This window comes from Siniperca chuatsi, linkage group LG8 (genome assembly GCF_020085105.1).
Source record: "Siniperca chuatsi isolate FFG_IHB_CAS linkage group LG8, ASM2008510v1, whole genome shotgun sequence".
NCBI classification, from domain to species: Eukaryota; Metazoa; Chordata; class Actinopteri; order Centrarchiformes; family Sinipercidae; genus Siniperca; species Siniperca chuatsi.
The window spans coordinates 9500985-9757201 of NC_058049.1; the positions used below are offsets into that span (position 1 = coordinate 9500985).

General features: G+C 39.2%; 11 protein-coding genes across 29 annotated transcripts; 8 read left to right on the forward strand and 3 right to left on the reverse strand.

Annotated features, from left to right (window-relative positions):
• Positions 1–2323: 2323 nt before the first annotated feature.
• LOC122880750 (cytokine-dependent hematopoietic cell linker) lies at positions 2324–24178 on the forward strand. Its single transcript, XM_044206178.1, has 17 exons — positions 2324–2329; positions 7640–7678; positions 10238–10391; positions 11495–11547; positions 11654–11696; positions 12838–12888; positions 12985–13019; positions 13124–13134; positions 13225–13308; positions 13625–13646; positions 22858–22882; positions 22962–23046; positions 23141–23157; positions 23234–23328; positions 23450–23527; positions 23616–23771; positions 23859–24178. The coding sequence occupies exons 1-17, from the start codon at positions 2324–2326 to the stop codon at positions 24006–24008; spliced, it is 1104 nt and encodes a 367-aa protein (XP_044062113.1). The 3' UTR covers positions 24009–24178.
• Positions 24179–25580: 1402 nt separating this feature from the next.
• Positions 25581–31340, reverse strand: LOC122880122. The gene is made up of 2 exons (XM_044204923.1): positions 31180–31340; positions 25581–30795 (listed from the first exon to the last, which is right to left on the reverse strand). The coding sequence occupies exon 2, from the start codon at positions 30635–30637 to the stop codon at positions 28142–28144; it is 2496 nt and encodes an 831-aa protein (XP_044060858.1). The 5' UTR covers positions 30638–30795; positions 31180–31340; the 3' UTR covers positions 25581–28141.
• Positions 31341–31587: 247 nt separating this feature from the next.
• On the forward strand, positions 31588–40892 carry gsr (glutathione reductase). Of its 4 annotated transcripts, none has more exons than XM_044204921.1 (13): positions 31588–31769; positions 32482–32653; positions 33525–33551; positions 33672–33760; positions 35384–35453; positions 35676–35823; positions 35973–36027; positions 36112–36211; positions 36331–36585; positions 37878–37989; positions 38536–38667; positions 38923–39056; positions 40253–40892. In XM_044204921.1, exons 2-13 carry the CDS (start codon positions 32504–32506, stop codon positions 40400–40402), a joined length of 1422 nt encoding a protein of 473 aa, XP_044060856.1. In that variant the 5' UTR covers positions 31588–31769; positions 32482–32503; the 3' UTR covers positions 40403–40892. The 4 variants fall into 4 exon arrangements, with proteins under 4 accessions (XP_044060856.1, XP_044060855.1, XP_044060854.1 ...); XM_044204920.1 differs by lacking the exon at positions 31588–31769 and adding an exon at positions 31786–32046; XM_044204919.1 differs by lacking the exon at positions 31588–31769 and having other exon boundaries at positions 32123–32653.
• Positions 40893–43784: 2892 nt separating this feature from the next.
• slc30a9 (solute carrier family 30 member 9) lies at positions 43785–56363 on the forward strand. Of its 2 annotated transcripts, XR_006379032.1 has the most exons (19): positions 43785–43942; positions 44385–44534; positions 44698–44895; positions 45103–45150; positions 45321–45420; positions 45712–45804; positions 45942–46024; positions 46834–46892; positions 47497–47564; positions 48382–48540; positions 48667–48802; positions 48877–48916; positions 49003–49074; positions 49590–49697; positions 50567–50732; positions 51249–51378; positions 52360–52473; positions 52661–54670; positions 55379–56363. XR_006379032.1 is itself a non-coding variant. In XM_044206245.1 (18 exons), exons 2-18 carry the CDS (start codon positions 44426–44428, stop codon positions 52703–52705), a joined length of 1728 nt encoding a protein of 575 aa, XP_044062180.1. In that variant the 5' UTR covers positions 43785–43942; positions 44385–44425; the 3' UTR covers positions 52706–56363. The 2 variants fall into 2 exon arrangements, 1 of the variants encoding a protein (XP_044062180.1); XM_044206245.1 differs by having other exon boundaries at positions 52661–56363.
• On the reverse strand, positions 55343–67272 carry grxcr1a (glutaredoxin and cysteine rich domain containing 1 a). 4 transcript variants are annotated; one of them, XM_044206249.1, is made up of 6 exons: positions 66607–67124; positions 65018–65238; positions 62360–63234; positions 60056–60295; positions 59886–59951; positions 55343–57378 (listed from the first exon to the last, which is right to left on the reverse strand). In XM_044206249.1, the coding sequence occupies exons 3-6, from the start codon at positions 62762–62764 to the stop codon at positions 57199–57201; spliced, it is 891 nt and encodes a 296-aa protein (XP_044062184.1). In that variant the 5' UTR covers positions 62765–63234; positions 65018–65238; positions 66607–67124; the 3' UTR covers positions 55343–57198. The 4 variants fall into 4 exon arrangements, with proteins under 4 accessions (XP_044062184.1, XP_044062183.1, XP_044062186.1 ...); XM_044206248.1 differs by lacking the exon at positions 66607–67124 and adding an exon at positions 67135–67272 and having other exon boundaries at positions 62360–65170; XM_044206251.1 differs by lacking the exons at positions 62360–63234; positions 66607–67124 and adding an exon at positions 67135–67271 and having other exon boundaries at positions 65018–65170.
• Positions 67273–72215: 4943 nt separating this feature from the next.
• Positions 72216–180372, forward strand: atp8a1 (ATPase phospholipid transporting 8A1). Of its 10 annotated transcripts, none has more exons than XM_044206239.1 (39): positions 72216–72614; positions 88715–88829; positions 96875–96974; positions 98350–98448; positions 102728–102773; positions 103062–103102; positions 106880–106953; positions 108417–108486; positions 108626–108753; positions 109776–109887; positions 110271–110436; positions 110791–110796; positions 113538–113665; positions 114982–115059; positions 115174–115262; positions 119229–119273; positions 121904–121976; positions 127556–127661; positions 129511–129593; positions 131212–131261; positions 131648–131717; positions 132683–132767; positions 133836–133975; positions 135966–136104; positions 139215–139279; positions 143612–143784; positions 146776–146959; positions 149036–149146; positions 154672–154746; positions 156550–156672; positions 161035–161113; positions 162319–162380; positions 162630–162686; positions 163005–163112; positions 172047–172135; positions 172464–172556; positions 174841–174932; positions 176640–176765; positions 177812–180372. In XM_044206239.1, exons 1-38 carry the CDS (start codon positions 72566–72568, stop codon positions 176714–176716), a joined length of 3480 nt encoding a protein of 1159 aa, XP_044062174.1. In that variant the 5' UTR covers positions 72216–72565; the 3' UTR covers positions 176717–176765; positions 177812–180372. The 10 variants fall into 10 exon arrangements, with proteins under 10 accessions (XP_044062174.1, XP_044062176.1, XP_044062170.1 ...); XM_044206241.1 differs by having other exon boundaries at positions 176704–176765; XM_044206235.1 differs by lacking the exons at positions 106880–106953; positions 176640–176765 and adding an exon at positions 105947–106020.
• Positions 180373–182516: 2144 nt separating this feature from the next.
• On the reverse strand, positions 182517–186210 carry shisa3 (shisa family member 3). The gene is made up of 2 exons (XM_044206252.1): positions 185549–186210; positions 182517–183762 (listed from the first exon to the last, which is right to left on the reverse strand). Exons 1-2 carry the CDS (start codon positions 185817–185819, stop codon positions 183173–183175), a joined length of 861 nt encoding a protein of 286 aa, XP_044062187.1. The 5' UTR covers positions 185820–186210; the 3' UTR covers positions 182517–183172.
• A 1713-nt stretch (positions 186211–187923) lies between these two features.
• LOC122880786 (BEN domain-containing protein 4) lies at positions 187924–199022 on the forward strand. Its single transcript, XM_044206246.1, has 6 exons — positions 187924–188872; positions 192092–192658; positions 195756–195847; positions 195988–196014; positions 196355–196595; positions 196869–199022. The coding sequence occupies exons 1-6, from the start codon at positions 188395–188397 to the stop codon at positions 197099–197101; spliced, it is 1638 nt and encodes a 545-aa protein (XP_044062181.1). The 5' UTR covers positions 187924–188394; the 3' UTR covers positions 197102–199022.
• A 1653-nt stretch (positions 199023–200675) lies between these two features.
• LOC122880517 (rab11 family-interacting protein 5) lies at positions 200676–214228 on the forward strand. 3 transcript variants are annotated; one of them, XM_044205747.1, is made up of 6 exons: positions 200691–201838; positions 203981–204510; positions 205705–206314; positions 206994–209510; positions 210724–210859; positions 212885–214228. In XM_044205747.1, exons 1-6 carry the CDS (start codon positions 201459–201461, stop codon positions 213143–213145), a joined length of 4434 nt encoding a protein of 1477 aa, XP_044061682.1. In that variant the 5' UTR covers positions 200691–201458; the 3' UTR covers positions 213146–214228. The 3 variants fall into 3 exon arrangements, with proteins under 3 accessions (XP_044061683.1, XP_044061682.1, XP_044061684.1); XM_044205748.1 differs by lacking the exon at positions 212885–214228 and having other exon boundaries at positions 200676–201838; positions 210559–210859; XM_044205749.1 differs by lacking the exon at positions 206994–209510 and having other exon boundaries at positions 200701–201838.
• Positions 214229–215713: 1485 nt separating this feature from the next.
• sfxn5b (sideroflexin 5b) lies at positions 215714–227362 on the forward strand. Its single transcript, XM_044205318.1, has 14 exons — positions 215714–216032; positions 218706–218774; positions 219561–219638; positions 219785–219811; positions 219920–219974; positions 220064–220089; positions 220251–220304; positions 220757–220813; positions 221099–221164; positions 221573–221663; positions 222374–222489; positions 222740–222825; positions 224451–224568; positions 224828–227362. Exons 1-14 carry the CDS (start codon positions 215976–215978, stop codon positions 224903–224905), a joined length of 978 nt encoding a protein of 325 aa, XP_044061253.1. The 5' UTR covers positions 215714–215975; the 3' UTR covers positions 224906–227362.
• A 663-nt stretch (positions 227363–228025) lies between these two features.
• Positions 228026–237730, forward strand: smyd5 (SMYD family member 5). Its single transcript, XM_044205317.1, has 13 exons — positions 228026–228181; positions 229257–229365; positions 229791–229930; positions 231293–231414; positions 231523–231592; positions 232512–232616; positions 232866–232928; positions 234011–234081; positions 234175–234281; positions 234481–234537; positions 234677–234771; positions 235243–235313; positions 235804–237730. The coding sequence occupies exons 1-13, from the start codon at positions 228089–228091 to the stop codon at positions 235952–235954; spliced, it is 1254 nt and encodes a 417-aa protein (XP_044061252.1). The 5' UTR covers positions 228026–228088; the 3' UTR covers positions 235955–237730.
• Positions 237731–256217: the final 18487 nt, after the last annotated feature.

Genomic DNA, 256217 nt, shown 5'->3' on the forward strand with positions numbered 1-256217 from the left:
GTTAACAAAGCCATGACACATTGCTGCAGTATCAGATCAGGTATCTTCCTCAATGAGGATAATATTTCATGTACAGGACATTCGTTTTCTAGTCAACTTCAGCTGTGAGCCACCGCCAGTCTCTGTCCATCCATCATCCCCTGACCTTCAGCATGGTGCCCTGACGGCTGCCCGGGGCACAGGCAGAGTGACTAATGTCATCTCACACGCCACCTCCCTGCACCAAAGGCCCCTGATATCCATCCAGTATTATCCGACCCTGGCGTCTACAGATTTCTATCACTGCTCCCAGCTTTAATTATTCACGCTGCTGAATCACACTCTCACCAGAGAGATAGCCAGACTGGCCAGACTGCTTGCCCTCTCCCTCTCGCTGATCTTATCTATCTGGCTGTGTGACACTATCTTATCCTTCTCTTATATACTGTAGATTAGAAAAGACAACTGCCGGGCTCGCCCATGATCAAGTATACAATTAGTAGAGCACACAGTCTATAACAAAGCCAAGACAAGAGTGACTGTAGTTTCACCTGTGAACACCGGTGTACGTTTCGTTTCAGAAGTGGGGAGTCCACAGTGAAATCAGGTCTTCTTCAAGCTAAAAAACAAAATAACAACTTGAAATTATGTGAAAGCTACTTCCTGTCTTTATATTGTACATTTATATCAACTTGATCACACATTCCAATGAAACTGGTTATAATGTTTTCCATAACGATGATGATAGTCTAACAAAGGAATTAAATGGTCCAACAGCGTCCAAAACGCCTCCCCTGTATCTTTCTGACGTTGGAATTGGGGTGGGATAAATTTCTGTAACTTTCCGAAACCAACAATCCTACAAGACAAAGTGTATACAGCCATGTTAGCGGCTCTGTGAGAATGTAATCAGGCACAGCTGTGCTTTAGGCTAAATGCTAACGTCAGTATGCTAACATGCTGATGTTTAGCAGGTGCAATGTTTACCATGTTTACCATCTTAGTTTAGCATGTTAACTTGCTAACATTTGCTAGTTAGCACTAAACACAAAGTACAGCAGAGGCTAATGGGAGTGTAAAAGTATTAGACAAATAAAAATTCTGACCTGATGGTGGCACTAGATAAAATGTCTGGGATCATCAAAGTTGTTACAATTCATCCTGAGGGGGACATGAAAGTCTGTAGAAGATTTCATGGCAATCCACTAATGTCAACCTCATGGTGGCACTAAAGGAAAAGTCGGGGGATCTCCCAAGTCATTAAGATTCATCCTCTGGGGACTATGAATGTCTGTACAAAGTTTTGTGCCAATCCTTCCAATAATCAGTCTGGACCAAAGTGGTGGACTGACCGACAGACTGACATTAGCATCAATAGAGGCTGAAAAAAGACACATACGCTATTATAAAACACATAACCTGTTCCCCCAGAGTTTGAGACATAAGTTCCATGTGGATCTGTTGAGACAAAAATGTCCACTCCTTAACTAACCAAAGTTGGGGAGTTGGTGCTTCACAACAGTCACAAAGAGTAGATGACAATATAAAAAATTCTACATAAGTTTGTAAAATATAATTTGTGAAACTTATTTTATAGGACACCTCAGCATGCAGTTACCATCACTCTGTGGTAATTCTGTTTACAGGTGGCCTCCTGATACTGACTATCTCTGCAGCTGTTCACACATATCATAATCTTGTACTTGATGTGGTTTATCATTGCGATCACATGCATCCTTCCTGTGGAGCAGGGAATTCAACATCATGACTTTGACTTTAGTCAGATGCCTCTGAATGCATGAAGTACTTGGGTTATAATAACCTATGAGAATTCTGAAATTTCGGGGACACACACCCTCACATGCACATACCTCACCCATATTCAACCTCTGTGTTCCTCACCCCCCCAGGCTGGGACTCTGGATCTTATTTCTTAGTGACAGGTCCAGGACAGAGAAGGGGAGGATGGCTGCTGGGAGGAGGATGGGGGGCGAGGACACAGGATGAGCTGCCAGATTGACAGGCCGATGGGGCAGTCGCTGGGGGCCAAGGTGTAGAGATGTTCGGGGAGTTGGCGTTTGTGGCTCAAAAGATAAGCATCAGTGAGAATATGAGAGGCTAGATGGTAATCTTTCACAGGAAGTCAGGCTATGCCATTGCAGAAGAAACCACAGGAGAGAGGCTGACCTTGTGCGCCTGTGCTCAGCTGCATCGCTTTTTGGAGGAGGCCAGACCTTCAACCCACTGCAGACAGGAAGATACTCTGACATAGTACTGCTCTGTTTAAAAGCAAAGGCAAGTCAGGCCTAGAGTTTATGCGCTGATCACAGAGAAGTCATCCGATATGACCGTCAGTTTTGTATCACAGCACCATGACAACATGAATAACCAAAATTTTACCTCAATCTAGGAACTGTTGCGCAACATATCTCAGACATTTTCAGTGTTGTAGATTATAGTTTTAGCTGAAAGCTAAAACATTCTGTTGAGCTGAGGGGAACTGCTGTGAAAGAATTCACATTACTCATAATCATTTGACGCATTGTTAATATAAAATATTGAACCTCATTGGGGTTCCCAAATATCCCAATAAAATGTAATTTTGCTTTCATAACAATTTTTAAGGAAAACTACAGTTTATTACAACTTGGGTTTTGTTTTGCAGCACTGCCATCGGATCTATTGGTTATGATAGCATAGTACTTAATTGCTGAGACCTCGGTTAGATGCGTCAAGAAACAGTTAGCCGATCATACAAGTTGAAAACAAACCTCGTGGTTAGTCAAACTCATTTGGAAGAGAAACAAACGGCAATGTTGTTACCTGAACTATCTCACAGTTTTACCAACCAACTTTCTGGTTCAACATTGACCTACAGTACTTGCTAAAGTTGTGGGCAGCTTTGGTTCTCCTATGCAATGAGTAATTATTTAGCAAAAGCCCAGGTGCACTCCCTTTTGGTTTAACCTCCAAAAAAAGTGGAAGCTAATCTAGCTAAACTGTGGGCTTCTTTACAAAATGTACATGATCGTCTGAATGCTCATGTTTGTTGCCCCATTGGACCTATTTTTAGAGATGGCTCCAAGTTCCGAGATTTCAGTATTATACTGGTGACCATGTTATCAATACTGATAGAACCAATTGCTGGAGCTACGAAAATATATTTCAAGTTATAATAGTTTTCCTTTAACTGTGTAAAGATTTGTAGATTAACAAATCTTTGGCCTGAGTGACCCCAAAATTATTATTTCCCTTAAAGGTTAGAAAGGAACCGTAGTGAGTGTTGCATATATCATTTGAGGTCACAGTTTTTTGAAGGTTAGAGAATGAGGCTTTTAAGCAGAACATCGCCCATATCATTTCCTAGACTAGCAGCAAGGTTTTAAATAAGAAGGAGTAATGCTCACCCCTATATCTCTAACCACTGTCAGTGTGCCCTGTTCACGGGCCAATAAAACCCAGCTTCATGGCCGATGCTGAAAATATTCTCAACATGATTCAGCAGATTTTTCTGTCTCATTTGAGCTGTTATATAACTACTGTTAATGGCTTGAGTTTAATGCCTCTCGTTGTCTGAATTTTGGTTTATGTATCAACCAGCATAGCATGTAACCATCATGCTGATATTAACCTATGTTGTTACTGGACATTTATTCACTGTGCTAAGTGCTGAAGATGTGAACATAAAGTTAGATTTGTATTTAAACTTAAATTAAGTGTTTATGCTATAAAATGAAAATATACTAAAAGTGAAATATCACTTTTAAAGGTTAAGCTTGAATAAAATATTGTCACAAATTGGAATTTGTGTTCATCTTCATCTTGTTTGATATATTAATGAAGCCAGGTGATGGTCTAATGAAAAGAGTAAATGTCACTCTGCTTCCTTTTGCACTTGACAGAGCAGATGTTGAAATGTCACTATGTTCCTGCTCAGATTAAGAGAAATACCTGTAGCACTGGCAGATTCATTTGACCCTGATTTACTGAGCAAATGGTCTGAGCCTGGTTTTCAGATATAGTACAGAAGCTTGCACATTTAAAATGTGCGATGCTGTTGCATTAAAATAGTCTCACACGTGTCAACAAAGGCTAACACAACATTTAAAAAATACCCAGATCACAAACAGTGTTTCAACAAAATGTTTTGTGCCAGTTGACATGAAGACCTGTGAAATCAGAGCACAGATGCACAATAAGAAGCCCTCCACAAAGAAACCTTTTACTGTCTAAAACAACAGTGAAGACCTCTAGTTATAGGCCAGTTATTCACCACACAGGAAGTCATTTGGGGTTACTGCAGTGGGCTGCTTAACTCCGACAGTCAGTCTTGAAGCAGCCCAGGTGTTTTTTGTATGTCTGTGGGAGGGAAAGAAAAACTGCAGACTATCTATTTCTGTAACCAAATACTTGCAACCAAATTGGCAGAAATTACTGGACACCCACTGAGGCAGGTGTGCTTTTTGTAAAAGTCTTCTGAAAAGGTAAGTAACAACAGAATTGTTCTCAACTTTTAACTGCTGTATTTGTGAGTGTGTAGAAAAGTCAGTTGTAAAAATAGATGAAAATGACAAGTATGGAAATAGGAAGAAGAGACAAGCTTTGAAACGCAGTACTTTCAGCGAGAGTTGAGAATTGTGCTTTTATTAAAATAGTCTCCAGTTGCTCTTAGATAATAGATTTAATGTCAATATAATATAAACTGCAATGTACAGTCATCTCATCTTATATGGAACTGGGGTGTGAGAATTAGGTATTGGAGGGCACTTTTACACAAAATGCTATAAATCAGACAGCAAAAAGCATGAAACTCATCCCTATAGTTGTACGTAATACTGATTATACATTTAAACATTTAAACTGTGTTTCCCTCTAAATAATAGTTTAAACATCTTCACTGCAATACTTAAATCAAGTGAAAGTGAAATACTGTGTACTTAACACCAAATGAACTTGAAAAACATCAAAGAAAGACACTTGTTGTCCCCCCTTTTTAGAACTAAATTTAAAAAACAGAACCAATTTAATAGATGCACAAATACCAAACAAATCTAGTACTGGATTTAAAAAGAACTGTATAAATAGATATTTACTGCCATTACACAAACTAGCAGAGGACTAATTTAACACATAAATATCTTTGTCAACACCAACAAGAATATTATCAACAATAGCGAATAACATTTTATGATAAACAATCCTAATATCAACAGTTTCTCCTAGTTTGATCCCTGTTGATATTGTTTCTCTCCTCAGACTGAGCTCTTTCTCACTCTCTGCAGTCGATACTTGTCTCGATGCCCGCAGCAAAGCCAGATCACAAATCCTTAAGTAGTCTGGTGGTTTGAGTTGCCACAAATCCTCTGCACCCAATTTCCATGGGGCAGAAGTTTATTTTCCAGACTCACTGCTCAACCTCAGATGCTAGCTCCATGTATCTAATCTCCTTCCTTTTCATACGTCTCATCTAACACCACTTCCCATGGCCCAGTAAGCTCTGCAAAGTAGACAGATGGCCCGCTGAGTGTTGGACCACAGTGCCACATCCAATACTGAGTTTGATTCTCCCATTTGGGACTGTGAGTTATTAGCCATTAATGTCTCCTGGCATTTTCACCAACCTTGGGCTTTGCTTAAATGTCCTAACTTCTATTTTGGGTAGGTTTCCTTCCTGCTTCCTGTTTTGTTTTTCTTCACAGCCAAAGGGATTCAAAGATAAAAACATGTCAATCAAAGACTGATTGATTGGCCCTGACCCTGTGTTTCTCGTCCTCTTCCTCTTTCCCTGGAAACATGATTTAAAAATTGATTATTATGTCTTAAAAAGCTCAAACGTTACACAAATGGAGGATATGTGACAAGACCCATGTGTCAGTCTCAGTGCAGAGAGCACATGTTAAAGTGTAGCGGCCCTCTTTTTGCCATTCACTTGCGTCGTTGTCGTCTTAATTTCTGTTCATTTGATCTGGAGCCTTTAATGAAGCAGAACTTTGCTACCAAATGTGACTAAAAAAAAAAATAAATGTCTCTCCTGACTCTGATATTCCTGACACTGTGGACCACTAAAAGTCTGGCACTCTATCTGCATTATCCAAAAATAACATAACACTTTAATTGATCCCCAGGTTAAAAATTGGATAAATATTTCTGTGCTTTGACAAAACTCTGGAAACTGCTTTCAAAGGCTGATATTTGGTAGCTGTAAGATAAATATTGCAAAGAGGAAGTGGTGAAATCAGCACTCCTCCCCTTACTTACAGAGATGATCTATCTTATCTGAGATGAATACTAGGACACTTCTACTGAATACCAAGGTGCTATATCTGCTTGTGCAACATTTGATACTGTTGCTCTGTATGCATCTTACTAATATTTATTTACTTATACTAGTAGGTTATTACTTCCTGGTCTACTGATATAAAACTCCTTCAGTCTACTGATAGATTTATATCTTTAACTGAATTTGTTGTGTAATATGTCTCACAATTTGCATCTTTCTCCTCCACTGTGATGATGACACCTGATTTTGTACCTGTCGGCAATTAATTCTATTAATAATTGTGTTAATTGGCTGCTCCACTCTGTTAAAGCAAAACTATGTATCGGTTGCTGATCAGCACCCACTGTGACCACAAGTGACAATTACGGGATAGTGTTAAAACGTATCGTCAAAGTAATGCAGAGAAGAGTCATAAAGACACAGTAATGTCAGTTACACAGACATATCTCTCCAAACATTAGCTACTAGTCATATCAGACCAGATAAGTCTGTAGCTGCAAAACCCCCTGACTATATTGAACTGAAAAAAGATGTGTTTTATTGCTTATGAAACAAACTTTTACTTTGTAAGAAGAAAACTGTGTTATTTCTTTCAAAAGTTACAAGGCTCACTGTAAGTACTGAATGATAAATATGTATACAAACAATTAAATTTAGATAAAACTAAAATCCTTACATCTTTAGTGACGTTCTTCAACACCAGTAAAGTAGAACTGATTTTGTAATTATATTGATTACTTGTAAGGTTTGCAGAATTTTTTTGAAAGGTTTTGTAATGCAAGTCTATTATTATTATTATTGGTTTAATTAATAAATTATATCCAAAGTTGTAACAGCAAAAGCTTCATATGAAGTTAAATAATTTATCAGTTAGGAAGACATAATTGCAGGAGGAACACTTAATAAATATGGATTTTTTAAATCATAGTGTTTACCTAAATTCAGATTTTACTGAGAAGCAGTTCTACTTAATATGGAGACTCAGTGGGAAGATTAACCAAATACATCAGATTTTTTTCATCAGATTCAGCATCTGTCCTTCTGTTTGAACTAGGAGGATCTTTTCACAACCCAGGTGCTTATGTCAAAAATAAAATAATAAATCTGCTAATATTAAAAAAAATGTGTTTCACAATAAATTCAGATACAGTTTCTTTCCACTGAATGTAAAAAAATATGTGACTTAGGTCAACAAACTGAGGAGTCGAGTGAGAATTGGCCACAAACAGCTCTGTTTAGTTGTATATAAAGACCTCAGTCTTCTGCATGTGGAATTGTTGAAGAAGAAAAGTCCAAGGACGAATTGTGTTGGAAGGCCACATTTTTTAGCAGAGCACCAAACTAATGATGTTTTTCGTTTTTGTTTCACCCACTCGTTAGCTGCAGAGAGTGAACAGCCATGAGTCTACTGTGATAATGGTGAGTTATGGTGCCCGTATCCACAGCGTTTCCCTGATGGTTCCACATGAATGTTCCCGGGGAAACTTTGGGAGTTTGCAGACTCTACTGTAATTACCTTTTAGCACAGAAATGAGTAAAGAGTGAGATTCTGCTCTGTCATTGTTAGTCCACAGCAAGGAACAACTCAGAGCAGACAGGACTATTCTCTGTATTTTTACTATAATTAATAACTGTTGTTTTTAGTGGCATCAATGTTCCTTTTGAAGTTAAATTATGAAATATGTTTCAACGTATTTAGTCTAACTAATTATAATTAATTACAATAATCATCTCTCAAACTCACTAAAGCTCATTAGATTAATAATATTTGAATGTCATTTGAATACATTTATTATAGGTCAAAGCTAAAAACTTGAGGCTGTAACATTAGGAAATAACATTCATGTCAAGAAAATTAAAACAGTCGTTTTTCATTCCACATAAATGTCTTATTGTGGTTATGAATATTAGGTGCATATTTACTGTAGACTATACACTCAGCTCTGACAGTGAAATAGTGAAATTAATGTAATTAATGAAACCCTCTTAATCTACACACACATTGTGTAACAGATGGGTAGTTACACTGTTTTTGGGAAACCTGCCATTACCTTCAGATGCTTTTTATGATGTACTTTTTATAAATCGTTGGCTCATGACGCTTTTCAGAAATGCAGCACAGAGCTATGGCACAAGGTATAAAGTGCTTACTTTGATGTAATTTTTCTGGCTTTAGGCTCCCTTGCATTGACTTTCCAAAATCACATGAACTCCTTTTAGGTTATGCACTAATGTTATTTTCTCTCTCTATAACAAGGATGAAGTTCACATGCTTATCAGAAATGAAATTTTGTTAAATTTAATTGTAAGGCACAGTCTGTATTGGGTAAAAAAAACAGATTCCCTACCAGCAGTAACTGTCAACAACAACCCTTCTGGTTGATTTGATCTCTGCACCATCTGAAGACTGCAAGTGTCCCTGTTCTGTCTCTAAATAGAGAGATGAGTGCAAGAGGCAAAAATGTGCTCAATTTGAGTATACAAGGGCTGAGAAATGTTTTTGTTAAATTGTTGAATCTTCAACGATGTAACAGGCATTGTTGATGCGAGAAAGTGGCCTTGGTCGGCAAGTTATAAGTGCCCTTTCCACCAGAATGTAATTAGCATCCACATAAAGCAGAATAAAACATATTTTGAGAAATTCTGCCTCCAAATGTCACATGTTGTATTAAAAATGTTAAACATTATGACAATATATCATAATAAATTCACCTCAAATCTAACACAGAATATACACATATAATGCAAGTATAGAGTAAGTTTACTTCTACTTACTCTTTAACAGGCCTATTTATTATAATTTGGTTTGGTCAATTAGGGACAGTTACATTGGGCATTGCAATTTTTTAAGTATGTAAAAATGTTGACATTTTTCAGCTCTACCAGATAGCTTGACTCACTCTTGTTCAGCCACCTCTTGCAATATAAGAACCTGAACTTTTACGTTTTATTTTGAAAAGACATTTTTTCCACCATTTTCCCTGGATAATGAAATAAGTGCTTCAGCTACACAAACTAGATGAATATAAAAAGTTGTACACATACACAGACAAACATTGTCTTTCAAAATAAACTCTCGGGGTTCATCATCCTGTGTGAAAAACATGGAACCTGGGCTTCCAAAAAGAGACATTTCCTGCCTTTGGCAAAATGTTCGTGGTGTTGCATACGTGCCCGGATGTGACGCTGCACCTGCTGGACAAAAACGCCAATCTGGACTCTCCTCTTCTTACAAAAGAACCATTTCTGATGTGGAGCAAACAGCTTTTAAATTAAATGGGACAAGCTGGTTTGATTGGCCATGATTGATGCACCCACTGATAATGTATTCATCCTAATCTCTCCCTTTTTTCTAGCTTCGTCACAGGTGCACAAAAATACCAAACACTCACAATGCACTTTGCTTCATGTGCCATTAATTCACAGAAATAGACTATGTTTCTTCTTTAACACTGTGTCACTTTGGTCTGTGGATGACTATAAATGTGTATGTCAAAGTTACTTGGTGACTGTAAAGACTGAAGCTTAAAAAAGAAAATCCCTCTGAGAGAATCAGTGGGTTATGTTGCAACACCTCATAGTAACTTCCTGTGCTTATTAGTGTTGTATATACATATATAGGATCTAGCTTTCTACTCAAAAGTGACTGCAAGCTTTACTGATTTGATTGTTTTTAAGGCCGATTAGTACATTTCTTTCCAATAAGTCAATGAATGCAGAATTAGATTGTTATCAAAAGCAGTCTTTCTTGTCCTAAGAGCTCAGCGTTAAAAGAGATGACAATTTTTTTGCCTTTTGACATATTGTAGGATTGTTTATTGTATTGAATAAATGTGATGTAATGATTTTGACAATGGGATTGAGTCTCAGACATCTGAGCACTAATATGCAATTTTTACAAAGTCCCAGGTTTACGAAGTTTGTCTATTTTACACTTAGTACCTCCGATTTTAAGAAACTGCAATTTTCTCTCCACAGGATCGCAGCAGGATAGATAGGAACAGAAATCAAACATGTGGTAACTACAACAGCGTCATGGAGCCTGAGTACGACGTGGTGGATGACCAGGAGGAAGTGCTGAATGTGCGCATACTTCCTGCAAGGCCCATAAATGAGGAGAGAGAGTATGCAGGTAGTCATTCACATTCACACAGCTCTTATTTCATGTTGTTTTCACATTTCAATTACAGTTGAGGATACTAAGATTTTAGCGTGGGTTTAGTTTCATTTAGTCCTTATAAATGTCTTAAGTTTTGTTTTGTTTCTGTTTTGTTTTGTGGTTTAAGTTTTCAAGTTTTTTTCAAATTAGTAAAAAAAACATTTATTAGTTTTTGGTAGTGTTTTATCAATTTTCAATGTTTTATCTTTTTGCATTTCTTTTTCGTACATACTTTATATCATAACCTTGTTGACAGTGAAGCTCAGTGTAGACCACAAAATGGCCATCTTGGTCGCTCTGTTTATTAAGTAATTCATTCCATCTGTAGGTGTGAACTTAACCATTGATTGGTTTGTCACCACTTGTCTTACTCTCATTGCTCCTGTCTGCCTTAAATTAAAAATAAAATATAGCACATACAATCCATGAATAAAATAACCTATATCCAAAAAACCTAAGCATTAACTTTTAAACTTGTCCAAACTTCAACTTAAATAAGTGTTTACACAGATAACACAATGCGGGTGAGAATGTTTCATTTCACTACACACAGAAGCTCTGGTGAACATATAATTAGAATGAAAAAATAACAGCTCCACCACAAAACTGTGGTGAGAATGAAAGCGGTGTGGATCTGAGAGAGAGAGAGCTCATGCTGAGTGAGCATGATCTGCCAGTGGGTCTCCAGGGCCATCTGTTGGCTGAGTCAGACTGCGGGAGATTACAATTATCCAGGAGACGAAGGGGGAGTGAGGGAAGCATGTAGTGTGAATAGACTCCCTTTACTCTCCTGCATGGATGTGGCCCACAGCCAGGGGCCTCACAGCTGCACATCTACAGCGTTATACTGAATGTGGCTTTTAAATTTGTTCACACTTTGAGTGTTCTCCCTCTGTAATCAATACAGCCTGCTGCTGCTGCTGCAGCGCACTGCTGGGACTGGCAACGACCGAGTTACAAGAATGATACAGACTCAAAGAGTGTTTAAACTGTCAACTAACACTGGAACTATTGAAACTACTATCATTACTGTCGCTGATAAGACTGTGGGCATCACAACTTCTTTTGCTTTCAAGACAGGGGTCTTCCAAGGTCATCATCGGCTCAGAGTATTTCATCAGTGTCTGCTGTAGGTTTCTATTTTGTTTTCTCTAAATGAATGTCCCATTACAACTGCACTACTGTAAATGTCTGCTTATATTTCATGTGCTGTGTTCTGCTCTCCACTCCATCAGCAGAACTCCAACATCCTGCCTAGAGAAATCCCACTTACTTCAGGTAAAGTGACAAAACTCTCCAGACTCTGAATTTTGATTATTGTGGTTAAGATATTCTGTGAAAGTAGTCGTGGAACAAATCAAGCGCAACTATGTAACTTTTGAAAAAATAAATAAGACATTCTGAAGTTAAATACATAAGCAATACAACACACAGTTGTTTCATTCAATACACTCAGGGGTTTTGCTGCCAAAGCCTTACTTGGCCTTGTACCAGTGGCTTATGGTGGCTAATATTAGCTGACGTTAGCAAACGGTGTAAAACACATTACTGAGTCAGTTCACTGACTTTATGACTTTTCTCTACTTGGCCACAGGCTGTCGCTCAGCAAAAGTTAGATAGGGTCACTTAACCTGCATTATTTAAGATTTGACATTAATGACTCTGCGGAATGTGACAGGGTCGCTGATAGTGCTGAAAACACTGAGAATTATCACCCACTTCTGCAGAGCTTTTTAGTCTCTTTTAGTTCATTGTATAGGTTTTACAGCACATTTCCTGCATGGTTCAGTCTTTTCAACCTTCCTAGGCAGCTGTTTTCAGCAAAATAAATAAATAAATCCCCTGTACACTACAGTACAAGAGGCAGAGAGTTAAGTTAACAACTAGCTAGTGAACACATTTCAAGCATCTACCAGCTAAAGACCTAGATATTTGTCTCGGTTTAGGGTATCTGTACACTTCAAATCAATGCTTTAAGACCTTTTTTAAGACCTTTACACAGCAGTACAAATGCACATAAGGGCTGGGCAATACGTTTTAAATCATAAACATAAATTAATTCTTTCCCTTTGCCTACTTGTTTGGACTTTATGTCTCCTTGTCTGCAGCACCAGAATATGAATACCTTAAAATTCTTATGTTACACATTTATTTATCTATGAGACTAAAACACTAGTAACCATATCACCACTTCCGCTGAATCCTTGATTGTCAGTTGTGGGATTAAATGTTTCAGTTTAAAAAAACACATACTGTATTCGGTAAAGTAATCTGTAACTACAGCCCTGCAGTTTACTAAAACGTATACATTTCCCTCAGGGATTGAGTACCACAACCACAAAATTATACTTCAGAGCAGTACTTCAGTAAGTGCACACTATACATAGTCACTTATCTGCATTCTGTTTTTTAAACACAGGGCCTGCTGTAAATAGAGACCTGAAGCCAGGCAGAAGAAAGACCAGATTAGGTAAAACAACTTAGAAGAATTAACTTTACTCACTTTCACCATCCTGGCCTCAGAAGCATCCCAAAATATACACATGTACACATGTTGCTCTTACAGATAAGAGGTCACCACCTGTGGAGCCAGGAGACCAGGTAAACAGCTCGGTGTATTGTTGACTCTGTTTTTGTGTCAATAAATCATGTTGATTGCAACTCATAAAATAGGTGATCACTTTTCTCTCTTTCTAAAATCACAGCGCTCACACAGGTAATTTGCTCAACTACTATTCAAGTTATTCATTGTTGGGGTTTAAATAAGTTATGAAAGGACTTATAGCTGAAGTCTGTGATCTTCCAGTCACTCTCCATCACCTTCACCGTTGACCGCGGAGTTACTAAATCGCTTGCTTGGACTGAGTCTACACGAACCCTGCAGGAGAAAGTGAGTATTGTTTTACTCTTCCACTCTAATTTGAACAGGAATTTGAACAGGAAGCAAGTAGACAGACCATCACTTGTCCCAGTTAGCGTCTGCCCTGTTGTTGTTTTATTTTTCTGTAGTAGACCTCGACCCTTTGTAACCCTTTCCTCTATGTGAAGTTGGAAAGTGAAAGGAGGCCCTCTTACTTTACAGTTTGTACAGTGTAGCAGTGACACCATCTGCTGGTTAGAAAGATAATCACAGAAAAGGCCTGAGGCTTTCTTTGATAAAGCATATTGTGATGTTATGTATAAATGATGCCCCTTTTTCATTTCAGTGGACAGAGCGCAGCTAAAAAAGTAAGTAGTCAAACATGCAGCACTATTTCAATCATTAATTCTATCTATTTCATGATTTTATTATCATATAATAATAACAATATATAATATATTTTATTATATACTATATAATAATAATAATATAATATATAATAATAATAATAATATTTTATTTCCTACACCATGTCTTGTAATGGTGTCTACTCCTGTTATCTACTTGCTTCCATGTATCAATCCTTTCTCTAAAATCAATAATCAATTAGCGCTTTCAGCTGGGCTATTTTCATTTTTAGAATTTTGTAAATTATATTTTATTCTACACAATTAAACTTGTAACCTGACTAGAAAGGACTCCTATACTATGTTGCCATTGTAGCGGTATAACTACTTTAAAAATGTAATGTAATGTAAAAAATGTAAAATTGAGGGCCCCACCTACATTTGAAGGAAAATTTAAAGAAATCAAATTAAGCATATTATAACCTGAGTTGTGAATTCTCAATACATTGATCATTAGTCTCTGCTTTGAAGAAAGATTAACAGACAAAAACTTGGCAATAAATGAACATTTACAGAATGTATAGTCAAGTGTATTAACAAATGAATAAATGCAAGATTAATAATGACTTAATGGCGGGAAAACAGAATCAAATAAATGCAGGAAATGGGTCTTTTAAATTGAAAATTAGAAATGATTATTTGGTTTGGCGATAGTGAAAAGGAGTATTTGATTTCAGATATAACAGGGAACGAATGACAGTGATTTTAAAATTTGGCATTGAAAATAATATTTGGCATTGAAAACAAAACCTTAATAGAAAAAGGAAACATGAGATCGTGATTTACATATAATCTACAAACTAAGGAGAGAACGTCACTCTTCCTGAACCAGCCGTCCTCTCAGCTGCTCCGAAGCCTCTGGCATCACAGCAAACCTATGGCTAGGCCTGTCACGATAATTACTTTATCAACTTATCAAGGTCAGCAAAAACTATGTTAATGTTAAGGTTATGTCCATATATCGTACAACATTTTAACCAACATGATGCCAGAATAAACAGCAGGGTTTTCCCTACATTATAAGGCCTGGGCACAATGGTGTTGTTTTCTCACATAGAACCGGGCGGGTTAAAGTTAACTTTTAACTGACTCAAAATGTTTCTATATGACCATATAACAATTGAAGTCGTGTCAACATACATTACTGGACAGGGAAAGTCACCTCAAAGGCCACTGTAACACACTGACAATTTCCTCATACTTGAACTTTCATAAAAACTTTATGACTCTATATCTTCAGTGGATTAACCTATTTGTATCCGCAACTGAAATTTTGAATTTCCTTTGGTGGAAGTGTTCTCTCAGCTTGCCTAAGCACAAATCTGAAGAAATTTTCAATATCGGTCAAACTGTTTGGCTGAAAAGTGAGTTTTTCTTATCATATGGTCTTTGGGCACATGGGACTACTGTTTTTTCCTGAAATGGTAGAAAATGCTCTAGCATAAGCAAAGAAATCTGTATGGATTTTTATTATCAAACATGTGAGGGGCTCCTTTCTATATATTCCATATAAATAAAAGTCGCACAGAACTATTATTAGTCACACAGCAGGTGAAAACATTCACTTGAGGAGCCTTTCTCCATTAGTTTCAATGGGCTTCAATTTATTTTCAAAAAGTATGTCTGTTTGCTTCTGGTTTTTTTAAGATAACTACTGACTCTCAAATACATATAGGAACCTCTCTCCCTCCCTCACACACACACACACACACACACACACACACACACACACACACACACACAATAAAGAGAAACTGTATTTATAAATGCATTACTCCATGTATTAATAGTCAGTCTCAAGGCAGGAATATAATATTCATAAGTATGTTTTCATTAGTATATAATCACCTGAATATAGGAATTGTTGTGTCTTCATTACCTTCGAATGAGCTCTTTATATCTACAGTGGGAGCTATGTTGAACTGCCATGTTTCTACAGTAGCCCAAAATGGACAAACCAAACACTGGCTCTAGATAGGGTGTTTGCGAGATTCGCAGCCACCATAGTTTCTCCCACACGCTTGGAAGAGGGGTGGGATTATATACGTAGGGTGCCTCAGCTATTCTGTGACTTCAGCTGTTACTTACTTGTTATGGAAGGCTTCGAAACATTTACTATGAAGTGGCATTAGAGGCAGGAGACCGTTTAGCGAGCTGGCTTCCCTGATATCTCTAAGTAGTGTGTTCCTTAGCTTTGGAGGGTAATTGGCAAAGGCTACACCCCCAATTTTCTTTCTGCTGTTGCTGGGACTCTCCAATAAACTAGCAGCAGATGATCGCAGTGTTCTTAAAGGCAAATAGTTAAGGGAATTAGCAATGTAGCTTGGTCCTAGCCCATTAAAGCAAAGCAAGGCAAGGCAAGTTTATTTGTATAGCACTTTTCAACAAGGCAATTCAAAATGCTTTACATAAAACATAAAAGCAACATAAGGCATTATAAAAAGACATTTAAATTCAATTAAAAAGAGTTAAACAGAAAATAAAACAAGATCAAACAGGAGATTAAAAGTTACAGTGCAGTGTAAGAAATTAATCAATATTTGATTTAATAAAAGGCAGCGTTAAACAGAAAAGTCTTCAGCCTTGATTTAAAAGAACAGAGTTTCAGCAGACCTGCAGTTTTCTGGGAGTTTGTTCCAGATATGTGGTACATATCTGATCGTCTGATCGTTTTTTTAAGACCTGTAAAGACACCGTTACAGTAGTTGAGTCTACTGAAGATAAATGCATGGACCAGTTTTTCCAAATCCTGCTAAGACATAAGTCCTTTAATTCTTCTTAAGGTGGTAGTAGTGACTTTGTAATTGTTTTAATGTGGCTGTTGAAATTCAGGTCTGAGTCCATGACTTCATCTAGATTTCCTTTTTTGTGGAAGGCCTTTTTTGTGGTTTTTAACATTACTGATTGATGCTGAGCGCTGACCTATATCAGGAGGATATCCTATTTTACCTGAGCTGTCTGTTTATTTGATTGTTTTTTGTGTATTTTATCATTCACTGTGGTATTTTATTTCTCTCTCTGTGAAGCACTTTGTTTTGATAAGTGCTCTATAAATAAAGTTTTATTATTATTTTTATTATTAATGGGTGCAATGGCATCAATAACATTGGTAATTTTAGAAGTTATTGAAGTACAAGCTCAGACTGAGACCCAACAGAGGGCAGATGTGGAAGAGAAAGCCTAATAAATATTTCACTGGTGCTTTCATTGATATACCGTTTTGTAGTTACCTCTGTTTGAACATTTGTGTACACGGACATAGCACACTCAAAGAAAACACAGGAATGATCAGAGAGAGAGCAACATCAATTGCCACAACCTTAGGAATGTTTAGACCCTTGGAGATGATTAAGTCCAGAGTGTGCTCCATCACGTGCAGAGTCAGTCCATAGTAATCAAGAACATAACAGTTCTTTAGGCCCTCTGTCCTGGAGGTTGTAAAATCACAAACAATGACTACACAGTCAACATCAATAGAGATTATAGATTATTATGGCCTGTAGATATTTAGAAATATAGTTCGAGAAGAGCCACATATTCAAAAGAAGCATGAGACATCTTTTGCATTGGAGGGAATCATTAAACAATCTTGGTCATCTTGGTCTAACCGAGTTTCAGTTAAAAACATGAAATTAAGAGCTTGCTGTATTTTTAATTTAAATTTTTTTTTAATACACTTACATAAGTGAGTATATTTATTTGTATAGCACTTTTAAAAAACAGTTACAAAGTGCTTCACACACACACATGCAAAAATAAATAAAGATTTTACAATACAAAAACACAGCCCAAAACCAAACTGAGACAAACCAAAAAATATGACAGGGATGGAGATCTATAAAAAGAGAGATGGGTTTTTAGAAGCCACTTAAAGCAGTCCAAAGATTCAGCAAATCAGATTGAGACTGAGGAAGCTGATTCCAGAGGTTGGGGCTAAACAGTGAATGCATGATCACCTTTTGTTTTGAGTTTGAGGGATGGATAAAAGGCAGAGCTTTGAGGATCTAAGTGGTCGAGAAGTGAAATGAGAAACGAGGAGTCACAAGCAACTCCTCGTGCTGTACTTTTATCAGGCTGGGGAGACAGAGGATGATTCTGATGAAATGTATTATAACTGGCTGAGGACTTAAAGCCAATGGTGGAAGTGGACACTCAGGGGGCTTTAGGGGCGAGAAAATGGAAGTAGAGCAAGGGAAGGGGTGGGGGGAAGTTTGGTTCTAGTAGTGACCAGCTCTTTCATCTGATCAGTGAACTCCAAGAGAAGAGGGTGACCTGGATGGGGTTTGAAGAAGGTGAATTCTCACCAGTGGTTGTTGGTGAGGGGGGTGGAGACTCTTCCTCTCGGCTCTGATGTTTCATGATTAAAGCTCCCTTCAGGCAGGGGGCTGAGGTGGCTCTCTTTCAAGGTTTCTGCCACGCTGTGTTATGTCTTCCTCCTGTTTTGATTCCTCTTGTCTTTTGTCCTTTCCAGGGGGAACAGATGGGTGACGCAGGAAGTAAAATAGGTTAGAGATGAACAATTTTACTCCTGACTTGTTAAGTCCATCTGCCTTAAAACGATGTCTGCGGTCCCAGAAAAAAAAAGTTGAAATTGTCAATAAAGTGCACTGAATGGATGGTGCATGCAGTTTAGAGCCATGTGTTTAGTGTCAGTCTGCTGAATCTCTCAACTCTTGGTGGTGAAGGGCCACTGATAAACACCTCAGCATTCAGAGAGCTGACTGTGTTCAACAGATCAATAAAGTCCCATTTAAGCACTTCAGACTGTTGTTTCCACAACATTATTGGTCCATATGTGCACAATGATGTTTTTCCACAGTTGGATGTGCAGTCACGATATGCAGGATTCTTTCTGCCAAATCAGAGACCATATCCTTTGGAAAGCATTTTGGTGTTCTCACTGCACATGCTTTTTCAATCTTTTACAGCAAAACCACCCACAATCAGAGTTTGAGGCCCAGTCATTGGCTGATTTACTCTCAGTCCTGCTGCGTGACGATGGGATGTTATCCATCAGACGGCAATCCAGGGTCCTGCAACAGTGGTGCAAATCTGTTCCCCAGTTGCACACTTGGTTGTTGCTAACTTTCTCTTTTGCAGCTGTCCACGGCTAGAACAGGGGGCGAGAGGCGCTCTGCCTGGATGATAATGCAGGCCAGCCAGTTGCATCACAAATCTCAGGGCGCTGGGCTCGGCCTGTTACTTGTCCTCCCATTTCCCAGGGAAGTTTACTCTTAGGCTTTGCACCAAGAGTTCCAGGGAGGACTACCACTTGTAGATTTATTACCCGGTACACAGCCCTCCTGTTTCTTCGTAGTCTTGTCTGTGCTAATTAGCCATGTGTTAGCATGCTCGTGTCCACTGTTTTGAGTCCATGGTAAAGGAATGTCGTTCCCACATAGTCCATTCACTTCCACATTTACTTCTAACCGGTGGATTTTGGTTTCCAGCACTGCATTTTTCTGTAGAAGTTTGTGGAGGTCGACTGTGGAGAAGGGAGGCATTTTGCTGCTAATTAGCTTTAGCTAAGTATCCAGTCACTGCAGTGCTGTTGGTAGGCCGCATTCACGTTGCACTGAGAGGTCACAAAAGTGTTGAAAATATGGCAGTAGCTTACTATATCTGAATAAATTACAGTCCCAATGATTTACAAGTATCCAAGAGCCACTGCTCATAATTTCTAGCAGAAAAAAAAACAAACAAGAATATCAGCAAAAGAATGCAAGCAGAGGCGAGAGCAAGCAGCAAAGCATATGCACTTAAGAGCTCTGTATATAAGGAGGAGGTGTTAAGATTAGTCAAGCCGGGAAACAGGGAATGCCAGGGAACAGGACGCAAACGCAGACTAGCAGGCAGAGCTGATCGCTATTTATTAACAACAAAAGGCTTTCACTGAATTGGCAGGTAAGCAGTCCAAAACAGAAACACAAGTCCAATGGCAAGCAGGCAAAATCCAAAATCCACAGACAGGCAAGGTACAATGGAAACAATGAACCAGGGCGCTTGACAGAGGTACAACGATCTGCCGAAGAACACAGACTAAATACACTCAGGTAGGGGAAACAATGAGACACAGGTGGAACCAACTGACACAGGTGAAAACAATGAAAGCAAATCAAAGACAGGAAGCAAAACTACCAGACACAAGAGGAAGAGAGAATATTACAAATAAAACAGGACAAAAACCCAAAACCATGACAAGAGGACCTTAAATCAATTCCTAATGTTACTGGAAGCCAGTGCAGAGCAGCTAAAATTGGACTTTAAAGAAAAAAGAAAGGAGTAAAATACTACTAGACCCAGCTACATACTACATGCTACTACACACGTTCAAAATCAGAATGGTCACGGTCAGAAGTTGATGTGTTGTCGTCTTCATCCAGGGACACCTCTTTGATTCCATGTTTCACATTTGTCATGTCAGTAACAGTATCTAGCTGTTTCCCTGATAAATTGTCAATCCTCCCAAATTCCTCATCACAACTATCCTTCGCACTGTGAATCCTCTGACCCGAGTCGTGAGAACCCAGCAGATCAGTAGGTTAAAATGTTAAATTCAGTTAATGAAACAGACAAGCCACCTGCTACTTCAAAGGACAATATTTGGAAATTCCTTTTTTTTAGTGCCCATATTGGTTTATGCAAGTTTCTCTTCATCGTGTGTGTGTGTGTGTTTGTGTGAGAGAGAGAGGTTCCTGTATGTATTTGAGTGTCAGTAGTTATCTCAAAAAAGCAAGATCTGAGGTTTAACAGAAGCAAACAGACATACTTCCTGAAATTGCATTGAACCCCACTGAAACTAAGAGAGAAAGGTTCCTCAAGTGAATGTTTTCACCTGCTGTATGACTAATAATAGTTGTGTGCAACTTTTATTTATATGGAATATGTAGATAGGAGCCCCTTGCATGTGTGTACTGAAAATAATAAAAAATCCCTGCATTTGTATTGCTTATTCTACACCATTTCAGGAAAAAACAGTAGTCCAAAGACTAAATACAGTATAAGAAAATGGCTGTATCTCAGAGACTACAAGGAGCACAATCAAGTATTTGGTATCTATGAATTATGAACTTTGAGTTCTGTGCGAGAAAGCAACGGCAGAGGGAAACAGATTTACTTGCTGCTTGAGAGTTCCCGGTGAACTTTTGGAAGCCATTGCCGTAGGTTTGGACGACGGGTTCAGGAAGCGTGACGTTCTCTCCTTAGTGTTCAGATTATATGTAACTCATGCTCTCCTTGCCCCCTCCCCTCAGATCCCTCCTCTCCACCCCAAAAACGGTGACAGAAAGTTGAAACAGAAACATGAGACATGAGGAAAAATCAGAACATTGTCATTGAAAAACACATCAGAACGCAAAAAATATCAAAATTAAATGTAATAATTTTTAATGTCTACAAATGTTTCAATGCCAATGTTTCCTTTTCAGTTCAGGTTTTGTTTTCAGTGCAAAATTTTAAAGTCGCTGCCCTGGCTCCATAAACGCTAGGTTACCAATCCAACTTCTCTAAGACTTAAATTTAAGAATTCAGACCACATCAGCTCTTATCACAGCAGCAGATGGTAGTTTTTGCTTACTTTTGCAGTGTAGTTTCAGACGAAGGTGAGGCGATAGGCTACCCACTGGACTTTGAGGCAAATACTGCCATAAGAATTGTTCATGGCAGTCGGCACTGTATACGAGCTGAGCTTGATCCGTGGTAGCTGGAGACGGATAGAAGCTCTGCTAAACTTCCTCTCTTTAACTAAACTTGTTTAGATAAACTTGAAAATAATCTCGACATTACTTTCAAAGTTATTATCAAAGTGAGACTGACTCAAGTACAAAAGAATAAATTAGGCTTCCTTCCACTAAGGTTAAAATATACGCAAGAGGAAAAATGCAAGAAAAGAAAACTCTGGAGAAACTAAGAGCTAGTTCAAACGTGGGCGAGCAAAGAAATAGTAACGCAGACAAAATATAAGGGTAACGCAGTGACGAAGAAACAAAGAAGAAAGTGTAACAAAAGAGTGTCAGACAAGGCAAATCTAACGGTTTTTATTCAGGGCGTGTATTGGGGGCGGCGGATGGATCTTTCTCGCTCAAACTGCTGTACGCCTCATAACTAATAAAATTCTTTTGTTCATAAGAGAAAATGTGGTTTCCTCTACTTTTATGGAACTATCTAATCTGATATGTTGTCAGCAGCAAACATCACACATATTTCAGAACATGGTTCAATCGTAATATTCCTAACTGCTTGACTATCAAAACATAAATTGAATATTACTAATAAGACGATAGCAGGTTGAACAACAGTAAATTTGATCACCCAATATACTAACTACAAACTTACACAAAATCATAAATGCATCCCATTATCTGTGGTCACTAATTAGCAGTGTGGCCACATGGTAAACAAGGTATTAAATCTATGAATGCATACTTAATTCATTTTACATCGTACAGATATCGTAGTTGGATTATTCTTCAGGAAAACGTGCTGAGTAATTTTGGCTGGATTACTAACTGATTGGATCACTAATTTGTATTAATGCAGACTTTGGCTAAAAGAAGCAATATAACAGGAATGCACTTTCACATTTATGACGGGGTCTGGCAGGCATCTTATCTGCGGTCACATCAGGGTGTGAGAGAAAAAGAGGGTGTGTGTGTGAGACAGAGAAAAAGGGGAAGAGAGGCTGAGACTGACATACTAGATAGATTGTTTGATTCTATTAATTGTCTGGATGTGACGTGTTTTCAGTCTCAAAGAAATTAAGAACTCAAGTCTCTGTCCTAGGAGAGGGTAATCCTAGTTGTTCTGTGTATTCAGACCTTTTCCTTTGGTTTGTAGCCAGGTGAATTAAAGAAAAAGTCGTTGACTGCTTCCAGTCCTGCAGTTAATCTTGTTGGCATGACAAAGCACATAAGTTTCCCGGGTAGAGAGCCTGATACCAGCTCTGGAAGGTTTCAAAGTGACACTTGCACTATTGGATCGCTTACAAATGCGGAGGAGTCCCAGTTTATTCAAATCCCATTGGAATTCCTCAAGGCCATAAACAGTACCTCTCACTTGTCAACTCACCTCCAGTCCGTGTGGCTGTATAATGGAATTTGAAAACAACAGAGGTTGCTTTCCCTACATCATATTGTTTTTATCTAATTGTCTTTTTTTTTTATACTTCTAATAGGCAGAGTTCAATCCACATACCAAAGGTAATTGCTAAATAACTTTGAATGTAACATTGTAGTTAAAAACAGCTTGCCAGTTGTAATAACATTGAATGTGTTTTAGGTCTACAGAGTGCTGAAAGTGTTTCAGCCCCTCATACCAATATAAGACATTCTTTGGATTTGGATACTCATGGTATAGAAATCAGGTGCGACTTTAATTTCTCAGGCTTTTCACGACAATTACGTCATGTCATGTTATGTCATGTTTGATTTACATGTGCTCTTTCCTCCTTTATTTAGCTCACAACACAATCTAGGTAAGTAGTGTTATAGATCATCAGCATCATTATACAGTTATTGATTCAATAAGTCAACATTCTTTTCTACTTAAAGAAAGGGTGCCATCAAAACGGCATCACCACGAGTGGCCTCAAACTAAAGAAGACTTTGACCAACATGACTTTGTTCCACTGGAAAAGCCTCAACAGGTATACTTACTGCTACTTAAGAAAGGTTAAAAATTATATATATATATATATATACATATATATATATATAAATGTATAAATAGTCTATACATGTAACATCATTATTCACTGAATTCTACAGACCAACTGTGAAGAGGACTGGTATGTTGGGGCTTGTAATCGACCAGATGCTGAGCACGCTTTACACCTGGTGAACAAGGTATCTCTTCTAAAATGAAATGAATCAAAAAATTATCCGAATATATCTGAAGCTAAACTTCTTTTGTTGCTCACATTAACCACATTAGGATGGGGCATTTTTGGTACGAGACTGCTCCATCAACTCCAACAGTGAACCCTTTGTATTGGCTGTTTATCACGAGAAGAAGGTTTACAATGTAAAAATTCGGTTCATCAAGAGCACCAGCAAATACATTCTGGGAACAGGACAACGATCAAATGATGTGAGTGAGACAAATTCAAAAAGATAGTTCAACGAACGCTCTCTTCAGCATTATATTTACTGTAGCTCGCATCTTATTTCTCCTCAGATGTTTGACTCTGTGGCAGATATCATCAAGTTCCACTCCATTTTCCCAATAATATTCAGTGGGAGAAATATGCCTGGAAGCAGATACCCAGAAAACTGTGTGCTGACATGTCCAGTAACAAAAAGGGATGTTGACCTACTGCTGCAATAACACACGCATCATTCCAGCAAATATAATCTGTGGAATCTGATTCTTATTAAGTCACTATGTAACCCAAAACATCCACCAAAGTTCATCATGAGCATGTTAGGAAAAGGCTGACTGTGTATACAATTTGTGAAAGTATTTGCTTGTGTCAATAAAAAATGTGTTTCATCCAAGTCTGCAACTAATGATAATTTTCATTATCAATTAATTCGATTTTTGTATTAATCATTAAGACTAAAATGTCAGAAAATAGTAAAAAACGTCCATCACAATTTCCTAGAGCACAGGGTGATGTCTTCATATCGCATGTTTGTCTTGTACCAACAGACCAAAACAGAAAGTTTCTCACTTTACAATGATGCAAAACAGAGAGAAGCAACAAACTCACATATGAGAAGCTGGAAGCAGAAAATTATAATTGTCGTTTTTGCTTGATAACTTCATTTCGATTACCAAAATATAGGTAATTAATTTTCCATCAATCAAGTAGCTAATTGATTGACTAGTCTGACTAGACTAAGTCTGCTTTACAGTCATGAAGTAGCTAGTCACCAGTAGTGGAACTCAAATCCTTTAAAACTAATAATACAACAGTGTAAAAATACTTAATTACAAGTAAAAGTCTACACTTGCTACAGCAACTGTAGCAAGCACTGTTGCTGTGGATACCAGAATACCTATATGCTAATTTAGAACGGCGGTTAAACTGTTGACCAATTAGGTGTTATTACTGACGAAAGTATTAGGTCTATAACACTGTACAATACAAGTAAAAGTGTTTAAAAGTATTACCAGCAGAATCTGCTTAAAGTTTCAAAAGTAAAAGTACTCATTATGCAGACAGGTTTCAGAATGTGATTAGCATGTACAGTAGGCCGATATTATTTTAATTTATGATACATTAAAATGTAAGCAGCTGTAGCAGGTCGAGGTGGTGGGCGTTTTAACTATTACCTACTCCTGGTCAGGGTGATAAGTTCCATATGTAAAATATCTACCAACAAAGTAACTTGCTGTCAAATAAATGCAATTGAGTAAAAAGTAACATTTGTCTGTTTAATGTCTTGAAGTAGGCTAGAAGTAAATAGCAGCATAAAATGGAAATAATCAAGCACCTTAGTAATGTACTTACTGTCTTTCTTTTTATGTCAGAGATAATAGGCCTTTTTCCCTGAAGACATTTTGACATGTCACAGTAGGAAAAGCACAGGTGTAAATAATAACTTTATAAAAATATTAAATTAATGATGGCTGAATTCCATGAATCTGTTTTGGTTTCAGGGTCCTGGTATTGTGCATGCTGGCTCACTGTCAGGGATTACTGGTACACTTGAATAAAACCAACCCATCGTTAAAGTTACCTGTGCTTTTTCTACTATGACAAGTCAAAATGTCTGCTGTGAAAAAGGCCCATTAAAACCAAGTATAGTCATGCTCCAGCAGTCTCATTTGTTTTGTTTTTTTTACCAATGGGGCTTGAGCGTCTCTCAATGCCTTAAGAGACCTGTTGACCTACTATGAGAATGTTTTATGATGATAGGAGCAATTCTGATGAACAAAAGGGAATAGGCCATATAAATTGTGATCATGTTTGTTTTAATAGAAAAAAGGAGTTACACAATTGTTATTATAAAAGCATGGAACACAATAATGACCAATGAGAATGCAGGAAAACGCAAAAGTTTTAACTGATACATGAGTAAACCTCACACAAACGAGTGAATGAAAAGCAAAGCAAACCATTTAGAAAGAACTGTCACACCCTTAAACACTTTTAAACTGCTGTTGCAGAAGAGGCTGAGGAATGTCAAACATTCCCTACTGAGTATGAACACCAGTCATCACGTTTTATATTTATAGGTATATACACACAATAAAATCTGTGGGTGACCACAACATATATATATATACACAATAAAAAGTGTGGGGAACCAAAACCTATAATTTAATCATAGGTCTAGCCCCCTCTACATCATCATTACATTATAAACAAGAACACACAGGTGTTGCAATGCTGTCATAAGAAGAGAAACAGATCTGAAAAGTATTTGGATAGAAGATCACTTATGTCCTTTTGATGATTTTTCTGACAAATATACAAGTTTTAACCGGTTTTCAAGGGCTCCAGAATCACCACAGTCAAAGATTATGTACATGGCGGTTAGATAAAATAAAATAAAATACAAGTGTGTTCTGTTACAGTAATTAACCAGTTTGGGCTGATCCACTCAATTTTGCACCACAGTTTAAGGAGCTCCAGCTTCTTTTGTAAAGAGGCTATACAAGCAGTGACGCTAAAGAAAGCCAACTGTATGGCACAATGAGTAATGATCCAAGATGGATTTTTCAGCGTTAACACTTGTTTCTGGGACTGTAAGCTCAAATAAGTTAATCACAAAATATCTGTGATTAATTACACATTGAAATTCCATGAATACAAACACCCAAATGTGGTAAAAAAAAAAATAATAATAATAATATGAATCTTATAGTAATTCCTCAAATCCAGGTTAAAATGAGACTGAACAATCAAATATAAAAATGCACGACGTAAGACTTTAACCTTCTGGTACAGTTAAACAGAAAGCAGCCATTAATAAGTTCATCTTTCTTATCCATCTGTACTAGGGAGTATTAGAAAGAGTCAAAATTGTAGCTTTTAGCTGTAGCCTCACATAAACCAAAACTAACGGTGCATTCAGGCACTCCTCGTCAACTGGTGAAGTTAATAACATTCACATTTATCACCAAGAATGGCCAGCAAAGTGGTAAATACGAGTAGAAAACTGGGGCACATTCCATAATACCCAAGTTTACAGTTTATTTCACTTCACACAACACATGATGTACAATTGGCAAACATAACTTCCATTTCTCTGCAACATATCCAAACTGATAACAAAAACAAACAGTGGTGTTTATGCCCACCTTTCATTATTTACACCTGGCACTCTTTTTCATTGGTCCAGTTAATTTGACAACTTTACCAGTGACTGATGACCATCTGGTAAATACGACATGGTCACGCAGCGTCTCCAAAACTTAAGAGTTGGCAAAGAGTGCCTGAATGCACCACTACACTACTGACTGACACACCGTGAATAAAAGGATACTGAGTGCTACACATATGATACTGGCTGTGATCAAGAAAGCCACATTTCTCAGGCCAGATTTGGACGAGCTTAAGAAATGGGACATGCCTTGTTGACCAGTTATAAGGTTATCAGTGTTAAAATGTTGACTTTCTGGATGCAGGATCAGTGTCTATACAACTATCCATCGTCACAGCAAAAGAAGGGGGTCCGTGTCTAAGAAGCAGAACATTTTATAGGCTTGTAAGCGTTTTATGTCCATATATTATGATTAGAAATTGACACATTTGGAAATTTGTTTTCCTTGCCTTGGACTGTTCTGTTAATCTGAGTATTAACAACAGAAAATTGGAGATTAATACTTGAATAAGACATTTTTTCACTGTATATTTCTCTGCGAAATTTTGCATATAAGGTTTGACCCACAAGAAATGACATCTTACATAAATGTCACCACAAAACAAATATTTCATCATTACTTAATACCCACACCACTGATTTTCCCTTCATTAAAATCGGTAGCTGTGCACATTCCATGTCTTCATGGCATTGTTTATATTCTGAGTGGGTTAGCTCACAAAGATTTGATCATCTCAGGTCTACTGCGCCTAATTCAGGTTATGTCTTAGAGGGGCCAGATGAACAATAAAACATTACTGATGCAAACAAAAAATAAATACAGTATGTTATCCTTTTTAAGTAAACAGCATGCATGCCTCAACTCTGGCAGATCTACTGGTTTCTCAAACTTCTGAAACAGTACTTAACATCTGTGTATTACTGACTGCAATCTACTACAGCTGGTCCATGTACCATGACTCAAAGCAGCGAAACTGCATTGCACTTGAATATTCAATATCCCATGCCTATATAAACAACATTCGTATAACATAATGCTCAGTGATACTAAGATGTACATTAATATTATGTTCCCATAAAGAAAATAATTGCCCTGTTTTTTGTTTTTTTTTCTAAGTCAACATCTTCTCATTGTAATACTAGTTATTTCCATAAATGTACACTCCTGTCCACTGGTATTGATATTCATGGAGAGACTCCAACAGTGCACCCCATGACCTCATACTTCTGCCCCATCACTTTGCTCAGTCTCATTTTTAAGATTTGGCACTTTGGAACCACCTCAGAGGCTCCTGTGTCAGCTACAGTGTCTGTTCTCGCTCCCTGTATGGAGGCCCGGGGCTTTGGATGATTGAGCACCACCACAGGCTGGTATGGGCCCGGCCGTTTAACCAGTTGGTCCACCTTCAGCGGCATTGGGTAAATAACTGTACAGTCAGTTAGACTGCCCATAGGTACCTGAGTCTTGTATTTGGATATTCTAAGTTTCAGTCCTTTCATGCTTTTTTTCCACACGCCTACTTGTACCCTTTTCAGAGAGACAGTCAGGAACTTTGAGGAGATGTCATGCTCACTTTTTGCCATTTGCTGTAGAGAGTCTGCAGTCCCAGATGCATCTGCATGCGCGACAATTTTAGAAACTGATTCCTCAACTGCTGAAGGTTTTGACACAGGAGTATGACTACATTTATTATTGTCTGTTGGTGTAGTGGTCTTTTTTTCCTCCTTGTGATGGGTACGGTTGTGGGTCAGTGCAGGAGGGTGCTGAATACCCTTATCATGCTCCTCTACTTTTACAGACTCACTGGTCCGCTTTGTCAACAGAAGGCTGCGGGTGAAGGATCCATCTTTTGTGGCCACCTGAGCACAGTACCCCGATGTTGGCGCCTCCTTCACCTGCTCTGTGCTGTTTGTTATCCTGGTGTGATCTCGTGTTGTACCACCAGAACTGTTACTTTTATCCATCACTATACCACGCAGGGCCATTACCAGCGGTTGAATGGGGCCTTGCACGTCCTCTGGTTGTTGACTTAGTGAAAACACGGAAGAGATAACTGGAAAACCCTCTGGCATGTCTCCCTCTCCGGCTCTCTCACTGGATCTGACTTCCTGGTTCCAAGACGAGATCTTTGAATTTGTGCGATTAAAAAGCACAGGTGTTTTGACTGGAGAGGGCTCATTTAGGATCCTGGGTACTGAAAAGGATGGATTTGCAACATTATCCTTACAAACTAAAATCGCTGGAGGTCTTGCTTGGGCAGCCGCAGCTAAGGGAACACTCAAGGAAGGAGAAGCTGATTTCAGACTTTGCTGGTTCAAGCCCACTGCCTCTTTCTTTATTTTTGAAGTGCTGTTCTTGGGGCGGATCTCCCTCGGTTCCATCTTAACAGCCACCGACACATCTCGAGGAATGCTTTTTACGTCACTTGCCCTCCTGGGTGGGATGCTCTTGGAAAGCTCTGGAATTAAAGTCTTTCTCTCATCCACTGCTCTCTGAGAAACACCTGCTCCCATGGTTTGTGAATGCAATGTGCTAGGCAACCTGTTAGTCACCCTGGTGGAGGTAACAGTGGGCAGAGCTGCATTATGGTTCACAGGTTCTCTCTCTGTAACTTTGATCCCACTATTTCCCTCTCTTACAAGATTCAGGATGCTTTTGTGAACCTTGTTTGGAATAACTGTGTGGCATTCCAAGTTTATTATTTCTTGTGATGTTCTTTTCAACCCACCTTTGTCTTTGCTTACTTGATTGTGGGGGGTTTTGGAAATACTGACTGGAACAACAGCAGGACGCTCCACATTCACCGTCTTTGTTTCACACTGTTTCCTGTTAACTGTGCACGTCCCCAAACTCACAGACTTCACAGTGTTTGGATAATTTAATGTGGATGATAGTGGCTTTCCCAGTGCAGTGTTTTGAGAGACTGTGGTCCTTGGGTCTTTTATGACAGACTCGTTTTCTTGTTGAGAGACCAGTCTCAGCTTTAGCTCCTTTGTCCCATTGACAGTTTTAACCTCAACAAGTTCAACCAAACATCCGGCAGGGATCGTTACTTCCTCTGGAAGAGAGACCGTTAGAGCCCTGTTGTGCTGAATGAGTCCATTCAAAGGGGAATAAAGTTCTGCATTACCATTTGTGGCATTTGATACATTTGTGTCCAGTGTTTTCCCCCTATGTTCATCTTTACCCAGTCTGACTGCAGCTGCGCTCGGGGTGGGTACTGTCACCCGAACAGCTGGTCGAAGTGATGATGGATCAGCAGTGGGCACACTTGTTAAGGCACTGGAGACAGGAATATGTGGCATTTTTGTCGTGCCAGGTTTAGCAGGTCCTTGACTAATGCTTTTACTGTGCAAACGCTCAATGTGCTTCACAAGGCACAGCCTCCTCATATACCCCTGTCCACAGTGAGGACATTTAAATGGATACTTTGCAGTGTGTTGATTCAGGTGAGCGTTTAACTCTGCCTCACTGAATGAGACATTGTTGCAATAAAAACAGTAAAACCTCGTCCCCATATGCTCGATCATGTGCTTCTTGAACACTGCAGCGTCTGTAGAACCAAATCCACATTTCTCACAATATGTCACGTTTGAAGTGCTTAATACACGGTCCAAAGCCAAATTTGGGTGTCCACCATTCACAGACGATGGCATGCTTTGATAGCTGACAGGCTTCATGTTGAGAGGTGAGGTCCACTGGTCAACTGGCAGTAGGTCCCACAAATTCAAAGGCTGTAATTATACAGTGGAGAAAACATCCATCTCCACCATCTCCACGGTTTATTCCTCAGAGAAGGATGATGCAACTGTGTAGTGACAAATGAGGCAGCTTCCCCCTGTGAAAAGTAGATAAGAAAAAACGCTTTAACAGTGAAGTCAGTGGATGAACCTCTCGGGGTAACGTTATATTTCTGACATTCAGACAAGGCCCATAAAGCCCCTCCCCCCCTCACAGACACAGCTCATGCAGCATTTTCTGCGCTTGAAGCCGTTTGTTAACCAGTGCACGGATTGCAGGCGTACCAAGAGACACAAACCGGTCAAGTAAACTGAATGTAGTCATCTCTATTACATTTCCCTACTGCTGTCCCGGGCTGTCTTCTTTGAACACAAGAAAAAGGCCCCATCTGACCACAACACCACAACTAGGGGTCTGCAAAGACGACGGCCCGCATTTCAACTGTTTATGTTTACAACAGAGTCAAATCTCACGCACATACCTTATAGGAGTGTTGTGTAACAGCGTTTTGATATGTTTGAATAAGTGAATAAATCCTTTCTATGGACGTGATACTAACGCTTGTCAACGCGGCCAGCACAGCCGCTTTGCTTTAGCTTGGTGTTAGCCATCTGTAGCTAGCTAAGACGATTCCGGAAAACGGTTGCTCCTGCCTTCAAATTAATAGTATAAAATAAAAATAACAACACTCTAATACGTTAGTTTGTCTTACTTTTTCGATAATACCCCCCTATATATTTTATCTGATTTCGTTTAGACATTGTGTATGCTGCAAAACAATATTATGGTGCATGTTGTTATGAGAGTGAAGTATAACTTTGAAAGTTGCGACCGGAAGTTGAATGTTTTATTTTGTTTGACAGCAGGCGAAGAGGGTGCAGCGTATCCGCTATTCTTGAAGAAAAACAACGCAAACCTCCTATATTTCCTGGAGATGTCCTCTCATTATTTACGCTAAATTCTAAATCTGCTACAAAAAACCCACGTAATGCTTTGATAGGGCATCTATGTTACTCACTTCCACCATCACGATATTAATTTTAAAACTCGTCGGTGAAGTTTTATCATCAGGTAACGTTTGTACTTGTTATAGAGACAGACAGGAGGTCGTTTCATCGCACCAGTTGGTATAAATGGGTCTGTATTACCCAGTGAAACAGGAAGTGGTTTAAAGCTTTTGTATTTCATGTGATTATGAAGTCCTGCCACAGGCCTTCACCAGCTGAGAGTTGCCACAGAGAGATAAACAACGGCACGTTGTGGATGCATCTAAAATGCCCTAAAACAAAAAAAACATGCTATTTATAAGAATCTGCAGACTGCTTCTTAATGTGTCAGTGTCACCAAGGTGAGTAATACAGTATCTTTATGACAAACACAGGGCTAGACTGGAGAGTATGCACTGTTTCATGGTGCTTTCTTGATTGCAATTTAAAGAAATTTTAATATAGAAGCATCAGCGCTCCAATGCCTTAAATTCATTTTTATATTTTATCAAATTCTTGTTGCAGAATTTGCTCTGATTTACACCTGTTATTGTAACCCTCATGCCGTAGCTCGTGAGGATCACCATGACTATTGTGAAAACAGTTTCTGGGATTTACACACCATTGTTGCAATTCATAATGACACAGCAGTGGCTTTCACTTGACCCTCCCATTCCCCGGTTAGCCGACACATACTCTGCGAGCTTCCTGGTCATGGCAATATTAATTCAGCTAACCCGGACGCAAGCCTCCTGCTGGTTTATCCTAAGAAAGCAACTTTTCTCGCCTCTTCTCAGACACGCAGTTATCCGCCGCAGCATGGCCTCAGACCCGACGGCAACAGGGACAGCCCGGTTCGACTTTCTGGTGATCGGAGGCGGGTCTGGAGGTCTGGCCGGCGCTCGGAGGGCGTCGGAGCTCGGAGCAGCCACCGCCGTGATCGAGAGTCACAGACTCGGAGGTACCTGCGTGAGTAAAAATTTAAAAAAAACCCACTGTTATCCTTCCTGACTACAGGCACTGTACTGTCGCCTCTGCAGCTTTCACACACGGTTGCCAGGTTCGCTGCGAAGCCTCCGGACTTCTTTTGTGGAAGTTATTTGTGTAGGTTACAACAAACACTGTTGGTTTGTTGAAAGTTTAAAGCATCCCAGCCGATAAGCACTCCCTTAGCCTTAACATACTGAAGCTAACATCCAATTTATAACACGGTAGAGACAAATCCTTAACATTTAAAGTAAATTGACGAGGTTAACTATGGTAAAAACTATTATCCCTCACCGATTCCTTCATTTAAAAAATTAAATACAAAATAGACATGTAGACAAAAATAGACCTGTGCTGCAATATGAGGAAGTTGCTTCATATAGCAGTAGTTTTTTATTGTTGCAAGGCTGTTGTATCCCATTATATATTGTAGGTGTTCATATTATTGTGACTTTATCAGTTGATCTAATAGAAGGGAAGTTGATAAGAAGAGATATGGCTGCAGACTTGTCCTAAACCACTGAAACTACATGCTGATGGCATAAAGGCGAGACATTTTGTCTGAGAATTTCCCAATTTTGGTAATAAATAACGAAATAAACTCATATAACATAATTTTGAACATACAAACCATGTAACAAGGGATTAAGCGATGGTTAAGTCCAACCAAACCCAATTTATGCACCTTTTTATTTGCAGAATAGGTTATTGCAATGGACTGTGTGTGTTCAGACATCTGCAATGTTAGTCTAGTAGTCTAGTCTTAGTATTTTCTTTTGAACTTAAAATGTGCTTGGATGCAATTTGATCAAATTTACACTGAACTAATTTGCTCTTTTTGAATGTTTTCCAGGTCAATGTTGGTTGTGTCCCTAAGAAGGTACAGTTTTCTTTCCATTCTTGTTGTAATAGGCCGGTTTTAACTCTGAGACATAATCATTTGTTAATATGCATTAAGTCCACTTGATGTCGAAACCAGTGCCTTTACTTTTCTTCACAGGTTATGTGGAATGCTGCAGTTCATGCTGAGTACCTCCATGATCACAATGATTACGGCTTTGATGTTGGAAATGTTCGTTTCAGTTGGGAGTAAGTAACAGTATCTGTTGCTGTCCTTTTTTTTTTTCTCCACTTTTTTGTGCAACAACAATGAGCTCTGTTGAAACCTGTTAATGGCGGTTCCTGGAACAAAGCGGTATCCATTTCACAGCACAATTTCTCTCTGTCGTGTCTTTTGTTACTTCACTTCAGCCCACTTCTCTCTCTTTGTGCACAGTATATTTCAGTCAAGGTGATTGTTTAAGATAAGCCAGTGGAAGGAGTGGCTGCCCGCAACATCGGGAAACATTTATCAGGGAACAAACACTAATGTACGATAGGGCTGGGCATTCATTTAAGGTGCACCTGTATGGGTTTATGTGTGTCCAGCTGTCTACATACATCCATATTGTGTGTACAATACAGTTAATAGTGGTATTTAATTAATTTTTATTCAGTACATTATTGAAAAATTGTTTAGAATATCCAGGAGGTGGAAACAATATCATTGAAAACATGTTAAACTGAGTGCAATGTAACGACATATCTTTGTCTGCGTGAAGCTTCTGTTTCAACTTTTTTGAAACTGTCAAAAGCATTTTTGATTCAACCCTGTAGTAGGCTGTAGTTTGTGTTGTTGTGTCGGGTTGCTTTACACTGTAATGTGTGTTCGTGTTGTTTTGTCCAGTGTAGTTATTTTGTGTGTTGCAGCAGCGGGATTGGTAATCCGTTTGGACAGACAACGGGATGTAGTTTCCATAAAATGCAAAATAAAATGCAAATTCCATTGGACGACTGATTAACATCCAATATTTTCAGAATACTCAAAACAAAAATAATACGTTGTGACATGATTTGTAGTCTCTCCCAGCTCTAATATATGAAATGTGTTATTAGTTAAATATAAGAGTATAAAGAAATATTCTGTAGTACTGTAGTGTATTCTTGTGTTTATGATAATACAAGGTATTATTTACAAATGCAGGAAATGCTTTGGCTGCCCCGATAATTTTTGTCACTGAGCTCTGACAGACGGCTACAGTCTCCTGAGCCGATGGTTGCCAGTTTGAATCCCTGGATAAGGCAGGAAATTCTGGTTCGGATTGCAGCAGTTTTGCATTTTTTTAGACCACAATATGGAAGTACGGAGACACACTTAAACTTTTAATGTCAACCGTTCATCTGACCTCACCATTGAATATAAAATACATTTGTACTCCAATACAGTTATCCAGTGTAATGCCAGTGTTTGTATCTGCACATTTGGGTTTTTGTTTTTTTCTAGTGTTTTTTAGCACTTTGTTTTGACATTATATATGTGCATTTCTCATAGGTATGAATATCCCAGCACAATATTGTTTAGCACTACCCATATTTTTCCCCCCGTGCTCTGGCAGGCTCCTCATAACATGCTGGTTAACCACTAATATGCTCAGAAAAATCAAAAGTACTGCTGTGATGAATCTGTGGTCTGGAGCATTTATTAAAGTGTCTGTTCTATTTTTTTTAAATTTTGGATTTTTTCCCCCGTTTTTTTTTTTTTTTTTTTTTTTTGACTCTCCACCTTAAGAAGTGAATGACCTGCATGCATCATTTGAACATAGTTGAGTGGCAAACTTTTCTTGAGTAAATGTGGGTAGAAACAACAAACAACCTCATATCTTCTGTTTGCAGAACTCTCAAGGCCAAAAGGGATGCTTATATTAGTCACCTAAATCGCATTTATCGCAACAATCTGGACAAAGTAAGTTCATATTTATATCATCTTTATTATTTCAGTGTGTGTGTGTGTTGTTCTTCCCTACATAAAGTACATCTGTATTTACTTCAGGTTAACATAATGTCTGTAAAAATGTTTCTAAGCACTGGATTAAGCATTCTTTGACTTGTTTTGTTTGTTTATATTACTTTCGAAGGAAGAAAAATAGTAATTGCAAGGAAAATAATGACATCTGCTCCATTTCAGGCTAAAATCCAAACTATTCAAGGTCATGCCAGGTTTACAGATGACCCTGAGCCTACTGTGGAGGTCAATGGAAGAAAGTATACAGCACCTCACATCCTCATTGCCACTGGAGGGCAGCCTTCTGTTTTGAGTGATGATGAAGTTCCAGGTAAGACATACTGAACTTAGGTTTTACTTGGAAAAGGTAAATCATCTTTGTGTTTAGCACTGTTGTTTTATCCAATCTATTAACCAAGTAAGGAAACTTTTATAAAATTACAAAATTGTGCAAAATATTGTGTTAATTGATCATTTCAGGGGCAAGTCTGGGCATTACCAGTGATGGCTTTTTTGAACTTGAAACTCTGCCAAAGTAAGCGTATCATATAATCTCTTTAGTGTATGTACAATGTTTAAAGTCTGTGCCTATAATTAAAATGTTTTGTTTTCCCAACAGGCGCAGTGTGATTGTGGGTGCAGGTTATATTGCAGTGGAGATGGCAGGCATCCTTTCCACCCTGGGGTCCAAAACATCCCTCATTATTCGACAGACAGGAGTAAGAAACACATAGAATCACAACATCAACTAAATACTAAATTATGATTTTTAAAAGTGTGCAACCGTGCAGTAATGGAAATACATGTATCTCCATGTACTCTCATATTCTCTCTGTAGGTATTGAGGAACTTTGACAGCTTCATAAGCACAAATTGCACCAAAGAACTGCAAAACTCTGGTGTAGATGTGTGGAAGAATTCTCAGGTGAAGTCTGTGTGTAAAACGGACAGAGGACTGGAGGTGACGCTCATCACCAAAGACTCAGAGAAGAAGAACGACGAGGAGAAGATCAGAACCATCCAGGAAGTGGACTGCCTTCTCTGGGCCATCGGCAGGCAGCCTAACACCTCTGGACTGAACATTGGCTCGATGGTAACAGTCTGCTGTGCTCATGAAAGGTCTCATTATGATGCTTAAGCTGAAATGTGCAGAGGTAACATATAACATAACATATAACATCTAAGCTTAGTGGAAAAAATAGGCAGATGTTCGTAGACAGACGAAATAATTTAACATCTTTATTGTCCTTATTGTGGAAATTCTTTTTGCAGCTGGAAAGAGTGCAAAACACATGCAACATCCATCAATAAAATAGTACTAGTGCATTTAAGACAGTTGACGTATCACCACTGTCTGTCTGAAAAGGGAATTAATTAGTGTTTGGCTCTGTGCTTGTGTCACCTGCATCCTGGCTGCTTAACTGTCCTCTGGGTTTGTTTTCTTTACACACAGCAGCATAACAAAATGTAGCTTTGTGAAAGAACAAACATCCAATAACACACTATTGGATGAAAGGTTTCATAATTCAACACCTTTTTATACAGTATAAAAAAGAGCCCAAAATTAACTAAGCATGGGATCATCTTAAGTCAATGATTAGGGATAATCTGGGAACAAGACTAGACCACTGTCACATAACAGTCTTTGTTAGTTTGTTAGAGGTGAAGAGTGAAATGCTGGCGCATGTACAGTGCTTGTTAGCTCAGGGTTATCAGGCTAATTAATAACAGATTAAAGGGGCAGTTAAGTACTCTTCTATTTAAGGTACTTCAACGTAGTTTGGGGAAGTGGGCCATCAGATTATCCATTGAAAGGAAATTAAGTTTAATAGATGTTTGTACCTAATTAATACCACATTCTGGCCTCTCTTTTTATTGTCTAACCTGTAATATGAAGGAGAATGTGAGTGAGACATCAAAGCAGCAGTTAAACACTCGGGGAACCACTAACTTGTATTTAGAAAGCGTCACACTAAAGTGAAGGAAAAGTGATGCGATCTGTCGATGACATTTTCCAGCTAACCCTCCTAGTGGTATTGACGCCCTGCTCTGTGTGTTCTGGTTTACATTTAAGGCTCCACAGTAGGATGAGTCATTGCTGTTTCTTGCTGTAGACACAAAAAAAAACTTTTCTGCTCAGTTGCTCACTCCTTATTTAAAGTTTCTGTTCCAAGTGTTCACTGTAAGCAGCTTGGGATTAGTAAGGGAGAGAACAGAAATGGCCGAAACATACAGTATCTTTCCTCATAATCATCGTGCATCCCAGCAGAGCTTTAAAGCTTATCAAAGTACTTCAAATGTTTCTAGCGAAATAAGGGAAACACTCAAGTGCTAAAATGTGACGTTTTAGCTCATTGATAATAACTATCTTCTCTCTGTTTGCAGCGTGTGGATACAGATGAAAGAGGCCATATCATTGTGGATGAGTTTCAGAACACCAGCCGACCAGGGATCTATGCTGTAGGGGACGTTTGTGGCAAAGCTCTTCTCACACCTGGTAGGAAGTTGCACTAATAATCATTTTATGGATGTTGCTTAAAAACTATATAGTCATGTTTACATTCGAGTTAGGCCAGTATGGGTGCTTGAAGGCTTGAAGTTTTCTAGATTTCTAGGCTTCAGATTGATAAAAATATGTCATTTTCCTGCACAATTCTCTGGTGCAGCCCCCATGTAGTGACAACCATCTATTATACATGATCTCTGTAGTTACAGTTTACAACAGCCAAATAAGATATTTGCTGTTTTATAGCTAAGAAATAATATTTCACAAACGTGTTTGTCTCACAATAAAGCTGTTCTTTATACTACAAGTTTTGACCTCTTCAGACTTTTTCCATTCTCCATGCACCGTAGGAAAGTAGGTGAAGTTATGCCAGAAATCCCAACTCTGCTTCTACGTTACGAAACATTGCAACAGTAGTGTTGCTTTGAACTTGTTTTTCTGGTGTTAGTGTGTTGCCTTTTAGTAGGCACCTGAAATGTTTTCTTAGGACATTTGCTGTTATTCAGAGTTCTGATTTTGTGTTGTATGTCGGGGCAGTTGCCATTGCTGCAGGCAGAAAGCTGGCACACAGACTGTTTGAGGGCAAGAAGGACTCCAAGTTGGACTACTCTACTATCCCGACAGTGGTGTTCAGCCACCCACCCATCGGAACGGTGGGCCTCACAGAAGGTGAATAGTAGTTTCATAATCAAAGTTAAACTTCCCCATGATTGAAATTGCCTGTATGTCCTTGTGTTGTAGATTTTGAAGAATTAAAAATTACGACATTTTCCAACATCCTTTGTTGTACCCTGTGAAGTTGGTGATTTATACTTCTTACTTCTTACTCTGCATGAAAGTGTCAGCTAATGTAAATACTATATTAATCCCAGTTATATTCAGTAGGACAAGAATTCAGATTCTTAACCTTTGTGTTTGTCACAGAGGAGGCCATTAAATCTAGAGGAAAGGAGAACGTGAAGATCTACAAGACTTCTTTCACTCCGATGTATCACGCCATCACGAGCAGGAAGAGTCAGTGCATCATGAAGCTGGTGTGTGTGGGCAAGGAGGAGAAGGTAGGAGTCATCTGTTCTCCAGATTACAGCTATTTACAGTCTGTGAACAAATATTATCAACACTTTATAGATCAGAAATCTTTTTTTTTTTAACTTTGTTAAAAAATTTGTATTTAAGTCATTTCAATTATTGTAACGTTAATTATTAATTAATTACTGTCATAGTTTCTTAAGGTGCACATCTCTAATTGGTCTGTAAGATTATGAAAATCTGAAAACCTGCTTAAAAACTTTAGATGTCGTACTTAAATTTAATTAAAGGATAAATCCTCTCTAAACCCTTTTTTAAAAAGAAAAAACACCTTCATTAAAAAAATCTGATTCCATGCACTCAAGTGGATGGCAATAATAAAAGGCCTTTAACAAATACGGGCTAATGCATTATGAAAATAATAACACCTACTTGTTTGGCACACGTGCTTCATCTGTGACGCAATGAACCCAATATTAATGTGTGGAGTTAGACTAATACTAATTAGTCTAATTCCACACAGCTGTATTAAAGTGAACCCAGTGCAAGCACACATTAGACTCTGTAAACCAAATCCTGCTGAAAAAATAAATGCAGATAACAGGTGTTAATAAATTTAAGTTTTGGGGCTCAGTTTTTGTTTGGTATGCTTTTCCTAAGCAGCCAGGCGTAAACAAGATGAGTCTGAGTTAGAAATATGACATCAGCAGAAAATCTCTAAACCAAAATGCAGAAGCTTCTGTGTAGATGCACCATTTCCCACCATTATTGTAATCAGCACTCATGCAGAGAAAAATCCATCTATCATGGTCGACACACAAAGAAAACCTTGACAGGTCCAGAATGCAATTTATCCACAGAATGCATCACATTTTGAATATGTGTCTCTTGCCTTTTCTTAACCGGGATTATCTTTCCTGCTCTTACTAAGTCGAAATCACAGTCGTTTTCTTCACCTGTACATGCTGCATAAGCCAAAGCTGACGTCAACATGTTCATACCCAATCTCTGCAGGTTCTTGAAAGTCATTCTGGTAAATGTAGGAAGTCAGCTTACTGAAGTAGAAGTAGATGAGGCAGGTTCAGGAGAAGTGTTCACACCAAAAATTAACTTTGCAACACTCCAATACAAAACCTTTTATGTGTTTTGACAGTGTCCTTATTTTCGACTCTTGTAAACACTAACAGCTGCAGTGAATTTCAAAGACTGAATTGTCTCTCCCCAGGTGGTGGGCCTGCACATGCAGGGCCTGGGCTGTGATGAGATGCTGCAGGGCTTCTCCGTGGCAATCAAAATGGGTGCCACCAAAGCAGACTTTGACAAGACTGTCGCCATTCACCCCACCTCATCTGAGGAGTTTGTCACGATGCGTTAATGCAAACACTAACTCCCCCCTTGCTTCCCTATACGACCAGCATACCAGGACAGAGTCACTCCTCTGTACTGCCTTCACATCAGCTTGACGACTTGCTTTCTAAAACTACATACTTCCATTTCCTCTCATTTAAGTGACCTTACTGGTGCGCAGTGTTTAATTTTTTCTAATTTTTACCTAAATGGACCAAGACCGGGTTATGGCCTTCTTAAACTGTACTGTGGGTCTTGATTATTGATTGATTGAATATTGCAGATTCCATTTTATTGATTGTGAAATGGAAGTGATGGATCTGCAGGTATTGTTGTCAAGTGATTGCATGGGAAGTCAAACGACCTCTCTCCTAGTGTATGTGTTCGATATGTCAGTCATTTGTCAGATGAATATTACAAACACTGCTGCTCCTTAAGGCACCTATTTACTACCAATGCAAGGTCATAACATATTTACTGTACTGTTCTAAAGATTCAATAAACCTGTTTTTTCTTAAGTGTTGTGATTCCTATCTCTTCATTCTGTGACTAAGCCTTTTGTTTTTTTATGTGTTGAAACACTCTTCCCCACTAGTGCCCTTCCCTGTCTTTGTTTACAATTGTGTTGGGCAATGAATGGAGTACTTCTCATATTTGGACAAAGGGAGCTGTATTCTTGCTCATACCTACAGTAAGAGATTATCTTCTGTCCGGTAAAAATGTGTGATAACGTTGCATTTAAGACAACTCTTGACTGCATATGCATACTGTCCAGATGTGCTAGTGTGGTGGATCTACTTCTATATGAGACTAGGGAATAGACACTTAATACTGTACTGGTGATAAGAAACTAAACACATGTATTTAAGTACTGTACTTGAGTACAATTTTGAGGTACTTGTACTTTACTTTCCATTTTCTGATACTTTATACTTACACTCCATTACAGGTCAGAAGGTAACCTTGTACTTTTTATTCATCTACATTTATTTAACAGCCAAATTTACTAGATACTTTACAGTTAATGATTTTACATACAAAACATATGAACCATTTAGAAAATATGATGCATTATTATAGATTGAACTTAATTAATTGAAAAATAATATAAAATAATCAAAATGTACTGTCAACCATTTACACAACAATAAAATGCTGTTTAGATGTTAATAAATCTGATAATATATTATATATAATATACATTAAATTACCCTGACGGGGGCAATTCTGCTGTATAATGAGTATTTTTACTTTTGATGAAGATGGATTTTGCTAACAATACTTATGTACTTTTAGTACAGTAATGCATTTTTATATTGTAGTATTGCCCCTTTTACTTAAGTAAACGATCTTCCATCACTGGGTAGTTTAACAAAAAGTATTTCATAAACTTATTCTCTACATGTGGCCCTAGAATAACCTTTCTTCTTAACTGTATATGATATAGTTTGATGCAAACAGTTGCATGAAGACACAGAAACTCCCAAGTTTGTTTCTCTGCAGACCGGACACTTTGAATGGGCGTGGTAACTGTCAATCATTTTTTTTATTTGGCCAATCAGCGGCTTACAATCCTCTGTCAGTCAAAAATTTATTTCACCAATAAGCAGCCTGAACCAGTTGTCAATCACTTTTTAATTCACCAAATCACGTCACAGCATTATAAGGGGGGTGGTACACTAACAGCTCAGGCTCCATTGTACAGGACACACTGTCTGCTTATGGCTTGTGATAAGCCGCTTCACAACTCCTTGATCATAATAATAATGATAAAAATAATAAGAAGAAAACTTTATTTATAGAGCACTTATCAAAACAAAGTACAAAGTGCTTCACGGAGAGAGAAATAAAATACCACAGTGAATGATAAAATACACAAAAAACAATCAAATACACAGACAGCTCAGGTAAGATCAGAAATGAAAAGAAATGCCATGTCTGCGGGTGCCATCATCCAAGGGGAGCATATATAAGGAGAACAGTATTGGTCCCAGAATTGAACCTTGAGGCACACCGTACTTGATATCGGAAAAGGATGACATGAAGTTATTAATGGCGACAGAATTTCCTATTGGACAAATAAGTTGAGAAACAGTCTAGTGCACTGCCAGATATGCCCACCCAGTGCCTCAGTCTGTCTAAAACAATGATCAATTGTGTCAAAGGCAGCACTTAAGACCAGCAGCACAAGAATTGAGCACATGCCTGCTCTGCAATCATTAAAAGGTCATTAGTGACTTTGAGAAGGGCTGTCTCAGTGCTGACGAAAGCCAGTCTGGATTGGAAAGGTATTACTGTTTTCCACAGCAGCAAGAAGCTGCTTAGATACAAGTTTTTCGATAATCTTCGAAATAAAAGGCAGTTTGCAGATTGGATAGTTGTCCATAACAGAATATAGTAACTTTCATCACTGCTCATTTTCAGACGGCCACCGCAAGAAAACGTGTTTTTTATTTAGATTATCAAACAAACAGTGGATCGATCGTAGATGTTTGTTTCCGGCTTCCAGCATTAGCTAGCGAGCCTTCATTTTCCCAGGCTCGTGGGCGGGGAGGGGTCCAACGGCAGTCCTCGTGGGGCCACTAGTTCTGTGAGCCAATGGGGTTTGAGCATGAGTAGTAGGGTTCCGTTGTATGAAGTAAGCTAGTAAACTTTCACTTATTTCATTTTAGCAGTCCACCAAAATCTGTTCCTGAACAAAGAAATAAGCAACCCGGTTGCTAAAACGTCACTCATATTAGATCTACAAGGCTTAATTTAAAAGTTTGTTATGAGTTTCGAAAGGCAAGGGTACTACTGCACTTCCGGTTTCCACCGCTTTTCTAGCCTGTTAGCATACTACTGTAATTTCCCACAAAGGCTAGCGAGTTAACTAACATTAGCTTGAAGTTTACTGCATACACCCTATGATAGCTCATTAGCCGTCCGCGTCTACCTTTCCAACAAAACTTGCGACGTGTGATTTCTAAAATGAGCACTGGTGAAAGTTAGTATATTTCGTTAGACTCATAAGTTCTCTACTTCCACTTTAAAATGCTGATACTTTGATCGTTTGACTAGAGCTGAAAACATCGGCTCTAAACATTAAAAAACAAGGCAGCTTTGTTTGTTTCTTCGTGTGGAACCGCCCCCTTCTTCCTATGAGAAAGATGATTAGCCGAATTATAAACGGATTGACAACTGGTCCAGGCTGCTTATTGGTGAAAATACTTTTTGATTGACAGATGATTGTCAGCCTCTGATTGGCCAAATTAAAAAATGATTGACAGTTACCCCGCCCATTCAAAGTCTCTGGTCTGCAGAGATCCCCCACTCAGAAACTCGGAACATAAAGTGACCTTGTTTTCGCAGCCGTTTACAGAATCTCGCGATACAAGTTGACATAACACTGAAACTGATTACGCTCTCACGAGAAGACCGTCAACGTCACTTGTGTGTCACAGGTCACGTGTTAATGTGTGTGTTTGTAGCACTTTCTCACGTACGTCCATAGCGGCATTAGCATCAGTTTGGTCACATATTCCCAGAATGGATACAGATTATGTAGAACAAACATCACCATAGAAAGGTAATGTTTTTTCCTAAATAACCTCATCTGTACTCACTAGTCAGTTACAGTTGTTTTTGAGTAAATCAAAGTGTTACACAGCACTTGTTACATACGGCGGATAACGATATTAGCTTACGGTGCTAGCTAGCTAGGTTGGCCAAGTTTGTGGCTCCAGCCGGGATCGGTACTTGGTAGTGCTGTAGCAGCGTCTGTGTTAACCGGCCGGCATAGGCAGGCATTAATTGACTAGCCAAGTGATTATCAATGGCAGCTATTTCAGTTAGACACAAATGTCAGCTGTGTTAGCAAGTTTGTTTGTAGCCATGCTAACGTTACTGCTTGATGAAACTGTCAGATCTTGAGAGGCAGTGTCTTGGCGTTAATCTGTCTGAATGGTGTTAAATTGCCAAGCTGACTGCTAAAACACTATAGTGACCGGGCTATCTGTGACTCCTCATAGCAAGTTCCTGCTCTTCAGTACCGAGCCCTGCTACAGCGAGGATGTTCCCCAGCCTGGCCCACAGACCATGGCATGTCTTCTGCAGGGTCTCCTTGCAGCACAGGGCGCCCCTGTCACAACGGTGCCCGAGGTTCCCCCAGCTGTGCTACGGTGAGGAGTCTCATATGGAAGTGCTACTAGGCGTTAGCTACAGTCACAGCTTTTACCAATTACAGCTCTTACTACTCTGCTTTCTCTTGAACCGTAGTGTTGGTTTACTATGCAGTACAACTGAAGAAACAAACAAACTATTATCACACATTCTGCTGCACAGGTTGGCAGAGTGGAGGCATACATAGCTTGTGGTTCAGCCCTCCAGACTGCCGTGTTGCCTCTCTAGGGCTGGGCAAGGTGCAGTACTACTCTACCTCTGGCAACAGTAAAGACGGTCCTCCAAAATCAGCATCAGGTGATGCTCCATCAGCAGAAAAGATCTTGTCTGCTGCTGCGAAAGCCACCACAGCCTTATCAGGTGAGAAACTTTGATGTTTCCATATACTGCAGATATTTGATGTCTGTCTGTTCTTGGCATTTTGTGTGGCATTGTGTTTTGTACATTAATGTTCACTATTTTCCCTTTTTAAAACTGCTAGAATTGTTGAGATATTTAGGAACATTTAAAAGAAGAATTGCGCTTTAGTTTACTCCTCTAATTAAATTTAAATATTTGCTCTCATAGGTTCAACACCTCAGGGGCTGACTAAAGCTGAGACAATTCAAGTGAAAGGTAGTGAACAACATTTGTGCATGCTTCACATGAAACGCATTTTAAATAAGACTCTTGATTATATTTTGAGTATCTTCAGAATGTGTGATTTGGTGGCTTGCACAAGAATGTGGTCAAATGAATGCAGCTGAAAACCCTGTATCATAATTTCCCTCTGTTGTCATATGCAGTTAGGGCAGTCCTGAAGAAAAGGGAATATGGACCCAAGTACACTCAGAACAACTTTATCACTGCAGTCAGAGCCATGAATGAGTTCTGCCTCAAACCAAGGTAACTTCTGTTCCCCAAACTAACTGTATAATGCTTAATTTATTTAATCTATAGAGCAACACTAAACTGTATGTCATCATTGCAAAGCTGAATTATTGGTTTTAAATGCTTAACTGTCTGTTCAGTGTAACCATGTTCAGAAGTGCTAGCTGAGATGCTAGCAGACCACAACACAAATTGAGTTAATAAGTAAATGTGCTGTTGTGATTAGTTGACATAAGACTGCCTAACACCATTTAACACAGGTCTTGCTAAATATTTTTCTTACCCCCTTTCCTTATGTTTTCACAGTGATCTGGAACAACTTCGAAAGATCAGAAGACGCAGCCCCCACGACGACACAGAGGCCTTCACTGTCTTTTTGCGGTCAGACGTGGAAGCCAAGTTAGTTCTACACACTTTAGCTTTATGGGGTTTTTTTGTTGCTATATGTCTTCCAACAAATTATTGCTCAAACTACCAATTTTCATTGACATGTTCTCTAACTTTTGTTGAGTCATTTATTTCTCTGTGACTCTTAGAGCACTAGACGTATGGGGAAGCCAGGAAGCTCTAGCCCGAGAGAGAAATCTCAGGAAAGAGGTGGAGAGAGAGTGCCAAGAGAGTAGGTTTTTGTTTTTTCCCTGGATGGATGTACATCTTTGTATGTAATAATACTTAAGATTTTGTCTTAAAGCAAAGGTTCAACATTTTGGGTAATACTCATTTTCTCTTTCCGGCGGACAAGATAGATACCACTTTCATATTTGTCCGTTAACTATAAATCTACAGCCGGCAGCTAGTTAGCTTAGCACAAAGACTGGAAACAGGGGGAAACAGCTAGCCTGACTGTCAAACATGAACAACATATATCTGCCAGCACCTCTAAAGTTCACAAATTAACACATTCATTATTTATACATATGCTAAGCAGTTGCCAGGCAACCAGCAGAGACTCCAGGAAGTTACTGGTCATGGCCAAGAGATAGTCCGACACATTTTTGTGCAAATTTAACAAACAAGATATAACATGTTAATTAGTGAGCTTTAGGGGTGCTGGTAGGCAGATTCTGTTACCTTTTGGACAGAGCCAGGCTAGCTGTTTCCCCCTGTTTCTAGTCTTAATGCTAAGCTAAGCTAACTGGCTGCTCACTGTAGTTTCATATTTAACAGACAAAAATGAGAGTGGTATCAGTCTTCTCATCTAACTCTCTGCCAGAAAGCAAATAAGCATGTTTCCCAAAATGTTGATCTATTCCTTTTTAATGTTAGAACTGAGCTCAAGTCACATTTTGACAGTAGTAGAAATTTTGTGAATATTTGTTTAACTTATTTATATAACTTACCCAATTGTTTCACAACTGTTATTAATTATTTGGTCTGTGAGTTGTTGAGATATCATTTTATTTGTATCTCTTGTTTGCTTACCTCCAGATATTTTTCGAAATCAACAGTTGTTGAGGGAATACAAAGACTTCTGGGGAAACACTAAGGTGAGCACTTTCCTTTGGCCTGCCATTTTGTTTCATAATATGATCAATTCTCCAAATCATGTTGTATATGCGAAGGAGGAAGTAATGTGGACATTCCTGTCACCATGCCCATGTTGCCCTAATAACTCCCTGTGGTGTATTTTCGTGACCTTTGTCCCTGTTACAGAGGTCACTGCATCTATATGACAATGTCATTATTTGTTGTCATTCATGCAGCTCCCCCCTCTTTACTGTAGGGTGCGGATGTTATTTCAATGACTACTGTTGTGCACTTCTCTGGTATGTCATGGTATATTCTATACTCTGCTGGCTTGTTTTGCCAGAGTATCCCCACAGTGTATGCTTCATGAGATAATGTTAACTGTATAAGTTTGTCATTGACAACAAGGCAGGAAATTCCAAACCATGTGTATTTTATGTCAAAGGTCAGCTGCTAAATTATTTTTTTTTTGCGATGAAGATAACGTCCTCTGCACTGACTGACAGAAATTACAACCTTCTTTCTTTTTTAAATGCTGACTAGGGCACATGGCAGAATAATCCTATTATATATTCTGTGTGCCTCAAAAGTTCACTTTGCTTTTTTTTTTTTTGTTTCGCAAAGCCTCGATCAGGCCAGAGGGCAACATTTCTACAAGGGCCGGGGAAGGTGGTCATGGTCGCTATTTGCATGTAAGTTTTCATACTCTCGCCTCTCTCCCTTGTTTCTGAACACTGTTTGGTTTTGCTGTGAAGTCTTTCTGTACTCAGTGACTTTACTGAGCTGTAGCACACACAGTGGGAGGTATTGGATTACAGAGGAGTCTGTTCTCAGCAGGGTTACTACGTAGGATAAGTATCAGAGTGTAACATTTGGGAAACTGAACAAAACTCTGGTGTAGATAAACCTTGTTGCAAAAGTCATCTTTGTTCTAAAGAAATAGCCTGTAGAGTTTTCAGACTCACTAGTTAAGATCTAAAAGATTGAAAAAATTTGTATTGGGAATGCAAGGGACCTTGTCTCACACGAGGTCCTTTGGCCTATTGGATTAGGATGATTGTGTTAGAGGACATGTGCAGTCACATGAACAGCAAAACGTTTCCTTCACACATGCACAAGGACTCACTGGACTCAATTAGTTAAGACCTCAGTACAGGAGCGGTCCAGTCTGGGAGTAAATTCTGTGATTCAGGAGCATCTAAACAGAAAAGCTGAAATAATTTGTAATAAACAGAAAATAGTTGAGTAATGGAAAATGGGAGTAATCGTATTTTATTAATTGTTATTCAGTTTAACTTTAACCTCCAGCCAAATCCATTTGAAACTGCTAAGTTTGTTGACACTTAGCAGCCACATTGTTAATGAGCTAACTATGTTTTTATGTCTATCTGATAAATGTGTACAAGACCTTAGTCAGAACAACTGTTAACCATTAAAATCTGTTAGATGATAAACTTTTTCATTGCCCTACGAGTGGCTTTATCTACTTGTTTTTTTTTTTGTCCTCAGCAATGGGCTGAATTTCTTCTTCAAGCTCCTGGCTTGGGTCTACACTGGATCAGCTAGCATGTTCTCCGAGGCCATCCACTCTCTGGCCGACACCTGCAACCAGGCTCTGCTCGCCCTGGGAATCAGCCAGTCTGTCCGCAACCCTGATGCTGGGCACCCGTAAGCAACCACACACCACATTTAGAAGTTTGTAGAAGTAACCATTAACCCTTTTACAAATCGCATATGTGGTGGCCTAAATGTAAGAACCGGTCAGCTGTGTAATAGAGACTATATCTTTTTCAGGTACGGCTTCTCCAACATGCGCTACATTGCCTCCCTCATCAGTGGGGTGGGCATTTTCATGATGGGAGCAGGCCTCTCTTGGTACCATGGCATCATGGGATTGCTGCACCCAGAACCTATGGAATCTTTGTTATGGGTGAGTGTCTGTCTTTAATCTTGTTTGTAACGCAAGGTATTGATGAGCCAACATGTCACGTTTCTGTGTTACAGGCTTACTGTATTTTGGCGGGCTCTCTGGTGTCTGAGGGAGGTAGGTTATAAAAGGTTCTAGGTCTTTGAGGACATTTTGACTGTGCATTTTATACTGAAACATCTCTTTCTACTTTCCTTTCTCAGCCACGTTACTAGTAGCTGTCAATGAGATAAAGAAGAGCGCCCGCCAGCACGGAGTGTCTTTTTATGAATATGGTATGTACAACTGAAATCTTTATGCCATTATTTGATGTAGTTTACTTAGCCCTTATTAACATAAATCTGCAGGTAAGATGTCCTGAAGATACCGGGGAGGGGATTTAAATTCTGATTGAATTTGCTGAAATCTCATACAACAGTGTTTTGTGATGCACGTTTCTCCAAGCCACATGTACTGTGCGATCTCTCTACTCTTAGAAAACATTGCACTTCAAATAATATAACCAGAAATGGCTCAAGATTTTGTTTTGGGCCTCAGGCAAATACATCTACCTTCAATTTGATATGGATGACTCTTACCTCTAGAGTAAAAAGAAAGCAGGTGTTTTATGTCATTGTACATAGACAGTGTCATTCAGGCCAAGTTGATTTGCATATTGTGAAGGAAAGTAGGAAATCAGATAGCCATCAGGCTGCCAAAGACACATTTCTGACGCCAAATGTAAATGTAATGTATGATAAATCCCAAATACGTGTAATAAATGTGGTCTTGCATTGTTTTATGTGTGCAGTGATGCAGAGTCGAGACCCCAGTACTAATGTAGTCCTGCTGGAGGATGCTGCTGCTGTATTAGGAGTCATCATGGCTTCTAGCTGCATGGGGCTCACCTCACTCACAGGTAAACAAACATTGTTCACAAGCTCCCCAACAACACCTGCAGGGAAAGAATATCAGTGTCAATCAAGTCCATTGTCCTAAGTCACATTTTGTTGCTTCTTTTTATATTATCTTATCTATATGTACTATGATTTATTATTCTATTGATATGCTAAATTACTCTCAGGATGATCTTTCTCTCTCCCTCTCGTGTTTTTGCACTTTGGTCTCTAATTTAAATGTTGGCAATGACCAGTGGTGGAAGAAGTAATCAGATCTTTTTCTTAAGTAAAAGTAACAACACCACAGTGTAGAAATACTCTGTTATAAGTAAACGTCCTGCATTAAAAATGTTACTTAAGTACAAAAGTATTAGCATTAAAATATACTTCAAGTACCAAAAGTAAAATGACTCATTATGCAGAATGGCTCATTTCAGAATCATATATATATTAAATTGTTGATTTATCATTAGTGATGCATTAATGTGTGTGTCACTTTAATGTTGCAGCTGGTAAAGGTGGAGCTAATTTCAATTTAGCTTAAGATTAACGTAGCTTAATCCATAAAAATACATCTGAATTTATTAGTTGATTTATATTTTGTATTAATAATCTGACTCTGCAAAGTAGCTAGCAACTAAAGCTGTAATTTTAGTGAAGTAAAAAGTACAATATTTACTTCCAAAATGTAATAAAAGTATAAAGTAACATAAAATGGAAACACTCAAGTAAAGTACCTCTAAATTGTACTTAAAGACAGTACTTGAGTAAAAATACTTGTATACTAGTATTATTCCACCGCTGGCAAAGACCCACATTTCGAAAGTTTTGCTCATTCTCTTTCTTTCACTCTCTTTTCCTCTGTCCCTCTCTGCCCGTGTTGTCCCAGGTAACCCGCACTTTGACAGTTTGGGTTCTCTTGGCGTGGGCACGTTGCTGGGCGCCGTCTCAGCCTTCCTCATTTACACTAACACAGAGGCCCTGCTGGGACGCTCCATACAGGCTGAACGTGTACAGAAGCTTACAGAGTTCCTAGAGAACGACCCTGCTGTAAGGTCAGCAAATGAACAGAGACGCACACTCCGGTGTACACGCACACACCTCCTCGGCTGTAAAACATGAACCAGGTCTTGATGTCAGGTCTGGAATCATTCGTGTGAATCCAAATAGTCCCAACTCAGGACTCTACACACCACTATGTGAGCCAGTCCACGTGGTCTAACTGTGACTTTATAGGTCTGCTAATGTTGATGGACAGCATTCAGGCTTAAAATAGAACATCTGGTATTTACTGGTCTTTACATGCAACCGTCTTTAGGGTGGGTTGTACACAGAGCAGTGCAAAGTGATCCACTTTAATGCCTCAGTCACAACATGAACATGCAAGTGCGAGTAACAATCAAAAATCTTGAAACCAGTTTCATTGTACATTTCATTCTAACACATTCTTAAGAAGGTTTTCACATTACATTATAAACACTGTAGTATCCAGTAACAGTGTTGAAGTATGATAGTTTATCTACCTACGTAACCCAAAGATTTCCTACTATGCTTTATTTTATTATGAGCAGAGCCATCCATGACGTGAAGGCCACAGATATAGGACTGAGTAAAGTGCGCTTCAAGGCTGAAGTTGACTTCGATGGGCGCGTGGTGACACGGTCTTATCTGGAAAAACAAGACATTGACCAAATCCTCAATGTAAGTTTGCTACTTTAAATTTTGACCAATCTCTACTTTTTATTATTGTGATGTATGGGGGGGGGGCAGTAAACATTTCTTTTGTTTTAACTGCATTATGAATCGTTCTGACTGTGCTTGTTGCTGACAACTCATTGCCAAGGACAGATACGTGGAACAAATCACAGATCCATTAAAAACAAAGATTTTTCAGTCATTAAAGGATAATTCCAGTTTTTTTATTTGTCTTGTTTATGCCCTCATCACAGTTTGGAGTTGTAAAACAAAATGTTGTCATTTGATTGCTGGAAGTCCTGCTGCACATTACACAAGGAAACGTAATGGCCCTCACACTGCAGTTAACAGAGAGGCTTTTAATGACAGAAACTGACTGGTTATCAGGACATTTTAGATTAAAAAGTCTTGTCGGTGCTCATGTCATTTTTCCTTCGCTAATTGCTGGTTCGCTGCTGCATTCACGTCACATTGGAAGAAGCTTTGTTTTAGGTTGAAATGTATTTTACTCATTTTAGCCCCCACATTCAAAATAAATTCTAACATTTATGGTTTTATTTATAATATACATTATAACCATTATTCAAAATGAATCATAAATGACCCTTGGCAGTTGTTTTTTTTTACCAAGTATGTAAGAATTCTGCACTGGTATCAACAATATACTGTAGGTCACAATCAGTAGTTTCCACATTGTCTTGTAGTGTGCAGAGCTTTAGGGTTTTAATCTGTTGGCTCTTGATTGAGCTTGAGTTTTTTTAGCAAAAGGAATCTGACTTTTGCTGCTAACCGTGATTTCTGTTGTTTGAGTTTAACAAGCCAAAACAACAGAAATAATGATCAGGTTTGTCCAGTCTTAAAATATGTGATATCTTTGTCTTCTGGTGTGTCCTAGCTTTTGCAGCATGCACCCAAATTGCTCACCTATATCTTTACTGACAAAGTTAACTGTGTGTGCTATTTTTCTCCCACTCTCTCTCTCTGCAGGAGATTCAGCAGGTGAAGAGCCCTGAGGAGCTGGAGAACTTCATGCTGAAACATGGAGAGAACATCATTGACACCCTGGGGGCCGAGGTGGACCGCTTGGAGAAAGAACTCAAGGTACTGAAATATTAAACTTGATCAAATTGTTGTCAGGCTGATGCTACAATATACCTTGAAACGCCTATTTTTTACCATTTCAGGATGGTTTTCTTATATTTATTCATTGGAGTTTATCTGCATAGCAAAGGCATTTTATTGCATTGCAAGACAGATTTGTATTTACCCCCTTTTTGTTCCTCTGTAGCAACGTAACCCGGAGGTTCGTCATGTGGACTTGGAGATACTATAATACCCAACGGGTCTCTGCTGAGACCTATACAAGAGGAAAAGGTGAAAGGAGGATCAAGCCTGCCTCCGCAATCTGCCTCCCATCCTCCACCACAAAACAAACTTCCGTCTCTGCACAAGTCATCAAGTCTTACTGTAGAATAGTCCACAACCATAAACAAGGACGATGTTTGGGCGATGGCCGTGCTTTCTTTGTGTTGTTTGAACTTTAGTTAGCCAAACTGAGAATTCAGCCAGCCAGAGATCAACATTCGAATGTGTGCTTCTGGCTCAAGACTAAAGACTGTCATTAGACTGTCTTGAGAAATATTATCTGTTGCAGTTTATGACAGTTTAGTCTTGTGGTTGTTTACTTGAACTCACATTCCTCCATGAATGTGTTTGGATTGAATCGTGACTGCTTCAGAAACAAAATCAAAAACAGGACCATTTACTAGACTTATACTTTACTTTAATGTTTTGCTTGAACCTCAGTGATAGTTTTTCCTTCATTAGTGCAAGGGAAACCTGAGAGCTACAAATTCAAATGAGGCTTATTTAATTGCTACACAGTATTAGATTTTGTTTTTCTTTAAATGTAAAAACTAAGGAACTGAAGTTGGCACAATGCTGCTGTAGGTTCTCTAATGAAGACAGAATTAGTGATGAATAGATTTTATTGATATTACAGGAAAAAATATGCAAATTAAAAGATGTTATTAAGACTTTTCATTTCATTTGTATGATTGAGTTGAAGAGTGAACTGATGTTAAATACAGCTGCACTTAATGAGCATCAGCTTATGCAAAAAGACAACAGGGTCTTACCACATTAATTCATCATATCCCCATAATATTATGAAGACAAGTTAAAAGGACATGTTAATCTTTACATAAGGTCAAGTGGAAAGAGTGAGCATCCTTCCAAGCCAAGAAATTACATTATAAGCAGTGGCATCCAGCGCCAAACTCCAGACTTTGATGTTCTCCAAATTTGAGGTTTAGTAACTTTGTCTTGTGAGGTTGGACGCTGATCAGCAGATGACTGACTGTACTGTTCCAAAGATGAAGTACTGGAGGGATGCACATGTCTTTTCCCCTCCTCCACCCAGTGTGAATAAGTGGTCTCTGATGACAAAACGTCCCAAACAGCTGTCAACATAAACATGTCAGTTTTAATCTTTCAGGATGACACCCTGTACAGTATGTGTACCAAATTATCTGTGTAAAACATACGGTGACTGTGCTTTTACTTCTGCATTTACTGCCACAGCTGCAGCATAGGACACACTTGCCTGCTTAAACATCTTATTCTGCTTCAGGAGGTGGGCCGGAGTCATTTCATCTTTGTTGGGAGGAGATATATATATATATATATATATATATAATAAATTTGAAATAATTTAAGTATTTTGCTTTCCTTTTCTGTCATGTAGTTGGATTTCTTTTGTTTCAGGGTTTGTTTTTTACCACGAGACAACATTGCTTCTTGCATAGTATATGACTAACATTATGGAGGATATTATTGGCCTGGCCTCATCAACTTCTCAATAAGTTGGGGGTCTTGTAGGCGCTCCAAGCTTCCTACCCAGATTGTAACCCTTGATGAGCGACCCTTGTAGGTTTTGGGAAAAGCTCCATTGGATGTATTGAAGACCTTTGTGTATTCAAACGCATCTGGAACAGTAAAGAGGTACATGTTAAAAGTCTTGGAGGCCTGTTTCCTGTTTAAAGCTCAGATGGTTGACTGGAATGTAAACCCAAGTCCATTAGATGGTGCAGTTGTAGGGATGAGAGAGAGAGGGGGGGGGGTACTAGCCTGTTCGCTGACGTCAATAAAAACAGTCATTTCCAACCAGTCTGCGCATTGACCGACCATTCAAAACATTACGCACAGCATCGCGGCTGGACCACGCTAGACTACTCGACTGAAATAATTTTTCGCCGAGCCCGGAGAGCGGAGACAATGCGGACAAACTCCATTGCAGGTTTTTGACCATTGAATGTTGTCTTAACATTTTGGGTGTTACGCGCATATCAGTGTCATGTCTCGTCATGCCATTCCCAAGTCAGTTGTGCCAGTGCCACTGCCCATCGTGTTTCCTTTCATGTCTCCCCTCCTCAGAGAAAGAAAGGGTCGCTTGTGCACGTTGATTAAGAAAATGACCAGATCCTCGGGCTGATTTGGCTCGTTATCATAAAGGAAACGTGCATCGAGACGCGCCTGTCACTTCTGGAGATCACCAAACACATCTTGAATCCTTCCGCACATCACATCGTTACTTTCAGTATGATTAATTGGTTTGTTTTGTAAGCGGCTTTTAAAATATTTTTTTTTTTTTTGCTATTTTTATCATAATTTTCGATGCATCCTGTTGTTTTCCTCTCCAACATTTTCGTCCCCAGCAGCCCACAGATGGGGGCGCAGTAAACCTGCACAGTTGGGGTCTCAGATTTTCATGCAACCTCCCCTCCATCACCACAAGCCCGTGATTACAAAATCCCAAACCCCATTACTCTTCGGTGCGGAATTGAATTAAAGAAACGAGATTTTGTGCAGCAATGTGGGCTAATCACCTCCCATTGCCCATGCAGGAAAAACTAACCTCGTTAACCCATTTTTTCAGATTTTTTTTTTGTGTGTTTACTTTTTTTTTTCCCCTAAATAATCGATTTGGTTGCTGTTTCAATCACAGGTGCAGGAGCATCTAGAACATTCCAGGTAGCGTGTGATGGCAGGAGAAGTCTTCGCGGCGGATGATCATCATCATCACTACCCTGCTCTACGCTTTTAGCCTCTTTACAGTGCTGCCTTGTCTAATCATGTTCAAGCAGCATTGTACAGGGCTATGACAGCATAGAGAGCTGAGCTGCTCGGGCGCTGCGTTTCTCTGACCCCCTGGATGGCAGCCAACAAATGACATCATCCGTTGAAAACACAAAACGGCGAGGATTGCATGTCCATATCGCGAAGATTGTTGGCAAGAGTGACTTGAATTGTCATGCTGGTGTAGTCAAAAACTAAAATGCATTGCCTTTTTTCAAGGTTAAAGAAAACTGGAACACATGAAGGTCTCCTTGGGTTGAATTATTCAATGCAAACCTAAATCCCTTTGCAGCCGATGCATTATTGAACCAATTAGTAACGTTGCGTCGTGCTGCATCTGGATTAACCCGTATGCGCATCTCCTGGATTACCAGGATCAAGTCACACCGCTAAGCATCCAGTTTCCCCAGAAAATAAATAAGTCAAGCATAGTAGTCGCGCACATCAAAACTCCGTGTAAGGCAGGTGCTGGACCAAGAGAAGACCGCAATGAAAACACGAAGATGGGTCCGCACATTGTGAAGCATCCAAGGGCCAAAATGGGGCTGCGTCTGGACAGGTCAATGTTTGTACGCTACTACAGGCCTATGTGTGTTTGTAGACTAGGGCTGCAACTAACGATTATTGTCATTGTTGGTTAATATGACGACCCCCCCAAGTCCAAAACCTTCAGCTATTCAGTTTACTCTCACAAAGAAGAGACAAAAGAAAATCAGCAAATCCTCAAGATTGAGAGGCTGAAACTGTGGAATGTTGGGCTTTTTTGCTTGAAAAACGTTTTTCTGTCAACTAATCGTTTCAGCTCTAATGTAGACCAGAAATATATAATGTACTATTAAAAGGGTTGAAATTTGTTTGATTCCCTTGATTTATTTGAATCTAAGTGTGTGTTTGCCATACTTTCCTATATACACTCAGTTGCCAGTTTATTAGGTGCGCCAAGCTAAAACAAATGCAGTCTAATACAGTGGTCCTGCAATAAATCCTACCTTCATGAAGGTTATAATGTTTTTGTTTTCAGTTTTTGTTGAAACTGTTGTAGTGGGTGTAGGTGTTGATTCAACTGTATGGTCAGTGGTTATGGGTGTACCTAATACACTGGCAACTGAGTGTATCTTATGTTTTTAAAGTTTTATATAAGGTTTGACTGATGCTTGGTGCTCCCCTGTGAGCAAAGGTCCAGTTTCATGCCCTCTACTGGCTGCAAATTGAGCATTTAACTTTCCCTCTCTGTCCTGTGTCTCTTTTATCTTTAACTCTGTCTGATTTGGGATTAGTAATGAGGGCTTTGTTAATGGAGGAGCCTCCTCACTAATTAACTAACAAGCTTAAGTTTACCAAAGGTGAAACTAGTTCATGGTGAGTTTACGGACCCAGGCAGAAACATTTTGATGAGAATTTTGCATCTGATGGGAGAAACCTGTTGTTATTTGCTTTAGATCATAAAGAATTAACACATTTGTACCAACACTTATCATGAATTACATAGAGATTTACCTTTAACCAACAACACCCGATCCACAAATTCACAGATTTTATTACAAATTCCTTTTTCCTTTACTAACAATGGCCATGGAAGAAGAGTCTTGCTGTGTTTCATTTTGCTGCCTGTGTTGCAGTCCAGTTTTAAGGTCCTGTGTGAGGTCCCAGAGAAGAAAGTAAGGATGTTGGGTCAGGCACTTAACATCCTCACTGGCTGCAGCTCACACAGGGCTGCAGGCCGTTCTCGTTGCAGGAAGTGCACTTGAGGGCTTTGAAGGAATCCGTGAAGCAGTTGCGAAACACGGACATCTTGCTGCCATGGCACATTGGGCACGGGACGAAGGCAAAGCCCCCACAGGTCTGGCACGTCTGGGGCTGCTGAACCCTCTAGAAAAATGGATGGATAAACTTTGTTTTATATTCCAGATGAGATATCCAACATTAAATACTGTCATGTAAAATAGCTACATTTCTCACTCAAAACAGGGCTGGTATTATTTTTCTTCCCCAAGCCCATGGACATTTTTTAGAGATACAAGGTTTTAAATAAGCTGAATACAAATTACTAACTTAAAACTTGGGAAACAATCATATTTGTTTTTTTGTACATGCCATCTTGGACAGTGTCTCCCACCCACTCCATGACGTGCTGGTCAAACAAAGGAGTACCTTCAGCGGAAGACTCGTCCCCCCCAAAAAGCACCACAGAGTGCCATCAAACTCTTTAAGTGTTTGTTAAGTGTTAGTCTGTATGACCCTAAGTCATTAAACTGGACATTGATCATTACATCTCTGCAATACTTGACATAATTGTGCAATATTCTGTGTTAATACTCCTGTGCAATATACACTTTTCAGTTTAAAATTCCCTATTTATTGATATTGATATTTATTCATACCTCTATTACTGCTGTGCAATGTCCTCCGTCTCATTATAATCTTAAAAAGCTACACTTAACTTGGCAGTTCATGCACTATTACTTTATACCGTATTATTATCATCAACCGGTAAACCCACTTTGTACTTCACACTTATTTTATTTTATACTTTATACCCACTTGGTACTTAATTTATTTTCTGACCTGTTTTATAGTGTATTATATTTTTTGCTTAGTATTTCTATTCCTGTGTGCACTGACATGATAGTGAGCTGCTGTAGCAAAAGAGTTTCCCCTCGGGGATCAATAAAGAATTTCTGATTCTGATTCTGATCTTAGCTTAGCATAACACCTGGAAACAAGTGGAAACAGTTAGCCTGGCTCCGCCCAAAGGAAGATAATCAGTACTAAAGCTCACTTACTGTATTAACATGTTATATCTCGTTTCTTTAATGCGTGCAAAAACCGAACTGTAAAAACAACAAGTTGTGGTTTTCAGGGGAGAAATGTGCCAGACTATTTCTTGGTCGGGTGCAGTGACTTCCTAGAGTCTTGTCGTCACTGTGAGGTTGCCAAGCAACCAGCGGAGACTCCAGAAAGTCACTGCCCCCAACCTAGAAATAGTCTGGCATATGCTGTGTTTACTTCATATCATTTAGACCATAATTAGGAGCAATCTAGTTGGAAAAACTGTAATTCCAAGTAGAAGAAATTGGGAATTTCTGACACTTGGTGAAAAGAAGTACAGAAGTGTCGACAAACAGTTGGGAAATGGCCACAAAGCCACCTCTGCTACCAGTTACATCTGTATTTGAAATCCAATATTGACATTAATGCAATCGATTCAGCTATTTTAAAAGGAGCTATACACAGTTTGTTGGTATCTGTTTTCACTTGTTAACAAACTATTCCAAATATGTAACATCACAGAAGTAGCTAATTAAATCATGTGACTACAAGGCTAGCAGTGGGGCTAACATGAGGTTTTCCTGTTCTTCCCACTCTACCGACATTGCCTGAATGCAGCAATAAAAACCACAACTTGTCGGTGTTACACTTCAGTTTTTGCCCAGATTAAACAAATGAGATGTAACATGTTAATTACTGAGCTTGGCTGTTGGGCGGATTTTTGAACTTTTCTACAGAGCTAGGCTGACTGTTTCCCCGTGTTTACGGTCTTAATGCTGAGCTTAATCGACCGTCTCCTGGCTGTAGCATCATATTTAGCATACAGACATGAGAGTGGTGTCAATCTTCTCATCTAACTCGGCAAGAAAGCGAATACATGTATTTCCCAAAATGTTTAACTATTCCTTTAATCACAACTTCCTTTCCAAATTAGCTCTGCAGATATGATCACACGATAAAGTCATGATGCCGGCCAGTTCTGGACTTATTAGTGTATGCATGACCTTTCAGAGCTGCGCACTTTTTAATAGCCTGTGGTGACTGGAATGCATGACTTAAATGTCATAACACTTCTTTGTATTCACTTATGAAGACTTTTATTGGGTCTGAACTCCAAATTACAACCAAAGGCCTGAGGAAAGGCCAGTGCTTGTGTGACAGACGTTGCTGCAGCTCAGCGTGAAACAGAAATAGTTTACACAGTCTCGGTTTGTACCACAGAGCGACGTGCTCTGCGTTGGTGTGTGTGAGCAAATGTGTTGGAAGCAGAATCAATAACAAGCCCTCCATTATTTATGGTCACTTATTGATGTGCATGCATCGTTTACACTGCAGTTTGCTCGTGCGACATGACTGCACCGTGTTCATCTCAATGACTTTGGACAAACACAAAGTGTTAATTTATTATGACTTTATAATTGCCTTTGATATTATATGTGCTACAAAGCATATATAACATTGTTAATCTAATAGGAAACCCATGCATAATTAAACATCAATATGTGTCAAATCAAGCAGTTGACTCAACTGATTCACAGGAAAATCACCCATTTGACCGCCATCAATTATTCATAATGTGATTTCTAAGCCAAACACTGGCAACTAACCTCAATTTTTGTCAGAAGATCTTGAAGCTCTCCTGATTCATTCATGCCTAGTATTTTCTCAGCACCCTGTGGAACAAGGTTAACGCCATGATTCAATATTTAATGAACTCAGTGTGGATGCACAAGATATTGATGTCAGATATCATTAGAAAGGAGTAATAAGGACTGACCCCAAGGTAGTGTCCGTCAGTGAACACGACTGGTAATGAAAGAGGTTCTCCCACACGTTTGCACCGCTCCTCCAACTCTTTCCCGTACTCGCAGTCCAGGGCGATGTTCTTCTCCACAAACTTCACCCTGTGGTTCTGAAAGATCTTCCGGACCAGCTCGCAGCGCTCAAAGGTTGTCCTCACCACACGGAAACTCGTAGTGTAGATCACTATCCGCCCAAATTCAAGAGATAACTCCATCTAACAGGGAAGAATCCTCAGTGTTGTTATATCATTAAGTTATTTTAAACTTTAAGTCAATTTAACTATGCAGATATTAAACTTTACCTCCTGGCAGCAATATACTGCATATTATGATTTAAAAGTTCAGTATATGTACTTCAGATCTCAGTCTCTGAAAAGTCTCTCAGAGGAAAGTGTCACACTGATACATAATAGCATTACTAATGGTATTAATACTAACATGAGAATTTTATACAATGACATTTCCACTCTTGTGTGCTTGTTATAGGAACATTTCTTATGTTTGGTACCACTTTTCTAATAAGTTGTAGCTAATGGCTTTGTTAATGCTTAAAACATCTACATCAACAACATTTCTAAATGCATTAATACTAGAGATGCACCGATATATCGGCCAAACATCGTCAATATTCGCCTTGACTGCTATCAGCCTATCGGCACATAGGATGACATTCACAGATGGCAGTGGCCGATGTTTATCTGTTGTGTTGCATCAATTCTGCGCTGGCAAAATTTTGTGTTGGTTATTTGTATTTGTTGTATAGCAGGCTAAAAAGGCTTTTGCAGCAGTTATTTTAAAAAAAGTCTTTTTCATGTGAAAGAAGGTTATATTAAAGGTTATTTCATAAATTTGTATGACTGATAATGTCAAAGATAATGTAATGAAGGGCTGAATGACTTTAAAACAGTTCAGTTATTTTTTATAATGAAGATTTCTTTGTTTCCCTGGCACAAAAGGGTGAATAAATAGAAACAAAAACAGCAACAAAAATCATCGCATCGGCTATTGGCCAAATTGTTATTTTAAACATCTGTATCGGTATTGGCCCAGAATTTCACAATCGGTGCATCCCTAATTAATGCCAAATAGAAAAGACCAGCCGAAGAGATTTTTCACCACATGGCAACCCAAATGTTGTTCTTATTAATGGCTTATAACTGGTTTATTAAGCATTAGTAAATGATTTTTAAACACCCATTTTTTGTTCAAAAGCTGAAAATGACAAACTCAAAATAAAATGGTTCCTGTTCAGTCATTATCCTAGGCTCTTCTTAAAGGGAACTCTTTGAAGTTTACTAAAGTGTTAGTCAAAATGATACTGAACCAAAATCTTAGGCATGAACATAGTAACAATTTTCATGGTAAAAGTGTGATTTTATAGTTGTTTTTTTTCTGTATGCAGTCATGTTACTAATTAATCAACTGCTGTCTCAGTCATACTGGGATCGTAAAATGCTTCAGATTGTTTGACTTGTGAGGCTTTGTGCTTTCAAACAATGTACAGTTTGTCAAGTGAGGTTTCAGTCAAATGCCATCCCAAATATGGTAATTAAACCCCTCCTCCAGGATTTATTTTATAATCCATTTATAAAAGGGGTCTTATTAGAAAGTTAATACTTTTAAATGTGCTCATCCTCTCTTCGAGTCAGCCTTTGGTTAGCATTTATTCCAACAGAGTTTGGAAATCACTTTACTTGAAAATTACTTAAGAAACCGCAGGTGGTCCATCAAAATTAACATGTTTTTGACATTGATAAAACATGTAAAAACACCAGAATGTTCCTTTAGGATAAGACCAGACCGTGATAAGCATAAAAGAAAGATAATCTCATTTAACTGTGACGATAAACTTCATCTCGTCTACAGTGACACTGTTTGTTCACCCAATACCTCTTTGCTGAGAAATTGTTTCTTCGATACGACCTTCTTTATCACCTTTGCATCAGCACATGGGCCAAGAGTTACCTCGGAATAACAAACACTTCTTCGTGCAGGCATACTAGAAAGCGAAGTGCAGAGAATTCATTAACCTGATTAGTTTCTCTTGAAACACTTAACGAAATACATCATTAATCTTTAATTGCTCTGTGACCTTGTCCTCTATTGTGAGCCTTTATCCCAGTCACAGGCCTACACCTACTTCATGTAGCCCCTACCTGTAACTAGACTTGAGGACAGGGACAACACTGATGGGAACTGGTGTTATAACCATCCAAGCAATAATGGGAATTCATTAAACAGATTTCAGATACAACTCTTGCCAGATGTAGACTACTTACACTGTTGGAGTTGGGAAGGTTTTCAAACAGCGTCTGACCTGCGCTGACTTTGTGCTTGACCCCTCTCACAGTCCCATTTTTACTGAGTATATTGACCCTCTTGGTGGTGAACATCCAGTCCTTGGTGGCCCCTGCATACATGAGCAGTTCATCAGGCTCACACTCACTGTCATCCAGCTCGGAGCCCAGGTATCCATACAGGTGTCCATGTACGTCTCCACTTGTAGACGGGGTGCTGGCCCGTTCGGCGTCAGAGCTGCTGGTGCAGTCTGAATCCAGGGAGTCTGAAGGTCCCTCATCCTTGAACATCTCCTTTAGCACCCGGCCACTGTTCCCCGAAGCCACGCGGAACCTCACCCGCTTCTGTGGCTTCTCCTGTCCTGCCTTCAGCATTGTCCCCTCCATTGCAAACCCTCTCCCACATTACTTGGTCCACAACACTGCAGTGTAGCTCCTTGTGTCTCATTCGGCTGTAGACATGCAGCCCAGACACACTATTTGGATTACTACCACGTTTAATCCTCGCCGTTTGAACAGATCTAAAAACGACTGAGAGCCTGTAAGCTGCCTTACAGTCAGACTCAGACTGCCAGTAAATAATACATGCATTTCTACCATGGCAACCTAGCAAGCTAATCTCAAGTAAAATGATAGTTGTCTTTGAATTATTCATCACAGTTTACACCAAAGCTTTGACAGAATACTTTTAATAGCCTGACTCCATGTGCTTTAATCAAACAAACAAACATTTGTCCCTCTTGGTATAATGGTGCATTAATGTGCTCCTTGGATGGTCCCATTTCCAGTAATGGGAAGTAATTCTTCCAACTTCGGTGTGTTGAGCTTTAAGTCGTGATGTGGAAACAACATGGTGGCTACAGAGAAGATGCATTGTATTTTATTGCTCAGAGCGTTTAAACAACACGTTGATTGTTTCCAGTATTTGCGTGACAACGAAGAGAAATGGATCAGGTGAGCCATGAAATATGATTAATTTCAACCTTATGCATGTTAATCATAAAAAGTCTGTATATGCTTAAAATGTATGGTGTTAAGCGCTTGTGAGAGTTGGATATGTAGCTTGCAAGTAAGAAAAAACATTTGCCAAGTTCACATTAAAAGCTAGCAGACTTTGTAATTATGTTAATTGGTTTATAAGTGATAGATGTTGACTTATGTTTACTTTCTTTTTTTATAAATATGAACATATACAGACATTCAGCTTAACAAGTTAATAGACTTTATGTAGTCAAGATTACAATGTGTGAAAAGGTGAGTTTCTGATGAATAGACTAAAACGAATATAGTAGAAAAAATATGAATAAAAATAAAATACATATAAATAATATATTTATTAATATTATATAATACAATATATATAATATAAAATAAATAAATAGCTAAATTAAATACTGATGTTTACTTTCGTCTGCCATGTTTCTACGCAATATGACGTCAACTCGGCAAATCACGTGCCGAAATTTTCTCCCTTGTTGTTCCGACTTGAGGGGGCTTCACGAGAATTTTCCCAATCTGGAACTCATTTTTCCGATTATTCCGACACAACATGAAAAGGCAAAAACAACTTATTTACCTGCTACATTTCAATATCACTACAGTTATATTCTTACTTTTTTACTATGTGCTAGTAATTCATTTAAAACATAAATAATGATTAAAGTGTCGGACTGCTGATCATCCTACACCTACCCAGCACTCAATACACACCTTAGTTAACTGACTGAAATATCTCAACAACGATTAGATGGATTTCCATGAAATTTTGCACAGACATTCATGGTTCTCAGATGATGAATCCTAATGAATTTGTTGATCCCCTGACTTTTCATCCAGCGCCATCAACAAATTTAAATGTGTCCAATATTTATAACACCTACAAAGCTAATGACATTCCCATCAGCCTCGGCAGCACTTTGTGTTTAGTGCTAATTAGCAAATGTTAGCATGCTAACACGCCAAACTGGTTAACGTGTTAGCTAACCACGTTACTCTTAGTTAACATGTAGTTTAGTTTAGCGAACATTATACTTGCTAACAATCAGCATATTAGCATTGTCATTGTGAGCATGTTAGCATGCTGACATTAAAAGAACCGCTGTGCTTACAGTCTCACAAAGCTGCTAGCATGGTTATAGACTTGTGTGGAGTCTTGTTTGAACTTTATTAACACACTTTCACACTTATATACATATACAAAAAGTTATACGTGTACAAAGTATATCTTGTAACGTTTTACTCTTCTATATGCACTCTTGTTTGAACGTACTCAAATCTTACGTTTTCACACCATTACACTTTAAATGTTTTATGTTTTGTCTGAAGTTTGTCAGTTTTATACATTTTGACTGGATTTGTTACAGTTGAAATGACAAATAAACTTGAAACTTGAGCTTAAAATTAGATCAAATAAGTATAGAAGTATATATCTATACATTAAGATAAACAAGTGCACAGAAACCAATGAGGTAGTGATATTAAGAGGAGATGTAACATGTATATTTTGTAACATATTAGAACTTTTTTTCATTGTGACATCTTTCTGTCTTTATTATTATTCGCTAAATTACGTAAAATGTACTATGACATCCTCCAAACACATGAATGCATGATGTAAGTGGATATTCCCTGACTGCTTACTGTGTTACACCCAAAGTGGGAGTGCAGGTGTTCAGCGGGCGTCCTCACAGAGCAGAAGTGACCATATAATGTATCACAGTGACACAATTCAGCAGCGTGTCCACAGAGACGCCTTAGCCAGTTTTTTTGTGTCACAGGTGATGAAGCAGTGCCCTGGAGAAGTGAAACGTCAGCTTATAGTAGTGACAACACCACTCTGTTTGAGTGCTGCAGTTTGGCCCCTGAGGTAAGACACACACACACACATACACACACACCCACACAACATGTCATCACCTGTTTGTGTCACCTCGTGCTGATCATTAGAGAAAATCCATTTGGAAAAGCCTTGTGTCAAACTAAGATTTAGTGACATCCTGAAGTTGTAGTAGTATTATGAGTCTGACTCTGGTTCCAAGCTAATTGATCTAAAGTGACCCTAACTCTCCATCTTTTTATCACAACAGCTATTACACCATGGACTATAAAAGCTCGTTGTATACTATTGCTGCTAATTGCCAATGTTAGATGCCATTAGGGTGTCTAGACTTTGAAATTACTGCCTGCGGAGCCGAGGGTGGCTTAGTCAGTTTTATTTTTTAAACATCATCTTAATTTTATTGAGCTGTTCATCTCCTTGACTCCTGTCTTCAATGGCTCAGTGAAACCTGTTTTCTCAATCAGCTTCTTAAAATGAATGAGATTTCTGTCTGTGCCGTTTTGTCAGAGCTCTTCTCATTGGTCTTTTAATCTGATCAAGCCACACACACACACACACACACACACACACACCTGATGAAGCAGAATAGCTGAGTTTTTGAGTGTTAAACTCTAATAAATAAGGATGTAATTAAGGATATTTCAAACTTTTACCATGATTGTTGCTTATGGAGTCAGAAATATTTAATGTTCTAGATAAATAGAAAAAAGTTTCTATCCACTTTTTCTCAGGTTTTTCAGTTTTTGTTTTGACGAGTGGACATTGAGTTAAGATTTTTTTGGTCAAAGATTTCTTCTTTCATCTTTACAGTATTTTATTTTTGTAAATAAACCCTGTGATTTTACATTAGTGTTCATGAATATATATAGTCCATTGTCAGGTGCAGTGGGTAATACTGGTTTAAGAGCTGCAAGTGTGTTTTAGTGTTACATGATTGGTACCGATTCTGCTTTGCCATCTGATAAGAGTCGAATTCTGAGGGAAATAATATATTTTGTGCATGAAAATGCTAAAAAAAAAAAAAGATAGTGAATACTGATACCACACAGGGTTTCAAAAACTCATAACCACATATTAGTATGTTATATTATTTTATATTGTAGAGTCTGCTGAATGGATTACAGATCCTACATTTTGAATTTGGCAATCAGTGTCTGGATAAAGCTGCTTATGTTACTCTGCCTGCCAGTTGAACATACTGTTCTCATAATTGGAATAAATCAGTCATGGTCTTTACATATCATTTTCTTTAGGTTTTTTATATCATGGAGGAGCAGTTTCTCGATCATTCTACCCCCATACTCTATAACTTTCAGTTATCAAATGGATACAACTACAGTGACACTACAGTAGATGAATTAAGATAAAACATACATGAAAACAAGCTCACCATGTTGTTTAGCCTCCTGTAAAGACAGGGCAGGACGTGCATATCCAGAGTTCAGTGAAACACACCCACGCCATGTTGAGTCAAGTAGCCATTTTATCTCACTTTAGCACATTTAGACAAGAGACCACTGAGATGGTGATAGTCTATTCAACATGAAGAGCTTATCTCTCAGCCCTCCTCATCAGCAGTGCTAATGTAGCCTCACGAGCCACCTCAACCGCTATTAAAAAAGCAATTTGAAAAGATTAATACTTTAACGCTCTTTAACTTCACTGCTGTTTGTTGGCTCGGCTGTGACTGAGTGGAAAAAGTCAAACAGTGCAGTATGATAAATGGTTTTAATTTTGTGCAGCGTGAATGAACAGATGTATTCATAGATTGCCAGCTTACTTTTTATGTTAACTTCAATATATGACTGAGTTGCAGTACATTTCTGAGTTGTTGTAATAAGACAGAATCAGACTGATCTCCACATCTAGGGCATGAGAGAAAAATGGTATTTAAAATAGTATTTAATACAACTCTTACCTCTTGTATACCATGAAATGTGTCTTTGACAAGATCTGCACACATTAATGAGCTATTTTGAACAGGGTTTAGGAAAATTACTCCGCAGTGACTCATCATTTGTGATTAGTTGGCCATCAGACTGCCTTACCCTCCCTCACTACAGATCAACGTCCACAAGGGGGCAGAATGCAATTTAATTACAGCAAAATGTCGCTGTCCAATCATTCCCTCAAGAGCTGTAGGCAAGGAATGAAGGATGCAGCTGCAGGCCTGATGGCTGCATCCACCAGCTTGGTTTGATTAGTATTTAGAGAAGGTTCAATGATTAATGATCAAATCAATGACACAATTAATTTAACCTGAAGAGATTGAGATGTAAAAATTGCAGGCTAAAGATTTACAAACTGAACTTCAAAGGGATTGCAGCCATAGGTGTGGTGAACACAATTATGTTTTTTTTTTTAAACTATCAAAGCCATTCCTGAGTCTAAAAGCACTACAGATGAGATATGGTCTTATATCCCATCGCCATTTTTACATTTTCAGTCTTTAAAATACAATGAACGTATGATTCAAGCTGTTTTTGTATTGATTTTACTTTAATAAAAGAATGATGATACATTACTATAAAATTGTTAAGCACTAAAGGGTCTAAGTTACACATATAGGAGAGGTTTCACAATCTCAGTACCATGGGAAAGATCCCAGTAAGGGAAATAGCCAGTACTTCTTCCTCTATAGTCAGCTGGATACTCTTTTAAAAGCATCTGGGATAGGATCCAGTAAAGCTGTTGCAGGGTTTAAGCTGCATTACTTCTTTACTTAGAATTACGCCTCTCAACAGCAGCAAAGTGGCTTCAAGTATTTTCCTGCAGAGACAAGGGTTCCCAGACAGGAGCGTACAAACAGCATAATTTATAGGCTGCTTATTCAACCTGATGTTTCTTTGCTATCTCTGAAGGACACTGCAAACTCATCATAGTTTGATGTAGAGAAGGTGACCGGGAGGATTTTAAAGGTGGGTTGATGAGGCTGTTTGTAGCTTAGAAGAGGTACTCTCAGGCACCTGATTGATTCAAGTTATGGGCCAGACTTTACTGAGCACGTTTGATCATGAAATTACAAAGCAATGTGGAGATACATCTCACTCCCTGTTTTTGCAGCTTTGCTACCAAATTAATTTGTATGTCTCCAAATGGTTTGGAGTACTGAATCACAGTTTTGTTGAACAGCCATAGTGAAATCTTCCCAAAGACAACTGCTTGTGGATATTGTGACAATTGGGTCAGTTTTGTAGAAGAACAACAAACAAGACTAAGAGGCTACAGACAGGGTTGTAGCACAAAATTCTGGACCCTGTACATATTCACTCCCTATGGACCCCTCCCCACATCCACAGCTATTCATGCTAGTATTTTTGTGGGCCCTGTATACTCATACTGTACTACTAGTTTAGCACGTTAGTCTGCTAATATTAGCTAATTAGTACTAAACAAAGTACAGCTGAAGCTGATGGGAATGTCATTATTTAAATTTTAATCTGATGATGCCGCTAGAAGAAAGATTCAGACTGTAAAAAATTTCATGCCAATCCATCAAATAGTTGTTGAGATACCTACCTGACCTAAAAATGTATCTGCATTTCTGGGACTGATCTCGTTACTTTTTTGGTATTTTTTCTTTGATCATATAATGACTGATCTTATCTTCTAGGTCGCCCCAAATACAAATTTGGAATAATAGTAAAGTCGTGCCAACGTTATGTTTTGTGCTAAAGTCTTGCTGGATCTTTTATTAGCATTTTTATCACAGCCTGTCAAAATGTATACTTACACTGCAATAGCATATGAAATGAACAAAAAGGTATTCAGAGGGAGTATCAGTGAAATCTTTTTAGGTCACTCTGATAAAAGATCAAAATAAACTGATAAAAACACTCGTGCTGTTTGTAATTCACACATATTTTGACAGTGGTAGAAATTTTGACTGCTGGTTGAATGAGTCATTGTTTGGACTGGATATGCTATAAAACACAAAACCAGTGCGCACACTGTTGCTTAGCAACCGTGAGAGCTACAGAGCCAAATCCCTGTGGTGGCAAGCTGATGTTGAATTAGGCGGAGTGGGGGAAAGAAAGGAAATCTTTAGGAGAGATGTGTGTCTAGCAGGCACAGGAGGAGGTGTAGATGTTCAGGTGTTCATTTCTTATTTTTGGATGTGGTGTATCGTCAGTTCCTGTGTAATACAATCTTTCAGTGTTTTTTTTTGGCTGTTGAGAATAGGACTTACAGTTGCATTTAAGATTTTAAAAAACAGGAAAAAACATTATTATCATTATTATTATTATTATTATTATTATTGTATCTTAAGTTACTGAATCGTTTTGTTCAAAGAGATGTGAACACAGATGTTGTTCTGTTGTTAAATTTGGTGCACTGCTTCTACAAAAAGCCTACAGACTGTTTTATGTTTTCAGAAGCAGAAGCATAATCTCATTTTCCCCTAATCCCCACAACAGTAAATACATTTTAATTTTAAAGGGATATATGGATCAAAACAGTAGCATGTTAAATCATTCCCAACAAAGAGTGTCATATTACATGAAAATATGCAAGGAGTCTGACAGCAATAACGACAGAACCTCTCTGTAAATACACATGCACATAAGCAGGTCACTCAGCACCAGACAATTGTAGTGTGTCTGTAACACTGCAGTTCTCTCAGGCAACTGCAGTGGTGCTGCTGCTGTACAAATGCTCTCTCTTGTGTGATTTACATTTCAACTGCAGTGAGAATGAGAACACACATTGATTTACTGTATGTACAACAGCCAGGCAGTCGCAGCAGAGAAAGCGCTGTTGCTGCTTTTGTCTTTGTCTTTGCTTGTTTATTTCTTTTTTATGTGTCCTATTTTGGTAACTGAGAGTTCACGTTAGATCAGATTCTTGACAGGAAAGTGACACACAGTAAGCGAGAGTAAGTCACCCTGGATTATATCGTCTGCTGAGCTTGTCTCTAGATAATAATCACATAATAACAGAGTGACTGATACTAATGTTTACTTACAACTGCTTGTTTCCATTCTTGTGGTGAGTAGATGGTCTGTCACTGCAAAACTATTTTATTTTTGAAACGTTTATGAGTTTAGTTTTCCCAAGACTTGAACCACTTTTCTATGGACAGGATTGATCATTTGATTCATGAGTCTATATGTTAGTGAACAAAAAAGGGGTCCTTAATAGATAGGTGACATAACTTCTGCCATATCAAAAACATCCCTGAATGTTATCAGACAATGTAGAGTTACCAGGCGAAGAGAGAAGTCAGTTTTCTTCTCTGCATCAGATGATGTTGGAGTCTACAGCCACGTGACCTTTCAAAGTGTCCATGTGGATGAAACTGCGCTTTTATGTTGCTCTGTTAAGGGAAAAGTCTTAAATGTGACGGAGCTATTTCTTTAACAACAGCCCCAATGCAGCATCTTCAAATGTCCAGAACTCAAAGTGAGGTTGCTGCAGCACATTTTCGTCGCTCCACCATGAACAAAAGTCAGCAGGGCGCCTTGCTAGTTAATAACGAACTAAAAGGCAAAACAAATGAAGTAGAGGATCAACCAAATAGGGATCCCTCTGCAACATGTGAGCGCACCATGTGGCAACACAAAGTTCTTTTTATTTAGGCATATGCATCAGTCTGTAACATATTACACTTTTGTAAATCAAATATTAGTGATTTTACTACTATCGATATAAATATGTTTTTGTTCGTCTTTGGTTTACTGGTATTTAAACTTACCAAATACTTACTACTGACATTGCACTGCTTGGATTACTCCTTCTCCACCTGGTCTCGGTGCAGATGTTAGCAGATGTTAACTCTCCATCTGTGTGATGGTCACAGCCACCTCCAAACCCTGTGTATCATGACATAATATCAAACAAATGTAAATGGCATTCTGGGATCGTTCATGTTTTTTTAATCACACGTTTGGTTGTGTCTATAGTGCATAGTGTCTCAGTAAGTCTTGTTTGTCCTATTTTTGCACTGTGTGTTCTTTTGTGTCATTGGTGACTTTGTTTATCTAGGAGGTCTATATTAAAAGTTAAAACACTGGGAACAAAAATTAACACAAACAGCAATAATAATAATAAAAAACAACAACAAATTAGCTAAAGTAATCAGTAGTTTTATGGGTTAACATAAAGGTAACATAATTTAGAAAATGTCCATATTCCTTTCAAAGACTAAATCTCTTATATACAGTATATATCTGATATAATTTATATGTTTGGAGATATAATTTTTAGGTTTTGCATTATTTGTGCTACAATTCAGTATAGTGGTAATAAAGAGATTACAAAGTATGATTTTAGTAACATCTAAATGTAAGTTAACAACATGCTTCCAGTGTGCTAGGACATATATCTAAATACATTACAAAATACAGATTTATTGTTTTTTTAATATATTACAAAAAGCATTACCATATTCCATTATTTACATACATAACAGTAATTATAAATGGTATATTTGAAAAATAGGGATGTGGGCATTGCACAGTTATATATTATATTTGTACAGAAAGAAAAATCAATATAGTGGCATGTATTGCAAAATACAGTATATGTGGAGACCTTCCATGTATGCAAAATATATTACATTTTTTATTATTGAGCAAAAAAAAGTATGTATCTTAGTTCGTTAAATGGTAGAGGTTGTCATTTGCTGACATTGCAATAACTATTAATACATTGATAACTACATTTTATACAAAAACAAGACTCATTTGTGATAACTCCCACCCAGTGTACTATTGCATGTCTCCAACATGTGAACATCTACTGCAGAAATGGGAGGTGTCCACACCAACGAACAATTTGTTGGTCAATTTTAAAAACGTATCTGTGTCTTAAACATTATTGGCCCTGTCGATTAAAATTCAGCACTTCGGAAAAAACACGTTTTTCTTGACTTTTATATCCTAGCCACTGTGAAATGAGAGTTATTATGTTCAGTCACCCCCCTCCCGCTGCGGTTGAATGTGGTACGATCCATAATGTGAAGCGGCACCTTCCCCCTCACGTCAGTTTATGGTAAGTCCGTGTCCATTCCTGCTAAACCGAAGGCGTCTGTCCGCTTTATAATCCGCCGTGTGAACCGGGATGCTGGGGGGATCCATGAAGCCGTGGGCACCTGGGCATGGTTCTGTCACTACTTGTAAATGAATGTTGTTTATACGTCGTCTATAACTCCCATTAGCAGTAAACACGCAGCACTTTCCGCATGAGAGAGGCTCGCTCCTCTGTTAAATTTTAGCCGTTTAAAAAACAACAACAAAAAAAACCCAACAAAATTCTTTGGCGGTTGAGAAGCAGCAGCAGCCACAGGGAGCAGAACTAACAAGCCGCGGCCGCTTGACAGGTGCCGTCCCCCGGCTCTGCGTGGAGAGATGCCGCCCGTACAGAGAACGATGTCTGATCTTCGTACCCGGGCGGAGGGTATGTAAAGACAATTTTACTTCGTTGTATGTGTTAGAGAAATGTTTGAAAACCCCGTCCATTTCCTTGTTACTGCTAGAAGGCAGGCCGGTAGCTCTCTGGAAGTAACATTACAGTAACTTGCTAGCTAAAGCTGTGAATAACGGTGCCCCAACAGGGGTCAAGGAAACCCCGGGGGCCTTGACAGTCCAGAGGAGTCTCCAGAAAAACAACTCGTTTAATTTTAATTTAACTTATTTCAATAAAAGTTAGATCAAAGAGAAAGTCTGCTGTCATCTCCATATCTGCAGGTAAAACATAGGGGTTTCCCAGACAAATGCTTTATCAAATGGGTGTCTGTAGTCTGCATGAAGGTTCTTAAAGTGAAACTGGTGTAGGGTGTACCTGACCCAGCAAACCGAGCACCCATCCAGACTGGGACACCCCCCAGCTATGTCCTGCTCACCACAACAGGTACATGTCAGAAAGCTGGAGAAGTGACCAGGGGTATTGCAAGTTGATGCTTGGTGACAGTAGCCACAAGTCTTACAGCGCAATAACAAGTGTCCAGCAAATGGCAGTACTACAGTAGCGTGGGTCTAATAATGCAGCCATTGTAATTCGGCTGGGACCCCTCACTCCTTCACTGCACCAGTAACTTTCCACTGCATCTCAGTTGTGTTTGCCAGGTAAAGAGGATGCGGATACATACACATTAAGTGATTTGAATGCTCATAAGGCTCCAAAGGCTGCTTATTAGGTTGGGTGTTAATGTTTGTTTATCCAGGAGAGGATGACACATGCAGGCTGATTGCTGGCTGCAGATACACAGTCCTGTGGCTGATTATTTATGGTTCTTACTGCAGTTTGCTTTTCTCTTGTTGTGGTTTGATTTGGGATGGATTAGGTTTGATTAATAACTGTATGTTAAGGCTAACATCTCAGTCTGAGTTATTGCTGTTGAGTATATATTTTTGGCAGCTAAAGCAGCAGTCTGGCATCTTAAAGTAAATTAGAATAAACTTCTTTTCATTTGTTTATTATATACTTCTAGATAAGTTGTTCCATAACTCAAAATGTGGGGGATAAAGGCACGTTAACATGCATACCTAAAAAGTGCTTCTCATTAAGGCTGTTAATGAAATGTGTGCCATCTGATTTAGTTCTAGTTATGCAGTAACTTCACTCCATTAGACAGTCTAATTGTTGAGTATTGTGTTCACACAGGAAGTATTCCTGAACTGGGTCCTTCGTCCAAGTAGCTAGGACTGTGGGAAATGCATTTTTAAAAGAGACATGAGAATTTAAAAATTCAGTATTTGTGAACATGAAGGACTGTGTGAAAGCTGCTGCAACTAAAGCTAAGGCCAACCCGTGATACTTTCTGAATGTTGGATTCGATCACCTCTCACACCGTGCCAGGTTGAAGACCAATGCTGCTGCTCTGACATCAATAATTTCAGCCTCATGGCTCCATATCTAGTTAACTATTTTGCTCAATCATGCGTCTGTTCTGCAACATTTCTTTTGTCTGCTTTTATGAGAGCCTAAGCACATTCCCCACCCTTCAGTTTAATTTTTTTTTAATCACCACAGTGCATCAGGCAGGCTTCCATCTAGAAAGGGCAGCCCTCTGCCAGGCTTACCACCTAATCCATCAGCGGCCTGTCCGTCAGCTCTCTGTGCTGCACACTCCCCAATCTTGCCCACCACGTGCCGCTCCACTCCTCCACTCTTCGTCGCTGAGCTGCGGAAACATCCGACATCACTGCCAGCCTGTGCCTGCATGTGTTGCCAAAATAACCTTATCTAGGACACTTGGGGTACAGGTTACATATGTAGCTATCAGCATGTTTAATGTGCGATGACAGACAGGCACCTTTTGATGTTGATCTCCCCTACAAATGTCCATGATAGGCGGGAAAGCGCTTAATTCCTGCTTCCATCGTCTAGATGGGAAAGCTGATCGACAGAGGCCACGCAAGTTAAGGCTAGACAGATTGCTAGAAGCATCCAGTTTGCTGTCTTAGCTTGCATGCTTATCTGTAGACAGACCAAATCCTCTCTCACACTTGACATTAAAGGTGGAGATAGGTGGTCTGTCCTGTGACGATGAATCCATCAAAAGACCAAATGCTTGTTTTTTCATGTCAGCGGATTCACATGATCTTCAGGATCTGATTGCCCACATACCAGTTTTGAAAGACACAAAGTAGTCTGCTTCTTCTTTAAGCATTATATCTTTACCTTTCTATCGTTCAAGATTTTTTACATGTGTAAGTGAAGCAGGATGTTCCCCCTTAGCATTTCAATAACACCAGCTAAGCCTCAGTCTGTCTGAATAGTGGTAGCAGCATGGGGAGGGAGACTGGAGGGGGATAGACTGCTCCCTTCAGAAGGGATCGAGAGCTGCCCATGTGCCTGGCGGATCACTGGCTGATAATAATGTGGCATAAAAGCCCAACACGCCACTAAATCCCCTGTCTGGGGCCGCTGGTTTCATATGAAGTCCCCTTTGTGCCAGCATGGGACATTTCCTCTATTTTCCACTGAATGTGCTGCCTCCATCACTAACCTGCGGCCAGTCTAATATGTGTTTCTTCAGATACTCAATTTCCCTCACCTCAATGATTCTCCTTTGTCTGCAAAGCAAAGTGGATGTGGCAGGTCATTGTGAGGAGGGGGAGATGTGAAAATTCTCTTGTGCATGCGTCCACACAGAGATGGATGCAGAGACAAAGAAGCTATTCAAGTGTTTGCTCATGCATGTCGTTATATTGATCTGAGACAAGGAAGACGTATGAGCTGATGAGTGAGAACTTTGCAGACAGTGTCATGAGGATTACCTCTTGACATTGTCCTCTCTAGGGCTGCAACTAGTAATCATCTTAATTTTCAATTAATTTGTTGATTATTTTTTCAAATAAACGAATAATCGTGGGGCACCATGGTGGCCTTGGGGTTAAGGTACGGACCATAAACGCAACGTTTCTGGTTTGCGTTCAGCCAGGGACCTTTGCTACATGCCATTCCCCATCTCTTTCTATCCTCATTTAATTTCTCTACTGTCGGCTATCCAATAAAGGCATAAAATGCCCATAATAATAATAATAATAATAATAATAATAATAAAATAGTTTAGTTTATACAATCTGAAAAAAGTGAAATATGCCCATTGCATGTAATAAGACATCTGAAAGCCAAAGGTGGCATCTTCCGACGTCCTATTTTGCCCGACCAACAGTCCAAAACCTAAAGATATTCAATTTACAGTAATATAAAACACAGAAAAGCAGCAAATCTTTACATTTGAGAAGCTGGAACCAGACAATAATTGCCTCTTTGTTTGATTAAACAGGTGTTTAATCTGTTTAAGATTAAGTATTATCAAAATTGTTGCCGAATAATTTTCTGTTGCTCAACTAATCGATTAATCAACTTATTGTTTCTGCTCTTACAAAATGTCTTGGTGTACTTGTCGACAGATATATTATCTACCTAGCTTCTGCATAGAGCCTAAAAATAGTCTGTAATAATAATATTATTAATATTTTGGTGTTGTTTCTTTTGCAATCAGTAATATCATGATTTTAGCTCCATTAAATACAGTGATAATCTTTCTTCTTATTACATCTTAAAAACATTACTTATGTGAATATGATGGCCTTTATTCAGCTAGAAAAGTTAAATAAGCTAAAAAAATTATATCAGTATAGTGCTGTCAAGAATGTCGGCACGCAGGAAACAGGGAAAGGACCCAAACGCAGACAGCACAGGCAGACAGATGCAGTCAATGATTTAATATGGCTTTCTGGAAGGTACACAGGTTGGCAGGCAGGCCGGTAGGTAGACAGGCAGTAACAGGCAAAACAGGCAGGCAGATAATAGTCCAAACAAGAGGAAACAAAACGGCAGAAACCAACATAACACTTGACACAAAGGGCAGGACAACGAGATACAGGTGAACTTAGTTAGGGTGGGGCAAACAATCCAAACAAAGCAAAGACAGGAAGTAAAACTACCAGACACATGAGGCAAGAATAATATTTCAAAATAAAACAGGAAATAAACAAACACAGACCCTCAAACCATGACAATTGCTGCTTTTTACAACCAGGAGAACAATACAATATTGCCATAACCAAAATCTCATGCAATCTATTCACATTATACAGTACTGATATAATATCAATGTATCTTTCAGGTCCTTTATATTAATATCTTGGCAAATATATTTTAAGCTTGTGAAAAGAAACTTGAGACTAATTGTGCGGCCCTAAACTCAAATACTGTAATATCTTAATGTCCTGAATGGTTCAAGTGTCCTTGAACTATCCATTTTCTGGAACTGATTCGATCCTCCATAATGTTGCTCAGATTGAACCTTATTTACGAGCCACTGAAAAGCTGTGTTGCAAATATATGTTCGTAGGGAGATAAATTTTCCATACTTGTCAACCTCATAAGATGTACAGTAAATTTGTTCTCACCTCCTGTTCCCAAATGTAAAATAATTCATGAAAGCAGCATTAGACATTAAGAAAGAAGCCCTAAACTGTATAAGCAGAAGTTGTGTTTCCGGCCTGGTTGTGTGTGTCTATGTGATGTACACATGCAGCACCAGCAGAAAAATGCAGCCTGCATGTGCCAGGAGATAGTCAGTGTGATCCTGTCGCAGCGGGATGACAAGGTCAGATGTAGAGGTGTCGGCAGGCACTCCACAGGGAAACAACACCATCAATGGTTGGGAAGATGAAACTCTTGCTGCCCTTGGCCCCCAGGATCTGGAGCATTTTATGACCCGGTTTACATCTCAACTTTATGTCCAACTAGGCCACAGTGCTGCTTCCACGGATAGATGGTTGGTTCTTCAAAAAACACACATTGGACCTTTCACAACAGTATTTACTGTGTTATAATGTGTTTACAGTGCACTCTTATTGAGATTACTAACTTTAGCAAATACTTAGTTCTGGTTCTAAATAGGTGGACGTTAGAGATCTGGGACATCTAATCGTATAATTTACATCCTAAAGGACTAGTCGACACCGCAGGTACAATATAAAGTTGTAGCTTAATCTACATTTCTGTGCTGTGTTACTTCTTCTTAACATCCTACTGATCACCTATTCAGTAATCCTATAATGTTTGACATATATGGGTCATATTCTTTAGATGGTTGTGCTAACCAAACAGTAATGCTTTCATCACTTTCATGAATGTCTGTGCTCCTGCAATAAAAGCAGTAGTGTAATTGATCCTGCTATTAATAGATAGTCTAAATAAATGAATGCTGTTGAAGACTGAGACCTGAATCAATAATAGACAAGGATGTCATCCATATTGTTATTTCCTTTTATAAAGCTAAAAGGGTGTATGTGTGTGTTGTGCACATGTGTTATTTACTCTGTACATGCGTTACTAGCATGTCACATCAGGTCAATGAGCATCAGTGAAACACTAGGATGGATTAATTGTCATTGCTCAGCCATTTGGATATTATAGCTATTTTTAGAGAACATATGATAGAAATTAGTATGGTTATCCTTATCAAGTTTTTTGTCCCCATTTTTAGATCTGAGTCCTGAACTTTAATATTGCGTATTTGTCTTTATTAGTAAGTATCCCAATACTGAGTTTTGTTGGATATTTAGATTTTCCTACCAAATACAGCTGCACATTGCGCACTCATGCAAAAGTAGACCTACATTAAAATGAATGAAGCTGATTGAAATTAAATATGTTTGACAGCAGAATACAGTAGATCTCCCCTTTGTCACAGCTAGTGGCAGAAAGGCTTGGACAGGATTTGGTCAGCCTCTTTTCATCCACATTTTTAAAGAAAAATACTGAACCACTCCTGCAGTTAAGGTATGTTCAAGCTTAGGCAACTAAAGTTATTTGGTTAAGGCTAGATAGCCATCGTGGTTTAAGTGTTGTTGCTGTTGTAAGGAGACATGAGGTGAACTCCTGGTCTCCAGTGAGAAAGTTAAATGCTTGATATGTACATCCCTCCCCCTTGTTCTCCACATCCTTACTTTTCCCTTCACAATAGGAATGCCACCTGATTTTCACAGTTAACTTAAACATTTTTGTTTAGAAAATTCTTTGAACAAGTTCTGAAAATTAACAACATTTGGTCTTATAGTCTTGGTTACAATACATTTGTACCCTGCAAATACAGGAAGAGGAATTTTCATTGTCAATTAATCTGGTGAATCTTTTTTTCAATTAATCTTTTTTGTCCATTATATGACAGAAAATGGTGAAAAATGTCCCTTACAAGTTTCCAGGTGATGTCACAAATTGCTTGTTTTGTCCATGAGACAGTCCAAAACCCAGAGGTATAAAATTTACAATCATACAAAGCAGAGAGAAGCGGCAAATCCTCACATTTGAGAGGCTGGAAACAGCAAGTGTTTGGCATTTTTAGCCATGCTAACCGCATGACTCCAGGGACGGCAATGTTTAGTGACTGCCAGACTCTTTGTGGTCCTCAAAGGATGAATCCCTCTATCTTTGGTGATACCGCAATGTTTCATCTAGGGCCACCAGCAGGATGATATTTCTGGCTTTTAGTGAAATATCTCAACAACTGTTGGATGGATTGCTATTAAATTTGGTACAGACAGTCATGTTTCCCTCAGGATGATTTCTAATAACTTTGGCAATCCATTAACTTTTCATTTAGTGCCATCAGCAGGTAAAAATGTCCATGTCCAGTACTTTGGTTTATGACCAATACCTACAAAACTAATGAAATTCCCATCAGCCTCATTTGTGTTTTGTGTTTAATGCTAGTTAGCAAATGTTAGCATGCTAACAAGCTAAGCTAAGATGGTGAACATGGTAAACATTATACCTGCTTACCATCAGCATGCTGATGCATAGGTTACAATTAGCTCAAGTACAGCCTCACAGAGCTGCTCGCATGGCTGTAGACTCTTGTCTTGTTGCTTGATGAGTAGCCTAACCGTAATGATTAAATGATTAACACATTTGTTGTTAATTCATTTTCTGTCTTTTGACTAATCGATTAAATGACACGATTTTCTTTCCAGCACTACTAAGGTTGTGTCCCTAACATGCCGTGGAGAAACCTCAAGCAAAATTCAAAAAGTTGGTGACACCTTGTGTTGTTTTGGCTGTAACAAGAGACCCTGGTGTATTATTTTATACATGTGTCTTTGATGAAGACAAGGAACAGTAGTTTGAGGTTAGGCACAACAATGACACAATACTATGACCGAATGTCTGGCATTCACAAGGTCTGTTTCCTGTTTCCAGACCTTTGAATTGCACACCGTATGCCCTTCCCTTTTAGCCTTCATGTCGCACACAGTGGAAAGGTTTCTGGCCCTGCAGATCCCTAGCTAAGCTAAGCCAGGCCAGCTCTGTGATGTCACAGCAAGCCCCAGCTGCCTGTGTTGTCCCTGGACTGTCCGTCCCACTGTAGCCTGCCTGAGCCTATGTGTATCCAGACGGATCCGACCAGGGAGGGGGATTAATTCTGCAGCTGCCTTGTTGCTGTGAGTGCTGGTTACAGCATTGTGATCTGATAAGCGACTTATGGATGTTACTGTTGTTTAGATTGAGGCAGTATCTATATCCCCTTCCAGCCCCCCCCCCCATTCACAAATGGTTGGAGATAGGGGGTGCCTTTCATCTCTGCGACTGTGATTCCCATGAATAGACTGTGGCTTCTACGTCTACTGAAATATTTATATGGCGTAAAAGTATCAGGTCTTTCTTTGATAGTGATGAGCAGATATAAATGGCACATTAGGCTTGGTGGGTTGTGAGATTGAGAAATCCCAAAGCCCAGGGATTTGGAACTAAGGTGAACAATGTGCAGACTGACAATGCTGAACTCCATATTACACCTCACCTTTCTGTCTTACTTTTTTTAGGTACTAGGTCACTTGTCTTTCCTTTGCATTTTCTGTTTTCAGCAAAGTATTTGATGCAGTTTTTCTTCACAAAGCCTCTTGACTGTAGCTACACTGCCGTTCATTTGTTTGTGTTAGATCAATGTCAGTAGCCCCAAGCTCAAGCCCCCACCCACCACGGTATTATTGTATGAATCGTGTGGGAGTGTAGTTGTGGCCAGGTCATGTGCCTCCTCATCTGCACCTTACTGACCAGTCAACAACTCTCTCAGGATCATATGTGCTTTTTCTGTATCTCAACAGTCAGATTGGACTCTGCCTGGACCTATTTCTGGAAGAACAAAAAGCCTTTTTACATTAACTGAAGGGTCTTTCTGAAAAATCCTAAGGCTTAATAATGGAGCCAACTGAATCATCACTGTGTAATCATAGACATAGTTGGTGCTGACCAAAAGAAGGATGGATTGGATGTGTTTAATCTTGGTAATGTTAACCATCATGGCAGCAATAATTTTCCGCCCCCACCTCTTCTGCCTGACCTGAGCTAAGACGTTCCCACCCAGGATATCATAAATCTGCAGAGGACAGTTTTGTTTTTAATCTGTTTTTATCTATGAACATTATATCATGAGTCTTGAGGGACAGTAAGTTACTGCTTCAAATTCCAGACTAACTGCAATTCCTCTCAAATTAAAGTGTGTTAAGTATGAAAGTTTGTGTTTAAGGTGAACTACATTCTAACCATGACTTTCAGCATTTATTAAGAGACTAGCCATAAGCTAGCCATGTGTAGACATACAGAAATTTGCACTGATGATAGAAAAATAACAAGTGTTCTAGACTGACTGACATACTTTAAGTATAGGTATCACAGAAGGGATTTCCCATGCCCGATGGTTTCAGAGTGTTTCTGTAACCTACAATACTCAGCGAGGGATAAAAAGACAAACTGGGGAAGACCAGCATGCCTTGGCCAATGCCAAGGCATGCTGGGCCCAGATTTTCCCATTGGGCACCCTCTCCGAAATACGTGCTCCCTTGTGACTATTGTTCCACTCGTCTGTCTGTTGGCTGACACAAGCAATAATCCTGACATCTGGCCTGCATCCAAACTCATTACGACACTTGATGGCATTGATCCTTCCTCTAGAGGCTTCCCCTCCAGAGCTGTGTGCTTCTCTCTACTCCTACTGAGTTTTATTTGGCTCCTTGTTACTCTTTTCTAACTTCTTTTACCATGCCTTTTACATAGTTTTTATACAGCCAGCTAGTATCGCTAATATGGTGGCTCCTTTAATAGATGAAAAGTGTTGTTATGAAGCTTAATATAACACAGCTTAAGAATTATATTCACAGTAAGTATCTGCCCAGTTTCCCATTCTTGCTCTCTATATTGATGTCAGGGTAATTGAGCCATGATACGCACGCAGTTAATGAAATTAGTTCTGAGAAAATGCACAGTGTCCACCAGGGAATATTAAGAGCAGTTCCCACTGAGACATCTGTGGTAGTGGCTGAGCACATTATCCACACAGTGTGTAGAAACTAAGGAAATGAGTGGGATGTGGGGGGAGGTAGGGCTAATTAATGCTTGTAGAGAGAAAGCTGGGGAAAGGCTATTTTGATGATTATCCTCCTCTCACCCCCAGCCTCTTGGACTGTAGTGTTGGCCTGTCAGGGTTGTGCCACTTTTAAATTTGGTGAAGGCCACAGTTAAAGTTAAGGTGCACATGAATATCAAGCTGGTTTCCATTGTTACTTTTGCTTTAAACCTAAACGCAGCTGTAACAGTTGACTGTTGACTATTGAGTTGTTGCAGTAAAATAATAGAAGTCTGCTTTTACTCATCCTATTCAACTGAAATTGTTGGATTGATGGACCAGAGCACTAGACCAGTGTTTCTCTGGCAACTCCTCAAGCCCAGCAGACAACTTTCTGGCTCTAGCTCTACTTTTGTTCTTCTAATCCAATTAAAGTGTCCAATATGTATGTAGCCTTTAATTGGATCAGGTGTGCGAGAATAGTAGCTGTAGCAAAAACCTGGAGATCAGGTAGCTCTTGAAGACTTGAGAGGCACAACTCTTTACTAACTGGTCATACGATTTGTAGCCAGAATAGCATAACAATACACAATCAGATTGAAAACAGAAGAGACCACATTGGCATATACTGCAACAAATTGTTGAGAGGTTTAAGTCTACCACTCACTGCAAATTTACCCCAATGACATTGTTTAGTGGAGGTGGTACAGTTCACTATATTTCTGCTACAGAAATTAAACAAAAAAAAATCTAATTTCTTTTAATTTATTTTGAAAACAAACACCAACCATAAGACAACAGTGGCTCATAGAATATCAACTTTGCCGTGTAAAAATTAAGGCATTACATTTTATATTCATATGGTCAGGACGTAATCTAAAAAGAAACTGAAGAATATGCCACTGAAATTAAGTGGTTATTATGTGCCAAGATGTAGACTGTAATTAGACTATTAGACCAAAAAGACTGTATGTGGTTTATAGGGTATACTCAACAGAAACAAGAGACAAAAACAAGTCCAGTTTTGGACAAATATGTGCACTGATACACCCTTGGTCTATTCCTATTTCCCAACTGCTGCCTTGTAAAATGTAGAAAAAGATAAAGAGTACATTATTGTTAATAGTACTATAGTATTAGCACCTTTGTTTGGAACCTGCAAGCATACTATACATATGTTAAAATGCAGAATATTTGCATGTTTACGACATCATTCAACAGTTTTTGTTGTCCACAGCTTTTACTTAAACTTTGTACACAACCCCTTGTGTCAAAGCTGCTAAATGGAGAGAGCAAAAGGACTAAGTTAAGCAGTAGCAGTACCAGCTGCAACTGGTGCATTGCAGCACCTGGCCTACCCCAGCACACAGGCTCCTACTGCGAAGGCTCATTCAGAACACAGAGTCACAACATCAATCACAGCTGCTCAGCCAGCTCATCTGGCCGGCTGTTTCACACAGGCCTTTTGCTGCAGTCACCAGCTATGTCAGCCCCCTGTTTTCATTTGTCATTGCAGACACTAATTCCTTGATCACCCAAGCTTCTTAAAGATTTAGTTTATTGACTTACTTTGTTTGCCGGCTTTGTCCCAAGCTGAGATCTCTCTTTGGCATATAATTCATTACTATTGACATGTAATTGAACAAGAGGTTTGAGTATCACTTAAACACTGGCCATATATTAGTGCTGCAAAAAGAATATCCCTCAAAACTGAAATTCTGATTTTATCTTATGATTTTTGGAGAAATCATTTTTTGGGGCATTATATGCCTTCATTAAACAGTGTACAGTAGAGAGATGACAGGAAACAGGAGAGAGAGATGGGTACTGACATGAACGGGACATAAATCTGTGATGCTGCGATTCATGGCAGGCGCCTTGACCCCCTGGCTACCAGGGCACCCCAAGGAAAATCATTTAGAATAAAATTATTGCTGGGAATATTTTCTGTTTCTGTGACATTCATATTGTATTTAGTGGTGACATTACAGGTGTTCGTATAAACTCATGATGTTACTATCTGATTCTGAAACTATGGCACAGTATTGCTTGCAGAATGTCTGCTGTATTTAAATTGCCTCATACAGTCCAGACTCAGTGAGGTAGCATGCCTTTGAGTCAATGTCCTTTCCCTCACCTTTACTCAGTGCTATTACTCATTCCCAACCACCTGTCTTCCCAGTGTTACCAGGTGAGCTCTTGGCTGCAAATTCTGTTTTTAATTTTGAGTGGAAGAGTCTAGGCCTACTGACATGCAAAGAGGAGAGAAGTTAACTCCTCTCAAGGAGGGAACTCCTTCCACCAAGGTGATGTAGGATCACTGGATCAACTCTTCAGGAATATTATGTAACGCTGTGGTGACACTTGCAATTACAGTGCTTTTTAGATTCATGAGGTAATGTTTTTGTAAATACTCACCTGGCCTGAAAGTACCTTTTATACTTCTCCAGGGCCAAATTTTAGATCCCATTAAGATACCACTATTCACAAATTCTATTTCATTCTGTGCCCAGTTATGCGTGGAAGATTAAACCCCTGTTGAAATGTGTTTGCGCGGCTCTGAAAAGCATTTTTTAAATTGATTATAGTGAATTCTGTGCAAATATTTCCTTTTCATACATCTCACTTATTATATCTTACATATACTCCAAATTCAAAGACCAACCTCTCTTGCTTCCTAGACAACCCTTTTTTACACTCAACACAAAAAACAGAACTGTCATTGCACTGACACTATAAGGAATCACTAGTTGACTACATCATATTGTGGACACTATGCATCTAGCCTATATTGGTCCTTTACAGTACATGTGATAATCACAGGCATCATGGTAAGAAGTTTCCCTACTTAAGCAGTAGACACCACTCTTTAATTTCCTGTTGCTGCTTGGATCCACACACCCTTTTGCCACCATGCTTACCCAATAAACCACCTATGCTGATCTGACATCTTGCATAACAGGGCTGGGATAGCCAACCCATGTTTTCCCCGGTGACCAAATGACTACAGAGGGCCAGTTATTTTTAGCCCAAGAGCACATGCTAAGGAGAGAAACTATCAGGAGATGATGGTGGGAAGAAGGAAGGTTTGGCAGTCACTCCTCAGTAATCCTCTGTGTGAGGCCAACAGGATCATTAACAAGACTTAAATAACAAGAGCTGTAATTTAAGATTCAGGGTTTGTGTAACATGAGTGAGAAAGTGCTAAGAGTAAGGTGAGAATAAGAGAGGGGAAAAAAGAGCAGAGAAAGTTACAAGTGTATCTTTGAAGACTGTGTCAGCCTTCTTTATTTCCTCTTGACTTGACATGGCATGAAAGAAATACTGTAGGCAGACAGGGGCAGGTTGCAACTAGGGCATATCCGGAAGGGACTCTGGTTACAGTACCTCATGACACTGCGTTTTGTTGTTGATGTTTCCAGCAGACAGCTTCCCTCACTTGTGTCCCCCTCCCTCCATGCTTCAGAATGGCCCTTCTTTCCATTTTTAAACTCCAGGGTTTATCTGCACTTGTGGAAGCTATGCTACGCCTGACCTTATCTCATAACTCCTGACACCACTACTACTGCATGCTAAGGAAGGCCATCCCACTGGATCACATGCGTGCAACTTGAGAGTCTGGGGAAACTGTTGACTTAAGAGTTTTACAGTAGTGCTCTCTTGGCAGTGCTGAGAGTACTAATCTAGACATATCAATTAAAACATGAGGATAGGGAAATGTGAGCCTCTGGAACCTTGATTCTTATCATTTCTCATCTAACCAACAAGATGATCCCTGTCAAATCTGCTTATGGAGGTGTGTCAGATATGTCAGCTTCAAATGGTGGTTTGGTAGAACATTTGTTTTCCAGCCTGTCTACCTCCACAGCTGTTAAGGAGAAGTCAGTCTCAAACTTGAACTGCAGTAACTACAAAATTCCAGGAGTGAACCTGGCTTTTAGTTTGGGCTGCAACTAATGATTATTTTCTTACGCCGGGATTCCACTGGACACAGCTCTATAACGTCGCATCTGCGAGACAGTTTTGTTACATCCTCCAAGTGGCTTGATACCCCTCCGAGCGTTTCAGAAGCAAAGCTGTTTGCCTGGCCGATGTTGTCGATTTGATCCTTTTCTCTTGACTTTTGTGCTTCTACCATGGGTAAATGGTTTAAATGGTTTCTATTTTTGTCTGTTTTAGTTGTGTTTTTGTTGACATACGACCAGGAGTCTGCACAGGGTATTTTATTTTGAAAATTGACCGGATTCACTATGCTGTTTCGGTGTCTGACTTCCTGCCCGGTTCATCCGGTCTGTGCAGCTTTATGTGGCTTCCGTCAAAAATAGACTCGGACCGTGCAGCAGAGCAGAAAACCACTTCTGGGATGCGCTGCGGCGCATCTGGTGGGATCACAAGCATTGACTAGAATGGCTGCGATCAGCTCCGGCGGCTGCATCACACCCAGAACGAGACGTAGCCGTGCCTGGTGGGATTCAGGCTTTAATTGCTTAATCTCTTCAAAATAGTTGACGATTTCTGTTGATCGACTAATTAGTTAATTGACTAATCGTTTCAGCTCTACTTTCAATATTGTTACTGCCAAACCTGGCAAAATTACATCCTGAACGGTAAGTCCAAAGACTGAACCTATTACCTAAAAATATTACCAGGGCCTTAATTTCTTAGTTGGCACCCATGTTTTAAGCATAATGTTTGAAAAAGTTTTCAAAATGAGAAATGTGAATGTAGCTGAATGGCATTTTTTTAAATGAACAATTATCTACCACTATACTGTCATAGTAGATTGTGCCATATATGTGTTCAGATTTTTGAGAGATCATCAAAAGAGGACAGCCCTACCAGGGCATGAGGAGGAAATCATGATTTTGTAAATGTGTAGAGTTGAACTTACACCCTGTACATCCACTCCAGTCCTCATACATCTTTACGAGTCACTCTCTGTTAAATAGAGAGATTTTTTTGGCATGTTTCCTATTTGCCATCCCACACTGCAGTAAGCAGCTTCAAGCTAGAGAGGCTTGAGATTCCCACACCATCCCTAGACATCCTTTTTCATGATGCAGCACCTGTCTCCAGCATGGAAAGCATGCATGTTAACTGGAGATGTTAGATCTTGCCTACAGAGCCAAAGTAAATCAAAAAAATAATAACATTTGGGTGTGTTTTTTTTAAAAAAAAAAAGGAAAAAATGTGTTACATGTGTAAGCATTTCTGCAACCCATGTACAGTCCTCACTTGATGTGTTGATTTAGCCAAAATACAGTACCTTCATCCCACTTTGTTGAACTTGGTGGGAGCAGAGCAGTGCTACCTCTTCCAAGGAAAGGGTTTTTACATTTTTTTCAGCAGTGAATGGCAGCTTCTGCCAATTAAACATTTAATTTTTTCATTTAATGGTCAAAATAAGGCATAATATTTGAGTGAGGAATGAATGAGTTCTGTAAGCTGGTCTTTTATGCATGGGTATCAGTTTTTAGGCTAAGCTCATACTTTACTTCCACATTGTGTTAATATGATACTGCAGTGAAATGAAATAAATATTAAAAAATACATTTGGATCAAAGCCTTGCCATGTACAGTACCTCTGTATTGTAGTTATCTGTCACCACACTGCTGATCCACACAGATAGGTCCTATCTACTATTGCCAGCAGGATGTCACTCTTGACAGGAAATGCCAAGCTCCAATCACAACGCATTTCCAGCAACAAGTTTTGAGAGGCAGTTCCTGAAATGTGAGCTTTTTAAGTAATCAGACTATGGACATTTACTGAATGCTTTGGGCACTTTTAACAAAGGCATTGACTTTTCCCAGGGTTTTGTTGTGATGGTAACACGTTTGTATTCATACACATTGAAGTTGAGGAAGATGCTAGTCTCCTAAACAGAACTAGTCTCCTAAAACAGACAAAATGTCTATCTACAGATAACTTGAGGAATATCAGAATTTCCTCCATAGATATATGTTACTTTGAATGAGTCAGGCTGTTTACACAAAGCAGTTGATTCCCTGTGTTATTATGTAACAGGGTTTTTCTCCAAGTTGGCATTTTACTGTGGAGGTGGTAATAAGAGATGTATTGTCATGTCATTTGGCAAGCCCACTGTTATATTTTCCAAAGCACCTTCTCACTCCATTAAGATAATAATTTGAGCATTACACTGCCATCAGATTATTGCTCCTGATCTGAGGCAAGTGTATCATATAGTGTCTCCTCAGTGTAGGCTGCAGTGATTGTAATGACTAATACATTGTGTACTCCTATCATCTATGCAATAAAATAAAGGTGTTGTAATGTAGTTGATTACACTTTTCAGTGCATGACATCTTCTTTTGAAAAGTATTACAATGAGAAATTTTACAATGCCAGCTTCATCCATCACATCACCAAAAATTACCAAAATACTTTTGTTGTTATTAATCTATCTGCAAAGATTATTTTGATATATAGAAAAGACTTGTATAATATATATCTAAGGTCTCTAAAGCATCAAGGTCACCTGCAGTCTCTATAGTTTTCACTCTGAGTGTTGAAATTACCGACTTGCCTTTTACAGACTCCAAAGACTCCTTTGGGGATTTTTCAACATGCACTAACTCAAACACTTCAAAACACCTTTTCATCTTACTTTTGTTTTGTGCTCAAGGCAGATTTAGTTTCTTATAGAATGTATTTTCTTCCATGCTGCAGGATATGAAAAGACAGAGGACACATCAGAAAAGACATCCTTAGCTGACCAAGAAGATGCCCGGCTGATACACCTCAACCAGCCGCAGTTCACCAAGTTTTGCAACAATCGAGTCAGGTAAGGAGATGTTGTATTTATGGAAATGTATTGAATATGATGGGAAATATTCAATATATACAATATATTGTATAGAGAATTTGTAATGTAATGGTCATAATCAAGGTATTATTTATTGAAAGCTAATTGCATTATGTTAATATTAAATGACTTCGTATCATAATGTTTTGGATAGCACAGTCTGGCAGCGTAACCAACAGGGAAATGTTGGTGCAAGCTCTAGTGCTGGCAAGAGCCCTGCATAAGGCAACTGTTTGGGTCTGCATGTCGCATCATGTAGCACTGCTTGGGTGGTAATTCATGTGAAAGTAATACTTCGCGAACCAAATGTTGACCTTTCAATACCTTGTGGTTAATCATAAATAGTGCAGCACACCAGAGAAATGAAAGGAAGTTAATGACTGATGTGATGCTTTGAGATGGGCAGGGTTTCCCAAACATTTTCTTTGCCAGTCTGGTTAGGCTGGTTGAAAAAAAACTTTCTTTTTCCCAAGTTGTTTTTTTCTTTTTTTAAGTTTTGAAATATGCTGTAGTATTAAATCAGTTTTTTCAAGTCTTTTTTCAAGTCTGTTTTTTCAGTGTGTGGGTGGTGATTAGCTGTCACATGTCTACATGTAGTAAAGCATGATCCACATTTATAGCTTCACTAGACCAACCCTGGAGTACCACCCACGCAGCAGTAATGCTAGAAGCTGAGTACACCCTTCAAAATAAAATGCATAGTTGCTTGTCTTGTACGCTTCTTCCCTACGTTAATCTGGGCATTTTGCTCCTTGTTGCCTTTTTTGTGTGCTGGGAAACAAAATGCCGTCTACTCTCAATGCAGCCACAATGGTGCCTAGGAAAGGAATTACACAATGGTCTGCTACACTATGTCCACATTACATACCTCCAGATTTTGAGTCTGCATGGACAAACACAATCTTTTTCCTCACTAAGCTGAGGAAGCATCAAACTTGAAACAGTCCTTCAGAAGAAAAATCTAATAAATCCTCTGTGAGATTTACAACAGCAGATGAAGACAACATGTACTGTAGAGGTTTATGTACAGCTGATGAGTACAGCCTCCTGTCTTTGTTAGCCATGAAAATAAAACTTCATACTAGTCACACAAGTAACTTCTCTCACTTACCATGCAGCATATATATATAATATTTGAAATAATACATTACTTTATTTGTACTGTTATTTCTTATTTCAGCATTTTAATTCTACCTAATTCACCACCTTGTAGTGTTTACTCACAAACTACTTTAATCAGTTCTCTTTTCTCCACACACACACACACACACACACACCTACACCTCTGTCTCTTACTGCACAGTGCACACACACCGGCCTGCCCTGCCTCTTTCTGTTTCTCTTTCTCCCTGTATGTGTTGACTTTCTTCATCAACAGTATGTTTTATAAAGTCACCGAAAAAACACCACTCGCGTTTTGGACTTTTTCACCCGCGAGTCTGTTTTCACAGCAGCAGGTGAGCCGCGTGGGGAGGAGGCTTGTTGTTAATGATGTAGTCGATCAAAACCAACGTGGTACCGAATGACATTGGCACCAACAGATGCACTTACAAGCTTTTACTAAACAACGTAGGAGACTCCTTATCTCTGTTTTTCTCTGCAGAGCATGTGAGATTGTCAGTAGACCGTACAGAGCGGGTAGAGCGAGGGGAGATTGTCCACTAGTTAATCGATTGCGGATGGCGCTGTTAACCAAACAACGTCCACTACTGAAGTAGCACCCCGTTTTGGAACCAACTCCTCCACCGTGGAGCTGGTAGCAATCATCCTTTTTCTTTCAGCGATGCTTGTTGTTGCTGTGCATAACGGTACGACGTCATTATGTCAACAAGTTGGAATGTTGTCATTATAATGATATGATTTATTTATTTATCATATTAAAAATGACACCGGTATTATCGTGAACAATATGAAATGGCACACCCCTACTGTAAGTTGTGTTCTTGCAATGATTTTGCTGCTATTTGTGACTTGGTAATGGCAACCCAGAGGCCATCAGTGCTTTTCATGGTGACCTGCAGCATAACTTACTACTTTGCCTTTAACCCTACATTAACCTACAGAGTCATAAGCAAAACAGCTGAATTAAAGCATGCCTAGACTGTGTAGCTGCTACTTAAATGTCATCCTGGGGAGAATGTCCTGATAGCAAGCAATCTTGAAAAGTCAGAATCCATTTTAAGGGCATTTTGAGCATATGTTGAGAAAATTTTGTCTTAAAGACAAAAAAAATGAAGATACTTTGTAAACTCTGTCCTTCTTTGGTAAGTAAATAGCAGACTGATCTACTATATATCTTTAAAATCTTGTATTCAACCTTCTTAAGATGACTTTTGAATACATGCCCCATAGTTAAAACAGTGTACAGTGCAGTGGTTTTGATGTGAGGAACGACCATGACAGCACCCTCAGCCATATGATATTTGATAAGTACAAGATTTATATCAACAGTGGTGCCTTAGTCCAGATATACCAGACTGACCCTTTTTATCGTGTTGTTCCTCTTGGAAGGATGCAGTGCTTTTAGCATTAAAGGTCAGGCTTGTTGGGTCAGGCCGTCCTCTGTCAAGGAATGTTACTGTTAGCATTCCTGCTGCATGAGCAGCTTGAGATATGTATGTGCTTACATAGACACGGCTGTAAACTGAACAGCAATAATAAATGAAAAATGCAAGTGTGCTTATGGTTATGCCATTTGTTAGGCCAGCTTCACGTATTGACATGACAAATAACAGACGCAAGCAGCTAAGAAAATTGCAGAGTATCTGCCTTTCTCCAGTTTGTTTCCTTAAACTACTCAACTGTAAGAAAATGGATGCTGATTTTAATGTATTTTAGTTTTCTCAAGCTCCTTTTATAGTTAGTTAGGTAGATATCACATTAGTGTCACCTATCATTCTTTGACTTTTTGTTTGGTTATAAATTATTAACAAACCAATTTGCAATCAAGACTTAGCATTATTAAGCTGTTTGGAGTAGCAGATGGTTGATGGTTGAATTATTTTGCATCAAAGAAGTTTAGGTAATATGGCCTTTGCTGTGAAAGAGCACCTCTGCATATTTTAAAAAATAAAAGTGTATTCAATTTTTGTGACCTTACCAGAGGCAGTCATTAATTCAGTGGGCTGCCTCACTGAAAAATAAAGGAAAATATCACATTAGTTCCATTCAGCTGAAGCTGATGCTGTTAAAACACAAACACTATGGTCAAAAGAAGGCTGATTAAATTATCAAGAATAAATTATTGCTATAGTCTTCCAAATATTCAACTGATCTGAATGTAGAGTTGTATGACTATAGCTGTTAATCAGATTTAGAATCACTTGGCTTAGATATGACTAACATTCAATTCAATACTGACACTGTACATAACGCCCGTTTTATTAATATATGAATTAACAGACGTTTTTACAGATAAAAATTACAACAGACTGTCTCTGAGCACACAGTGAACTGGATGGCAGCTTGCATGTTAATGCCTTTTCAAGCTGCATTTGTTTCAGACCCACCACTTTTGGATCTGACTGTAATGCATCCAAGTTGTGTCTTGTCAAATGATTTCTGAGGTTTAACTGCTAGTGCTACTGCATTATTTCAACAGTGAAGTACACAGCTTGTAGATAACCTGGCTTTTGTTGAGTTCTTCTTTGTCCTTGCAGTTTTTAAATTCCAAATGTGCCCAAACATTCGCCTCAAGCCTTGAAGGCACATCGGGCTTTAGGCTGCTGTAAAGATCTAATTTGTTCAAGAGGGTTGGTTGCTGTCTCAAAGTGACCTGTGGAGACACTTACAGGAGCAGGGTCTGTGATAAATGGTGAATCTAATCAAGCAGATAGAAAGCCCTCACAGGTTTCTTGCTTTCACTTGCTCTCATTCTCCCTCTGCAGCATCTCTACCTACAGAATATGAATACACTGCTCTGTACACACATGTGACTCCTGCCTGCCTCACAACAGAAAGGCACCCTGTTCTCACTGCTATGCATGAGGATTGTTGGATTGTTTATTCAGCTGAGTTGGTTGCTGGCAGATCTGTTTGTAATGTAAAGGTGATTAATTGCTAAGATATTGACAACTTATCCCATGGCAAACAGGAGTGGCTGTAGAAACCATTTTACTGTTGTTTATCCATGAAATGCTGATGTTCTAAGTCTTGTGTGGAAAACAAGGGACAACTGAGACACGCATAGACACAGACAACTTTCTCAACTTATTAGGTGGCTTTTTAAATCATTGTGACCAAATTTGAGCTTTTTTACAGCATACCATAATTAAATATTAAACTGTGCACATGACACACACACCACACAATAAAGTTTACCATCACAGTTAACTGGTTAGTTGCAGTACTACTTGTATGCAATGTAACAAATATAATTACAGGCGAATCTTGAAAGGAAATTAAACAGGAGTTCATTCATCCTTAAAGGTTACTGGTCCAACCAGTTGTTCGACTTCATGTTCAAGTGATAAGAAAGAAATTGTGTGGGCAGACTAATAGTGTTTTCCTAAATGCTGTCCTCTGGTAACCCAAAGCAGTTTTCTGTTGCTGTTAAAGGTTTGTTTACATTGAAAAAAACACGTTTACATGCAAAACAGGCCTATATTGTCAATTATGATGAGTTGAGAAATGCAAAAATGCCTACTTTGAATGAAATGTCATTATACCTGTTATTATTTGTATGATCAAAAAGACTGATTAGCTTCTAAAATAAATGGAAACTCCATATATTATAGAAGTGTTAATGCATTTTTATTGTGAAAAGTGCGTATTGAGTGTTTTTTCAAAAATTTGGGAAATGATTCCCAAAGTCTGAAACATCAGCTCAAAGTTTGATAAATATATAACTGTGTTGCAGCAGTTAAACAGCTTTTAAAAATTACATGACATTGGTTTTTTTTACAAGTTGAGCTGGAAGAATGAATAAATAATCTTTATTTAAAAGTAACACACAGATCTGTGGACAAGCAGGGGGGTTTCAAGCTTATTTACTGTGATAGTCTTCATCTGGCAACAGCTGGTTAACATTTGTTTCTATGTGGCCCCTGGCAGTCCATTTAGAGTCCACCATGGCCCATGGGTGGATCATGACCCAGTCTTTTAAACAACATAATCTGCTGTCATTGCCTATCATGGAAGTTTTGCAAGTCATGGTGCAGAACATCCTTGTCACCTGTTGGCTCTCCTCCAGGTGTGCTGTTCTCTGTCAGTGCCCTTCACCTGTGGAATAATGGAAACAAAAACTTGACATCTAATCAGAGTTTGTTCCATTTTGAGCAATCAGATTTTAATTGCATTTAAATCCAGCTATAAATGTTTAAATCTCATGGGGGAAAGATTGGTGTGTAATGTGGTTTTTGGATGTTTGACTGATTAGAAAAGATGAGAGGTGTCAATAAAAGGTGGTTAAAAGATGAAGACTATCCAACAAAACACTCAATGACATCTCAAATGTTCAGTTGACAGTTGTTGAACTTTTTATTATTATTATTATTATTATTATTATTATACCAAAATAGACATTCATAACGACTTCCTGTAATGTCTGCTGTGGTGGATAGATGGGGTTAAAAGTTCTTCTGATCAGTGCTGCATGGCTATAATCTGGACATCTGTGAGTGAGTGGAGAAAGCTCTTCTCTCATATCGTCTTGATCCTCAGGGCACTGCCAGGAAATAAAATGTAAGATCCATAATCATCCATTAAGCAGAGTGTTAAATGAGCTCTTTATCCTGCCCTGTCTCAGTTGAGAAAGTAATACAGTGTACAGGAGTAACTAGAGTAGGACACAGCATGCTTTACACTAGTACCCCATGAGGTCAGAAATTAAGGATAGAGTGAAGAAAATAAACTGATAAACAGAAAGAGAAGGATGATCTCAAAGATGAGATGACAAATGTATTGAAAAAGAGAAATGATAAAGGCAGGGCCACTATTTCTTTGTATCTCAAGGGATAGACTGAGGCAGTAACTATGCATTAGCACAACCAGACACTATCCATCTAATTCCCAGTGAGGTCACCTGTACTTAATATGAATGCGTTCATGGTATTGTTATTGGCTTTGGATGATGTATGGCAAAGTATTTCACAACAGGTAGTAGACTGCTGTACTTAAATGGTGACTTTACTGAAAATTAAATTGATCCAGATCTACATCAGAATTAATAGGGAAAAGAAAACCAGATCCACTTGGTTTCCCCTAATTTATGATAACATTGTTACGTAAAGATCACTGTGATATCTCCCATATCCCCTCCAGTCCTACATACCTTCAGACAGCTTTAAAATTGTTATTATTCTATGAAAGCAAAGAAAAGCCATAAGGATTTTAATTTTATAAGCAACTAAACACCGGAAATTGATATACTTATACTTTAAATAACTGAATTAATTTACTTTAAAAACCTATCTGAATTTATTTGGTTTGAATTTCCCTTTGTGACATTTCAGTTGTGCAATTTCTGAATCAAGTGGCTCAAATTGGATTTAGGAAGTTCAGACACCAAAATTCAAGATGAAAAATTCAAACTTGACCATTCGGCCACCAAGGATAAGCAATCAAGCCTGAATGGAATCAATCAGGCCTCTGTCGTATCAGGCATTGTTCTGTCAGGCATATAATCCAAGAAGGAGATGTTCAGATGAGTGACTGGAAACCTTGTACACTTAATTCAGTTAACTTTTTCTATCTGAATTTGTGAAACTGGGATTAACAAAAACAATTTTGAAATAGCTCAACTTGAAATTACCTTCAGGAAATTTCAAAGAGGGGAATTTAAACCACATGAACTTAGATACATGGTTTTCAAAGTAAAATATTTTAATGCTATAAAATTAAAATGACTTATCTTTGCGTCCATATTATTCTGCTCCATCAGCAGTGATTTAAATTTTTTTTTAACATGGCTCAGTTACTCTCTATCAAACTCTAGTTTTTACAGGTGACCCAGAGATTTTTTGTCTTTTCACAGAAACTGAAATAATCAGACTAGACAAAAGACTAGACTTTGTTGAATAAAACAAAGCTGGTCCTTTCTTGACCCTTGTTCTGACAAGGCCCTTCATCAGGCATCTTTGTGAGGCTGGTATTACATTGTACTGCTGTCAGAACAATGCCTTTCTTTTCCTCACTTGCTTTCACTCTGTTCCTCTCACTCACCATGGACAGCTTCACTGTACCAGTCGACAAGGATGACAATTAATGTAAACCTATTTTTTTATTAACTCAATTTAATACTAGCCCATTGTCCCATAACTTTACTTGTAGCACATCCACATTGCTTGTGGATGTGCTACAAGTGAAAAATGCTGAAAATGATCTTGTCAGATATAATTCAGTCTAACAGGAATAAAACGGTGATATCACTAATGTTAACCTCCATATGCTTAGCCCCCTTTAGAGGAGTTGGAGGCTATATTCTCTGATATTCTGCTTGTATATGTGTGATGGCTTTTGTGTGCGCGTGAGTAAGCAAAGCATTGCCAGTGGTTTGGCATACAACGAGGCATATATGTTCTCCCAAAGTGGCTGTTCTGACTGGCCCTTTAACGCAGCTGTAAATCAGACTGCTGGAAGTATGACCCTCGATATACCACCATCACCATCAATGCCCCCCCCCCACTGCAGCACAGGCAACATAGCTCACGTCTGCCAGGAGCTCTTTACAGCCCCTCTGCCAGCTCCCTTCTTCCTCCTAATTATTCTTTATGATCGTCAAATGCACTGGTCTCTGCTGTTCATCAGTCTCACACTCAAACACAGATGCACCCGTCTCTGCAACAGAAAGGACTTTCTTGAATGGGTGGTAGGAATTGGTTATTTTGAATATATTTGAATGGCTAGGTTAGACAATATGTGAACCAGGTGAATTTCCATTTTGTATGCATTTTGAATGTCAATAACATAAAAAATACTGCTCAGATTTTGAGAACTAACCATGTGTTTTTCTTTCTTTTGTCTCCCTTTCTCTCTTGCTCCCTCCTCCACCTATGGCCTTGTTTGATGCTTGATGTGGTCTTCAGCACAGCCAAATATAATGTCCTCACCTTCCTTCCCCGGTTCCTCTACTCACAGTTCAGGAGGGCAGCCAATGCCTTCTTTCTGTTCATTGCACTCTTGCAGGTAAGATGCTGTGGTTTCTGTGCTTCCGTGACATAGATTTAAATAAAAAGATAACTGGCAAACCTGTGTTAAATCACTGCTTTTCTCAGCTTCAATCTATGCTGCGTTCCCATCAGTGTGCGAGTGGTCTTTTTTTACTGTTTGCCATGACCTAGACACCATTTCCAAAGGTCATGTCTGTAATTTCATATACACACAGATAAGCTCACTCACACAAACACAAACACACACACGGTACTTTATATAGCCTGATAATGAATAATACATGTAATACTATGTGTGCCTCCTTTAAAAGCAAACTAGATTTGCCTGCAGGCTCAACACACACTATACTGCATATTACATGCCTTGAAAATGCATGGGGTGCCGTGGGTGGCTGTGTTTTCGTCCTTCACTGTACCCCTACCACTACACTGCAGTAAAGAAACTGCACTGTGCTTTACTTAGTGTGACACGGGACACTGAAATAGTCCAACTGATGTGAAGCCACAAGTAGAAAAGCAGGCGTGATGTGAAAATCTTTAGCATCAGATTTGTTAAAGCTTCTCCGGGGCAGAGAGTTTCAGTGTCCAGCTGATTATCGGTTTTGATTACAGCCCAACAACAGCCCCAGATCTTAGTAGTCCTAGCACTTTTTTGATTGAAAAATACCAGCAGAACAAAGACTTTCTAGTCCTGAAGAAGTTTGCAGTGGTTTGCCTGTATACTGTACATTAATCCCTTTTAAGAACACTTAATGCCTGAAGCACCAATCATTACTACATGTTTCAAAGGAGCCCAAATCTTGGTGTCTCAGGTGTTCAAAGCTTTGCAGACAAGATTAAATAATGAGAGAAGGAACTCAGTTTCTGTCTTTGCCTATATTCATGCTGACAGACTACCCTTCGTTAATGAGAGCTTTGAGGATGGGAAACGGCTCTATCCAGTGACCTTCAAGTTGCTTTGAAAAGCAGCCAGTGTGAATCTTCATTACCTGCCCCGTCAATGCCGCAACCTTGAATTAAACATCTATGCAGATGAGGGAGACGAGAGATCCATTTCGTTCAAGTTTCCTTCGAGCAGTATAACAGTGACTGTCTCCTGTGGTCCTCGCTTGGCTTTAATTACGCAGGCATTTGACTGTTAATTTTGAAAGACTTTAAATAGCCAAATAATTAATCATGCAGTGTTAAGGAGAGCGTTATAATAGTAATTTGGAGTTTGCATTTATTTCTAGCAAAATTTGAGATGGTGGTGGTGAATCATAGGTCTGGAACCAGGCTACTAAAGCATAGCCACAATAGACACAATGAGCTGACAAGACCATGCACGGGGCAAAATGTTTCTGTTGGCCACTGTCATCCTTTTTAATTTTCCCATATTGTGTCTCTTTTAGCAAATCCCAGATGTGTCTCCCACTGGTCGCTGGACCACACTGGTGCCGCTGCTCTTCATCCTGGTGGTGGCTGCTGTTAAGGAGATCATTGAGGATCTGGTAAGACAAACCTCAGATATTATTTGATACTAGTCTTGGTGATTGTTTCATCCATTCAAAAGATCTCTCTTTCTGTGCGAACGTTTGACTTGTATTTTATAAACCAATAAGACCTTTTATTACTCAAAGTATTACAAAGTATTTTCAGATTAGTTTTATGGCTTTAATATATACACTATGATATATCGTTGTATAAAAGTGTTTGTCATACGATGTCTTAAAAGTGATATTACCTGAGAGCCATCATCTGACTTAGAAAAACATCATTACTGCAGGAATTAAGACATGCACACATCAGCTAGACCCTGATTAAAAAAAATCACACAGTCAGCAAGTATACAAAGGCAATCAACAAACTTTTGGAGGCTTTTGGTTTAAAGCAACTTTTGCATCCCAGCTATCACATCATGGTCCTCAATGAATGCAGACAGTATGGACACAACTACATTGGCCATATGTAGTAGAGGGTGGTAAAAAAAATTGCGTTGTGCCTTCAATGTTCCTCGATATCTATGCCATTAATATACTGCACAACCAAATGCAGTTAACAATACCTATCAAAAGACATATGACCAAAGCAGGATACTCCCCAACATATAGACGCACCATCATATGTAGACATGCATACACACACACACACATACACACACACACACACACACACTCATTTCACATCTGTGCCTACTGCACCCACAGTACTCATTCAGTCAATTAACCTAGATACTGAATGCTCATGCACAAAGGCAGTTAGTTCTAACAAAACAAAACAACTGTCTGCCCTCATCTGAACTGTTGAGCAGAAGCTTGAAAAAATGTTATGCAATTTATTTTGTATGAAAGGTTGATTTCAGTATTATTGTGTTTTGGGTCAGTCTTTTTTATTGTATGAATCCTCTCAACTCCATCTGGACTAAGTGAGGAAATGTTGCATTCTACTGTATTGCAGTGACCCTGCAATGCGATCCTTTATGCAGGTCCCAGTGGACAGATACTATTAGTATCTATCTCAAGCTGAAGGGACCAGCGCAGCACTTTTCCTCTCGGCCTGTTGTGAAAAACATGGGAACGGAGTGGTGATGACTCTTTATTGCTGAAGGTCACCTGCACACTTGTCTGTTCCCTGTGCTGCGCTGTCCCTCACAAGTTGACCTGACAGGGCAACATCGACCCCTAACTTCATGAATCATGCACTATGGACACACACTGTACAGCATGTATTTTACCTTGTTGTGGCTCTCTGCTGCAGGCTGTTTATTCTGAGTAGTTCCACCATCTTTTAGTTTACAATGTTACAAACTGAAATGTAATACTGCGAATCATGAGCTGCAGAGTATTTCACAATAGTGTGTGGTGCACTTTTACATAGTAATACTATGAAAGATTTTTTTGTTATTGCCCTTGTGTGGTTAAACCTCTTTCACTGCTGCTCACTGTCTCATTAGGTTTATGTTGAAGCCATATTAGCAGGTTAATCAAGGTAACATTGCAGATGCTCTACCCTTTTATCTGTTGCTGTTTAAATTTTTTCCCTCTATGGCTGTAGTCTGCAGAGGCCTGATACTGCAGTATTTATGCATAACCTCTGTATGCTACTCGCCTTCTACTGCACTGTGATTACACACATCATCTACATACAGTACATCTGTTTTTCTCCATGTCCATGGGGACAGAAGGAGCGAGAGAGGAAGCGACAGAGAGAGAGAATATGAGAGGGGTGAAAGGCAGGAAAAGTTGTGGAGTAACGGATATTAATACAGTTTCATTCCTACTACATGTCTATGAATAGAGGAGGGTCTGTACAGCCAGAATAGATAGTGTAGATGAATGAAATTAGCTGACAGCTCTTGCACAGGGGATGATGAATGAGCTTTTTAAAGGTCTCTACTAGCAAAATTTTTCTGGGTATAGTGTAGCTGGTAAAATGTTGAAGCCACGTGACACAACCAGCCTATTCATTAGCCACTACAGCATGTTGCAGGGATATTAAAACTAATTTGATTCAACTGGAACCTGACAAAGATGTCGGGGAGTGGACAACGAGAGGAAAAGAGTGGAAGTATAAGAAACAGACACATGGAACATAAAGTCAGAAAGAGATGGACTTAAAAGAGAAAACAAAGCCTTTAGAGCAGATTCAGTTTATTTGCTTTAAAATGGTTATTGTTCACAGGGACTATATACTCTAGGCTTTGATATGTCTGGGTAATAGCAGCTGTAGCATGAGACAGATGTTTTTGTGTAAGGTTAAGCTTGAGTGCCTAGGTCATTAGAGAAATCTGGCCAAGGAGAGTGAATACCTCTCCTCCATTAGCAGCTGTGTATTGATGCAACCCCACTTCACTTTCAGCTGCTCTGGTTTCTCAGTGAGCAGCCAGAATACTTTTTTTTTCTCCTGAAATGTACAGTACAGTGTGCCAAATTACCCAAATTAGCTTTAAATTGAATTAGAATTAGACTAAACTAGAATGGATCTTCAAAGGAAACAGATTAATAGCATGGATGTGGGTGGATGTGTCCTCTCCTCACTAATCAAGTACAGTGCATGTTGCTTTTAGCGGCTACATTTTAAAACACAGTGATTATTTACACGAGACAGTTCCGCAACACATTATTACTCAGCTTGATGCTAGTTGACAAGCTGTCCCTTGGAATCAGCTGTTGATGTCACAGTTGATTGCATGACTGTTCAGCAGACAAGAGGGACATGAGAGGAAGTCATACTGCTGATTAGTATTTAGTCACATACAGCACATATAGGATAGTTTGTTTAGTTTGTATGTAGACGCTACTTTAATGTAAAATACAGAATATACTGCTTGATTGAGAATTAAGGATCACAAGACAGTTTTCTCTGCAGTATACGGTAGGTAGATACACACAACAAAAGGAGATATGTGGTCAAACATTTGTTAATTTTTCCTGCCAATGTAAAATTAGTTATATATTATTATTATATTAGCTGTAACTCCTTAGATGCAGAACCTTCCATCAGAGCTGCCCCATGTGACAAACTTTATATCACTGCTTTAATCCTGCTTGATTTGTCCTCTTATCGGGTAGTCCTGTAAAGCTAACTGAGTGGATGGAAAAATTAACTCACCACAAGGTCCATCTAGTAGCGGTTCTGAGGCTTTTGATCTTATCACATGATCTTCATCAGCAGATGGAGTTTGTCCCATTGTCGTGGAATTGTAGATGTTGAAATTTCCATTAATTTTTTTTTCGTCTGTATTGGTATGTAAGCTGAAGTGTCATGGCGAAAATTAGAATCTGCACACCATTCTTTGTATGTACTGTTGCTGTGCAACGTTTCGATCATATATATCCATCCATCCATCCATTTTCTACCGCTTGGTCCCCGTTAGGGGGTCGCGGGTGACTGGAGCCTATCCCAGTGACTTCGGGCCTTAGGCAGGGCACACCCTGGACAGTGGCCAACTCGTCGCAGGGCGAACACAGACACAGACAAGGACAGACAACCATTCACTCACACATTCATTCAATACGGGCAATTTAGAGTTATCAATTAACCTACACATGCATGTCCTTGGACGGTGGGAGGAAGCCGGAGAACCCAGAGAGAACCCACGGTAACACGGGGAGGACATGCAGACTCCACCCAGAGAGATTGTGTGATGTTGGTCCGGTCCGGGAATCGAACCCACGAACCCACGATCTCCTTATTGGGAGGCAGGAGCTGTAGCCGCTCTGCCACCGTGCACCCTCGATCATATATATATATATATATATATATATATATATATATATATATATATATATATATATATATATATATATATATATATATATATATATATATATATATATATATATATATATATGTATGTTTTCTGAAGACACATCTGTGGTTGCCTAGGGTCACCTGTTGTAGATTGCCATCATTTTGAGATACAGATATATATAATGAGATGTTTGTTTATCCTGTATGTGCCTGTGGAAGATCTGATTGATCAAAACGTTGCACAGTAACACTAAATAAAAAATGTGGGAGCAAGGAACAGTGTGCATATTCTAGTTTTTGCCATGATGTGTGATGATGTGCATGCTTTTTTTCTCCAGCTGAGTTACAAACGGGTAGAGTTAAGCATCAACATTACCAAGGATTAATGGGCTTCTTAATGGTGGCCACCAGTGCAAAAACTTTTTTTTTCTTCTTTGGTTTGGATCGTTACTTTTTAATTAATGGATATTATGTATATATTATATAATCAGAAGATATTATGTGTGTAATGTGAAAATTGTTGTTTTTTTCTTACAGAAACGTCACAATGCTGACAGTGTTGTCAACAAAAAGGAATGTCAAGGTATTGAAAACCATTTCTTCATCAGGTTTTTGAATTGGAAAGCCAATCTGTTGTTGGTTTTACTAGAGAACATACTACTATTTTTAGTGTAGAAGTATTTACATTGTCAACAAGCAAGTAGGCCTTAACAAAAACCTAATTATCTGCATTGAAACATGGCTAAAAAATCATTAATGCAGGTTTGTCTTGTGTTTTGTAACAACTGTCTATTCTTCTTTTCTTTGTCTTGTTTATTTCCTCTTTCTCTGTTACTGTAACTTCCCCCATTTCTCTCATTACTCACCACAGTATTGAGGAATGGTGCCTGGGAGATTGTGCACTGGGAGAAGGTATGTACCCACAATGTATCACTAATGGTTTTCATCAGTTCACATTTTTTAAAGTCTAGTGCTGAAAACAGATAATTCATTCTACCAGTTTCGCCATCTATTGTGTTGTCACACACCCTCTGTCCCCTCTAGTATCCAGCCATTAATTAATCCAGCGTTTCCATGTGGACGGTCATTAGAAGGCGATGCTGGAGGACAAAGAGAAGCTTCCTCTTTTCCCTCATAATGAAACTATGTTATTAATGTGGCTGGAACAATTAGCCTAAAAGCAGAAGGTGTGGAGAAAAAACACCAGGCTGTGCAGAAATGTAGCAGTGCAATATAAGATTAATCTTTCTTCATGCTCTCTGAGATATGAGACAGACAATAAATACAAACTGTTTTATTACAAGTATTTGTTAATTGGTTCTTGAGAGCTAAATTAACAGCAGGAGATGTAATGTCTGTGTACATATGTTGCCATCTCAACTCCTAGGCTAATAATTGCATATTCTTATTATTACAGCAATAGAAATGTAATATATTAAGAACAATACAAAATAGACAAATAGACCAACAGATAGATGGTTGTGTGCATCAGTTATCCCAGACTCAGAGGAAACTCAATTACGTCACATATTTAAGACATCATACATGCCATAACAACATGATAAAATAAAATGAAATATATGTAGTAGTGCATTATAGATGCTGAAGGGTGGGGTTTAGGAGGTATGTATGATCAAATTAAATGAAACTTCACTGACTATTAAAATACAGTTTCTGCATCAGAGTGATGTGATAGCACAGGGTTTGTGTAACTAAGAAATTCACTAACAAAATATTTGATTCTTGCAGGGACAAAATCACTGTGTCTCTTGCTGGTATGTGAATGTCTCTCCCCCAATGCACATAGAAATCCTGTCTAAAAAGGCTAGCTTTAAATAATTGATGCTTTTTACATCTTCATCATGAATATTGTAAAAGCGGCTTCTCTCCCAAAGTTTGGTCTCCAAGTTCCTTCAACTAGTAACTCTTTCAGGGCAGCTTGAATAAGGCCAAAATGATAACTTGTGTTTTGTTTATTTTTCCCCCAAATATCTAAATCATTGTTATTTATAATAAGACGGTGTAGTCCCTCAGTCCAGGAGTGTTCCATTGTAGAAAAGGTTTCAGTCGTAGTCATCTGGACACTGTTTTCAGAATCAAGACGTTTCCGCTCCCATCCGGAAGTCATTCTCAATTGCGAAAATGGTCTGAGAACTCAGAAATTTAAGCTACTTATTGTTGCTTAGGCCCTGCCCTCAGGAAGGAGTCTTCCTGAGTGTCTGCTGTTTAACCTGCCTAGTTTCACCTGAAACTGACATCCTTTTGTTTCCATGATGGCCCAGTAATCAGGCCTATTGTTTTCTGGCTGCACCTCCTTCAACACTGTTAAGTACCTGATTAGCATATGATTGGCTTGACCATGGTGTTAATAGGCTGTTGTAAACAGTTGGCAAGTTGAATCTCAGACCACCATTTCTGTTTAAAGAGGGGTTTTCTTTTTTTACAAAAATGGCTTCAAATATTTGAAGACAGAGAAGTGAAGATTCTAAGTAGAGAGAAGAGTTGGTTTGAAAGAGGAGTCAAAGAAGCCATTTTTGCTTAAGCAACACAGAGTAGCTTAGATTTCTGAGTTCTCAGACCATTTTCGCAATTGAGAATGACTTACGGATGGGAGCCGAAACGTCTTGATTCTGAAAACAGTGTCCAGATGACTACGACTGAAACCTTTTCTACAATTATTTATAACGTGTCAGTCCCCATGGTTTGAGACTGACCTAAATTGTTTTGTTATGGTTCATGCATTTTATGTAATCCGATTTTTTTAGCTGTAATATTTTTTTTTTTTGGTAAAACAGTGTTTGAGTATTGCTAATTTACCCTTGTTGTCTCATAATTAAATGCCTAGTCTTTATGTACTTACATGGTATTTGTGATGTGAGTGACATGATAAACCTGACAAGTTCGATCCTTCCTACTAAAACCTACTAAGTTTGCCCATGTTTGTCTTTGTGACAAAATACATTATAATCGCCTTTAAAGGTCCAGTGTGTAGGATTTAGTTGCATCTAGCAGTGAAATTGCAGATTGCAACCATTTGAATACCGCTCGCCTCACCCTCCCCTTCCAAGCGTGTAGGAGAAACTACGGTGGCAGTGAAACTCACAGAAAACGCAAACTCATTTTAAGGAAATGAAAACACAGCGATTCTTATTTTCAGGTGATTATACACTAATGAAAACATACTTAGAAACATATTCCAATTCTGCCAATAGCTCCTCCTAAATGTTACACACTGGACCTTTAAATCTTTAATTAGGTAATTAATCAGCATGTAGATTGCTTCTTTTTGTGTTATTGCCATTGATCAGAATCCATTTTTAATTCATGATTTTTCAATAAATCTTTTTTTTTATTTACAATGTCAGTGGCTAAAATAATAGACATTAAATTAGATAGGAATACAACAGACCTTTTGTGTACCCATGAGGAGCTTGTTGTTGTATGAAATGCATTAAAGTTGTGGCTTTACCAGTTTTAATGCTTGAAAATGTTGATAAATACAAGTTTTTCTTCTGAAGTTGTTGAATGGAGGAATATGAGTGGTTGCACCTGTTATGCAAAGTTCAGCAGTAATGGAAAGAGGACTCCGGCTGTTTCTTCAGTGTGTCTTCTCATCAGTGTTGTATCATGTTTACAGCTTTATTGATGTCCTTTTTTTCTTACCAGCTGTGCATTTTTACTCCTGATGTAGCCCTTATGTTTCCATTGATGCTGTTTTATAGGCAGTGCACAGCAGTAACTAGTTTATTTTCACAGGTTGAGGTGGGCGATATTATTAGAGTAAATGGCAGTGATTTCGTTCCTGCGGATGCTGCCATTTTATCGTCCAGGTATAGGAGTCCACCCTGCTGCCAGACTGTGGGGAACTTCTCCCTTATTTATTCTTTTTGCTCTCTCTCAGCTCTCCTGAAGAAGTGATGGTTAGATAATACATCATGCCAATATTGTCAAAGTGGCTTAAAATCCTGCTTTTGAAAATCTGAATTTAAAATTTTGTTTAGTAATACATAACTTTAAGAGTCCAGTAAAGGCATGTGATGCTATGTATCTTGCTGACCATCATTTCTCTAGTTGGGACAATCGTAATGTGAGTTTGAATTAGAATGGATCAATCATGTCAGCATAAACCTACCTACCTCATTCACCTTTTCAAAAAACCATTTAGATCTGCTGTGGATGGGGCTTACATCGATTCTGTATCCCTCTTTTAAGATTTTTTTAAGTTCAAATTTATCACAAATTATATTTAGATTTCTCTAAAAATACAGACTGAACAGTGTTTTCAAAAACCTCTTGTATTGGCATGATTTCTACCATAACTTCCCACATCACTACTTTGTTCTGAATATATTTTTCTATTTAAAACTTAATACCTCTGAGTAACTTTATCATCAACTTTACCGTATTATTTTTTTTCTAAATGGTTTTGTGAAAAGGAGACCAGATAACCTACCATACCCTCTGATCATACAGGACTGATCATTGTGCTCTTCTCATCTCCCAAAAACTGAAACAGTTGTCTCTCTTCCCTTATGTGTTTGCTGTTTGTCTGTCTGTCTTGTGTTTCATTTTCTTTATCCTCTCCATCCCTCCTTTTTTTTCTCATCCTCTCCTCTCCTGCCCCTTGTGCCAACAACTGCCACACTTTCTCTCTCTCGCCCCCTGCTGGTGTGTGGTTGGTAAAATCAGGTGGCTGTTGGGGAAGTAGTCAGAGCTGCAAATGGGGATCACCTCCCGGCTGACCTCGTCATACTGTCGTCCAGGTCAGGAAACCAGCAACATAACCAACAAAACAGCGGTGGGAGAGATAGGGGCTGTGTGTATTAACTTGGACGAGACATTTTAGCTCTTCTCTGACCACGCTTGAGGAAGGAAGGGGCCTGTGATTATTCTGGCAACAACCACTTATTGGTGTGCCACAGTCAATGAACACCATGTTCCTGCCCTTTTTTCTACTTTTCCTCTCCATTGTGATTTGGCAGCCATAATACTGTCCGTTTATATAGTCATTTTATTATGTTGTATTTTGTTTTACAACATAACGTGCAGTAGACCCTTTTCAATGTTTGGCTGAAACTTCTCAGTGAATGGAGACATCTAGTTTTACAGCACAGGAGCATATGCTCCTTCTCTTTTTGGGTGTGAATATATCTTCTATATTCTTGCCCTTGCATGGCTTGTATGGCACCCTGAATGCAACAATTTAATTTGATGTGACAATTGCATGCAGATCCAAGATGTAAAACTGAAAAGCATCTTGGAATCATAGTTTTGCTAACTTTCCACAAGGTGTTAACTGCCATTTGAGCAGGACCCAAGTGTAGTTCAGTAATTCACAATCAGTTTTAAAGCAGTATTTTGCCGTTTTATGAATAGCACCAAATTTTAGAATTCACTTCCTGGCTATCGCAGCAGACTTCTGCTCATTTCCATAAAACAAAGCTCTCATTTGATGGCTAATAGCAGCAGATTCCACACCTCTCATTGATTGTGGTTGGGCTTCAGTGTCCACATCTGTTTTTATTTTCCCTTCCACCCTATGTCTGTTTGGGCCAGTCTTTTGTATAAATAAATCACGCTATTAAAAGAGTAGCTAACCAGCGACCCAGCTCACCTTAAGCACCCGGCATGCTTTAACTCTCTGTCCCTGTGCCCAGAGTCTGTCAGACACCCATTTGTCTGCTCTGTTTGTTTTGCTCGGCATGCCTCCTTGCTCATATCACCCTACTCTCTCTCTCCACTCTCTGTCCCTTTGCAGTGTATTTTAGCTTTTCTTGAAGACAGTTAAACTCTGGTGTAGCAGCAAACAAAGATGTTATGTCTGTCTTAAGGATATTTACTGTACATTAAATAGATAACTTCCACTCAGTAAAACCTTGATGTAGTTTTATGTTCCTGAGTGATCTTTAGGCTGGCACACAGCATCTTTGTTTGCAGTGATCTAGTCTTATATAATTATTGTGTTGTAGACCCTTTTTTAATATTAGTTTTAGCAGTTAGTAATTATAAATAATTGAGAATGATTAGAAATTTACATTGAAAGTGATAAATTATTATTGGGAAATATAAAGTACCATTTTGGTATACAATATTATATAAAATTCTAATCATATAACATAATGAACAGCTGGGGTTAGATATACTGTAGTATTTGATTGAATAGCAGTTTGCTGTTGTTATATTATAATACCACTCCAAGTGTTTATATCCTCTCCCTCCACAACAGTGAACCACAGGGAATGTGCTACATTGAAACATCTAACTTGGATGGAGAAACAAACCTTAAAATCAGACAGGTAATTGCCTTTTTTATTCTGTCTTTATACAAGTTACTGTCCATACAATGAGAACCAAGAGGAATTTTCTGCAAGTTTGCAGCACAAACTGATGAAAAATAAAGACACGTCTATAATGCTGCTGTAACTACATCAACAGGGTCTCCAAATGACTGCAGACATAAAGGACATCGACAGCCTGATGCGTCTCTCTGGGCGGATGGAGTGCGAGAGCCCAAACCGCCATCTGTATGAGTTTGTTGGGAATATCCGCCTGGATGGACACAGGTGCGCTCAGTTGCAGTGCTCCATGCCTGGCTCTCTGCCTCTCTTTCCAACTCAGTAGCCTTCTAGCCAGGAGCAGAGCCAGTATCAGTGCGTTATGAGGTTTGAAAGATTATTTAATCTTTCTGCTGACTAAATGAAAGCACCTGCTTCAATGATATAAAATTTCATATTTGTTTGGAGGCTTTGCCATTGAAAGGAAAATGCATTATATGCTGTATGCCTGCTTTTATGATATGATGGCTTAATTCCAGGAGTTTGGGACAGTAATGCTGTCCTTAGTAAGCATTGTTACCAGGAGCTATACTTGGCTTTTGGTGGGTTTGTAGTTTGATGGGCAGTATTTTCATATTGATTGTGAAATCTTTTCACAAGTAAAGACTTTTCTCCATTATTCAGTTTTACTAGCATACAACTTAAGACGCCAAATCCTAAAGGCTTGGATGCATGTTAGTTTAAACACCATTGTTACAACTTATGTAAGGCCCAAACGTTAATTTCTAATGTAGAACTTACATGTATATTCTGATTTATAATTAAGAGTTCAAATATGCAATTCGCATTTATTAGAAATAGATGCCAATTTTACTTCTGGCTGTGTTTATAAATATTATTGACATGAACAAGTCTTTCACAGCATCACAAAATACTAATTACCTAGTTTGTGTTGTTGTGTAATGAATATGTAGTGAAATACTTGTCAGGATAGATTACTTAGTGTTAATATTGGTTATTGGTAGTATTGGCATATTTATCAATAAGGAATCAGAAAGGTTTATGTTAAATCAGTGATTGTAAGGTCAACACTGATTGATTTAGGGTGATATTGGAAGGCTTGTAATAAATTGATGTTATGAAAAGTTTTTTTTTAATTCTTTAGTATCAAAATAAGATAATATATTGTCATTGTCATTACTGTCAACCAAAGACTGTAAACAAAAGATCATTTGATCATTTTGTAAGCCTATTATTCTGTAGGCGAAGTATGAAAAATGTACTCATGGCAGTGATGTGTCTTACTACAGTACAGTACCACTGGGTCCCGACCAGATCTTACTGAGAGGAGCCCAACTGAGAAACACTCAGTGGGTGCATGGTGTGGTGGTCTACACTGGACATGACACAAAGCTCATGCAGGTAAACCATATTTGCATAGTATTTGGAAGATATTTGCAGTTACGAAAATAAATAAAGCTCAGTCTGATGAACTGGTTCCGACTTTATTCATTTATGTGCTGTTATACTTTTTTATGTAATCAAATCTGTTTAACCAACAACAGTATTTAAAAAAAGTTAGACTTCATGTGCCCTCATGTATGTCACCAAACCTTATTATGTTTTTATATTTAATTTTTATCTTCAGACATTTCAAGCTCCTAAGCAACTTGTTACAAAAGTTTAGTTACCCTGAACATGTTTTATCTTGCTGGTGTTTTTAGAGCACAGAAAGAGAACATAACCATTGGCCAAACTTCTTCTTTTTTTTTTACCACAAACTTGTCATGTCATGTGTTACCCAGAATTCTACTCGGCCTCCTCTGAAGCTGTCCAATGTGGAGCGTATCACCAACTTTCAGATCCTTGTGCTGTTTGGCTGCCTGCTGGCCATCTCTCTGGTCTGCTCCATTGGTCAAACCATCTGGAAGTACCAGTACGGCAATGATGCCTGGTACATGGACCTCAACTGTAAGAGTCCCAACAGCCCATGCTACACCTCTTATTCCACATATTTTGTCTCACTTGTCCATATCAGCTTATTTCTTTGTCATTTTAAGTTTCTAAATGCTGGTATGTGTTGTGTCGTTTTTATGTTGCCTCAGTTAAACTATGTTTCGCATTACAAGTGAAATATGTGGCAATGTGGGAATAAGTGAATTCCCTGTTAACTGAGAATAGACAGCTGAGACATGCATAGATGTGTTGTGAATGAGTTTGAGTGAAAAAGAAATGGTTGAATATCACTGCGCTGCTGTACTTTTTTGTTCCTTTCTAATGTTCTGTTTGATTTTGTTGTTTTCTTTGTTGTCGTTTTTTTAACAGCTCCAGGTAACAACCATTTAAAAGCCTTGGCCATCCGTGAATGACCCTCCCTTACTAACCCCTTACTGAAGCTCTGCCTTTGCTAAGCAAATGAAGCCCCCTACCCTCGCCCCCTATATGGTTGCCCTACTTTGTATGGGCCCTTGCCATGGACAAGCACATACCAGGGATCCAACAATAGGTTTTTCCCCTCCAGCTCTCTTATACCTTCGTCTAGTTATTTTCAGTGCCTGATGCAAACAGTGTCTCACGTTTCCTCCATTTTTTTTTTTGTGTCACGTTAAACGCTTTGCAGTTTCCAAGCTTCAGACCCTCATCTTGTTTTTTCTCCCCAATTCTTTACGAGAAATGAATATCAGCATTTACTTTGACTGCCAGGGAGATGATGTTGTACTCAGGAAGCTTTTCGTAGCAGGAGGCCTATACGTGTTTATTGCTCGAACACAGCATGTGGTGCAAAACCCAAGGGGCAAGAGCTGACATTTTCTAAATGCCTCTGCCGCCTTCTTTTCATGTGTGGATTTTTCAAAAGATGGACCGAAAGGGGAGGGAGGGGGAGAAACCTGTTCAGTTTTTACATGTATTCTCAAGCTATTACACAAAATGGCTCTTTTTTTTAGCTACTATTACAGACATAAACACAACAAAAAAAATATGGGCTGCTCAGTTTCTGTGACAGTTGGTCTGTTGTGATGAAGCTCTGAACCTGGTATGCAAAGTGATTATCGTTACACTCTGGCCATTACTCTGTACCCTGATAGGCCTGTGTAGGCGAGGTTGTGCCCTGGTCAATTTAAGCTTGCACTACGACTTACACTGTCCCTCTTTATAAGATGTTGCATTGGCTTCTATTGGTTTTCTAAGGGTTTCAATAATGTCCTCAGTGGCATTAAAACCCAGATCTAAAAGACCCTATATCACACTGATGAGGGGATTGTAAGTCATAAAGCAGGCATCCATCTTAAGACTGATTGTACTTTCATAAGGAGTTGTTGAGACTCTGTCCAGTGCATATTATCCACCTGTGACAAAAGAGAGAGGTGTGGACATTGTCAAATCTTAAACATCCCATTTACTTACATCACTATATTTTTCTAAATTATTGTGATTTCACTCACTTACCAACATTTGTAAGTTAAATGCAGACAGGAGCAGAAGAGTCAATGTTAGCCCACCACGCATCATACATGCTCATACATATGTATGCCAAAGAAGCTTGCGACAATGCATGACTGGTGAGTAATTAATTTGACTTTGACCCGTTGCAGAGTGCTGACACAGATCATCGCCTGCATTAAGCCTATACATTGTGACAACTTAACTCTATGCAGGCTGTGAGCAAAAATGAATGGTCATTCGTTATGCATTCATGCCACCTACTACAGTTCACTACAGTTTTTGTTGGTAGTCGTGCATTTATCACCATATCATTGAATTTGTGCTGACTGTCTCTGTTGGTAAACTGCTGATGACAGAATGGTGAAGTTTTTTTGTTCCACTTCTGTGTTTAGCATAATGTCGAGGAGGTGTGGTCTTCTCACACACCAAACGAAAGAAAATTTCACTTGGAATAATGAGACCCCAACAATTTACAGTACAATTCCTGTGACAACTTACTGTGAATTTATTATTAGAAATATTTAACTTGCTTGATTAAACATGGTTAGAACATCTTATATTCACATTGCCACACATTACATTAAACATGGTTAGAACATCTTATATTCACATTGCCACACATTACATTATAGTGCCACATATTACATTATAGTGACATATGTGTAAGCGAAGACAACAGGCGTATTTTTGCACTTGTGTGACTTGTGCATGTCCTGGTTTGCTATGGTTTGATTAAAAAAAAATGTAATGACTCTACTGATCCAACACAGTATCCCTCTCTCACCTGATAGCAGAAATCTTGCGTAACATCACATAATAAGCTGACTACTAGAAATGAGTGAAATGAGGTGATGTTGTGATCATCATTAACACCCAAACTTTTTCACTGGCATAATCCACCCCCTCTTTTCCACTCCTTGTTGGTTGAAAATGTGCTATGGACTGAATTCTCCCTCCTTTGTCTTGAGAGCATCCGATATGTTTGTCTTCCTCCCCACTTCTGAAAAAGTATTCCCTCCTATATGTGTTGTTGTAGCAGTAGCTTCCATTCTGCCACTTTCTTTATGCCATCCAGTTTTTTGTTTTGCAATTGTTCTGTCATGGGGAAGGGCTGTCCCTCAACCTCAATGCTGGGTTGAGGAAGGTAACATTTGCACCTCCTGCAAGCTGTGGAAAGGTAAATCACATCCCTCCTGTTTTCATGTTTGGTGTCAGTGGGGTTACATGTTGATCATTGACAATTGTTTGGGGCTTTGGGTGGACCAGCATCATTTTGCATAGTGCTTTGTGGAATTCATTGCCTGGATCATGCTGGATGCCAAGGCTGCTGCTGTGACACTAATGACATTTGAGATACTTCAGTCCCTGTTCGCTACTTTGAATCTTTGGGGACGTTAAATTGAACTGTTAAATGGTTGAGTCGTAAGAGGATGAGGTTGGGTGGAAGAAATGGTGAATTCCAGCTAATGCACAACGTTAGCCCAACACATTCTCCGCATTGGGATAAAGTAGATCATTGGCTGGAAGTAGCTTTGGGCATTTTCATTTAACTAACTGATATTTATGAACCAGCACTGATGAGTCTCCTGTGTATCACTTCCCTTTTTCCAAAATGTATCCCCTGATAGATGGCGGGGCAGCTAACTTTGGCCTCAACTTCCTCACCTTCATCATCCTGTTCAACAACCTGATCCCTATCAGTCTCCTGGTCACACTAGAGGTTATCAAGTTCATCCAAGCCTTTTTCATCAACTGGGTGAGTTGAAGCTTCAGTCTATAATGTATCTGAAAACTTTAAATTTGAGATAGATGCGCTATTTCCTTCACAGGTGGGAGTTTAAAGAGGAAAATACATTTTAAATGTATGTGTATTTTACCTTTATGTTTATATGCATTACAAAAGCAGACATACCTGCAGGTTATATAATTGCCAGCTGCGATCACAAAATATTTTAGTGAAGAAAATGTTTGCAATACAGTTAATCACTACGTAAACAAAGCAAGGTGGGTGGTTCAACATGCGCACTCTACAGCTACTGTTAAAGCTGCTATATTCAATGTTTTTATATTAACAATGGATCGATGACTATGTGAAGGGAGTCAGCTCATAGTGATGAACCCACAGAGAATTATCACCCGGCTCTGCAGTTCCCTTCAGCTCTACAGAGCATTTTAGCATCATTTTTCTCATTGTTTTATACCCCGCAACTTTACTGTTTTGATTCACTCTCACCGCTGTCATCAACATTGTTTCCAAACGCAGTTGGCAGCTGTGTTTTTTCAGCAAAAAAAGCTCTTACCTGCCCAATACCAAATAGAAGACAGATAAAGATAGGAGCCAAAGGACTCCAAATGAATACTAATGTTGCTCTGTGTCTGCTTGATGTGTAAAGAAGCCACCTTCATAAGGTGATAATATATGTTGTGTTTACAGCTTGTTGCTTTGCCCCCAAGTGGTCAAAAAATCAATTATTGCAGGTTTAAGAACTGGGTATCAATATTGGGCTGTTGAAATAAAATGTTAAATGGTGTTCAAATAACATGGTTAGCATTATGCACATAATATTTTTAAGAAAACACAACATGTATTGAACTCAGTAAAGACCATTTCAAAGTTTGAAACACATCTGAAACCTGACTGACATGAAACATTTGAGTGAGCACCTAAAATATTGTGTTCTTATATCCTTAACCTAACTAGGTCAACCCCATCAAGTATCTCAGCTGAGGAATCGTACCGTTTCTTTTGCCCGAAGTTATTCTGAGCCCCTTTATTCATTAAATTTTAAATGAAAAGCATAGCAAGGAATTTTTAGCAACATTTAGGGCAGTTTTCAGTTGGCTTCTCTTCCCGCAGCCCCAGTTGGTTCAGTATTTTCCTGAAGAAAAAAAGACTGAGGGGACTGGGAAGAGCCTGAGTGAAGTGGGGTTTTATTATTTTATTTTTTTCCACTTTTGGGTTTTTAGTTTTACTTTCACTGCTGATGTGAAGTTTAATTTGGTGAAAACTTGTATTGTTACCAAAACTTTTGTTTCTTTTGTGAAGTTACACTTCTTTGTGATTTGTTTTAGGACACCGATATGCTCTATGAGCCCACAAACACACCTGCCATGGCTCGCACCTCCAATCTGAATGAAGAATTAGGCCAGGTAAACTGTTCAAATAATACTTTATATTATGCTAATGCTTACTTGAAAGATCTATCTATCCTTTAGAATAAAATGTGTACCTGTGAAGTGTTATTCATGTCTTTCTCTATATAGGTGAAATACATTTTCTCTGACAAGACGGGAACCCTGACCTGCAACGTGATGCAGTTCAAGAAGTGCACCATCGCTGGTGTGGCCTATGGGTATGTTCCGTTTTCCTCCCCCCTTTGCATCTCCTACTGTTACCTCCCCCATCACCATCATTAAATGCCAAGTGTGCATCATAGTACATCTGGCGTTTCTCTCTCCTCCCTTGCCTTCTCAGCATCAGTGCTCCCCTCAACATAAACTATAAATAAAAGGTGGACAGACATTTGCAAGCAAAGGCACTTTACGCTCTCCTTTGTCCATCATTTGTCACGTTGGAGGTGTTTGTGAAAACTGGCTATACGTTTCAGTGTTTTCTCTGCAAGGTCCAGAGCTTGAAAATGTCTTGCCACAAGTTAGAAACAAGAATATTGGTAACGCACAGTATCCTCCTTGTAAAGATAGAGATGTAGCCACATGAATTTACTTTTTCCCTCAACTCCACTGACATAAAAGCATATCTATTACATTTTAACATTTCATTAAATCAGCCCTTAATATTTTTCCCCCTGAATATACTCATTTCATTTTAGTTCATAGATAATTAACCTCAGTGGATGCAAAACAAGTAGGAGAGCAGAGTATCTTTACAGAACCAAAGCAAGTGCAGACGTGACAGTACATGATTCATCCCATTAGGATTCAGTTAAAAGCATGATTGATGAAGTGCAGGCTGAAGGACAAAAGAGAGTATTTTATCTGGAGTTCTTTGTACCAAAGCTCTCATTATGCTATGCTTGCCAACACTGTGAGGACACAGACAACTTCCCATTGTCCATCCCCAGGTCAAGAATATAAAGTCGTAAAGTAGTGATAATGTACATGTTGATGATATGATGCAACCAAGATCATTGCTGCTATTTCTTTTTTTTAAACTAATGCAGCTGATTAAAGACAGGGGTGTGATTTTTGGTATTTAGATATTTTGGGCTACAGAATGTCTTTTCCTTTTTTGTCTTTTTCAACGGTTATTTAATTGGGTCAAGCCTGCTGATCATCAGGGACAGACACTCCTCCCTGCAAAGATTGAAAATTAGGCAGCAGTCTCTCTCTCTCCTTCATCCAAAGTAGAGATGTTTTCCTTTGATTCTCTGAAATGAGGACTCCCTCTTATGCAACTGATAAATATGGATGAGTGTTTCATAGCAGGAGAGAAAAAAGACAGGTTCTAATGAGGCGATGTTGTTTTGATGATGCTGTCATTTGGCCTGCTCTTGTCCTTCTTCTGGGTTCCCAAAATAAGAGTTTGGAGCATTAGATTCAAAAACTGTTTACAAAACAGGTCATCGTTCTGTATTTATAGTCCACCAGACAATAACAATGTTAACTGTAACACTACTGTAATCCACTGTAGTGCTATAACTATGTAATCCATTTAATTTTACTTCAATTACTCTTCCTCCATATAATCAAATTATTTTCTTCAAACTAAACACTTTACATGATTTTACAGCAGATTATTTTATGTTGAGTGTTGATAATTTGACAATGTAAATATTGTTTATCTCACTATTTCTCAAAATGTGTCAGGAAACTGTCACAGAGCATTAATGTGTTTGCTGGTATGTGTTGGGTGTTGTTGATTGTGTGTTTTGAACTGTAGTCTTTCCAGATCCAAAACACTACTTCTGAACCCGAGTGTTGAGTGTTATCAGTTTTTATTGAGTTCATGATATGTCACACATTAATACCAGGCCAAAATCATTGAAACAGTGCTGTTCTAAATAAATCTGTGCTCTTATTTATCAGGCTAGCAAACAGAGGTTAATGCTACTAAAACAATGCTATTTCTTTAAAAGTTCTCAATTAGGTTTAGGCTTTAACAGTATGTAAGCAGCTTATATGACAAATATTTAAGGATATAAACTTGTGAATTCATTATTGTATCTACCCAACAGTGAAACAGCTTGGCAAGCTTGAATCTGTTTGTTATAAACAGTGCGAGTTTGATGACTTCCTTCCCATCCGTAACATAGATGTTTGATTTGACTGCATCCAGTTGTTAATTGTGAAATATGGATGAAAGTAGTTGTGAGGCAGATATCGTTTAATTAAACTTTAAATTCTCTGTCACTAACATGTCTCTACTTGTGGAATTAACATACTTGAATGCTTCTTCAACACTTTTTTAAAATCACATTTATTAAGGACAGATTTCAAAGTATCTGACTCAATGGCAGGAAGTAGTAGTATATTCTTGTGCAAAAAAAAGAGATTATTTAAGTAAAAACAAAGATAAAACACTTATGTGTGGCGTGACTTGTGATTTGGTGCCAGCACACACACAAAGCCCCCCTGACACTGCCGCCTGCGTGTGTTCCTCACCACAAATTAAGTGCTGCTGTAATTAATAAAGCCAACCCCAAGGGTGTAGACATCAATTAATTCCACTGGACTGGAGTCCAAATCTCAAGGAGCGACACTGTTTAGGTTAGAAAGCCTCCTAGAGAGTGTTATTAGTTTGGAGTAGAGTGAAAGCATATTTTTTAGTTGAACTCAAGTGACAGAAAATGTTTTGATTTTCTTTTAATATACCAATTTTGTATAGGCGATTTGTCATTGTAAAGTGTAATCGAGTAGATATGTACATTGGATATAGCTGTTACATATGTCTAATACTGTACAGTAGCCCATATGCAGACAGATTGGGTTGTTGTTAATGCAGATAAGCTCAATGTTGCTATACTGGAAGTACAAGAGTGAACAGGCTCACAGTATGAATCAAACTGAGTTCGAATCAAATGGAAAGCCGTAATGTTCAGTGGAGCGTGTCGTCTGGTCGGCTCCACTCCTTACAGTTAACAAAACCCTACACTGCAGTTAGTCTGCCAGAGCAGAGATGTCAAAATAATTTGGTGCCTCGTTTTAGAGCAGTGTGCTCTCTGACCACATTTAGTTTCAAACATTGTTGTTTTCATTTCTACATTCATTGGTGGCCATGAAAATATACACAGAATATTCACATACACATTGCAGTTGGAAAGTTCCTGCTGTTGCCTGATGGGGAACGAGAGCCATCTTAGTATGATACATTTTTCCTAAACATTCAAATATCACCCCCAGTTTGCTTCTGGCTTTCTTTTTTCATTATTATTTTTTTTTTGCCTTTCATCTAATTCGTTGAAATTTCTCTTAAAACATTTTGGCAAAACGGCTCAAGTTATATTTGATTGCTTTTGAGATTTGTTTAGTATGTTTTATAATTGCATAATGGTCCAAACATTTTGTGTGCATTATATTTTCTTGTCCGCCTTACAATTCATCTGCTGAGACATTCAGTCAAATAAAAACAAATACTGCTAATTGACTTGATTTTTACTATAGTAGGTGTAATAAAATATACTTGCTATTATTTTAGTGATAAATGGCATTTTTACCAGTAACTTTCAAATGAATCTCACATGTATTTTATTCCCTCCTTTATTAAATTAATTGATGTTGATGGGTGAAAGGACTGGCATGCACCACACAACTGGCTATATAACAACATATATTGAGATCTAAATCGCATGCATACAGTATTTAATTACAGCTAGTATAACATCTGTCACTTGTAAGAAAAGGAAAGTGAACACAGACATTTCAGTTGTTAATAATAACTTAAGAATGAATGCCAGTGCATATATAAAATTGTAAGGAACAATAGCTGGAAAGCAAATTATGAGATGCAGAGGTGCTAGTAGGTAGATTTAGTTAAATTTGGACACAGCCAGGCTAGCTGTTTCCCCCTCTTTACTGTCTTTGTGCTAAGCTAAGCTAACCAACTGTTGGTGTTATCTTCATATTTAGCATACAGACATGAGAGTGGTATCAAGTATAAATGATTGGAGGGCCTGCTATAATCACTGCTGTCAACCTAACCCCAACACCTCAGCTACAGTCCTTCCCGGCATCTGACCTATCATACTCTGAACGTCTGCCAACTCATAAACAAACCCATCTTTAATCCAGTCCTGGCGTCTGTACATTCACAGAACATGTTAACAATAGCTTTGTCAACAAGATAATTTTTTTCCCAACAGTCACGTCCCTGAGGCTGAGGAGGGTATTTTTGCAGAGGACGACTGGTAAGATGACTGGTGTGAAATGGTAGTCGTTTTTTTCGCTCTTCGCTTCTGTGATGTATTAGTACTGCCTTGCCTTGTGTAAATCGTGACTTTGAACACAATACCTCAATGTACTGTATGTTTGTTGTTTTCTTCGGCGTTCAGTACACTTGGGATGTGTTCTATGTGACTGTGGCTCTTGATTCACCATGTATATATGTTTATGTGAAAAAACAGCCTTAAACAAATGTTCTAGTATATGCTGCCAGTATTGTATTAGAATTATTATTGAATTCTAAGTGGTTATGTGTTGTGGCTTCCTAACAGGCACTTGTACATTCAGCAGGTTTGATAGACCAAGCCTTCCAGCATTTACTGTTTGTTGTGTTGTTGAGGCTGAAACTGTGCAGCACATTTTCCTTTTCCCCAGCTAACATCAAACTAACTTTGGAGATGGTAGTTACACTCCCACTTATTCTCTCTCTGTCAGTCTCTCTCTCTCTCTCTTTCTCACGTACACATACACACACTCACACAGTCCTACTTCCGAGATCCATCTGCTACAGTGCTGAGATCTGCAGTAACAGCATGGGCATGTCTCATCCATTTTGCATGTGGGATTGGGGCCTGTTTGTTAAAACCTATTAAGCCAAAATGTTGAATCTTTCTGCTTTAAAGGAAGTCCCATGAAAGCATGTGTCTTTTTGGCTTTTTTTTTCTCACTGAAACAACTGAGTTAGAGCCTTTATGCACAAATATCACAGGTTTGATCTGGAAACAGTCCCCAGCTATTGACTGTGAACAGCCAGCACCCTTGTTCCCATAGTGACAGGACCTCTGTGTGCTGGCAGATAATCAATAAACTGACCGTCCTCCACACCCTGCCCCGTGCCTCATCACCAAATTTCATCAAGACGATCGACATGGCGTACTACGCTACTGCTGCAGTAGAGAAAAGCCTAGGGCTTCCTTCCCTGTACGAGGGTTAGAAACAGTAACAATGACTCCATAGATTTTCTGTCAAAAATACTGCAGCATTTTGTCTAGAGTCTATGTTGCAGAATTTGTAATGTTTGTTTTTATTTCACATACGAATAAGGCTCTTGAAATGTAGCTTAGACACATACATGTAGAAATATGTTGAATGGATGTTACCTAATGCAATCAAGAAAACATATATTTTACAGTATATGATACAAAACTTTAAGCTTTTTAGTTAAAACATTGGCCCTCCTTAGTATGTGTTTACAGTATGTATTTGGAGCATTTAGAAATGCAGACTTGTTTCCTGATTTCTCTCTGACATATTATAATAAAGCCTGCAAGTGATACATTTCCCCAACCTCCAGTGCATCCACGTAGGTATAACACAATATCTACTCTAGCCCTGCTGTTTAATTGCGTCACTTTGCTTTTCTCATATTTCTTTTCTCCCAAACCTCTATTTGCAGTGCAGTAGATGGGAGTATTACTTGCCAGTTGGCTGTTTGGTTCTTAGGGATCCGAACAGTGTATCTCGTGGGGTTAGAAAGACTTGTGGTTGCTAATGGCAGCCTCAGTAACATTTCTATCAAGCCCCAGTGCCACAGACAAAGCTGCTGTCTACCTAGGGCTCTATTTATCACAGAATCATGAACCGATTCCCGCTGGACAGCCAGTGAGCAGCTGGTAGCTACATACAAAATCACTGCCCTAAGCCACTGTTAGAGGGATAAAAACATAATTACCTTACATCAATGAAAAGGTCTTCTCTGCACTAAACAAATATTGTTTTTTTTTTCAGTTCAGCATGACTTTCTGTTGTTGATGAACGATTTAATAACTTTTTTTATTTTGCTATATTCCTAATGGACTGCAAGATATTGAATTATTTTGCATCTTGCCAGTAACAAAAAGCATTTCTGGTACAAGTATGAGAGACTAATTGTATTACCAGCAATTTATTAGGGTTTGGCTTTGATTAGTGTATGAGTAATATGCTCTTTCTTAGCTGCCAGAAATTCAGCCTGCCTGCCGTGTCCCTGTAAGCAGTTCCTCTTACATTGATTAATTTATAAAGCAAAGGGGAACACCATTTATTATTTACGGAAATTACTTAAGTGAATATGTTATATGAAGGAGAAAATTAATAAATCTGTGAGTGTGGATTCTTTGTGCATTGTGAAATGATAATGTCCCATTCTCAAAGTATGATCAGCTTCTGCCAGCATGGACAGAATCCCAAACAGTCACACTGTACATCACGTTACTAAAGTCCAGGGGACCTGCATTTGCATTCTGTCTGCATTGCGGTTGATACTTTTCTCATCAAATGTCAATACTGTTGGCACACAGCAGTGGCTGTGTCAATACCAGTTTGAGATCTGTTTTGTGGTGCCAGTCTCAGAAACACTAAGAAACACGTTTGTCACACTTATTATTGTATTTGGAAAACTGTCTGACGCTAGTAGAAAGTTGTACTTTTATGTAAACCTCTCCTGTTGTTGTCATAAGCATTGTTGTTGTGAGAATATGCTCTGATCATGATGCAAATTAATAATTTGTTCTAGTCTACTGTCATGACTTCTAGTTGGCTGGCAGTGCTATAAAGTAGTGCTATCAAGTATTCCAGTGTGTTCTGCTGTTTTGACCTCTCCGTCTCTTCTTTCCAGCCACAGCACACACTCATCAGACGAGGCCGGATTTAATGACCCGAACTTACTGGAAAACCTCCAAAGTAATCACGTAAGTAATGTCAGGGTTCTCTGCCGCATCTATCGTTTTTCCAACCAACTTTAGATGAAACCACGGCCACTTCCATATGACGAAAGCCTTGACGGCTGCGTTCCCATGGAAACCGTGCTCACACGGGTCACGCAACATATGACAGCTACAGTAGCTTGGAAAATAGCGATATTGGGCACAGAATTTGATGAATTTGCTGTTTATCCGACCACAATGGGAAAAGAATTGGCTAGCTAGCGTGCTATTTCCTAACTGTATGTTCAGTTGGTGTCTGGTGTTGAGTAATGGGAAACGTTAATTCTGAAAGACAATGAGTTAACAATTTGAGTCAAGCATAGAGGCTGTATTATATGTATTATTAGCTTATCATTTAGAAAGCTATACCTGGCAGGTGAGACATTTCTTCATGATAATAATAGGTTTAGCCTATATAGCTAGCTGTTAAAGTGACAGGAAGTTGCCTCCTTTCTTAGCTTACTGGAATGCAATCAGTCCAAAGGCCTTTAGTAATGTTAACTTATTGACAAGAGAGCAACTGGAGGGATGTAATAAAGTATGTGTGTCAATCTTACCACTCATGAAGTACAGGTTTTCCAATGCTATCAATGTCATTGTTTTTGATAGAGACTGGCTGAGGGGTTTAAACTATTCACATAAACTATGCACCCATCTTGTACCTTTTATAGGAATAGATGACTATCTCTTCCACAAAGCGCTATTTTCCAAGCTGTAGCTGTCATATTTCATGGGACCCTCATGAGCGCGGTTTCCATGGGAACGCAGCCGTCAGGGCCTTCGTCATATGGAAGTGGCTGTGGTTTAATCTAAAGTTGGATGGAAAGAGGATAGATGCATACCTACCACCCACCTGCAGTAATGGCTGCTGTTTAGGACAAAGTTAAGAAGGGTTTTGAATCTAATTGTGTGTGGTTATATAATATCTTCTTGCCATTTTAAATTAACTTTAGTGATGTGTTGGCTGGTATGTGTCATTAAAAATGGTGAAAAGTAATGTTTCATGGTATGCATCATGTTTTACGGTCATTTTATCTGGTTCAAGACAACATGTTTTGACAGACAAATTGACTTAATTATCTTTAATATCAGTTTGATTAAAATCCTGCTGAGGGGTGGATTACTGTTTACAGGACATTATAAACACAGGCAGGCAAACAACCTAATTAGCTTGTTCTGACAGGATGAAGACATGGTTATTTGCTTATCCACTGTGGGGAACTGTACTGCTGTACAGTGATTACATTAGTGTGAACGTATGAATATGAACTCTGTGCCTTTGCCTCAAAATATGGACTCAGACATGCATTTGGGATATGTCACAGGATTCAAGAGGGAGCAATAAGGGCCACCTGTGGTAATGAAATGGGTGAAAACTGTGATTGATTGGCTGTTTGAGTCACTGAGCTGCAGAACAGCGTGGGGGAGGCAGAATGTCACATCTAATTACATACAGTAGCACCGCCCAGGGAAAGGAGTAATCCCACTGTGGTGTTTGCTTTGTTATGACAGCAGAATCTCTCCACACATTGAGTTTGTCTAGTATCTGCTTTAGTTTCTTATGGATCACTGCTAATTATAGTGCACAACCAACCGCTGTTAAGAAACCACAGTCTCTCTAAATCTCTGGTAATGATTCTGCTTATGATTAATCTATTGGGTTCTAGTTGTACTAATGCTTTGTTGATGGTGGATGTCTTCATATTGTAGCACTTTTGTGAGTCATAGTTTTTCCTCCTAATGTCTTTCAAGTCACCTATTTTATGGAAAGACTCCTGTCATGATGCTGTCATGTATTTTGGTTTTTAAATGTAATCCATCTTAACTCTAATGGCACTGCCGTATTTAGACTTTTTGGGAAATATATCATTTATTTACTTTCTTGCAGAGAGTTAGATGATAAGATCGATACCGCTGTCATGTTTTTAAGGTAAATATGAAGCTAGCGCCAGCACCCACTTAGCTTAGCATAAAGACTGAAAACAGGAGGAAACACCTAGCCTGACTCTGTCCAAAGGTAATAAAATACATTTTCACTTATAAAGCTCACTTATTAACACGTTATGTCTCATTTGTTTAATCTGTACAAAACTGAAATGTAAAAACTGACTGTTGTGGTTTTGTGAGGGGCAATTTCCGGACTATTTCTTGGTCTGGTACAGTGACTTCCTGCAGTCTCTGCTGGTTGCCTGGCAATCTTACAATGATGACAAGACTCCAGGAAATCACTGCACCCAGCCAAAAAATTGTTTCAGCATGTTACTCCTTATAAAACCACGTGTTGTTTTTAAAATTCCATTTTGTTTAGATAAACAAATGTGCTGGGAGGTGTGCCAGGCTAGCTGTTTCCCCCTGTTTCCAGTCTTTGTGCTAAGCTAAGCTAACTGGCTGCTGGCTTTAGCTTCATATTTACTGCACAGACATGAGGCTGGTACTGATCTTCTCATCTAACTGAGCACAGAGGCGGGTAAGTTCCAAATATAATAAATCTACACCAAAGACATTAAGCTTGTTGACATTATCTCCAACCGTCAAGACATCAGTTCAAACACTATTGATAAATCATCAATGCTTCCCTCTCACTTGTATGACACATACAGATGATAAATGAAAGGATACATTTCATTTAACACCTTATGTTCTTATATTCATACACTCATCCTTATGGCCATCGGGATTCTTCTTACTTAAACATTACTAATCCTTATCATTAATAACACTTTTGCGTTGCTGCAGGCTATTTGTAGGAGTAGTGTTGATACAGTGTTGAGGGGGATGGCAGACTAGAGAAGAGGGGAATTAACAGTGCTGACAAAAATAAACATCCCCTCTGGTACTTTTCATGTTCTTTTGAGTCACTGGACATGTTCTCCGCCCGCAGAGTTTCTGCAGCCTTCGTGGGTGTTTGTTTGTTCATCCGGGCTTCATTTTCTCTTGACCCTTCAACTTTTTCCACACCGGCCAGTGATGAGTGTCCGTCACTGTTGCCGTGACACAGATTACCCAGGAGTCAGTGGGGGTGATAGCTGACAGCACAGTATTAGCTGTCATATCTAATTGTGGCATGCACTCTCTGCCTAGGTTACTACCCCCCAGCATAGCAAACACACATGTTTGTACTTCTATGCTTGTGAGGACCCTCATTAACATAATGCATTCCTAAGCCCAACCCTAACCTTAAAGGAATAGTTTGACATTTTTGGATGTAAGTTTACTTGTTTTCTTGTTGAGCGTTAGATGAGATGATCAATACCACTCTCATATCTGTCAGTTTAATATGAAGCTGGAGCCAGGAGGCAGTTAGCTTAGCTTAGCATAAAGGAAACAGGGGGAAACTGCTCGCCTGGCTTTGTCAAAGTGTAAAAAAATCTGCACCTCTAAAACTCACTAATTAGCACGTAATATCTCGTTTGTTTAATTTGTAAAAACTGAACTGTAAACACAACAAGTTGTGGTTTTATGGGGGGTTATGGGCTGTACTATTTCTTGGCTCAGCGCAGTGACTTCCTGAAGTCCAGGCAAACATCAGAGACTCCCAAAATGTTAAACTATATGCCTAACCCCATCCTTCACTATAGATTTAAACAAAACTTAATTCTAACCTTAACCCTTAAACCAAGTTTAAACCCTAAAACAACACCTTGAGGAGGTGAGGACCAGTCAAAAAATTGGCACTTTCACAAAATGTCCTCACTCTCAGTCTAAAAATCAACTGGCTCCTCACAAAGAGAAATATAAGAGTGCACACACACACACTGGCATGTCCTTCAGAGGATACCTGTCAACCTAGACCAGATTAGCATGCTGCTAGGAGGCAGAAGGGGCTCGCACAGCCACCTGGACTGTAATAGACTCTGTGTACTTTCATTTACAGGAGGCCCTTTGATTTGCCCTCCCCCCTTCATTCATTTGCTCCTTTGTTCCCTGTTAGAGATCTCTAATCAGAGTTGCCATGGCCAACAGAAAAGGCAATTTTGACAATATTGTATGTGTGTTTGTGTGTGTGTACACAGCTTTTTTTTTTTTTGAGAAGAGAAGAGCAGATGTTTTTGAGTAATAAGCATTCAACAGTACATATCATGGCATATATCTGCTGTAGATTCTCTGTGTTACCATAGTTTTTTGTCTTTGACAGCTGTATTTATGATTGGTTGCTCATAATATTGGTGAACTAGTAATGTGTGAGTTTATTCTGCTATCGATCTCATTTATAACAACCATTAGCAGCCTGATTGCTTTTTGCTGTATGATTCAGGCCTGACATAAGCCTGGAGGTAGCCGATATCTCTGCCTCACTGACTAGAAGCTGGTGGTCCTGCAGCCTCAGCAGATGCCTGTCCGAGTCTACCCCTTGGCTAGTTAGTCATACGTTTCCCCTCATTAATGTAAAATGCCCTCAGTATATTGGTTAGGCCTTTTTTCATTAACTGAAGCAAGTTTATATTACATAAACATGCATGAGTCATGACATGCATGTCAGCAGCTAGCCAGTTTGGTGGGATTAGTCTGGCCGAACCTGACTGGTGAATACTGAAGCCACAAAAGTGCCACTTTCAGTCAAGCCCTGAAAGTGGCTTCAAACAACAATATTTAGAGTTAATGGCTATTTAAACAGACATCTAGTTTTGGAGAAAAGTTGTCCAGATTTCTTTCTCTCAGGGAATCTTACTCCTGAATGTCACAGTAACATATTTGTACCAGAGAAGTGACGTTTTAAGTCAGTCATTTGAGCTTTGGGATAATTGACTGGTGTGGAGAAAATTTATTTATGCATTGTTTGAAAAATAAAGTAAAAATGAAAAGTTGTTTTCACTGAATTACCAACAAATTGATAAGTGGTCCCAGGCCTAATCGGTTTATTTTCAAAATAGTTGTGCCTAGGAAAAAGAAACAGTGAAATATTCAGTTGTCTCAATCTGTTTTGCTGTTCCTTCTCTTTTCTACTAATATAAAATATTGATTTGTGGTGCAGAAATAGTAGTTTTCAGTGGGGATGCAAACCACACCAAACTACTCAACGTGCCCCCCCCCAACCTGATGGACAATTCTAATGATGATGTGGCTTGTGTAATGGTCTGAGACCAGACAGTTAGCTTTAGATTTCAAGGATTTGTGGTTTGGTTGCTGCGACACTAAAAAGAGACAGTAGTTTGTAAAGCAAGTCAAACAGTATTTAGCATAACAGTATTTCCAAACAATTCTGAATGTCTGATTTGTAGCCTCCTTGCTGTACTAGATGGGTTGAACTTAACCGTCCTGATGTAGCAAACCTAATGCATCTGTGTCATAAAAGTGTTTAAACAAATGCTGCGACTTACCTTTCACCCAAATCTGCAGTATGTAAATTTCTCAAAAGAAGCTGTCCATAAACATGCTGTGACTGTTTGAAGGTTGTGTGTGAGTCATGCAGGTTGATCAGAGTCTGTCAAACAGTGCACTCTCTGTCATTACTCTCTCTTCCTACAGTATAATCAAGGTCTTTCTAGTTATTTTGTTTCTGTTTTGTTGTGACATATTTTATTAAAGAACATTAAAAGTCAAAGTGCCCTTTCCACTTTGTGTAGCCTACAGCTGCTGTCATCCTGGAGTTCATGACCATGATGGCCATCTGTCACACTGCAGTCCCTGAACGCACGGATGGAAAAATCATTTACCAGGCTGCATCTCCAGGTAGATCACACCTTCATCAACACAGCTAGTGGAATACAGTTCTGGATCTACAGTATGCTGCCCTGGTATTATCCCAGTGTATGATCTATGTGCATGCATTATAATTTGGGAATGTTATTATTGCCCAGACTGAAATGACAGATTCTGCAATTTTAACCATTGTAATAATCGTTATAGCTGAAATACCATTCGTAATAATGGTAAGTAATACTAAAGTTTATTGTATATAGATGTAGCAGCAATCAAGTTAGTACCCCCACCCTCTCTTAATCGTTTGACACAATGACTCAGTGTGATCTTAGTATTCATCTTAGTATTTAGAAATAATGTTCCAAGTAAGAAAACCTTTTAATTTTGCAGGCAAACAGACACACACACACACACACACACACCAACTACAGCTATAAAAATAGAAAAAAACTTGCAACACTAATTGCCTTTAGTTGGCACAAGTATCAAAACTGCAGAAACTGTTACTTTTGTTGACTATAGATGGTGCTCAGTGGCACGTTTATCTGCAATTCCAAACTGCTGCAGCTCTGAGTGATACTGAATGGACCTGGTTCCAGGTGCTTTCCATCAATGATGCTGTGTCCTTGATTTTTTAGTTTTTGTTGAGATATTTAATTTTCCATCTAGTGACCTCTGTGTCTAAGCAAATGGAACACATCACTGCAGCCTCCAGGTAGCAGTATTTCATAAAGACATTTATATAATCATCAGTGCAGGAGAGAGCTAGGAATCATATTAGAAAATAAAATATCCTGTTTACAGAATGCATGGTGTATGTCACTTCTGATTCTTTGAGCCTCACTTTGATCCCTTAGTCTACCACATTCACAGCAGTGATGAGACACCTGCCAGTCAAGAAAACATGCCCTTAAACGTGATTCTTTTTAACTCCACGAAATCACTGCCAATAGAGGAGGTGAAATTAACCACTGAAACTCTAAAATTGTGTTGCCTTTGTATTTTACAAGAATGGCTGCAGCTTAAGGCATTTGCACATTGGCTTCACCACTTTGACACAGTGGTTGCCCCTAGCAGCAGTATGTAAATTTCCTGAAAATAAAGGATCCTAACAAACTCTGAAAATGTCACTATGCTTAAGGGCACAAATCTGTGATCCAAATGTAAGTAAAGAAGTAGCTCTCATGGGAAGAATTAAAAACACAGAATTTGAAGATTCTGTTATTGCCAAATTGATGACGAACTCTGGACTGCAACAAAATGAGAGGTGTCAATGTTTCCTGATGCTTTTGACTACATGAGTAATGTTAGTAAGCTGCACAGATGTAAAACGTGCCTAAATTCAGTTCAATATAGAAACAATAAATGCTTTCCATCTCTCTGTGTGATGAAAAATGTAACACATATTGACACATTATTGTGTTATTATTTAATAACTGTACAAAGCAATGTTGCTGCTTTTCATCTTACATTTTGCTTTTGAAAGGAGAGATGACTTTTTTTTTACCTGATTGCTTAGAACAATCATGGTCTTATGGCGCTTTGGGGTTTGAAGCAAAGTGGGGATTGGCTGCAAAGAGAAGGGTAGTTAAGTGAACTGTAAAAAATGAGCAGAGAGCTTTTTCTCGCCCTGCAGCATCCTCATGCAAGCTGTAGCATCAGCTACCTGGTCCACAGCTTTCAGTCACTGCTCTCAATGTGAAAATGTGTCAAGATGATTTAGTTTTATGTACCAGATGTGAACATGGTTCTTGTCATAAATGTCAGGTTCAAATTCCAGGTTATCTTGAGACAGCACTGTGTCTGCAAACAGTCTGTGTGCTTGTACTTGGTTTTGTGTGTTTCTCTGTAACATTTTGGGTTTCTGTTTACTTTCAAGATGAAGGAGCTCTGGTGAGAGCAGCACGAAACCTTGGCTTTGTGTTTTCAGGTAGAACCCCAGACAGCGTCATTGTGGAAATGGTAAGTTGAACAAGACAAGTTAAATGAAAGGCATGCAAGCTATTGTACTGATGAGTGGATCCACTAAATCTTTAATATGGGTATCATGATAGTCTAGTATGACCTCAAGCAAGAAAAAAAGACAAACTATAAGGCTGTGTCACACTGATAGATACCAACGACAAGGGTATCGGCTAAATCCAAGTAAAGAAATGTATTATACTTAGACGATTTTTCTGTCATTAAAGAATGAAAGAAATCGTAATTTCTTCATCAGTTCATATGCTGTGGAATATTTCACTGTTTCCCATGACAAGAAAAGACTAATGTGATTGTGTGCTGAGAAGAGACAAAATATTCTGATGTCCTATGCTTAACAATAGGCCATTACTTTGACCCTACAGTGGAAGAGTTTTGACCTTTTTGATGGTTATTTATTAAACGAATAGTTCGACATTTTGGTAAAAATAAACTTATTTGCGAGAGTTAGAGGATAAGATCGAAGCCATTCTCATGTCTGTACAACAGGGAAATAGGCTAGCCTGGCTCTGCCCGGGTAAGAATGTTTGATTTCTTGATCGGGATAAATTTCTAGGCAACCAGTGGAGCGATCCAGAAAGTGATCGCATCTGGCCAAGAAATAGTTCAGCACATAAAGTGTAAGTGTAAAAACAACAACATCACAACAACAACATCACTGTTTTACGGGGGGTAAAACAGTGATGTTGTTGTTTTTACACTTACACTTTTGTATGGATTAAACAAACGAGACATAACGTGTTAACATTACGCTTTGTAGGTGTTAACTTTGGACAGAGCCAGGCTAGCGGTTTCCCCCGTTTCCATTTGTTTATGCTAAGCTAAGCTCCATCTACATATTTATTGTATGGACATGATATCATCTAGTGCTTGGCAAGAAAGCGAATAAGTGTATTACCCACAATTTAAGAACTATTGCTACTGCACATCCCAATTATTATCCCAATTATTTTTTCCATGAAGTTGTAGAGTCTCTGTAGAATATATCTAGGCAGTAACTTAATTAATTAATTCTCTATTTTTAATATTTTGCCCAGATGTTCCAAAATAGACCTTGAGCTAAACTAATATGCATAATGAAAAAGACCTCAGCCTTTTGTATTCACATGGGCAACAGTAATGGAAAATTACGAACATCACATTCGCTGTGATTATATCCTAAACTGATGCAGTGTGTGTCCTCTCCAAAGCTCAGGTCACCCATCCTGTTGTTTCCTTAATTGGCTAACCTGATGATTGCACTCAAAGAGGCTGAGGGAGAAAAGGCCGGAACAATTAAAAAAAAAAAAATTCTTCTGCTGAGAACATCTTGACTCCAAGACGTTTGTCCAATTTCTTAACCTTTATTAGGCCTTCTAAAGCTCTCAGCATCTATTTAATCACTCTGTTTTGTACCTAGCAGTCTCTACTATTAAGGAAGTTAATTGGATTTCACCTTGTTATTCTCCCTCCATCAGCTCAGTGCAGGCAACTGATAAACATATTTAAAGTGCAATTAAGGGTTGGACTGTGCTACTTAAGATAAGTTGTCTCAGAAGAAGACTGAGGTTGAGATGTGTCCTTTTGGAGTATGTTTACTTGTCTGTCTCTTTGGATTTAGCTCGAAACAGAGGAGAAGTACGAACTACTTCATGTGCTGGAGTTTACAAGGTAAACTACTTTCATAACTGCATTATTATTTTCATTAGTTATTATAAGTACAACTGCTATATACTGTAAACTGTTGTCTGTACAGGCCATAGGTGTTCATAAATTATTGTTTTTACTGTATGCACCTCAAAAGAATTGTATGATATCAAAGTTCATCATTTTCCTTTTGCCCATATGATTTGTACTAATTAATTGTGTGACCTAGGTATGATATCTTGTTACCCACCACCTTACCCCTTTGATTTCTAATTTCAGCAGACATGTGCTAACTCAAACAGTACTTGATAATTTGCTATAGTGGCTGTAACACCTTGTAATGTGATATCTCTCACTTGCGTTCTCTCCTTATCCAACCTTCTTCTCTCACTTGCCTTTTTCTCTCACAGCACGAGGAAGAGGATGTCAGTCATCATGCGCACCCCATCTGGGAAGATCCGCCTCTACTGCAAAGGAGCTGTGAGTGTGTGTCTCTCTCCATGGCAACGCATGACAGCCCATCACCATCATCGCCTCACACAAGTGTCGAACGCTCTCCTCCCCTTATTGCCTCTCGCTTTTGTCAGGAAATCTTTTCACTGAGAAGCTGCATAACACAGCAAAATCACCACATTTCACACGTGTATCTCTGCTAAATAAAGGATATAAAAGCATTTTGTTTCACAGGAAGGCACTCAGATAATAGCAACTACCAGACTAGCCTTATTCCACCGTTGCTATCTATAACTCTACTGGATGGACACAACATTGTATATTCAAAAGAAAATGATATTTTTAGCTGCAATTTTAGTGATTAGCAAACATGTTGCTCTATATTCTGCAATGAGCAGCTAATACAATAGTAGTTTGAATGGATTGCCATGTGCATAGTTAGTCTTGTCAGGCTTATCAAAGCATAAGGTTAGTAACAATTTTACATAATGAGGGTTATCATTCAGTATGGACTTGGTATTATTGTGTGAGTAGGATATAAAGACAAGTATACCAAACAAATGTATCATTTTCCTAATGTTCTGTTTTTTCACTTAGCAGGTTTAGTGCTTATGTTGTAGTTTGACACAATATTTATTTTGTAATAATATCAACATGGACATTTGCTAAATGCACGAAAGTAATTAGCAGGTTAAGTGCTTATGTTTTATTTTAGTTTGACGCTAAACTCTTAAATTATTTGATTGTTTTTATGTTATTCAAATACAGAATAATTGATCCATTTCAGGATCCAGATACATTTTTATTAATTAATTCGCTTGCAACTGATGATTATTTCAGTACAAAAAGCTTGAGGGCCATTGGGCAAATCTGTGTAGACACAGAAAGGGCTGGATCCAACCTGAGAACACCCATTTGCCCAGTAGCTCAAGTCCAGGAGGTTCCTTTCTTTCCTCTCTGGGTGTCAATAAGCAGTGTTTGTTTCTCTTCAGGACACCGTGATCTATGACCGTCTGGCAGACAGCTCTAGGTACAAAGAGATCACGTTGAAGCACCTGGAACAGTTTGCCACTGAGGGTGAGTGGACAAACATCGCCCCCTGTCTGCCAAAAGTAAAACATCTTTCAGGATGCTTCTAATGTATGTGCTTCCCTCATTTCTTTCTGGCCATTATCACCACTTGATCATAAGTTGCAGCAGATGAAGTTGTTTTCTTTTCCTTAGAACTTATCGTCATATGTCATTATTTGACGAAACAGTAAATCCTAATATGAGTATGTTGAAGCCATATTAACCTAAGGCAGTGGAGCTGAAAGAAACTGCATCAGAGACTCTGCTTTTTGTTCTGTGTTCATACTGCCCCCTTGTGAGACACCAGCAAAATGATGTCATTAGATGTAGGCTAAATATAGCATTCAGGACAGACTGTGATTTGGAGAGGCCTGAATAAAATATAACTTCCTTTATCTTTCTGACTAGAAGAATTAGCTATTAATAACTGCAAATGTTATTTGCATTGAACAGAGAATAAGTCTTAATTCTATTCAGATATTTTGACTTCCAACAGATTTATGTTCTTGTGAACTACAAACACAATTACTGATACAGTGTACAAACATTATGTGCATGTTATTTATAGCCAGGTCAAACAGTGTCAGAAGTTTTATTTAACCTGCTTCGAATACAAGGCATATATATAGTAAGTGCCTAGATGGGTAGGATTTGCTGCATTAGCATAGTACCAGGTAAGTTATTATGTTAGCTGTTGGGGAAAGAAATGATACCTCATCATGGTTTTCTTTTTCTCTGGTAGTTTATTTGACAGGGAAAAAGCTCATGGATCAACAAAAAACCCCTAAAGAATTACAAATTAGCCCGAGTATGTGTAGACGGCTAATTGCCATCTGTTATCCCTGGTCAGATGTTAATAATCCTTAAAATAATATAAAAAAAAAAAAAATATATATATATATAATATCATATCAAATGAATATATACAACATAATAAATATGCACAAGGTTACCAACAGTTAATCTGCACAGATCTATCTGAATGTCATGCTTAACATCTACTAGAGAGCTCAATCTAGTCAACAAGTCAAGGTTTTGTGTGAGTGTAGAGTGTAATGCTGTTTTCCTCTCCAGGGCTGCGCACTCTGTGCTTTGCGGTGACAGATGTCAGTGAGTCGTCCTATCAACATTGGCTGGAGATCCACCACAGAGCCTGCACCTCCCTGCAGAACAGAGCCCTGAAACTGGAGGAGACCTACGAACTGATAGAGAAGGTTTGCTAAGTGAAAAACGAACATGTTGTGTGGTATCAGTTCCTGATGCCATGACTACCTGCTATATTCCTTGAACTACTTGTTTTGTCTGCTAGTCATGCCATCAGACATTTCATTGTGGAATGCAGTGAGCGTGGCAAGTGAGAGGCAATTTTTCTTTATCTGGTTACATGCTGCATTTACTTAATGCACAAGGTTACATTCAAATAATTTTTGTTAGGCTTCTGTGCGTCTGCAGAAAAATCAGACTGGGCATAAATTCAAGGCCTCCTGTGTAACTAATGGGAGAAGTGTAATCACACCTGGAAATGTGAAAAACAAATTGTGTGTTTGTGTGAGAGAGATTCAAGGTTTCACCAGCAGGTAGAATTGGTTTCCTGTGAGGTGGGTCTATGTGGAAGCGCTAGTCAAACACAGGAAGCCACAGTCGTAAATCAACCACTTGGCATGTTCTTCATGGCTGCCTCCTGCTTGCCCAAAACAAATGGAGGCAATCAATCATGAAATGAATATAAAAGCTTTCAGGGAGGAAAATGTAATGTGCATTGCTTAATGGGCAGAGTGTGGCACTGATTCTGCCAGGGTTTGGGGTTCATTGCACCATGGGGCCACCCATACTTAGAAATGCACACAGTAACGCCACATGGGGGCACAATAGAGTTGCAGTTAAATTTAAAAGACAGACATCCAACACTGTGTGAAATCAGTCTCTAAAGTTACTCCTTCACATCATCTCTCAAACAAAGTGTGATTACTTATTTTGTAAGAAAATGTTACTCATGATTTCCATTACTTTTACAGTACTGTGCTTTAGAAAATTGTTAATTGATGTAATCGTATTCCAGAAAGTATCCTTCAACAGAGTGACTCTTAGTTTTCTATCCTCATATTACTATGTTCTAATCTACAGTATGTACATATAAAGTATACTGCTCCACTCTTTGAAGGAAATGTTTCTCATCAACTTTACTGGTTTAAGCTTAAATTAATTATCTGGACAGACTTTTACTTTAGCTCTGCCAACTACTAGTAACTGGACAGAATTTTCCATGAAGACCGTCAGGAGGCCAGTGTTAAATGCAACATATACTTGTCTTGCGGTGTCCTACACTGCAGTATCAAATTGCAAAGTTATACCTTATCTTCTTACACATTAAGAGCAGAATACTGACCAGTGCTGATCCTCCACAGTGACTGGTGAATTCAGAGTTGTAGCAGCCACTCTCTCAGTACTATTTGGACACTGAGCCACAAATACAATCTCTTAAATTATGGTTAATCCACTGACACCAGACAGAATCTACCAGAATTTGGCTCGTCACTCGTGTTCTGGTCCCACGCTGGCTTGTGGGTTGAAATCCTGATCCAAGCGGTTCTTGTATCATCATAATCCACAAAGAGTGCCTTTAAAAACAACCACAGGAACAATAGAACAATTCACATCAAAAAGGCAAATGAGGACTCATCAGATATAGTCATGTTCTTCCCCAGGCACAGTTTTCTGTGCTGTGTGGTTCCAAATGATTAGAGAGGACAGAGCTACAGATGTACAGGCAGCAGGGCTCAGGTCACAACTTAAAGAGTTTCCTCTGCCTTTCCTCTGCTGCTGGCTACTGTCTCCCCTCTACCCCTGGGTCTTGTCAAATTTTTGGCCCTGTGATGGCTCTAGATGAGCCCGCAACCAGCCCTAAAGAACCACCAAGTTTCCTGGGGAAAACACCAACAGTAATTTGTGGGTGTGCTTGTATGGGAGAGACTGTGTCTGCAGATGCACACACACAGAGAGGCATAGTAACCAATCCAAAACCCTTTAAGCCCTTGGTGCTTTTCTTGGGTGATAAACAAGAGCAGCTGATGAGGGGAAAAACATGACTGAGTGAGTGACACAATCCTGGCTCACGTGTTTCTCTGACACAAGATGTTTTAAAGGCCTTCCTCTGTTGTATTTGCCACTTACTGACTTTTTTTCTTTTCCTCATTTTGGGTGTAGAACCTGCAGCTGCTGGGGGCCACAGCGATAGAGGACAAGCTCCAGGATAAGGTGCCCGAGACCATTGAAACTCTGATGAAGGCGGACATCAAGATCTGGATCCTGACAGGGGACAAACAGGAAACGGCCATTAATATTGGTAAGACTCAGGGACAGTAAGATGACTATGGTCTTTGAACTTCATGTTTTACATGCATGCTGCTCTGATGTGTATCATGTAAATTATCATGGTGTTTTATCACTAAAATTATTAGTAGTGATACCAACAATGGTACAATTCTCAACCAGAAGAGGGAAATTAGATTTTAATATCCTCCCTTCCACATAGAGGTCACTGAGGTAGTTGGTATTCAGTGTGTTGCAGACCTGGAGGCTTGAATCTGCGTCCTTCACACACTTTGTCTCCCTGTTGCCCATAATGTCTAAAGAAAACATATATTGAAGTTTGATACAAGTTCAGTGGTGCTACCAGTTGTGAAATAGCCAACCGATGCTAGTAATGCAGCTGGACTCGTGGTACCAGGGACCGACAGGCGGTCCTCCATAATATCATGCAGTGGACTTGAATGAATAAAATCTACAGGATTTAAAGGGGTAATCCAGCGCCACAGAAGACATTAAACAAACTGTTTTTGCAGACTGAATAGTACTCCTCATGACCAATAAACTGAACTTCATGTGTAAGATTGGTGGATTGCCCCTTTAATGTAATATCATGTACATTAAAGACCATTTGCACCCACATACTCCCATTAATATTTGTGCATCATGACATAGTCCTGCTTGTGGACTTGGTCTCAAACTAAATAGAAAGTCATCGGTGAACCTGATCTGTGTTGTGATTGTACAAGCTGAATACTTCTCTGCCACACATATCTAGCAAAAGCATCTGTCGCAGAATGCTAGATGATGTATGAGCCCACTGCACTGACATGAAAGAAATAACATGCTTATGTACACAAGGAGGCAGCTCTCGTATCTGGCTCCCCTAGAGGTTTTAGCCTTGCAGATGTTATCAGAAAGGTGAACGACTAAGTCTGGTCGACCATTTCCAGTTCAGTTTCATTAATTGGCCTTGGTATTACAGCTCTTAGATGTGGCTAATATTACAAATGCATCAACCTTGAATACGCCAACATTTAAGTCGAGTCAAGTCCAGAAAAATAGATATGAAAAGTACCTCCGTTTGTGGCTATACCTACCACTGTGGCCTGATGAATCAGCCCTTTGTGCCCACTGTGCCCAGATGTGAGGCAGCTCCCCAGAAGCACACGCTCACTGGAAGTATTTTTACAGGTCCACCGTTTGACTAAGTTGCTCTGTAAAATCTCTGCTCAATATTGACTTTGTTTTTCACTATTTTCCTCACTGAAAGACGATCCCCATTGCCAGGGTTAATGGTGCACCTTTTGCCACATTGGACTGGTGGATTTAGCCCATCACATTTAGATTTTTCTACATTGCCAGGTGGCCCGAACCACCCAAATGCCACACTTGGCACAGAATATTGGGCATAAATGCAGCTGAGTTTACTTATTTCCACATATTTATGATATTGAAGCATGGTGTATTCATTTGTTCTGAAGCTATAAAGACTGTCATTGCTTCAGTTTGTCCCTAACTCTGAACTATCATGACATAATGTACAGTAACTACTCTAACACTCTGTATCTGGCTGCCTGAGGAAAGCGCAATGTTTGTTCTGGGACAAGCTTCCGGTTCTGTGAGGGTAGTTAAATGTATGTAATGCTTAGGACAAGTCAGAGTCAGAATTCAATGAAAGGAAAGTGCCTGCTGTTGAGCCTGTTGGGAAACACTACTCACTTTACTGAAGGTATCACAGATGAGAAACACATAAACAATGCTACGTTCATTTTGGCCAGAGAGTGTATCTTCCCCTTAAGCAGAAAGACATGAGAGAGTAAACACAACCCCTTAACTGGCTACACAAATATGAGCCCCCATAATAACTACCTTCCCACCTACTTCACCATGTCCAGTCATTAATTTCAGGTCTCCCTTCTTTCTACCTTCCAAAATCCTAGTCACAATATATGGTATCCATTTTGAATGCCCTCTGCAGTTAAACATTGTATCGTTACAGTAATTGTTGCTCCCTTCTCAACATTTGAGATAACTGTGACTTGAGTGTCCCTGTTACACATTCCTGAAGTCCTGTGGGAGTAGTGTTTAGTTCCGCCTGAGATGGAGAAAGGCCAGGAATTCAACTTTCTCTGGTGAAATAAAAAAGGGCCGTTTGGCCTCAGTCAAATGAGCTTAAGGTAAACACATTAAGTGGAAGGGCTGTGGCAGGAATTGACAAGGGGGAAGGGAGTAGAGACGTTGTGTTGAGATGGGGAGACATTTTCCTCATATTGGCAAATTTTTGGACGTTTGCACCTTTGCACTTAAGAAAACAATCTGCCAGACCCAGACCCCAACCCTATTTGGTTTTGACTATGGAGGTGAAACCCTCTCATTTCCTCATGCAGGGCCCCCCCTCTGTGTGTTCACTATTGTGTTTGACTGTGACTGTGTGTTTTTGTGTGTTTTCTGCATAATCTTTTCTCAGTTTCACTCACAGAAAATGCCACCCATGTATTCACAAAACATTGGCTTTGTGGTAACCCCCTTAAAGAAACTAAAATCTCTTTCCAGACAGAAGCAAAGTGTTGAAGCCCACAAATATTTATGTGGTTATGCCACAGATGGCAGCCTTTTCATCCAGCCACGATTTTAAACTGAAGGCTTCAGTCTTGGTTCATGAAACATTTCTGTTTTCCCCAATGGGAGGCTCCCTCTACCACCTTGCCGGTGACCCTGAGCATCTGTCCCAGCCAAGAGCTGAGGGGAATGCTCCCCGGAGAGCCATGTTGGGTAACTCAGAGTTGTAACTGCCTATTACAACAGGAAACTGACAAACCCTTGTAAACCAAACTCATTAGTCATGTCCCGAGACACTGGCTCTGAGCTGTAACATTTTAATTGGTGTCCCTTTAAATGTATTTTTTAATGTGTGTGTGTGTGTGTGTGCATGCATGTGTGTTTGCGCCCCAAGCAGATAAGTTGTCAAGCTAAAGGGGGTTATTAAAACTAAAGTAAATTACAATAGTAATTGAGTAATAATTTAATTAAATTAAAATATTTCCTGCATACCTACATGCTTACTTTTCAGTCTTTTCAAGTCTAATAAATACATAAATCTATAAAACATATAATTACATCTTCTGTTTCTCTGTTTTCCTGTAGGACATTCCTGCAAACTACTGACCAAGAACATGGGCATGCTTGTGATCAATGAAGACACTCTTGATGTGAGTATTTAGCATTTTACTTTCCCACAAATGATCAGACGTCCTTGCATACAGAACCAAATACCTCTGCAAAGCACATAAAGCTCATCATTGTTTCACAAAATGTTTTACTAAGACATCTTCTCATCTACACAACTCTTTTTTTTTCTTGGGGCAGTCAATCAATTTAATCCTTTTTAGTACTAAAAACATAGTAACCTAATTGTCATTTGCCTCATGCATGCATCTTACAGCATTTTTAAAACATCTGACTATCAATACAAACGCACAGTCCATTGATAATTGAATGCAGCATACTCTATATGACCAGATATTGTTTGCGCCTATTATCTATTTACAGTAATTCCCATGTCCTGTTCTCTGCAAGTCATATCTGTGTCTGCTATATTTACAGCAAATATGCATCATTGTCAGAGGTCAAGACTAATAATAGCTCAATACATTTAAGTACAACTATTTTCTTACAGTTATTTTAGTGAACGTCCAACTATAACGGAAAAGTGTCATTTATGCTAATGTTTTGTCAGATTTTAATCAGAATATAGAACAGTATGCTACATTGATTTGGCACCCATTAGTAGTTTTATATGCCCACATAAAATTCTATCCATTTTGTGTACACAAGTTAAAACAATTATTAAGATATATTTTCAAATGTTTGTTGCTGATCTTGAAGGTAAAAATATGATATTATGAGGACGTCTTTGAATATAATAATCCCCTGATCTCATCACCTAATCCCTGTGAAAGAATCTGTCTCAAAACTGAAAGGATGAGGCCACAGGGAGCCTTCCACACACACAGCCACCACACATCCCAAATCTGCCTTTAACATCTTTAAGACACCCAGCAGAGAAGTCTGTTGACCCCCCGGCAGGAGATCCTTGTCTGTTGTTTCTGAGATTGAAAAGGGCAAGTCCCTGTACTTCCAGCAGGAGAAAGCTAAGCAGAGGAACCACAGATGGAGGAGAACCTCGACTGGGTTTAGTTTGTCGGACAAAAGGTGGGGGGGAATGGTGAGAAGAAGTGGATGAATGAGGGGAAAGCAGCAGGGTGGTGTTTTGGAGTGATGACGGACGGCCATCACTCTGTCAGCCAGTCGTTAAGCGTGATAAATGGAGTTGAGGTAGAAATTTGGGGTCGGTGCATTCGTAAAGCACACGGACTGGCACTTTGAAAGGTCAGCTCTGATTTTCCTGTGATTGAGCAGATGCTTTTGTAAGGCAGTTTGTAAAAGCGCAACGGGAGAAACCACAGTGAACTGAGGACCAGGTACCAGGGCTGGTAATTCTGAGTGCTCTTGTGCTACGAAAGAGAGTAATTGGAGCGTGTCTTCCCTCTTTGCTGTGTTTTAGAAAAGGTTATCAATGGGAGGACAAAGTTTTAGGCATCCCCTGTATTAAACCTTACATGAACTGAAATTCCCAAAGTGAAACTGGTCTCCAAGGTGGGGATTAGGTCATTTTGAACAGCTTTGTCTTCCAGTCAGCGTGTTTAATCATTTGGAGAGCTAACAGCGCTTATTGAGCATTAGTATATTAATCTTAATGAAGTACAGTCACAGATAGATGGGGCTTATTATTTTCATTTTCTATATAAAGGGTTATTTGTCTGTATTTTGATTATTAAAAACTGTGTAAAACAGATTTGAAAAGAAAAAAAAAACTCCAGGGGAAAATTGGATTGGAAAAATATAATTTGCTGCGGAAACACTCTGTAGTTTAACAGTTCATGCTTAGGTGTTCTTTCAGTAAGATGTAGGTCAGAAAAGTAATGGAAAAATATGTGTCCACACAACTACGGCGGAGGGTCTTCTTTTTGGGTGGCTCCAAGTGTAAAACAGATGATGACATTACATACATACAAATGTCCAGATTCCACATCATGAGTGTCACGTCCTGTTGGCTATATAACTCAAGGGCTATATCAACAATGGAGCTCAGTCTTTATGGGAAGCTCTTGTGGATTTCTGAATGGATGCCACATACACATTCCAAAACCAAACACTAGCTAATCACATAGGCTAAACTGGTCATTATAGCCATAACAAAGAAGCTTTAGGAGGAGACATTTAGCATGAGTGCTAAAATTCCTCAGTGGAAATTAAGGGGGAAATAGGCGCCCTGCTTGAGGAAATGGTAAACTTTGCTTATCACACTATCTGATGAATAGATTGTGCCCCAAACAGAGTGAATTCTTTCTCATACAAATGGTACATCAGCTTATACAAAGCACACACACACACACACACACTCACTCTTGCCCTCATACTGAGATGTCATCTAAAATCAGTCTGAGATGAAGAATATAGATATCACAACCAATGTCTACTCTGACTTGTGCTTCTCTCTCATGCACACACACACACACACACACACACACACACACACACACACACACACACACACACATATATATACAACAAGCCTGCCCACTGCTCACTGTCTCGTGCTGTTTTACAGACCCCATCAGGGATGGTTAAGTCCTCGCAGCTGCTTTTTGCTTGTATCTTGCTCAGTTTCTCTCCCCTGTTAATCCATCATCTCTTTCTGTGCAGGTCTCTCACTCTCCTTCTTTCGCTTTGTGAAACATAAAGCCCCTTTCTCCAAATATTTCCTTTAAGCTGGGGTTTCAGAGTTTTGTTATGCCAAGCGAACGTTGCCTGGTCCCCCTGGTACAATCTGACTGCTTTGACATATCTGACCTCGACACCAGGCCGGACCCCTCCTTCCCTCAGTACTGCTAATGGCCACCATTTTTTAATGATTACAGCTGTTTGAGCATCTGCTTGGCACATTAGGTTTGATACCTTGCATTATATCATTGCTTTGTATCTCCCCCATTTAAATTTGTCTTTCTCTCTTTTTTTTTAAAGTAATTTATCCGTTTGCACCTGTACACTTACCGAATACTACCACACCACCATCAGGGTTATTATTATATTACAAGAAGTGCTTCTATTATGTTTTTGTACTTTTGAAGCCAGGTCATTCTTAAAAATATTTTTTACTTTTTTAATGAAAATATACATGTAGTACATCTACGTCTCCCTCAGAAAATGGTTACATATAGAAATTGGTTTTATTTCCTAATGGCTTCACCATCTGTGTGGAAGATGATTGAATGATGAATACAATGGTGATCTCACCACTGCATCCATCCAGTCCACATGTCCCTATACCAGGACAGTTAATCTTCTTGTCAGTCCTATATTTATGGCTCTTCATCATCACACATGATCCATTCTCAGAACCCGTCTATGTTATCACCTCATAGCCGAGGTCTGCATGTAATAAGCATGGGAAACATAATAAATATCTAAAATATGAAGAGCAGCTGCTCTGCAGCAGTTTGGGATTAGCAAGAAGAGTAGACACATCCGTCTCATCTATTTACCACTGAATGTGAATTAGAGACTAGATGAACATTTAGAGTCTAAAATCTCTGAGTAGAGATTAATTAAAATGATTATCGTGAGGAAAAAATATCTTCTTAATATGAATGCCACTGGTGCCTTTGGTGTTGCACTGCAAATAGTAGGGACACAAGCAGTGAAGCAACGTTAATGCACAAATGGTGTTTCATTGTTAGACTTTTAAAATGCATTATACAAACAGAGAGGAAGACATTTGTTGTACGTCCCACTACGGTAGATGAAAAATTCAATCTTATAGGAGATCACAGTACGGGGATCTTACTGTGGTTCGGTATCAATCATTCCAATTGTCCATGCATCTCAGCCCTTACAATAACAGTCCTCATGTGCAAATGAAAAAAAGAAAGTTACAACTAACAAAAACATTCAAGGACAGGTTTTTTCCCCCTGAAAATGTAGCTTAGAAATATCTAAACCCAGAACCTTTTTTGGGGCTGAGACCAAAGAATACAAAGAAGTTGGGAAATGGCAGAAGAAAAAAAAGATGTTATCATTGTATAGTGATACAAATTATACAATTAACTTTACAAATATTATCAATCTGTTATTCATAAATGTTTATGTGCACTTAATTAATTTTTCAAGGATAACAGATGGTATTATTATTATAATTATACAATATTTTTGTATCTGTTAACACATATGACAAATGCTTTAAAAATTGAGTGATTAAAAGAACAAACCATCTTAAATAGCTTTACTGTCATGTAAATTAATTAATCATTATCAGCTTGCACAGTAGATTTGTGAAAACCAATCCACCAGGGCAAAAATAGCTAACATTATTTAATAACAGTGCATATCTCCTCTAGCAACTATAACACTATAGGCTTGAAATTATAATGACTAATTACGCTAACTAAGCTAACATTCATGACATGTTTTCCACCACACAGAGAACAAGGGAAACGCTCAGCCACCACTGTGGAATGCTGGGAGATGCCCTCTACAAGGAGAACGACTTTGCTCTCATTATTGACGGGAAGACTCTCAAATACGCCCTCACATTCGGAGTGCGACAGTACTTCCTGGACCTTGCCCTGTCCTGTAAAGCTGTCATATGCTGCAGGTAAGATTTACTCCTGAAATAATAAAATAAACTTAAGACAATAAATTCCACTGACCAAAATGAAAAAATAAGGACAATGTTCTTATTGCAAAGAAAGAAATCTGTTTCTACACTTGAAAAACACACAAAAGTAGTTGGAATAAGTGTTTAGATACTTGCATGCAGTGCTGTACACTACTCACAAGGTTAAGTCATTTTCATGTATTCACTTTAATGAAGCAAAGAAGTGCCCAAATATGTATATAGAGATTTAAAAAATTCTTAAATTTTCTGCTTTTTATCGATATCATTTATCATTTCTGAGAACTGAGTTGATTTGTAATCTGTTGTTTCTCTAAAAAAGATGCACGTACACTATTGGACTGTAATAACTGGACAAAACTGACCATGTTATACAATTTCCTCCATGCTTCCCAATGACTTCTCCTCATGACTACAACCACTAGAAAGGAGAGATAGTGAGACATTCAAGTAGGGCTGTAACTAACAATCGATCGATTAAACGTTTTGTCTGTAAAATGTCATCAAATAGTAGTATCACTCCCTCCGGGAAATAAACGACGCCATGGTTCTGGATACTGATGGATTTATTGCCTTTCTCATTCTTTTCTCTGCTATCACGTTCACCGTCAATGAAATCCACCGTCAAACTACAGTATGACAATGTAAAACATAAACACATTCACATATATTACAAAAAACTCTATACAAATACACTTGGGAAACACAAACATACTTCACATACCTCGCTGGCTGCATATAACCAAGAGGGAATGAGTTCTTGAAATACCCCGATCAAAATACAAAAATGAAAAACATCTTTTCTTCTTTGCAACTTCTTTATAACTTTAAATCCACATGCAGAGATATTAACTTCTCACCAAAAGTCCGTTTTTTCCTGTTGCACCTTTCAAAAATGTCCGTGTGTAACGCATATGTACTTTAGTTCCTACTTAACATAAGCACTCAATATGCATGAATTAATTTAAACAAACATAACAAAAACATGTTAAAACGACAGAAATAATATGTATGGAAATTATAGAACATATTAATTGAAAGAAATATATACGGCAGTTATAAGTAGAAATTGCCCGTCACAAAATCCCAGAGCCCAAACTGGTGTCATAAAATTGCTTGTTTTGTCATGTCAATAGCCCAAAACCCAAAGATGTTCATTTTTCAATGATGTAAAACAGAGAAAAGCAACAAATCCTCAAAAATGAGAAGCTGAAAGTAAATAATGTTGGACATTTATGCTTAGAAATGCTTTAAATTAAATTAAAAGCTCCATGGTTGAACTACAAAGTATTATGTCTTTACCACAAAGGTCATTGAGTATTTTTATGGAAGCAGTTTAAAAAGTGTGATAGTTATAAATTTGAAATAACAACTTTCAACATAATGCAGGTACACTGTTGACCTGCCCAGGCCACATAAATAATAGGAAGTACTTAAGTACTCAAGCAACCATGACGGGGTCTGGGGCCAGAAGTCAGCACCCTGTTTTCAGAACAACAGCAAACCTTATGACTGAGTGCATTACATCAAAGTTGTATTTATTTTTCCCCCCAACTCTACCTGCCTTTGCCTTATGAACACTCTGTGGGCACTAATGAATGAGATGAATGAGGCCTCTTAAACCACGGCGAACATAAACATTAACAGTTTCACAGCTTAAGGCAGACATGCAGTTTATGACATCATCTCTGGAGACTGTCTGTACTGTACACTACCCCCAAAACCTCTGTTTGAAGTCTTGTAAAGGATGCATCACAACCATCACCTAATGATTGGCTCTACTTAATGGACCCGGTCTTACAACTTTACTGTTAGTACATTGCCTATATATATGTACCCTCTTGATTTTTTCAACATTACAAGTAAGATTTAAAAGTAGATTTAATGTGTTTTTTCAACAGAAAAATGCCCTTTAATGTCAAAGTGAAAACTGATCTCTACAAAGTGACTTATTTACAAATTACAAATACAAAATACATGTGCGCATAAAAATTCACTTTTTTTAACAGGACACACCTAAATCATCGCTGGTGCAGCCGATTATGAATTTTAGAAGTCACATACCGGTAATTAGTTAAATGGAGATCACTTGCGTGTAGTCAAGGGGTTTCAATTGAAACTGGCAGGTCCAACTTTTGGGGAGTCAGTATTGTGACAAAGGAACAATCCAGGCAACTCCGCCAATGGTGATTGAAAAGCACAAGTCAAGGTGATGGACACAAGAACATTTCCAAGTCACTGAACATCCCTTGGAGTATAATTAAATCAGTTATTAAGAAATAAATACTTTCTATAGGCACTGTAGACAGACATGTGCTTCCTCATATACACATGATGTTACATGATGTTATGATGCAACAGAGACACGATCCCTCACTGGCTTCCCACCATCAAGCAACTGCCTATTATGTGACACAGAGTCAAGTCAGGCACACTGCTACTGGGGATTAAATACAGTCTAAATGCAGGGATTAAGTGCTCTCTTCCCTTTGCCGCCTAGACACCTGCTTTTTTTGTAGTTCGTAAAGAAATAGTATGCACAAAATGCACCCATGTTTATTTTTAGGGTGTTCACACAGTTTGGCACGACTGTCTGCACACCTCAACCTACTATTCTTCAAAGTTAAGGAGGAGCTTTGGATTTTGCCAAGTGCTGATCTCAAGACTTTCTTAGAGTGAATATTATTTTGTGCACACCCCAATTGTACTGCCCAGTACTGGGAAAGTAGGAAATAGAATTTCCTGGACAATACATTCTTGAGTGATATGTTTAATCCCACATCTACTCTCCATTATAATGTACATATGTCTTGCCTTGTCCTTTGCACTGCATACTGTACTGCTGTATTACCAATTTTACCAAGACTGATTTTACCACATTAATTGCACTTGCTGATTAACACAAATCAATTTCTAGTTTCATTAAATACCCATTGTGTAATATTCCCTGTGCTACTGCTCCCTTTTTAGAGTATCTCCTCTTCAGAAGTCAGAGGTGGTGGAGATGGTAAAGAAACAGGTGAAGGTGATCACGCTGGCCATTGGTGATGGTGCTAACGACGTGGGAATGATCCAGACAGCTCATGTCGGTGTAGGAATCTCAGGCAATGAGGGCCTGCAGGCAGCAAACTCCTCTGACTACTCTATTGCCCAGGTGAGCGCGATGGCAGGGGCTTACACCAAGTGAGAAAAACACAACATATTACATAAAACACAACTCATTAGTAGTTGGAGATGGAAGACATACGCATCTAAAGTGCATATAATGCATATATTAACATTTGTAACTTTGACCACCTGATGCCATCCCATTTGTAGTCAGAGAGGGTCAGGGAAAATTATGCCAATGCACTCAAGTCTCACAATTTGATGAGCTGGTTAAGTGCTAATAATATTCAGACTAGATTAACAGAAGACAATGTTCAAGACTGTGAAAATGTTATGCTAAGTTATTTCTTTTGGAATAATAATATTCACACACTTTCACCTAAGCTAAAGGATGTACATAAAATGAAAAAATGATAAGACTAGAAGACCAGATTTTACACTTTTGCACTTGATCAAAATATGTTTGCTTTTAAGCTGCAGGTGCATGTCCTCAATTTGGCAGCAATACATTGATATCCATATCCATTTCCATCTTCTTAAAGTCAGATTCCACAAATTGTCAGTCCTGTCATTGTCTCCTCAAGTGTAATATGTGTTAGTGATAGCGTGGCACATTGTTCTGAGTAACAATAGGTCATAATGTCTGCTAGGGCATAAGCTTATACAGTGAAGTAGTAACACCTGTAAAACAGGCATCTGGTGACACCCAACTCCCACCATAACTATACAGAAACAGATCTCAGCAAAATGCTACTTAAATACATATTTATGTCCCAGGAACCAGTTTGTCTGAAACTGCATCGATATATGATACCCATAAGCAACAGAAGCCATGGAGTTCCTGTATCATAGCTCTGTTTCTACACTGCATGCCGCTCAGTACATCATGTTTCTATTATAGCCACAGGGCTTGAGAGTATGGGAAACCAATAGTTGACTAAAACACAGTGCACTCTCTGTGCTTCAGTATGCAATTACCATACAAGAGACTTGGGTTTGTCTTAAGTGCCCCCTTCAATCGGCATGACATGTAAAAGTGTATGTCTTTCAAAGACAGGTAGCCTCTTATAATCCATTTAGGTTGTGTCCCAGCATCCAATTAAATCACACTTTCAGACTTCCAGTGGTGTTTTCCATATATTGGCGTAATGGTACATTAACTGTAATTTGCAGACTGCAATCTGAAATCAATCCTTGGAAGTTGTGTAACTTTTTTCTATTCCTATACCTGATTTATATTGATGTTGTATCAGTGAGTATCAGATGAGCTCCTTGCTGCTGTGGATTATTAGGGAGCTAGTTTCTAAGATTTAATACTTGAAAGCCCAGGCTTATCTGTTGAAGTGGAGAGTGAAGAGGCTTTGGACAGAGGCACCTCTGCTCTCCGTCTGTCATCAGTTCAGGTCTGTGTTAACTGATGTTTGATCTGACCATTCGAGGGGTCAGACAAATTAGGGGCTGCCACTGTGCTGTCATTTCACCAAAGAATACTGTGTTAATGCTGAAAAACAAGCCTTCAATAAAATTGTGTTTGCCCAAAAGTAAGTTTAATTCTACTCCTCCTACCTCCTACTCTGGTTTCTGAGACATTTTGGAACTTTTTCTTTTGTCAGATGGCAAGAGGATGCAGATGTAGATTGTGTGTTTTGTTGTAGTAATTTACTGGCAACTAAGATGAAACACTTGCCTCGAAGTTCTGCTTCAGTGTAATCACAGCTAGCGTATTATTATTATCAGCTAGAGATCACACTGAAATTGTAAGTTCACCACAGGCCCTAAATAGTGGTATAATTATAAAGCCATTTAACTATTATGCTGAGCCCTTGGAGACCACTACCCCCGTATGAACTCAACCACTCAAAGCTTGGTCTTACAATCTTTGACTTGAAATTTCTGGAATGTGTTAGTGAGCGCGTCGGCCTCAGTGCCTCATCAGTCCACTGTGCTGGGGGATGATTGAATGGTGCTGCTTTCTTTAATCTTGAAGTTCCTGTAACTGCTTAAGTGTTCCAGCACTGATCTTTGATTATGAGGAACTATTAGACAGTGTACCGTAAACAGACTTTTGCTATTCATTAATCTTGTTTTCTCATTTTCCTCCATTTACTTCCCTCCCACACAGTTCAAATACTTGAAGAATCTGCTGCTCGTCCATGGAGCCTGGAATTACAACCGTGTAGCCAAGTGCATCCTGTACTGCTTCTACAAGAATATTGTCCTCTACATCATTGAGGTATGTCTCACATAGTAGCTCTCAAGACTAAGAGTCATGCAGTGAACCAGATCTGAATGCAAAGCATTGAGATTTGTCCACATGACATGATTAAGTAAAGGCGAAGATTCCTTGTTAGAGTTTCCATGTTTGTATTTCTGTTGACTGGCCCTTCACATTACCTGCCAGTTTGTGTGGCTCCTGGGTCATTGGTTTGAGTTTTGACATACCTAGACAGAACATACACAAACAAACAGGCACACTCACAGACATACACACTCAGTAATGAAGGGAAAACTAATTAACTGGAAGTCTGCCTTTCGGAAATCCTTGGCAGTTATTGGATCCTTAGAATATATTAATCCACACAGCTCATCTGAATAATCGTGAAGTACAGCCATCTCACTAGCAATGCTACCCATTTCTTATTTTGCCCTACAATTACAAGATATTCATTTTTACTATTTTACACTGTGTTGACAGCAGATTCAGACAGATATGTACATAACATTGGACACGCTAAAAAAAACAAAAGCAAAATCTTTATTTACAAGTGCTTTAAAAACCTGAATGCTCTCAAGTGTTTAAGATCTCATGATTTGACAGAATTTAACTTATCCTTCATTTAGACTTGAAAACTGGGAACCATGATATCTCCATAGGAGAATTTTGTCAAAGTCAAGACAATAAATTAAAACATGAATTTTTGCTCATCCTGTGATTATTAAAGTAATGAATGCTCTTCATAGGCACTAAGCTTGACTCTTCTTGTAATTCAATGGATGATGGTTAGGAAGGTTCACACATGTTTGCACATCGACCTGTTGGTGTGCGGTCGCTTGGATGGCATTTGACAGATACCAGAACCAGTACTGATAACAGGTTCAGAGCTATAACCAAAAATGACCAGACAGGTTAAGTGCTTCCTATCAGCAGCAGCTTTATCATCAGGAGTGCTCAGATGTTTTGATCTACTGGCCATGCACTTGTCTGATGGAAGTAGCAACTTTGGAAAGTGCTCCCTGTCCATGCTATGCAGTGGCAAAAAAGGATCAGCCACATGTTTTTTTTTTAATGTCATCACCATATAACCTGTCATGGAAATATGAGCACTTTAAAATTCTCTTTTGTTCATCGTCTTTCTGTGACACTTGACCTCTGATCCCCTTTTCCATCAGCATTCTAGTTTATATACCATGGAGAATCAGTAGACTACCTTTTACATTCCAGCATGTCTGCTTCTGGCCTATTGTGACCTGAAGTGAAAGAGGGCAGTCAGTCTCTTTCCAGGCTACAACTGCAGTTGTAGGTACTGCAACACTTTGAACTCATATTAGCCTTTTCCAGATAAGGTAAAATACTAGTTGCAAATGCAGATCCAAAATAAAATTCAATTTGCAGAAAATTGAATTTTCTGTCTGCAGAAACATTACATATGACATTTCATCTGTGCCTGACTGTTGAATTTCTTTCTTTTTCGTCACTGTTTTCAACCATGTGTCAACTTTTCAATGTTTCACTCACTCAGAATTTACTATTTAAGTCCAGAGGTGGCACAGCTTCTAATGTCTATATTACATAACTTCAAGACTATGCAAACCCGTCTTTTATTCTCATTATTCCTCTCTGCCCTTCATTTGAATCCTAAATGGACCTTTATGCCACAATCACATCAAAACCTGGTCAAAATTCCTCTTAGCACTGTTTATTCATTTTTTGTGTGTCCAACTATAGCTCCTCTTACCAGGTCCCTTTTCAAAGCAGGTCTTTTCCTACAACTGGAACATAACATCTATAGTTCTGTAGTTCTGTCTGCAGGGCGAGCTTCTTTCTAGCACACCTTTTGTTGCTCTCTGAAAACATACCCCCTTTGCTGCGCTCCTTCAGGGGATTCAAGTAGATAATAGAACATTTCTTCACTGGCTGCTTCAATATTTCAAATGTCCCTGTTTTGAAAGAACCTGACATCTAACACACCAGCAACCCCAGGGTATGGGTAAAAGCTGTATTTGTTGCACTAATAGGTTTACTTTTGTGCTTGCATGTTGTTCTCGTCGACTCCCAGGCTACCTTGCAAGGAGAGAATCAAGGATGTTGACAGGAATATTAACTTTTTTGTTCACAGCACCATTGTCTGGTACAGTTTGTGTTTGAATTTGAATACCAGGACTGGGAGACTCTGTGTTTAAGCCTCTTTTCATCACCCTCTCTTTCCACTGGGTCTTTGGTTCCTTTTAAGAGACATAGAGTAGGAGGGTGAAGGATTCTACGGCTATTGTGGAAGACGTGAATGTGAGTGCAACTTAGTCTGAGGCTCTTGGAACAGTTGTGTGATCCTTCAGGATTTTCTGTGACTCACTGACGGTTAATTGTGAGTCAGAAAGTAAGGCTGTCACTCCAGTGTATGATTGACTGACAGCTGGAACTGCTTCACAGTGTTTCTTTTGGCTTTCCCCATGCTGTTGATTATGGTTGGCATTCCTTTTCGTAATCAGTTAGAGAACAGTTCAAGCATTATCACGCTTTAAACATGACCACATGTATATCTAATTGAAGAAGGCAGTTATAATTACTGAAATATTTTTTAAACAGTGTGGCCCAGTGCTTAAAAAACTTTAAGCAGAATTCATAACTCCTACTTTGTTACAAATTATACTATTAATTAAAACAGGAGTGAAAAGGATTGAATTCAGCCACATTCAAGCTAAGAGGTCTTTTCAAAGGAAGCCATAGCAACTTAATTCAAATGGCTGATCCAGCTGGCCACTCATGTTTGATTGACACATTGCCAGGGTGCTACAGAGGGGGCTGATGGACAAGTGGCATTTATGAGGCAATTACATGAAAGCTCATTCAGTGCGGCTCAGTGTAGTTAGAGACGGCTCGGAGTTGCAGAGCAAAGCTTGCCGACTATTGCACGCTGAATGAAACCACAAAGGCCGTGTCTGGCATTGTAAGACAGCTTATGTTTGTAGCTCCACATATTTCCAGCATATTTATCAGCTCCCTCTTTATGTCCCTCTTTATTCTTTGCTTGCTTTGTGTATGAATTCCATTAGCAATTCTGCAATACTAAGCTTAAGAGTATCAGGACTTGCATTGTTGGGGACAAATGTCATGCTTCCCCCACCTCTCCAACCCATTGCCACTTCTAGACAAGGCCTGCAGAACTGTGGAGCAGCCTTAGAATCAATGATTTTTGATTTGCTGATGAATATGCAAGAAGTCTTATCGGCTAGCCGCTGCCCAATCCCTCTTTTCTCAACTCCCGCTTCCCTCCATTACTGTTTTTCATGATGTGCAGTCGGGGAGAGAGGCCAGCCACACCCCTCTGCTGAGTGGCACTCAATGAGGAGAAGAAAAGGGGAAGAAAAATCCTGCCTGGTACTTCCCCTAATGAGCAAATCAATGCATCTGTCCCTCAAGAGACGGGATAGGGAGAAAAAGAGTGAAGCTATTGGCACCCCAAGGACCAGGCCAAAACACTCACTCAGAAGCAGTTACCACATGCTATGAATAGGAGCCTTTTTAACTTAGCACAACAATATATCAGCCCAGAGCCTCTTATTGGGCAGAGCTGTAATTAATTCAGCAGTTTGACCTAACCGCTAGCCTCTCGTTACTATTGCTTGAGTCACGCTAATGGTTGAAACTGCCTCATGGCTTGGGCTTCATCTACACATAACCCATAGCAACGGCATCTGAATGTATTTTCAGCAAGCCAAGACCCAAAAGCACCTAAAACTATTCATGCACTGCCAACAGATGTACTGTACACCTTCTGATTCTCATGGTTACAGAGCCACATGGTCCCAGATTTGGGTGAACATCCCACGTGAATTTGAAAACAGGCCTCTTCATATAAAAGAAACAAAATCATGGTAGAGTGCACCTGATGGAGTGGAGGGTGGGATCTATGATAGGTGGGTGTGGCAGAGAGGGGAGGTGAGGGGCAGGGTATGGGGGCACACACAGACACAGACTTCGTCTATAGGCACCCACCCCACCAAGGGAATGAAGGGGGGTGAGTGTGGGGGTGTGACAGACATTTGTTTTCATGCATACTCTTACACGATTAAATGGGAAGGGCCAGTGGCAGATTGGTATTGGTCGTGTAGAGAGTGGCAGCGGCGGGTGGGGCCCTCAAATAGGCTTTGTCCCAATCTGAGAATTTGTAGCAGTTCATGCCTTCATAATGAAGTTAAATGAAGCGAGGAAGTGCTTGGTTGGCAATGACCAAAACATAGCACCCCTGATGTTCCCTTGACAGATTTAGCGTGAGCAAGAGCCGGTTCTGGACCACGAAGTGTCAAACTGTAACTCTGTGAGGAACGATTTCTGATTCACTCTCAGTATACAGTATACAGTTTTCATGTTGTACATGCAGTTTTTCTCCAGAATGTGTCAGACAAATCTGCTTTACAACAATAAAATTATTCACGCGTACCTTTTTTTCCTACTAGATACTATATTTTAACTGCTCTACTTGCACACTAATATAGTTAATTTAGAATATCTGGCTTCTGTCCTGATCTTAGAGGCATTGTTTTGTCCAGATAAGTATTACTAATCAAGATACGGTGATAAGCCTCTTCTCCAGCCAGCATATGGTTTACATTACCTCTCTCTCCCTTTCCTGACAGAATATCAAAGTCTCCATCATTCACAGTCCCACAGGCCTGACTCTGCCCCTATAACTAACCTCATCTGTCACCCACTTGTCTTCAGGTAGATCAAGGAGGGAAATAGTGGGCTTGATATATGTTTGTATATTATCCCGTGATGAATCCATTTAACAATTTGCATCATGGAGGTGGCATTTGGAGGTCTAGGCTTTCCCACTCTATTGGCCTCTCCTTTCCTGAGTTTGAAACCTGACTAAGTTAGACTAATGACATGTTGATCACAGGTCAGCATTTCAAACAAACCCATGTTGGTTTTAGGAGAATGTAGTTATTTTTTGTAATTGACAAGAAACATTTATTTGTCCAGCTTTATTCCCAAAGCGACAATTGCAACATTATTGCAAGATGCATCACCCTTGCAATAATTCTAAAGATATATTAGCAGGAGCTGTTCATTCTTTGATATTTTTCATATTATATGGGAACCTGCAGTTTCTCTCTGAAGTCTCTGTTGTCATAAGACAGTAAAGAATGTAGTGTGATGGAGAAATGGATTGTTAGTCTGTAGACACAGGGAGCCCGTCTCAAATCTGATAATGGTTACCACTCACCCTTACTATCACTAATGGAAAGCATATACTGAAAGGGCAATTAGAAAGACTACAGAGAGTGTAGTGTAGTGTTTTCATCATGTAGTTTGAGTACAGCCTACTATATCAGATTTATGACTTAGTGCCTTACTGATTAAAATGACTAATGGGAAAGGTAGATGTGAGTATTTTGGACATGAAACCATCCTTGTAATCTTGGTTTGTCAATGAAAATGATAAACTCTTAAACATGAACTGTATTATAAATCTGTGATTGTATTTAACTGCTTTCTGTTCTTACTCTTTCTTTATGTGATTTTGTCTCCCTTAGATCTGGTTTGCGTTTGTCAATGGCTTCTCAGGCCAGATCCTGTTTGAACGCTGGTGCATCGGCTTGTACAACGTGGTGAGTGTTAATAAAATTTACTCTCTAAAGAGCCCATTTTACTCATTTACCCTGTCTCTGACTCAGAACTGATTTGCTGTGGTGCCCCAAAACTGATCCCTTTATTGCGTGACTATGTCATCAACATCTTGAAAACTTTCTCCTTTATTTATGACCTGTTGTCAAGTCCATATTCCCTCTGTGCCCTAAACTATGTACTGAATACGAAAGAACAACAGCTTTGCTTGCCCCAAAGAGTGTAGTTAGCGAAGGCAGCTACGTCTGAATGATAAAAAGAATAGGAAGAATGGAGCAGCAACTGAGCTGGCTGCTGATGTAGGGAGTCCCACAGGGCTCTATAATGGGACCACTCCTAATGAACTCATATTTCATATCTGTCATGAATTAAGTAGAAGGAGGAAATGTGCATCTGCAAGTCTGATCTTTAATACCAAGCCCACAAGGAGTTGATATGTAACTTTAAACTGTTTAGTAAAATCAATTCAATTCAATAAACAAAAATGAATGAGAGAAGTGTGAAGTGAAATTTCCCCACATTCCTGATCAGCCTCAAGTGGAAGTAATTTATGGAAGGGACAAACTGTCAAGTGAGGAGGACATTTCCACAGCCCTGCCTCTTGCGTTTATTTCATAATAAACCACCACCTTAGAACCAGTACTGTATTGGGGGGTGGGAATAGAGTCTTTCACTTTATCCAAAAACTGGGTGCATTCCTCTGACTCAGTGGGAGTCAGTGGACTGAATCCGCCCCTCAATGGAGATCTTCCTGGGCCTGGCTCTGAATAAGAAAGGAGCCCAGTGGAGCATGTCCTGTGACCCGCTGGTCCTGCAGACTGAGGCCTGCAGACTCCCACTCCAGATGGGCCTGCAGGGAACTCACACCAACTGAGCCCCCCAGCCACACAATACCATCACTCCTCTCTCAGCAGCTGCTATACAGAACAACATTACAACACCACAAAATTACACTTTAGCTAAGCTTAAATACCTGCTTCTTAGTCAAGAGCATCGCAGATGTTCATTGTAGATGGGTTTTGCATATGAACATACCTGAAGCATGACAAATCAAAATAAGAAACCCTGAAGGGTTTTGAGGTCAGTGGTCTTCAATGATGTAAAATAAAGAATGGGGCTACTGGAGAACAAAATGAAGCAAATTTGTCTATAAATGTAACATATGGAGATGGTGGCAATGATTAAGACAGCCATCTACCATAAGTTTGAAACAATTAGACATTAGATTAAACTATTTATACTGTGCATGTACAGTAGTTTTATAAATTTGGTGAAGTTTGTAATGTGATTTTGGCTTTCAGTGGCATAAACATTTTTCCTTTAATACCTAGTGAGTATGGGTTTGGTCAGTCAGATCAAAATGTGAATACTAAGTGCAAATTAATTCATTTGATAATAAGGCCTCTTCGGCTTTTTTATTTTTTATTTTGTCAAGTGTGTGAGCCACACTCTCCATATGCACTATAAATTCAGGAATTGTAATAATTAACAATGTTTTGTTCTAATTCTTTAAGCATTCACTTGCATCTTACAGGCTTCATCAGATGACATGAGATGTGATTGAAAGCTCTAAAAAAACCTAACACATGGACCTTTTGACTTAAGATTATTTTGTCACACAAACTTTTCCCAAGGTCAAGAATGAACGTTTTAGAGAATATGTATTTGAATGTCATCAGTTTTTAAGTTCAGAGAAATAAAAGAGATGATCATTTGTGTGGGTTTTATTAAGTTTATCTCAGATTTACCACTGATGTTTCTGTGTGTGTGGTTTTTTTCTTATGCAGATCTTCACTGCGCTGCCTCCTCTCACTCTGGGAATATTTGAGCGCTCCTGCAGGAAAGAGAACATGCTGAAATACCCAGAACTCTACAAAACCTCCCAGAATGCTATGGGCTTTAATACCAAGGTAACACTAGTCTCTATCACGTGCATATTTACTGTTTTATTTGCACATGACCAGATTTAAATACTATTACTATCACTTTTTTTATTATTCTCACTTTGGTCTTTTGGTTATCGTTATTTGTTGTGTTATGTTGATTACTTTCCTTTTTAAATCTTTTCTGGTCTCTGTCCTGTTCTTTGCAGCTACAGTTACATAATTTCTTTCCAAATCTAGTGCAATATTGCAAGTAAATGTCCCTGGCATTTGAAGGAACTAGTATTAGCATTAATATTTGGTAGTTTCCAAACCTGTTTTTGGAGCAGCTGGTCTGTATTCATGGCCTAATTTTCTATTTACATACTGTATTTCACTTCATCATCTCTGGAAGATAATGTTCAACTTCTAAAAGGGGGGTATCGTTATCTGCTGTTTTGGTAATTTTATACAGCTCAACAAGTATTAAGTGTCACTAAACACTCACAAATTTGGTAATTTTCAATTGTATCATCTTAAATTGAGAATTAATTTTGTGCTCCACCAAACAAATGTAAAGGTCAAATGTTCCCGCTCTTAAAACCAATTAACATCACATTAATGACACGAGATGGTCCTGTTGTGTTGTTGTTTGGGACTGATGTATCTCCCGTCACAGTGACCTGGCAGCTGTAGACAGTGCGTCTCCAGTCGTAGCCCGGTTTGGCCTGGCTTGACCTATTCTGTCTGGTTGCAGTGGCGTTCGATTAGCTTTCCCCCACTGGTAATAAAGATGTCTCCTCCTTTCTCCATGCTGAGCCAGAGCCCTGCACCCTCTTCACAGGTGTGGTGACCTGGTTAGCAAGGCATGGAGGTGGATTAAAGAAGGATTGGCCATGGCAGTCAGGGGCAGGGAAGGTCAGATGGGTTGGGGGATGCAGCAGAAAGAATCGAGGGAAGGAGGAAATAAAGAGAGCGTGCTGTCATTGTGTGACAGCGTTTGTTGCGGAAAATTATGCAATTTGTTTAAGTGAGGGAGTTGTTTGTTCACAGAGCAAGGCTGTCAGATTGAGTTTAACCCATCCAGGACCACACTCAATGTATGAAATAACAATAGAGTTTCCATCTCCAGTTTTACTGACAACTTACTTCTGTTAAAAGTTTTCAGATTGAAGTAAAGTATAAGGTTTATTAGTCACAAAGAGACAGCTAGCCCATTTAAACCTAGCCTATTAAAGTAAAATCCTCCAATTTCCTCCAAAACAAAATTCATTGGAATCACGTTTCACTAACCCTAATGTCTAGAGCTGATAGATTGTTTTTTGTTTTGTTATTTTTTTTAAGCAAAAATGCCAAACATTCTCTTGTTCCAGCTTCTCAAAAGTGAGGATTTGATGCTTTTCTGTCATTTATATTATAGTTAACTGAATATCTTTGGGTTTTCGACTGTTTTCAATTTAAATACATTGTCCCAGCCTGTGGGAAATAACAATTAAAAAACTGGCATTTTTCACTATTTATGACATTTTATAGACAAACCAAATTAATAGATAATAAAAATAATTGTTAGTTGCAACCCCACTAATGTCACACCTGCTTTATTAACTGTAAAAAGACTCTATGTGAGCAAATCTCTCCCAGAGCTATTATTGCTAAAATTACGAAAAACATTTGAGATTGTGAACTCACACATGATTAATGAACACACTCTAGCTCATTAGGTGAGTTAATGTAAGTAAATCCACTACTCGTTACGTCCTGGATTGTTTTTCATAATTAACGAAAGCTGAAGAAATAGAAGTAATTTGGTGGCAAAATAGACTTGTCATACACAAAACAAGTGCTATTTGTTGTCTGTAGATAAATGTAGTTTTTTACAAGTGTTGACACCATTAATTATATAGTATATTAGAGAGATATTTGTCCCCACAACTGCCGATTTAATCGTCCACAATTTTGGTTGAATTCTGTTTTAGGGTGGATTTTCCCTTCATTAACTTTTTTAAAGACTTCATTCACCTTTCCGTGCCAAAAAAGGGTCACAAAAGTATGTGTCTGATAGTTAGAAGCAAATGAACCTCAATTTTGTTTGGGCCACATTTTCCAAGCACCATAAATGATGACTCGGCCAGGTCAGCAGGTTGTTTTTGCTGGCTTGTCCACTCTTTTCCCGAGATATTTTCCTTGCAGCTGGCCTGAGGCGAGGCGAGAAAATCCAGCAGGAATTTGGCCCCTCGAAGCCTGTCTTTTTGCACGCCTGGCTCTTTTGTACACAACAGATACTGTCTTTGTGAATTAAAGCTGTTTGTGTAAAAACTCTAGGCGTGGCTTCAACTGTGTCGCCCGTTGACATTTAATTACATATTCCTGACACTTGAGTCACTCTAATAAACTACGCTCCCCTTTATGTGTCGTAGTAATTACAGCAGTTTCCCAACTATCACCTCTTATAGAGCATCTTTCCCCCTCTTTCTCTTTTTACCTCACCCGTTCAAAAAGAAACAGGAAGGGGTGGGTAGCTCTGGAAATATTTGGCTCAATATTAATTACTGGCATTCATGCTTTTTTTTTGGGAGGGGCAATTAGGAGTTCCACAAAGGGCAGAATCTTTACAGGACAGATTGGCCATTCATTCGGAGGGGATCCCTAGCAACTTGCTGGGATACAAAGGAAAGAAAGAGCGTAGGGTGGCTGGAGGGGTGAAAGGGAGGATCCCACTGTGACAAATGATTATGAACATTTATTGATTTCATTAGCATTCATTATTGTGGAGGGGAAACGAGGGCTTGTTTGCACCCCAACAGTGTTTGGGAATTGGATAGTTGTGGAAGAGACTGATAGAGAGCTGAGCCTGTCAGTGGGAGGCTAATTGACATAAACATGTGATTGTAACATTAGTGCTAATTTAATCCATATTTGACTACAGAGATAGAGTATTGGGGGTTGGTTTCAGCCACGCCTCGCTCAGTGTATTGGGTTTTGTGTACACAGTGGGAGGGTGAGGTAATCCTGGGTGGGGGGTGGCTGCTACGGGACTTTGTTTAGTCGATAGAAAAGGTGAGGAGGTTGTGTCACTGAGGCCAAGGTATATTATAAAGGGCTCATAGTCTAGAACAAGACATTTCCCTTCACTGTACTCTATCCTCCTTTACGCTCTTCTTTTTTACATCCTTTCCTGGCAGAGTATTTCGAATAACCCTACAATGTCAGTGCTAATAGTTATTCTAAAATGACCCAAACCTTTGGAAGTCACAAGAAATTTTCTCTTTTCATGGTGGTTTCAGTTTGTTTCTGTTTTACTGACAGGTTTGCTGAAGTTGTTGAAAAGGGTGTTTTTAAGAAAGCGAGCCTCTAACTTGTCGTCTGCCAAAATCCGATGATTAAAAAGGGGCCAAAGATTAAAATGTGATGTTTTTTCTGTTTTTATTTTTCCTCCGTCAGCCAGTTTGACAAATTTTCAGCTCTCAGAATTAACAGCAATGTCTGGGTCAGCACGGGGAAGGAAAAGGGGGCACAAATGTGGAGCGTTTTTTGGCAGAATAGATTTCATGGCTGTTTCATGCTACATCGCCCATTAGTGTTTTGTTTGGCTCCGGCGTTGCATAATGTAAATTTGAAACAAGGTGGTTTTGGAGTGGGAGTATTGATTTAAACGACTCATCCAAAGTCTGCATGCTTACATATACAGACACACACGCAGACTGCGGTCCACACCACGATTTTCCAGGCCCTTAATAATTACCATGAAAACAGTTTAATCTCTGTCAGGCCTGTCAGTCACCCTGTGTGTGTTTCTAGACTGATTTCTGCTTGTTTAAACTCTCCTGTCATTTATTTCTACACCAGTTAAAATTCTCACATGAAAGGGCCGGAGCCTAATGAAATGTAATGCGAGGAAACCCTCACACTGGCAGCACATATATTAATGTTGTATAATGTTCTTATCGTCGAGGTGAGGACGTTTATTTTGCAGTTTCTTATGCTCACTGTTTTTTTATTTGATTCTGTTAAATACGGCGTAATCTTTTAAAGAAAACTAGGAGTTAAAACCTGCACACTGACATTGTCCACTTGCCTTTCACTGCTCGTACACACACTCAGCAGCCTCTCTCTCCCCCATAACACACACACAGGATATACAACGTGTCTGTCAGCGGGGTTGCCATTCAGCGAGGAGGCCCTGACAAAACCACCACTTAGCCTAGCGCTGGGCTGACACAAAGGGCCAAGGTCAGGGGTCACTTGGAAGGCTGGAGCTCCCCACACCCTTTTCTCATGCTTTTTTTTCTCTCTGTCTCTCCCTCTCACTCTCTCTTCTTGGAATCTCCTGCCGCCTCCATCCCCCCCACCCCTCTCTTTTTCGTCCTCTCTGCCTCCTTCCCCTCCATCCTTGTCCCCTCTATTTTGCAGGTCTTCTGGGCCCATTGTCTGAATGGCCTCTTCCACTCTGTCATCCTCTTCTGGTTCCCCCTTAAAGCCTTCCAGCATGGTAAGTAGCAGAGACTCCACCACGGCTCTCGGTAGATGAAGAGGGAGGACAGTCAAACACACATACTTTGTCTTAATTAGTTCTCTCTTCAACCGTCCGTCATGAATTGCAAACATGTGTGTGCTCCGGCAAGAGCGACACACACTAACAAGCATATATTCATGTTCATTGCAGTTCACGTGTGCACACAGTTATACGCACTTACTTTGTTTTTTATAAACACACCACTCGGATACAAACTTTCCAGGTGATTGTTTAGTGGAGACAATGATGCTTTTTATCAAAATAGACAACTATCGGTCTTTTTGTGTGTGCATAATAACTTTATTTATCTGTAGGTCAATTGTGCATGTCTGTGCACATTGAGATGCAAGGTTTCTGTGTGTGCGTGCAAAGAGAATAGGGATCTTTGAGCCGGTAAGTCTTGGCTGGCCAGAGCAGAGGACCACACAAGCTTGGGCCTGCTCTCCAAACAAAGGCGCCAAGCCCCTTCACTCTGACTGACAGGCTGTCAGCAAAGCCTCAGCGCATACAAGACATGTGACCAGCCGGAAGTAAAGGGAAAGGGAGCTTCTCTTTCTTTCTTTACTGGCAGTTGCACACTGCTGATATTTTAGCCTCAGTTGCAGCCCAAATCCACGTGGGCAATTTGGAGCAATATGTCTGTGTGATTTGCAGTTAATTACTATTTTATTAACTTAGGAAGTTCTTCTAACCTCTGTTTTAGGAAACGTTTTCTCAGTAGGTTGGATTCCAATTTAATGGCAGAACAAACAACCGTTTTGTCAGAAAAAACAGTCATGTTCTTTCTATTCACCGGTGAATTAGCCAGAACGTTTAATTTCTGACCATGATTAATACACACCAATTCCGCTTCTCAGTCCTACATATGGCTTTTCATAGAAACACTCTTTCCTAATACTTGCGAAAGACAGAATTAACATTCCAGCTTCTCTCAAAGGGCAGTAATGGAAGCAGCATTTGACTGTGGTTTTCACTTAATGTTCCCATGTCCGCTTTTACATCTGAGTCTCTAACAGAGCATTTTACACCAAAGTTCACACTGAGATGCACTTAAAATAATATCCAATGTGCTGTCTGGTTGTTTACTCTTTGGATCACCTTATGGAACTCTGTATGAAACCCAAGAGCTGAAAAGAGACAGCTTTGGCCCTAAAAGCTTCTGTTGTTGATTCCCTTCACAGATACAGTTTTTGGCAATGGAAGAACTCCAGACTATCTCCTCTTAGGCAACATGGTTTACACAGTAAGTGCACCAATCTTCCTGACAGTTGACTGTATTAAACGGTTCAGGTGTCTGAGCCAAGCGTTATCCAATATCTGTGAATAAATGTCAGTTGTTCTTCCTTTTCTTGTGCCTTTCATTTTGTCTGCTGATCTTTTCCAATTTTATACTGTACAGTATGTAAAACAAAAATATGTACTTCCTGTGACTGATTTTAGTATTGAGGGAGATAGTCTTGGTTTAATGTCACTGTGATTTGTGTCTCCACAGTTTGTGGTCATTACAGTTTGTCTTAAAGCCGGCCTTGAGACCTCTTCCTGGACCATGGTAAGTTAATGGCTCTCTCCTCTCTCGCTAAGGTTCTGTTATCTCTTTCCAGTTCCTCCATTTTATATGACCAATGATACTTGTGACATATTTTACATCCTTTTCTTATCTCCAAATCTCTTTATGGTTTGTTCCCACTGAGCTTGTAACTGTAAACCCAGTGAAATGACATGCACCGTATGGTAACTCCTTCAAGTTACTAGAACTCAATGTGACCGTTTATGCCTAAATTATAAAAATGGCAACAAGCAAGATAGGAAAATTTTGGGACCTAAACATTTTCTGTTACCTTACTGTTCTCTGATTCTCCACTAACAGTTCAGTCACATCGCCATCTGGGGAAGCATCGGCCTGTGGGTGGTGTTTTTCATTATCTACTCCTCCCTGTGGCCCCTCATCCCTCTGGCTCCCGACATGTCAGGAGAGGTAAACACACGCATGCTAGCATGTACTCATACACATGCTTACACATCTACACACACACTCACGCAGGCACTCTCTCTCTGTCTCACAGCAACAACTTCCTCTGGTACTACAGAAACTGCTAATATAATCGTCTATCACTGACCTGCAGTGCCTCATAATTAATTTTCTGCTACAGCAAATGCTGGTGGGAAATTTCAGAGTTAAACTTGATACGGGTCTTTGTAAGGAGAGCCAGAGGGGTGTAAACTGCCAGACCTCTGGCTTGTGTTGCATAATGACTTAATTGGGCCAATTAGCCCAATGTTTGTGTTACATTGCCCTCCCTCGGCTCTGAGTATCCACAGGTGACATTGAAACAGTGAAGCAGTGTGGAAGCTAAGCAACGAGAGTTGAGGATGTATTTGGTATACACACTGATATCCTAAAAATCGCCAGAATCAGAAGTTGAGTTTAAAATGCCCTTTTTCATTAAATGTTAAAAAAAGCCCCTGATTTTACATTGTTTACTTTTTTGTTTTTGGAGTTGTTATTTACATGTTAATGTGACTACTGTCTCTCTGGGACACCACAGGTGGTCAATGGGGGTCTATTGACCGCAGGTGACATTTCCCAGTGCATTCTGGGGAAGAGAATGAGGGATCTTTTCATTAGAGAACAAGAACACAGTAGGTAGTAAAAAAAAGGCTGGCACGACACAGTATGCAGTAGAAAAAAACAACTATTTATCTCAGATTCTGTACTTGTGTGTCCTGTTTGAGATAATGCCTCTGGCATTTGGAGATTCAGTGAAAATGTAAATTGTAACAGTTCATTATAGAGGTATTCGATTGTTTTTGGGAGTTCATAACTTTACACCAGTTTTGGCCATCAGTGGTGATGTTGGATAGGAAACTCTAAATGTCAGACATAAATGTGAGATAATTCAACTTTGGAACAGACTTGTGAATATGAACAGCAGCTCACTGACATTTTCCATACAACACCCATGGATAAGTGAGGTGAAATCTTTTTTTTTTTTTTGTATGTTTAATTTATTTTTGACTCTTTTTACTTTTACTGTTACAGTGTAATATTCCCACTGCTCGTTGCAAATTGTTCCTATGTAAAAGTAAGTAAAGCTTTATTTGTATAGCACTTTTTAAAACACACAGTTACAAAGTGCTTCACACATACACACACACACAGACAATATAAATGAATAAATAAATAAAGATATAATACAAAACACAGCACAAAACCAAACTGAAACAAACAAACTGTTGATGTTTGGTACAAACCTAAATTAAGAACATATTGTGATATGATAAACAACTACAGTGTAGAGCCTAATGTGAAGCAGAATTAAACTAAAAGTATAAGATATCTGTGTGCACAGCTGCGTTCAGCTACATTACCATTATCTATAGAAAGGAGGCAGATTTAATGGTCTCCCTGAAGAGAAAATGCTTTGTTTGTCGTGATATAGGTGAAATTGAAGATGGAGTCCATTTTATATTTTATTGCTCATTATATGATGATTTAAAGCAAAAGTTTGATATTTTTGGAAATTTGTTTATTCGCTTTTTGGTGGAGAGTTAGATGAGAAGATTGATACGACTCTCATATGTGTCTGTTAAATATAAGGCTACAGCTAGCAGCTGGTTAACTTAGCATAGCATGAAGACTGGAAACAGGGGGTAACAAAGTCTACCTACCAGCACCTCTAAAGCTCAATAATTAACAGGTTATATCTCGTTTGTTTAATCTGCACAAAAACCAAAGTGTTAAAACAACAAATCTCAATTTTACGGGGGTTTATGTGCCGGATTATTTCTTGGCCAGGACCATTTCCCAGGCAATCAGCTGAGACTCTAGGAAGTTACTGTGGCCCGCAAAGAAATAATCCGGCACATAATCCCCTGTAAAACAGTGAAATCTTTACACTTCAGTTTTTGTAAAGATTAAACAAACAAGATACAGTATAACATGTTAAGTAGTGAGCTTTAGAGGTGCTGGTAGGCAGATTTTGTTACTGTCAGACAGAGCCAGGCTAGCTTTTTTTGTGGCACATTTGGGACAGAAGAGGTTGAGGACAGAAGACAAAGTTCTTTACTTGCGTTGCAGTGTTACATCTAATTGTAAGTTAGTAGTTAACAGTATTTTTGGAATCTTAACCGATGACAGCTGGGCACTTGTATGTGCATGATACAGTAAATAACATAACTAACCAACTACACATGCACAGAAATGCTGACTGTTTTGTTCTCACTCGTACTCACACACACGCGCACACACACAAACACACAGACGATGGGTATACATTAGCTTCACTCTGTCCCCTGTCTGTGAAGCCTGGTGCTTTCATCTATGCCCTGCAGCACTTGACTGAAGACAGTAATGGTGTCCTGTGGGTAGTTGGTAACCCTACGCCCCTGCCCCAACTCAGGGATGCCAGTACATCATCAAACAGGGACACATCTCTCCGAAACCTGAGAAGACATCAGAGACACAATCTCTGCTTCCAAGACTTTGTAGCCTCTGAAAAGCAGGATTATTCCCAACCCTGATGCAGCCACACATATTTCACCACGGCCTCCTCGATGTGTACTTGAATCTTCAAGTATTTTTGTGCTCTCTGTACTTCCATCTATTTTCTTTTACTCCTTCTCTTTTACTTGTTGCATCAGCTTTTCCCCTCTTTGTTCTCTTTTTGTTCAGCTTCCCCCCACTCCACACCACTGCCAGTCGAAAAACTGCCCGAGGGCCAACAACATAACAGACACCAGAACTCCCTTCTCCTCCTGTTTCTGCTCTCACTCACTGCCCAGCTCACCGCCTTTAACAAGAGACGTTAAGCAGCGCTCGGCTTCATGTGAACGCATTCATCAATGTCAGGCTAAATATTCTTTGGACGATTGACAAGACAGGTGCAGGATCCGTCCACAAAACACACTAAAACAGCTAGTATGCTTTTCACAGGCACTCCCAAACTGGCTCATCCCATTTGCACCTCATAAAAGTCTGACACAGATATCAAAAGAAAATGGCAGATTATTCTGTTCAACCAGTGTAATCTGCCACAGTAAGCGGCTTAGCTTCACCTCAGGAGATATCTCCGGTAGGCCCCTGTCACACTGACCTGCTGTCTGCTGACTTGCCTCTGCTATCAGCACAGCTGTCTCCAGTACAGTTTGTCCCTTCTCTCTGCTCACTTTTCACACACACCTTTGCTTTTATCCAATTTCTGCTGCAAGCTGCAGTGGAGCGTCTCTCACTCTCACTCAGATTCAAATACTTGTCATCAGCACATGAATTTTGCACTCTGCATCAGATTCTTCCACAGTTTCTGCTTGGTGAGAAGAAACATTTTCTCAGTAAGAAATCAATTTACCAAGAAGTTTGTTGATGCGTAGCATGCCAGGAATACACTCAGGGCTATCTATGCCAGTCTGTGAGATATCGATGGGATTAAGAGCAGGAATGAAAACAATTTCTAGAGAAACATATCAAATTATTAGTGTCTGTTTACAGGCATTTTGAAAGAGTGGTTTATATTTAAGGGTAGAGTTATTAAGTATTGCTTTAGTTAAGTTATATAACGATAAAGATATCTCCCTTTCTCCCTACAGCAAAAAAACAAAAACCCTGCTAGTGATAAATGCTTTCCTCTTAATGTAGTCTTTAAAAAAAAAGTTCTAAAAACTGGGATAGTGAATTATGAAATTTTTGTTCCTTTTGCAGGCAGAACTATTCTTCCTGAAACAAACTCACTTCAGAAGGCAGACAAGGAAACTGGAAAAATTTAATTGGTTATAAGGTCTGGCTATATAAAATGCTCAAATTTGTTTTCTTGAGTTTGAGCGCCTGTATGATGTTACAGAGAGACTCACGGAGCTCTAATTCTTCTGGTTTAGACTGAGACGAGCTCCCATTGCCTGTCACATCATAGGAATACAAAACATGTTTCTGATTTTTAAACTTTTAAAAGACCCAGTGGTGGAATTATTGACCCCTGTTCACTGCTGTTGACTTAGTCCCTCAGTGGTCTTTCTGGAGTCCTTTTGTTTCTTCCTTAAGGCTCATGAGCGTGTCATATGGGAGGTTTTGTTAAACTCTGTACCCAGACCTGTTAGTCCTCCCTCGGCTAATGATTGATAAACACCACAACACATGGTTAGTGTAATAACTGACCATGGTATACAGTATTAGTGAGAAGAACAGTTTTAATCTGCTGTACACACACTGTAAATCACATTTGTGTAGTTGTGGCGGTGAGACTGCTGAGTTACAAGTGTTTATGAAAAGATTTTTTTCTCTGTTTTCCTAGTCGATGTCTTGCTGTCTTTGTTAGGCGACACACAGAGAGCATGGAGTGGATGAAGGACCCAACTGAGAAAGTCTTTGTTTGTTTTCCACATTGACCTCTTTTGGGGTGGTTATTGGCTGATTTGTCTCTGCTGATGACATTTGGGGAATTTGTGGATTTTCCAAGCAAGGCTGCCTTTTTACTCTTTTTATTTGCTTTGGTAATTTTTGCTTTTCATGCTCTTTCTTTGACTAAGTTTGCTCTTTTCTGTCATACTTAGTCGTCTGGTTCTTCTTATACCGTGCCGTGTTTGCTACCTATTTATCCATAAGAAGCTTTAACTTTGTATTCGCAAGAAAGTCTGTTGAGGATTGGAGCCCCATTTGGCCAAAGTTTCATCTTCAATTTCCCTCCTCTCCTTGAAGCCGGCATGCACTGCGTTGTATGGTTATGCCAGCTGAATTTAGCCAATTGGAGAATCAACATGGATAGATGCAGACCAAAGTAAAGTCTCAGACAGGATTCAACTTAGTCTAACCCTTCTCCACTCAGTCTACCTAATAAAAACCCTTTGTACATTCAGGAAGCTAGTGTTTGAATATTAGCATCTCTGGGATGGCGTACAGCTTACAGAGTGTTATGAAGTTTATTTTTCTTAGTCTTGTTTGCTGAATCCAGAGCATACTGTAGACCTGTGGTGTGAATAATGAAGTAGTGGAATACCTCAATTTACATTTACCTTTACAGTGGCAGGCATTAACATAATTCAAGCTGCTGAGACTACAGGCTTTCTTAGGCATGATCAGCCAGGTGCCAGATTCCCCTGATCAAGTCTTCCTGGAACAGGACGCATAAAACACTTGGTCTGGTTCTCTTGATATCCTTCCACATACTTTCCCCAAAGTTTAAGGATTTATATCTTTCAATAAAGTTGTATCTTTGATGTTCTGTAGTTTTAAACCTTTAGTGCAGATTTTCAGAACATAAAAGAAAAGCCCTGTTCCAAAGTATCCACACAGATACTATACCTTGAAGCTGCAAAGTAGTAGTCCAGTCTTTTGGCCACTGAGCAGCTTCACCAGAGCAGTTGGGGGTTACATAGCTTGTTCGAGGGCATTTTTCTAGAATTGAAAGGGTAACCTTCTAATCAGAAATTCACATCTTTGTTTTTTAAAGTTTTTGTTTGGCATTTTTTCAAACTGGAGACGTTGCGGTTTTACATTTGAACCTTAACTATTAGGCTAACAGGACACCCCAGAAACCTACCTCTAAGGTCTTGACCACCTCACCATCCCCAAAGTCTTGTCCCACTGTTCACCATTTGGAAAGGTGTAGAAATACTAAGAAACATATGTCTTACAGCAATATACAAGGTAGTTGGCATTTTGCATGTGTGCACATGTGCACATATGATTGCTTCTGTCTGTCTAATTTTGTGTCTAGTCTGTCTGCGTGTGTGTGTGTGTGTGTGTGTGTGTGTGTGTGTGGCCATGAGGGGGGTCGGTGGCCTGTCAAAATACACCCCTCCATGCCAGCGGACACTACTGTCTGTCCAGCCAGACAAGTTTATTAGTTTGTCCTAAAAATACAGCCCTGCTCCCCGGACCTCTCTCACTCCGTCCAGCTCCCAGGGGCCCCCTGGTATGAGACATCGCTGGCATCCACCAACACTGCTGGCCCCTCTTGTAGTCATGGAGCCTGTCCAGATGCCTGAAGACAAACATTTGTTGATTGTAACTGGTCAGATTTGTTTGGATTTTGAAACTTTGACGTCAAACTAACAGTGAATTAATGCAGGTTATTTAGGTCTACTTTTACTTTCTTCGTTTCTTACGGATTCTGTAGTTTTCATAGTGAGTTACTGTACCTAATGTTATTACCAGTATTATTGAAGTTTATGATAAACTGGAGATTTGAAGTATCGCTCCTGTATATACATCATTTGTAGCTCAGAGGTATGTATGGAGATATATAAATATTGTTCATAGATTGAACTAAGATGGTTTATTTTTCAAGCTTTCTCGGCTTTGAATTAATCTGCTGAGTATACATCCCAGGTTTATTTTCAAAAGACTCTCAAGACAGCTAAAACGCCGGCATTAAAATGCATGATCTGCTGTATGAAAACGAAAATAATTAAACTGACTTACAACAAAAAAAAAAAACAGTAAATGTTTCCAGCAGGGATGCATAATTTAAAAAATTGACATGAAAATATCCCGTGCTTCGCTGCAATTTTCCCTCATCTCATACATTTGCAGCCTCTGGGCGACAGAGAAAAGCTCTATTCATCCATGTCCCATCTCAAACTGTAGGGAAAAGCTATTTTTGATTTCCTGTCATTTGGGATTTCCTCTTCGCCCAGTATTTTGTCAGACATCAAAGTCAATTTGCAGGTAATGGCGAACAGATTAGCTAATTTGAGCAAACCTGAGCGCTTTGATAGTCTTGACACTGATCTGTGTGTGTGTGTGTGTGTGTGTGTGTGTGTGTGTGTGTGTGTGTGTGTGTGCGTATCCTAAGGGCCCTGCCTGTGTCGCATTACAGGAAGGACACTGTCGAGGGGCCCCAGCAGTTTAAACAAGTGGCACATTACAATGCAAGGAGCGCGAGTTTTGCACTTTGACATGTAATGACAGATAGTTTCAGTGCAGCGGCCCAAAGCAAACATCGTACTCACACAGATAGCTGAAAGGTTTCCCCCCCACTAACAAGATCCACTGTCTCCCCTCCCTAATTTTAAATCACAGCCGGTTGTCTACTACTAATGAATCATTGTAATGCAGCGAGTACGGAGAAGAAGCCGTTTCTTGAAATTGCTGACTTGTTTTAGATCTGAATTGGATTATTTCCAAATGTGTTTTTCTTCCAGTAAGATAAATGAGTCTCAGTGAGGATCACTGCTGTCTCATTTGTAGATTTATGTTGCTCATGAACTCAATGTGAACATTTGTTACATACTGCGTTAAAAATACAACATCAGCTCATTGTTTATGATTCAGAGGATGTCAGGCATAACTCAGAGGAGCTTTGTGAACGCAAAGAAAATCATCTCTGTCTGTGAACTTTTAGCCAACTTGGCTGACAATAATAATATGTTGCTGAGAAAAATAAGAATTTTGTGAACGCTTTTATTAAGAATATCATAATATATTTGTATTTTAGGACTGAGGTGCCCCTTTGACAGTCAAACTCCTACCTGATATAATAATTACAGAGTAGTGAAGTTGGGGAAGTTTTTGGTTCCAGATTTTTCTTCTTACTGTTAAATTGCATTTGAAAGTATTATTTTTAACAATATGGGGCTGAAACTAGCAATTCTTTTCATTATTGATTGATCTGCTAATTATTCTCTCTATGAATCATTTGGTCTGTAAAATGTCAGAAAATGATGAACAAGACCAAGAGTCTACAATCATGCTAGCAGCTCTGTGAGGCTGTACTTACATTAACATTACAATGTTTACGATGTTCACCATTTTAGTTTAGTGTGTTAGCATGCTAACATTCGCAAATTAGCACTAAACACAAAGTATAGCTGAGGCTGATGGGAATGTCATTAGTCACGAGTTTAGTTGTTGAGATATTTCAGTCTGGACCAAAGTGGTGGGCCGACAGACCGACATTACCATCCCTAGTCCCCTGCTTGTTATTTAATGACCAACACTTCAACACTTAAATATCCAGTTTATTTTCATATTCGACAGAGAAAATCAGCAAATCCTCAATGAAACCAGAGAATATTTGACATTTTTGCTTAAAAAATGACCTAAATAATTCATCATTTATAAAAAAAATAGTTGCAGATTATTCTATTGACTAATCGATGAATCTTTAGTCAACGAAGAACCACAGTGGTCTGGTGGATAATTTAACAACCCCTATTCAAAGGGTCATGTTATGGCAATTGGTCATAAATGTTAAAAATGTGTGTTTTTGGAAAAGATACAGTATTCAGAATAGCTTTTCCACTGCAGTCACAAACAAAACACTGAATTATAGTTCATAAAAATGATCCACATTTCGAAAGAATTTCTCCATTGAGCTTTTTTCTGCAACCCATCTAAAGCCGCTGACAAAGACTTAGTTAACTGGCTAATGGCTTTCAGATATGTGGATATTCTCTACAAACATGAATCGTTGAAAGTGGAACTTGTAAGTATTAAACTGAAACTGTGATAATTACAGCTCTTATGCTTCATTGACACCCTCTTACATTGAGTGGCGGTTGTATTGAATGTATCATTAAAAGCACCTCAGATGTCGGTCCTGTGTCTCCTAGGATGTATTGACAGAAGCTCTCAACGCAGCAAACAGTTGAGCTGTTTTCCTGTGAAATAGATACCACTGTCTAAATACTTGACAGGGCTGCGAGGCAGAGGAGATCCAAACAAAAACATGGTATCTTTTAGTCACAGAGGATTAAGCCACTTTGAGCAAGTTATTTGGACCCATCTCCTCTCCTCTATTTCCACAATATAACTGTTTGTTTTGGGCTGCCTATGTCGTGTATGTTTTTTCTTAATTAGGTGTTTCTTCTTTTGAAGAGCTCTTCTTTTTAATCTGATCAGTTGTTGAACTTTGCATTGTCTGCAGTGACCTGACAGTAAGCGTGTGTATATATGTGTGTGTGTGTGTGTGTGTGGCAGGCGGAAATGATGTTCAGTTCGGGGGTCTTCTGGACGGGCCTGGTCTTCATCCCAGTCACCTCGCTGGTCTTTGACGTGGCCTACAAAGTGTGAGTCTTTTCTCTGCTCTCCTCGCTCATCATCACTCCAATACACATCCGATACAGGAAATTCCTCCAGAATCTCTCGTATCTCCTTAAGAAATTCCTGCCCAAGTTTTTCTATGGACTTCTAAGGAAGTCTAGCTTTCAATTCTGTGAATACTCCATGTTTCTGCCCTGGGTCTGGTTGACATCAGCCCACAGCAGATTCAAGGTGTCAGGTGCAATTTACAACAATTTTCAAAGCTAGAAGTTGTATTTCCTGATGCAGTTTGAATTGGTCAATGGGGTATTTTAATGTCACATGATTTTGTTTTAAATATTGTTTAATATACAGGGTGAAGAGGGTGTTTTTCAAGACCCTGGTGGATGAGGTGCAGGAGCTCGAGGCTTTATCCAAAGACCCTGGAGCAGTGGTGCATGGAAAGAGGTACAGTTACACACCACTTCACCACGCTTGTCTTTGTTCCATGATTTTATATTTACATTTATTGACCTAATGTTTTGCCTCTAATTGGACCAAAAGCAAATTGTTGATAAAAAGAAGTTGAAAATGAATTTTCACTGTCAAAAAATGTACCTATAAAGTGAAATATTGAAACTAATGTAATAACAACAGTTATGTCCTAGAATTCAAGTCATGTTTTTCTGTTTTCTATAAGTTACTGTTAGTGATAAACACATTCAAAGTGTAGCGTTAATCGAGGCTTACACTGAACACCCACTCGAAGCAGGTAAATTGCGCGACATCACCTCTTCCACATCTCGCTCGTCACTGTGGACATGTCCACGCTCACAAGCTAGCAAGTACCAAGTGTGCTTGTAACCTTGGAAGCATGGGACATACAAAAGAGGGATCAAAGAAACTACAATATAAACTTCTCCTTCACAGATCGCATTTATATCATATTGGAATTGGAGTTTCTGACGTGCAAATAGCATTCATGTCTTGATATATCCAATGAGGCCTTTAATAATACAGAAATGCCTGAAAACCAAACAAAACATCAGCATAAGTCTGTTGTTCAAGTTATATTAAATCCAAATTTAAGGGATATAGTGTTATCGATTGTTAATGCACAGTAATTTTAACTCTCACACGACTAACTCAGTAAACATACAACCGTATTGATTGTTCCGATGATGTGAAGTTGTTATTATGGGAATCTTTCCCATCTCTACATCTCATCCTATACGGCATTAATGCAACATTATCCTCACCTGCCAAAAGCCAAACTTCCTGTCCCACCATTGCATCACTTTTGTTAGTTTTTCGGCAAGTCACTAAAGAGCTTTTAGGCAAGTTTTGCACTCATTTGCATGAAGTTTTTCCACTTTTGATCCCTCACTTTTTTCGCGTTGCTGGTTAGTCCCGCATCACCTGTTACAGAAAATAAACTGTTTTGCGTTGCGTCGATTTCAGTGGGTCTTCCACATTTACATGTAGTGATATGGATAAAACCTTATATCACATAATACATAATTTTATTTTCAAATATACTGTGATATATAGTGAAATATTTTTTGGCAATTAATTGGATTAATTGAGAAACTGTGTATGGGTTACTCCATTCATCAAATGATAAATCAACGTACTTCATTACACAGATACAAAAATCCTATAAAAATCAAATACTGCCATAAGCAGTCCTTCTTATTGATCTGCAACATTGCACACAGTGGCCCGACACCAAAGATATACAAAGGGAGAGCTACTGATTTATGAATGGCATAATGAAATGGCAAGTACCGGGATACTGTCTCACTATGTGTATCATCATATGGCCCAACACTTTCAGGGATACAGAGTCGATGCCTTGGCCATTATTCTTTTGGTACATAAAATATGAAGCATCTTTTCCAAATTCTCAAGATCAACTTGGAGGATAAATCATCCATAACCTCCCAAATCCCTCAAAATTTCTCAGATACTCACGGCTCCACTGCCAACAATATTCCTATGTGGAAGAGAGAAATCTTAAAATTGCTGCTAAATTGCAGGAGTTTGACTGTAATATCAGTAATCATGTCATAAGAGTAGATGTCCCCCCTTTTTTTTCCTCCCAAATAGTGAATGTCTCATTTTAGAGCAACTGTCCTCCTATATTAAAGCCATATATTATAAATGCGTATTAGTTGAGCCAGGTCTGCTCTGCTCTCTGGGGTCTGAGGCCTGCAGCAGGCATCAACATGGAGCAGATCAGTGTGAGATCTCTTGCTGGCTGAAAGTGATCCCCCTGCCTGGCCGCTGTCCCGGACCCAGCAGGCTGCAGGCACACACACACACACACACACACACACACACACACACACACACACACACACACATCTACAGAAACAAACATGTAGAGATACAAATGCACAGATACATGGATCATTTTGCATATATGCATGTAGGAGGACCCATGTATGCACATAAAGACATGCATAGTAGACTCATGTACACACATTTGTTGGCTTTACATGAATGTCTTCTGGCCAACATGCTGTTTCAAATATTTCACTCATATGCACACACTTTGTTCTTCCCCCTGCATCTCCAGAGTTTTGTCTCCCTACATGGTGTTTGTACCAGCAGGTAGAGCAGTTGGCAGGTCAATCCACTCTGGAGGTGCTTGGACACAAGCTTGATGTATGGGTCATTAAATCTGCCTGTGGTGCTCAGCATGCTGCTAACACACTGCCTGTTTCTGTGTGTGTGTGTGTGTGTGTAGTTTGACGGAGAGGGCCCAGCTCCTGAAGAATGTCTTCAAGAAGAGCACAGTCAGTTTGTACCGGTCTGAATCCATGCAGCAGAACCTGCTCCGTAAGTTAGACAATATTTCTTTCTTTCTCTCTTTTTCAGTCTCTCTTTCTGTCTCTCTTACTTCCTTTCTTACTAAACATGCCTCAAGATGGAGGCATGAGGCCGTTAACTCTTACCCTAAAGACCAAAAAAAGACTTACGTTTCCAAATCTGTTCCCTCGTCAGGGGAACCAAGCGTCATTATTCCTCCTCTGACACACACTGTATCTCTAAAACCTCCAGAGTAGCTCACCCTTCGTCTTGGGGAGACAGTAACACTCTGTTCATCCCACTTCTCTTCATAAATACTCTGCGTGAACCAGATGCAGGAAACACACATCAGTAACTGTGTCTGCAAGCAGCCCCACAGTTCCCTGTGTCTTAACCTACACTGTATCTACCCAGCAAACTGCTTATATGAGCTGTTAGATGAGTTATTGTTATGGCGAGTTGGAGACATGAATGCATACAGTTTGGTAGCGCTGGATATCAAATCTCACTACTTTATTTTTATCATCTGAAACTATAAAAAAGTACTGAAAGTTGCAAGTGAAGGATTTGTCACAATCCTAATCTTGTTTTCTTTCATTACATTTTGCCTGATTTAAATCACAATTTTGTATTTTATTCTTTTAGATATGTTTCTACTTGATTTTATTGTGTGGTTGTTTAGGATAAACCAACATCACCCTCTAACGTATCTAAAGCCCCATTCAGAAAGGTTTAATATTGGAGGTTGATATTAAAATATTTTTCAATTCACTGACAGGCTTAGTGTTATTTTTAATGTTAGTATTATTTACCAGTAATTATTCAGCTGTAATTTAATTATTAACACAGACAGTTGCAAACTACTTAAATGTCTCTCTCTGAATGTTGATTAAGCTCTGCATATAGTAAGTAAGAAAAGGACTGACATCTGCAACGGTGTTAAATACTGCACATAAAATCCGTTTGGCTGTACAAAGGTAGACCAGCAAAGACAGAATTACCTGTAAAATGACATTACAACAGCGGGGTATTGCTCTCATAAAGTTAATGTTTACGTTTTCATTCATTGTATTGATAGACTGGTGTTAACGAGTGATATGTCGGGTTAACAAAATCCTTTTATCCTTTTCCAGTTGCGCTGACATGATGAAATTTAGGGACAGTAAAAGCAGCTCTACAGTATAAAAACTCAGAGGTACACTGAAATGCAAAGTGTCTCTCTGGACTGGACTTAAATGACGGGGGGACAAGCAAGTTTGCCAAAAAACAGAAAGTAATTATAATTATATGTAATTATTACTGGGATGTGGGGTGAAAAATCCGACATATGCACTCCACACAGGATTAAAGTAACTGACCAGCGCAGGTGATATTGAATTCCCCCCACCTCCCCTAGAGAAAGTGTATAGTAAGGTATCAAAAAAGTGTCAGCAGCAAAACTCAGGTGTCACATTTGAACCAGCGTCGAAAGTCTTTCCAACGATACTCTTAAGCATGGGTTTGGTTTTCTGCTTTCTGTTTATTTTTCTCTGTTCTGTCTTTTGTCTGATCAGTTTGTTTTTTGTTTGTCTCATAGGTGGGGATGAGACCGTTGTTGTGTGATACCTTTTATATTTCATTATTCAAACCCCACCCCGTTTAAAACTCCAGCCCCCTCTAGCTCCCTGATAGACGCCTCTCTCCCTTTCTTTTTTCCGTTGTTGACTTCCTGTCCTTCCACTCGTGTGTCCTGAGTAGACCGAGATAATGATGAAATGATGAAATGTTGCGCTGTTATTCCCCCACAATGCACTCGTCTCAGCGGGGTCCTTTGAACTTCCCCGCTGGCTTCCAGGTACTGACCGAGTCATTTGACACCTGAAGGTGAGTCAGGGGTCAAAGGTCAGAAAGGAACCCTGTAGGAAAGTTTAGGTGGTAGATCACAGTGCTGCTTTTATGCTACAGATTTTGGGGGAGCTGTGGTAACATTTTTAAACTCCATTAAGTGTATTTTTATTTATTATTTTATTTTATTAGTTTGACATTTTGGGAAATATGCTTATTCACTGTCTTGTCAAGAGTAAGAAGATCGATACCACTCTCATGTCTGTTTGTTAAATATAGCACCACATAAGCGTCCATTTCTCTGAAAATGCTGTATGATAAAAACTGTTTTTAACTTGTTTCCCTAGTTGAAACTCTACAGAGATGGCAGCCGGTGGCTACCTGGATAGGAAACAGTGTCGCAACTTGGGGTTAAACGGGTTAAAAATCTTTTTTTGTCTTGCCGCCACATTTCTTTTTCATCCAGACAGTTAGAAGAGTCTTTATGGAAATATCTCTCCTAAGTGCTGTCAAACACCGCCAGGTAATTCTCTTTCAGAGAAATGGATACTTAGCACTGTGACTCAAGTGTAACGCCAATACATAAGAAGCACAAACTGCAGCCGCTTAGCTTAGCATAAATACTGAAAACAGGTAGCCTGGCTCTGGCTCCCAGCCAACAAATAGTCACGTACACAAGCCCCCTCAAGACCAAAATTGTTGATTTTACACTTAAGTCTTTGTACAGATTAAACAAATGACAATGTGTTAATTAGTGAGTTTTAGAGGTGCCAGTAGGCTGATTTTGTTACCTTTGGACAGAGCCAGGCTAGCTGTTTCCCCGTTTCCAGTCTTTGTGCTAAGCTAAGCTAAGCTATGCGATCTTCTCATCTAACTCTTGGCAAGAAAGCAAATTAACATATTTCCCAAAATGTCAAACTATTGCTTTAAGTTTTGTTTTTTTGCGTTAATTGTTTATTCTGTTTATTCAGTTATTTTTAAGTGTGTTTTATACTTTATATTTGTTATTATTTATATATTATTTTTTATTACATTAATCACTGATCTACATGATCTTAGTTTTCAATGCTTTAATCCTTTTTCAGATGGCTACGCCTTCTCTCAAGACGAGAACGGAGTGGTGTCTCAGTCTGAGGTCATCAGAGCGTACGACACCACCAAACAGAGGACCAACGAGTGGTGAGCCGGCCTTCAGGAACCAGAAGGCCGGCCAATCTGGAGCCACAACAGCCGTTTCTAATGGCGATATTTGAAGCTTAACGGGGAGAAGACGAGGTGCCAGCGTGTGCCTCCAGCACCGAGGGGAGTTTTGGACGTTAATATGAAATGGACAGAGGAGAGGGACATGGTGTTGTCTTTGAAAAAGGGAAAAAAAAAAAAAACAAGGAACAAAACAAAACGTGTTCACTATCAGCTGTAGTTGTGTGTCTAGCAGACATGATGAGCACTGTGCTTTCTTAGCAGTCTGTGGTCTGAAGTTCTTCACAGTTCTCACGCAGTTTGTTGGAGTGAACGCTTCTTTGCTATTGAAAATCATCTAAAACCATTCAGTTAAATTGAAAATATAGGTCAACTCCTAAACACTGTTATTATAGAAGTTAAAACATTGGACAATGATTAGTTTTAGAGGATTTGAACTTGTCAAAGATTGCCAAAGAGCAGTCGTATATACAATCTTCCAAGCACTAGTGAATTCGGAAAACTTTAAACCAAATGTAATCACACTCTCCATACACACTGAGTGTATTCCAGCAGTAAACGGACCGCTTCAGAGCAGACATTTGTAATGTTTTAATTTTCTTTTTGCACTTAAGGAAGCATCTGTTGTGTAAAGCCTTACATTTGCTCATGCCTTCATCCTTGTTTCTTTTAAAATACATTTATTTCTCTTTAGTTTCATTTTTAAAGTATGTAGATATTGTGCCTGATTTTATTAATTGTTGTCCTTTTTTTAAAGAAGTTGCCTCCTGCAACCTACCGTAGTCCTGTTTTCACCGTTTTTACAGCAGAAGCACTGCTCTTCACAAATAATTGCATTCCACACATCACTCCTGTCTCAACAATCACAATGGTGCCTACGTAGAACTTTTCCCTCATAGAAGAAAAAGATAGCCAAGAATAGTTTAGCCAGCTAGCTTAGACCAGTGCTCCACACATACCTACTGAAAACAAAATCTGTCTCCCCACCACAGTATTGCACTCGTACAATGTGAAAACTACAGAGTGCCTTGTGGCACATCTATAAACTAAGATTTGTTCCTGCAGAGGTGAGCGGGAGGCTCTCTGATGGTGTTATTGAAGCTTACAGCGGTGATAGTGTTTCCCTTAAAATGGAGATTTTATCCTTCTAACATAAGTGCCATTAGCTTGAGGGAGAGAGAATTATATTAGCCAGGAAAACTCCACGACAATATCAAAACTACTTTGTCTCTATAGTTATTTTGTGGATTTGTATTTTTATATTGGAGATGTATGAATTTTGCATTGACTGGCTTTGTAATGAACTGTCTAACTTTTTGTTTTTTCTTCCTCTGATAAACTGGCAGGATAGAATAGATCAAATGAGGAAACTAAGCTTTCTTAAATGTCTTGTTGTTATTAATATTAATATTGTTACAGCTTGATTTATTTATAATTGACTACTTAATGTCTGTGTGATTGCTTTCTTCTCCCTATGGGAGATCAGATTTCTGATGGTGTGTGAGTGTCAGTTTATTGCCTGCATGTGCATGTGCTGTATGTGTGTGTGAGTGTGTGCGAGCGTGCGTGTGTGTGTGTGTGTGTCACCTCTACTGTGGATAACGTCTTTGTATGCATTGCATGTCTGTGTCCTCTATGTGAGACTGGGAGTTTCTGGCATCACAGTCCTCCTGGTGTGTTTATTTTATCGTGTGTGTGCGGTGATGCTTGCTCCAGTTGTCCGTCTGCACGACTCCAGGTATAGCTACGGTGTACTACTGTGTGCTGATGCATGGCCCGTATGGGAAAGTGTTAGTGTGTGGTATGACTGTGTGTGTGTGTGTGTGTGTGTGGTCAAACTCTCTGCCTCGACAGTGGGAGTTTCTGATGCTCAGCTCGCTTCGACAGGAGATGTTGCACAAAGCACTTGATGTACCTTTCCAGTAGTGGCTATCTGGTATTATCTGGTTTCAGTATATGATTTCTCTTGAGTGTACATGTTTGTACCTTGCAGTGTACCTCTGCTTTACAGGAAAGCTCTTTTGTGTTTCTCAGCTTTATTTTTCTCTGCTGGTCTTTAGTGTTGAAACTTAATTGGTCGTCATCTTTGTCAAAAATGTCCAAACTGCTGAATGTGGATGTCGTCGTTGTGGAAGGCTTGGACTGTTGCTTTCTTTTTCCAGAAAACATAAAACACACGTTGTTGTCTGTGAAAGTTGTGGGCTGCATGAATGGATAACACAAACTGTTCTCTAAAATGTTAACTGTACCACTTTGATTCTCCCTCAAGTGTTGATCACTTCACAAAAGAGACAAAAACGCACCTTTTAATTTTTCTTTTCAATATTTGTTTCTTTTACATCATTTTGTTCAATGATTGTTCTGCATGTTGGGACTGCAAACTTATAAGTGTTGTCTTTAACTGCCATGAAGGACTACTGAAATAAACTTTACAATCATGGAGGAACAATGTGCGTATTTGCAGGTTTGTAATCACTGTCATCTTGTGCCTGTGTTTGGCGACTAACAGGACATGCAGCACAGTGAGAACCTAAACAGGAAAAGGCAGGGAGAAACATGAGTCTGCATGCAGGACAAACAAATGATGCCAATAGAGTCCTTATTTGTTGTGATGGTGGAGTTAAGTCAACCTCCTATTTGTGTGGACTGTCTGGGATCCCAAACAGACAGGAATCTGTTCATGTAAAAGATGAGGATCCAGATTAATTAAAAGTGACATAAGTCGACTTTAATTTTCATGTTCATCAGGTTACGTTTACTAAATAAGTCAGGGAGCAGTTTTTTATTCTTATTTAGCATTTAAGATCTTTTTTGAGGGGGATGTAAATCTTAAAATTTTGAGCTGAAACAATTTTGATAATCTGTAATTCATTTATCAAGTATAACCACAGTATACCACAATTCAATGGTTCCAGCTTCTTAAATGCGAGGACTTTCTGCTTTTATCTGTTTTATATCATTATAAATTAATTATCTTTGGGTTTTGGACTATTGGTTGGACAGAACACAATATTTTAAGACGACATCGACTATATCACTATTTTCTAACATTGACATAAATTCTATATGATATAGACCAAACAATAAATCGAGAAAAGAATCGGCAGATAAATAAAGATTTCGAGTAATTGTTGAAAAGATACCTTGTCAGAAATAGAAAAGAAGAGAAACTGGTTTATCTGTTTACAGTTTTTGATCCTTCTTATTCCATTACTGCGATATTTAAAAGTGATCTGCTGTCAAAAAAAATGCCAAAAAGGACAGTTTTCTTGTTTTGAAGAAGCATTTTTAATAATTGTGGTCAGTGCTAAGCTCTGTGACAAATACATTGCAGTCGTTTCATGTCTCTCTGTGTTTGGGAATGGATAAGTTGTTATTCTAGCGTGTTTCATCACTAACATTTAGTATGTTATCACACTACCAGAATACAAACCGTAGCGTCACTCTGATCAATATTTATTTATTACTTGCATCAGAGCAGTGACATCACATTCCTTTTTTGCAGCAGAGCGTGGGGCAATTTCGTTGAACAAAAACACAATGTCACCGTACCTTAACGCTGGACATGCATCTTTTCCTGTAAATCCTGTGTGCGTAGGGAGGCAGTTTGAATCCAGCGCAGGAATGGCGGACTCCACCACTAATGATGAAAACTACTATATAGAGAGATCGACTGGCTATTGTTGAAAAATGCTGACCATAAATAGTATCAAAACCCTGGTTTTATTGAATGAAATCTTAAAGATTACAACTTTAATGTGTTCTTGATCTCATTAGCAGTGACTTAAATATATGACAGATTTTGTAACGAGAAGAATTAAAAATAAAATAAAAAATTCAATTAAACCTGTGAGACAGAATACACTAAAGGCCTTCAGTGTGAGGAGTAAATATCAGGATTACTTGGTCCATGGATAACTTGGAAAAGAAGCTGGAAGCTTTTTCGAGGCCGAAGACATGAAAGATGATACCTATCAGAAAGTTTTTGGAAATGTCATGAAAACATGTTCACACTTTGTGTTTTCCTTTTATAACTAGAGCAAGGAATGTGAGAACTGACGTCCGAACTGACAACTGCAAGTATAAACTAGACCTGAAAAAGTTACCACTGCATCCTCAAATAACTGATCGTGGAAGTTGGATTTTGTGATGGGACAGTCCAGTGATAACGGCACAGCCAGCAAACATCCTCAGACGAAACAGTTTGCAGGTTAGATGAGACACTGATTGCCAAGTCTATTTCACAGTCCGATAACCGGAGAACAGAACAGTCTTTGTCAGGACTTTGCCATACCTGTTGGTGCAACCTAAACCTCTATTTCTGGGGCGAGTTGTTTTTAACACTGTGACCATGCCATGCTCATTGAACACTGACAATGACTGATCTCAGTGCTGCATTCCTGCTGTGAAGTCTGGCGCAAGAATGGGCGACAGGTAGGGAGCTGCTGTGCAGGCCCGACCGCTCCGGTTTCCTTTTTGTCTGAGCGATGATGAGGCTTCTTTCAGCGCAAACGCTTTTTTTTTTGTTCTAATGTCAAAAATGTCATTAAACAGACTTTTCTTTACATTTATTTATAAGTGCACAAAAGGTACTGAGGAACAATATTTTATTTGCTGTAAATGAGGGAATCAATATGACAACCCTGCTGTGGGTATAATGCATGTACAACATATTATAAAAGTCAATTTCCTCCAAAATAAAATGTCCTTTGTGTATCAGGTCCTCCCCTCTTTCAGAGGTCCTTGCGATTGTCAACAAAACACAATATTTCCCTGGTTTCAAAAATCTATTTATAATAATGTAACAATGCTCAGAGTGACAGTGTCAGTGCCGTCTGCCTCTACAGTATTTCCGTTTTTTTAAGGAAGGTGTGTGATAAATTGGCAAGATTTTAGTCTGTTTTTTTAAGCTGTCACCTTGAAAAACAGCAGGTATAAAAAATAAAATGTAGGTCAGTGAGGTCTGTTTACAATATCAGATAAAAGTGCACAAGATTCAAAACTTTTACTGCCTCTAACAGGTCTGTTGATGTGTCCTGTGATGCAGAGGGGGAAACACCTCAGGCCACGCTGCTTTGTTGTACTTTATCCCTCGTCCTCCTGTCGCGCTCCCTGTGTCCGTTCAGCCGGCCCGAGCCTTCCACCCAAACACCACCAGCTGTGTTGCAGTGGGTTTGTCCTCGCTGGCTCACATCCCTCCATCTAAAGATCTTGTAATCCCTCTATTTCCCCTGCTGGGAGCCCTGTCAGCTCTGTCCGAAGTCAGCGAAGCCCTTGGCCCCTGTGAAGGCGTCGGGCTGCAGGGGGAAGAAGTACTGCTGTGGCAGGAGGAACCCGGCGCTCTGAGAGTGGTGAGAGGGCATGGAGGGCTGGTGGAGCTGTAGCTGGGTGTGGGTGGAGGGCAGCGGGTGTTGGATGCCTCCTGACATGGGTGCTGGTGGGGATGTGTAGGGGGGAGGTGGAGGTGGAGGAAGAGTCTGAGGGGTCTGGGTGGGGGTGGAGGCTGACGAGGAGACGGTGGCAGACACCAGGCAGCCGTGCTGCTGCCCCTGACCTCCGAGAGAAAACCTCCGCATGGAGCTGCCTCCTCCAACCGAGCTAGAGCTGGTGGTGGCCGTGCTGGACTGTCGCGACGGGGCGCGGAGGCTCGGGGGAGCGGTGGTGAGGATCATGGGGATGGTTTCGCCCTGGCAGCTACGCAGGGAAAAGCGAATGGGCTGCTGGGTCGGCTGCTTGGGCCGCAGGCAGGTGCAGCAGTAGACGGCCACCAGGGAGCCAACCACGACGAAGGCGACAAAGATGCTTCCTACCATCAGAAAGGGCACGTAGACGGGCTCTGAGGGCAGAGGAAACACAGGCAGGTTAGGATCTATAATGAGGAAGCACCTTCATGAGACAGAAAGCTGCAGGGTATTAAAATGTGTCTGCATGCAAGAAAAACATAATTAGAGTCTGATTTTCTATATTTATTGTCCTGGAGGCTGAAAAATGTTCAGAGAAACTGAATAAATCAAAGATAAAATACATTACTTCTAACTGGGTAACACTTTAATCCCCCTATTTAGCATTTACAAGCACTATATAAACATTTAATAAATGGTTTATAACAGTATAATGTAGTATAAGGACGCTATAACTGTTCGTTAATCTACAGTATTTGTCAACAATTATAACTTCTCCTATTACAACAACTGTGTTTTACTATATTGTCATTCATCTGTTTATACACCAGCCTCCCCCTTACAGGTGCCCACGGGAGGAGTTATACTTGTTACATAATAAACCAATACACTAAAAAACACTTATATCTGCTTATAACTACATTAAAGTGTGTTATAAAACATTAAATATGCATGTAGTGCTCCTAAATCCTAAACATGGGAGTTAAAGCAAAGTGTTGCCTTGTTGGTCACTAAAAACGACCTATTCTGCTATTTATGGTGGTTAAAATAATGATACTGAACACTGTTTAATCAGTCCATTTCTTTTAAGTCCTTAATAGTATTATTAATAAAACCTGACAGACACATTCCTGCTGGAAAACACAAACAGCTCAGGTTACACTTTATGCAGCCCATTTGCACTTTGGGAGGAAATCAGCCAATGTTTATTTATTTTGACGAAAAAATTAGGAAATTGCTAGCTCACAGGCCACTCAGTTAAAGCCCAGAGCGTATCAGTTCGGGAAATTTAAAGAGAAGTGATGACTGAAACCTTGAGGGTTAAAGGGACCTATTATTAAAGATTTCACAACTTACAGAGAGTTAATGCAACACTTTGAGTTTGTTAAATGTTTAAAGAAAGCCAAAGAAAAAGAGTTTCTGTCTCATAATGTTGTGATTGGCAAATTAGCTTGCTGTCAAATTGAATGTGTTTTTTATTTGGCAGCACAATAAGCCTGCTTGTGTGAGAAAGTGTTGAACACATTCCTGCATTGTGATCCAGTAAGTTTGGTACTAATAAGAACATTTGTTGAGTGACTGACATCAAAAACTCCTTTTTACACTGAAAACAATCTGCAGTGAGTTGAGGTCAAATGAAGCCACAGGAGCTGGAAACTGGACACTTTGGTTTATTAATGCTGGAGATACATGAAAACCTTAAAACATAAGAAGGTGGCATAAGAGAAAACGTTCAGTCTTGTAAATAGACCATTTTAATTTAATTTTCAACACATCAGTGTCTAATTTAGTTTTTTTCCTTCAACTTATTAACAATTTAACACATTGATATTGTTTCCTTAGATGCAGCAAATTCATTTCTCATCATTTCATAAGACAGCAGGTTGCTCTGGTGGTTGGAAACTGAAGTGTCCTTGAGCAAGGATGTTGTTCAGCTGACCTCTGACCTCCCTGTGGAAACCAACTTTCCTAAAGATCAATCAGACTAAATAAGCCATAAATTAGACTGAACATGTGAATGCATCTTACTGCATTTATTACAACTACTTAAATACAATTGATTTAAGAATTAAAGTATGTATTTGTGGAGTTTTTTTTTTTAATCAAACCTATCTATCTAAACTAATTTGCCCTTTTATGTGAGGTTTTGCTAAAATGCTGCACTTGGGGAAGAGCTGTGAGAAGCGTTTTTAAGAACGACTTTAAAACAACTACACTTACGCGCTGCAAACTCGGTGTTGTCCACCTCCCTGTCGTTGGTGCAGCTGCCCTGGTCCAGCCGTGCGTCCGCGGCCGCGCAGCAGTAGCGCAGCGAGCAGGAGCCGCAGCACACGGTGGCGTCCATGGTGTCAAAGTCCTCCGGACACTGGAAGCCCTCATGATAATTCCCATTAGCGTCCAGCCAGCCGTGGCAGTACTCCCCCTGTGCGTCCGATATCCGCAAATTCCAGGTCAGATATCCCAGCAGCAGGCAGTTCAGCAGGCGCACCATCCCGGCAAGCCGCTGAGGTTCACGGTTCCCTGCGTCCTGTGGGCTTCAGCTCCCGGCCACCGGAGAGTGTCAGTCCGGGTTAAAGACTCTTCATTGAGATTAATTTACTGACAGAGAAACTCAGCGAACTGATCCAAAGATGTAAAGTTAGGTCACCGTCATCCTCCCACCATCCAACGCGTTTTGAGCCAAAAGTTGCCAAATTGCAGAGTGAGAAAATCCTTAATTGAATCTTCTCACTTCTTAAAATATCTCTGAACTTTCTTCTCATCCAAACATGTGAGACTCAAACAATCTGCTCCGGCGTCATCGCGTCGCTCCTGAGGTCGTTTGTTGGCGTCGGTGCAAAAGTTGTGCGCCCACCTCACTGGAGACTTGCTGCTTTTGTGACTCTGTACGCGCGCACGTAACCCCCCATTAACCGGGCGTGCGCGTCCACGTGTCGCGGTGTTTTGCAGCGATGCCTGCGGTGATGCCAATTATTCAAAGCTGTGTGTGTGCTCAAGTATCATGCATAAATGATCTCCATTATCTTAATTAGCTTATTCTGCATGAGAGAAGATCCCAGTGCAGCAGGACTGGATAAACTGCAGTTTAATGTGTAACGTTAAAAAACACAAGAAAACTGCATGCTTACTGACATTTAAATTGTGACCAAGTACATTTTGAAAGAAGAAATAACATGCTTTACTTAAGTAAAAGTAGCAATACCACAAAATACTGTTACAAGTAAAAGTCCTGCATTCAAAATCTTACACAAGTATTAGCATGCAAATATACTTGAAGTACAAAAAGTAAAAGTAATCATTATGCAGACTGGCCCATTTCAGAATAATGTATATTATATTACTGTATTATAATTATTGATGCATTAATACTTTATATACTGGTGGGTAGCTTCATCTATAATAATATATCATAATCTATTAGTGGATTTACATTTTGTATTAATATTTTGAATCAGTAACTAAAGTTATCACATAAATGTAGTGGAGTGAAAAGTAGGCCTACAATATGTGCCTCAAAAATGTAGTTAAGTATAAAATAGCATAAAATACTCAAGTAAAGCACAAGTACTCAAAATTGTACTTAAGTTACATTCCACCAGTAGCTAATGTTAGCTAAAATAAGCAAAGTTTAAATACCAGATATTACTGTGAAACTGTCTTTTCCGAGTCCCTTTGCAGACTTTAGGACTCTTCTACTGTTACACTACGTTTTAATATTACATTTTAGCATTTACCACTTTTATTTTTGTAGCCAATATGTGGGGTGTCTTTTTAATACCTGGCCAGTTACTAGGCAGCCTTATAAGCTAACTATGGCTCCTTTAACTACAGTTTTTCTCTTTCCTCTTGAAAAGAGATTATAGTCCCTGACAAATAGACAAAAAAAACAAAATAATGATCTTATAATTCTCCCTTTTTGTGGCCAATAAAGCCGCTATTCAGCAAAAGTTACACAAGCTAATTCAAGTAGAGGAAGCTCAAACCCTTGCAGAGAAAAACAGCCTAGCTGGTTGAACTGTTGGTTTATAAAAATCAGTTTTTAAAGGTTATTGTGTTAGTCGATCAATATTTTTCGTGAGACCATTCACATAACCTTTATGGGCCTCTCTTACCTTTCATTCTTGGCTTGCAGCCATGTTCACTTTGGTGTCTAGAAACAATATTGACTAAGCACTTTCTGGTGTTTTGATATTACACAGAAGCAAAAACTACCGACCTGTCTGGCCTGTTGAAAAGGAGAGAGAAAAAAAACATTTATGTTAATCCGCAGCAGGTCTTTCATTCCTCCATCTATTAAATCGTCTGTGAGTGTAACCTTTTTATGTGGCGCCCCCATGTGGTGCTGCAAACTTTTAGGCCTGCAGGCTACTGAACTGCTGCCACACCAGCCTTTAAACAACTTTCAAACATAAAGGTAAATTCTGACTGAAATTATAGACGGTTTGCCTTTTAACTACTTTTATAAAAAAAAGTATAAATACGGATTAGTTAGGCCCATAGGACCAGATTTATTTGGTAGAAGTTTATTCCCTTTTATTAATTTCTCAGACATTTAGAGAAAGCAGAAATATATAATATCAAAGTATTTCCTATTGGACTATTCGCTCGTTTTCAGCTCCTACGTGTCTGGGTGTGGGTCGCCTTTTCTTTCATTTGCGCTCATGTTGCTTTATTGATGCTTTGAGCTCGGTAGCAAAATGGCCTCTGCCTTTTCATTTGTCGGATTTCTTTCTGCGTTTTTTTTTTTCATTTCCAGATTGTACAATTGCTATAGCGCCCCGTTGTTCTCTGTGTGGATGGTGGCTACAAAGGAGGCAGGCAGCGGCGCACAAGTCCCGCCTGCACTTCCCTCTGGATGAGTCTCAGTATCGGCGCTCCCGACTGGGGATTGGAGCGGCGGCTTGTCAGTAAATTAGCCCACCCTTCACTCAGTGTGTATGAGGGGAAACCGAGCCAGACAGTGACGGATCTGATCCCCCCCCCCCCCCAGTCATCAGCTGCTAGTCACACCAGCACGCCACAATACCGACCCGGAGCCATCCGCCGCGCTGTGACACCTGGCAGGGATGGAGGGAGAGATGCAGCCCGCAGATGAAGGACCCTGCGCCCCGAAGATGTGCCGACAACAACGGGGTCCGTACAGCACCCTGAAAACCTTCCAGAGCAAGCGCTCGGCGGGCAAGCCGCGCTTTGACAGGTCCGCTGTGGTCGAGGTGCCTCTGTTTGGCGACGGGCATCACTTCACTTTTCATCCCGAGCAGCCTCATCATTTCCAGCCGCACCATCACCACCACCACCACCAGCAGCAGCAGCAGCAGCAGCGTCTGCAGCAGCTCCATCAAACCAGCGTCGCTATCAGCAGCAGCCAGCAGCATCGTTTCCCATGTGAGAACAGGCCCAGCAGCAGGGTCCCGACATCCACCTCAGCGCCGGCGGGCAGCGTGGCGGCGGCAGCAGCGTCTCCTGGTACCCAGCAGCGGCGCGCCAGCAGCGGCAGAGCGGAGCCCAGATTCTCCCCAGACTGCACCTACGGTATCAGCTCAGGTGGGTTTCAAACTTGTTCAGTGAGTGATGAGCGTGACTCCCGTTCTGGTAGTTTTATTAATTTGGTTTTGGGACTTTTCTGATGCCCTCAGCTTGTCCTGATTCTGGTGTATATTCTGGATTTTGCATCCCAGATATGTGAACATAAACCCTCTACAGAGTCAATAAACTTGAATGGAAGGTAAAACAATACTTCATTAAAAGCAGGCATCTCTTTTGTTTGCTCTGCATCACCAGAGCTTCATGTTTTTGTTCCCATTTCTTTTCTTTTTCTTCCTGTCAGCAGTGATTGATTTGCTGCTGTAATGAGAGTAGTCATGATTAAATCTCCAGTGTGCATGTGCTAAAAATTACATTTTGTCTGTCAGTGTGTGTGTTTATTTGTGCGTTTTCATGTATGTGTGCAAGAAGGGCCCTCACAGGCTCCAGTTGAAACACATTGTTCAGTGCTCATTTTTCTCCTCAGCTGCTGTTCATTAGAGGGCTGTTCAGGCTCAGGAAGAAACATGTTCGTGTGGAGGGCGGGTCCATGGGAATCGACATTAAGATGAAAGCAATGAACCTAATCCTGGCAGTTACGCAATTAAACATTAGACATCTCATCCTCTAATCAGATATTAATCTCTTTATAACTGCTGGCAGCAGCGGCTCAATTTGCCTCTGATTATTGTTGCTTTACAGACAGTCAAGTGTTCAGTCTGAGCTCAGGTTGCACTGTTGTAGTCCTGTTTTAACTCACCTACATGAGAATTCACATATGTGTGCATGAAGTATCACCGGTTTGATCTAAAAATAGGCGTTAGTATCATATCTTTAACCCACTCTAATCTGTGAAAACCAGCCTGGTTCCCATAAATATAAAGCCCAGGTTTCAGTGATGATGACCCATTGTTTGTATCCATTCTGGCACGCATGTGGTCCTGATTTCACTCATGAAATAATCACACAAAATTATATTTTCCCTGCTCCAATGAATCTGCCCATATTACACAAGATGTATCATCCAATCCCAGCTCAAACGTGTGCCATGTAGTCTTACTCATAATGACACACCAAAGTGCTTTTATCTCCACGATAGGAGAAACTTAATGTCCCTCTCATGACTGGAAAAAAACAACAACAAAAAAACTTGATGCCCTTCTCAAGAAGAGAGGCACCAGAGACCCCAGGACTCAGCAATCAGCTCAGCACACAATAACACAAATTGCATTGAAAAGCCTTTCCCAAAGAGTTGTGATTAAAATAAATGGGGCTCATAAATTTGCCTCTGCCGAGCGTGTTGTTTTTAATGAAATTTTATGAGGCTCTCAGCTCACAGTGCCACAGAACTGGTGAGAGAAGAGAGGAGGGTGGCGTTGTGGGGGGTGTGGGTGTGGGGTGCAGGGTGAAGGCGAATGATATCAAATACATCTCGACGGGTAAACAGAGACAGCACGCATATTAATAAATGCGACACATCTGCGCCAGGCTGATAGACACGTCTGAGCGAGTGGCAACGCAGCAGTGGCCGCCTAGAACTCATTTTGTCTGTGTGTATATTTGTGTGTGTGTGTGTGTGCGTGTGTGTGTGCGCGTGAGGCCAGTGGACTCATAATCATTACATGGAGGTATGTGTGAGATCATCTCATTGAGACGTGCCCAGACTACCAGGGAAACTATACACTCAGGCTCGTTTCTGGACAATAGCTCTGTGCTGATTTTCTTTGCTCGGCTGGGTTTGGTCACAGCAGATACTGTGACTTTAGAGTTTATTGACATCTGAATAAATCAACATAATCAAGCTGACATTTCTATGAGCAGAGGAGCCAACTGTATGTTACTGTAATGGGAAGCTTTGTCACAATAAAACATGAAGAAAGAAAAGGGAGGCAAAAAGAATAAAACTAGTGAAGGACACAACACAGTCACTCATATTGTCATAAATAACTGTTGCTTTCCTACAGGAAACTTCATTGGTAGAAAGCTACTAAGTACTGTACTTTCACTAAAGTATTTCCATTTTATGCTACTTTCTGCTTCTACTTCACTGCATTTCAGAGGAAAATATTTTACTTTACACCACTACATTTATTTGACAACTGAACTTATTTATATATCTATATATATTATCAGGTTTAGATTTTGCACTAAAAACATATGATTTAAGCTGATAAAACAGAATGCACTGTTAAAAATCAAACCAGTGGTTCCCAACGTTTTTGGCTTATGACTCCTTATAATAAAGTAATGTCTAGTTGGGGCTGCTTGACACGTTTCAGATGTCTATGAGTTGCCAGCAGTTCCATTAAAGAAACATTTCCCCTCTAAGCCTCTTGCATGGCTTAATTAAACAACTGTTTATCCAATATTTCACATTAAAAGTAAAGATTAGAAAACAGTCCAAAATATGAATACAGATTTGTGTAGCAAGACCTAGTTTTTTCTTTTTGCCTACTCAATTAATCATCTCACAACCCCTCAGATTTATTATCTGACTGGGTCCCGGCCCCTGGGTTGAGAACCAGTGGACTAAACTATCTAACTGTATATACAGTTGTTAAAACTACAGTAGCTCCACCTCGAGCAGCTACAACAGTAAAATGTTGCTTAGACATTGATGCATCAGTATTAACAACCTAATACTGTATGTCATGTATATATCAGTCACAGGGGCCATTTTACTGCAGAACGAGTACTTTTACTTGTGGTACTTTAAGTATATTTTGTTGAGAATACTTCAGTACTTTTAAGCAGAACTTTGACTTGTAATGGAGTTTTTTAAAACTTTTTTAACTTAAGTAAAGGATCCGAAGACTTCTTCCACAACTCTGTTTTAGTGCAAAGAATAATGTCTATTAAAGCCAGATGATAGCCAACAAAGGTCTATTTAAAGGTCCATTTAGTAGCTCTTCTGGAGCTTTTATATCACATGGTCTTCAGCAGCAGATTGAGTTTGCTTGATTGTCATGGAACTGTAGATGTTAAAATGATCCAGGATCCTGAGCAGTGCTCATGCGATGCTGCTGATGAAGACCCTGTGAAACGGTCAAAAGCTCCAGAACAGCTACTACACAGATCTCGAGGTGAGATTGTTTTGTCAGAAGTGAACCTTGAATCTGTAATTGATCAGTCTATGAACACAACAGACTGCAGTGATTCTACAACGATGACTGACCTGCAGACTGTTAAAGTTCATTGCCACTGTCTCTGACCTCTTGATCTTTCCTCTCTCTGCCATAGAGAATCGTCTCATCTTGGATGCCTTTGCCCAGCAGTGTAGCCGAGTCCTCAGCCTCCTCAACAATGGCCGTCTCTTGGAGCCCTCCTCCTCCTTCACCTCTAACATCAAGCTGGAAGACGGGCCAGGGGGGGCACAGGGGCTTCACTGCTCCTCACTGGGGAAGTCCAAACCTGAAGAGAGCTCTTCCACCACAGACCCAGATGAGGAGGCCCAACAAAGCCATTTGAGCCAACAACAGACCTCTGCCGTTCTCCGCATCTTCACAGACTCCCTACAGAACTATCTGCTCTCGGGGCCTCAGCAGCAGCGACATCTGGCTGCGGGTCTGGAGGATGAGCAGTGCCCGTCGGCGGAGCCCGGCTCCGGGCTGTCTCCTCCGAGACACAGCCTGGGGGGCTGGGGGTCGCCGACTCCGTCCGAGTCGTACGGCCACCCGTCGTCCACGCTGCCTGAGGAGGAAGAGGAAGAGGAGAGCTGCTGTCCACGCTGCCTGGAGTTGGAGCAGGAGGTGCTGTCTCTGCAGCAGGAGAACGAGGAGCTCCGCAACAAGCTGGAGAATATCCCAGGTGCAGTATTGAAAGCCAGGACTTCACAGGGTTTTGATTCTGTTATTTGGGATGGGTCAAAGGTTTAGGCAATTCAAACTTAAGATGATACATATTGGTGACAAATTATAGAAAAGGTGTTGTTCCACCACAAGCTACCTGAACAGTTTCAGTGCTCCTTGTCACAGATTCTTTGGAGAGTTACTGGAGGGACGAACTCCAATCTTCTAAAAGATATTCACTCATTTAGTGTCAGAGGCAGATTTTGTGATTTGGGGACCCAAGACAAACTCAGGAGAAAACTCTAAATTCAGATGAGAGAAAGGATCTTTTTATTATTAAATAAATGTCTCTATACACATAAATGAGTAGCTTAATAGTTTCCCGTCCTCTCCAGCGTATCGCCTGTTTTCCTCCCTGCAGCCGTGAAAATGATTCTGACACACAAATCATTTATTTACGTGCCAGTTGCTGCTTTTAGTTATCAAAAGAGCTCCTTTTCGTTTTTGTTAAATATTTGAGATATTTATTAATATGTTTTCAGTTGTCTGTTGTGTTAATTTGAAATAACCTGTTTTTCATGCCGTCCGCCCTGTTTTAAACAAGATGTCGGAGGGGGCGGCTGCCTGCGTGAGGAATTATGTGATCAAAATATCTAATAAAATGATTTTGTATAAATGCTCCTACAGCTTAATGATAAATTATCTTACCTGCTGAAAAGACTGTTTGAATACTGTAACAAACTGTCACTCGTGTAATGGTTCATGCGTCTTGTAAACACACAGCCAGGACACTGCGCTTCATAAAGTGAGATCTAACTGTTAAACCTGAAGTTGAGCCTCGTTAGTTACGTTGAATACAGCAATAGGTCTGTGTGCACTCAAATAATTACAATTTGCCTTTCAGGTCTTTGTTTTTTCTTCATCATGATACAAGCCTGTGTGCCATCAATCGATCTAAACTTCTTTAATTTAAGAGTCTGATGTTACTTTCTATCCTTCTATAAATCTGTAATCCTCTGACATTTAAAATTAAAGCCATGCATTTGGGTAATTGGTTCAGTTGTGCACATTCAGCACGGACAGCGCTCTACATTACACTGTAAAAAATATGAATACACTGTTAAAAAACACAAGTTGTTTCAACATAAAGATATGAGTGACCACTGCCTTCAAATTTTAAGTTAACTGAATAGTTTGTAAAATGTATTCATTAGTAATATTGAACACAGAGAGTCAACTGAACTACAAGAAAACAAACTTAAAATTAAATTCAGTCAACAAATGTTGAGTTATATTGCTGCTAGTTAAGCTTGCTCATATACTTGAGACTTGACTTGAACTTAAAACAGCTCTGGTTTAATCTGTAATAATGCATTATATTTTATTATCATTTATATAAAATAAGCAGTAACAAGTTGTCAGGAAAATGTAGCAGAATAACGAGTACAATGTTTCCCTCTGAAATAGAAGGGACTTAATCTCTCCTAGTAGACGTGGAGTTGAGGTATACTTTTGCATGAAATGGAAATATTCAAGTAAAGTACATGTACCTCATAATTGAAATCATTTACCTTGGTTTTCCTCTTCTTCTCTGAACTTAATTCAGTTACCCAAGTGAGGTACAATACTTGTACTTTACTTGAATATTTTTTATTTTATGCTATTTTATATTTCTACGCCACTGCATTTGCAGATTGTATCTAGATTTTTTGATACAAAATATATCAACTGATAAAATATGATGCATCATTATAGATGACATTTCCCTGCAGTACATAAGGTAGTTCAAATTATAAGTTTTGATTATGTCGGTGGACCAACAAGATGCTCCAAAATTTGGGCTGAGATCTGGTGACTATGAAGGCTACAGCATATGATTTACATCATTTTCATTCTCATCAAACCATTCAGGGAGCCCTTGTGTAACTAACAATTATTTTCATTATCAATTATTCTGCCAATTATTTTCTCAGTTAATTGATCAACTGTTTGTCTATAAAATGTCAAAAAAGTGAAAAATGTCTGTTGTAATCTCCCAGAGCCCACGTCTTAAAATTATTTGTTTTTATTAACAGTCCAAAACCCAAAAATATTCAGTGTACTATCTTGTCATTAGTTTTGCGGGTATTTGGTCACAAACTGAAGTATTGGACAGATAACATTTTTGACATGAAGATGGTGCTAGATGAACAGTCAGGGGGATCACATAAGTTATTACAGTTCATCCTGAAGGGGACATGAATGTCTGTACCAAATTTCATGGAAATCCATCCGATAGTTGTCAAGAAATCTCACTCAAAACCACATATGTGAACCTCATGGTGGCGCTAGAGGTAAAGTCAAGGGATCACCAAAGTCAGTAGGCTTTATCCTCAGAGGACCATGAATGTTTGTACAAAATTTCACAGCAATACATCCAGTAGTTTTTGAGATATTTCAGTCTGGACTGAAGTGGTGGACCAACCGACCGACCGATCCCCAGAGCTATGCTGCAAACATGTCTAAAAATCACAATAAAAGTTGATTGTCATAATAGCCAATTCATTTTATATAGATCAATTAATTGACTAATTGTTTCAACTCTACTCCGCTCATTTATTCAGTCTCTTTCTTCAATTCATCACCTGTCTATATATGTAGTTGTCTAAGCTGAAAATGTTTTCCGAAAATGTTTTCTCATCAAACTTTGCATGAATCAATACCAAACCTACACATCCATGTAGTTTGTCATCATTAGCACTCAATAACTTGGGTCTTTGTGTGTAATCAGTTTCAGAGAGCCACATGCTCTCACTAAATCTAAATGCATCACAGAGTTTGGGGCAACAGTCTTAATAGCATCTATTTTTGTTAACTTTTAATGCTCTCCCCAAAGCATTCAGAGCTCTCCAGAGTCACTTTAACCTAATTTGCACTAAAGCTGCTCATTTTATCTGCATGTTAAATATACTGAGCAGCATCTCAATTTAAACTGACTAGACATTAGAATCAAAATGATCTTTTGAGGAGGAAAGAAAATATTGCGGGATTATTATTGTTTAATTATACACCAGATGGGTCGTCTCTTTGCTTGCAGGGAATGTGTTTGTATTACATTAGCTTGTGTTTCTTTACAGTTCCCTGTCAAAATGTTCTTGACTACTTCAAGACTGTTCTTGAGTTTCACAACCAGCTGGTCCAGCCGATGCCGGAGGAGCAGCTCACCGAGGTGAGGAAACATGCTCCTGTACATCATTCACAGCTATTGTGTTATGAGTAGCAAATGTTAAGGTGTAACTTTGTCATTGTGTTAATTGTACAATTAAGTGGTGTGAAAATAATGAATTAAAGAAGACTCTCTCTCTACAGGAAGAAGAGCGGCAAACAGTCTTTGAGGTCTGTGTTTTTATTTAAGCCTATAATCATTTCTGTTGTTTTTTATAAATATAAATAAAGGATTTTAATGTATATTTTTGTAATTTGCCTGTGAAACCAACAGAAAGTGGTGGCACATTAGTGAAATTGACCCTGAAAGAACCACCCTTTACATTACTTAAAAAATGCTACATCTAAAAGGTTAAAAGTCAATTTCAAAGCTGACAAAACCTTAGACAATGCAGTCAAATTCGGAATAAACGTAAATAGCCATGTGAGGCTGCATTAGCAGTTCAGTTCACTGTGCAGTAAGGCTGTGGACATACTGTACCTGAACTCCCTGTCTTCATCATCCCTGCAGGGCAGTAAACAGCTCCTGGAGAACTACCCTCTCTTCATCTCTAATAAGCAGTGGGACGAAGCCGTCAACTCCTCTAAGAAAGATGGCAGACGGCTGCTTCGCTACCTGATTCGCTACGTTTTCACCACAGACGAGCTCAAGTTCTCTTGCGGTTTGGGCAAAAGGAAGCGTTCAGTCCACTCAGGAGATCCAGGCCTGGAGAGACGACCGCTCAACCCCGTCAAAGTCAGCTGCCTCAGAGGTACACGGCCTGGAAAAGTCTGTTGATTCGGAAGAGTATTTGCATTATGCTTCAGTCTGCTCAATTTAAATTTGAAATACTTTGATTTCAGTTCATCCCACAGGGAAGTTAAAAGGTATTAGGACGGTGATATGTTTTTCATTACATTATAAATAAGATAGAAAACGCTACTGGTGTCTCCCTCGAAACCTCATCCCTGTCGAACACTGATACAAATCAAGGTTTGCTTTGATTTCCAATAAATTCTTTTTTGATTCTAAATCTTCTTGCCAGAGTTCATCCGGATGCACTGTGCCTCAAACCCGGACTGGTGGATGCCCTCAGAGGAGCAGATCAACAAAGTGTTCAGCGATGCCGTCGGTCACGCTCGTCAGGGCCGAGCGGTCGGTACATTCCTGGGCAGCAGCGGCAGCAGCACCAGCAGCCTCTATATGGACGCCTTTGATGGACATCTGTCACAGGACGAACTGTATTTAAAAGGCTGTCACAACGGCCAATCGGACTGAAGTTAAAGGAGGAAATTTATGACAAACGCCAGAAATGTAGCTGTACAACAACATATCCCAAAACACTGACCTTATCCTGTCACTTTAAACAGTGAAGAAAACATTCCAGAAGTTTATCACACAATATAACTACAGTCTCTCTGAAGCAGTTCCTCTTTTTAGTTTTGTAGTTTTTTGCCATTTTTATACCTACAATTTTGTTTAGTCAAAATTTGACTCTGAAGGGGTGTTTTAAACTTTACACAAAATTTGAGTCTTCCATTTGCTACTTTTCTATGGTTTGATGTTTTGAGCACGTATGTCACTATCAATAATATATTTCTGTTTTGTTTTGTGTTTTTTCTTTTGATGGAGTGCCAGTGAATTTTTGTCATAATTTACATGCATCCCTTAAAGTCATCAGGAAGCTATTTGTGTTAATGTTGTGTAAAATTAGAGACTTATGATATCCATCACTGACACTGTACCCTCCATCACCTCCATCACGGAAAGTAGCATTTAATATTTTTCTGCAAAATTCTGCGTCATTGGCGAAGCACCTTTACTTGCTACCCTTCTACAGGAGTGCCTCTGAGAAAGTCATATTTTTCGTTACCTGTAGTCTTGCACTTTGCATCCATGTTCAATTCTGATGTATCAAGTTTTATTTCTGAAAAAGAAAAGTGCATTCACAAAGCAAAGTCTTTCCAATGTGCTCAAATGCAGCTTCCCTTGGGTTGAAACACGTTTTGGTCAAAGCTGGTCTGTTTTCAATTTCCTACAGCAGATTTCAGGATATGCAACTGAAAAAAAAAGTGTCATATTGCAGAACACCTATAAAATAAGCCACACAGACACCCTCAGTGTTGTATTCACAACTTTTAAAACTTTGCATTCCAGTACAACTTCAACCAAAGTTTTGTTCCTCTTAAAATCTTAGATATTAACAGTTCAATAACTGGCGTTGCAGAATTCCTTATATCTGCAAAGGTTACATCCTAATTTGTTAGGATGTAATGCTGATGTTTCTTCCATAAAATGACGCTATTCTAATTGTTAAAATGCAGATTAGCAGAAAACAATACAGTGGGAAAAAAATCAAGAAGACTGTTTATTTTTTATGCTAATTTCTGCACTTTCTTATAAAAACTGAAGTATTTGCTCTGTCATAGATTCTTTCATTCATCCCGATGCAAAAAGTCTTGTGTGATTCAAACTGCAAGGTAAATTTATTGCATGTTACATTAAATTTTTCATCAGTGAGAAGACTTTTTGACTCAGGATGAATGAACGTTATGTCTTTTTGTTTAAGGCAGTTGCCATATAATAATGCCTTAAACTTAATTCAAGACCTCCACAGTATAAAGTGTTGATGCTTTGTGTGTTAGGGTTAGGGTTAGCCACTTCTAATTATCTCTTGACCCATGTGGGAAAAAAAATCGAGCACTTCTTTCTCTCTGAAGCTCTTATTTGCACTTTTAAGTGTCTCATTGTGGCTAAAGCCGTCCTACAGTGAGAAGTCCTTGAACTGAATTTAAACATTTTTATTCTTTGACTATGTATTTATTTGTTTTGGTACTCAATAACTTCACTTCATGACACTGTTTTATACGTTTGAATGTACCAGATTTATTAGGTCAGTTTGCCACGTTGACAGTGCTGTGTAAATGTGTAATATAAAGTACAGTATTGTGTGAGGTGTTCCTGAAATACCGCGTCTCTCTTAAAAAGCCAAGTAGAAAAGTGCCACAGAAACCTTAAACAGTTGGATTCTGTCGTTGTGTTGCTGTTCTGAATGTGAGCATTTATTTGTATTTACTCCTTTACCCTCAACGTGGCTGTTATCAACACTGTGAAACATCAGTAGGATTTTTACAAATCTAATAGCTTCTGTTGTTTTTTATTTATAATAAATAAAATAAGCGCTGAAGCTGAAAACTTACATTGATGGTTCACTGTTATGGAAAAATATGAGACTTTTAGCATCTATCTATCTGTCTATTGTCATAAGTGTTATGGAAACTTGTCAAAAATGACATTCTACATGTTTTAATTCTTAAAGAAGCAAGAACGATAAAGGGAGAGTAATTTATTTACAGAATAGATTTATTTTTGTGTCATTAAATATCATCAAATCTATAACTCCAGATAGTCATGTACTGGCTACTTAAATTATGTTTTGACTCACATCTATAGCTAATTATTGTAAATATGACATTAATACAGTGCCTGCTTAAAATCAGTATTTTCATTCACATCTGATACAAAGTAACTTGTCATGATTGGAGGACTGGAGGTATGTGAGTTTGTGATCTGATCTGTGAACAATCATCAGTTTTTCTTACGTAATATGGAGATTCAGTTACATGCAAGCAGCGGTGGAAGAAGTACTCATGTCTTTTACTTAAGTAAAGGTAGCAATACCACCATGTAGAAATACTCTGTACTCCTACAGAATGGTCCCTTTCAGAATTTTAATATATATTTATACCACTGATGTATTAACACCATTTTAATGTTGTAGCTGATGGAGGTGGAACTCATTTGATCTACTTTATATGCTGTTAGATAGTTTAATCTATAGTACTGCATCAAATGTGTCTATTGATCATATGTTTATGTATGTAAAATCTTTATCTGCAAAGTAACTAGAAGCTGTCAGATAAATGTAGTGGAGTAAAAGTATAAAGTAACATAAAATGGAAATACTCAAGTAAATTACAAGAACCTCAAAACTGCACTTAACAACAGTACTTGAGTAAATATACTTAGTTACTTTCCTCCACTGTTTGCAAGACAGCATCTGCTGGTGAAGCTACATGAATACAGAAATTCAAAGCCCCGAAAATGATGGCAAACAAAACAAAAACGATGCGTCCTGTTTAACAAATATTGCAGCCATTCTTCAGTTTTGAACCAAGAAAAGTGAATGTGGGAGCTCTTGTAGATAAAAAATGACGCGCTCTCTGTAACCTTCAATTACTAAAGACCCGACTCAACTGTGCCAAAAAATGAAGACGACTCTCCCTTCAGCAAAAAGAAAAAACACTATTTCTATAGTGGGATAATCACAGCTGTAAATAATAAATGTAACGATGGCTGAATTCCAAGATTATCACACAGCTTAGTCTTAATAAACCGAATACAGATGAGGTTAATTTCAGTCAGATAACAATACCGTTATTTAATGTATAAGTCACAATCAAATCAGGCAAATGATTTGCCAAAATGCAAAGTGAATTTCTGCCTCAGTGTTGCAGCAGATATTTCAGGGAATCGGGTGGAGGCTATATTAGAAAGAAATAACAGGATGTGACTACACCACCTCCACCTGGAGGTGTGACAGCATGTAGTTGCTCTCTTTTGTTCTGATTCTTCTCATTCTGACTTGTCACTGATCTCCACCAGGTGGCATTGTAGTTGCAAGAATGACAGTAACCTGCTGTAGTCCATCAGTGGAAGCTGTTCTCCAGTCAAAATCAATAAAGGACTGTACTGTAATCTGAAATTAATGCACAGGCCTGTCCAGCAAAAGGAGGGCAGTAATGATTGATCAGCCTTAAGGGTATATTAATGGTTAAAATACATTTTATTTAAATAAACTGATCATTTTTCATTTAATTTCATAATACAATGAATTTATCATTTTATAGGTTTGCCTACATCTTGCTCGCACCAATGCTGCATGAGGCAAGACATTTTTCCAGAGGTTTGGTTGGAAACAATAATTCTCGACATTAAACAATTAACAGGATGAGCTGGAAAATATTTACTTTTCATGGAGGGTTCCGCCCAAACACTTCAGTGATCGCATTTTTCTGCTATTTCATACAAAGACACGCTGCTGAATGAACGTCTCTTCTCTGCTCACATGCACTAATGTCCACTCTCTGGCAGCACAGAGCAGTGTGTGTGTCGGCGGATCAGATCAAGCTTTGGTTGGGTGTTTCTCTTTAATTCTGCGGCATCTCTCTCTCTGTATGCGGGCCTGCTGCTCTGGAGGAGGGCGGGCCGTGAACACAACGAGCAGATTTCGGACAGTAAACTAACTGATGCGACATGTTGCCTCCGGAGCGTGGGCTCGGGGGTGATTTCAGCACGCAGCTCGACTAACTTGGTTTGCATTGATTGAATTTGGGACTGGCATGCAGCGCTTCAAGTTGAACAAAGGCCCCGTCTGCTGTCTGAAAACTGACCTAAACCCTCAGAGGCTCGGCGGACTTTGGAGACATTCTGCAGAGGCGTTTTTGCGCAGCACGGAAACCCAACGCACAGGGGATGATCTCCCGGTCAACTAATAAGACAGGCGACTATAAGTGAAACTACGGTTATTAAGGGACACACAGGCAGCCTCTGCGCCCCTGTGTAGCGGTCCAAGATGATGTCACTGATAGATCTGGACGATGATCAGCGATGGGTGCCCACTCATGTGAATGTCACCGTCCTGTGCGCAAGAGGACTGCGAACCAAGGGCAAGCACGGCAGCCGCTACCTCTACACCATCATCCAGGTGGGGAAGGAGAAGTACACCACCGGGTTGGTGGAGAAGGCGGAGGTACCCGAGTGGAGCGAGGAGTGCTGCTTCGAGCTGCTCCCCGGGATCCTGGAGCACGGCGGCCGGAGCGCCTACCCCCCGGGGAGCGGGGACCTGGTCCTCACCGTCATGCACCGGGTGCTTATCGGACTTGACGTGTTTCTCGGTCAAACCATCATTCCTCTTGATAAGATATTTCAGGACGGAGTGTGTCCTCGAGATGAGTACGTTGTGTTTGAATTTTAATGGCGCCTGCATGACAAAACCGCTTAGTTGGTCAGTTTACTGCTCAAACATAAGATAAGTGTCATGTTTTTATGTCAGACTAGAATAAGCAGAGGTGGAAGAAGTACTCAGATCTTTTACTTAAGTAAAAATGGTAATATCACACTGTAAAAGTCCTGCATTCAAAATCTTACACAAGTATAAGCATCAAAATATATTTAAAGTACCAAAAGTAAAAGTATTCATTATGCAGACTGGCCCCTTTCAGAATAATATATATTATATCACTGGATTATAATTAGTGATACATTAATGTGTAAGCATCACTAATGTTGCAGCTGGTAAAGGTGGAGCTAATTTCAAATACTTTATATATTGCTGGGTAGCTTAATCCTCAAATAATACACCATCATTTATTAGCTGATTTATGTTTTGTATTGATGAATCAGCAAAGTAACTAAGCTGTCAAATACATGTAGTGGAGTAAAAAATACAATATTGTCTTCCAAAATGTAGTGAAGTAGAAGTATAAAGTAGCATAAAAAGTAATGTACAAGTACCTCAAAATTGTACTCAAGTACAGAACTTGAGTAAATGTAGCCTACTTCGTTACATTCCACCACTGAGGACAGGGTTAGGTTATTTAGTAAGCTTTACAGAAGAATGACTTTTCATGCAGTTCTCCATTTAAATGATGTCATTTATTCAATAGGGACAGTTTTTCTGCTTTGACAATCTCCTTATAGCACACTGATTATCAACCATGTGCTTCACCTCAAATCAGATGTTTCTTTTGCAGGATGACACAGAAAACTTCTAAAGCTTGAACCCTAAAATGCATTCAGGCTCGTTCAATTCTGGCCCTCTAGACTGATATCCTTTAGTAGGCTACTCCAGCAGCAGCTCCCACAATGCACTGCAAATCAACAAGATGAGATGCAGTTTCCACAGTGGAACAAGAAATGACTTTCACCAGAAAGCCTCCATCTTTATGCACAATGCACGTCCTCCATTTCCATCTGTGCAGCACTAAATATATCCTCAAATACTTAATATAACTAACTTTTGAGTTATATAGTTTATATAGTTCAGTGGTAGCTATTTTTGTCTGGCACTGAGCAAATCTATTTTTTATTTAATGGCTGCTGTTATAACAGGAAATAATCCAAATTAATTTCTTTGACTAATAGGGCACTGTATCCAGCTACAGTACTTCCTGCATCCAAATTATTTAAAAAACAGTAACCAGTAAATGGCATTGCACAATGTTACTTTATCTAGCTTTGGCTTTTGGAAATGTAGAACTACCAAACTCGGTTTCAATGCACTGATATAAATAGCACAAGGATGTGAGGAGTGACAGATTCTTCATTACAGTATTGAGTAAAACTACAGAAACACCTCTCTGACAATCATACAAATTATACTACTTCAAAGAAGTCATTACAGCTTAATCTGTCATACTGTATATACTGTGAGAGTAAGTTATTTTGTTTTAGTATATTTTGAAAATGTGGCTCTGAAACTTATCTTTGGATTATGAGTATTTGAAGGTCTCAGTTGTGCCACAGGTGACGCAACGGGACTTACCAATAACAAGTGAAACATTTAGAATAGAGTTAGGCAATATAACACATCTGGCTTTAATTGTGGGCTCTCCGCCCTCTCTACGTTTAGTGAAACTCACACTGAATTCCTGCTGTTAGCTTTGGCTCTACAATGCTTCCTCTCATCCACTCAAAGGACTTTAGGAGGCGAGAACAGGGGGGAGGATTTCATTGGTTGACTCTTCATACAGTATTGCCCATGTCTTATACAGCACACACACACACACACACAGACAAGTGGGTGGACCTAGAGGAATTTGGCTTGTGATTTCCTGCTTTGAGGCTTGTAAAACAGTTTATTGTCAAAGATTTTGAGTACAGTCCTCCGAGCAGTATTTCCAGATTATGTAATTGTGGAAAGCATTGCCAAAAGGAAATCAATGTTTTTTGTTGCTGCTCGTTTTGTCCCGGGGAATGGCCAGATAACATGTGCATCCTCTGATTTGTGCTTTAAACAGATAGCATTACACTTTAGATATCATGTATTTATTTAAAGCAGTTATGTGAGCTTGACTGCCTCTTTTGTGCCTCCAGATGGTTCAAGCTCAACTCTAAGGCAGGAAGGAAGGAGAAGGAACGTGGTGAGCTTCAGGTAACAGTCCAGTTCACCCGCAACAACATGACAGCCAGCATGTTCGACCTCACCATGAAGGACAAACCTCGCTCTGCTTTTGGCAAGCTCAAGGATCGCGTCACAGGGAGGAAGAGGGGGGACATGGAGTCTTCCTCAGCCATTGTGCCAGGCCGCTATGCTGCCCTGTCAGGATCCCTGGGGCAGCCTTTTGGAGAGGAGGACGTAGGGGCGGTGGAGTCACCAGATGTAGAGATAGCAGAGGAGAAGAAGAGCAAGATGAAAGATTTCTTCAAAGGAAGGCTGCGCAAGTCGTCTGATACCAGGTCATGCTCATCGCTGGCTTCAGAGAGTAGTATTTCTTCCATGGCCAGCGATAACCCCGGCCCTCCACCCAGTCTGGATCTGCTGTCAGACCCTCCCAGCTCTCCCATTTACACTAGCAAAGTGAGAGTGGACACCCACTATGGAGAGACAGATTTAGCTAAAAAAGGTAGGTTTTGAAATTATTTATATGTGCATGACATGAAGGCTGGTGACTGTTGGTATTAGTGGAAATTAGTACGACCTCCACAAACATAAAAAAAAAATAGAATTAGAGCATTAACCTTCAGGGAAAATTAGCAGGAGGTATTTAATGGCTATTGTTTTAGGGCCTTATATAGTAACTAAATTGATCACGAAACAAGATGGTCCAGATCTGGGTGGCTTACTGCCTCTGCTAAATAATTTCCTAGCGAAACGCTGATAAATAGTAATCACTCCCTCTGTACCCACCACAGGTGAGAGCCCAACGATACACGATTTTGAGGTGATACCAATATGTTTGAGATTAAAAACTATTCTAACAATATATAGGTTAATATTCGTTTTTTAACATAACCACACATACACATAACATAAACAAACGTTGTTTGATAAGGATCCCTTAAATGTGGATATTACAGAATTGTGACCAAAATATGTAGGTTATTGTGTGTGGGACATTTTACAGTAGAAAAATAAACTTGTATGTGCCCTGTGATGGACAAACTATGTAATGGCGACACTGTTTCCAAAATTATCTCACACATATGGCGGCAAACATGTATTATAACTTGTTAAGAAAGCTGGAGCACTCTTTTGCTGATATTTTTATATTAACAACGGATCAAATGACTACATGTAATGCAAAAGGAGTCACTCTTGGTCTCGAGTCCACAGAGAATTATCACCCGACTCAGCTTTCCCCCTCAGCTCTACAGAGTTTCAGCGTCTTTCAGCTGATTGGTTTGGTTTTACTGCCCACAACTGTTTTTGGTTCACTCTCAGTGCTCTCATCAACCTTGACTCCAGTAGCGGCAGGCAGCTGTTTCCAATTGTACGCTACTGGCACATCACCAAACGGCAGACAGACAAAGTTAGCGACTAGCTGGTGAACATAGTAGAGCATTTAGCAGCTAAAGAGCCAGATACTTCCCTCAAGAGTTGTGGAAAACAAAACAAAGCTAAAAGGAGAGTGGAAATTTTATTTACATTAATTGGGTGACTAACTCCTAATGAATGCTTGATAGCAAGGAATTGAGTATCACCCCCCTCAATGTACAGATTCAGTAACTTTTCTCAGATTTACCTGTGTTCAAATAAAAAGATCTAGACTTGAAACGTGTAATTTTTTTTCTCATAACCCAGTTCTTCCTTCCAACAGTGCTCACCAGCCAGCACACCACAAAGGTTCTCACACACAAGCGAGCCTTCAGTGATGAAGCTAGTAAGATTTCAACAGCCTTCCCTCGAACAAATCTTGCAGTGGAGTCTCTCAAGGGTCAGACCATGACTCAGTCCAAGTCTTCCTTGTGTATAAATGGAAGCCACGTCTATGACTCCGAGCCATCAACTCCAAAGAGCTCAGGAGCCCATTCGTCCAAGCTGGTCCTGCTGGAGAAGTGCTCCCCGCTCTCTCGTTCCCTGCAGAACCTCACCAGGCGAAGTGAGGACAAAGGTTCCTTTGCCGAGGGCAGACGCTGGTCCTTTGACAAGATGAAGAAAGAGGAAAAGGAAGAAGAAAAAGAAGCTCAGGCATCATCTCCCCCAATTCACCAAGCTCAGATAGGAGGTCGCCCTGTGGAGACAGCGATGCCAGTCATCTCTTCTGCTGCTGATTCACCTGAGAAAGGGAGGAAGCTAAGAAAGACTTTATTCTCTGGAGGGAGGAGTGATTCCCTCCCAGCTAAGTCAGACCTGAACCAGGCCAGTTCTACATCTGAGGGGAGGCTCAGAGGCTGGTTTGGCTCCGCCGACTCCCAGAACAAGCCAAGGTGAGTCAGGGTCATTTACAGGCTTGCTTCTTGGCTCCACAGTGTTTGATGAATGTACTTTCTATCCAGGCACAACAACAGGTACATGGGAGGCCTGTATTCAGTTGGGTGTTCAGTGTTTGCTCTGCTCCTTGCTCATTCAAAAATGGAATTGATTTAGTTCATAGTTTTCTCCATTTTACGACCATGCTGTCTCATTATCTCATACTATATTTTCTACAAATAGCACTCCGGCATTTCCATTTTCTTTACCAGTGTGTATCTATGTTTCTCTATCAAAGATGCAACATTGCAACATTGCTGCGGTTTGGAGAAATGCTCATGCAAAAGGATGTGCAGAAAATCATTCCATGTTGATATGAGTTCACCCAACAAAATAGGTGCCAATTCAGATGGTCTTGAATGGCTACAATGCATTTTTCCCCGCTTGATTATTTTGCAAATGTGCTTTGCTTTTCTGATTTAATTTGTGTTACTGTTTTCATAATTCTTTCATTTGGCCAGTTTTATATCTACTGATGAGTCGAGCTTTCTAGGTAACAGAAATGTCCCACGTTGTTGTGGAATATCAGCAAGTATTTTGGTTGTCTTTTCTGTTTGTGTAAGAAAGATGTTCCCCATTTGGTAACCTGGCACATCATTAACTAAGAGGACTATTGTGCCCTATTTTCCTCTACAGGCTGGAAGTTTCTCCTAAGGTAGAAAGCAGCTCAGATGTACCCCCTCCCCTCCCTCCTCGCTCCCCTGTACCCCCTCAATCCGATCATGTCTCACCTGATGACCGCAATCACACCAATCCCTTCACCCCCTCTTCCTCTCCCTCCTCAACCCCCATCTCCCCTTCCAATCCTTTCCCCTCACGTATGCAGCGCAACCCCTTTTTTGAGGAGCTCATAGCTGAAGAGTTGCAGAGGTCCCCTCCTTTTGCGTCTTGCTCTTCTTCTGGCTCATCTCCCTTTCATTACACTACTCTACCCTCCCAGCCCTGCACACCCAGCCTTGCTCATGATGTTAATGCTACAAATATGGCTTCCATAAAGCGGGAGCGCCCCAGGCCAGTAGCTAGACAGATATCTCTTCCTGCATTACTACCCAAAGCAGCCACACCTAACTCCCCTAACCACTCCGCCCCTCGCTCCATGTCAGAGAGTGCAGGAGAATGGGATGACTCGTTTGATGCCTTTGCCTCCAGCAGGCTTAACTCTCCTAAAGGGAGTCTTCCTCAGAAACAGCTGAGAACCAGTTCAGCTTCATCTCATAGACATAGTTATCTTCCAGTTAATACTAATAATCACGCACAAGAGCTGCAAACATGTGAAGAGGAGCCTCCACCTTTGCCTCCAAGGAAACTTTTAAGAACTTCAGTGAACGAGATTTATTCTGATGGCTGGCTGCACAGAGGTCAAGAGCTAGCTGTCCATAAAGAAGCCTACCTCCTCTCGCAGACTGGCGTGGCCTCGCTGCAACGCGGAAGAGAAGGAGAATGCAAAAGAAACAGTATATCTCCTGACCCTCACACGAGCAGCGAGACTTCTGACTCTCTCAGCGTTAACTCTCAACCATACACAAATATTACGTCACCGGGATTCATGTCCGAGGAAAAGCTCAAAAAGTTCAAATATGAACCTTTAGAAGATGAAACTGACTGCTGGGGAGGGATGTTGTTTGAGCAAGACTTGTATGGACGTGTATGCAGAGGAAACTATGGACAACCCAAAGTAAACAGTCATCATTTATTGTCGAACGCTAAAGAAACTACTGAAAATAAGATTGCATCTATGAACTCAGGGCCTAAAATGGTTCTTGATAGTGAGATATCTGTTGCAGACCTTTTGGACACGTCATCTACTACTCCCTCAAAGCCAGATGCAAAGGTACTAGATATTTCAACTACTCCAGTAGAGGTGACAGAGTCTAATGCGCCTGAAACCACGTGCATCAACAATAATGTGTCTTTCTCACTAACCTTAGGAGATCTGAACATGAATGTGAATAATTCAGATTTTAGTTTTATTGATTCTGATGGCTCTTCTCAGTCAGAGGTAGTTGATACTCTCAAAGGCATCAGCAGTTTTGGCGGGACTTTTCCACAACCATCAGAAAATTTACAAATAGCCGCATATCACGCAGAGACAGTGGCCACACTTCAGGATATATTCACTTTGAAGGACACCTACATACCTGAGATGAACTCTTCCTTTGAAATAACTGCATCATCTAATAAACTGTGTAAAGTCTCTCCAGTTTGCCAAGACAATTGCCAAGATTGTCAATATGAACTGAATAACGTGGCACCTCATGGTAACTCCAGGGTAAACAGAAGAGAGATCGCTGCTTTGTCATCACAAAATCAAACATCTAATCCACCCGATCTTCAAACTGAATCCAGAGAAGATTTATCAAGAAGTGTTGATGATTTTCAAAAGACACAGAAGGACTTTGATGATAATGGAAACCCACAAGCTAAAATAGGCACACTTGACCAGAAGGAGTCATTTTCAGGTGTGGTTAGTGCACGTTTTAGACCAAAAGGAGTGTCCCGACAGAACAGCAGTGGCAGCCCAAACAACCAAAGCAAAAGCGGAGACAGAGAGTTTGAACAGTTGTTATCCCTCGTTCAAAATATTTCAGGAGTCAGCGAAGGACCATTGTCATATCAGCCCACTAAATCAGCTCTTTCTTCCTTACTGGCATTAAATAAACAGACAGATTCGCAAGGAGATCACGGCAACAAAGACCAAACACATCACAGTGAGTCTAATACAACGTCCCAAATATCTTCAAAAGACAACGCAACGTCTCTTCTTACAGAGAATTGTGTAACAGGAAAATCCTCTGACATCAGTTTTGAAGACCTTCACGCAAAAGTAGCACCAAACTTGAGAACCCCTTCAAAGTCAAAGATTGGGCAATCTTTGCAAGAACCTGAACCCTCTTCTCCCTCCATTCCTTGTGCGGCCTCCCTGTTAGCTGATGCACAGGCTACGCTCCACCCTACCCCTGTCTGTTGCCCCTCCATACATCCCTCAAGCGTGGGGCCCAGTGCTGGAGCCAACACTTCTCTGGCTGTGGCCCCCTACACCTCCTCCTCCTACTGTACCACCTCCACCACAGACCAGCCCCTGGTCGATGCACGGCACTCACTTTTGCCTGAGGAGACACAGCCAGCTAGCAACCTGCCCCATCAGGAGAGCAGGTGAGAATCCTCACACTAGGATCTGACATATGTAGGTATTTACCAGCTGTAGTAAAATGGAATAGACAAGATTTCCACATACACTACAAAACACGTAATGGTATTTTATTTTGTTGCTCAGGTTGCTTTGTTTATTGTTGGCCTGGCTTGTTTGATGTTGAATGCATTTATGCCTTTATAAGTTCTGTCTTTTCATCCAAAGTGGTTGGATGATACCTGATGCATTGCTTTGCTTCACATTTCTGTTATTCATTTCATTATTCAGTTTCTTGTTAGCTATTGTATTTTCGCTGTTTTTTTTCCACTTTGTTCTGCCGAAATTTAGCTACTTTCACGGCTACTTTGACCACCTGATACATTACGTCCAGATAGTCTGATATCTATAAGCACGAAGTGAAAGCTAACTGCCATTTCTCCTATAGGGGTGTATTATATTACTTTTTTTTCAGAGCAATAGACAGTCACCTTGGTCAGAGGTTATGTCTAAGTCAGTATATTTATAATTTCAGACTTTTGGCTTTCCAAAAAACAAGGGCAACAAAGGGCGATACCTGTACATATGATGTATACTTAGGAACAAGTAGAGGACAGTCAGGAGCACCATTGGGGTGGAGAGGATTCAATGATTAAAGGAATTATAGATATTTATTGTGTTGCAGCTGTTTAGGAGAGCAAGAATTTCTTGTGGCACACCCAGGAAACAAATAATGAATGTACTTGTGTGCTGGATATGCAAAATCTTTTGGTTTATACTATGTTTACAGTAGATACAGGAGAGAAAACTTCATATTTAGAATAGAATTGGGCTTGTATATGTTTGTTGGCTTAGAAACAAACATAGACCATAGAGTCACTGTTTAATTACCCACCTGCCATTTAATTACCTACTTTTAGAGTGTATCAATAATAAAAGCAACAAGAAAAAAAATTAAAGTGTTATCTCAGAAACCCAGCTTTTCTTTCTGCTGTGATCACAAAGTAGCTTAAATTGAATATTCAAATTTTCAAACATTCCCTTGCTGTTGTTGTTGTTGTTGTTGTTGTACAGTCAACCCTGTGTTCCCCCCAAAGATGACTTCATCCTCCGGTAGCAAGCAAGTCTCTGCAAAGTTCTTGTTTAAATAACTAATTTGTCTGCAGTTTTAATGCTCAAAGAACAGTAGATGGTACTTTCCTCTTTATTACTACTAGTGCTGACCTCTTTACTTGGCAGACCTCATCCAGTGAAGCCATTAACCTCCAGCCAATCAGAGAAGAAGGAGGGTCGTTCGGTTCTAGAGAAGCTGAAGTCAACCATCCACCCTGGACGCACCTCCCACCAGGTCACAGCAGAACCTGAGAGGAGTCAGGTACTGTGAAACAAAAGCACACCTCTACACCTTTTATGAAACCTTTATAACCTTCCATATACAGTATATAAAGAATATTTACGCATGTAGATCAACAGGGCCCCACACATGAATGCAGTGAGGAATGTAACTAAGTACATTTATTCAAGTACTGTACTTAAGTACAAATTTGAGGTACTTGTACTTTACTTGTGTTTTCTTTTCATGCCACTTTCTACTTCTACTTCACTACATTTCAGAGGGAAATATTGTGCTTTTTACTTCACTACATTTATCTGACAGCTTTAGTTACTAGTTACTTTACAAATTAAGATTTTTGCAATCAAAACATATGAAGATCTTCTAAAATATCATGTTTTGCATTATAACATTTCTCACTATTTTCTGAGGTTTTACAAATCAAACAATCGATTGATTAATGGAGAAAATAATCAGCAGGTTAATCATATAATGAAAATAATCATCAGTTGCAGTCCGATACAAAATAGTTAATATCAGCTCCACCTCAACCAACTGCAACAGTAAAATGATGCTTTTACATTAATGCATGAGGAATAATCTAATGATATAATATATAATAGTATAACAGTCACTGGGGCACTTTTCTGCTTTGCATACTTTTACTTTTAATACTTTAAGTACATTTTCCTGATTATACTGACATACTGTACTTTTACTTACGTTTTCAACGCAGGACTTTTACTTGTAACAGAGTATTTTTACACTGTGTGGTATTAGTACTTTAACTTAAGTAAAGGATCTGAATACTTCACCAGTGCATGAAAGTGTGCAGCTGCTACCTACCAGCTCCCTGTTAGACTGAGGTTACTTTCAACACTGGGGAGAGAAATGCTGATCCCATTACTCCTCTCAAGTGTGACATAATTCTTTGGCCCAGATAAGAGTTTTCAGGTCCTAAAATTATGTCTCTGTTCTTCCTCTGTAACACTTTGGACTGTTTCTGTAACAGTATGTCAAGGTGATATGGCTGGATTCTGATGCTGTTTAGATTAGGGGAGAAATTAGTTTCCAGATCCTTCCGCCATCAGTCTAACCTGAAAATAGACAGAAGTCTAGAGTTATTTATTACCTTCAACTACTTCTTATAATAATATGAAATGTTTTCGCTTGAGCCAAGAAAATTGTGTTCCTACAGTAATTTGTGCATTTGAGTTGGTGTGCAGACCACCATTAACATGCATTATGTCACATATCAACAACTGGCAAACAGGATCCAAAAATCACAGTTAATTTTTAAAATGTACCCATAACGTCTGACTGTGTGCAAACACCAGAATAATTAAGTTATTAACATGTCATACTAAATTACAGAAAGCCATTAGGTGCTTCCATGAGCATTTATTAACACCAGCAGTGCACTTGGTGTTCATAAATACACTGCAGGAGTATAACTGTTGTGATGGCTTCATTGTTTCCTGTGACTCACATCATTTTTTAACACCTGCAACACCCCACGACAAGTCATATTTAGCCATTTATTATTGTGGTAAGCCAGTCATTCTATTCACAATTTCTCATGTAAAGGAGTAGTTTGACATTTTGGGAAATACGCTCATACGCTTTCTTGCTGAGAGTTATATGAGATGTTTAATACCACTCTCATGTCTGTATGTTAAATATGAAGCTACAGCCAGGAGACAGTTAGCTTAGCTTAGCACAAAGACTGGATATAGAGGGAAACAGCTAGCCTGGCTCTGTCCAAAAGTAAAAACAATCTCCTCTAAAGCTCACTTATTAACATGTTATGTCTTGTTTATTTATTGCGCGTACCTTTGGATTGAGCCAGGTTTCCCCCCTGCTTCCAGTCTTTATGCTAAGCTAAGCTAACCGTCTTCTGGCTGTAGCCTCATATTGAATGGACAGATTGAGAGTGGTATCAATTTTCTCATCTAAGTCAAGACAGTGAATAAGCATATTTCCCTAAATGTCTTACTATTCCTTTAATGGTGACACATGTATGCATGGCTTCCTACATCTGTACTGTTCCTATCCCTTCTTTTGTAGGAGGTGACAGTGGACAACTCGGCCCAGTACCAACACCTGACCAACATGGAGCTGATCTCCCTGCTGCTGCAGCAGGAGATGGACATGCAGAAGCAGCAGGCGGCCTCCGAGCGGCAGGAGGCGCAGCTGCAGAAATGTGAGGCTGAGCTGAAAAAGGTCAAGCTACAGGTTCGAGACCTGGAGGACTACATTGATAATCTTTTACTGCGGATCATGGAGCAGACCCCCACGCTGCTTCAAGTGCGCACTAGACACAAGTGACGACAGTGCTAGTGTGTGTATGGTGTATTGCACATGATGTATGATCCTCTAGAATACTGTTTCCTCAAGAGTAGTATTGTTATTTAAGACTGGGAATCACTGTTCTAGAGACGGTCAAACAAATAGTCCACAAAATCTGATCTCACAATCATCCAGGTCTTCTCACTGCTAATACTGCCCTGTTGATGTAGACACGATATTACCCAACATGCATGCTGGTTACTATCCCAATTTGGCACGTACAGAAAATAGAACAAGTACTATGAGAAAAAGCATCTATCAAAGCGGATGCAAATGATTATTTTACTCATGCTTACTAGAATAATTTAAGGTAGTCAGCTGTTGTCAATTTAAACTTTAAACTCACTGCTTTCACACATGCATAGAATAAAATACAGGTTAGAGAAAACACATTTTGAAATGCATTTAATGTCTTCCTCTGGCAAAATATGATGTTAACTCAAGTAACCTTAAAACTGCAGCTGTCGAAGTGCAAAAACAACATTTTGACACACGATTTTCATCTCAAACACTTTTATGAAATGCCAAGTGCACAAAGGTTAACTTGAGTTAATTACATATTTTCTAATAGAATGTAAGAAATGCTACAAAAAAATAGCAACACATCATAAAATGCTGCGTTGTAATGTGAATCCTAACAAAGAGATGTTTCTGCATTAACATTGCTGTATGATAAAAAACTATTCTCATTTTTGTGCGAGAAAATACTAAAGAGGATGAAGACTTGTTGTTTACATCTTGTTTCTTTGTTTTCTTTTTCTTTTTTTATCCAAATACTGTGTTCATTAAACATTTCTTGTTACCCGCTAGAACAACAAGAATGTTTTAGAATATTTTTGTTTTGTTGTCCATTCTGCAATTATTTTTGAAATAGCAACATTTTGCTGTAGAAATAACAAAGCATCAATGCACTAAGTAAGAGTATTATAAGTTATTTGTATAAAATACTTTTGTCATGATAATATATTGTCTAATATCATTCTAGCACCACTGTAGTTACTTGCAATGCTTTACATGACCGCAGTACTGTACTGTAGTAAAATAAAGTGCACATGAACCAAAGTGTCTGAGGTGCTTATATTGTTGGTTTGTCACTGATCAGACCTCAGTGAGAATGCAGAGACCAATCCATGACATCCTGTATGACATGCATGGTATGCTGCAGCAATGCTTACTTCTCTCCACTAGAGGGCGCTCGTTACTACACAATTTTCTGCTTTGCAAATTCACTAGAGATTTTAATTTATGACTCCACAGATTATGTATGTATACACCTGATTTATTAGAGATAATACTGTTGTAAATGTGGTCTATTGCATTTATAACAAATGTACACTGCTGGCTCTCTCTTAGCATTGATTTCAGATTGTGAAATGCTGGTTTACATTAATTTCTGCTCTAAAGCAAAATATAACAGCATAAGCTTGTTTTTTGTTTATAGGTCCAGGAGATTTGGTCCATTTCCTGTTTAGACGGAGCAGTCTGCACACACTCAAAAAAAAAAAAAAAAAAAAAAAAGGTCGAGCAGCAGCTTCACATTTTTCTACCCCATTAGTGGTAAAAATAAGTATAGAAATGTTGGCTCCAGTGGTAGGAGAAGAACCTTTTCTTAAGTAAAAAATAGCAATACTGCTGTAGAAATACTACATTACAAGTAAACGTCCTCAATCTTACTTAAATGAAAGTACGGAGGGCTTATCAGCAAAATTCACTTGAATAAAACTTAAAACTCCTAATTATGCACTCTGACAGTGTTATATTATAGATTGATAAGCATCTGCATGTTGTTGCTGTTGGGTAGTTAAGTCTATAACAATGTATAATATTTTATAAGATGATCGTTTTGTATGTAAAATCTTCATCAAAGTAATTATATCTATCAAAAAAATGTAGTGCAGTAAAAAGTACAATCTTTGTATGTAGTGACGTAGAAGTACCCTTCTAAAATTGTACTTGTGCACAGTAGTGGTAGTTACTTTCCACCACTGGTTGTTGATCTGTTTTTCATCCCTCCAAGAGTTCTGTTTAGTCATTTAGTCTATAAACATTTACTCTTGCTAAATGTGTGAATATTTTAGATAATTCACAAACCTGTCTTTTGCCTCTTTGTGTAATTTGACTTTACTGGCATTTTATCATGTTTCTTGCTTTTGGATTCATTTTTTTGTGATATGTTTCATTGAGATTTAAACACAATTAGATAGGAATTCCTTAGATTCCTTATTATTTTTAAGTTTTCCTCAGTACTTTTGGGTGGATGTCATGGATAAAATGTGCTATACAGTATGATTAAGGTTTATAACAATGTGAAGGACTAATGCACATTTAATAGCCAATTTGAAAGCAGTCTCTTGCCCTGTATGACAAGTGCATAATGAAAGTGTCCAGCGAGGTGACACATTTGTAATTTATTTGTTCCAGGTTATTTATTAATTTCTTTATTTCTTTTATTATCAAATGAACCTGAAAGCAGCCCTGCTTATCATTACTCCGCGCAGACATGTTTCTTTCTTCAGGCCACACCTCTTCACATAATGATTCATTGGGTCAATCTGACACCTATGGGTGCATCAACTGTTATATCTCCCAAGATCAATCCGAACAGTTATGCAATAGCTTTTACCTTATCGATTATTTGGGATGTGTAGTCATGCGGTTCAACTTTGCCAGTGTTAACGCAAACGAGAAGACTACACATCCCAACAGACAGGGCGGCTCGTTGCTTCACTAGTTACACATTGAATGTAGTTCGCTCTACTTGAAAATCCGTTCATGATTCAGTTCATTAATAAATAAGTGGTACAGTGTCATGGCGGAATCTGCAGCATGTCCTGCTTTCCAGCTCGGAAGACCCCGATACGACCAGGTAAGTCCTCTCTGTCCTCCGTAAAACACGCATTTATGGCATTTTGTTTTTAAGGCTTTCGGGTGAAAAACAGCCCATCCTGCTCCGCTCCGGAGGTTGACACAAAGTTGCCTTTGATCGGCGATCCGATTCTTTGTTATGAAACCGCAACAACTTTCAACGGATAATAAACTTCTGAGTGTGATTGGATGAGTTTTGAGTTAATTATAGTTTCACTAGTGGGAATAAATGTCTGTCCGTGGTGTCATGCCGCTGTTTATCATCCTTTGCTTCGCTGATTATATCAGAGTGTGAACGTCTGCAGCCAAGACATTGGTATCTTGCGCGTCAATTTTCCTCTTTCCTCTCGAAATCGCAGCTGTTTGAGATTTCGGATACAATATTTCCAAATTTGCGCATCATTTTGTACATTAATCTAGTGAGAATCACACTTTTACACCCTCAAGTTTTTGTTTTTGCAGGATGCTTTCTGCAGACCGGCTGTTGCCCCACCTTCGATCGAGATTAATGGGCTGTCTGTCTTTATCTGAAGCCTATTACTCAATTTTCCGCCCTCAGAAATGAATTTGCATTGGTCAGCCCTGAAAGATAATGTGACCTTCACGTTAACTCGTATGGAACATTAACTGAGGAAGCTGCACACTAGTTACATATAAATTTCTAACTCTACTTTCTTCAAAGTATTTTATTAAACAGTGGCCTAAAGGTAATTATATACCTGGTGATACTGCACAGAGCCAAGTCCATATGCAGATTGTGTAAATAAGTCAACTGATAAGAGTTATCAGTGCAATTCTTATCAAAATGAAGGACTGACAACATGGAAAAACTGTGGAAAAGCACAAACAGCCCAAAAGAAACCAACTCATCTTAAATTTTCAGCCAACTCCTCTTTTCACAGATATTATAACACACCCATGGATGGATCACTGAACGCGCCTGCTGGGCACAGGCCCATGGGTCCAAGAGGTCCAAGAGGTCAAGGGTCAGGGGGCCCCTGGACCAGAGCTTCAGTTTGAAGTGACTGTTTACATTTCTTCTTGGAATGTCAATCAAACAACTATAAAGAGGCACAAAACAACTGCAAAACAACCACAAAGAGATGCAAAACTACTACAAAGAAACGCAAAATGATTACTAAGAGATACAAAACGACTACAAACAGATGCAAAACGACCACAAAGAGACGCAAAATGACTACAAACAGATGCAAAACGACCACAAAGAGACGCAAAATGACTACTAAGAGACACAAAAAGACTACAAACAGATGCAAAACAACTACAAAGAGACACAAAACAGCCACAAAGAGATGCAAAATGATGTTGTTTTGTGTCCCTTTCAGTCTAGGCGTCTTGCTCTTACGTAGGTGGGGGGCCTTTCACACATCTGTGTCCAGGGGCACACTGTTTCATAATCCCACCATGAACACACTAATTAACACAGGATATTGCATGGTTCACAGAAAGCCTAAATAACAGTTTATTTACACCCTTTGTCTCGTGTGAATTACTATTTTTTAGCGATCACAAATTCTTCTTTTAGATCACCATAATTTTAAAGAAGAATTAATCCTTGGTTTCCAGCTCCTATTGCTGATGCACTGCATAAATATGTTATTTTCTAGTAGTAAATCTTTTCTATCTGACTTCCATAAACCCTTTTATTTTTCCATCAGCATCCGGAAGTTCATGACGGGTTGATAAAGGTGCTGTAATACTTTCAGTTGCTTCTGTCAAATCAGTTAAAATTAGGCCAGTCCTTGAATCAGCATAAATCTCGCTGATCTTGTCTGTGCTTTCTGCCGCGCTCCGTCTCTGCTAGCCTTGTGTACTCTCCAGGGAGCTGAAACTCATGCATAATTAAAGCAGGCTCCTCACATGGATCCTCTCTCTACCCCACTCTTACAAAACAGCACTGCAGCACTTATGGCCTGTCAGAGGAGGAGACGTGTGATGGAAGAATGGCAGTGGCAGAAAATCTGAAGATACTCTGCAGAAAGATTTTATTTATCTACAGTCTTTAGGACTGAATGTTGTTTCCAGTCATTTCAATTATGACCCGGTGCTGAACAGATAATTAAAATAGAGATGGGTTTGTTCCACCATCTTTCAACTGTGTTTTCTGCTCTTCATAACTGATAAATGTCTCAGAGGGAATCTGATTGAAGCTGCCATGTTTTTGCCATCTGGTTTGCCAAAGAGACTCTTGGCATAAACTGCTATTGGGCCTTTTCAGACTGTTGGCACACATACTTAGCAATTGGCATGCTGATGTAGACAGTGAAGGGAACAGAAAACAGGGCGCTTGACCAGCAGCTCCAAGCATCCAAGGAAGAATGTGTTTGGTAAATGTAAACTTACTCAAGATTGTTAGTACATTTTCTGAAAGTTTATCTCAAAAAGCACATTTTACTTTTACATCTCTGTTGTATTTTGTTCCATTGTTCAGTTAGGATAGCAAAGACTTCCATCCGTCATCCAGTTTATACTTTTGATAATTGGCTTTATTTCGTGTTGATATTTCACCATTGAGCATATAACAATTTCGTTTTCCTTATTTAGCAGCATTTCAGAGGACTTAAAATGATTCATTCACAGAGGGGAGGAGGGTTGTCTGTTATTATGTGTCTACTTTCATTAAGAAATAACTTTGTCATACTGTCTTTTCTAGGGTTCATTCCTCGGTCGTCTGAGACACTTTGTAGACATCATTGATCCCAGTACGCTGTTTGTGTCCGAGGTAAAACTTTCTGTAAAACTGTCTGTATATATTGCTGATAGATGGGTGCACAGTATGGTTTCAATACAAAGTTTGAGCTTCCATCCAGTATTCATACTCATGTATTAACACAAGCTGACCTTCCTGTCTGGGCATCAAACCTCAATACATTTTTGGGTAAATGTGTTCATATAATAGAGTTCTGTGCTGTACTCATACATACTGTGATCAGATTTTATTTGGGCAAAGTTCTAATACAGCTGCTCGTGTTTAGACAACATTAAACATTTGTAGAGCTGAAATAATTAGCTGATTAACTGATAAGTCAATCAACAGAAAATCAATCGTCAACAATTTTGATGATCGATCAATCGTTTGAGTTTGCTCTCAAATGTTACTGTTTCCTGCTTTAGTTTGTCTTACAGTAGTATATATGATAGTGAATTGAAAATGTTTAGGTTTTAGATCTTTTTTGATCTGACAAAACACGACATTTGAAGATGTCGTATTGGGCTCTGGGAACCTGCGATGGGCATTTTTCTCTATTTTGTGACATTTTAAAAATCAAACAATTAAACGATAAATTGACAGTAGTAAGTATTTGGCAGAGTAATAGATAATGTAAATAACTGGTCGTTGCAGCCCTGAACATTTGAGAACTTTAAATACGTTTATATTAAGTAAGTAATGAATCAAAAAAATGTTCAACTGGTATCGAAATGCAGGTATTGTGTCAGCACTAGTATTTGAAACATGCCTGTCAAAACATTAAAAACATTTTTTACTTTTCTTTTCCTTTGTTTGTAGAAACAGTTGAAAGAATGCATCAAACTACTTGATGACTATAAACATGGCACGCTTCCACCTGGAGTGTCCGATCGTCAGGTGAGCCTTTATCGATGTAGATGTGATACAATACAAAGAATATTGCAGTATAATATGATAACATGTGTGCCTGAAGGATGTTAAAAAAAAGAAAAATCTAAACCCTAATGATTACTTGTCTTTAACTGCACTGTTTACCTGTGCAGCTGTGGGAAGCCCAGAAGATCAAGCAGGTAAGAAGCTCACCAGTCATAAGTCAGCCCAGGTTAACTGCACCTCCATACATTCAAGCCTCTGGGCTCCTGGCAGCATGAGGGTGATGTCATGCTTTCTGCACGCAGGCCATCATTCATCCTGACACGGGAGAGAAGATCTTCATGCCATTTCGAATGTCAGGTACGACCTCAGATGAAGATCTTTGCTAAAGTTGTTGAGGTTTCTCCATTTTGTCATTGTTTTTTAATCATTTCTTCGCTTGTGTGCAGGTTATGTACCATTTGGAACACCCATTGTAAGTCCCATATGGAAATCATACATTATAATCATGCATTTCATAGAACGTAACTTGGCTGTGCAGATATTCATTTACATGGTCATGTTTGGGGATAGATGAAATGAGACTATGGACTTATTTTGCCCCAAAATAAGCTCTTATTCCCTGGTCTCATCTAGGTCATTGGCCTTCTTCTCCCAAATCAGACTGTGGTGTCTACCATTATATGGCAGGTACTGTAAATAACCAACATTCTGTAAAACCATTGCATTTATTGTACATTTTGAACATCTGGTAAGTACACTGTTTTGGAGACAGTGCTTTCCCACCTGTTATACTGGAATAAGGACATTGTAAATAACTGTAATCTATCTATCTATCTATCTATCTATCTATCTATCTATCTATCTATCTATCTATCTATCTATCTATCTATCTATCTATCTATCTATCTATCTATCTATCTATCTATCTATCTATCTATCTATCTATCTATCTATCTATCTATCTATCTATCTATCTTCTCTTCCTTTTCCTTACTCCTTCATGTCCTTCTTTCCTTTTCCTGCTGCCACCTCTCAATTCCCTTTTCTTCTTTCCTTCATGCGTTACCTCCCTTATTTCCTTCCTTTGTTCATCTCTTTAACCCTCATCCCTCCCTTATGTCCTTCCTTCTTTCCTACAGTGGCTGAACCAGAGTCACAATGCATGTGTGAACTATGCCAACCGCAACGCCACAAAGGTAGGATAGGATTACTGTGGATATTCAGATCATTAGTCTCCCCAAAAACCTCTAAAAATGATAACATTTAGTCATTTTGGTTGCTCTAGATTTTGGCTTGATATTGTTTTTCATTGTTTTATCTCCATAATAGAATATCATGCACAGTGTTTTTCGCTTCCAGCCTTTTTTTTGTAAATAAAAGACCATCTTAAGACATTAAATCCTAATATAAAATACTAAACTTCACTGTAGAGTTTATAGCAGAATATAAAGCTGTAACACATTTCTTTTGTCCCTCCTCAGCCTACGCCAACATCCAAGTTTCTTCAAGGCTATGCAGGAGCTGTGACCAGTGCTGTTTCTCTTGCAGTGAGTGTGTTGTTGTGTCTTGTTTCTTCTTTAGTGTCCTCTTTCAGGATACTGAAAATTAAAATTTGTTTTTTTGTGAATTTTACCTGGACATGAGAGCTGGAAATGTAGTCATAAGCAGCTTTGCATCGGCACTGTACAAAAGCAGTTCGGATGATATCTTTGGTTGTATTTTATATATAGTATCATCAGTATAGCGGGACACTTTTAGTACTAATGCCAGTGTTTTAACTACAGTAAAGTAAGGATCCTACCACCACTAGTAATAACAATACTACTGCTGCAAATACAAAGAATCGCTTTACTGTATAGCAGTATTTAAAGCATGTTACAATGTTAAGATTTCTGCATGGCAAACCTGATGTATATTACCTGATGTTACATTTAAGTGTTTTTTGTATTTAATAGGTGGGACTAAATGTGCTGATTCAGAAGGCCAACAAGCTGAGCCCTGCCACCAGAATGATAATACAGAGATTTGTCCCCTTCCCAGCTGTAGGTAGGTTTTAAAGGACCTTATGTGCCAGTTATAACTGATGTACTGATGTCACACTTAATTTTTATTCTGCCAGAGATTTTATGTTACAAATGAGACAATAATCCCAAATTTCAGAGCTTATTAATTGCAATAATGTGTGATTGCATTGCATTAATGTGATTTCTGTATGAAAATATTTATTTTAGTTTTTTTTAGTGTTTTTGTTACGATCAGTGAGGGAGGAACCAAACACAGACTCAGATAAAGGGATTTCTTTAAGGTAAAAGGTGTACTGTAAAGTTCAGGGGGAAGGATGACGAGGGCTGATGGTGAGAGGAGATGAAGAAGTGGAGGATGGTGTGGATGTGGCTGGCGGGGAAGCATCCTGAGCGTAGCGGGTTAGCGAGCGAGCTGGGCAGACAGGCAGGAGAGTGTTGATCATGGAGACACAAGGAAACAACGGTGAGATAAACACAAAAACAAGAGGAGAAACTCAGGAAGCAATCAGGAGGGAGCCGGGAAAACGCCAGGAGTAAGGCACGCCCACGCCACACACACACACACACACACACACACACACACATACACAGAGACTGACAGGGGGAAAATACTGAAGGCACGACTACTTTAAAATTATAGTATTAATGTTTTGTGATTTGTTCTCAATTAGGGTATTTGTTAAAGGAATTTCTTCTTTTGATCTGCGACTGCCTTTCTCTCCCCATCCTCAGCTAGTGCAAACATCTGTAATGTGGGCCTGATGAGACACAATGAGCTATCTGAAGGTATTGATGTGCTGGACAACAATGGGAATGTGGTGGGATCCTCCAAAATTGCCGCAAGACATGTGAGTGGCTGTTTTTGCATACTCAGCGTACTTGTTACTTGACTGCACTAAATATGTTTATACACTTGCTGCTTTTTTTCCCCAGTGAATTGCAAATGTAATGGTGGCTCATAATGGGGAAAATGCATCATTTCCTGCCCGGCTCCTGTCGCTCAGCACCCATCTGATATCGTGAAAGGGAAAATTAAATCCAACTCACTGCAGTATTTGAAATGAAGCATGTGCACAATGTTCCCATCTTTTTCCCCAGGCGATCATGGAGACTGCCTTCACACGTGTGGTTCTCCCGATGCCAATCTTTGTTCTGCCCCCCATCATCATGTCCTACCTAGAGAGGTTTGTACAGAAATATATTGTTAGCCTTTTTTTAAATATAACTATGGCTGCAAGTAACAATTACTTTTATTATTGATTAATCTACCAATTATTTTCTCAATTAATCAATGAATCTTTTGGTCTGTAAAATGTCAAAAAAAAAGCCTGAGGTCATGTCTTTTAATGTCTACTATTATAAAGGACTAAGAAAACTAGAAAATATTCACATTTGAGAAGCTGGAATCAATGATTTTTGTTTCCTTTTTTGCTTAAACCATTACTCATTTAACATTTAATCGATGATTAATTAACAGACTAATTTTCTGTTCTAACTTGCTGTTAGTATGCAGGTATATGCAGACAAAAATGCTCAACCTTGTGACCTCTTTAATAGAAGTGATGTCTACCCCTCATCACTGGTTGCACATGTCTGGTTGCAACCTGTTCAACCAATGAGTGATCTTTTTCTTGATTTTAATTTTAGAGGCCTGAAGAGTTGCAGTAAATTACTCATTAATTAACAGAGGAGATTATGGCAGAGCAAAGAAATATGTATTTTTAACCCATCTTACGACCCCTCAGATTTCTCTTACATGACAAAAAAGGCGTAAACTCATGCAGAAATGCCAAAATATAACAACTCATGAATGTCATTCAGCCTTTAAGCAAATTTAAATAAAAATGTGTTTTTTGAAGTTGAAGCATTTTAATTTATTCAGTTCTACACAAAGGCAAAACACAGTGCATAGTGAGTTAAGACCAGACCCTGACTTTTTATTGTTGATTTGTTTTACCATATGTATAATATGTATAATAAATGTATAATTTCAGAGAAAACTGCGTGTAAGTTTGCAAAACTTCAAAACAGCTAAAAACCACACTGTTAAGTTAAAGCTAGCTGGTGACATAGCTAGCCCAAGCTAAAGCTAAATTCAAAATCTTAGTAGTTCAGTTTTATTATCCCACATAAATGAGGCAGTAGCTAAATCCAACCCTGACAAAAAGTAACAGCAGCTAAACTAGTCCCGCTAAAACATGACTAGCCTAGCTTAGTGTAGAGTAGCTGTAACCGCCCTCTCAGCCCAGGAAATCCTAAAGGTTTTTTTTGTCTATGTCCTTCAGTCCAAAGGCAGAGTGTAAAGTAAGCTACATTTTAATAAAAGTGTTTAAATTTACAACAACATTACAATTTTCAATTTATCTTTTTCACTGAATGACTAACCTGCCTCAAATCCCCATTTTTTTCTTAACTTCATCCTCTGTAATGAGCCAGAGACAACATATGTTGTGCCCTAAAGTGCTTAACATATATTAATTCGGTAGTTGGTCACAGCCAGAGCAAATGTACAAGACGTTAAAATGAATGAAATGTAATAATATAGCCTAATGTGTTTTCAAAGACAAAAATAGAATTTCTGTTTCTATTATAAAATTAAATTAACGACTATATCTGCAAGCTGACTCATTAAACCCAGAACTGGAACTTTCACACAGATAGAAAAATCTCCCACCCACTAATTGTAGAAAATAGCTCCCCCAAATCTGCACATGATGTTTTTCTCCAGACCCAAAAATAACTCGCAGTAGACATCTGGGATCGATCTACACAGCAGGCTCACGTTTCCTTTTTATCTCGGCTTGTGTAGGCTGCGATTTCTGCAGAGCCACCGCAGGTTGTTGCTGCCCATCCACAGCTTTGTGTGCCTGGTTACCTTCGGCCTCTCCCTGCCTGTGGCCATCAGCCTGTTCCCCCAGATGTCTCAGGTACAGTAAAGCGTCGGTTCAACTGCTTCTACTGCAGATTCAAGGCCAGATGGCTGAGGGAGCAGCTGGGAAGAAATTCAAATTACATACACACCACTTGACATGCACAGCCCCGGCCCACAAGCTTGTATTCACCTCTTATGTCTCTTTCCATGTCTAATTAAAAGTCAAAGTGATTTTCAAGGCATACTCAGAGAGATGTAGAGCTAAAAATTTTGACTTCAGTCTTGACCTTCTTTTTTTAAATTTTTTTTTGCAGATTGAGGTGTCTTGCCTAGAGCCGGAGATTGCCATGGCAACAGATTGCAAGGTGGTGACCTACAACAAGGGTTTATGATGGATGGCATGGTGTGGGAAAGGAGAGGAGAGGACAGGGAGCCAGGATGGAAATGAGGCTGCATTGTAAATAGCTGTCAGGGAGAACCTACAGGAGGGTTCCTCCATCATAGCAGAGCCTGTAGCTTGTCATGTGCTAACCCAGGGTTTCTATTATTGAGTCACGGTTTCTTCTGAGTTTGAAAATGGGACACGTTTTTTTCTGTTTTCAAGACCAAGGAAGAAACTCTGTATATAGTAATGATATATTTGCTGTGAGTTTTGTAGCATTAATAGAATTATTTTAATATATACAATACAGTGTTTCCCACACATAGGCAATAATTTGGTGCCCACTCAAGTATAGTGGGCTGCATTTTCACCTTTTGATACGGCAAACTTGTTAGCAAACAGTTGTTTACTTACACATCCAGCAGATACTGAGCAGCATGACATTCATTGTGTTTTTGGCCACCTGGCAAAAGTGAATCCAATATTCACATGGTTTTGAGCAGGTAGTGCAAAGATAATTCTCTCTGGGTTCGTCTCTACGAGTGACTCTTTTCACATACAAGTAGTCATGTGATCCATTGGTAACATAAAAATATTGATTATAGTTGCTTTCATGCTATCCAAAAGGCTTCGCATCACCAGACCTTTCAACATCAAATAAAATCCTCTTTTGTCAACTCAACCAGAAGGTCAACACGTAGACAATTGAAATGAACAGCTGTACAGCTGATAGTCATGCAAGTGAAGGGTGGCTGTATTGTCAACAGCCACTCACAACCCCTCAGATAAATGTTGTGACCCCTTGTGGGGAGGGGGTCCCGAACCCCAGATTGGGAACTATTATCCTAAATCTACAATTCTGCATCCCTTTCTGAGTTCGATTCAGAGGCATGTTGATCCGGTAACAATATGCAAGCCAACAGTAATTTCCCTACATAAACACATATAATACATACATAGCTGACAAGCATCTCTTAACTTTGGTTATTAATAGGGCTGGGTATCGTTAAATTTAAAAAAAAAATGCAGGTATTGTTTGACTGGAGAAGTTTCAATTCTACTTGGTAGTGGGTTATTTCGGTCGATACATTAAAGGTATCGCGTACCAATACCCAGCCCTAGTTATTAAAGAGTGTTGGCCAAGCTATGTACTGAGAAGTGCATTTGGAGACCCTGTCCCTAAATTATCTTTGCACTGCAATTTCTTGTTACTTATCAGTTGTCAAAATACGCTGATACTGATATATCTGCAATAAGCTACTATCGGCTGATTTATTGGCACAGTCGATTTATTGGTCAGGCTCTCATCTGTTGTATTGTGATGAAGCAAAAGCAATGTTGAGTGAAAGCTTCCTCCAAAGTATATTTTTAACCTGTGGGAAACACTGCAATAGAAATCAAAATGTAAGTCTTAGAAATCTCCCGGGAAACTCTGCACAGGCTGCAGTGCTGATATTTACTGTATAATGAGCAAAATGCTGATGAGGGAGTAACAGAGAATCACTATGGAACAATATTGCTAATGTGCAGCCACTCTGTCAGTGGCTGTACTGCACTGTGGAGACAGTGCTGTAGATGTACGTTAGTTTACACACAGTTTAAACTGGTAAATGTCAGTTTATCATGTCAGGTATTTTTACCCCAATAATGTAGAACAACATACAGAATTCTACTGTCTTAACATTTCTTTTCTAGTTGCAAACCCCGTATACTAACTTTCCTTCCTAACTTGTAGAAAGGACGTTTTACTCCACTACTGACTTTTTCTTAAACCACTATTGTATTCCTAATGAATTACTTCTTTTGTACAATATAAAAGTATAACCTATATATTATACTACTGATTATTAACTAGTATTTTTAATTCTTTGTATAATACTTCTGCTACAAGTTTATTAAATGTTTGCTAGTCAAACAATGTAAAACATTTATCTATATAATAAACTCTCTTTCTCTGTTTACGTTCCTCTGTGAAGACTTTATTTCCATTTTGACACGTCAGTGTATGTAAGCTGCACACTTCAGCTGTTTAGTGTTGCTAGAAGATGGTTTTCTTCTGCATTGGGGTTTTTTACAAGGACCATCGTGGTTTTACTGTTTGTATCATTTACAGTTTTTATTTGCCTTTTAAAATGGAACTAATTATTACTAGTAAGTTGCATTACCTTTATTGATATTCAATCTATTTCTTTACTGCTGGAAAAATGTGTTTTTCAGATCTGGAATGATTAGTCGATGAATCATTTAGCCACTTGACAGAAAATGAGAAAATCTGCAACTATTTTGATAATTGATAAATCTTTTAAGTACCCTAGTTATTCACCTTGGAGTAATGTCCTCTTGGGTTTCAGACAGTTGTAATGGATATTTTCACTATATTCTACAATGTTATTAAATAAACAATGAATCTTTTAATCAAGAAAATACTCAACAGATTAATCAATAATAAAAATAATTGTTTCTTGCACCCCTGGAGTATTTGTTATCTGTCAGTTGTGACGAGTGAAGGCAAAAGTAAAGGATAGCATGTATGAATGTGATTATATATTGTCACATTTGTGAATATTTATTCGATATCTTGAATATATTTCAGTTATCATCATAGATATGAATACACATACAATACAGTATGAGCAGCATTAACAGTATGAACAGAGTGAAATGAATACACTAACATATATACAGCATGTGCAGCAGTTACAGTGGGCATTGCAGGTATAAGTTGAAGTGTAAATATACAGTGCATATGTAAGTACGAGTAATGCTAATAGTAGTAATTATATACAGAATAAACAGCTGGATATCAATACGGTGTATGTATGTATATACACACACTATAGGTCAAATATATACAGTATGGACAGTAGTATAAATATGTATTGGCATGTGAGAGCATAAATAGCGCAGGTAAGTGCATGTGCACTAGTGTGGCAGTGTTAAGTATATTACTATTAAATTACCGTTCTGGAGGTAGTGATTGTAAATGTACTCTATTATTTTATTGCATATTTACTACAGCTCTATTTCAGCTCACAAAACAGTTTTACTGATGCTTATTTTTAGTCTTCGTCACCTACAAACAAAACTGTGAGGCCACCTGCAGTTCACATGTCCGCCACCAGACGTCGCTGCCGTCTCTGTCCAGAGATAAAACGTCAGTGTTAGGGTTGAAAGGGAAAAGGTCGTCTGGAACATGGCTGCTCCCCTGGATGACATGTTTTCCTTCTGCGTGGACCCCGGCAAAGCTGCCGCCTGCGTGGAAGTCCGATTTATAGACAATATTAAGGTAAGGTGCTTTAGAGTTTGTCAGATGAAATAGATTTAGACAGATCTGTGGCTTAAACTGGCGCTGCAGCAGTGAAGCGGCTGTCAGTGTGGATCAGACTCAGGCACAGCAGAGACTGCTGGGCTCAGAAAGTACTGAAGGAACTGGACTGATGTATGAATGAAGCGTTTTGTGACCGGATCTGATAACAAAACATCTGCTAGTGTCCAAAGCCACTATAAGGTTTCTGGCTTGTAGGTTTAGTGTGTTAATTTCAATAAAAAGGGACAGCATCCACTATTTTAATCACCGTGAAACTTATTAGGATGTGATGTGCTTGGAGCAAGTAACTTCATTGTGTCAAAGCAACTCAAGTTTATCCCAAATTTACATAAATGTTGCTTATTCTCGTCATTGTACCCATTATTGATGCAGGGGTTAACACTCTACACTAACTCACTGAAGGAGCCTGTCTCCCCAGCTCTCAGAATAAGGCGAAACCAAATAATTACATTTATCTTCATTTTTAGGAATAGTTTGACAGCTGATTCAAGTCTGCATAAACCACTAACATGTCATTGGCATTTAAATAAAGCAGGTGATGTACCTTACTTAAGAGCCAAAATGCCAATGTTTCACTCAGTGTTGTCTAGTGTAATTTTTGTTGATAAGAAATCCATTTTTCCATTATTTATGCCCTTTAACCCCCTGCAGTATCGCAGGAATCCTGCACTTAAAGCCAACAATTCTTCGAGGAAGCTGTGATAGAATGAGGGTAAAGGCAAATGAAATAAGCACAGTACTTTATGAGGAAATGTTTTCTATGCTTAGGTGTTAATGATCTGAAAGATAAAGATCAAAAGCATCTCTTAGTACATTTCTATTTCTGCGACTCCTCTGCTTTGACAGTGCAGAGATTAAAGGATGGACGAGACATTGTGAAGCGTTTTAACTCCTATTTATGAGGTATGTTTGTTTTACAGTTGAGTACAGATTCAGCTGTAGGGGGGTTTAAAACACGCAGAGGCTGCTATATTTTTAAAGATTGGTGAACAACAGTGCACAACAGTAATTGTTGTTGTTATTTATGTTTCAGGGCAAGGGTCTCTTTGCCAGAAGGACCATCAAGAAGGGAGACGCCATTTTTTTTGAGCGGCCTCTGGTCTCTGCCCAGTTCCTGTGGAATGCTTTGTATAAATATAAAGGTGAGATGACTACATGTTGTCTGTATTTAAATACACACAACACATTTTAGTGAAGTAACTAAAAGTGCTGGTCAGCTGTAGACATATTATCCATAGTAGACATATGAGATATTTCCTGGACCTTTTGATTTTTTTTCTTTTATTTAAGATTTTTTTTTGCATTTTGTTTTTTGGGGCTATTGGGGCTTTTGAACCGCATCTTGTATTAATTAACAAGGAGTGAGGCTGACGTTGCATAAATAAAATATAACAAAATATTGTAGACAGTAAGCACAGGGACGACAGAAGCATGTATGTTTCGTTAGAACATGGACTTGACAAATACTGGATAAATCAGGGTTTTAGGAGGAGTTTGATCTAGAATGAAACAAGGTCTGCAGTAATGTTTTACCACTGCTCATCTGCTCTACTGTGTCTTTTTCTAGCCTGTGAGTACTGCTTACGTGCTCTGGAGACTGCAGAGGAGAATGCGAGGAGACTCAGCGGCATCCCCGGGCTCAGCCTTCCTCACCCTGAGCTCTGCCGTGTTCGACCAGAGCTGCACCAAGCCTGCCCTCAGTGCCAGGTCAGTCCAATCACGACATGAGTCCACACAAAGCTCCAGACCCCGATTTGACTGATGTAGGTTTTTTTAAGACCTAAACTTTTTCCTCCCTATTTAATTATTTATTTATTTATGTTTACCTTTTTCATTTCAAAATATTTTAGTAGTTGTTCCTTCTGTCAGAAAAAAAATCCTCCGGAAAAAGTGATCAGATCAATATAAGACAAGAAATGTATTGATTTTAAGCCAGCTTTGGTCAGGGAGGAACTTCCACTGCATCAGTGGTGGACAACATGACTAGCTGGTCAATTTTTAGAGGCCAGTATTGGTACTATGGATCAATAAGCCAATCTGTCTGTCCATTTTTTATTAACCAAAGTGGAAAAACTGAGACAACTGGCGGATTGCGTATGTGTAGGCAACACACAAACAAAGTGATTTGGGTTCCTGAAGCTAATAATAATAGCCTTATTTAGTTATTTTATAGCACTTTCAAAAAGCCAGTTACAAAGTGCTTCACAAAAGACATAAAATCAATAGATGTTTGTAATAATATCCAAATAATTAAGATTACAATAAAAAGCAATTTAACTTATGAAATTCATTTAAGAAAATGCTATTCTAAAAATATAATGTGTTTTTATATTGATATACAAACCTGCCCTGTATGGAGCTTTATCAGTTCCACTCTTATAAATGGATAAAGACATCCCAGATTTGTTCTATAGTCTGTGATAGCTTTAGAAAATACAAATTATTGCTTCATTTTTTTCTTTTCTCAGGAAAATGATATTTTTAGTCTTTCGTGATGTGACCAAAGAAAAAGCTGTTGTTACTGTCACTAACAGTGGATAAAAAAAGAGTGCTAAAATGTGATTAAAATATTTGGAACCCTTGATATTTTCAACAATTAAGTTGATACTGCATTGTAATACGGTGATATGCACTGAGACTTTTGTCATTGGTTATTGAAAACCTGGAAAACCATTGATTTGAAAAATGCCATCTCTGTGCAGAAAAATACATATTCAAAATGTGGATATCTCATGGAGGTTTGTTCATTTGTGAGTTGCTTTATGCAGCTGGACAGATGTGAAACAGACCCCCTAGCTACAAGTCCAATTACCTTTCTGAAGAAATAATAAACCATACAACTTCCTGATTACAGCGACCTCACACAATAGTTGTTGCTAGGCGATGAAGACCTGTGATTTCCACTGGGCTGTATGGGGTAAAAAAAAAAGCTGCCACAGAGAGACCCAAAGTTTATTATATGTCTAATACACTTTTTTATATTTTTGCACCTGTCACTTTTTGTATGTGGTATTTTTTGGTAATTTTTAGCGTTTTCTGATTCTGATACAAACTGGTCTCCCTCTGCAGGTGATGTACTGTAGCAGCGAGTGTCGACAAGCTGCAGCAGATCAGTATCATCGAGTTCTGTGTTTGGGTCCCTCCCAGGAAGATCCGGACCACCCCATTAACAAGCTTAAAGATGCATGGAGGTGACAGAGCATTTTATAGATATTTTCATCGTAAACCCTCTCGAGTGTGCTGATTCTCTGTTTAAAATTTTCATTCACCTCAATGAAGATCATTTGTCTTCCCTTCAGGAATATGCATTATCCCCCAGAGACCTCCAGCATCATGCTTATGGCCAGAATGGTAGCTGTGGTCAAACAGGTGAGGCTCTGATTACTTTAGCTCCTAAATTATTGGTTATACATTATTTTGGGGTTCTTGCAGGCAGCCATGCAAATAAATAATGACAAATATTAGAAACACCTTGCCGTAAAGGGACATAACATGCTGCATGTAGTTAGACTTTTATTGCCCACTCACTATTGTTCCATACGTTTTATAATAAAATGTTATGCATAATATGAAAGGGGTTACTTGAGAATTATCACCCGACTCTGCAATTCCCCTTAGTGCTACAGTGTTTTAGCATCTTTCAGCTCATTGTTTTGGTTTTACGGCCCATAAATTTACTGTTTGGGTTTGGTCTCATCAACCTTGTTTCCAGCAGCAGCAAAAAAGCTCTGATAAGCAGAACATAGCGAAGCATTTAGCAGCTAATGAGCCAGATATTTCCCTCAGGAGTTAGTGGAGAAAATGCTAAAAGGAGAGTGAATATTGGACTTGCATTCATCAGGTGGTCATAAACATGACTCCAAATGAATGCTAATGTTGCTTTGTGTCTGAAGGATATGTAAATAGGCAACTGCTTGCTAACAAGTTCCCCATAACAACTTTAAAAGGTGGTGATATGCCAATGTTGTGTTTACACCTTGTTGTGCTGCCCCCAAGTGGCCAAAAAGTTCTGTTATTGGCATAGTGAATTAAGAATAAAAGCATAAGAATAAGAGATTAGGGCTTCATGTATACCATGCTAAATCAAGCTGGGCAACTTTTCAAGTTTATGGAAGCTAGAATTTTTATTGTACAAAGTTTAGTTTTGATTATTCTTCAAAAGACGAGAAACATTGAAACATTAGGTATATGCAACAAACTATATAGTGCATACTAACACTACAATACACTTATAACTAAAGTGACACAATGTTTGTTATTAATATTGATTATTGGTTATGTTGTCCAGGCCAAAGACAAAGCACACTGGCAGAAGCTGTTTTCACATTTCTGCAGCCGGGCAGCTAATGAAGAAGAGGAGCTTGCACATAAGCTCTTGGGAGAGCAGTTCAGAGTAAGTCACCATGTTATTTCTGCTTGAAATATGAAATTGTCGAGGTGCAAAATGTATAAAGTCTGGCAGTTCAAAGACAATATCATGCTCTTATGCTAATCACAGTTCTTTACAGCTCAATAAGCAAAGTATGACAGTGTTATTCCCCTCTGACAGAGGTTTAATTCCCACTGTGGCCACATGTGCTTATGATGTATGTTTGTTGTTATGTAAAATGTAATTTTTATTTATCTAACATTGTTTCTATAGGGGCAGTTGGCCTTGTTACACAGCCTTTTCAAAGCAGCACTTTATGATGATCATCTTAGTCGGGTAAGAAAGACCGGCTCAAATGAAACAAAACAAAAGTGTAAAACTGACAAGTTGTAGTTTTACAGGGGGTTATATTTCGGACTATTTCTCGGCCGAGAAGTTCTGTTTTCGTACTCATTAAACAAATGAGATATAATGCACAGTAATTAGCCTTTTGGACAGACAAAGCTAGCTCTTTCTCTCGCTTCTAGTCTCTATGCTAAGCTAAGCTAACAGTCTCCTGACTGTTGCTTCATATTTACTGTACAGACATGTGAGTGGTATCGATCTTCTCATCTATCTCTTGGCAAGAAAGTGAACAAGCATATGTCCCACAAACTAATACTGTCAGACTATTACTTTCAATTAATAATTTGGTCTTTAAAATGTCAGAAAATAGTAAACAATGGCCATCACAATTTTAGAAATTGCAAGTTCACTTATTCAAATAGCTTGTTTTGCCCGATCAATGGTCCAAACTGAAACTGCATTTAGTTTACTGTCATCGAAGACTGAGAAAACCATCAAATGTTCTTGCACATGTGGATTTTTTGGCAATTTAGAAAAACCGAGAGTTAACGACAACGATTGTTTCAGATTAATGTTCGGTCACTCAACTAATCAATTGATCGACTAATAGTTTAAGCTCTATACAGCTGCACATTAAATCTTGGAGCTTGTTGCGCAGGGCAGCTAATTATAGCAGCTTACTGATGAGCTTTTAGCTGACAGTTTTCTTATATTTATTTGGGTTGCTTTGTCCCCTTAATGTCGCCCTACTTATTAAATCACTTTTAATATAAAAGTCATCTGAAATTGTCCTTGTCATGCTGATGGTGTTTTAGGAAACCTCAACCACACAGGCAGTTTGTTACAGAAATTTATATTATAATGTTATAATGAAGTTAATTTCTGAGATATGTTATTGAACTTGGTGTGACAGAATAATGTTTATGCTGACGTAACTGAATGTACAAACAGTGAATTCTTATCAGCTCAAGAGATGCTGTAGCTGACTCCGACCTCTGACCTTAGCATTAAAGGGCCTAAATTATATTAATAATCCTGCGGCATGTATCAGTAAAGATATAATTGTATTGCAGTGGTTTGTCCCTGAGGGTTTCCGCTCTCTGTTCGCTCTTGTGGGAACCAACGGACAAGGCATCGGCACCAGGTGAACACTCGCCTCTCTTGACATTCATTCGGGCCTCTAACTGTGGATCTTAGTTTGGCCTATTTAGTTCTCTCTATCTTTGTACTCTTTCAGTTCCCTGAGTAAGTGGGTTCATGCCTGCGATGCACTTGAGCTTCCTGCCCAGCAGAGGGAGCAGTTGGACTCTTTTATCGACCAGCTATACAAGGACATTGAGAAAGGTCACAGTTTTATCTCAGTCTTGCAGTATTATTAAAATTATTTTTGTCTAACTGAGCAGATTTGCAACGGTCATATTGTATGAGTGAGTGTTTATTATTGTCTGTGTTGTAGTGTTGACCCAATGACATTGCTGTGATTACCATGTAACCTGTGTTCAGATCTTAACAAAGGTTGTAAATTTGTTTCTTCTCTCTGTAGAAACGGGAGACTTTCTAAACTGTGAGGGCTCTGGGCTTTTTCTGCTTCAAAGCTCATGTAAGTGCAGTTGATGTCTCATGTTATAAGAGCGCTGTCACTTCACTTCAAAGACACTGTTACTCTGGTTAAGAGGCCGTCTGATGACTGCTTTTTTTTTTCTTTTTTTTTTTTTCTTGTTGCCTCTTTGACCCTGCAGGTAACCACAGCTGCATACCCAACGCAGAAGCGTCCTTCCCCGACAACAATTTCCTGCTTCAGCTCAGTGCCCTTAGTGACATCAACCCAGGAGAGGTCAGCTGACATGTCTGGGTTTGGAGTGATAAATTCTGTCCTGGGATAGACGAGACAGAACATCCCTCTCTAGCTTTGTGTGCTCCCTTGTCAGACGGTATTAGAAGGCTGAGACTTTGAGGACTGGAGTGGGTTTGTCAAGCTGTCAGAAAGATTGAGAAGCATTGCATCTGCGCAGCACAGTAATGTCACAGCAGCCGCACTACTTTCACAGCAAAGCTCTCCTTTGAATGCTGGCTAAGACAGGAGCGCTTTGTGTAACATTTCATCAGTAGAAAGATGGAAGGACACAGCAACGTCCTGCTTGAGGGGAAAAACATTGGAAAAACCTGAATTATTCCTGCCATTTGAAAAATACCACTGTTTATGGGACTAAACTGTATCTGTTAAGACTTCTAGGCTCAATAACTTCATGTTATTGATGTTGGGGTTCTTCAGCAAGTTCAACTGTTTGTTTTCTTCAATTTTCAGGAGATCTGCATCAGTTATTTGGACTGCTGTCAGCGGGACCGAAGCCGTCATAGCAGACACAAAATTCTGAGGTAAACTTCTGTAATCCCTCAGATGAATCACTTGAACGGGTTCATACTGTTACAAATTCCATCTGGGTCAATAAAAAGCCTTCCAGGCAATAATGGGCAGTCTTGAGGCAGAGATACTGGGGGGGGGTCGGATGGCTACTCTGGGGCTTATGCTCCTCATTGATCAACATGATGTCAATCCATCTTTGAATTACACCCCAAAGATGCATAGTTGCAAGTTTTTTCTGCATCCTGTGATAATTCTCAGCCTTGAGAAGGTGCAGTACCACTCCAGGCCGGTGGTGTGAACCTCATGAGCCCCTATTTCACACCAGCTGATTGAAAGTATTAATTGTACCACAATTATTAATTACAGTATTAAACACTAATTTTCTGTATTGCGCAGCAGCTGCTAAACAGCACCAGATGTTCTTAACAGCAGAGTGTAAAATGCTTCTGATTAATTCAGCAGAGGTACAACAATGTGACTGGCGGAATATTTTCTTCCCAGGGAGAACTACCTGTTTGTCTGCTCGTGTCCAAAGTGCGTCACCCAGATGGATGAGCTGGATGTGACATCAGAGGAGGAAGAGGAAGAAGAAGGCGAAGCAGAAGGTGAAACAGAGGGGGATGAGATGGAAGATGAGATGACAGATGTCTGATGAAAGACTTGCCCATATTATTCTCAGCCGTTCTCATTCCTGCCACCACGCTAAGCAACCACGAAGACTGGAAGAATAAAGACTAGTCCAAACATGTGGAAAAATGTCTTATCAACACATTTCATTCATTCTTTGTCCATGTTTTAGAGATCAACCTCAGAAAGCTTTTCCTTAAATGAGGTACGTGTGTGAAGTGTGTCAGTATTAGGACACTTATTTTCTTTTTTTTTTTTATTGTTTTCGCTCTACTCCAGCACACTGGGGGTTTTAAATAAAACAAAGACTATGAAGAGGGTGGAAATTTCTACACAGTTTATCAAATGTGGCTGTAAACACCTTTTTAAATCTACATCAATTAAAATGTTTTTACTACTTGGGGGCACCTTAATAACACCCCCTCAAAATCTTGCTTTTGCTGCCCTCCAGTGGTTTAACTTCTCACCTTGCTGCAGTGATGTAGAGATGTACTCCGTTGGGTGTGATTACAGGTGCAACAGAGCACATTTCTGACCACACCCAACAGTAAAAGGTGAAACAAGCTTTAAACTTTCAACAAAAGAGGGCAATTCAACTGGTGTTAAGTTACACTTTAAATGTGATATGGTGAATGTGTTAGCTACCAGTTGCCTATTTACACATCGAGCAGACGTAGAGCAACATTAGCATTCATTTGGAGTTGTTGTTTTTTTGTCCACCTGATGAATGTAAGTCCAATATGCACTCTCCTATATATATCCACCCTCCTCTGCTCCACTATGTTCACCAGCTAGTCAATAACATTAGCTGTGTGCCTGCTGCTGCTGGAAATGACACTGATGAGAGCGGCGAGAAAAAATCAAACCAGTAAAGTCATGGGCCAAAAAAGCAAAACAAGCTGAAAGATGCTAAAAAGCTCAATAGAGCTGAGGGGAACTGTGATTATTCTCTGTAGGGTCGTCACTACGAGCGACATGACACAGTCCTTTGATCCATCGTTAACATAAAAATATTGATTAGAGGAGCTTTAAATTAAAGCTGAAAGTCAGTACTTTAACCTATAACCTCACAGTTATTGTGTCATGTGATCCAATGATCCATGTCAACCAATGTGCTGGAGTACAGAGCCAAAACAAAACTGTCCTAATACTTCCTTATCGCACTGACTGACCTCCAGGTTCACCAAATACAACTCAGAAGAACAGTTATCGTTTCTTGTTCCTGACAATTCTTAAACAAGACAAAGTGATTAAGCAAAGGTCAATTGGTTCTCAGGTGGTTTTCGCCACTTTAAGAAGTTTCTTACATGACTATGCATACTGTATTGAAGAGGCTTTTAATTTATATTCCATTGTAATTACAGTCTTGTCATATGGGAGGTATCCAGCCAGTGAAATATAGTTTGCTTTTCATACCATGATCTATAGGGGTTACGTTAAACATTTATTAATGTATTATGGAGACCTTGAGTGGAAAATTGCTTTGTCAGTAACTGTTTGCCCTTTGTTGAGAAATGTATTTCAAACCACAGTTCCACATGAGTGAAATTGCTGCTGCCCGCACATTAATCAATATTACAACAATGACTGTAATCACAAATCCCAATATTTTCAGTTACTCCACAAAGATTGGAAATATTGAATGAGTAGTCCCAATTTTCTCAGTTGGCATTCAGCGCAGTGGCACAGGAGAACATGGCTTTGTAAGTCACAGAAGTATAATTTAAATATTATGACAGCAGCAAACAGGAGCCTAGCAGTTGTCGTTTTTACTACTCTGGCATAAACCATTGAAATTGGATGTCTGTTGAGTCATTTATCTGGTTTACACACCTCCTCCCTTTGCTACAGAAGATTGTACTGGTAAAATATTTGTTCAATCATTACATATTAACCACAAACCCTTAGTCAAATTGTCCTCCTCAAGGGGATTTGGGTCTTCACTAATCATTGCTTTTTTATGGCTCTTGCTCTCCAGACAGCCTTTTGCTTTAGGCACTTTTAACATGGCACATATACTGTATAACTAGATATCTTATTTCAGATCATTAATTACTCAATGGATTAAATTAGGTATTCTTCTACCGATGCCTGCCAGTCAATCTCTGTTCACACTGACATTAAGTGCAGTCTAATTGGTGCTAGCAGATACTGGATAAGAATGAGTCCACAGTAACAGTGTCTTTGCAAAGTTAAGCATAATCCTCTACTTTTCCCGAGTGCCTCCAGTCGTCTATGGTTGGCATTTCTCCATTAACCTTCTCAGTTTACTCTACTCCAGTCCCCAGCCATTGCTGCACTTGCATCACATGCTAATTCGCTCAGGATGCACAAAAGAGAAATGGAAAAAAGAACATATTATGTCCATGAAAGGATGCACACCTGGGACCCATCATGGCAGGAGGCTGGACCTCTGGACAAATCCTCCAGTTGAAGCGCCCCCACCATCGGCTGTCATCCTCTGAAGCCATGCCAGAATCGCTGCAGGAGCTTTGTAACTTTGGAACGTGGACTTTGGTGCAGCAGCCCTGCAGGGGTCGAGCTCGGGCAGGCATACATATAGACCTCCACATCACACAGCATGGACTTTCAAGAAGGGAAAGCGGAGAGGTCAAAGAATCCCCCCGAGACGAAGTGGGCCAGATGGAGGCTCATTTGAGGACTGAGAGAGCAGGAAGTGAGGCAAGTGTTTGAGGAAAGGAAAAGGGAAGTGGGGGGAGCATTATGAAGGGCAATTATTACTATGCAGAGAAAGAGTCTTTTATTCTGATAAACCAAGTACAAAACACTTCATATACATTTCAAAGACTACAATCATCTAAAAGTCTCACATTACTGTCATTGCCATATTATGCAGATGGAGGAGGGAGCGAACTTGACTCTATTTAAAGAGATAAAAGGTGGCGTATTTTTCCAATATGTTACTGTTGATGTAATGTGCAGGAAATATGCAGTTTTACCTATTACTTGTAAGGCTGGACTACACATTGCTTTATCAAAGGTTTTTAAATCTTTCTGCCTGAGATGCTCATGCAGTTTGGCTCCAAAATCTATACAGCTGAATAAAATATGATTGGGATTTTTCAGTCAGGGCCCGTAAGATGTGGAATAACTCAGATGATAACATCAGGCTAGCAAAATGTGACTCTTCTTACAACTGACTTTGTGGGTAAAGATATACATTTTAGGGCCGCAAATAACATTCATTTTAGTCATAGTTGAATTTATTAACTTTTTTGATTAATTGTTGAATCTTCTAGTCTATAAAATGTCATGCAATCTCCCAGAGCCCATGGTGATGTTTTCAGATGTCTCGTATTGTCCGACCAACAGTCCAAAACCTGAAAATATTAAGTTTACAATTATACAATACCATTATATTTATTATATAAAACAGACAAAAACAGAAAATCTTCATATTAGAGAAGCTAGAACCAGAGATTAGTTTTTGATTAATACTTAATTGATTAACCAAAATTGTTGCTGATTAATTTTCTGTCAATCAACTACTCGATTCATTGATTAATCATTTCAGCTCTGTACATTTTCATAGAATTTTTATCAGGATGCTTGTATCCCGTCCTCATCTATTAGATGTTATTCCATTTCAGATTATGTTTACAATTTAATGCCCGTTTCCTTGATTTTATTTAATCTTTCTGTAAGTCCTATTGTTTTTGAAAAGCTCTCCTCAAAGTAATAGGTCCCGTATTTTTATATAATTTATTCTAAATGACGTACTGACGGGTGGTAGAAATAACTGGTCAGGTAGTTTCGCCCTAACATACTGAACTTCGTCTCTCTCAAGAATTTCCAGCAACTTGCTGTTGTTTTATCCGCCAAGGTTAAAGGTGGCCTTTGTTGTTATGGCTGCTAGTGCAAAAGTTGTCCAACCATTTCACATTGCATGCTCAAAGTGGGTAAACTATGAAATGGAAGCTGGTTTTTAGACCCAAGCAAACTGCCTCTGCTTGAAAACAGGCCCCATATGGAAACAATCTCCAGCCTACATTAGTGCTGTTCAGATTGGTTACCACAACGGATACCATTGCTGCCTTGGAGGGCTACTCCAGAACTAAAGTGATGAATGACTGCTTCATGCGAAATCAGCCGACCTGACGTAAGGTTATTGCACTTTTGCTCACCCTGCATAAAAATATACACGAAAGAGAAATACATATTAAGAACACAAACATGGCTGCTGTGACCTGCTGATTTTGATCAATGTTTGAGATTTGTGTGGTTCATTTCTGTCAAAATCATTTCCTTGGTAAAAATCAAAATGGTACAAATTATCAACAGTACCTCTGCCATGTAGTCATCAGGGAAACTTTGTGGGCTGCCCAATAACATCACAATCATCTTCAGGGAGAAAGACCTTAATGGCGTCATGTATGGATGGAGCCATTGGAATGGAGCATGAAGAATATGAGTTGTGAATCATGCAAACTGAGGCTTTAGCATCACAAATGTTACAACAAGATCTACAGTAACACTAACACCATGTTTGTGACTTTCTGGCGGAGGACTCAAGAGAAATGTGCTTTTGTCAACAGATTCTCCCTAGGTTTGGCTGCTGAGCGGACTGACATACATACAGACGTGCAGTAGCTGAAGTAGCTTAGGAAAAAAGTGAATGAACTACATATTCAGTGACTATGAATCTTTGAACTGAACTAAGTGATTTGGATCAGCAAAGTGCTTTGTGATTTCCACCTCTACAAACACTTGGTAAATATAGCCTCACAGAGCCACTAACGTGGCTGTAGAAATTTGCAAACAAAAAAGTGTACAAAGTTTGACAGACAGGTGAGCAAACCTCATTGTTGACACTGGAAATACTGAGCTAAGTATTTTGTGTCTGAAACCTTGTTTTGAAAGCTTCTCCAAGTGCAACTAAGGAGCTGGTTTTTCATTCTCGAATAGATTGTTGAGTTTTTGTGCTTTTCTTTCCCTCCCTCGGCGGTGGTTTGAGACCTCCAGAACATGTGTACATTTTATTTTCTCAAACCTTAAAATAAGACCATTGTGCTATATGTGAAAGAGGTCAGCTGTGATGAACTGCGACTGCCTAGATGAATTCTTTCTCTAAGGTCAAGCCAGCAATTCCCACTGAGACCAAATATGGTCTGACTCATGTAGTGCAAATGAGGCATTTGAAACACTTTGGCTATTCAGCTTTATCTCTCACTATCTCATTTTCACATCTCTTCCAGGACATTCAACACATCCTTGCTGGATGAGGCTAATGCTTTCTTTTGGCTGTGGCATTTCAAAGACCAGGATGCGAAAGAAGCAACAGTATCCAATTATATGCAGCTTATTCTTGCTAGTCAGAATCATAAGCATGCTAGCAAGATAGCTTTGCTGGATAAGACACTTTTCAATATCAAGAGCTGCTTTCACATCCTGTGGGCAGCTGGTTGATGGACTGTTCATCATGCAAAAGGTCACATTCATGAACCAATTACAACATGAATCTTTTCATTCAAAAAAAGGACACAAATGAGATGAGACAATTTTGTTATTCAGCCAGTTCTTTCAATTAGTTTTATGAAAGATGATTGAGGTGAACAACAAGTGGACACATGAAAATATCATAAATAAATGATTCTTTATATTTATTTATAAGATTAGAGTATTTGGGCAACATCATTCAGCAAAATAAAAAGTTCTGCCGAAATTAGGGCTGCAACTAACAACAAATTATTTTTATTGTATTGATTAATCAATTCATTGTTTAGAAAGACAACAGATAGGACCATGATGTTAACTCTAATTTGTACTGAATATACACTATGATGATGATGCACAGTAATGTACTGTAGATTAGTGCAAGTCAAGTAGGTATTGCTAAAGGCTGTACAGTAAAATGCAGAATTGTCTATTCAGTCTATAAAACGTCAGAAAAATGCTCTGTAGAATTTCCCAGAGCCCAAGGTGACATATTTAAAGTGTTTGTTTTGTCCAACCAAACAGTCCAAAACCAAAATATGTTAAGTTTACTGTCATATAAAACAGAGAAAATCATCAAATTCTCACATTTAAGAAGCTGGAATTAACACATTTTTAGTCCAGTTACTAGTCGATTAATCGTCTAATCATTTCAGCTCTATTTGGAAAGTCAGTATCCTTTTGACTTTTACATATTGATCACTACACTGGCCCCTGTTTTGTGGGCCCCGTGAGTCTTCCCATCAATCTCTGATGAAAATGCCTGCAGGTGGCAGGAGCCTCTGTGAAGTGACCCTTTCAAGTTTTATGTTCTCCATATTTGAATTAAAAAGAAAATGATCTTTCATCTGTAAAATTCACTGCTCCATCCCAAATTAAATGGCCTGCGTGTGAAAGTGAGCAGCCCCCTCCCTCCCTCATCACCATATACCCTCAGGACACGCTTTGACCAGCATGGGGGGAGGAAGGAAGCCCCTGCCTAATGCTTTGGGTAGTTATTTGACTTCCTCACAATTTCCATTGATTACACATACAAAGACCACATAGGAGCCATGGTTTCACAAGGCCCCTTCATTATGTTTTCAGGGTGAGTTAACCCAGTTAGCATTTTCTTCATACATGTAGTGTTATATTCAAAAATATCCACATTGTTCATTTCTGAGTTAAGCAGTTGATTACTAAACACCTTTATCCACACAGAAACATTTGGTATGCAAAGATTGACCTTTTGATTTTCAGTGTAGCTTGTTATGAAATATTATGGATAAATAAATAATTATCTGACTTTATTGCACATCTTAAGCCTTGTGCTGCAGGCAGGGCCTCTTTTATTGGAGAAAATATTGTTAGTCATCAATATCACCTCAGGACATCTTCTAATTACCAAGCAACGTCTTGGCTGGAACAAACAATAAGCATGTTATCTAGTGCTGGCTTCATATTACATCTACCGTCTGTTCACCAAATGAACCGATAAAACATTTAAATAGGACCGTTTTCGCAGCACACAACACGAGCACCCATGTGCCACAACTATCCAGAACTTGCTAGATGACTCAGTGTGTAGTTTCATACACAATCCTCCACAGACCAGTCCAGCAGATGAATTGCTGCATCAAGTGCTCCTGTCTATGCTATGACGCAGTGAATGTCTTGTTCTCCAGATGCCTCTGAAGGCCTCCGTTGTCTGAAACTGAACCGTTCCAAAAAGTTTCATGATTGAGCTTAGAGGTGCCAAATCCGCCAGGACAGAAAGTTGGATCCGAGCACAAGCTGGAAATGTGATTAAGGCCTGAACCTCTGTGGTAGGGGATCCACCCAACAAATCCCATACCCAACACTGTGATACTGCTGTGGTTCCTCAGGAGACATTTAGCATTTTGTTATCATAAACCTGTTTAGTGTGACATGGGATGAAGGCCCCTGAAGTGACAGATGTTTCTCTTTAATGTGATGGGAAGTCTTTCTATTTTTTTTTTTTTAGGAGGGCGGTGGGGGAGGAGGGGTACTTTGTGGGGTTGAGTGAGAGATGCTAAGGTTGCTTCAGGCTGTTTAAAATCCTGGGCTGATCCAGTCTTTCTCTTTTTCTCGTTGAAAGGTTTACATGTTGATATGGAATACAACTTCTCTGTTACAGAGAGCAAATAATCTGCTCCATCTCTTCTCCTCCCTCAGCATGGCAGAGTCCACAAGTTACCAAAACGGTGACTTGGGGTTATTTCAAATACGTGGGAGTTATGGGTGATTGTAGCCTCAAGCAAGGTGCTCTCAAAATGACATTATTTTACATACTAAGTAAAAGAGGGACCACTTTCTGCCTTTACAAAGAAGAACTCTAAAATGTGCTCTGAAATTGGTTTTAGGTTCATAGTGTAGCAGAGTAATTTCTGCTTAAACTTAATTGCTTCTATGATTTGTGAAAACACTTTTTAGATATTAAACTGCTTTGAATGAAAATAGCCTCGCTCCACATTTCATGATGACGATCCATCTTCATATGCTAACTGCAAGAATAGTATCGCAGATTTTGCAACACTGCAGTGTTTGTTCAATTGTAATGGGACGGCTCGAGCATTGTAGAGGAAGAGAACAAAAACAAAGGCCTCTCTCATGAAGCTGGTGGTCTGTTTGTGCGGCTTGTTGAAGAGTCTTGAGACACCAGAGGGAAATCCACCAGACCATCAAAGGGACAGCGCAGCGGGGAGTGTTGGCAGACTGCTGGTTTGGACAGCTTGCATACCTTACAACACAACCCCAGTTAACAGACCAGTACACATAAACGCAGCATCACCCACCACCATGGATGCAAGCAAGCAATGTACAGGCTTACGTATTTACATTTACAGCACATTCCCAACCAGGGGTACTTATACCCCAGGAATTACTTCTGCATTTGCCATGCCATGTACGTGGAAAGACTGTAGAGTACTAATTTGAAAAAATTTAAATTCCGATTTATGAGTCTGCTGTAACACCTAAACATTGAGAGTGAGTAAAAACTAGTTAGCAAGCAAGCAAGCAGAAGAGGCTAAAGAGTTAGCTAAAAGTAAGTGATAAATGGTTGGAATAGTTAACTGAAAAGTAATGAAACAGTTCAAGTAGTTAGCTAAAACTAATGGTTGAAACCAAGCAGATAGCTAAAAGTATTGGATACATGCTTGAAATAGTTAGCTAAAACTAGGCTATTGGATAAATGGAGAAAAAGCTAAAAGTAGTGGATAAATGATTGAAATAATTAGCTTAAAGTAATGAAATAGTTCAAATAGTTAAGTGAAAGTAATAGATAAACAGTTGAAATAGTTAGCTAAAAGTAGGCTATTGGATAAAATAGTGAATGGTGAAAAAGCTAAAACTATTGAATAAATGGTGTAAAAGCTAAAAGCTATGGTTGAAACAGATAGCTGAAAGTATATACATGGTAAAAAGGCTGAAAGTCTATTAAAATGAACACATTTGGTACATGACAGGTGGTACCAATGAGGGTGTACTTGTTGAGTTCATTTGACAGGGCTGTTGGGAACCATGGATTTACAACACCAGTAATGTTGAAAGTTTGATTATATAGTTCTAATTGTATACATACAGTACATACAGTATATACTGTATGTACATGTACAAGGCAGATATTTATATGAGGCTCATGTGAATTAATAACTATGTATACTCCCTTTTTTCCATACAAGTACACACTCTCTACACACACACACACACACACACACACACACACACACACACACACAGGAAGCCACTGAATTATAGATGCAGAAACAGGAAATTCCTCCCTTTACCCTCTGTCACTCAGGCTCCGACCTTGCACTAAATCAATTAGTAGTGCTGCAGGCAATCAGCGGACCTCCATGGAGATTCTATGAAAGTACCCTTAATTTATAAGGGCCTCTTGGACCTTTCTCCACAGGCCGTACCTGATGGGTGGCCACCGCTCCTTTTCATACAAACAGGACAGTCATTTCATGCTGTGCAAATCAAAGAGCAGTCAGGGTAAGATCATTGTGTTTCCTCTGCTGTGAAGAATCCTGTCTTATCCATAAAGGGTCCTCTCCTGTGTGGTCAGGAGGGTCTTGTTCCACTCAGTGAACACTGTGAAGGTCCCTTACGGTGTCCTCTGTAATTTGTGCTCTCTGCCTTTAGGTGACTGCTTCAAGGCAAGTGCTGATATAAAAACAATGGATGGTGTGATTATCCTGGCTGAAATCATAGGATATATAATGTTGATCATTATTAAATCCTAAATAGAATTAAAGATAAAATCTCCATTATTTATATTTGATTAGATTTTGAGAACCAATTAACCATTTATCAAAGAAAAATGTCAATGTTTGCTTGTTCCAGTTTATCAAATGCAAGGACTTGTTGCTTTTTACCTATGGACACCTAAAGTGTTCAATAATTAATTAATAAATAAGACATTATGAAAAATAATAAATTATCATACAAATTAATACAGAAAATCATGTAATATAACCATGAAAATGTGAAATAACAATGAAACACTGAAATATGCTCGAGTGCAACGTGCATGTTTTGTCCAACTGTCCAACAGTCCAAAACCCCAAAATATTCAATTTCCAATAATATTAAACAGAGAAAAGAAGCTGAAAACAGAGTATGATTCACATTATCAAAATTGTTGCCAATGAATTTTCTGTTGATCATATAATTGATTAATAGACTAATCACTTTAGCGCTACTTATAACCTTTAAACCTGCAATAAAAACATGCAATGATTTTTTTGGCCACTTGGTGGCAGCAGGAACAAGTTGTAAATACAAAATTGACATATCACCTTTTAAGTTGATATAGTGAACATGTTAGCAAATTGTTGCATATTTACACATTCGGCAGTTACAGAGCAATATTATCATTTATTTGGAGTTGTGTTTCTGGCCATCTGATGAATGTAAGTCCAATATTTACTCCCTTTTAGCTCTGTTTTTGGTCTCTACCAACTCCTGAGGGAAATATCCGGCTCTTTAGATGCTAAAGGCTCCACTATTTTCACCAGCTAGTTGCTAACTGTGTCTGTCTGCTGTTTGGTGCTGAGCAGGTAGAGTACAGTGGAATTTCAGAGCATTTTCAATGAAAACAGCTGCCTGCTGATTTGAAAATATGGATTATAGTCACTTTAATATGCAAAACTATATTTTTCTCAAATATGTAATAGCGTCAGTCAAATAAAAGTCTAATCGAAATGTTGCATGAAAAAGAAATGTCCACCTAATACTATTGTACAAGGCACTCATGAGGCAAGACAGGAATAAACACACATTATCAAGTCTGTCTCTCATTAAGTACTTGACATTACTGGCAAATAGCACACATTAGTTCTGCTAATTTCTCATATATCTGCAAGTCTTCCATGCACTACTCATGCAAACTTCATCCTAAACTGTCTTGGTGTTTCCGTTTGGGGAACTTGACACTTACTCGAGCTTCCAGCCATTCAGTGTTTATTAGCAGGATCAATGCAGCATCTGTGTCTTCCTCCCCACGAGACTCTGTGGGATGTAATCCTTCTCCAGCCGAGCGGATCCTGAATCTTCCCATTCACTCTCACTCCCAAGAGGACACGGGGCACATTTCCCATGGACCTGAATAACTCTGCATGCTATTTGCACAATGTATCGCCGAACGGTTGTACCATAAAGTGCCTTAATACATATGGTTCAGATTACCTAGCCTTATCATGTGAGTGAGATTGTGATGTCAAAGCATTCACATCTCATAACCCCTTACATCCCCTTGTAGCGTTTCATACTTGTGTCTTACACAGAAGGGAAATAGATTCAGGCCCAGATCAAACTAAATGCTGTTTTCTGCATTTAATTGGGACTTTGCACTGATTTCCCTTGGTCATATTTCCCTGACAAACAACAATGTGAATTTGAGATGAGCAAATTACCAGGGAATTACACACTGTTCAGAGAAATGAACAGAGTGGTGTTAGGAAAATTAACCCAGTTACAACATTAGACTTAATAAAGCAAATGATTCAATTTCAATCAATCAATTTGATATGTCAAACAATCTTATGACCACATAGAAAAACAACTTGTACTAAATGGCTAATGATTCATTTTACAAGTGAAAAATAAAACTTGTGTGTGAATTATTTTTGCTTTTATTTAATTAGCTGCAGTTTCATGTTCAAAAATAAAGTAACATTTATTTTGACCCAACACAGTCACCAACCGTCTTTCAATTCTCAACATAATGAGACCAGTTGTCACCTTAGATAATGGCTATTACACAATTATCTCAATCAGCTTTGATTGTACCTCCACTGTATCAGCACTTGTACCAAGTATCTCTGTGGTTCACTGAGGTGAAAAAAACCCCTGGAAATGTAATGATGTTATTCTTTTGCTAGTGGAAGAAAATCCAGTTTTCTTAAAAACATGTCAATTTTCAATGAAACAGGTTTACACAGGTTTAGCTGACAACTAAAACTCACTGCTACGACACCCTGTCCAACTCTATTTATCTTTGCAGGAAAATATCATTATTCTTCAGATATGATCACCCCACATTATGATTTCCCCTTGGGTGCTCCTTGAGAACCTTGAATACAAACGTACTTTAATGTGGGACAAAAAAAGGTTTTACTCGCATTCCTTCATTAAGAACACAGCTTCCAGAATCAGTAGCCATCTCCATTGGAAAGGTAAGGTTTATGGATGTTTTGATTGTTTGCTATCATTAAAATGGACTCCCAATTATTGCCCAACCAATACAGGATTTTTGAGGCCGATGCCGATATTGATATTTGAGTTTAAAATTGGATAATGATATATCTGCCAATATTACCTTTCTTTACACCCCATAACATAAAGAAACATTTTTGATAAGGTTCACTTAAATTTGTTTTTTAAACAATTACGACTAAGAAATGTAGTGGGCAGGACATTTTACAGATGACAAATAAACTACTCTCTAATGGACAAACTAATGAATGGTGACACTGTTTCAAATCATATCTTTGGCGTTTCTGTACCTCAGTTTCATGTAAATTATCAGCTGACATACGCTGATACTGATATATCTGCAATGAGCTAATATTGGGCTCTACTACCAATCAACTCTATTGTACCCAAAATGGCTAAGCTAAAAAATGGCTGCTTTAATAATAATAATAATACTGGATTACATATATATAGCGCTTTATCTTGACACTCAAGGCGCTGACAGTGAAGGGGGTGAAACTCATCTCAACCACCACCAATGTTTAGAACCCACCTGGGTGATGCACGACCAGGACGCTCACCACACATCAGCTTGAGGTGGAGAGGGTGGAAAACACAGAACCAATTACACTGGGAGATGATTAGGTGGACAGATGGAGAGAGCCAGGTTGCGATAAGTGTCATGGGATCTTTAATGACCACACTTACCCGAATTGAAGGTCTAAGGACAGAGGGTGTTGTGTGCTGTACAGATTGTAAAGCCTCTTGAGGAAAATTGTGATTTGTGATATTGGGCTAAATAAATAAAACTGACTTGACTAGACTTTGAAGGCTTACCAGGATTATACAACTCTGGAATGTTATCACAGTGACAATCAATTAATCTTTTGTTGTGACGATTGTGAGGTAAGCAGTAGATATATGTAGTTCAGTTTAAGTAATCTAGTAGGAATGTGCGCCTGCATCTATTTCATTGGCCAGTGCAACACCTCACTGGATGACGTCGCATTGCTTTGCAGTAAAAGTTGAGCCACGGTTAACTTTTTTGTCGAAAGACACTGCGTTATTTTGCCGGGACCCCCCTAAGTTGGCTCCTTCACTGCGTCAATGGAGTGGTCCCATTCAAAATAATGAGGGGGCTGCGTTTTTACACAGTGCTGCTGTCTGTCTGAATGAAGGCTAACACTTTTGGACCATTCATTCTCCATGAAGGATGTAAGGAAATCTTTCATTAATCTGAAAGCAGTGTCCTGTCCCTACAGAATTCACTGTGCTGTTAACCAACTTGACATGATACCCAATAATCAAAACGTTAAAAAAAAAAATCATTACATCATTACTTTAAAGCGGCAGTGTAATCCAAGACTATTTTTATACGTAGCTGTTGGACTTTCTTAGTACATTATTGTGACTCAACCTACATGTACACTCAGCTGTACTCTTTTTAAATTGCTGCTCTACACATCAGGGGCCAGATGCAAAAAACTTGCGACAAAATAGAAATATACATACTCATTGTTTTCATCAGATTTATAAAGCTGTGTGTACACATAGTTCTGTTTCATAAATCTCAATCATTGTGGAAAATTGTGGAAAAAGTTCTAAACACGTTCTCTTTGTGAAAAGGCAATGAGTAAAGTGTGTTATATTGCAGTGATTTCCAGCTTAACTATGAAGTGCGAGCACTATGAGATCTGGGGACCAGTAGGAGCAGTTATTTATTAAAGCAGGAGGGGATGACACCTACAGCAGATTGCCTTATTATTTATAATGCTCGCTGCACGTTATGTGAGAGGTTTTACAATGACAGCTTATGAGAGCGCCGCTGTGAAGAGAGTAAAGTTAAAATCATGACACGACTTCTCTTGTGGCATCCATTGACAGGTCATTTATTTAGAGGCTGTACTAGTTTAGAGTATTTAAGATGATGTGTGTAACTTATACTGTATCTGCAGTAAACACAGTTAAGTACGAAGAAGAGGAAAACTGTAAGATGGCAAAAATTAATGTAAACAATGCATTTTTTATGCATTAAAAATATCGGTTTTGCAAATGTTTTAGGAGGAATAAAACACATTCAGGCCTCAAGAGATACACACACACACACAATATATATATATATATATATTATAGTTAAGAAGTTTTGTGTAATTACAGCCTCATGTTAACTCATACATTGAAAAATTCATGTTCCACACAGTGAGGTTTACAGATTTTAAACTTGAAAAAAAAAAGACAAAACACTGGTGCTTTACCTGATCGGTAGCTCAGTATCGCCAATACACCTAGAATCCTAATCGGAGAGAAAAAGTGATCTGTAAATCCCTAATCTGAACCACAATGAATGTGAGGTATCCCTCTGCCATAACCTTCATCTATAATTCATGAAGTAATGGGATACACTGGTACATGGTGTTTACCATAGAGCTTAGTACAGTGCAATATTCATGGAAATCTCAGGCCAATATAAGCAATGCAAGGCACTGTGAAAAGCCTATAGAGCTGAATACTGCATGAGTTGAAGGATCACATCTCTTTGCCTTGGGGCCAAAAGAGTGAATCACCACCTGACGAAGAAGCTGCCATACGCCTAACATACATCATACATATGGTTTAGACTACGGAAAATTAATGATCACATATGGAGACCATCAAAAAAATCAGCCTCTCAGTATTTTTAACTCAAAATAAATCCCTTCACAATTCCTCGAGTCACTCCTCGCAGCTGCTAAATTCCCTGTTAATAGGAATCAACAAGTAGCATTATCATACTAACAGGAAAAAAAGAACAACAGCACAAAGACAGATTGCAAAGTGACTTGTGAATCGCATCCATCCACACTGCCAAACAGCTAATTTCATGTTGAATAACTACTTGGATGGAAGCATGGCTCATTACAAATTGCAAATTCATTTTCCTGCTGAAGACAGACACCATGAGTTCAAGAACTCACTCTGCAGCCTATTAAATAAAGACACAAGGTAAATTGCTACTTCATCTTGTTTTAAGGAGAAATAAAAGTGATGATGGCTTCAAAGATTTTGAGATAGAATACATTATGGAAATTATGTGAAATGTCCTCTCAAAACTACATTAAACTGCGTGTGTGTGAAACAGAAATGTGTACACTTTTGCATTCTTGTAATAATAATAAAATAATATAACATACTATATTCGTATGCAAGGTAACTTGTGAGATAACAGCCAGAGTAATAGGTTTCCACTTTAGACTCCTAGAAATAACACTTCTGCTGAGCTGTTTGCTTTACAACGAGCATGTGGTTCCCCTTTTGACCTTTGCCCTCACTAGATTTTGCCTTCTAATTTGGCTAATTCTCTTTTTCCCAGGGGACGCACAGACACAACTGGTATGGACAACATCAGTAAACTGTGTCCACGTCAGGTCAGTCTTACAACACGGTTCATAAGAAAGATTTGTGCCTAAAATGCGCTCCATCTCTCACCATCATACCAGAAACACATTATTATGGCTGCACGTTGACTGGAAACTGCTCTTTATAGTGTTTTTCGTAACAACACAGAGCTCTACAGGGAGTAGGGACTGTCTACATATCACTCAGATTCTCAAGCTGTCTATCCCTTTGAACAGAATCACTTCATTTTTACCAACACTGCAGCCAAGACAGCTCTGTAGGCTTTTACTCCAGCTCCTTTACTTTCACACAACCTGAAATGCCTGTTTGTGCTTTAAGTCTATATTTTGTAGCTTATACAGATATACATGTTGCTTGAGTGATAAAGTCAATGTGTGTAGTAGATAAAGTAAAGTGAGATTGGTTGCTCTATTGGTTGGTGGGCTAAAACCACTTTAGTCTGGTTCAGTGTAAGGATCAGCCTGGTCTCTCAAGGTCATTAGCTTTAAGACCCTTGCTGTAACCAGTTTGCTCATTTATAGTTTATTTGAATCATCATGGCATTTTGCTGTTGAGTATTCCCAACAGTGACACAAATGATCATGACTTAAGCAAGCCAAGTTCTAAAAGTTAAAAATATTTCAACATTGAGCAGAAAGTGCTTCAAACTGGTTTTCAATAGCAGCATCACTTCCCACGAACATCTGCTCAGTGTTCCTAGCTTAAAAAGACGTGTGTGGTGAACAGCATAAATTCTCATCGAAGTGTCAGAGAAAAAGACCAAATAGCCATTTATAAACGCACAAAAATCTGCACACACTCTTGCACTCAACCACCTACACATACAGTATTTCGGTGTGCACTCACATTCACAAATCCCAGGAGATGAGTTATGGATCTTAAAACACAGAGCTGTTGATCCAGGTGTCATCTGATTATTTTTGGCCACCAGGAGTGTCAGGAAATCAGTCATAGATCTTCTCGGATAACCTTATCACCCCCTTTAAACCTACCACAGCGATGGATAGCACCTGCTGGGAAAAAAAAAATGTCATGAATTTAAGATCTGTCACAGCCAGCGTAACCTGATCTTTTAGCTCTTTTTCTAAGTCTACTAATTTTTAATTAATTACATGAGTGATAATAGATTAACCCTGAGGTGACAGAAAGAGAAGGTGTTTTAAAAAGGAGAATACACTGCAGTGAAGCTAGTCAGGGGCGGATACATGTGTCATATGTTCAGCTGTTTAAGAAAGGAAGGATTGTAAAAAAAAAAACACACCTTTGTGACTGTATTGGTGTTGCAGCATATGGTGCCAGGCTTCACTGTGCTTACCATTACAAAACTATTATAGTCATCTTTTCAACACTTAGTGGTTGATTAATTCAATAGTGCCCTCTCTTTCCTCTCCATGTGTGTGTCTTTTCATGCATGTGTGTGTGTGTCTGAGCCTGTGTGGTCCAAATTAGGTTTAAGACACAACTAGGCATCCGCAGAGAAGTAACATAACCTTCCACACAGTATGCATGAGACACACCATCTGTTGTAGTGAGAGGTAACGGAGTCACAGTCTGTGCAAATGCCCGCCATGCAGTCTGGCACCATTTGAGCACTGCTCTGTTTGGCATGGCACTGGCTGTGAAACACCCTCATCAGATTGCCGTGACTATATGCAACCAAACTTCCCTGCATGTTCGACAAATACTGGAGACCCTCTTTGTCAAACACTGGAGATGACGAGGTAGATTTTCTCCTCTGACATTTAAAAGAGACTCCTCTGCCAATATTGGCTGGCCTACAGGAATTAAAGCTTTATTAAACCACATTAAGCCTCTTCAAATATTCAAGAATGAGACAATGACACTTCTGGTGTGGAAAAGAAGTTCTTGTAAGTTGTTTCAAGTCTGTCCCATATTGACCCACTGAGCTGTTAGAGAGCGCAGTAAAGAGAAAGAGGAAGTGTCCCAGGGGTTCACACAGAACAACTACCACTCTGTTCGCAATCAAGTATGGAGATGGCGTCACTATCCTGGGAGCAGTATGTATGGCCTGCTTCTTAGTCAACTTTGTTGGAGGTGTAGAATGAAGTCTTGAAACACATGTCACCAGACTCATTATTGCATACTGCAACATGAACTTTTGTCTCCACCTCTAACCAATCTCTCTTCCTTAAAGGAGAGTTATGTAGTAATTTATTTGTGTTTGTCTGTCCACGGCCAACACAGATGTCTCAAATATGATGACATGGATAAGAGAATGCATTTTATCAGGTACTTTTCGGGGATTATTTCTTGCTGCAGACTTTCCATTTCCATTTCCTCCTGTGAATGTCAGATGATTGACAGTAGTTAGAGTGTAACATAATGCACACCCCAACACAACATTTCTCAACTCAGGCAGTGAAGTAACAACATTACAATGAAGGCATGTTGTTTACTATGATGGATTATCCAGCCTGGAAAATGTTTGTCTGTGAAACAAGAATGACTGGCAGCTAATGTCTTCTTCTGAAAGAAGTACAAAAAGCTTGGATATCTCAAATTATGGTAAGAGAAACAATTAAGACAACTGCCACATAATTGAAAACCAAACTGGTAGATTTTAGGAAGAATAGCAATTAAAGGCAAAGTCAGTATTTAAAGAGACATGCCCATGGCTCACCAACACAGGTGTTTCACTGATCCATCCGATTAGACCTCCTCTCAGGTTTGTGTAGGTGTGTACAGACTGCTTGATTGACATCTCTCTGACTATCCTGTTTTGTGCAAATGCTAAGGCAGGACAACTTACACCTTTATCATTATTTAGCCCCAGTCACACCAGTGGCAGAGCTAAGTTTATCCACGTGTCCAAGCGGGCAAATTTGTGTGTCAAAGTTCACCAAAGTTTGATGAAGTTAATGCAAAAGATTGGCGAATAATTACTTTGGCCCCTCGAGCGAATACCCCGATTGCGACAATTAATTGAAATGAATTGATTTTGACGCAAAATCTCACTGTTTTAAATACATGTGTGACCAGGCCTTTAGAGATCTTTTTCTACGGCAGAGTTCAGGCATTGTGTATGCTTGATCAGTCATGGCTTACTGAGACACTTTACTGGAACAGAGCCATCATAAATGTTATAAATTGCACCTTTGCCTTTCCTACTATATCGGGTCAAAATGTCTAGAAAAATGTTACAGGGCATTTGGTGACCTCACGTAAATAAATCCAGGCCTGGCTCCGCCCAACTTCAACCTGAATGAGGTCTAATCAGGCAAAATAAATGAAAACACCTGTGTAGCTGTTACAGTGGTGTGCAGGAGCTTTAAAACCTCCCAGAACAAAACAAAAAATCCCCCAAACAAACAAAAAATTGGTGTGAAAATAAGTGTGCATCAAATGGGTCACTCTACTTTGAAGCAAAGGGAAATGAGGCCACTATGCTTGGGTTCATCATGCAGAAGTTAGAAGTCTCCATTTGGCAGTGAGTGTAGATGTTAACTGGCTCCAACAAATATTTACAAAGCCTCTCTTCATCACCCTGTTCTGGCGCTTTGACGTAGCAATGATGATGGGTACAATGACTAATCCCTCATTAATGTTGTGTCGACACTGCTCCGGCTCACAAAGATAGGAAATCAATGTACCTATCTCTGAAGCAAGAACTGAGAGCTGTCCATCTCCCATGTTTAGACAGCACCTACTCTCCATATTGAAAGACTCTTGGAGAAGTGAGAGATCCTGGACCTATTAACAGCAACTTAGTATCCCTGGGACAAAATAATAATGAGGGGCTTTGGTGTAAGAGACTGATCTATACCACATTTCTACAGGAGAAAGCTGAGGTGATTCAGATCATGTTAAGTTGGTGTTTGTTCATTTGAGGGTAAGAAAGACAAACCCCCCTGCACACCCATTTCCACTGGGAGGGAGCCAAAGACTTTAGTGGTTTAGAAGAAAATAAACATTTTCTCTCTAATTCTCCCTAAACCGTTGACGGGGCCTTTTCATTCTTGCAAAATTTTATGTTGATTTGTATTACAAATGCAGAGGCACACTGCAAATATGTACCCTACCAAAACATCCCCATGGCACAGAGTCACTCTTTAAAGATTCATAAAGCATTTTCAGAGCCCATCTCCCCACGTTCAAGTACTCTAACTCCCAACAGAGATGGTAATGTATTGTTCCAAGTATTCTCATTGCAAGCTTGTTAGGCAGTTAAAATTATAATCGTTGAGGCGTAAAGACATTCTACAGTTACAGTCTTTCCAATTTGAGGCCTCAGCAAAAAAAAATTAAATAAAAACTTGAAACAACTCTGAAACTGCTTGAATTAATGTTGCCAGCTCATGTAAGTCCAGTGAAGCACTATGGTAGAGCAGCCATGAATGGCAGTAAAAATAACACCAGCAGGCTGAAATGGCTCTTCATTCTGTCTTTCGTAGGCAGCTGGATGATCCTTTTGAACCCCAGGGTTGCTTTACACTGACATACATGCACACACACATACAGTAAAGCACACACATTGAGTCTGGCTGATCCAACATGGTGACTCTTTGTTATCTGCTCCTCGCCAGCTTTGTTTGCATGGATCATCTGGAAACTCCATTTGTTGTTGCTGTTTTGGAGAAATACTAAAGGGGTGAGTCAACAAACTCCAAATGACCCACTGATGTTCTCTACGAACGAAAAGGGATTTCTGAAAAATAAAATTTACAGATGGTGCGGAAGTTGAATTCTTAACACTAAAGAATCAACAACTGTCTGTT

Excerpts from the sequence above, each read along its gene's own strand:
- LOC122880517 (XM_044205747.1), top strand. The coding sequence starts at position 201,459 with ATGATGTCACTGATAGATCTGGACGATGATCAGCGATGGGTGCCCACT. Across the intron at positions 204,511-205,704 it reads GACAGATTTAGCTAAAAAAG|TGCTCACCAGCCAGCACACC; the intron begins GTAGGTTTTGAA and ends TCCTTCCAACAG. Across the intron at positions 209,511-210,723 it reads CTGCCCCATCAGGAGAGCAG|ACCTCATCCAGTGAAGCCAT; the intron begins GTGAGAATCCTC and ends TTTACTTGGCAG.
- LOC122880122 (XM_044204923.1), bottom strand. The coding sequence starts at position 30,637 with ATGAAGCCTGTCAGCTATCAAAGCATGCCATCGTCTGTGAATGGTGGA.
- atp8a1 (XM_044206235.1), top strand. The coding sequence starts at position 72,566 with ATGCCGCCCGTACAGAGAACGATGTCTGATCTTCGTACCCGGGCGGAG. Across the intron at positions 119,274-121,903 it reads ATTTTTGCAGAGGACGACTG|CCACAGCACACACTCATCAG; the intron begins GTAAGATGACTG and ends TCTTCTTTCCAG. Across the intron at positions 172,136-172,463 it reads TTTGACGTGGCCTACAAAGT|GGTGAAGAGGGTGTTTTTCA; the intron begins GTGAGTCTTTTC and ends TTTAATATACAG.
- LOC122880786 (XM_044206246.1), top strand. The coding sequence starts at position 188,395 with ATGGAGGGAGAGATGCAGCCCGCAGATGAAGGACCCTGCGCCCCGAAG. Across the intron at positions 188,873-192,091 it reads CACCTACGGTATCAGCTCAG|AGAATCGTCTCATCTTGGAT; the intron begins GTGGGTTTCAAA and ends TCTCTGCCATAG. Across the intron at positions 196,015-196,354 it reads AGCGGCAAACAGTCTTTGAG|GGCAGTAAACAGCTCCTGGA; the intron begins GTCTGTGTTTTT and ends TCATCCCTGCAG.
- smyd5 (XM_044205317.1), top strand. The coding sequence starts at position 228,089 with ATGGCTGCTCCCCTGGATGACATGTTTTCCTTCTGCGTGGACCCCGGC. Across the intron at positions 229,366-229,790 it reads TGCTTTGTATAAATATAAAG|CCTGTGAGTACTGCTTACGT; the intron begins GTGAGATGACTA and ends GTCTTTTTCTAG. Across the intron at positions 234,772-235,242 it reads GTGACATCAACCCAGGAGAG|GAGATCTGCATCAGTTATTT; the intron begins GTCAGCTGACAT and ends TTCAATTTTCAG.
- grxcr1a (XM_044206248.1), bottom strand. The coding sequence starts at position 62,764 with ATGGAGGGGACAATGCTGAAGGCAGGACAGGAGAAGCCACAGAAGCGG. Across the intron at positions 60,296-62,359 it reads ACCTTCCCAACTCCAACAGT|ATGGAGTTATCTCTTGAATT; the intron begins GTAAGTAGTCTA and ends CTTCCCTGTTAG. Across the intron at positions 57,379-59,885 it reads ATCTTCTGACAAAAATTGAG|AGGGTTCAGCAGCCCCAGAC; the intron begins GTTAGTTGCCAG and ends CCATTTTTCTAG.
- LOC122880750 (XM_044206178.1), top strand. Across the intron at positions 10,392-11,494 it reads TGAGGAGAGAGAGTATGCAG|ACAGGGGTCTTCCAAGGTCA; the intron begins GTAGTCATTCAC and ends TTTGCTTTCAAG. Across the intron at positions 13,309-13,624 it reads CACGAACCCTGCAGGAGAAA|TGGACAGAGCGCAGCTAAAA; the intron begins GTGAGTATTGTT and ends TTTTCATTTCAG.
- sfxn5b (XM_044205318.1), top strand. The coding sequence starts at position 215,976 with ATGGCGGAATCTGCAGCATGTCCTGCTTTCCAGCTCGGAAGACCCCGA. Across the intron at positions 219,812-219,919 it reads AAGCCCAGAAGATCAAGCAG|GCCATCATTCATCCTGACAC; the intron begins GTAAGAAGCTCA and ends TTCTGCACGCAG. Across the intron at positions 221,165-221,572 it reads CCAGTGCTGTTTCTCTTGCA|GTGGGACTAAATGTGCTGAT; the intron begins GTGAGTGTGTTG and ends TGTATTTAATAG.
- slc30a9 (XM_044206245.1), top strand. The coding sequence starts at position 44,426 with ATGTTCCCCAGCCTGGCCCACAGACCATGGCATGTCTTCTGCAGGGTC. Across the intron at positions 45,151-45,320 it reads TGAGACAATTCAAGTGAAAG|TTAGGGCAGTCCTGAAGAAA; the intron begins GTAGTGAACAAC and ends TGTCATATGCAG. Across the intron at positions 47,565-48,381 it reads GTCATGGTCGCTATTTGCAT|CAATGGGCTGAATTTCTTCT; the intron begins GTAAGTTTTCAT and ends TTTTGTCCTCAG.
- gsr (XM_044204919.1), top strand. The coding sequence starts at position 32,270 with ATGACTATTGTGAAAACAGTTTCTGGGATTTACACACCATTGTTGCAA. Across the intron at positions 32,654-33,524 it reads ACAGACTCGGAGGTACCTGC|GTCAATGTTGGTTGTGTCCC; the intron begins GTGAGTAAAAAT and ends AATGTTTTCCAG. Across the intron at positions 36,028-36,111 it reads GAACTTGAAACTCTGCCAAA|GCGCAGTGTGATTGTGGGTG; the intron begins GTAAGCGTATCA and ends TTTTCCCAACAG.
- shisa3 (XM_044206252.1), bottom strand. The coding sequence starts at position 185,819 with ATGGTGCGCCTGCTGAACTGCCTGCTGCTGGGATATCTGACCTGGAAT. Across the intron at positions 183,763-185,548 it reads CAACACCGAGTTTGCAGCGC|AGCCCGTCTACGTGCCCTTT; the intron begins GTAAGTGTAGTT and ends CTCTGCCCTCAG.